Below are 207,471 nucleotides of genomic sequence, written 5' to 3' on the forward strand. Positions count from 1 at the left end.
AAGCTGAAAATTTTGTAGTGTACCAAAACAAAAAAAAAAAAGAAAGAAAAAAAGAAAAGAAAAGAAAGAAAGAAAAAAACAATAAACATGGTAACAATAAAGTCTCAATGTGTGGCTACGCCTCTCTGGCAAAAAAAAAAAAAAAAACAGACAGCAGTGGTATTATAGATGGTATATGTGACCCTAAACCAAAAATGCTGTGTTTTGTCTTTAAACTTTCCATCATTTTTACAACTCTCATCCCTGTGACCTTGCATCCGGTCAAATATATCCTAACACGGATCCTAGCGGTTACTCGCAGATTGCAGCTTGTGAATAAATAGTGTTAACTTCAGAGGATGTGTACAAACTATGCTTCAAAAAATTAGAAAAAAGGCAGCCATGATAAACACACATAGAGTACCAGTCAAAAGTTTAGACACACTTTTCCATTAAATCCAATGGCAAACTGTGCCCAAAATGTTGACTGATACTGTATGTGTAATTTTAATCAAGTATATTTTTTGCCCATGGGCTCATTTACACTCTATGTTGAATATGCTGGCTCGTACAGATGGATTTTTCCATCCATCCTCTGCATTCTGTTTCCAGGGAGCTTGTAGATGCATACCCGGATGTAGCAAATGGAGCAGTACCACCAGAAATCATGGGGGCAGAGTTGCACAGTAGCTCACATGTGAGCAGCAAAAGGAATAAAGTAAAAGAAGCAGCTGTAATGTATTTAATGGTGGCGCAGACAACCACTGTGCTCCCTTTATTAAATATCTCTTTTTGAGAATGTGCATTATCATAATTTTATCGAGCATCACCATGTTTGTTATTGTGTGTTGCCATTAAAACTGTCAGAACTCAGAAGTGAGCTCTGAACTCTTTACTTCCTTTAGGAGTGGATGTATAACCTAACCTCCATGGTATCGTAAAGCATGCTTTGGAGATTGACAACATTTAAGACATACATACTGATTTTCATGCAAAAAGGGAGCATAAATGAGACTAATTAAAAAAAAAGCCCTCTTCACAAAAAAATCCTTTAAAATGTAGTCAACTTCCCTTTAAAGGAATTTAAGACAAATTATTTTGGTACAAAATAATTTAATAGGTAATGTAATCTATTTTTTAATGCCTACTTAACACATTTTTTTGTCTTTTGTTCAACACTGGACACTGATTGCTTCAGGCCACAATTTAATGTTCCCACAAAATCCCTTTTTCTAGCAGCCACTCGGACTCACTGATTGAATTCACCTTCATTTGTTATCATAAGGACACCAGATATGCCGCAGTGCAAATGCCTGGCACATGCTACAGCACATCAGGCAGGTGGTGGAACCTCATCAAACCACCCAGCTCATCAGTCACACACTATTTAGCACTTTTTTCTTTCTTTCTCTCTTTATGTCATTCCATCTGCCTTTCCCTCTCTCTTTATTTTCCCCTTTTTGCAGACTTTCTTCTTTTGCCTGACTTCCCTCTGTGTGTCCATTTCTATGAAAGGGTGAGCGATGGGTACCAAGCACCTCTCTCGTGTTTGGTACCAGTCGCTCCAAGCTATTATGAACCACGAGAGTCTCACTGGGTCCTCCCAGCGTGTGAGTAAGTGTGTATTGGGAGTCAGTTATAATAAATCACAGAGCGAGGAAAGCATGGCAGGCTCCAGTTTTTCTCCCTGCTGCACAATCACACTCACACAAAAGCATGATTACATATACACAAAATACCACACGAATGGCCAAATACTTTGCAACATATTTTTCATATCTGGAGGTATGGATAGATATGCTGGTGCCAATCTTAACTTTTTCTCTTTTTTTATGTGAAAGAAATTCTCATTTTTAGAATCCAATATTTTTTTTTCTTTTTCATTTTACTGGCAGGCAAAAATGTCAGTCAGCCAAGTTTCCTAATTTGCATCTCAATTTAATGGAGCTGTGAGTGAACACGAGCAAAGAATGAGCAATGGAGTAAAACTTTAACAAGGGAGAATAAATTAGCAATATTATGCTTGCTTGTTATGCTGCAATGGCTTCTCCACTTTACCTCTCCAAGATGAGGAAAACCTGTTAGGCAAGCTGTTGGAGTGGTGCTAGGGGCTGCTGGCATGCTTTTGTAATAAGGAATCAGCTGAGAATGGGGATCATGAATACAAAAGCACCAATGGGATATGCATGGTGTGAATATGCATCAAACACATCTGTGCTTGAGCTCTCTTCAGCGCTACACAGTATTTAATGTACCATTCTGCAGCCGAGTTCTCCTCTGTGGCTTCCCTGTTTCTTTGACTTTAACTCCCAAGAGGTACAAACACTTTTAGTGGGTCACTTCATATGAAAAGCTTTCTGGCCTCTAAAATCCCTACCAAAGTATGATATTTTGTTGGCTCTGTCCTTAATCATTCTTAAAATGTTTGAAGTTGTTAACAAATGCAGAATGACAGCAAGTAAACAAGCAATATGAGTCAGTAAAGCAATAAGTGCTCATCAGACCTTACCCCGCCCTTTTCCGTTTAGCCAAAGCCCTCATCAGATTTTAGGGGTGGATGCTAACGAGAGTGGGGGTCTTAAAATGAGGGGAGAACAGAGCAGATGAGCAAGCTACACAGAGGGTTTGAGAGAGGACCGTATTGTGATAGGACGAACATGGACACAGCAGATATCATGATGGCTCATTTTTGATTCGTCTGTGCATTCCAAAAAAAAAAAAAAAAAAAAAAAAAAGAAAGCATTCTTTCGGGTTTTATCTTTATGATGAACAACCAGCTTTATGAAGCATTCTGGCTGGGGAGAGAAGTTGGTTTTTGACTCTGATCTACACAATTTTGCAGCAGGACCTGAACTTTTTTGCTGTCCTTATAGACCTCAGGAGGTGCAATGCAAGAACTAACAAACAACTGGAGGTTTGACTCAATAACGACACTGGCTTCAGAGTTTCCAGTTAAGGAGTAGCGCAAATCATCCAGGACCAAGAAAGCCTGAGGACAGGCTACCAGCAAGAGACCGACAACTTTTCCTGAATTTGCTGGCTGAAAAGCCTCACACTGATTGGCTGGCAGAGTTTAAGGGAGCTTTGTAAATGGCTGGTTCTTGGACTCTTTCCTGCACTTTGGGAGATTTGGTCAGAGGTACCGCAATCACGAGAAACAATCATGCTGACGTGCTGGATAACACTGACACATTTTAAGTGTTGATTTCGCTGTGATCAGGAAGCACTGGAGGATATACCTTTGTCTTCAGAACGGACTTCCATGATTACCCTCAAACAAAGACAAAGAGTTTTTGAAAAATAAAATAAAACAGCTGGTGAAGCCGATCCAATCAGAATGGAAAAGCCTTTGGTGAGCCACTCTTTTCTTTTTTTTTTTTTTTTTTTTGCCTTTGTGGACAAAGTAAGTACTTGAACACACGCACAAGCATACATGCACATACACATGAAACAAGACACAAGAGTCACCAAGGTATAACACAAGTTATATCCATACAAAAGACCACGAGTTTGTGGCATGAAACAGGACCAAAAGCCTTGAATCAGGTGAAACTGAGTACACCTAACTGATGCTTGGACATCCAAAAGGGTGAGAATGCCGAGACCATTTTGGATCATCAGCTTAGAGTGCGTTTACTCAATCTCTCCTGATGAACGACAGACTATGGCATCACTCGCTCATCTAAGAGCAAACTGACTGTTGTTTGCTAAACTTCCTCTTTAGAAAATACGCAATGCAAGTATTCTACTCAAGGTTATCTGAATGCAACCTGGTAGACATACTTGGGCTCCATGATCCTTAGCAATATATAGATTCTGGTGTATGGTTCAGTTTGTCTTCTGTCAGTTTTTGTAGTGTTTTTCAAGGATTTAGCTATTGTCAACACAGCATATATTAAAAAAAAAAAAAGTTAATTTGACCTATGGAAAATTAAAAGTGCTTCCATATTTTAGATTCATGGCTGCGTATCCCTCAACCCCACCCACCACCTAACATATGACAAACAGTTTAACTCCAGAGATCACATGATCTTTTGAATTAAATTCTATGTCATATGTTTTAAGCTTGTGATCTTCTGAGTTACATTGTATGGTATACATGCACTCATGTATTTAATGTTAAAAGATATTGCATTGTATCAAAGTGCTTTGCCAACATGTTAGCTGAAAGGGAAGATTTAATCATTTCTTGTACAGCTTTTGCACTTGCAAAAAAATGGGGGGAAAAAAGTCATGCATTGTTTCATGATAATTTGTAATGGGCAGCAATAGGCTGCTTTGGATTGCTATGTACTACTTGTGTATATATGTATGCTGTACCATTTGTCTGCTGTGAAATTTGTTGACTACTCAGCTTATATAAGGGCTTTTTATAGATATAAAAGCAGACTGAGCAATCTGACGTCACTCTATAACTCAAGATAAATTATTCGAAGATTTTTTTGTTGTTTGTTTTTTTTAGGGTTAAAGGGATGTGAACAGAATTTTCATGCATACAAAATGCTGTATAAATAAAGTTTTGAATGACTAAACTGAAATGTCTATAGGCACTCATACTGCATTGGCCCATGTGTCTTGTTTGAATAAATCTTTCAAGAAACATAGGTTTGATTTGTGATTCTCCCTGTATGGAGTTCTCTCCTAGATTCTTTCAGACCCAGGAAATGTGTACCCTATTTTCTGGACTATAAGTCGCTCTGGAGTATAAGTCGCATCAATCATAAAATGTGTAATGAAGAGGGGGGCATATATAAGTCACACTGGACTGTGAGTCGCAATTACTTTTAATTTTTTTTTTTTTTTTTTTTTTTAAACTGTGAGGGAGAACTAGTCTCCTTATTATACTTAATGAACAGCTGATTGAGGTGCTCAGAAAGTACAAAAATGTATACATCAAATTTTGCATTTAAAATGCAAAACCACCGCGTGCCTTGCCACCAACAAAGTTTCACATTAAATATGAAATATGTGCAATTGTTCATTGCATATTAAGACACAGACACACTCCACAGTGATCCTTCACTGATGTTGACAAAGCTTCTACTGGAGTTTGAGTTGATCGGACCAAAACAAATGTTTTTCTTTTTCTTGCGGCTTTGAGAAAAAGAATAAAATTCTTGTTTCTCATGGTAGTATCTAAAAAGATTTACTCTGTCACCCCTTTTGAAGCAAATCTCAAGCAAGGCGCAATAGACTCCAGTTTTTAAAATTAAATATTTGAAGAGCAATATAATATATATAAAAACAAACAAATTGGACAATATTTAGCATGGTGTTAAATGTCCATCTTTGAAGTTGCAGCAGTCACAACCAATGAAGAACCTGACCGGTTACCTCCCACCCCTAGGTATTCCATAAATGAATACTGTAGGTTGATCAGATATTAAACAAAGTTCAAGTCGATCAAACCCTGGGACAATTTATTCTGCATAAAACCTAAAGGCAGCTGTGTTGTTATGTTACCTGGCAACTTAATTAAGTTTTGGTAGGCTAGATTTGTGCAAGCTTGTGTTGACATTCTAACATAACGTTTACTCAGTCATCTCCAGATATTGTTTATTTAGGAAAACCATCCATCCATCCATCCATTTTCTGCCGCTTATCTGGAGTCGGGTCGCGGGGGCAGCTGCCTGAGCAGGGAAACTCAGACTTCCCTCTCCCCGGCCATATTCACGAGGTCACCCAGATGGATCCCGAGGCGTTCCCAGGCCAGCCGAGAGATGTAGTCCATCCAGCGTGTCCTAGGTCTTCCCCGGTGCCTCTTTCCGGTGGGACGTGCCTGGAACACCTTACCAGGGAGGCGACAAGGAGGCATCCTAACCAGATGCACGAGCTACCTCACCTGGTGTCATGATCTGTGGTGTGGGGCTCAGTTTTTCCAGCTGCCCTGAACGCCTCATCTCCACCAGCTCTTGATTAGGGCTGATGCACTACACCTGTACCAAGCCCTATATATACAGCTCTGTGACATCCCTCCAGTGCCAGATCGTCTTGGTTCTTCCCTGCACGTTTCCAGCCTGTATATTCCTGCCTTCCTACCCGCCTGACGTTGACCTGATTTTGGACCTGGATTTTGATTCTGCCTGCTCCCTGTCTGGTACTCTGCCCTGATTTATTATTTGGATATCTTGGCTTTCTGACCCCTGGATTGTCTTTAGGATTGGATTTTGGATTACGGACTGAACTATCTGCACCCCAAGACAGGACTAGCCATCCCGGCCTCTGTGTCCTCTTATTCAGGGCTTCTGCCAGAAACCTTTATCCCTCCTTTAACCTCTCCTCTGTTCAGCAGCTTTTCCTCCCGCAGTCGACCTCCCGGCGGCCCTTCTCTGTTCACTGGATGAAACATTCTGTGCCCTGTTGGATTCCACTGCTGGTACGTTAACTCATACTCCCTCTTTGAGTTCCCATCAGCTGCCTGCCTTCTAACTGCCGTCTTGTGTGTCCACAGACCCTGAGCGGAGAAAAGCCGGAGCGCACATTTTCAGTATTCAACTCTGTACAATAAATATCTTAAACCCATCCCTGGGAAACTGAGTATTTTTGAGTCCAACCATCCGAAGCATGACAGAACGATCTGGCCAAACGATGGACTCCTCAGATCCCAGGGATTGGAGAACTAGAGTGGAAAGCGCTATTTGTCAGCAGGAAGCGGGTTTGAATGAACTCATTACACAGGTTAAAACTTTGGCAAGTGGTATCTCCGCTCTGATGACGCCGGACGCCATGGAAACCCGCACTCCCGTTAGTTCCCCGACCGCAAACCCGGGCTACGAGCCTCGTATGGCGCCCCCTGAAAGGTACGCTGGAGACCCAGGTCAGTGCCGGGCCTTTCTGACACAATGTTCCATCCACTTTGAGTTACAACCCTCTTCTTTTCCCTCGGAGAGAGCCAAGGTGGCCTTCGTTTTGTCCCTGCTGTCAGGTCGGGCCAAATTATGGGGAACCGCTGAGTGGGAGAGAAAGTCATCTGTCACCAGTACTTTTCAGAGCTTCTCGGACGAATTACGCCGGGTGTTTGATCCTATACGTCCCGATCGAGAAGCATCACGAACACTCCTCTCCATCAGCCAGGCCAACAGAACGGTGACGGATTACGCAATCGATTTCCGGACTTTAGCAGCTGATAGTACCTGGAATTCTTCCGCTTTGTTTGACGCCTTCTACAGTGGTTTGTCTGATCAAATTAAGGATGAGCTAGCCGCAGCGGGTCAGGAACATGAACTCTCAGTATTTATCGACTCAGGTTCTGATTCTGAATTCATTGATAAAGAACTGGCTGAACAGCTGGGCCTCCTCTGCTCCCCGCTGTCAAAACCCGTGCAGGTCCGAGCTCTCGATAACCATCTGTTACATAATGTTACGTCAAGAACTGAGCCCGTCCCGGTGCATATTGACAATTGCCATCATGAGACCATCCAGTTCCTCGTCATCGACTCACCACAGGTCCCGGTCATTTTTGGCATTACCTGGTTGCAATTACATAACCCCCAGATTGACTGGCGGGAGGGCAGGATAATTAATTGGGGCACTAACTGTCTGACCACTTGTCTCCGTTCTCTTTCTCCACCAGCCAACCTGCCAGCTGCATCCTCAGAGGCCAGTTACCCCTGTTTATCGCAGGTACCAGACCAGTATCATGACCTCAAGGAGGTCTTCAATAAGAGCAGAGCAACCTCCCTACCACCACACCGTCCCTATGACTGTGCCATAGACCTCCTGCCGGGCACCACACCTCCCCGAGGCCGTTTGTTCTCCCTGTCTGCACCAGAGAAGAAGGCCATGGACCAGTATATCACAGAATCACTCGCCGCCAAACTCATCCGGCCATCCTCTTCTCCAGCTGGGGCTGGATTTTTCTTTGTTGATAAGAAAGACGGCTCACTTAGGCCGTGTGTGGATTACAGAGGTCTCAATGACATAACCATCAAGAACCGTTATCCGCTACCCCTCATGTCAACAGCCCTGGATCTCTTACAGCAGGCCACCATATTCACCAAGCTAGATCTCCGCAACGCATATCACCTGGTTCGCATCCGAGAGGGAGATGAATGGAAAACGGCCTTCAACACTCCTACTGGACACTACGAATATTTAGTGATGCCGTTCGGATTAACCAATGCCCCCGCCGTTTTCCAGGCGCTGGTTAATGATGTGTTACGTGATATGTTGAACAAATTTGTTTTTGTTTATCTAGATGACATCCTCATCTTTTCCCAGAACCCCGAAGAGCACCCCTTTCATGTCCGTGCTGTCCTGCAACGTCTCCTGCAGCACCACCTGTATGTTAAAGCTGAGAAATGTGAATTTCACTGCCCGTCCGTCTCATTCCTGGGGAGCATCATCTCGGCGGGCGGCGTGGAAATGGATCCAGCTAAGGTCTCTGCTGTGCGTGAGTGGCCCACACCTGTAAACCGTAAACAACTCCAGAGGTTTCTGGGGTTTGCTAACTTTTATCGCAAGTTTATTAAGAACTACAGTGCCATAACCACCCCTCTTCACCAGCTGACTTCAGTAAAGAAACCATACACCTGGACCGATGATGCTGACTCCGCCTTTCTCCAGCTGAAGCAGCAGTTCACCACAGCTCCTATACTGCGCACTCCTGATCCGGCCAGGCAGTTTATTGTGGAGGTTGACGCCTCCGATTCCGGGGTCGGAGCTGTTCTCTCCCAACGGAGTGTGGATGACTCAAAGGTTCACCCTTGTGCTTATTTTTCCAGGACTCTGACGCCGGCTGAACGGAACTATGACATCGGTAATCGGGAACTGCTGGCAGTCAAGTTGGCTCTGCAGGAGTGGCGTCACTGGCTGGAGGGCGCTGCAGAACCATTCCTCGTTTGGACAGACCATAAGAATCTCGAATACCTGCATACTGCTAAGAGACTGACGCCCCGTCAGGCCCGTTGGGCCTTGTTCTTTAACAGATTCAAATTCACTCTGTCTTACCGTCCTGGTCACAAGAATATTAAACCTGATGCTCTCTCCCGTCAGACCATCTCTCCTGAAGAGGAAGCTGAGGAGGTTGGGGACTTCATCCTTCCAGCCCGCATTCGTCTGGGTGTCAATCGTGTGCAGCTGGAGGAGGAGATCAGCCAGGTCCAAACTGGGACTGCTATACCCGCCGGGTGTCCCGCTGGACGCCTTTTTGTGCCTCCTCGTCTGCGTTCCAAGACCCTCATACTCTGTCATTCCTCTCGCCTGGCATGTCATCCGGGTACTACGCGTACTTATCACCTGCTCTCTCAGAGGTTTTGGTGGCCCTCCTGTCGACAGGATGTACGGGACTTCGTGGCTGGCTGTCCTGTTTGTGCCCGTTCTAAATCATCCCGAATGCGGCCTGCCGGTCTCCTGCACCCCCTAGCCATTCCTCATCGACCTTGGTCCCACATCGCCATGGACTTCGTCACTGGTCTTCCGCCCTCCAATGGTATGACAGTCATTCTAACCATCATAGACCGTTTTTCCAAGATGGCCCATTTCATTGCTCTCCCCAAATTACCCACAGCCAAGCAGACTGCTGACCTTCTTACCACCCATGTGTTCCGCCTTCATGGCATCCCCGTGGACGTGGTCTCGGACCGGGGCCCGCAGTTCGTCTCCAAATTCTGGACCGAGTTTTGCCGCCTGCTGGGGATTCAGGTCAGCCTGTCTTCGGGATTCCATCCGCAGTCGGATGGTCAGTCTGAACGCGCTAACCAGACGCTGGAAACCTGCCTTAGGTGTTTGTGCTCCGAGAACCCCTCTGCCTGGTCCCACAACCTGGCCTGGGTGGAATATGCGCACAACTCCTTACCCTCCTCTGCTACGGGTCTTTCCCCTTTTCATGTGGTCACCGGGTTCCAGCCTCCTTTGTTCTCCCCACAAGAGGAGGAGGTCAGAGTTCCTTCTGCGCACGCAGCGGTCCGCCGCTGTCACCGGGTCTGGAGGCGTGCGCGCGCTGCGCTCCTGCGGGCCTCCCAGCGTTACCAGACGGCAGCCAATCGTCATCGCAGGGCGGCTCCTCCTTACCAGGTGGGACAACGGGTGTGGCTGGCCACAAAGGATCTGCCGCTGCGTCTGGAGTGTAGAAAGCTGGCGCCTAGATTCGTGGGGCCGTTTCCCATCACCAAGGTCATCTACCCTGCTGCTGTGCGCCTGCGTCTCCCTGGGGCCATGCGTGTCCATCCTACCTTCCACGTCTCGCGGGTTAAGCCCGTCTTCTCCTGTCCTTTGGTGCCCTCCTCCAGACCCCCTCCACCCGCCCGGTTCGTGGGGGGTGGGCCAGTGTACACTGTGCGTCGGATCCTGCGCTCCCGTCGCTCGGGTCGCTCCCTTCAATATCTGGTGGACTGGGCTGGCTATGGTGTCGAGGAGCGCTCCTGGATTCCTGCGCGTTTTGTGGTGGATCCTGCGCTTCGGGCTCGCTTCCATCGGCGGTTTCCTGCTCTGCCTGGTGGGTCGTCATGAGTCGACCCTTGTGTGGGGGGTACTGTCATGATCTGTGGTGTGGGGCTCAGTTTTTCCAGCTGCCCTGAACGCCTCATCTCCACCAGCTCTTGATTAGGGCTGATGCACTACACCTGTACCAAGCCCTATATATACAGCTCTGTGACATCCCTCCAGTGCCAGATCGTCTTGGTTCTTCCCTGCACGTTTCCAGCCTGTATATTCCTGCCTTCCTACCCGCCTGACGTTGACCTGATTTTGGACCTGGATTTTGATTCTGCCTGCTCCCTGTCTGGTACTCTGCCCTGATTTATTATTTGGATATCTTGGCTTTCTGACCCCTGGATTGTCTTTAGGATTGGATTTTGGATTACGGACTGAACTATCTGCACCCCAAGACAGGACTAGCCATCCCGGCCTCTGTGTCCTCTTATTCAGGGCTTCTGCCAGAAACCTTTATCCCTCCTTTAACCTCTCCTCTGTTCAGCAGCTTTTCCTCCCGCAGTCGACCTCCCGGCGGCCCTTCTCTGTTCACTGGATGAAACATTCTGTGCCCTGTTGGATTCCACTGCTGGTACGTTAACTCATACTCCCTCTTTGAGTTCCCATCAGCTGCCTGCCTTCTAACTGCCGTCTTGTGTGTCCACAGACCCTGAGCGGAGAAAAGCCGGAGCGCACATTTTCAGTATTCAACTCTGTACAATAAATATCTTAAACCCATCCCTGGGAAACTGAGTATTTTTGAGTCCAACCATCCGAAGCATGACACCTGGCTCATCTCAATGTGGAGGAACAGCTGCTCTACTCTGAGCCCCTCCCAGATCACCGACCTTCTCACCGTATCTATAAGGGAGAGCTCATGACCATAGGTGAGGGTAGGAAAATAGATCGACTGGTAAATCGAGAGCTTTGCCTTTTGGCTCAGCTCCCTCTTCACCACGACAGACCGATGCAGAGTCTGCATCACTGCAGACGCCGCACCGATCCGCCTGTCGATCTCCCACTTCATCCTTCCCTCACTCGTGAACAAGACCCCGAGATATGTGAACTCCTCAACTTGGGGCAGGACCCTATTGCAGACCCGGAGAGAGCACTCCACCCTTTTCCGGCTAAGGACCATGGTCTCGGACTTGGAGGTGCTGATTCTCATCCCAGCCGCTTCACACTCGGCTGCAAATCGCTCCAGTGAGAGCTGAAGATCACGGCCTGATGAAGCCAACAAACCACATCATCCGCAAAGAGCAGAGACCCAATCCTGAGGCCACTGAACCAGATCCCCTCAACACCTCGGCTGCGCCTAGAAATTCTGTCCATAAAAGTTATGAACAGAATCAGTGAGAAAGGGCAGCCTTGGTGGAGTCCAACCCGCACTGGAAACAATTCTGATTTACTTCCAGCAATGCGGACCAAGCTCTGACACCTGTCTTACAGGGCCTGGACAGCTCATACAAGCGAGTCCGGCACTCCATACTCCCGGAGTACCCCAGGAGTCCTCGGGGGACACAGTTGAATGCCTTCTCCAAGTCCACAAAGCACAAGTAGATTGGTTGGGCAAACTCCCATGCCCCCTCAAAGACCCTGAAGAGGGTGTAGAGCTGGTCCACTGTTCCACGACCTGGACGAAAACCACACTGCTCCTCCTCAATCCGAGGTTCGACTATCCAGCGGACCCTCCTCTCAAGCACCCCTGAATAGACCTTACTGGGGAGGCTGAGGAGTGTGATCCCCCTGTAGTTTGAGCACACCCTCAGGTCCCCCTTTTTGAAGAGGGGGACCACCACCCCAGTCTGCCAGTCCAGGGGAACTGTCCCCAATGTCCACACGATGCTGCAGAGGCATGTCAGCCAAGACAGCCCTACAGCATCCAGAGCCTTAAGGAACTCTGGGCAGACCTCATCCACCCCCAGGGCCTTGCAACCGAGGAGCTTTTTAACCACCTCAGTGACCTCAGCCCCAGAGATAGGAGACCCAGCACCAGCTACCCCAGACTCCGCCTCCTCAAGACGTGTTGGTGGGATTGAGAAGGTCTTCGAAGTATTCCCTCCACCGCTTCTCAACGTCCCGAGTCGAGGTCAGCAGCCCCCCATCCCCACTGTATACAGTGTTGACAGACCACTGCTTTCCCCTCCTGAGCTGCTGGATGGTGGACCAGAATCTCCTCGAAGCCGTCCGGAAGTCATTCTCCATGGCCTCTCCAAACTCCCCCCATGCCCGAGTTTTTGCCTTAGCGACCGCCGAAGCTGCACTCCGCTTAGCCCACCAATACCCATCAGCTGCCTCTGGGGTCCCAGAGGCCAAAAAGGCCCGATTGGACTCCTTCTTCAGCTTGACGGCATCCCTTACTGCCGGTGTCCACCAACGAGTTCGGGGGTTACTGCCACGACAGACACCAACGACCTTATGGCCACAGCTGCAGCTGGCCACCTCAACAATAGAGGCATGGAACACAGCCCATTCGGACTCAATGTCCACAGCCTCACTTGGGACATGGTTAAAGCTCTGCAGGAGATGGGAGTTGAAACTTGGGTCTGCCAGGCCTGACCGGCATCCACTCCCACCACCTGAGCCAACTCACCACCAGGTGGTGATCAATTGAGAGCTCCGCCCCTCTCCTCCCCTGAGTGTCCAGAACCTGCGGCCACAAGTCCAACGACACGACTACAAAGTCGACAATTGAACTGCGGCCTAGAGTGTCCTGGTGCCTAGTACACATGTGGACACTCTTATGTCTAAAAAAGGTGTTCGTTATGGACAGTCCATGATGAGCACAGAAGTCAAACAACAAAACACCACTCGGATTTAGATTAGGGGGGCCATTCCTCCCAATCACGCCCCTCCGGGTCTTGCTGTCATTGCCCACGTGAGCATTGAAGACCCCCCAGCAGAACGAGGGAGTCCCCGGAAGGAGTGCTCTCCAACACCCCCTCCAAGGACTCCAACCCAACCGGGCCCCATGGGCACAGGCCCGGCCACCAGGCGGCCGCCTCCGTGCCCCACCTCCAGGCCTGGCTCCAGAGGGGGGCCGCGGTGACCCACGTCCAGGCAAAGGAAACCTTGGTCCTTGCTTTCTCATCATCATAGGGGTAATTTGAGCCGCACTTCGTCTGGTCCCTCCCCTAGACACCTGTTTGCCATGGGTGACCCTACCATGGGCATGAGCCGACATAGCCGCTAGGATCATCAGGACGCACAAACTCCTCCACCACGATAAGGTGGCGGTTCAGGGAGGAGTAGGGAAACCATAGGTTATAAATTAGCCTGAAGACTTCACCTTCAACTTTAATGACCTAATTTTCAAGCTCTTCCTTCTGCAGTAAAGTCCTCCCACTCTCTCTCTCTGGTTAGACTGGTAAGGACAAGGGCTGGTTCATCAGAAATTACCAAGGTTCCCAGACTCCAGAATGGTGTCTATCTTAAGGCCTATTAATACTCTATGCTTAAGACAGATACAAAGCATTTTGACCATCTTGTGCATCATTTATGTGCTTAATTTTGTCCATTTTTGGGGATGTGTTCCCTAATGGAGCAAATGGAGTAGTACCACCGGAATCCATGGGGGCATTGTTGAGCTGATGTGTGAAGAGCAAAGAAGAAGAAGCCTTGACGTATTTAAAGTGCAACTACACCCCCTATTTTTTGCGTATCTCCACCCACTGGCAAATTTTGAAAAATGGCTTAATATCTGGCCCGACCCGTCCTACTTTTTTGTTACCCTTCCATTGGGGAACCAATCTAAGCAACCCGACCTGAAAAGATGGAGCTTGAAACACTGCAATCCATTGATTCATTGAGAAAACAAAGTCACTTCACGTGCTACCTGGTAAACAAACAAAGCAGGAACGGCTCCTTGTTTAGAGCAACAGATTTTCTTTTTACTGATTAAATCTCCATTTAAAATGGCGTTACAAAGCACAGCCAAGAAGAAACAACACAAACTGTTGGATAATCGCTGTTCTCCCCTTTTGTTTCCGAGTTGTGTTTTGGTCATACTTTAAGGAAGGTGCTGCAATGGCATCATTCTATTACGTACCTGAGTAATCTATCACTATCCGGCTGATACTCCACCTCTTAGGGAAGGTTACGATTGGCTGTGGAAATGCAACGAGCTTACAGTTTACAAACCATATCCGCACCCTAACCACCCTGACCCGCACCCGTTGGTAGAAACGAGGCTAAACTGACACCAAACTCAGAGGTGCACTCTGAAATCTGGCATGCCCTCTGGTGGATGTATTGGCTAACAACCATGAAAGTTTGAGGGCAGTGACATTTGAAACTGACATACCTATTAACATCCAAAAAGGGTGCAAAAATGGGCCTTTGGAGCTTAACAGTTAACCAATGTGTACATCAGTGTCACCTTCTTCGGAGTGAAATCCGAAATTTTCTGCTATGACATATCAAAATGGCTGGTGTGAAGAAAACATCTGTTGGCATATAGCATAGAATGACGTGTTAATAAATGCAACACTGGAGCTGAATAGAGTAGATAGAAGCTAAATAGGCTAAACTTGTCATACTATAGATGAAAGAGATCTAGTTGAGTTCTAGCAAAAGAATTCTTACCTTTTGTGGAATGAGTCCCCCAGACCAGACCATCACAATTCCAAATGAGATCCAGCATGGAGTCGCAAATGAATCACAGCTCCTGGGTGAGTAGCAAACCAGTGAACATACTGTATTTACACACACCATAGTGAATATAGTCATTTTTAAGTCTCTTACCTTATGAAACCTAATTCTTCTTTATGTGATGCTTGGAATCTGTGCTTCTCAGTTACAGCCTACTACAACTGAGAAGGTATCCTCATACCTGCTTGTGTTTACATGCATCAATTATCTTAGGAAACAGTCAAACACACACTAAATTTTGACAAAGTTCTACTTTTTTAGTAATTATACAGTTTTGCTTTGTCTACATGTGAAACAAGTTCATTTTCACAGCAAAAAAACAGCTAATGTCATTTTCTGGACATTAAATCAGATGTCAGGAATGAGAATTGTCAACATTTTCTTTTGCACAATTTATTCTAACCATTGCAGAACACACATACATGAAAGTTTCCATTATTTGACAATAATCAGGCTCAGACTTGGTGGAAATCATCAGAGAGTAGCCTGGAAAACATAATGACAAGGTAATGTTAAAATTACCCCTGAGAGTTCAGTCTCTTACAGACTTATGATACAGTTTCCCCATAAATTTCCAATTTAATTAGCTGCAACAATCACACTCATGGCAGTTCTAACAAGAAAGCTCTTGGCTCCTGCAAGTCACAACCTAAAAGGCTTGAAAGAATCTCTTATGTGACCTAGTTTGAAGTTCCCTGAAGAACACAGTCTCAGGTTTACTGTTTAATGACACATCCAAACACAGAGTAGAAAACAAAACAACACAATCATGGCACAAAGATGGACGACAAGATTAAAACCGGGAGAAGACTTTTCCACATCTTCTAACATTACTCCTTCTCTTCTCTTTCCTCACCATATTTCTTTGTCATACACAGCCTGAAGTCTGGTTCTACCAAAGAAATGTGTTGCCATTTAATTTGTTCTGACATCATCTGGGATCTGACTGGATATGTTTCCTGTGGGTTATGAGCGAGATGGCAGTGCATGCTTTAGAGCCCTTAAGTGTGTGATGTCATTTGACAGCACATAAAAAAAAGAAAGGAAAAAAAAAGAAAAAGAAACATTTGCATCTCCTTGTTTCCTTCAGCCTGTTAAAAGACTAATCCCCTCCGCATGAGTGAATCTGGATCTGAATGCATTAAGAACAATACAACAGTCTTTTTAATTAGTTTTTGCCAGAGTTAGAGACAAGAGTTTGTCCATTTAGTGAAATCAGAATTAAGACTGGTTGACAGTTTAAACTGGCATGGTGTAACTAGTTGTTTCTAACTAGGTTTACTTTTTGGACTGGTAGAAATATGACACTACATAAAGAGGGTTGCAGAGACAATGACACAAAAAGGACAGTATTACAACACATGGTGAGTAATTCTCTAACAAGATTGGGCTGTTCTATGTGTACACACAAACGTTGCATTACCTTATGGCATTATGCTCATGGCCAAAAGAAATAGAGCAAATTAAGCATATTCAATGTGCAAAAAACCAGTGTCTTCTCAAGCATGCGCCACCCAGATGAGAGGTACAGCAGCGTGTACAATATGTCCAGATATAAAACGCAACACTTCAGTGCTGAAGGAACAGGACTTTCTCTTATTTTTTTCATGCCTGTGGATACAAAAATAACTGCATATAGGAATTCAGCCCCATGGCATTTCACGAAACTGTCAGGAAGGGATTATCAGCTCTAACAAGCAAAAAATTCTGTATTTGGAGGCTCGAGGGGTTTGGTGGTGGTGAGGAACAGACATGACTGACAACCAAGAGATCCAAGCTCATCTCTCATCTGACTCAAAACTTCTTACATTTACTTTAGTTTCAAACTTCAGGTTTGTATTTTGTTGCTGTTCAGGTATCTTTACACATTAGAAACTATGTGGTTAGGTCTAAAAAGTAGGGCCGTGAAAACAAAATGCCTCCTGCTTCAGCACAACATGGACCACATTAGGAAGATGGAAAGGGATGCTACACGACTCCACAGGTGAGGTTTTTTTTTTTTTTTTTCTTCTTTTTTACTTTTTTAATTTGACTTCTTACGCTCTTCTAAAGTTATTTTTTTTATCCCACATTAAACACAGCATAATTGTTCAAACACTTGTTTACATAAACGATTGTTATCAGAGGATTCCACTAGGGGGCACATTAAAGAACTCAGACTGGATAGAGTTACCCAATTTTTACAGTGTACACACACACACACACACACACACACACACACACACACACACACACACACACACACACACACAAAAAAAAAAAAAAAAAAAAAGGGGGAAGTCTGCATTTTCACAGTTCACAGTTCACAATAGAAAAAATGGCACCAGTAATACAAGCATGCTTTGACAACAGAGTATGCAGGTCAATTTGTACTTGCTCAACAAGTTTGCCTGCAAACATTTCTGTCATTTTTACTGCTGTTGATCCCGAACCTGTAACATTAATTTCTGCAGATGTGCACAAACCACACTTCAAAGAAACACAAAATAGGTAAGGCAGCCATGATAAACATGCAAACGCAAAATTAAAAGCAAGTATATTCTCAGCTAGATACCTTATTCATCCAAAAGGGATGCTTTGGATGGATACCTTCTACATTTAACTTTCACTTCACTTATTTTGAGTGAGAATTACAGTGAGATTTACATGAATATTTCCTACTAAAACACATTACTCCAAAGGTCCTGCTATATATCCTGAAAGAAAAACAAAGGTACAGTTTATCTAAATTAGCATAAATAAAAATTTCAAGACTTTGAGTTTTTTTTTTTTTTTTTTTTTTTTTTACATATATGACCCCTTTCAATTCAGTCATGGTGGAGGACGTATGGCCCCTCTTGTTTGCTGCAGTTCATTGAGTGTTTGCAGGGACTTGTTTATTCCCCAGTTCACTTTAGGTCCTGCCACAGGATTTCAGTCAGGCTGACATCTGGACAGGACTGGGTCATTGCAACACCTTGATTATTTTCCTTTTCAGCCACTGTGTTTAGACTTGCTGCTGTGCTTTGGGTCGTTGTCATTTCGTGGTCATTTCTCTGACAATTGTACGGCCTGACTATTGGCTGAACTTGCGGGGACATCCACCACTAAGAGATTGGCAGTTGTCTTAAATGGTTTCCACTTGTGAATAATCTCACTCAGAGTACAACGATGGACTCTAAATAGTGCTTGCCATAGGGGGGGTGTTCAACACCTGCTGAATACTTAGTCAACAATTTTCATTTATATTCTCTTCAAGATTTATTTATTTGCACTCCATTTTATCACAATAGAATATTATAAATAGAATATTTTGACTAATAATAAATGTGATGTTTTAAAAATATTAATGAATATGATTTTTATTTTATGCTATTATTATTTTGCTGTTGTACATTTTGTCCATCAGATGGCAGAAGTTTGCAGCCTAAACTCAGGATTTTAGAATTTCTCTGTACTGTAAACAGCTGTCCAAAGACAAAACATACTGAGCTTTTTAGTGTTTTCATGTGTGTGTGGGCTGGCAGGGCAATGGACATCATCTCTAACTGTCATAGATGTCGCAGTTCATTCGTATGGCTTAAGGGTTTGGACCAAATCCATCACAGAGAGCAAAAAGCCAAATGCCACAAACCATGTTGACTGTGGTTCTCTCTCCATCTCCATCCTTCTTGCCCATGGTAGCCCCCTGGGGCTCAGTACCAGTGGATAAATGTTTTTATTCAGGTCAGAGGATACTCTGAATATTGCTTTACCATTATGTATTCAGGGGATGCTGTTAATACTTATGCAGGGACTAAGAAATCTAGCGGCAAAAACTAGACCTTTCAATGACCCTTGTTTTACAGCAGGCATTTAGACCGGTCACAGTAAGAAAAGCACAATTCAGCTTCTCAGTGAGCCATGGCGCCATGCAGCCAGCATGCACAATGCAAGACCATGAAACTGGTGCAGCTAAATAGTTCAGCTGTTGCTGACTTCATTTTTCTCCTTTTCTTTTCTTATTGTTACATTAAAAAAAGGCACAAAGAGGTCAAAACTTTTGATTCTCTAATGTATCTTAAGATAGGGAGTACTTTTATAATAGACTGGGGGAACAAATACACTTTCAGTTTGCTAAGATTTTATTAAAAGTGCAATTATTGATTAGAGTCTCAGAGAAACCTGAAAAGATTCATAATTTATTTTTAATTTAGTTCAGCTGACTCAAAAGGTGCTTCACATAGCATTGTATGAATCTAACTGAATCTAACTGCAAACACAGTGAATGAATAAATTAAATTGGATGTAAAAACCTTAATTAATCCCTTAGGAAAATTACTTTTTCTTAGTTATTTAATTCTGTTTGTTTAATATTATAAGATTATAAGTCAAAGTCCTTGTTCCAGAGAGCATTGGCTGCTTGCAGGAACAACCTCCTCTAGGTTTCTGTTTTTAGTTAGTAAGTTAAAATTCTTTATTTCAAACCTAACAACAAAGAAACATCTCAAACAAATGATCCTTGAAGTATTACCTTACATTCATTTAGCAAATGCTTTTCTCGAAGGTGATTTACATCTGAGAGTAGGCAATAGCATTTAGGGTCTCACCCAAGGACCCAACTGAAAGCTGTTAATAGAAGTGGGATTCAAACTCCAGTCTCCCACATGGGAAAAGGATGCCCTGCCAACTGAGCTATCCAGAAAAAAAAACTTTCATATCGCACGATGATTATGTTGACATCCAAACTCTATGTACAGACTATGCATAAAATGATAATTTTATGTTTGAAAGGGAGTAGGAGTAAGCAAGTACTTATCTAATCCAACACCTAGTTAATATACCATTACTATTTATCTACACACATAACAACAAACTATATCCATACAGGAAGTATATACTGTATCATATCGTAATATCCATAATATTAGTATATAGAATTATATATATACCTTTCTAACATTCACTGTCAATGTTTCATATACTGCATTATGAGTGCGTTTATTTTTTTAAATGATTTTTAAACTGGTCTATAGTCATGCATTTGCAGCATGCGTCTTGCAATGTAATCGAAGGAGCCTCTGACTGAACACACTCTTGTTCTTTTTTTTTTTTTTTTTTTTTTTTTTTTTTTCAGTGTTTTGTTGATGATGCGAAGAATCATCCATTATTACCAGCAGCTTGTGCAGCATTCTTTTCTGGACCATCAGCTCCAGCTTCTCCAGAGTTATCCCCACCACAGAACCAGCCATCTTGGTTTGTTTGTTTTAAGTCTCTGGTCGTAATGCTACTGCCTCAACAGATGGGTGCAAAGTTTATTGCATGTTCCACAACAGATTGATAGAAGATATGCAACATCTTGGTGCAGACATTGAAATATCTTAGCTTTGTTGAGAAGTAGAGGCTGCTCTGTCCTTTCTTGTAGATGCCTCTGTGTTGCATTTCCAGTCAGCTGTTATCCAGCTGAACTCTGAGGTACTTTTATTCCTCCACCACCAGACAGTGCTTTGTTTACGTGTGTTCATCTCGTTTTGTTTGTATGTAAGATGAGGTGATGGTTTCTGCACTATTTATGTTAATTTGCTCACTGATTATGGAGCCATGGGGAAACGCCCAGCCGCTCAGTTAACTTCCAAGTAAATAGCTTTGGCTCACAAACTGAGCAGTTCTCTGTACTCTTGTTCATCACTGATACTGATTCACTTCTGTGAGATACTGTGTGTGTGTGTATATATATATATATATATATATATCCACAATATATATTAGTGGATGACTGAATCAAATAATAGACATGACATTAATATTGTAAACTTAAGCTCTACTAATGTCTGAAAAATGCTTTTAATTGCATTTCAGTTCCAAACAGTAAAAGAAGTAGAAAATATCCCTGACTAAAATGAACAGACATAAACTTAATGTGTCGTTTTCAGTACTTTAATTAACAGCTGTTCTTTAATTGAGAGTCTACATGTTACAGTACTTTTAACTTTTCAAGTGTTTTTCTCCCCACTCTTCATTAATTAGCCATTAATATCTGATGGTAAACCAGAGCAGGATCAGCCAGTGTCACAAACTCGCTAAATATACCACCAAAGTAGCCAAGCTGGCAACACTGACATAGCCGAGCTCTGACGTGTCTCAATTAAATCGGTGTGCCAGAAATCATGCACTGGCAAATGTTATGTGTTCTTTGGAACGCAAACTGTGATTCAATGCGTTCATTTTTTTGTAATTAATTCATCGTAATTAAAATTTCACCAAAGATTGTCCCATAATTTTACACCATACACTGTAAGGCCCATGCTTTTTAGTTGTTCTCACTAATGTTCCCCTTAGATTAAACCCTGTTTGGGATTTATTTTTTTATTTTTAATTATTTATTTATTTATTTGTATGTAGTCATGTAGTAAATTATTATTAACTTTATACAGCTGTCCATTAATGGGATTTACAAGATGTATAATTCAAAAAAGTCTTATTTAGCCCTGAAAACAGCACCACAGGAAGCAGTTTCAATGGCTGTTGAATGTGTGTCTGAGAAGGGCTGGGGGGATTGATCCAAATATCTATAGAATCAATACCAAGGTTGGTATCAGTATCTTTCGATACCTCTGCACTGTTTAATAAATCTAATTATTTGGGGGCTTTTACCTGCTTACATATTGTTTTTGGGTCCTCCTCTACATGCAGCCATCTCATCTATGTGTCCTACTGTAAATACATTTCAATTAATCCAAGATTGTGGGGACAAAAACTGAAACACACCATAAATTATTTCCGCTGTTGATTGATAAGTCCAGTAAATAGATGATCTCATCAGGATATACTAAGCAGGAGGCTAACTGAATACACATTTCATCCCATACAGTGTGTCCAGTGAACCTCAATCCATCAATCATTTCTCCCATAACAATATGGAAGCAGTTCTGGCATTTCACCAGCCCACCTCTACGTATCCCAGCAATGAATGGATTTTAACCAGCACCTGACAAAGCCTGATAAGGCGGGAGCTGCCACTCACTGCAGAGGATAATGCAGGGCCGAAAACCAAATGAATGAGGGGGAAAATACCCAAAAGACCAGAGCAGCAGGACACTGAGGCGAGGGGAGAAAGAAGAAGTAATCTGAATACTCCATTTCCAAAGGAACACTGTCAAAAGGAGCACAGTCTAAATGACTGAATCTGTGCAAGATAATACTCTGAGAAGAACAGAGGGACAACAGACATCTGAGAGAAAAGGGAGATGACATTTCCAGTTGCCGAGGGAGAGAAAAGGCGAAGAATGATGCATTGCTGTAGAACTAACAGAATGAAACATTAGCTGCAGGAAGAGGAAAAGAGGAAGAGCGGCAGGAGCAGAAGACAGATTTAATTCGTGTGCTGCAGGAGAGAGACAGGCAACCAGAGTGAGCTGCAAAAGCATGGAGGTTAATCCAGCTAATGCAGTGGTTGACTGGGGAGATCGCAGCTGGCGGCAGGGCCGTTAAGAGCTGAGAAAGTGCTGAGCTGGGTGGTTCAACAGGCAAAAGGTTGTGGATTTATTTTCCAACCAGTGGTCAGTCAACAGCAGTTATAAGAATAAGAAAGAAAACCCTGTTTTGATTTTAAACATTCATGCATTCAAACATAATAAAATAATTATTTTAAAAGTAAAAAAAAGAAAAGGAACGAAAAACAACTTATCTGTTTGAAAAAAACTAAGCCAAACCGCAGAAGCAGTATGTGCTTAATGAACCACCTTCAGCAGCAATAACTTCATTTTCTTCACAATATTGTTGGTCTCTTACGCAGTTATAGAGGAATTTTGGCCCATTCCTCTTTACAATGTTGATGCAGTTAACTGAGGTTTGCAGGTATTTGTTTATTCTCTTTAGAGTGCACCACAGCCTTTTCCTTTCCAACCATTCTGTTTTAGACTTGCTGCTGTGAGTAATTGGGCCTCATTTAACTAATTAATCCCAATTACGAACTTTTTACGAAGATTGTGCCATTTCATTAACTCTTGAATTTTTTTTTAGCTTAGAACAAATCTTACGAGTAGAGCTGGGCGTTAATGCAAATTTTGGTTTTGATCAGATACAAAGTAAATCCACTTTTTGCTTGAAATTTCACATTTAATGATTTTGCCTCTAATCATTGCTCATGATTATGATCATAATAAAACATAATACAAAGATTTTTGTTGAATAAAACATTTTTTAAACAAGTTTAAATTGAAGCTTTTTTGTTTGTAATCATTAGAAAATATTGTCAATAATGTAACAAAATAATAAAATGGCTGCTGCAATGGACTGGTGACCTGTCCAGGGTGTGCCCTGCCTCTCACCTGTTAAATGCTGGATAAGCTCCAGCTTACCAGCGACCTGTAATCGACTAAGCAGTACAGAGAATGAACGAATGAATAAAATAGCTGTTATTCCCTTTTATGACGCACAATTGTTTAAGAAGAAAAAATTCAACAGTGCAGATTGGCTAAGCAAAATAAAAACCTAGTATTGGTTGGTTCTCATTCACATTCTTTGGCTTTTTGCCCCCAAAGCCCTCTCCGAGATAAATTTTAATCTTGCATTTGTGACGTTTTCTGTTGTCCAGTTTATTAAAATGCAACATTGAAATTACAGTGTTTTTTTTGTCAGAGTTTTTAAATAAGTTTTGGTCATTTGCAAAGCATTTAGTTATTTAAAACAAACAGAAAAACATTGCATATTTTGGCATGTTGAACATTATCATTTCCATCAAAGGTTAAGACAGAGTTTAATTCTATTGCTGGTTTTACTAAAACCATCACTGCAATAAACTGAATGCGTCAGATCCATTTCCTAAACTGTAGAATATCAATCCATAAATGTCCAAAGCTGTCCATGTCACCTGCGACACCCAGACCCACCTGCTGAATGTGATATTTAATAATTAAAATTTATAAATGTGCTGTTTATTTTAATGATTACTTTGATTACTTTTCTTTGTTTCACCTCAGTCTGTGCCTCTAAGTCCCACAACCTTTTATGGCCATTTTCAGGCATTTACAGATGCAGAGTAGGACTGGCTGGTACATCATTCATCCACCAGTCTAAGAGGAAAGATACTAACAATTTTGTGGTCTATGCACACATTCCTGAATCTGACAGAGGGTTTTCGTAAGAAATTGCAACTGAAGAAAAAAAATTTAGGATTCATAAGAAGATATTGCCAAATGAGGCCCAATGTCCTGTTTCGCGATAAAGTTTCAGTCAAGCTTTAACTATCAGACAGATGTTCTCACAGAGGAGTTAATGGTCAGCCAGGTCCTGTGGCTGCAAAACAAGCCTAGATCTTCACCTTTCCACCACCACACTTTTGATATGCTGTCTTTGGTTTTCTCCAAACATGGTACTGTGCATTATGACCAAACAACCACTTTTTTCCCATCTGTCCAAACATCATTATTGGAAAGGTCTTGTAGTTTATTTAGATGTGATATTTTAGAGACAAGAGACTTTCTAATGCAACGCTTCTTACCTAGTCGCATTATTTCACAACCTTTCACCTTTAACATGCTTATTTTTATTGATGAATTTAAATTTTGTGGTTATATATAGCTGATTTTGTATGATTGGATATTATTTTTATTATTATTATTATTATTATGCTCCAAAATGTAAAACCTTACAATTAAAAGACTGTGCACTCTTTATGCAACAGTACGTTTTTACTTATTACTGTTAGACCCCTTCCTGGTCACTCTTATATAATTCCATGTTATTATCAAAATTACACACACACACACACACACACACACACACACACACACACACATATATATGTATATATATATATAATGCCCATCCATCCATCCACTATCTTGACCGCTTATTCCATATGGGTCGCGGGTGAGCTGGAGCCTATCCCAGCATTTTAACAGGTGAGAGGCAGGGTACACCCTGGACAGGTCACCAGTCTGTCGCAGGGCCAACACAGATAGACAAAAATATATATTGCAATGAATCAATTTGAATACCTCATTGCTTCAGTATTCCAGGTATGCACAGTTTGGGATTTAAATATGAGTGCATGTTGGCCTAATTTCTAAATTACTGTAACACTGAACACAAAAAGAAACCCAGCAGGACTGGAGCAACTGAATAGAAGTTAATAAAACGTATATGGAAGAGGGATCAAAGCAGTAAGAGGTGTGCTGGGTGGGGCATTTTAATCACAGGGGTATCGGTGTGAATTGCGTAACATTGACCGTCTATTCATGTGCGCATGGGTAAGAATGACATGTCGTGGAGTTGCGCCAATGCAGGCTTTTTACCATATTCACAGCTACATTCACTGCTCTTTTATTCATACAATATGCATTCATTAGCATATATTTCTTCCTCTTTCATGAAGCTTTCACCTCAAAGACGTCTCTCTGTCTCTCACTCTCTATTTCTTTCACTATAATCTGTGATCAAAAACTTCACACAGACACATGTTTTTGCAGCTCTGCAGGCCTGGCCAGCAACAGCTCCATCAATCTGGTCAACTCTCTGTCTGTAACCAGCTGTCAGCACACAGTCTGCAGGGTAACACCTGGCAAAATAGGTTTAAGTGCATGTGTGGTGGTGATGTATGTAATTGTGTAAGTCTACAGCACAAATGATAACATTTTGGATAACAGCTGGCAAATCACAAATCACAGTATATGAGCAAAGCTTTTACTGGCAACCAAATTATTTAGACGTCATTATATAGAGTGATAAATTTCCTTGAGACATGAGCAGAATGTAAATTATTTAAGGCTGAATTTTTAATTAGAAATAGCATAGAGAATATCATTTTCTAAAATGTGATGCTTTTTTAATGTAATGGAAATGAAGAAATTAAGGATATAAAAATGAGGGAAAACAAGGACGAAAGAAGGCAGGAGTTAGAAAATGCAAGACAGTCAGTGAGATGAATAGATGAAGTAGACAGGTGGAAAAGGGTGAAAAAGATCAGGTAAAAGATGGCAAGCGGGGAAATAAGACCATATAGCCCCACAGAGATCACAGTGCTATTAGATGGATGTCCTCAATCAATCTGCTGAGTCCACTGCTTCATAAACTCAATTAAACAGCAGGCCTCCTGAGGAGGAACACTTTCTTCCTCCTTTCATCCATCTAAATCTCCCTCGCCGTCCTTTCTCCTGAAATCTGACAGGAAATCTACTGATAATTTTCTGCCCTTTGCCTCTTCAGCAGCGGTGCGCACTCTGTTCCTGTCGTCAGAAGCAGATCTAACAAAAGGAAATTAAAAACATCGCCTCTCTTCATCGATCATCTGCTCAACACCTTTTGCCAACTGATTTGTCATGACTTCATGTCGCTTATTTTAAGTTGCTTAAATCAACGTATTTATTTCTAAAGCCTATTGAATTTCCTTTCAGCAACAGAACAGCAAGGGGGGAAAGGGAAGCAAACAGCGTATGATAGTTTAAAAAAATTTGATGACGTTCAATCGATACTTAACGGCAGTAGATGGAGAGGCAGGCGGCACACAGCACATAAAGCGGATGGACAGATAGGGTCGGGACATACTGCACAAATCTAATTAAACTTAAGGAAATTTGTGGGGATTGCACACAAATAATTACTCTGCCTTGATCCGATGTGATGGAGGCCTAATTACAGATACAAAGGCAAAGCAGATGTGTGTAGCTGGGATGTTAATGTAGTGTTGGTCTATTTGTGTGTTTGTGTGTGTTTCTGACTCACGTTCTCTTAAATGAACTCTTTGGACATAAAGTGATTCGTTTCCCATCAGTAACTCAGCCAGTAAACCAGTCATCAAGTACTGCAGCACTCTCTGTCCGGTCATCAGTCTCTTTGATCTGATGGAAGTAAATCACAATCAATCAGCGAGGGTCTGCCGCAGACTTTCCTCCCATATGTTACCTTTTATTTCTCTTAGGCTTTGCTGAGTATGCTTCTGCGGCACAGCCTTTCTCCACATTCATTCTGCATTGCTGACCACCTGGGAGCCCAGTTTTTACATCCTTGACATTGCCAAGTAGATCCCAAGTTGTACACTTTCAGCTGATCCAGGTGTTTTTATCTCAGATAGTTTTAAGGATCATAATCTGGTCCTCTGGGGATGAATTCTCCAGTGATCCTTTTTAGACTATGTGAAATATCTCAACATTCACCACATGAACTAATACATACATTACAGATTGCACACAGTGTATCATCATGACTTCAGAGACCATCCATACACCATCATGACATCAGTTTAAAACAAGTGACTTATGTCCAAATATCTGCAAATCTCAGCTGTTTTCCATAAACACAGTATAAGAAAATGCAACCAGAAGTCAGATTTATTAAAAATACAGCTTACCAAGAAAATGTAGAATCTTTTCTTAGCTGTTTTTGGTAGGATAAAACAATATACAGCATACTAGCAAACTCTTTTTTTTAATAAGTGATGAACATTTGTTGTTTTTAACAACAATAAACCTGGAAACAGCCGTGTTTTATGAGGTTGTTTTGAGCTTCACAGCTCAGTTCCCCATTAATTACATAATCATGTTTCTGAAAACGATTACATATTACATGCAACAGGTATTTCCCCAACCAAAGGAGCATGGTGTCTTTGCACTAACATGAACAATGTGATATCAGTACAACTTATAAGACGCCTACTCTGGAAAAATATTTAGCAACCTCTGCGATTGCTTTTTTTTTCTCTGCTCACACTCACAGAAGGTTAACAGTGTGTGATTTAGCTTAGAAAATTATACATTGCCACAGACAAGACAACCCAGTTTAATACTCATGATCACGATTTCTGTCAAGTGATGCAACACTTACGACTGCCTACAACAGCATATTATATATGAGCCTGGACAATACCAGGTATTACACATGGACAAAGGGCCTCATTCAGCAACAGTCCTACTAAATAACGTTTTACAATGATTATAGTATTCATGCAACTCTTTGTATCCTCAGGAGTACTCTTATAAACATTTGAGCGTTTGAACAAAATCAGTATCTTCTGTTGTTCAGTTCATCAAAATACAGTATATTAATCAAATTCCATTAATGTTATGTTAAGTATTTCCATATTTTAAAATAACTTTTGGTCATTTACTGATCATTTTGTTATTTTAAAATACATAGCTACATTTAGCAGATAATAATTTCCCTCCTAAAGTATTTTTATTTAATCTCATTTGAGAACAAGTTACAATCAAAAGGGGATTTAAATCTATTGCCGGTGGTCTAACACCATCAGTGTGATAGACTGCACACATGTGTGTATTAAACCATCCTCACCAGGTTCATTCTCTCAGCTGCAAGCAATATCTTTCTATAAATCTTCAAGTCACCAGAACTACTGACTATTTGGTCTCCCACGTCCCAGGAGGAACATATAGTTCCTTCATCTTACCGAGTGGCTCTGTGGGCCAACAAGTAGAAACTGGTAAAGCATGAATTATGGGTACATGTCTTTTAATAATAAACATTTTCTACAACAATGTTTTTTTATTGTAATGATTAGTTTTATTTGGAGATTGAGCATATGCCCTGGCACTGCTGTTTAGTAGCACCATACTGACCAGCCTTCAGATTCACCAGGTTTTCATTATTTAATGTGCACACTTGCTCCATCATCAGTACACCGCATCTTAAAAGGATGCTGGATGTGTTTAGTCACTGCGGTATGTAAAGAGAGATGAAAATTTATTCTATGGTGTACCACTTTCCTCTTTAGCCACTACACCACAAGGAAGCACTTGTGGGACTACAGATAAAGTTGCTTTTATATGGTTTGAATATCAGCACATGGCTATTTATAACCACATGTATCACTTTTAAAATGAAGATAAACAGGTTTCAGTGTACATCTTTATTTATTTATTCTTTTTCTTTTGGGATATTGTTTGTTATTTTCCTCGTCTCAGTCTCACGTCTGTCTAAGGGGAATATTCTGGTTATGTAAATGCTGTATTTAACTTCAAACCATGCTTTTTTTCCTCTAACTCTGAACCAAGTAACCTAAGTGGCTTTTGTGTAAATACATACCAAAAGAAATGTTAAAAACAAAGAAAAAGTAAAAAAAAAAAAAAAAAAAAAAAAAAAAACAGCAGTACACCAAGGTAAGCATATGACTTACTTTGTGAACAGTGACAGATGTTTCTCAGATGAAGGCAAAATATTTTACAGCCACCACCACCCCTCCTGCATCAAGAGGAAGGGCCTGATAAGGTTGATGCATGACTCAAAATGTAAACATTGCAGGTAATTAGTGTTTTAACAATTTACTCCTGATTTACATCAAATTCTGCAAAAGTTCAGATGGCTCAACTTAATACATTAACATGATGTTGTGAAAACTTTCAACTAAAACTTTTGAGATATACAATACCAGTCAAAGGTTTGGACAGAACTACTCAGTGATTTTGAACTGGCATTTGACTGCTGATTCAACCAGCTCACAGATTATTGAACATCAAAAGTGAGCAATCAAATTGTGATCATAACCCTGCCACTCTTCATTGCTACATTCTTTGTGTCACTTTGAGCTAATATACTTACATTACAGTCTCTCATCATAGCTAGAGTGGCAAATTTTACACTCAATTACCACCATTTATATCCATCATTTGAAACTAGCTAACAACTAACATGTCAACTCGCTCAAATATCAAATGTGGTCTAGACACAGATGGATATCAAACAGTCAAATATATCAAAACATTTTAACTATACTCACTTAATTCTGTGTTTCAGTTATGCAGTTATTAAAACATATCAGTTTCAGGATATAAAATATAGACTCTACAGTGTTTTTTTATCCATTCCGCATTGATAAAATAAAACCCTGCATATTAGATATTTACTCATGGAGCTCACTGTCCCGTGGGAAGCAAGTATGGAGGCTGCAAATGAGCGGAAGCATTCTAGATATGCAGATCTAGTGGCAGTGTAATGAGGCTGGCTGGAAAGCCATCATATGCCCTGTTGCGGTAGGGTGTAGGGGCTTCGTCCGCCATAGTTTGCCTACTCCACAAAATGGGGTGCACAGGAGTGGGGTGTTGTAGAGCCATCAAAGAGCTGATGGAGGAGGTGGAGAAGGGTAGCTTCTGGCTATGGTTAAGAGGTAGGGAAGGCAAGTTGGGGGCCAAACAACGCTTATGGCATTAGTAGAGGTAGCAGGGAGAAATCCATGCCATCGCTCCACTACCAGGAGATGCGCTGTGGTTAAAGGAGTGAAACATATGTGATTGGTTGTTTCCAGTTGATCACCCTGATTTTGTTAGTCACAGAAGGTGTGCACTATTACCTGACGGCACCGGTGGAGGTGCATCAGGCAGCAATGACCAGCAGGTAGACCAACAGCCTGTATTTTACAAACCTCAGAATATGGTGGGCACCTAAACATGAATAAATACAAATGGATATTCAGCTCACATTCACCAGATGGCCAGAAATGCTACTCAGCATAAATGCTAACATTGCTGAAGGTGATGATTTATTAATGTTGTTTATACAGCTGTGGGCATCAAGTGGCTGAAAAGCCCAGTTAATATGCTTCCACATCAACCTGTGTTTTGTGATGTATGACCATCAGTCCATAACAGAATCATGTAGTTAAGAAAAGAAATCATCCTGAGAAAAATGGTTAGTTCCTCTGTGATTTGATCCAATGTACTGTGCATTTCTGGTGGTTTAGCCTTATTGGAAAACAGTTAAGGGAACTGTAAACAAGGGTATTCAGAAAGGGTACTTCTGCAGCAGTACAGATGGAAATGCATCTGCAAGCAGGATCATTAGCAAGAAAGCTCACATCAATACTGATTTAGCTTTGTTTGCAAGTAAGGCTTATCATAATTGTTTGGTTTACTGGCATTAAAATGTAAGAGTAGCCTTCACTTCTCCACTGATCACCAACCACAAAAATAAGAATATAAACACATGTGAGAAGGAAACCAGTAGATTAGGTGTAAGTAAACAACCCTTTCCAGATGGTGAGTTCTCTAACAGAAATAAGGGAAAAATCCACCACCTTCCATACATTTTCATTCAGAACCATGTCTTATTTAATGCTATGTCAGATTACATTTGCATATAGATTTACAAAGTATAGCATGGCTCTGATTTCCCATTCAGATCCTGCCTTTTAATCAGTTATAGTTGTCAAGACATCTGGCACCTGTGACCCACCAAATTAGTTTATTACACTCAAGTTTTCTGTTACTGGCCTGCCTTTCCCTCTGTGCAGCAATGAACAATCCAATTCCATTTGAGTTCAAATCAGTTCAGTCCAAAAGTCTTTGTGATTGCTGAATCAGTAATAATCATAGCAATCAACACTGCTTTAGAGACTAAATTAACCCTGTTCGCTCATCCTGCTGGGAATTTGAGATTTTAGACTGTACTCACATTTACAAAAAGTACTGCTGTGTAAGTTAATGTTGTTTCGATATGATCAGATAAGGTCATTAAAGGTTGAAGAGCTAGGATTGATAATGAAGGGGAAGTGACAAACTACAGTCACAATTTTTTCAGCCTGTACATTTTCAAATGTACTCACAGCTTAGAAACTTCACAAACTGATAAAGAGGTGTGGATCTGTGCAGGAGATGGCTTCAAAGTCACTATAGAGCTCATTATCGAAAGAAAAGTCCAGCACAAGCTGCTGTGGACTTTGACTGAAACAAAATGTCGCATCATCCTCTCGACACACACAAGCTGTAAGAGCTGAGCCCGCCCTCTGAAATGTTTGTGTCACATCTGCGGCCGTCTGAGCTGCAGGTTCTGTGTCAGAGCCGGTTACCTTGGCAACGAGTCACAATGAAATAGTCCACTCAACCGCTTCTTGTGAAAAACTTACAATTTTACAGGTAAAAAAACAACGCATTAATATTTTTTTTTTCTTTCTTAATGGACCATGGTATAAGCGGGATAATGCCCTCCGAGGTGGCCATTATCATAAATTAATGGACTTCGCGGGCATTATCCCTTACTTGACCAACAGCCTTACATAATGATGCTCTACAGTGACCATCAATTCATGATGGCAGCTTCCTTCTCTTATTTTTATTTGTTTATCTTATTAAAATTATAAATCATTCTTTACTAGGCTGTAACTACAGTTTCTTTTTGGGAACTCATAATGTAATATTCTCTTTCTATTCTGTTCAACCTTAATCTCACATATTAACCTGCTCATTCTCAGTGTTTCTATGACTTCTTGTCTCTTGCTTCTCTGCCTATCAATGACAGACCCTGGTCTTTGTTCGTGTGTGGGTGGATAAGCTGAGAGGGTGAGTCTCAGAGTTGTTTAGAGGTCAGCATGAGAGGATCTTACTCCTGTGATGAGCCGAGTTAGGCTCCAATTAAAACAACAGTACTTGACAGCCACAAAAGTCGGAGATACTGCAGCTCAGTGCATTACACTATTCCAATTTCTCAACTCTCTCTTTGTTTTTTGTTTTTTGTTTTTCGTTTTCCCTTTCTGGCCTCTGTCTCTCTGAGAAGAAGCATGATAGAGTGGAGGTTGTTCAGGCTTCAGGAAGGTGGAATGAAAAGCAACAATAGAAGCGACAAACTGATGAATGACTGTGGAAGTGTGCAGAACAATTAGAATAAAAAACCTGCTGTGTGAAGAGCATAGCATAAATGCAGACAGTTGAATCCAGAATAAAGATCTGAGACCAAGTGCTGGCTGTGTTTATTTATGTATGCAACTATCCATCCCCTCAGGTCTGTTTCTTTGTGTCTCTATTCTGTTTGCGTCCCGATCTTGTCGTTCTCTTGACTTGTATCTTTTTCCTCTGTGTGCTTCTGTATCTTTCGCTCTGTGTTGTCACTTAGTTGCTCAGGGCTTTACAGCTCATAAGTAAAATCAACTGCACAGCAAATATTTTCTGCAGCTCTCTGGCTCTTTGCTCTGCATCTGAGAAAATATACAAACTGTCCATGGAAGCAGCTGCTAAATTTATCTGTTTTGAGTAAGTACACCACAGTTTTAGCTGCATTACTTGGCTGTCACAACTGTTTCCAAAGACCAGTGAATAATGATTACAGCTCTCTTTTTTCTGTAGGACAGGCTTCGTCAAGCATGAGAGTCTTCCACATGTCTTTTTACTTGTCTCTCAATATAATGGACTGTGGAGACCAACATCAGCAACTCTCATCTCAGCCCAAGCCAACTTCACCTGAGGCGGTGTTACATTTGCCAAACATATCAGTCACTGTGAAAGGCGTCTGTCTGTAAGATTAAAAGCATGGAGTGAAAAAGAAGCCATATGGCTTAGGAAGAAGTGAAACATTTTCAGTTTAATTCTACATGGGTTCTTGGATGAATGTATTTGACAGCTCTGCATTGCATTTCTGGGTTATTTAAAGTCAATAACTCAACAACACTTTCCTAAAATATTGTCACTTTCTGGTTTAGGAAACCACCTTAGTTTGAAATAAGACTGCATAATTATGTTTTTTTTTTTTGTTTGTTTGTTTTGGTTTGGTTTTTCTGTTTGTTTTTAAGCATCACAGTAAGAACGACATTCTGTGAATTCAATTATTACCATAATTAAATACTTTTTATGCTACACGTGCAGTTCCACTCACAACCACTAGAGGTCCTTTCAATAATTAGGCTTCAAAGCAACACTGAGGGCTCAGAGAAGAAACAGGATGCAGGAATTAGCCTTCATTTTGCACAAATCTGCCAAAGTTCAGCAATGAACCTTTAAGAAAAGGATAAAAACTTAGATTGTTTTTTGTTTGTTTGTTGTGTTTTGTTTTTTTTGTTTTTTTTGAGGGGGGGGGGGGGGGGTTGGTTTTGTTTTTGTTTTTTTTGTTTGTTTGTTTGGTTGGTTTTTTTAACAAGATTTCCAACAAAATATTTAATCAGACCAGTGACTTCATATTGTACACTTAACATAAAATATATTATACTGTTCTGGGTGTTCATCCCATCATTAGCTTTCACCTTTTTCATTATATTTATAACTTTTTTTGGTAGTTTGGATTTTCATGTCACAGCAAGAAGCTTCCTTGTTTGAAATTCAGCTGGTGCTTTTCTTTCTTTATTTGGGTACTGAAGCTTCAACTAACTGTCCAAAAACAGATTGTTAGGTTAATTGGTAATCCTTAACTGTCCCTAGAGAATGTTGTCTCATTTGACCTTGCGATGGACTGGTGATCTGTTCAGGGTGTAAGCCTCACCTCTCGCCCAATGGCAGCTGTCATAGGCTCCACCCATCTCATGATGTTTAATTTAACCAATCAGGCATGAAAAAATGGCTCTGTGCTTAACATGAGGACATCAAATCTGCATTTAGGAATTTTACAATTAGTGAAAAATCTTTTAGAATAAAAGAAAAAAAAAACTGTTGGCAGAATTGCTGAGAATCATCAATTATTCATGTCAGTTGGATGCCTATCTGGGACTTTGGTTTAAAAGATATTCTTAAGATAAATACTAGATTTGGTTCACTACAGAGGGAGGATTCTGGCTCAGAGAAAGCTAAACATGGGTCTAACTTGTGTAACTTTGTAATGTGACTGTATCTACAACGAAGGCAAGTTGACATTAAATGAATTTAGCTGTCTAGAAACTGCAGCTTTTCCAAGGAAAGAAGTTTTCTCAAAATTTGTTTAACATTAAAACTTTAACTTTGTAACAACCCATGTCTCTGTCTTCTGTGTTTTGTTTTTGTCTTTTCTCCCTATTATGTAGGCCCTCCTCTTTATCCGTTGAGCATTTCTAAACTTAATGGCAGTATCTCTTTGTCGCTAACTGTGCCACTTAGTTGTCCTAATCATTAGTCCTCTCTACCTTCCGTCCTTCATCTTCCAAAGGTAGGTTTTGTTCCACAGAGTCTTTAACCTTTTCAACTTGACAGCTAAAGTAACTTCTTGGATGTTTCTTCAAAGGTCAAAAACACACAGCTTCCCCAAGCAAATACTGCACCTTTAATTTTCATTGCACCTGTTGTAATTTCAGTGCACCAACTTATCAGCATGTCACCCTGCTTTTAGTCTGAGCCAAGTTTACAGCAGTCCTCTTTTTACTTCTCTCCTGACCTGATAAACCCTTCTCTGTCAGGGAGTTGTCACATGTTGTGCCCTCGTCACCTCGAAGGACAGATAATCTGGTGCCCACCTGTCTCCAACACGCTTGCACATGAAACAATGTGTGTTGATCTTTGTGATGACTTTTTTGTCACGAAGATACTATCTGTGTGTGTGTGTGTGTGTGTGTGTGTGTGTGTGTGTGTGTGTGTGTGTGTGTGTGTGTGTGTGTGTGTGTGTGTTTGAGTATAGCCATTAACCATATCATACCGTATGTATCATATTTAATACATAAAGTTTTTGCGAGCTCTTGCCTTTTTTTTTTAGTTTATTTATCAGGGACAATGCAAAGAAACATGGAGTACATATAGAACATCTGATGTTTTTTTATAGCGTATATATCATTAAGCTAATTTTGCTCAAAACCCTGTCGGACACGATCTGATACTTGTCTTCTGTCTACTGGTGGATACAATAATACAATAATCCACTACAATAATTTTGACTAACATAAAAAAATTATTTTTATTAACTTTTTTTTTTTTTTTTTACATTTTGTTAAATGGCCAAATAAAGACTTCAGATTAAATAAAATGGATTTTCGCCCAATTTTTTCACGAGTTTTGCCTTAAAGGGTTAAGTTACATGGCTCTTGCATTAATAAGTAGGTGGCGATAGTATAAATCAGAGATCTAACTGGCTTGTTTCTCATCAGCCATATTACTGGAACTGCTTATGAGAAACATTGTATGCAATGAGTCTGCCAGATTGTCAGCAAATTTAACTGTTTGGATTCACTTTTTGATATTTGCCAATCTCCAACTCAAGAATTAACCTACCTCGCCTCTCTCCAAGAGATTCAAACCCGAGTTCAGACTGTTTCCGGGATCTCCTGAAAATCTGGCTCATATCATCAACTTCGATTAAGCGTAAATACAGTTATCAGCCTCCGTTGTGGTTAACTTACAAGTCTGCTTTAAACTGGCTTTACAAGCCTTGTGCAGATGTGAGATGTAACATCAAACAGAATTACAGATATACCTTGTTAATCAAGCTAGTATCAATATTAGCTGATTGCTAGCTTGTGAACTTAGTAAAGCGCATGACCAGGGTAACACTTGCTCATAAGGACTAGTCAGTCAATGTCTGCGCAGAACTTCGCAGTCACATGTCCATCACTATGGTTGAATGCATGGGTGTCTAATTGTGTTAGCAAATTATTATTCTGACTGGCCTCAGTGTCAAGCCTCTAATTTCTTCTTACTGCTAACAATTAAAATGTAGACAAAGTTAAACACAAATTCAAATCTTTCTTTTGTTGGAAGTTTTTTTTTTTTTTTAATAACTGGTGCAAGAAATTTTATATTTAATATACTCAAAACACGTGAAAAGTATGTGAATTCAAAGATTTCAGGGCTGGGCTAAGCCACCAGTGTTCAAAGTTCCTAAAAACGTCCCTGGTTGTTTAGTCAGCTGAACCATGATTCAACACTATTAATTACAATGTACTATTAACTGGGCTTAAGCTTTTGCAAACGAGGTATTACTGGCACGGTATACATCAGAAATCTTCTGGCAGCTCGATGTAAATAATAAAACAAATGTAAGGAGCAAAAGAATTATCATAAAAGCTACCTCATCTCTTACAATTTTTTTTCACTTTGGTCTATCTTTATTCTCTAATCTTTATTCTCCAGGCTTGCACATCAGGAATATTTCTACTGATGGAGTCTTCCACTCAACAAATAAAGGATCTTCACAACTAACTCTCCTGTGTGATCTCATGCATTCAAGACGCAGTACGTGTCACATCTTTTCACAGGGTCTGAAATGTGTAGTGACAGACATGGTTACAAGTTTCATCAGTGCAAAAAGATCTTTCCAAACCCATCTCACAGCATCCATTAAACAGAAGAGGACATGGTAACAAAATCTGCCTACCAACACGTCACAAACTAAAACGTTATATCCACTCATTAAAGGCATGAAAAAGAAAAATAGTGTGGTTTTGTAAGGGGTTATCTTCAGGGCTCAGAATTCACTTTGTGGCTGCCAATCAGAATATACGTCAGCCAAACTGAAGGGGAAAATAATCCAGATTAAAAATGGAACTAAATGCATTTATTATACATGTTTTCTTTAATTTGTTTTCATTGATTTTAGTGACAACATTCTCTGAATGTTATCTTTTTCACCATGAACACAGTAACTTAGTTACCAGTTACTAGCCATCCTTATTCTTTACAGCATCCAGCTACCACCACATTTTTGTTTTTTTATTCTATATGTCACTTTGTTGAAATTTCTCTACTCATTCAGCTACACATTGTTCAGGCAGTAGTGTGTACACGACACCACACATGCAGAAGCAAACACACAATAGTGTTGATGAGATATGTAGTGATTTGCTCTCTTTATCATTGTGATGGCTGGGCCAGCTACTTTTAAAGATTCAGCTTTATATAAGCTATTGTTACTTTAAAAATGTAATCAAACCTTTAAAGTAGTACTATGTATCTTTCTGATCTTAAAAATATGTGTTTCCTGAAACCATTATTGCCCAACAGCGACATATGGCTACAGAACTGTTTTTTTTTCCAAGATGCTGCATCACTTTACAGAAACATTTCACTTTGCAGCACTGCATCACATGACAGCAAATGGATATAAACACACTGGCTGTTTTTTGCATAGTGGCTGATTCATCAAAGACATCACCAAAGACAAAAAAAGGACATTTTTGGAAGACGGGAGGAAAAGAAAGAGAGAAAGGAACAGCAAAAGATAAGACAAGAATCAACATTGGACTGGCTTTTATTTGCTGGACAGAGCTCTGAGTTCAGGTAGGACACAAGGTGGATGCTGAATTTGGCATCATTGGGGGATGCGTCAAAGAAAATCTGCTAAAGTTCAGTGTTGCAGCTTTAAATGAACAACTGAACACAGAACCACAGCAAATATATTAAAAAAGACCAAAGTCTTAACATTATAACACTTTAGACAAAGTAACAGATGTTTTCATTTTACAGTTACCCAGCTTTTCAGTCTCTGATATCGTTGCAATGCACCCAGATACTGCTTCTTTATGTTTCCACTCTTGTCTTCACTTGCATTCAAAGCTCTGTTGTTCTGTGTACATGTCTGTTCCACTACACTCACTGTTTTCAGAGGGTCTGCCCCCTTCCTTCTTTCACTCAATGGCATGGTCCTACTCTGTCCTTGCTTGTGATTGGCTGCATGGTGGGGCCATCATTATACTTTAACTTCTTCCCCTGCTTGCATCATTTCATTCACTCCAAAGATCCCCTGTACTAATTCATAACCCACCAAAGTGGTTAGCATATTTATATTAAGTCCCAAACTGTAGTTATCTCTACATCTCTTGATGAGAGGTGTAGAATGTTTGAAAAGAACCAGGCAAGCCATTCCCGCTTTTATGCTAAGCTAATTACCTGTAGTGCCACATTGAGCAGACAGATGATTTAAATTAATATCCTCATCTTTCTCCAATCAAGACAACAAAGAGGTCAATTTATGAAACATTCAGTTCATTAAAGTACTTCTGTCATGACCAAGAATTTAACATGGCTTGGAGCTCAACATAGTGTGGACACATGGGCACAGGAGAAGCTGTCACTTTCAAACAGCAACATGCAGAAACACTTGGAGGCACATTCACATGACCTCTCCAGCACACACACATCTTCCAGATGGGACAACCGAAGGGCAATTCACAAGAGTGCTAATGGTGAGCGATGCGGCAGAAGGTCTCGAGGACAGTTCACATGTGTCTGTATATTTATGCATCTGTGTATTTATGCAAGGATATGGCACTTATTCTGACATAGACAAGCAGCGCACAGATGCTAGTGACCCTTGTGATTCCAAAGTGTCGACCTGGCCAGGTGGTGGGCCATCCCTAGCAGGTCGCCTGTGGAGTGAGATGACAACTTGCATTTGAAAGTGAAGAAAGACAAGTAGAGGTGATCTTAAGGAAGTGGTAGATCAGCAGAATAAGAGTTGGGTGGGAAGGGGAAAAAAGCCACAGTGGCACACTTTTATCTTTCTTTTCTTTTAGCTTGACAATAATAAAGCTTTTTCATTTGAATCTTATCTAGCCCAGACAGTAATGTGTTGCATGAGATAAAAAACATAATAAAAAGAACTTTATCTCACTAGTAGATTAATTGTCTGACTTGGCTTTTGTTTGTGTCTCATTTGACCCCCGACTCAAAACAGAGAGTAAAATACTGTTGTTTAAAAACACATATTTTCCAAAGTTCTTTTAAAAACAACGTATAGTATCTGCAAACTCTATGGGCATTACAGCTAGAAAATAAAACTGATGGTGATGGGGGTTAAAGAACAAGGTCAAAAAAGTCATAGGAAAAGGTAATGAGAGAAAAATGAGAGGAGGCATTGGAAGCGAGATGGGTGCAGCCATGCAAGAAATTCTCAAGGTAATCAAAAATACTGAGAAAGATAGATTTAGGGTGAAAGGATAAAAAGGAAGGAAGCAACTCAAGTAGAGTAAAAGCAGGAGATTATATTAAGGTGTGCGATTAAAATAGGAAGAGACGCATGTTTGGCAAGTGTGAGAATGGAGAGGCAGCGTGACTCAAAAAGATACCAGGAATGAAGAAATGCTAGATGAGCTCAGCTTGGAAGGATGGAGATTGATATCTGAATGGTAATGATATAAATGGAGATGGGTTGTCGAGAGAAAAGAGGAAAAAGCAGACAGGCTGCTGCAACAAATTGACAGTCATTCAAACTGACACTTACAGCAGAGTTGAGTCCATGTCTGAGCAAGCATGACTGGACAAGAATAATCATCACACTTACTGATGTGACTTACAACATTTAGCCAGACTCCTCTGAGACTGAACCAAATTAAACGTGGAGACAACTGTTGTGATGTCACAAGGCAGAGTTTTTTAACTGATTATTTTAGTATCAGCCAATTTTATACCACAGCTAAGAGTGTACAGAAAATCTAATTAAATTTTACATGTATTGTTAGAGTTATGCCACAAGAATTTCTTGGTTCAGAAAATCTGAGTTTAAATGGTTTTTATTTGCGAATGAGATTTGGGATCATCTTTGCAGCAAAATACCAAGTTGAAGAATTGTGATGAACTCCTAAGCTACGGTTACCTGAAAATCAAGAATTTAATTCTGCTACTGTGCACTGCATTAATTATTCCTTTTTCGAAATGACAGGGTAACCTTCAATAACGGTACATGGATCCCTTAATTATGCATATTAGTACTAAATGAAATATTAAGCCTCTGGGATGGAAATCGCTTAGTACAATCTTCATGAGAGCTCACAAGCATGTAGCTTTTAAGCACTTACCTGTTAAAAACAGCCCCATTCGAGGTCTCTCACTTTTACTAACACCAAGAGACACAATCAACACACACATGTGGATTTGTAGAAAATCTCTGATGATCTCTTGACTTTTAAATCAGCTTCTCTGTTCATGTGCAACCCTGTGTTCCTTTTTTCAAGCTCCTTTTTTCCAGTTACATCACAGGATAAATTCTTAACTGTGAATGTAATTTTAAACAGTTATTTTTATTTTTACAGTTTGCAGTACTGTTATATTTAATACCACATTAGTAAAGTGTGTCCATGGATGGCAGAGTCAGTCTGTTGGCTTTTCCATCACTGGGTATTCAAAACGCAATAAAAAATAGATATATTAAAATATAGATATCCATGATTTTCACTAGGGAAAGCCATTACCTTTGGGGGATGTCTTATTCATCATACACCAGTTTGAGTTCACAGTTATGGCTCTAAGTGTAAGTGCATCAGCTTTAAAACTGTTTACTATGACATCTCCTTTACTCTATGTTCCTTTAGGTAAGATTTGATCCTTTAACTTTTCCTTGTTTTATTACTCTGGATCAAAACTGAATTTGAGTAAATGTAGCCGAGTTTTCAACAAATTTAGAAATCCATTATATAAATGTTTTTCATTTGAATGATTATTACACTGTAAATTACTACAAATTTTGCTCCATATTGACAGCATCACACAATTGTGGCAGATTTGTCAAATGAACATCCATGATGACAATGTCTTGGTCCACCACATCCAAAAAGTGCCCTACGATCTGGTGACAGTAGAAGAGTACCACTGATCCTCTTCTTCTTCTCTGGTCGGTTTCCTTCTCTGGTCGCATGTCAGCTATTCTGCTCTGTAAGTGTCCAGTGACGGATAACTAGTTTAATGAAAATGTACCGACCATCCAGGAGACAGATGAGGCTGTCCGTCCATCTGCATATCCGTCTTCTGCATCTAGCATAAAAGGGCCTTTACCTGGTATTGATATCACCTACTCTCAGCCGCTCAGAATAACAAGAAAACTGGAACACACCATAACTTTGTGTTTTTGCAAATAAGAGAAAGTGTGCGTCCTTCCTGATTGTCTCAAATGGGCTTCGCATCTGTGGGGGATACGAAGCCATTCAAGCTGTTATAAATAAATGTAAATTCACGGTGGAACTACATAAAAAATTTTCATCTTGGTGGTGATACATGAAGCTTATTGCATGACATGCTAAGCAGGGAGCTGGAAGCTCACATCAGTTGTGTGTATTTGTCTGCATATATAGCCTATAGATATATATATATACACACGATATTGCTTTATAAAGGGACAAACAATAAACAGAAAGACAAAATTTATCTTCACCACACTGAAACTGGACTGAATGCCACAGGACTTATTTAATTTTTTTCCATACCTTTAGCCCTACACTTTATTCAATATTTGACCAAAGAAAAAAAAAAAACTTTTATGTAAAAAATATAAAATATTTTGCTACTTAGGGAGAGTGAGTTGTCTTTGCTAGCTAGAGCTTTGGCATACCCTTTATCATATGGCAGAACAGCATCATAAGCTAAACATTGGCATGCTAACACTGACTTGATTAGCATATTAGCATTTAGCTGCTAGCTTTTAACAAATAAGCTCTGATAGACTGACTACACCCTACAAAGGAGTGTTTAGCAAGTTTAGCAAGCAACAGTTGTTTCTTAAAGAAGAGTTGGAATGCTAACTGCCAATTGGAAATGCAGGTGTTCCTGTCTAGCAATAAGTGCAATGCACATATTGTATAATTTGGTAAACCAGTACTGCTTATGTTTCTTGTGTTTCTTCTGCAAATATACAAGTCAGTTTTTAAAAACTCAGTAGTTGTGTAAACTAATGTACAGTTAAAATGGGGTCTATAGGATACAATAGGAAGCCAAGTCACCCCTATGTGTCATGAAAGCGTGTCACCACAACAGGAGTGTCAACATGACTCAGCGGATTTTGTCACAATTTGTTTTCTGCCATACTAACAACTTTGACCCTGTCTGACAGTACCCTTGAAGTAGGATAGAAGGTTAATGTTTGTCAAATGTCACCACATTCATAATTTTGCTCCTTGCTGTGCTGATTCAGCCACTCTGTCATATGGAACAAGGACAGTTTAGGCCCATATGCATTTATTATGATCAGCAATAGTGGATGAGAGGCCATGGATCAATCCTTCTCCACATCTGAACTCCAACATGACATATTCAGTGTTTGGAAAATATATGTTCATTGACATCATCATCATGCAGATGTTAGTTGGCAAACTGTCAACAGATCGGATGTCTGGTGCTGTGTTATTTTTGTAAGGCGGGTGCATGACTGAATAATGATTAAGTGTAATTATCGCTGTTTCTCACATTAACAGTTATTAGTTTTGCTTCATTTACTTGGAAATGTAAATTATCCAGAGTAATATCAAAAGGGTCACAATAAACTGCCGACACACTGTCTCACAGATCACACATCTTTTTATTTGACAGTACAAATTTATTCATAATAGCAGTCGTTTACTTCATCAGTCATTTTATCATAATTCCTGGTTATAGGATAAAGTTGGCTTCAATATTTGTGCATTACATGGTTAAAATTTAAGTATGTTTAGGTTTTGAAAGTATAATATTTGTTGGATTCTTAAAGAGATGCTAAAAATGGATTTCACGTTAGGGTGTAAAATTAATGTGATATGTACACTCACTAGCCAATTAATTAGGTACACCTTGCTAGATCCCCTTTTTCTCTTTATAACTGCCTTAATTCTTTGTGCAATAGATTAAACAAGCTGTTGGAAACATTTCTCTGAGATGTTGATCCATTTTGACATGATAGCATCACACAACTGTTGCATATTTGTCGACTGCAGACCCACGATGACAATCTTCCATTCCACATTATCCTAAAGATGCTCTATTAGATTGAGATCGATGACTGTGGAGGCCATTGGAGTACAGTGAACTCATTGTTATGTTTAAGAAACCAGTCTGACATGATTTGAGCTTTGTGACATGGTGTATTATCTTGCTGAAAGGAGCCATTGGACAATGGGTACACTGTGGTCATTAAATGATGGCCATGGTCAGCAACGATACTCAGGTAGGGAGTAGCATTGGAACACAGCTCACTGGAAAGCTATCTATATGCCTGAATATCATAATTTTAATGCAACACAGATGTATTTATCTCATCACCATTCTTCTGGAATTGTTCAGTGATTAGTTAGAAAGAAAGAAAAAAAAACTTTGTGTCACTTAAGTGGATCCTGATTGCATTTCCCCCCTCAACATCCACTACATCTACGACACAGAAGAAAGCTCGTCTGAGTGGACTGTTAGCATCTATGAAGCAGCCAAAAAAGGAGCTGGTTGAATTCTCTGAATGCTAAGGAAATGAGACTCAAAAGGTCCATAACCAACTCCTTTAGCTTAGGAAACATTGCACCATCTCTTATCAAAGAGAAGGAGATAATTCTGTCTCACTATTCCTTGTGGCCTAAACTTTCAAGATGCATAATTATTTTCATCAAGTCATATCTGCCGTTCATGTACTTAAAAGAGGACAGGAAGGTGTGAACACTTTGTAAAAACAGTTTCTTTCTCTTCATGGCATTTTATTCCCCTTGATTACAAGGTTTTACTTAATTATATACACAATTTAACCCCCATGAAGCATATATTGCAAAGTTCCTAATATTTTCTGAACAGCCATAGTGCCACTAGTTCTATAGACTGTAGCACAGTAACCTTTTTTAAGTCCTCACAGAGTTCTCCAACTCTCTTTCCTTTAATGTTTTTCAACAAAGTCAAATAAAAGTACTTAGGAAAGACTATATGAGGTGATTTTTTTTTAGCTATCGGATTGCTTCCAACTTTGTGAGGTGACATAGGAACTGTTTAGGGAATCATTCAACTTTACAATTTCCCGAGCTTTCTTCCTTTCTCCTCTTCATGTTCCTGTCCCTACTAAACCAGACACACCCCAGTCTTTTGACAGTCAGAGCGGAAGATGTAGTAGATGCATCCCCTGGGAGCATCTCCTCGTGTGTTTAAGCAGCACAGACTCCACTAATGGCTGCCTCCACCAAAACACAGTCTGTGCAGTCAGACGAGGACAAGTTAAACACTGAGTAGAAGAGATAGATGGGTGCCATTAGGATTTAATTCAATATGAATAAAGTCTACAGTTGTACTCTGAATCTCCATTGATCGACTTAAAAAGTGCCAATCGATTGTAATTAAAGTGTAATCGTTCAGATGAGCTTCATGGTAAAGCTATATGAAGAGACATCTGTTTATGAATAAAACCTCAGCAGGATCATTACAATATTTCATATGTTGAATCATATGCTCTCCTCACCTGTTAGTATGAGCAGCTGAAGAAGTGTTGTATGTAAAGAGAGGGTGAATCCTGACACCTGGTGGACAAATACCATCATTACAGCTCATCTGGTCAGCCGCTCTGTGTCGCTGGGTAGATACGTCAAGATTTTCTAAAGTAATATACAGTACAGCACAGCTGTAGAGGTTCTGTATGTTTAGCCACACCTATGTATCTATGCTTCTTTGTGTTGTATAACCTTTGTTTTGGCCAATTGTGGTCCAACTACATCTTAACTGTAATTGTCTCATAATGTGTAGCATTGGATCAGGTATCATATGTTGTAATCAGCCTCTTTCAGTGGGGCTTTGATTAACATACAGTTTAATCAAAGATGATTATGACATATAATTCTGCTTTCATATGGAATTTAGTCAAAGTTGTATGGAGTGGTAATGTCCTCTCACTGCATTTTTCTGCTTTGTTTTTATCAGGAGGAGAAAGTGTAAGAATTATCAAAATAAGACAAGCCAAACGTCAGGAAGCCACAAAATCAGCCATCATGCAGTCCTGTGAGTCCTAAATTATCTGCTTTTAGGGCAAAAAGAAAATTAGAGTCCTCCATAGGCTGGAGAATGAAAAAAACAGTGCACATGCTTTCATGTCATATGAGGAAAAAAGAAGACAATGTGTGATGGAAAACTGCATAAAAACTGCATCAAGGTGACCTAGACACTCCAAGCAATGCCGGCTTTAATGCAGCACTCTTCTGCTTGGACAGATGTTATGGACACGCAGGGAGTCAGACCTGCAGGTGACTGGTCAGGAACCTGCATAACTCAAAGACTGTTGATGTAGCTACCACACAGAGAAACGTCAGCCTTCATGCCTGTGTGTGACATGTGCCACTTGCCTTATGTATGAGATCAGTCCCTCCATCTGGATGAATTACCCTGCATGCACATCACTGGCCTCCAACTTTGCACCCATTTAGCTGTAAAGGCCACCCACTCAGAGGGCATCAGAGGACTTCTGCTGAAAATAATGGAGCAGCTTGGGTCTCAGAACTCTGAACCCTGAACATTAATCAGTCCTGTGTAAAAAAATAACTGAAACATGATAAGGGTGTAATAAAAGTAGCAGAGTTATGTCATGGAAAAGGACTGTGTCTGAACTTATGCAGAATTTGACATATAAGGACAGTACAGAAAATCTACTGCAGAAAAAGCTGTGAAATTAGAAATGGTTGGTTTGAATCAATTCAGTGATAAACAGGTGTGAGTATTTAAAGAGAAGGGATAAGTAGTCTGATGCTTAAACTCATAGAAGTGTATCATGACCCAAACATAATACACCTCTAAGGGGTTTCTAAAGACATCAAAAACAGTAATAATGTTCATTAGGTTGGAAAAAACTTTTCAGACTTCACTGAGTGCACAGATTGTGTATAAATGGAAGATAATGAAGACAACTGTTACCCTTTTCAGAGGCAGTTGGCCAGAAGGTGGCGTTGAGAAAAAGGTGTAATATTGTGAGAGATCTTATCTTCAGGGCAACTTTCAAGTAACTAAAGCCGTTCTCACATTGGCTAATGTTAGTATTCATGCATTGAACATCAGAAAAAACACTAAACAGAAATAGTGTGCTTGACAACACCAAAAGGAGAAGGACATCACTATGAGATAAACACTGTTAACCTGTCTATAAAACACGGTGATGGCAGTCTCATGGTTTTGGATGTGTTTTGCTCAGTCTGGATAAATGAATAAATTCTGAATCATATCCCTTGGTTTTAATGGAAAAATTCTAGTATATAAACCTAAGATCTTAACTGAATGTGGGTCATGCAGCAAGAAGACATCTCATAGCACATAAGTAGCTACAGAATGGTTTAAGGACAATATGGGATGACCAAATCAAAGTCCTGATCTTAATCTAAGATGCCAAAAGCAAGGACCTATACAACATTAGCAAGGATCACAATACTTAAATCTCCCTTACCAGAGTTAAAAATGGGATCTGTTTATAATCAGAAGCTTTACCAATAATCCAGACATATATTTTTGCTACAACAAACTTCAGCCTGATTACCTGTTTGGATAAAATAAATATGGCTTTAACTCGATTCATATTGTCTTGGTCTTTTAGTAATGTGGGAATGGACAGTAGTTCTAGACAATGTCTGGTAGTCACTGTGATAATGACAAATTTAGGAGGGAAATACTGACAAAAACAATGGGGAGAATTAAAGAAATGTTTTTGGAAAGTATATGGAAATATGTTTAGAAAAATTGTGTCTAAAACATTTATTTTTAATGCGATTTTTTCCTTTTTGGACAGGAGTTGATAGGATAGGGCTAGCTATGTTCATAGCAAAGCATAAAATTTCAGACATGCTTTTCTTGGTTGAAAATAAGAGCACAAACAACAGCGAGTCACAAGGCACAAAGCTTCACAAGATGCAGAGATTAACTTAAATACCCTTTTTCCAAATTTTATATCCTGTAAAGAAAATTCCAGTAAGTACATGCAAAAGACCCAGTTGAAAAGATCATTGTGCTTATGCTATTTTGACAAAAAAATAACATGCAGGTTTTTTTAAAAATAAATACCACTAACAGTAATCTAATTATGCCAGAAATTATGCAGCAAAGCTTTAATCTGAGCTCAGGTTATCTATTAAATAATAATAATAATAATAATAATAATAAAAACACTGAAAGAATCTATTCTGACTAGCAGGAGGATACTGTACACTTATTTTGCATGTTCTGTGAAGGAGTGACAAAAAAGAAGCTAACATAAGCACCGAGAACACGTTAGCCAGATGCATTCAGCGCTAGCAGCTATTTGGCTAGGCGTTAGCTGCTAGAACTTAGCTTAGCTGAGTAAGCTAGGACTAGAATTTTACTAAAGCAGTCTTAAGGCAGAAACTTTAAAGTGAACCTTTTCACCATTAATGAGTTTTTAGGAGATTCATAACAGCTGGGACTGAAATAAAAGACTAAGCATATTTATTTAATTGGTTCAGTTCAGTGCTTTTACTCTGCTTTTAAAACTTATATCTGATATACATGAATGTGACTGAAATGTGACATGGAAATAAATTATTAAAGGTTCACAAACTTTCAAACACCACTAAATTAGAGGTCCAAAACAAAACCACAGGTTCCCACATTTGCAGTGAATTGTTTTAATGAATAGGTAGGTTGCCAAAAACAAAACAGAAAACATTTACACAAACAATATTCATAAATATATGAATATATATATATATATATATATTAATTAAATTGGTAAAACAATATTCATAAATATATGAATATACATTAATTTAATTGGTAAATAATATTTATAAATATCTGTTGCAATTTACAATTTCACATCACAGCTGGCAGCAAAGCAGCAACATACATCAGAGCAACAAAGGGTGACTTGTGCGGTAATACATTTCAGTGGTCGGGTTAGCGTGTCAGTTAGTTGGATAGCAGAAGGCAAAAGTTACAGAACCCAGATTCTCCTGAGCTTTCCGGTCTTGCGGGGAATACAACTCAATACATCAAGATCCAAACTTGAACATAAATATTGGAAGAACTGGCAGAAGACGTGCAGATGTACTAGAGCGGAGGGCTGCAGAAAGAAGTTGGCTAGGAAAGTAAATAATGTATTCACTATTTATTATGGTTCATTTATTGCAGAAGATTAAGACGACATTTAATGCTGGTTAAGTCACTCTTTGATACTCCTGGTTTATCCTGTGCTTCATTCCTCCTTAACTATATTTCAGCAGGGAAACGCTTGTGAGGTTGAATGTGGTTTACTGTATGTCTGTTTTGGTTAGATGAACCCTAAACCCTGTGATCTGCTGTTTTTACATAAAGTGGACAGCTTTGTGTTTTTATGGATGGCAGAGAATAGTGTATAATGCACTGAGATTATAGGCCATGTAACTGAATCCAGATGTTGCCACATCTGGTCCCAGCTTTGCAGATTGGTGAGCATGTATGATCTTGCATGACAACTTTTTAAACCCTTATATTCACTTCCTGGCCCTTCATACACCATTAGCTCAATAATGCAAACTACTTGTTAAGTTACCGCATGTACTATATGTTAACCATGCTAATTCCTAGAGGTATTATTAGGATAGATCTGCCTAGGCAACACCTTACTGTAGCTAAGCTGAGGGAAATGAAGGCACAGAGGTGCATTGTATTTCCAACACACTCTGGTGGCTGTTAAAGGACTCAAGTGGGTTGTTGTTAAGAGTGCAAGACATTGCCCTACCTACGATAAATTTTACCTTAAAAGAAATTATAAATGTAATGTTTATAATGAGCCACATTGCATCTAAAAGTCTTAAAAACTCTTAAAAAGCTGTCTATACAAGAAGTTGTATTAGCATCTCTCTCTGGAAATTGTAACAGAGGCGAAGTGGCACCCATGACTGTATATTGACATATGTCATACAAAAGGACTGTGGTCCAGTTCATTTACCACAAAAAATTACATTTTAAATGCATTCAGGTTCAGTTTTCATTTTACTTAAATATTTGCTAACCTCTATTATTAACAAACAGGTTTACCCCTGTACTGAGAACCTATAGGGCAACTGATCCCAGTCCTGACAGAGGTATGTACACAAAAGAGGAAGTTTTCTTTGTTACCCCTGGTCTTGCACCTCATTTCCACAGAACATGCATTTGGTCCATAATCCATAATTTGATATATTGACAATGCCCCCTAGTGTTCAAAGTAAGAAGTGGAATTTCCTTTTTGATGGCTTGGCCTGCCTGGTTGTAATTTTAGTGAAAGACATTGTTTAAAGACACATGAACCACTATACACGCACTCTGTGTTATACAACTTCTCTCATTTTCATACCAATGTGAGTGAAGTGCAGCTGTGATTTTTTCTTTTCCAACTAAATGTGTTTAAAACATTTCACTGTTATCCTGTTTGCTATGATTTTTATCCAATTTCCGGGTCTCTTTCTGAATGTTAAAATAATCTAACATACTTGAGACAAATTCCAGAGGAAGAAAAAAATAGAAGATGGAGTATTGCACATCTAATGAAAATTAAGAAGATTCCCACAAGAATAATTGTGCTTCTGGTTGAGTTGTATCAGAATACATAAATATGTGGAAAAGAAGCATAACACTTTATTTCTATTTGTGTTAGTTGAAAGTCGTTCAAAAATTCATTCATACAATGAGAAACAATGTAATCTCTGATTGATGTGAAAACATCGTCTTTTTTTAAACCCCTCAAGAATTTGCCATGAGTATACTGAAATATTAACATTTAAGGTTTTGTTTACTCTATCGGCCCTTATTGACTTTGTACTTTGTACTACTTTTACATTTTACTGCCTATCTATTGATAATACTGTACATATTACTCACTGTCAGGATTTATCCTGCATCTGTTTATATAGATATTGTAACAAATTTTGAATTTTTCTTATTGTGATTGCTATCTTTATCTTATCCTTTCTTGTTTGGTATGGAGTGACTGTATGCACAAAATTTCCTCCAGGATTAATAAAGTATTCTGGTTCTGATTCTGATAGAGTAGACAGGAAAGTGGGAAGAAATGAGGTGGTGACTGCATCATGTGCCAGGAAGCTTGATAAACTGCAGCAATCAGGCTAGCAAAGTACTATCTTTACAGACAAACCAATACAGTTGGCATTTTGAACTGAATCAAGTTAAAAAATCACAGTTCTCTTCAGCAAACACTGGTATTTAAATAATGGGAATCTGTGTAATGTAGAGGGTGTATGCATAATAGTTTATACAACGTCTTCAGCAAAAAACAAAGAAAAGAAAACAGAGCAGTCCAGTCTCTTTTAATGTCCCTTCTCCTTCTATAGCTTTAGTGTTGTCATGGCAATCCCATATGCATTCTCCAGACAAATGGACAGAAAAACTGTTAACAGACTTTCCTATGGCTTAAGTAGAGTGGATTTCCTTATGCTGAACACTAGGGGACATAATCTGTAAATTACAGATGAAACACACATAAGAGGAAACAAAGCGTAATGAATCAATCACCGGCTGTGTGGCATATACACTGAAAAATGTAATTACAGCATAAAAACGTGACCATATTAGATTTCAGTTAATCACAAATAATAGAAACAAAAATCAGAGGTACAAAAGAACTATTGGTGGGAAATTAACAAGAGGCTACAAAACAAGATAAACAAAGCATCCCTTGGCAAAAAGTAGTTTACTCAAGTGTACTACGAGTATACTTATTTTATACTAAAACTGAGACAGTATACTGAAAGTTAACTTTTTATATACTTAAGAATAGTATAGTGAAGTATACTTAGCTTATACTGAAAAGTATAAAGAAAAGTCTGAGACTAAGCACATTAACACTACAACTTATAACGTATAGTATACTTTTTACTTCTTCCTGCTACAAAGTACCAATACTTTGTACAGAATGAGGTCAAGTCCTTTTTGAATCATGTAAAGCACTTTGTGCTGCCTTCAGCACTTTATAAATAAAGTTTGATTTGATTTGAAGTTATTGACCCGAGCTTACATTTATTTTAGCTGAATAAAAATGTTTTTCATGGCACACGGCTGCTTTGAGGTATTACTGCTGCTATATACTTACATGTTCAGGATCAAAGAGTGCTGGAAGTTTACAGTAAATAGTATATGTGCTCAACTGCATTATCTTTATGTTCCTACAAGTTTAGTTTTAGTAATTCTAAGTTCATAAAAGCATACTTAAAGTATACTTTAATAAAATAAAATGTGAACTAGAAATATTTACCTAGTACACCAGTAGTATATAGATGACTGCACTTGTATACTTGGAGGTGTACTTTTGTAAACTGTAAATGACCTCATAAAGTATACTTCAAGTATACTTTAATCAACTTAAAATGTTCCAATTTAGTTCAAAGAAGTGATAAGTTGGTATACTTTCTAGTACACTACAAGTACACAGTCCACAGTATACTTGTTATACTTATACTCAAGTATACTTAATGAAATAAACTTCAAGTAGGCTATACTACTTTTTGCTAAGAGTGGCACAAAGAAAAATGATTGAAAAAAGAAAGACTTTCCAATAATCAGCCTTCTTGTTTTCCACCAACCTGGAAAAATACACTGATATTCTGATATGCTAAATAAAAATATCTTTACTAAAGTGTGCACTCAGATAAAATCCACTGTAGTCACTATCACATGACTCAGCAGTGCAGATGGCAACATGATGATTTCCCTGATATGTAAAAGGGAAAAAGTAAATGACATCATTTGAGTACATGCTGCACTACCAAAATGTGAAAAAAACTTCCTTTTTTATATTAAAACCATTTTAAAATTAAAGGATCATTTTGTGCATTATACCAAAAGTTGCAGCCGTACTCAGCTTGATGCACTGATGTGCAGGAGGTATGGTGGCTTAATAACAGCAATAATATATGCTGCGTTTTACACTGTGGAGAACAAAAATCAGGGTACTCAAAGGACGTTAATCCATACAATACTTCCTTAAATATACTGTTTCCTTTATAAGTTAAATAACCAGATGCAGCATTTGATCTTAAGTGAATACCACACTCATATCTAATGAGATGGACATTGATTTCCTCTTTAAGTCAATAATCAATTATATAAATTTGATGTACTTGCAGAAAGAAGAGAAAGAAAAATGAACCTTTTCTTGAGATTTCTTACAGACTGACTACAATTGAAGTGACCTGGGAAACACTCTGCTGCCCGCTCAGGTTAGATGTTTCTTCCCCCGTTGATGACGTTACCTCCTGGAGGAGCGATGTGAATAGAGTCAAGAATGGGCCGCAGGATCTGGCCGAACGGTCTGGAGATGAAAAGAAAAGATCTGATTTGATAGTGTGAGATGAATCAAAGCACATTTATTGCCCCAACAAATGAATTAGCAGACAAGCTTCTTGACGATAAACTTGATTAATGCTGCACTTTTATATACACCTGTAAAACAAAAATCTGAAGGTCTGTTTTGGAATAGAAGTATTTATCTGTAAAAGTGAGTGTGTAGTAGTAATGATGCAGCAAATTTGAAGTGTAGCAAAATTAAAGGTCAGTGACAAAAAAAGATAAAACATTAAAAGCCGTGTTTCTATAATGATTTTAGTTCTTTCCTAAACTAACTTTTGTTTCTATACCCTTACAATGAGCCATTTTTATCTATTTATAGTGAGTCGATATACATGGCAGCTACCCTATTTGTGCCACCATTTTTGCTACGGTGTCTCTGAATGGACAAATAACTCTGTGTGTGACGTGAGAACACTGTGAGCTTTAAATCGCAGTACCAGCTCTGTTTGATAGAGGTTAATGCACCATTCATGAAAAGTAATGCCTTAAAAGGAACATAAAAGAAGACATTACACATTGCTGCACCTGAGACCACTGGGACCAGTTGCAGCTGAAAACATGTTTATGTCTGGAAGAATTTTGGCCACTGAAGGCCACTGTCCATTCACAACTGTAGTTGGCATTTAATGTCATTTTTACTGCCATCTTTACCACTAGATATCAGTAATTCTTAAATACTGTACCTTTTACAGATGTGTGAATTATCTATACCCCAATACAGTCAACAAGTTCAGGGAAGAGAGTGGATTTGCTCCCATTTAGCCTGCCTGACAGCATCCATGAAATCAGAAACTACATTTCAAATTTTGATATTATAAACCAAAGATGAGTTTCCTACTGTGTCCATCTTAAATGAGCCAAGAGAAGGCAAACATCTTTCTGGATGATTTTTTTTAATGCTTTGATTTTCTTTACACAGTAGAGTTTAAACTTGCATTAAAGACAGACTGAAAGACATCCTGTTGGACTATTTGCCCACATAAGCCCCTTTCACATAGGCTGCATCACCACAGAAAAGAAACTGTTGTTATGCTACTTTTGTTCACCTGTTCTTGTTCATACAATCTAAACAGAGGCAGCGGAGCACCGTGTCTGTGTTCTTTCAAATGGCATGGCAGTACTGAGAATCACAGACAGGACAACAGTATCGCTGATTAGTGTGGTAGGGGCACACAAACACACATGCAGATGTTCGTTCGGTCGGTGATCACCTAAACTATCAGGTCAGAGGTCCATCATCTCCACGACCCCCATTCTGCCTCTGAGCATTGAAAAAAGGCTACAGCCTTTCACAAAGTGGTGATTTCCTCTCCCTGGAATGCTCTTTCACTACCCAATCAGATAACCGAGCTGCCGCAAATGCATCTATTTAGATGTTTCACAGCAAAAAAACAGATGTTCAAAAAGCTGGGACTTTTCAAACAATTTAACAAAAGCTTTAATGTGGAATCTTTATAATAAAAAGCTGAAATTGTGTCTTTAGTAAGAATGGATGCAGATTCCTCTCAAAGACAGACTATTAATATCCTCAGTTCCTGAAGGTTTAAAAAGTTTCATTTAAAGGAAAAATGGTGGAACACAAAAGTAAACAAGCCTCTCCTTTTTTAAATATAGCAAGGCCTGTCATAAAAGAAGGTGCAAATAATTTCTTTTTATTGTGTCTTTAATTGCTAAATTTTAGCAACTCATATATAGCCCATGAGTTTACTTCCATAAATTGTAAATTTTAAATGACTGGCAAATCATCACATTCTGATTTTATTTACATTTCACATCCAAATATCTCTTTATCTGTTATATAAAATTTGAGCCTGGTCATTGTCAAACTCCAGGCAGTGCCGCCTCAGATACATGCAGGAAAGTCACACTGAATTTGCAGTAAAACTTGTGTCTATGTTGTGACTGGCCTTGTGACTAACAACAGTGAAAAAGATCAAAACAATCCAACAACAGAAGCAAAACTCCTCTGTGACTTTAAGAGTGTACATTCTAAATGTTCTAATAAACCCTTTACTATATGATAAACGTCTAATTATAACTAAGTGGTTATTTAAATCTAACTTAGGAAGCAAGAGAAGCCTGCCAAGTTTAGCTGTTGCTTTCTAAAATTTGTCACAAAGTCACCACACAGCGTTTCACACTCACGTGGAGAGCACTTCAGATGGAAGGTCGGTAATGTAGGAGGGAATAGACCTGCCCGTCAGAAACTGGGCCACTTCGTTGGTGAAAGTGTTGCAGTTGTGCTCAAACAGACGATACCTGTCACCTCTGAGAAAAAAATAGAATTCCGTGTTGCTTTACATTTGCTAATCAGGTTAGCGTTTGTCTGCTTTGATACATAGTTTATTACTCATACAAACAGCAGTAGCCTTTCTGTAAGGCTGAAAGTGGACAAAGGATGTGAAGGATAGTTTAAGGACCTGTATGTGCTTTCTCCAAGTGAGGAGAGGTAATCCATAAAGATCTCCTCGGTCACTTCAGTTTCACCAAGGTCCACTACTGTGTCTGGAGGTCCCAACATAGTCCCACCCTGTCAAACACACACATGAAAAAGATCTCTCCAGAACTGAAATGTTAAAATAAAAATTCTGCATATGTTGGAACTTCTCGAGTCATGAAAGGGAGTTACAAGTTTGACACATAAAATGAGGAATCTTCCATCTTAAAATGCGTGTAGAAATTTGAGATTCCGTTTGCAAACTTGTTTTGGACATTTTACACGGAAGAGGAGTCCACTCCTTTGTTACACTTCTCACCGGTGAACAGCTGGAGATCCCCTCCCCTCCGAAGAAGAACTCGTCGCCATATGTCACGATAGCTGTGTGCCTGTAGAGGAAAAGCACAGGGTAAATCCAGGTCACTGCTGTTTAACTGCTCAGGGACCTTACTGAACAATGCAGCATATCAAACAGCCTATTTAGGACAAATATTATACATTGTGGCATAAGGCTTATAAAAATTTCACATATAAACCAAAGTCAAGACTTATGAGACCAGCATTTGTAATTTATTTGTGGAGTGTTTTTTTTTATTATTATTAATAACAAAATGCTGTAGTTATTTTGTGCTATATCAGTATTATTACAATCTTTCCCTGTACAATTGAAATTTCACCTGTTAATTCTAACAAATTACCTCTACACAACAAAAACAATGATGCAGCAATAAGTAACAATATCAGTGCTGTGTGCTTTACTGGTATATTAGCAAGTGAGTTCTCTTCTGGGAGCAGAACATCATTATTAATGAATTTACGACCCATGAAGCCAAACTTACCATATACCATCCAGTTGTTTACCTACAACAGAGAGAAAACAAGATGTGAAAATAGGAAGCAGATCAACAGAAATGAAAGACTGATTACAGCTAACATTTGAATATTTGAACATCCATCAGTCTTGTCTTTATATGTGCCAAACAAATGAATAAATCATAACCAGATCTTTATAAACCAAAGAGTAGTCCACTGGCTGCTCCCAACAACCCCTTTAGATTACAGAACATATTATCAGTATTTTTCTCCTAGGCCAGTCTGCATCGCACGCTCTTTATTGACAACTTACCTAACATGATAGGACTGAGACTGCGAGCCATTCCTCTTGACAGGTCATAAATATACAACTGCACATTGTATCGCGTTGTATTTTTGTCCATAATTTGAATCCAAAATTAGTATTTTTCTCTGTGCGCTAAATAGACGCGGACCTTTAAACGGCACAGGTTACTGAGAGGATCTACGTATGAGGGTGATGTCATTACGTTTGAATACTGTACGACTTCCGTTTATTTTGCTTTCAAAATAAGACAAAACTTTATTTTAAAGTATTAACAAAGGCTACTTTATTATTCTATATATACTATTTTGAATGTAAATGGTGTCACATCCGGTTTTGTCCCCCGCAGTCACTGAATGACTTGACAAAATTTGATTTTAACAACTCATTACGGTTTAGGTGGGGTCAATGAATAGGTTACGAAGTTGTCACGAATTAATTTAGCTTTGATAAGTAATTTCCAAGCTAACACAGAGACAGTCTTTCATTTGTCTATATTATTTCCCGCTCTTTATATTTTATCTCAAATTGTTCAAGAATGGGACCAGCAAATCTGAGGAAAAGTGGGACACTGGCATGTAGCTGGCCTGGGTGCAAAACACGTTGTAAATACACCACTACTTTTGTTTTGCGAAACGTTGGACATAAAAAAGAATAAATACATAGGTATGAAAAATGAAAAGAAAGAAAAATACAGATAAAAAATTATTATTATTGTTATTATTATTACTACTACTACTACTACCAATGATAATAATAATAATTAAAGCCGCAAGCGGCATCCATCGGGTCCGAGCTGCCTGGACCCCGCCACCCGATGTCGCCATGACAACAGGTGTTGTAATGCGTTAAGGACCCGACGTGTGTGAATCCTGTCAAGTTTGGTGCAGTTCCCATTCATTCCTGTGGAGATATGAGCAAACCGTGTTTAATGGCGAGGAGGCTTTTTCCGTCGGTTGCCACGGTTACAGGCTTTTTCCTATTAGAAAGATTTGAATAGCATTTGTTTCCCAACTTGTCAGTAACGTTCCCACCAAGTTTGGAGTCTGTCGCACGAATCCCCTCAGACTAGTTCGTTGAAATGGCAGTGAAATCCAAGATGGCGGGCACCCCGTTGCCATGGCAACAGGTGTTCCATTGACTTTTTTGCTGGATTTGGGGTGTTACACATATGACTACTGTGAACTTTGGTGCAGATCCCATGTATTTCTATGGAGATATGAGCAACCGTGTTTCATGGCGAGACGGTCATTTTCCGTCGGTTGCCACGGTAACACGCTTTCTCCTATTAGAAAGATTTGAGGAGCGTTTGGTCCCCAACTTGTCAGGAAGCCTCCCACCAAGTTTGGAGTCAGTCGCACGAATTCCCTCAGACTAGTTCGTTCAAATGGCAGAGAAAACCAAGATGGCGGTCACCCAGTTGCCATGGCAACAGGTGTTCGATTGACTTCTTTGCTGGACTTGGGGTGTCACACGTATGAATACTGTCAAGTTTGGTGCAGATCGCACGCATTTCTATGGAGATATGAGCAAACCGTGTTTCATGGCAAGGTCATTTTCCATCGGTTGCCACGGTAACACGCTTTCTGCTATTAGAAAGATTTGAGGAGCGTTTGGTCCCCAACTTGTCAGGAAGCTTCCCACCAAGTTTGGAGTCAGTCGCACGAATCCCCTCAGACTAGTTCGCTCAAATGGCAGAGAAAACCAAGATGGCGGTCACCCAGTTGCCATGGCAACAGGTGTTCGATTGACTTCTTTGCTGGACTTGGGGTGTCACACGTATGAATACTGTCAAGTTTGGTGCAGATCGCACGTATTTCTATGGAGATATGAGCAAACCGTGTTTCATGGCGAGAAGGCGTTTTTCCGTCGGTTGCCACGGTAACATGCTTTCTGCTATTAGAAAGATTTGAGGAGCGTTTGGTCCCCAACTTGTCAGGAAGCTTCCCACCAAGTTTGGAGTCAGTCGCACGAATCCCCTCAGACTAGTTCGTTCAAATACGATGTGTTTAAAGTGCAAAAAATGGCTGAAAAATGGCCGCACACGCCAAGATGGCGGGCGCCCCGTTGCCATGGCGACAGGTGTTACTTTGAGTTTTTTGGTCAACTCGGGGTGGTGCACATGTGTGCCGAGTTTCGTCTTCCTACGTTGAAGTAGACTTCCGGGGCCCCATTCATGTGGTGATTTTTGGTGACTCTAGGTGGCGCTGTTGAGCCAATTTTGCATTGAAGTGTATGCGGACCTTATAATATCCGAGTTACGCCGGACGTGACGTCTGTGCCAAGTTTCACAACTTTTCATGGGTGTTTAGGGGGTCAAATGTGGCGTCGAAATGCTTAGAAGTATAATAAACATTTCAGGAACAATAGGGCCTTGCCATACTTTGTATGGCTCGGACCCTAATAATGTTCTCATATTATATGAACCTCAATGCCAAAGCTCTCGCGCGTGTGCTGACTTGTAATTCATGGTGGTCACTGGAGGGCGCCTTCATACATAAAAACACTCGCCAACCACATCCCTAGTCTGAGGGTGGCAGTAACTCGCTTGAGAGTGTGTTGGTGCAGCCTTGTGGAGAACAAAAAGAAGAGTAGTAGGCTGTCAGACACAACCCTCCGTCCCTTTTGGACCAAAATAGACTGTTGAGGGTTGAGCAGCTGACATCAGCTAGTCAGAAATGGCTGCCACTGGAGTTCTTCCCTTCATAAGAGGGGTGGACCTCAGTGGAAACGACTTCAAAGTAAGATTTTTAACCTGAAATCGTTGCATTTATGTCTGCATGTGTGGTGCTGTTTTCTTGTTTAGCTTAGCTAAAGATAGACTATGTAGGAGACTCGGAACCAGACGGCTAACAGCTAAACTCTCTGAAACACTAGCATAGCTTAACGTTACGGGCATTGGGCGTTAGCCACTTGTCAAATTGACAGTAGCAGTTCGGTGTCGGCCAACACCACTCTTGTCTGGTAATGTGCAGATTTTTGTTTAGAGGATATGAGTTTTTGGAGAAGCTTTCGTTCACTTTGTTAGCTGTTGGAATGTTCTGGAAGTGTAGCGTCTTCCAACATCTCGTCACTTAGCCAATTTAGCTTCACTTTTGGCTAACTTTAGCTGTCTGGGTCAGAAGCACAAGCTATGTGTCAGAACAGGATGTCGCTGTTATCAGGGTTTAAATCAGAAGGGCTGTGGTCAAAATTAACGTTAGCTGACGTTATAAAGCTTGTTGAGTGACTGCAGTCACCCAGTGTGACTCATGACTTCAGTTGCTTCTAACAACACTGGCACGGAGTTTAAAGACTGAAGAAAAAAACAGTATACCAGACAGAAAATACAGATAATCCAGTAGTATTACCATAAGGTTTTTAATCATTCATTGTCAAATGCCTTATTTCAGGCAGAAGGTAAACATGCTCTTAGTTGTATTTAGATGGTTTCAATAAATAAGTAGTTGTTAGCTTTTCAGAAATTAGAAATATACTCACAACCTACCAGCATTATTGGACTAATAGTTTTCTTAATGTTGTTCTAGTTTTGGAATAGATATTTGGCCACAAATTCCCAAATTACACATATAAACAGTTGTGTCTATATGGCACATCCATGTTTGTAAACAACCTACATAAAAACTATGATTAAAGCATTAACAGTAGCTGAAAATGATCAAATCACAACATATGGCGTTACAAGTTCATCTGGCATCTATATATTTGATTCCACAGATATTTGTGTACTTGATGACCAATACCAGGATTTTTTTTCTCTTGATAACCTTTCACATTCCCAATCTGGAATGTCAGCCGTGATGTAAGAAGAGTAGACCTGATATCATTAGAATAGACCAGAATGGTGCTGAGTTAGGTCATGCAGCTCATGTGTAAATTCTACACATAGTTTGACACTTGTATCAGTTAAATCTATAAGGATAATGTCAGCTTTTCATCTTGTAAAACATTTTTAGGTGCTTTTACTCTTTCCTTAGCACTGCTGCGCTCAACTAAACATTCTGATCAGTATTACCTATCATTCATCCGTTTGCCATCTCTATTCTTTGTCTGTCACTACAGGGTGGTTACTTCCCTGAGCATGTCAAATGTATGAGCAGCTTGCGATGGCTGAAACTCAACAGGACAGGACTATGCTACCTCCCAGAGGAGCTGGCCTCTCTACAGAAATTGGTAAGACATTAAAGCTGTTTTTGTGTGTGTGTGTGTGTGTGTGTGTGTGTGTGTGTGTGTGTGTATTTGTGTGTTTGTGTTTAAAAGTAGATCTACATGGGGAAAAGGTCATGTGAAACATCAATCTGTTGACAAAATCAGCTTGTCAACACCAGCCTTTCTCTTTGGAGTTAGCATGTTTTTCTATTGCCTATGTGGGTTTTATCCCATTTCTTTGGCTTTCTTCTGGCTTTCACCTGAAGCGTGAGTGTGTGGTTGCTTGTCTTTATTTGTTAAGTCTGTGGTCGGCTGGGGACCTGTTCGATATCAGCTGGCCCAGCCCCACTCAGATGCAGTGTTCTACAGGATATGGCAGATAGCTAATCGATGGAGAGTTAATCTGTTTAGCTTTTTATCTAAAGATAAAGTCCAGTTAAATGTTTACTGACAACGAGATTCTCATTGACGAGGGTTTACAGAGTCTGAAAGACAGTTCATGATCTCAGTGTCCGCTTGGCTGCAAGGCATGTATGACATAGATTTCATAATCCTCATTAGTCCACGAGCTGCCTTTATGGCTGATCACATGTGTCCCAAATATTTGTAAATGCTCACAATGACTGCACCAACTCTGTGCACTTGGATAAATCTCCATTCAGACAAAAAGGCATACAAGACAAAGAAGAGGAGGAGCAGGAGGACATAACAGTGCTTGTATTAAGGAGAGAGGAGTAATTGCTGTTATCCACATCACTGCAACGTACTATAGATTTCAGCACAGCGCAACCAAAACTTTGTATATATAGGATCACACATTCTTGCAGAATCCTAGTAGTTCCTGTACACAGACACCGAAACCATGTCGTCAGGCTAAGACAGTGTGCTTGACTACAGAGTTTAGAAAAAGACTCCTCTTTCTAAGAGAGCGGGGAAAATTGTATAAAATCACTTTAACTAAAGTATCTGTACATTTTTTAAACACAATCACTCATTTAAGCTCTTCTGCATGATCACATTTACACACTAATAAAAGTAATGCAATAATTTGTTTTACCTCTGCTCAGTCAGGCCTCTAAATTTATTTGGAAGCTCCTTGGGCAGGTCTGAAAACCTTCACTTCATGGTGCTTTGGTGTTATTGTTTTGGGTTGACCTATAGGTTGACCTATATTCCATGCAGGCAAAACTATATATTATGCTAAGACTTTTGCATTATTGAAAGCACATTGAGAGGTAATTGATGCATTTCACTTGTGAAATCGCACTGAACTAAAAGGACAGACAAGTTTGTCCTTAACCTCAGTCTCTCTGATTGAACTACCTAATGCAACCACTCACAGCAGAGATCAGCCAGCCACAGTGAAAACATAATCAATGTGAGCAGACTTGATCCAGTCAGGTGTGCTGTATGTAAACAAGATTAGCTTATCGTGGCTTCCAATTCGTCTGTATTTAACTGAGCTTTAATTTGATCATGTTTGCAGTCGGCAAGTTATTTAGTTACAGCTAAGCTTTAGTAGTGTTGATGTAGACTCCTCAAGAGAAAAAAAAAGTAAGACTTTTGCTTTTTTTCCCCCCCAGTTTGTTTGTGCATTGGAATATGCACCGGTAAACAAAATCTCTGTTTTTCTCCTTTAGGAACACCTTTCTGTGAGTCACAACAGCCTGACCACCTTACATGGAGAACTCTCCAGCTTACCAAATCTGCGGGTAACTGACACACATGTGCTGCTAGAAAATACGCAAGTAGTCATATACAACTAGCATGCTAATTTTTTATTAATATAGCTGAAGGCAAAATAATTCATGTTGCTTCTGGACCAACAACTATTCTTTTTTTGTCAATTTATGTTGTTGTTATGTGTGCAGGCGGTGGTAGCCAGGGCTAACAGCCTAAAAAACTCTGGAGTCCCAGATGATATCTTTCAGCTTGATGACCTCTCTGTGCTGGTATACAATGATTTTATCTATTTATTTATTTTTATTATTGCCAAAACACATCAGCATTACCTTTTATATCTATAACACTGAGTTACTTAAATCTAAAACTTATCGTTTAGCTAAAGTATCTGTGGCTTCCAGATAATTTAACATCTCCCTTTTCCTTTAGGATCTGAGTTACAATCAGCTGACAGAGATCCCCAGGGACCTGGAAAACAGCAGGAACATGCTGGTGCTGAATCTGAGCCACAACAGCATTGATTCCATTCCCAACCAACTGTTCATCAACCTGACAGACCTGCTGTATCTGGACCTGAGTGACAACAAGCTGGACAGCCTGCCGCCCCAGATGAGGCGGCTGATCCACCTGCAGACTCTCATTCTGAACAACAACCCACTGATGCATGCCCAGCTGCGGTAAAAAACACTATTTTGCTTCATTGATTACCTCCACATTCTTATTCCAAACACAAAAGTAATGAATTTAGTTTGAATCTTTGCCTGCTCTAACTGTTTTGTGTTATCTGAGCAGCCAGCTCCCAGCAATGGTGGCATTGCAGACCCTTCATCTGAGGAACACCCAGAGAACCCAGAGCAACATGCCTACCAGCCTGGAAGGACTGACACACTTATCAGGTAACGCAAGCAGACACACACACACCACTGTCAACTTTGAGTCATATGTTTCCTCTTTTCTGATCCTCCTCCTCTTCTCTCTGTTTTACAGATGTTGATCTGTCGTGTAACGACCTGACCCGGGTACCAGAGTGCCTCTATTCACTGGGCAGCTTGAAGAGACTCAACCTGAGTAGTAACCAGATTTCTGAGCTCTCCCTGTGCATTGACCAGTGGACCCAGCTGGAAACACTAAACCTGAGTCGCAACCTGCTCACCTCACTGCCTGTAAGACCAACGATCACACAGCCATCTTCAGGGGCCCTTCTTTCATAATTCCTTTACATTTTTTCTGATACTTTTGAGAAATTGTATAAGTGGAATTACTATAATATTAGAACCAAAAAGAAAAACAACATTATTCTTTTTCCCCAGTCTGCCATCTGTAAGCTCTCCAAATTGAAGAAGCTGTATGTAAATTCCAACAAGCTGGACTTTGATGGGGTTCCTCCAGGGGTTGGCAAACTGTCCAGCCTCACTGAGTTCATGGCTGCTAACAACAACCTGGAACTCATTCCAGAGGGTCTCTGCAGGTGAGCCTGTTGCAAACAGACATTCAGATCAGCGGGATAGAAAAACCACAACGAGATTCTCATTACATGACACATTTTGTTGTCAGCCAGAAGAAACCTAACAGGGCCTGTATGTGTGGTTTTGTGTTGTGGTCCAGGTGTGGCAAACTGAAGAAACTGGTGCTGAATAAAAACCGGCTGGTGACTCTGCCTGAGGCCATCCACTTCCTGACAGACTTGGAGGTATGACACTCCCATAAAGTTACTCCTACAATAGAAGATTCAAGGGCTTCATGAGCAGACTGTTTAAGGAAAAAGTTGAGCTGGAAAAATAAAGGAAAGCTTAAAGAAACAGAGTGGATTAATATGAGAAAGAAAATGAGGGAGTTAAAGGTTCCTTGGCATGTTTTTCTTTGTTTTCTGGCTTATCTGCAGTATTTATGATGTATTATTTCCTTCAACATCACATAATATTTTTGGACAGAAGGATCTCGATTAATCAAGTGGTCCTCAGCCTTGTTTATGTTATGTTAAGCTTAACAGGTTTTAAAGCAAGCATCATGGGTGCTCTGAGTGAAAAGGTAGCTAATGTGGCTAACTGTACCATGTGTTGTGTTCACTGGACAGCCAAAGCTATCCATTTGTTACTTCTGCAGCTGCTTAGAAACATGGTGTTGATGACACAGGAAGCCATAATTTGTATTTAACCAATTTTTCCAGCAGATTTTCCAACAGATTTTCTACGTTTGCACCTGTTAATACAGAACCAGTCAAAAGTCTGGACACATCTTCTCTTTCAGAATGAATGGACGTAGATGTGTCCAAACCTTTGACTGGTACTTGTCAGGAATTGAAAGACAACATAATCTATAATGAGAACATTTAGTGAATGGAGACTTCTTGCTGTAATCTTTGTTAGTGGTTTGTCAAGCTGTTCTACTTCATATTCTGGATCTGATTCTGGTTTGATTGTATACAGGTGGATTAGCGGTGTTGTCAAGCTTAACAATGTAGTGTGCTTGTCAAAGTTTTCCTTTATTTGCCCGCTGACCAGCTACTCAAGTAGTGCATGTTTTTAAGTTCCCATTATGCCCTCTCTCACCTCCTTGGCCTCCAAGGTTGTGACCAAAATTTAGACACTTTAGCTAAATTACAAACCATTTTGGCTTTGCAGCCATCATTACTCAATCTATATGTGTCCCTTATTAATAATTAAATGTCTATGAATGTTCAAGAGAAGCATGACTATTTGTATCAGACAGGAACTCATAATTTATTCTTTATGTAGATATTAGATGTGCGCGAGAACCCCAATCTGGTGATGCCTCCAAAGCCAGTGGACAGAGGAGCAGAGTGGTACAACATCGACTTCTCACTACAGAACCAGCTTCGTCTGGCTGGAGCCTCGGCAGCCACCGTAGCTGCTGCAGGGGGAGGTGTGTGAGTTTAATGAGTGAAGCGTGTAGATTAATATTTGTAACAAGTGTTGCCCTTTTCTGCTTTAAAAGCAGGTTATAGTAAAATGTTAAATCTGTATGTGTGCACCTGTGTCCAGGAACCAGCCCCAGAGATAATCTGGCGAGGAAGATGAGGCTGAGGAGAAGGAAGGACTGTTCTCAGGATGATCAGGCAAAGCAGGTCCTGAAAGGCATGAGTGATGTTGCACAGGAGAAGAAGAACTTGGAGGTAAGGAAAAACATAAAGGAACCAAGGAGAATGATAGTGAACAATATGCAGTCAGAATGTTCTGAGATGTTTACGGTAGGTTAAAAAAATAGATTTGAGTTGATTCATATTGAATTAATCCAGTATCGATTCATGAAAATCATATATATAAATTTTTTTCCTGTGACAACAGCGACCCTACTTTTGTGTGACTTACTGAAGCTCTGTGATCGTAGCATAACACAGTTGAAAGGTTGCCTGTGTCACTTCCGTCCAAAATCAGCTTCTCTTGCCAAGATGATGCCAAATTCGGATTTTTTCATTCACCACTGGGTTACATTCATCTGTGAACTATTTAGCAGCTTATGACCGCTCACATTAGCAGCTGACGTTAAGACCGTGGGCTCCGTCATGTCCAACAATTACTGAACGTTCTGAAAATAACAGTAAGGTGATGTCACCACGTATTTACGTATTCCAAAATAAATCCGATAATGGACTGGTAAATGTGAACAAAGATCTTTCGAAAATGGTATTTCAAACCTGCATGTAGACACATGTCAGATTATTACAATTATCAGATTACTCCCAGATATCTGATTCTGATGATCTTATGTTTCATATAAATAGTTATCTAAACATGTCTTTTTATATCGGAGAAAGATTTGTGTTGTTACATTAATATCTATAAATTATTTAATATCTAATCAAATTAGATTTAATCAAAAGCAAATGGAATCATGAAATTTGTGGTGATACCCAGCTCTGGTTTCTAGCTCTAGAAGCAAAAAGTGCATCTGACTTTGGTTTGGCTGCTGTGGGGTTAATTCTTCTGCTGGGATTCCTGCTCTGACCCATTACAGACGTGTATTTGTTATCAGCAGGTGACTTTTTAATGATTCGTAGCTCGGTGTGAAATGACTTGACAAAGAAAAGAAATACGTTCCTCTGAAAATAATCACGTACGTGTTCTGTGGATATTACATTAGAGTTCCATGTTGACATTTAGACCCAGGATAATAAAGTTGTAGTGCACAACCATGTTAACGGCAAATAAAATAAGCAGATTTGAGTGGAAGCTGTTTTCCCATATTTATTATGTTGAAATGAAAGCACTGCAACAAACACAAATCTCTTTCTCCAAGTTGATGTTGTTCTATTAGTCAATATTAATAAAGATTGCTCTGCTCTTATACATGTATAACATTCAAGGAGACATTTTTGTTTGGGGGAAAAAGGTTTATGTTATACTAAAGACGAAATCTGCCAATTTTGCAGGAAAATGGGGACTTGAAATATGGTGATTTAAAAATCCGACGATGGGACAAGAGTCTGGAGAAGCCCCACCTGGATTACTCAGAGTTCTTTTTGGAGGATGTTGGGCAGGTAGGGTATCTACATCTCAATATGGCAGCAGTTCCAAAGTTCATACCAGACAACAATAATTAAAATTTCCAAATGATTTGTATGTAATGTGTATGTTGTTGCTTCCCACAGGTCCCAGGTGTGGCAGTGTGGCAGATAGAGAATTTTGTCCCGACACAGGTCGACGAAACTTTCCATGGCAAGTTCTATGAGGCCGACTGCTACATTATCCTCAAGGTACCACCTAAAAGAATCCGCCATCGTTTCCTGAATAACCTAAACTTGACAGCTGGTGGAGCACCTGTATGCCTCATCAACCTCATGTTTGTCTCTATTACATTACAGACCTTCCTGGATGACAACGGAGCGCTAAACTGGCAGATCTACTACTGGATTGGTCAGGACGCCACGCTGGACAAGAAAGCAGGATCTGCTATTCATGCTGTCAATCTCAGAAATTTCTTAGGAGCAGAGTGTAGGACGATTCGAGAGGAGATGGGAGACGAGAGCGAGGAGTTCAGTGCTGTATGTAGAAACACAATACACCAACCCACACACTCACACACACACACACAATCTAACATGACTTGCAGCAGTCAGTTGATGGTTAACATATTCTGATTCTGTCTTGTGTGCAGGTATTCAACAATGAGATCTCCTACATTGAGGGAGGAACAGCCAGCGGATTTTACACTGTAGAAGACACACATTATCCCCCCAGGTAGGTTGAAATATTAAGTCAGACATCTTTCTAATTTAAAATGCTTCAGTGAGGCAGCTTGTGATGGAATTCCCTCTGTTTGGTCTGTAAACATTTGAAAAAAGTTTTAATTCTCTTCTGCTTGTTGCAGATTGTACAGAGTCTACGGCAAGAAGAACATCAGGCTGGAATCTGTGCCTGTGAAGGCCTCTTCACTCGACCCACGGTAACTCTTACATCCACAAAAATCCCCAAATATGTGCCTTCATACACCACCAGTATAAAGTGTTTGCTTTGTCATTTATTCCAATTCTCACTCTCAAAATTTGCGTTAATGTGTCTGTCTGTCTTTCTTTCTTTTTTTTATATTTTTTTACATATGTATTTATGCCTAAACAAGCTTTTCTTGTGTATTTCTCTTGGCAGCTATGTGTTCCTGTTGGATACAGGGCTGGAAATATCTATCTGGAGAGGAGCTAACGCTACTCTGAGTGGCACCACGAAAGCAAGGTAACGCTTAAGTCAAGTCAATTTTTCCTCATCAGAGACATAGTTACACATTTAAAACATCTTTTTATCCAAAAATGTAGTGATTAAAAGCCTTGTTGTGTTGGATTCGCTGTCTTCTTAAAGGTTATTTGCAGAGAAGATAAATAAGAATGAACGAAAAGGGAAGGCAGAGATTGTAACCTTGATGCAGAGCCAGGAGCCTCCAGAGTTCTGGGAGGTACTGGGAGGACAACCAGGGGAAATCAAGAAACACGTACCAGACGACTTCTCTCCCATCAGACCTAAACTATACAAAGTAAATATTTTAATAACCTTTATGCACCAGTGCTGACCTCATCCTGTAGAAATTGTGTGTTTAGGATTACAACTTTTAGGAAAAAATCTTCTTTCATATCCAGTTTGTACTGAATAATTCTACACTGGTAATCCTGATCTAATGTTTCTCACTCCTGCAGGTTGGCCTGGGTCTCGGCTACCTCGAGCTGCCTCAAATTAACTACAAGCTCTCTGTTGAGCATAAAGATCACAAGATCCAACTGGACACCCTGCCAGAGCTCAGACTGGTATGTAGAAAGCATTGTTGTTCCTACCTGAACTCATCTACATCACCCTCTTCCCTTCACATCACACTGCCTCTCTTTCATCCCATTCCTCAGTTACAGTCCCTGCTGGACACCAAGTGTGTGTACATCCTGGACTGCTGGTCGGACGTCTTCATCTGGATCGGTAGGAAGTCTCCCCGCCTCGTCCGAGCCGCTGCCTTAAAACTGGGTCAGGAGATCTGCTCCATGCTGCACCGTCCTAAACACGCCTGCGTCACCCGCAACCTGGAGGGCAGCGAGAGCCAGGTGACGTTATAGTGACACCATTGCAAACACTGCATCAGCAATCAATGAGATCGCATTAAAAAAAATGTTTCCAACCAAAAATGTTTTGTGCTACTCCTTTTAACGGCTGACTCTTCTTTTATTCTTTCTCCTCAGGTGTTTAAATCCAAGTTTAAGAACTGGGACGATGTATTGAAGGTGGACTACACCAGAGCTGCTGAAACTGTGCAACAAACCGATAACCTGCAGGGCAAGGTAAGCGATCCCTGTGTGTTCCTCTTAGATTGTTCCCATCTTACTCTAAATGCAGCCTGACCTGCTTCCAGCCACCTGGTTTTAGAAACTATAAGTATGTTAACAGAATGCATGTGTTGTGTTATTTCTCAGGTGAAGAAGGATGCAGAGCAGAAAGATCAAATGAAAGCTGACCTCACAGCCCTCTTCCTCCCCAGGCAGCCTCCCATGCCTCTCACTGAGGTAACACACTTACTTCTGTCCTATATTGTTACTCTGACTGTGTAAAGTAGATGAATACAGCCATGTCCTTCCTTTATGTCTAGGCTGAACAATTGATGGAAGAGTGGAATGAGGACCTGGAGGGAATGGAGGGATTCGTGTTGGAGGGAAAGAAGTTTGCTCGGCTTGCTGAGGAGGAGTTTGGACACTTCTTCACCCAGGATTGCTACGTTTTCCTCTGCAGGTACGCTTCTTGTTCTAACTGTGACATCTGGATTCGAGTATTACTGCCTTATTTTAATCTCACTGGGCTCTTTTAGATACTGGGTTCCAGTGGAGTATGAGGAGGAGGAGAAGGAAAAGAAGGGTGGTGAAGGTGGTGAAGGAGGAGGAGAGGAGGAGGAGGACAAACAGCCTGAGGAGGACTTCCAGTGTGTGGTGTATTTCTGGCAGGGCAGGCAGGCCTCCAACATGGGCTGGCTTACCTTCACCTTCTCCCTGCAGAAGAAATTTGAGAGTCTTTTTCCAGGGAAACTGAAGGTATGACGACACGAGTAGCTTCTTTCATCTCTTTAAACATCTTCAGTACTTTTTAATAGTGTATAGAAATCCAGCTGAAAAGGGTGTTGGAGTTCAGAGTTGTGCTGAACTGACAGTCTGTTGTGCTGTTTAGGTGGTGCGAATGACCCAGCAGCAGGAAAACCTCAAGTTCCTGTCTCATTTCAAGAGGAAGTTTATTATCCACAAAGGGAAAAGGAAACAGAAGACAGACTCTGCCCAGCCGTCCCTCTACCAAATACGCACCAATGGCAGCGCACTTTGCACCAGGTACACTCACACACTCAGCTCTGGTTTCTACTTTTCCAGAAGTCTTTATTTTCTTTATCTTTAAGTACAGTAATATGAAAAAGGGTAAGTATCATCCAGCTGCTGCTGATCAAACAAGTTAATTAACTGATCATTAGCAGGCATGAGCTCCTCTATAAAAGCGTGTTAAATGTGTGTTAACACAATTTCAAGGAGGAAAGACATCAGCAATGATCATAGGGAAGCTGCTGTCCCTGCCCTTTAATCTGGGAAGGGTTGTACCGTCATTTCCAAACTGTGTGAGTCCATTTTACAGCGGCGTTGAAAACATTCAAGACAGCTGTCAGTCTTCCCAGACTCCTCAGTGCTCTGAGAAGTTAACCTCAGAGCTACATCTCAGACTCTACAGGCTTCAGTTAACTTGTTAAATGTTAAAGTTCATGACAGAATAAATAAGAAAAGACTGAACAAATATGGCTTGTTTGGAAAGATTTCCAGCAGAAAACTGCTTCTCCCTGATAAGAATGTTCAACAAGCTCCGCTTAGATTTGCAAAGTTATATCTGAACATCAGTACAAACCCCTGGTATCAATAGTCAAATGTGCTGATGGAGTGTTGGCTTTTTGTGTTGTTGGACCTGCGTACATTTACCCATTTTTGAGCGAAGTGCTGGCTGTAGAGCAAGTTCCACGCTGGTAGTAGCGAAGAACTGGCTTGGTTGTCCACAGCCAGCAAGCTGCTATAAATGCGTCTGTTTGTCACGTTAAAGCTCGCTTCTGGTATGTTCAACTCTGCCGCTTGTGTATTTGTAATTTCTGATAATAACCTTGGTACAGTGATGCATTTATTCTCAGAAAAAAAAACGCAGGTTAGTGTTTCGCAGCAAGTTGATGTTTCGATGTATCTGTTCTAGTTTATAAACTCGGGGAGCTTAAGAAAATTTGCACTTTAGCTTAGACGAAGAGGATTTAAATTGATAAAGTCATAGAGAACATGTTCTCTTTTGTTGCTGATAAATCTTGTTTTAAAAGTATTCGAATGGGCTGTACTGAGTTTTTAACACACTATTATACATTTTAGGAAAACCTTGTTAAATGACACAATGTGATGCATTGTGTGTTGTTGCTTGTTCAAGGTTTCATCTTCCTCATTTTAAGATCTGGTGACAATGAGATCAGTTCTCTTCTGAGTGTAAAGCATGTGTACTTCATCTTTCCAAATTAGTTTTAAGTCTAATTTCTGTGAAGTTTCTGAACATTTTTCTCCGGCATCTCTCCTTCAGGACCATCCAGATTGGAACAGATTCCAGCAATCTGAATTCAGAGTTCTGCTTCATACTCAAGGTTTGAAGACTTAAAAATCTTTCTGTAAATCTGATTAATGTTGACACACTTTATAGGTTTGAACACAGCATACGTTACCTACAGGTACCATTTGAGAGCACAGACAATCAGGGCATCGTCTACACTTGGGTGGGCCGAGCTGCGGACCCCGACGAGGCCAAACTGGCCGAGGACATCATGAACACCATGTTTGATGAGACTTACAGCAAACAGGTGAGCCGCTACGTCCACTGCTTTAAGTTAATATTGGTTATTTCTATCAATGTGTGTCTGCTTTTCCTAATGTCAGTTGTGATAGAAGTTTTAGCTTTTGTGGATAGTTTGTAGGCATTTTTACATTTAGCTAAAACAGCTAAACCAACATTTCACCACGTTACCTTCATGTGTTCACTTGCAGGACAGCAGCACAGCAGTGTACTCAGTCTTAGATCAGTCAGTGAGGTCGTATCGACCTTTCATGTCATCACTGATGACATTAATCCCGCATTTTCACATTTATCCATCTGACCTGAAGTTAAGATGTGCCTCTCTCCTGTGTAGAAATCAGCTGCTTGTTCCTCTCTGCTGGAAAATAAAAATAAACCTGGGCCGGATCTCTTACTTATTGTAGTTGGATTCCCAGTCAGTTCTGGAGATTCAAGAGAAAATTTTCCAGTTTGTTTTTGGACTGATTGTTCGAGTCTGTGACTTTTGACCCTGTAGTTATTTTTCTGACTGGTTTTTGGGATACCAGACTTAAAAACAAAGACCCAATGTCAGCCGAAACACCCATCTGGCACCTGAATGATAAGTAAATACTACCTCATATCATCCTTTTTATTGTGTGTCCTAGGTAATTAATGAGGGGGAGGAGCCAGAGAATTTCTTCTGGGTTGGGATTGGTTCTCAGAAAGCGTATGATGAAGATGCGGAGTATATGAAACATGCTCGACTTTTCAGGTGAGTGTCCTCACTGTTTTACACATCTGTTAGTTAAACTGATATGGTCGTATCATCCTCTTCCTGTTTGGCCCTCAGGTGCTCAAATGAGAAGGGTTACTTCTCCGTGTCAGAGAAGTGCTCCGACTTCTGTCAGGACGACCTGGCCGATGACGACATCATGCTGCTAGACAACGGCAAAGAGGTAACGAAGTGTGCGATGAAATTTATTAATCGTAATTAGTACTGCGTGTTTGGGTGCTGATTGTTTTGTGCCTCTCAGGTGTACATGTGGGTCGGCACTCAGACCAGCCAGGTGGAGATTAAACTTAGTCTCAAAGCCTGCCAGGTGAGTGTCAGCAGACACAGCTGTATACTGCATGTCTTAGTGATTTTGGTAGTAACCTGTCCTCCGCTTCCCGTCCAGGTTTACATCCAGCACATGCGCTCTAAAGACGCCGAGCACCCGAGGAAACTGCGCCTGGTGAGGAAGGGAAACGAGCCTCACTGCTTCACACGCTGCTTCCACTCCTGGGGAGCTTTCAAAACTCCGCCCTCATAGGCCGAACACACTGCCTCACGCTCATCTAGTCAATTTGCTGCCATGTAGTTCTTTTTATCCAGTAAAATAAGATGTCTACGCCTGTCCCAGCGTTACCAGTCTGTCCCCCATCCTGCTCAGTAGCCTTTAGAACAGCAGGTTTTTATCAATTGGCCAAACCAACTAGGACAGATTTAAGTTTAGAAAAACATCCCTGACAGTTAAAGTTGTGGCTGGTAAATGTCTGAGACGGAGGGCGAAACTTCACTTTTTTTTCTACAAGTTTTTTTTAAAGCAAACCTGAATATAGTTGTCTAATAAATGATGAGGATTGTTTTAAGATAAAAACAAGTCAGAGGTGCACAGAGGATTTATAAAAACCCAGGGAAGGTATTTCCCCAAACATATCAACCTGTTCAGCTGCTTCCACGGTGGCTCGTGCTGCACCGTCGCTAATTTTGCCATTTGCCCAGCTTAACAGGGAAGCAGTTTGAAGCAGGAGATGGTTGATTTTAGTTTCTTTTCCCATTTAAGGGACTGAGCAGAAAATGGGACTGTAGTTTTCTGAAGAATGTCGGTTTATACGTTTATATTTTCATGGTATGAATGTTTTTTTGTCCCCTGCCCCCATACGCCTTCATTTAAATGGGGTGTTCTGTTTCACCCAGTCTGTGTGTCACTGTTCTCACATCCTGACTCTGCAGTGGGAGATGCTGTGGACAGTAGGTTTTTTTTATATATATATATATCAATGAGGAAGACTATTTGGCCAAAGAAAGAAACAGGATGTCAGTTTTCAATGAGACAGATGATTTTACAAGTGCAATCAGGAGAGCCTGGGATTGAAATAATACTTCTGTTACGGTCTGCATTCAAACATGTCAAGATGTTTATTTTCTGGAGGCAACAAGAAAAGGCTTCTTTCCCTAAATTTTCTGTAGTTGTATAAAAACTGGGTGCATGATGTTTAAAATTTTAAAGTTTTTCCAACTTGGAACAAAGCTCATTAATGGGAGATCATATCAGACTTCTGGTTCAGCTTCACCAGTGTCGCCTCAGAAAATAACTGCAGTGCTTCTTGCAACCATGTGACCAGCATATTGCACAGGCTTTGGTCCAAGCAAGATATCTATGTATTTACAAATTGGCTGCAATATGTAATTCTCAGTATATTTTGTGGGATGAATTGTAAGCCTGTTAAGAGTCCTGCACACGTTTGTGTGTTTGAATATGTGCACATGCGCCTGATGCCACCTGCAGATGCTTTATTTATGTATTTTATATAAAAATAAAATGCCACATAATGTTTTCATCTGGTCTTCCTTACCCACAAACCAGACCAAGGATGAAGCATTAGAGTAAATTTTTATTAACATTCACAATTCTTCAGTCAAAATGCTAAATGACACGATTAATAAATTCCTACATGTGAAACTGAATGACAAAGAAACAATTTCATCTCGGTCTGAGGGAATAAAAAGCTAAAATCGTGCCGATTGTAGCATGAAAGGATTAATTGTCATTGGAAAGCTAACGAATAAATCAATATGATTCCTACCTGTTGAGCTACATTAGTTAGTGAGGTCCTTTTTTTTGTTTTTGAATTTTGACGTGAAGATCAAGAAGCTTGGAGCCACTTTCCATCTCCGACTGACTCCAGTATTTTACTATAGTCGACTTACTGTAATAAACCTGCCTTCTGTGAACACTTTGATACCATTAAACGTTCAAAGGGTGTAAAAGAAAAATGCTGCTAAACAAATCCCAGAATGAACTGTTTAGAGTACGCAACACTTTCAGGCTGACTCTGCTTACCTTGCAACACTTCCCTGAGTCCTGTCAACAGATTTCTGCATGAGATGATGACGACACTTAAAAGGAGGATTCAAGCTCCAGTTTTTACTTTCATCATCCATTTCTCTTTATTTCTAAAAATAAAAATACTTAATCAAATAATGATTTTATTCCAACCTTAAGCAGAAACTTTAAAAACTGAAACTTTTCCTTTTAAGCTTGATGAATCAGCTGGTCCCAATGAGTCCTTACTGTCCAGAGAGGTCTGAAGATCCCTTCCTGTCACATGACATAAGGCCAATAAATTTTCAAATTTAAAAAAAAAAAAAAAAAAACAAGTCAGCACCACTTTCCCCTCTTCATTCTTAGCTGGTTCCCTTTTTAGTCACAGTGATTATTTTCCTCTTGTATCCCCCCAAGAATCTATTTGCCATTAAAATATTTTACTTTCTTATAGCGCCATACAAAACATATTTAACAGATTTAAGTCTCTGCCATACGAAACACCTTCATTGTCCCAGTGCTCGCTTATTTCTTCAACATCAACAGAGCAGACAGCCAGAGAGCTTCTCACATCCTTAAGATCAAGTTTTGTTGATTTCTACGTAACCTCCACCCACGCAGGATTCAGCTGCCCTTTTCAAAGGAGGAACAGAGATGCAACAACTTTCAACACTCTTTAGAAATCCTTCATGTGCTTCGCTTCCCTCAACACTCTCCTTCAGTCTTATGAAAACGATTAGTTTGCAGGACTGTTGTGATGCATACAATCCATCACATCCAGAGTCTGCATCCCCCCCCCCCCAAAAAAGTTCCAGTTCCAGCTGTGCAAAAAAAAAAAAAAAAACATAACATCGAGCCGGGGGTTGGGAGCAAAAACATGACCGTATAGTAGGTCTCCTGAAGGCTGAGCAGCGAGTAGATGGATGACAGAAATGTGACTTAAGTTCCCGAAATCAGAATCATCAACTCTAAGGCCGTCCAGACACCATGCTGTGCTGTTCAGTGTCTCCATGTGGGAGGCAGCGTCATGTTTCCAAAGTGGTTACAGAAGAAGAGTTTGTTCACCCAGCTGGGACAAACCCCAGAGGACTTTCCTTCCAGCTTGTGCCAGGCTAACAGGAGAGTTCAGGGTGCTGGCTAGGGGTGGGGGGGGAGAGGGATGGGGGGGCTCCACAGTGGGCTGATGGGAAATGTTTGTGGTCCAGCACTGAAATCCAGTCCATCAGAACCACTCGAACCCCTCTCTGGAAAACAAAGACATTTTTTTAGTCAAGTTATCACTTAGAAGCTGAAAAATGAAGCGGAGTCAGTAAGACGTGTGATTTGTAGTGTTTGAGCTGCATTTATAGGAAGAACCACAAGAGGGGAGCAGAGAGTTAAAAAAAATAAAAGGCTGAAGAAGAATTTCAGCAGCTCATCTGATTTATGAGCTTTGAGAAAGTGAAGCAAATAAATAGGCACGACTGAGGTGTGAAGCACACAAATTAGCCCTCAGCCGGCTGAAGAACAAGCTTTACAACACTGAATGTGTTCTTTTTGGCCCGGATGGAAATGGTTTGGGCTTCTCAAAGCCACAGTGGAGGGTTTGCAGCAGGAATGCAGCGTGCAGACAGAACGAGTCTTTGAAGTGTGCACACGCTGCTCCATTAGAAACAGGTGTCTGCATGGGTTTAACCCCTCTCACATACCCACTGGTGTTTTGAGCAAGCGTGTGCTCAAGCAAACATCCTCTACCGCTGCATGAAAAACAATTCTCACCTGTTCAGTTGATGAGGATGCCGGTGGAGAGTCCTTCCTCCTCTTTCATGTTCTTCAGATTATTTTCTGCCTCGTCCACAGTTCTGTCAGATAGATGCACAAGTTAATTCTGGTCTTTAGAGAAAATGAAAACGTGTGTGTCTGAGCCTACGTTAGGAAATCCCTGACGTCCTCCACGGTGAGCTCTCCGGTCGAGTCGAGGGTGAGGTCAGCGCAGCTGAGAGGCGAGTCCAGCGGGGTGTCCAGGACGGGAGAAGACAGAGTACTCGGAGGCTCCTGTGTTTGTCCTGTCAGGGAGAAATCCAGAGTTGTTTCCTATGATCATTAGGTAAAATCATATTTTTGATGGTGAGTAAATGTGATAAATCTAAACAAAAACAAGAGTTCAGCAGCACTTTGAGAACATCTCACATAGGAGGAAAGATGGCTGAGGTTTATGCTTTTATAAGCCTGGCTTAGCTCTGCAGACAACATGATTACCCTCAACTTTGGCCAAGACTGAAATATCTATTACACAGGTATAAATACATATACACACTGGATTTCTGCAGGTTCAGGCAGGCTAGATTTAAAACCTTAAGCCTTTTTGAATGTCACTCTGAAGCATTTACACCACCTTCACAGTAACCCAAAATACATGCAGTGAAATTTAGCAACAGTTTTATACAAAAGTTTATGAAAACAAAGAAGCAACCAGAAGAGGTGAGGAATAAAGATAAACCGTTTCTGTCTAAATTTACTGCAGCATCACAGACGGCTTGAAACTACAGACTCAACCCACCATCTTCTTCTGATTATCTCACAGTTTGAAGACCTTCTTACACAATCTTGAGTTTTTTCAGCCATTTTTCATCAAACCTTTGCTTTCTGGTTACTGCCGACAGCAGCAAACATGTAATCATCAAACAAAAACAAAATAAAAAACCCTTGTTAAAAATGATAAGCACCATAAATCAATATTTCTATGTGGTATTTTTAAGATAATTTGTATTAAATTCATGTATGTTAAGGAACTTATATTGAAATTAAATAATCTAAGCTATTACTTCTAGGATATTTGGAAACATTGTATAAACTTAGATTGATCTTAAAGACAGTGAGCACCATCAACTTTTTGCTGTAGCACCACCCTGTGGTTAATATTTATAGTTTGGGGAGAAACTTCTTGAATGTTGGAAGCACTTGAAGTGAACACTGACATCCTGAAAGGAACTGAAGTCACTTCATTGAGCAGAACCATCAGGTTCATGGTCTTCATACACACCTACTTGATTTTAATATAATCAGTAAAGGTTGGCATGGCAACACGGTAGTGCAGGAATTGCCAACACTGTCCTGTTGGTCCACTGCTGCGTCACACCTGACTCAGATGAACGGGGTCATAAAGAGGCTTGTGTAGAACTTAACAGATAAAGAATCTCTTTGAGTCTGGTGTGATACAGCAGGAAAACTTCTAAAACCAGGAGGACGGTGGCCCAAGAGGTCCTTGCACACGATGAGACCAGCAGTGTTTCTCAAGACCCACTACCATTGCATGTTCTCACAACTCCAACCCTCCTGATTGAGATTAACTGAACTCCCCAAGCTCTTTGTGAGCCTGTTAATCAGAAATCAGAAATCAGAAATACTTTATTAATCCCTTGCAGGGAAATTCATGTTAATGAGCTTTTATTTCATCCAGGTGTGTCAAAGTGCGGAAGCATCTGAAACCTGCAGGGCAGTGGGTCCTGAGGACCAGGCTTGAGTAAACATGGTAGCAGTTTCTAACATCAGACAAGCATGATACCATATTTTCCTCTAATGAAAGCGCCTCAAGTGGTGTTTGTTATTTTTACATTTCAAGATCCCATATGTTACCAGACACAAATTTCCAGATTTCTTTTTAGATTTTTTTTTATTATTAAAATTATTTTTTTAATTAACTTTTTAGTTAATTTCTTTTAATTTAAGCTGATTTAATTCCACTTAATTTAAAACTTAATTTATTTTATGACATTTTTGATACCCAAGACACATGAACATTATTAACATGTATGTTATATTCTGGCCAGTGACAGACGTCTCAGCCAAAGATAACAAATAATATATCATCTTAAAGCTTTTGTAAGTAAAAAACAAAAATCAGTAATTATAAGTTAAATATTTATAAGTTTAGGTCTGTTGAACCTTGTTTATTAAGGGCATCTACAAAGAACCCATACAGTGACTGCATTAAAAGATGGATGCAAAAAATCAGAAAATAAAGGGCCTTCATGCTGCATGAGCTAACAGACTGCAGGAGGATCCCTCTCGTTCTCATTATACTCTAATAAAACAAAGTTAGTGTTTGGTAATTTAAGTGCGGTCTGTCTTCAGACGTAGCCGCCAGGCTTGCGACCACGACAGTGACGATGCACATAAAGACAGTCCTGACGTACCTTACTGAGTTCTAACCTCACAATGTTTCAACATGGAAGCAAAGACACTGAAACACTGATGCCTTCATGAAAGTTGTTAATAACCAAGTGCCAGATGAAGTACTAACCAGTCGCCATGACAACCTGTGCTCCCTGCCAGGGAAGGAGAGACTGGCTGGAGAGACAACTGGGGCATACTGAATGGTTACTATAGAGATGAGAGGGGGACCCCAGCAAGGCATGGTCAGGGTTTTAAAAGGTTCAGAGTGATGAAGAGGGATGTTATAAGAGGACAAGAATTTAAAAAAGAAAAAAAAGGAAAGAACAAGGAGGAGGGAGAACAAGAAAGTGAGTGTTTACTCGGATGTACCTTCAGCTTGGCCCATCTGGTTCTTGTGGGTCCCGTTGGCCTGTGGCTGCGTCATGGTGCCATCACTGTGGAGACACGTGAGTACGCATCACTCACTCGGGCAGCACACAGAGTCATAATAAAACAATTACATCATTTCTTTGCTTACATGTCTGTAAATCTGTAAAAAAAAAAAAAAAAGAGCTGGTAGGAGCTGAGAATGTGAGAGAGCAGCAGGTTTAGTGGTTTTAACAGCTTTGACAGCTTTTATCATCTTTATTTTAATTATTCAACTAAATTAGACACTGAACTGTGTGTGTAAGCATGTGGACCAGGTCAATGCACTGTAGGAGCCCTATATAAATTGTGCTGGCGTTTGTTACCTAGCCTGCGTTGCCTCTAGTGGCCGGTCCAGCTGAACAGAGCAGAGCGGTTCAGTTAGAACTTTGGCGGACAGGGAGAACCTCTCGTACTCTGAAGGGGAGATCAGATAAAACCCTGCAGAGGACAACACAAGTCAGTCAAAATCTTCTAAAGAATGTGGAAAAATCTTGGTAAAAATCAACTTTAATAGCTCTTCAATTACCTCAATGAAGAAAAAGTAATGTTCAGGTGTGAAATGTGTGTATTGGATGCAAGAAGACTGTTGTAAAGCAAGCTCTCCTCACCTTGTCCGTTCTTAGTGAAGACGCAGGAAGCGATACCACTGATGTCCTCTTTACGGATGCAGTCGTAACGCACCTAAAAACATAAAACTGAATCCTGAGTCTATCGTGTGACAACACAAATTGAATAAAACACACAGGTCTGTAAATAGAAATATGATGCTTAAACTAACTCGCAGACTCGGTCCTACCTGTGGTCGGAGGCCGGGGATGTTAAAGAGGTGCATGTCTCCGAGATTGGTGAGACAGACAAGTGTGTGTTCACTGTAGTCTTCCTGAGCGGTGGAGTTGAAGAGTACCAGGGCGACCTTCCTCACCCGACAGCCTTCATGAGCCGTCAGCTTGAACTTGGTCTTAGCGCTGACTTTAGGCAGCGAGAACACCTGCAGACAGAGCAGAGGAGGAAGAGTGTTGGGATTTCAAACTGTAACGTTAGTAGTCTGTGAATGACGTCACTCAGTCAGTCAGTACTTTGAGCTGTTCCTCTGATGCAATAAGGACAGAGTGCGCGTTCGTCATATCTGGGGCGATGGCGAGGTCCTGGGAGGCTTCGTATGGATCCGGTAATGGCTTCCCCCGCCCATCCAGTACACATATGGACACCACCGGAGCCCTGTGCATCAGCTGGATCTCTTTACCCAACACTGCCTCCACACACGCGCTGCTCTCGCTCGCTCCGGCTCGCTCGCACACACGGCCCGAACTGACGCCGGGCACCTCCAGGGCGTAGGCGTAAACACTACCCGAGTTTGTGCCTGCCCAAAGCGTGGGACCGTGGTGTGTACCTGAAGGAGACAGCATGTTATTGTAAAGTTAATCAAAGACCTTTAAAGGTGATTGAATCCACAAAAAAAGTGAAATGCACCATCACGAAGAAAAGTGTCTGCGAAGCAGAGACAGCGGACCACTCCAGACAGCGAGTCGTCTGCTGACCGTGGTTCAATCCTTCGCTGGACAGGAGCTATTTCCTCCTGCTCGGCCAGAGCAGCGTTGGCCTCCTGGACCTACAATTAGCACAGATATTTAGAGACGCCAGAAATAAACTGTTGCTACAGCGCTCTGTGTGGCTTACACGCTACTTACCTTGCTGGTGGGTGTGGCGATGGCCCGCTTCTTCCCTGATACCCTGCTTTTCCGGATGCGTCTGAAGCTCTGACGTAGTGATTTTTTCAAGGACTTGACTCTGGACAAGGGACCCTCCATCGCCAAGGAGTCATTAGGGTGCAGGGTGCACCTACAGGAGCATGAAGAGCAACGAAGCTGAAACAGTTTGTCATTTTGTCAAATGTTATATAAAGAAAACAGAAGAAAAATCATTTTAACATTTACAGTTTCAGACAAAGTGAAAGTAGCAAATAAGGAGAGGGGACAGTGATTGTGTGTCCAAACCTAGCCAGCACAGCATTTCGCCTGTGGTAGTCAAAAAGGCCAAATCCATGACTCGTCCCGAAGGAGATCAGGTTCCACTCAGCGTGCAGTGCCACCGCCGTGACCGAAGCGGGGGGCAGGCACTGTACCACCACCAGAGGCTGAAAGCCAGGAGGAAAGGGGGCGGGTTTGAGGCGCGGTTCTAGCCTGTCGTGGCCCTTCCAGGTGAAGCCCTCCCGGTCCTGCAGCAAATCAACCACCGATACGTCCACCAAATGGTCCGAACGCTCGTCACTTAAACCCAGCACTATCACCTGAGCAGATAAAGAAGAAACTTTTACAAAGATTTCACCACTTGTTCATGACATACATCTTGAAATGTAGTTAAAAAAAAAATTAAGGGAGACTTTAACATTTAATCACTACAGCTAATCAAAATATGAAGAATTTATTGCACCCTTATATAAAAAAAAACCTCAGGTAAGAACATGAACATAACCAAAACAGGTGTTTCTTGGATCTACAAACAGCATTCAAAAGGTTATGATCCATAATCATGTTCATTCATCCCACCAGGGATGCCTGAAGAGGTCATTTGGTTAATCTACGACAAGGGAATTTTAACAAAGTACAGCACCTCTTTCTTTTCTAGCTGCCCTCGTTTGCTTTTCACTCATATTACCTGTCCTGCAGTTCCAGCCACCACCAGCTTGTTGCTGTATTTGCACAGACTGATCTTCTGGATGCCGAGCCTGGGGTCGTCGCTGTACGGGTCAAAACAGCCCACCTTAAAAAAGAAAAAAAAAAGAAAAAACATTGGTTGGAATAACTTGAATTCATTTGAGAAAAAAAAAGTCAAATGTGTTTGTTTGGAGGTGGTGGTTTAGGAATTTCTTTTTTTTTTTCCTCATTTATTGTAGCTTGTTATCAGTTTTAAACACTGGTTATCTGAGTGAATAGTGCAATGACATAACTACAGAACCAAACAGAAAACGTCTGAGACTCACAGTTAGGAAATATTAGTAATAAATGATCCATTTACACAACGTGTACGTCATCTGATAAACTTCCTGTCTTCACAAGTTCAGCCCTTTCTTAGAAACTTGTTAACTAAAATCATCTCTTCCTACATGTTGCTTACAACCTGACGCTTTCTTCATTTAACAATGACAACTTCTCTTCTTCCTTTAATCCAGAACAATTCCTCTTTTCCCTTCATATATGCTCAACATACACATTTATCTGCCCTCCCTCCTTCTCTCCCTCCCTCCCACACAGAAACGCCAGGAATCCGTCTTTGCACAACAAAAAAGTTGGATAAGTTGGTCACAAAAACACACAGACATGAACGCAGAGAAGAGTGGGCTGACGGGTCTGGTTTTCATTACAGCTCAGAAAAAAAGGGAAAAGCACTTCATCCCATATGAGAACCACATTCCTTAACATGCAACTCTGTTACTGCTGGATACACAAGGACACAGAAGAAGAGGGAAAAAAAAGTGAAAGAAAAACATGACAACAGGCCTTGAGGGACTTTGGACATGTAAATTCACTCAATATTCCCTCTTTTATGCATCATAGAGCTTCGTTTTCATCCATTTAGGATCACAGATACTATATGCTAATCCTGTTCATACGCCCAAGCACTGTAAAACGGTTCGTTTTATGATTCAGGAAGCACTTTCATGTCCCATCTCCAATCTCTATTTTCCATCTGCCGACACCAAACTACTCAGAATCTGCTGTCATGAAACTGTTTTCCAGTTGCAAACCAGTTCATTTAACTTTCCACCAAAAAACAATTAAACTCGAATGAGACGGCGGTTATTTCAGAGTCCACTTTAAATAACAAGAACAATGGGGTGGGTCTGTCTCAGATCCAAACACATGAAAACAATCCGATGAGAAAAGGAGGTTGCAGATGGAGTGTTTTAGGATGGTGTGTGTGCACGCAAGACAGACCAACTTCATTGCTTCAGCCAATAAAACACAACCTCACGTCTGAACTCAGGAGGAAAGACTTTAACTCGAATGACTTCCCTCAATTCTCACCTTCCTGAAGGGAGGCCATTCCTCCTCCTGCTGCATGTCGGGGTCGTTGCCGGCGTCGTGAGGGTCGTCGCTGGGGTCGCAGTCGGTGTGGAAGACGTTGGCTGTGCTGAGCTTGTACAGCGGGGTGAGAGCAACGCCGGACGCGTCCCAAAAACGCACAGTGCCGTCCTCATGTCTGCAAATGTGAAGTTTAAATGAAAAACACACAGCCACGGCTTTGAACTTGTTTTATGTTTACTCTCTGGTTTCCATTTGTAGCTTAAACAGCTCTGTGAGGTTTCAGCAGGAACATTTAAATGAAAACTGGACTTAGAGGACAGAACATGTGTCCAGCTGATCTTTTACAATTATTTTACAGCAGTTTGTTGCTATTTTAGAAGCAAACATTTTATAATCAAACAATAAGTGAATACGTGAGAGTCTTTAAAGCTGGGCTGTCTCAACTTTGCACTTTCTGTTTTGATTGTAAAAACTATCACTAGGAAACCTCCTAACCTTCACAATAAGTGTTTCTGAATCATTCTGATGGCGCACTGACATTTATTATGTACATTCCTGGAGCTGTCGTTGCCCAGCTGAGTCCTGCTGCTGAGAAACTAAACTTCACAACTTTCTTTTTCATCAGGGGACACTGTCATTTTATCGCAACGCGACACAAACCAATACCTAGATATGAACACACTGGCCGTTTTGGATGTTCAACATGTCTGATTCAGAAACAAGAACATCAGCTGAGGAAGAGAAGAAAAAGAGAAAGGGAGAGAGTAAGAAATAAGACAAGAGTCAACATCTGACTTTTCCTGACTGGAAAGAGCTCAGACTACAGACAGGATGCAAGATGGATGCAGAATTAGCCTTCATCAGGCACCTCAGGAACAAAAACTGACAAAGTAGTAGATTTTAAAGCGACACCACTAAGCTTTAGGAGATTTGAGGGTTGTGCACTTTCTCAGCCTCGGGGTGCTGCTTTGCAATGGCTGCTCCAGGAATACACATAATCAATATAAGTGTGCCATGAAAACGAGCCAGAAACACAGATTTTACAGTCAGTAAATCAGGGAGTGTCAATTCTGCCTGGTGTGATCAGTGAATTTCTAGCCTTTTTGCATTAATTACATGACAATGTTTTTGACAGTATATTGCATGTTTTTTTGTGTAGGTAAGAGCCGACAGTCCTCCAGTGAGCTGTTGGGACGTTTTAGGGGTTAAACTTACTAAAACAGCACGAGATGATAATAATAAAAATAATAATAAAAAAGCCTGAATCCAACTACGTTGTGGGCATCACCAGAGTTTTGTGTTTATCTTTGTGTGTACAAACCCGGTCAACAGCAGCTCTTGCTGTTTGGGTGGAGGTGCCAGGTTTTTCCCTCCACATATTGGCCAGCTCTACACAAATGGGGGGGGGGAGAAGAAGCCAAATTAGCACTCAAAATGAAGAACTGCATTGGAAATTATTCACATACTGAATTTCACTGTAGAGAAATACACTTCCTTCTTTTTTTCATGTCATCATGACTTCAGCTCAAAGTACAGAAAATGTATCTACCATCTTCAGCAGCTCTGTTTCACTGCCAGCTTCTCTGGTTTGGCCTCACACAAAGAGTCTTAATTTATGAACGCAACAGCTGTGTGTGTCTGCATGCGCTTGTGAGCCTAATCTGCGACTGATCAAACAACTGATCCAAGCTAAAACACTCTAAAGCCTTTAACTGCTTACACCTGCTCTTTAAGCTCACAGACTAGCAGCAGGTCACATTCATGCCCGTTTCCTCTCCTCATTGTTAGGCCTGTGAGGTCAGATCAGCTGGTACAATGAGTCTATTTATATACACGCAAGTAGACTTAGTGTTCAAACTGTCATTTCCCTTCAGCAGTTACCGGTTTAGATGTCTGTGAGCTTCGCAAAAGTACCAGCACCTACAGAGAACCATGATCAGCCATATTGTGTTTTAACATGTTTGTTTTAAGCTGCTTAACTTGGATTTTCGTACTGCACGTTTAAACCAGTTTGCACGATAATCCTGATGTTCATCGATGCTCATTCACCATTAAGACCAATGGTCTTACAGCTGTTCTCACCTTTTGTGTGTGCTGCCGGCCCTGTTGTGCTTTCCCGGCGTTGATCAGCCTCTCCCACAGTTTGGGAGGAACGCTGGAGATGTGGCAGGAGCAGGTGATCGCTGAGGAGTGAAGAGGAGCGAGGTAGGGGGTGGGCAGAGAGGGCCACCCCGGGGTCTGGAGATCAATCACAACCAGCTCCTCTTCGAGTAACACGACCAAAGCTGACGGGTCGTCAAACTCTGCAGAGGAGAAGCCAGACAGCAGATTCAGGACTGAGGGAATGAAATTCTTGATCCAAAAAAGGAAGGAAAAAAAAACATAAATACATGTTTCTAGTGCTGGCCAGAGGCTCACCTTTATCCTGCTCTATGCTGTGCACAGTGAAGAAGTCGATCACTCGAGATGTGAAATCGAGAGTGACGTGCTCTTTGTCCTGTTGGACGGTGAGACAGTGGCGGTCGCCATAGCTGGCTCTGGGCATCCCTCCACTGTATAACAGCACCGGTGAACTGGTCAGAGAAACAGCAGAAATACAGTAAATATCAACTCTCAATCGTGTTTATGTGTCATGGTGAACAACACGCAGACAGAAATCCTGTTAAATTATCAGAGTCCTGCTCACTGTTAACTACAATAGTTTTCTCAGGGGAGGAATTTTAAACTTTAAGATGTACAACGACAAAAATCCAACCAGCAAACTTGAATTGGGTTTAGTAGACATACACATGCTACAGAGATTATTCCATCTGTCCAATCATTAAAGTTTGTTGGTCTTGGTGGTCACACTCCTACAATTCAGTAGGTATGGTCAATACACATCCTGCATGCCCCAAAACACAATGCCTCTTGCACATTGGCTTGTGAACATATAAGATGCTTTACTTCCACATATAGTAACAAAAGACAACACCCACCCTGCCTGTGTTGTCCTCCAGAGGATCTTGTTAATAGCTTTGCAGGGAAATGGACCTGTAACAGGAAATCATACCAACTGTAATACCAACAAAAACATGCTATTGGTCTCATCTAACATATCTTAGTGTAAGACAGCATAAGAATGGATGACTCTAGATCATCTAAAAATCCCACCAACAGGAAACACAAATACAAATTTTTCTCATAAATCAGCTGAGAGTCACGTGATGCTGGAGTCTCAAACATGCACCAACAACGTGTGGAGTGTGTGTAGTTGTGCTCTTTGTGTGCATTTCTCACCATATGGGATGGTGGAGGACACTGGCTGGTGATTGTAAGTGTTGCCGCTGGTAACAGCCCACACAGAGTAGCCACCATCATTATGGGAACAGACGAATAGATTTCCAGAGCATTCCCACACCAGACTCTCCAGCTGCTGCATGGTGGCACACACACACACACACACAGCAATCAGTCCAGGTCACAGGAAAAAAAAAATCTAAATTCATCACACAATGTCAATCCACTGACTAGACTGAAGAAAGAAGAGAAAAAAAAACCACACACTTTTGTAGTAAAACCGCTGTGATTTAACTTTGTTCTCTCTATTGAGTACCTGCTTTCCAAGAAACAGCTGCTCTGCATGTCGGGTACTCAGATCCCACAGGACCACCAAGCCCCGGCTGTAGCCAATCAGAATCTTCCCTGGCTGCTGAGGATGTTCCTGAAGAGATTCCACTGGTCCTAAAGATTTCCCACATCTGTAGTCATCTGGCAGGCTGGAAGAGGAAAAATGAAAAACATATCACCACCACATCTGTAGCTTTTTCCATAAAGAAACTGCTTGACTGTAGTCCCGGAAAGACGTAAATCACTATAATTTCCAGTTAAAAATACAGTGGCATTATTGTCTAATGATACAGTTACCATAGAAACAAGGAGATTACATCAGACACACGACAAGCATTTGTGAGCAACTACTTATATAAATGTGACCAAACCTCCATAGATTGGTCAAATTTTGGTCAACTAGTGATGAAAAATTAATAAAAATTAAATATGGAACAAGAAATGAAGTCCTAAATCAGCACTTAATGATGGCGAACACTAACATATACTAAACAAAACCTATGGAAGCTTTTAATATCTGCAGATATTAAAATGCACAAAACTTCCTGTTCATCTGCATCAAAAGCACCCGAAGGCAAACCTCCAAAATGATTAAAACATGTATAAAATATGAAGACGGAGTGCAAACCATCTGTAGGAATGAAAACAGCACAGGCTGCTCTTCCAACAACAACAAGAGTGAAATCAATATAATGCTGGGGCTTGTGAGCTAGACATTCCTCTGAGGCAGCAGAGGAATGTGGAGCAGGATACACCCTCAAGATGTCAGAGGATTCCCTCAGCCATGGACAGGGAAAACTGAGGGACAAGACAGAAGAGGAGAGAAAATAAAGAGACAAACGGAGCAAGGTTTCTGGACTTTTTAGTGCAGATGAAGCAGAACCATCACACACACACACACACACCCACACACTCAAACAGTAAGCGTCAGCCTCACTGCTGTGGTGGAGTTCACTGAGGAAGATCCTCTCCGGAAGCACGGAGGCCAAAACATTCCCAACAAAGCATTCCATTGTCTCCGTCTCTGTGTTCCTAAGTATTTTTAGGGAATCAAGCATCCTGCTGCTGAGTCCTGGTGATGAGCCCGTGTGTGTGAGAGTGTGTGTGGATTAACGTGCTTATGTGTCTCTCTGCATGTGCACGTTGGATATTCAGCTGAAGCACTTCCCCAACCGGAACACCACGTTTTGGCAGCCGGTACAAAGCATCACTGTCTAAAACCTTCCCTCCTCCTTTGCACAAACAAAACACACACATACACACACACACACACACGCCTTATCAGAGCTTTCATTATGCCTCAGTTCTGCTCACTTTCCTAAACAAGCCTGGTTAATGAGAGATGGCTGCAGCACAAAATATAAAGAAACTAGTTTCCGGTATTAAACCCATGCCTGTTTGTCATCTTGCCATCATTCAACGTTGTTTAAATTTCTTTGATGATTAAAGGTTTTTGTTTTCGTGCCAGCAATTTCTGTCAGAAGTCTCTTCACAGTTTTGTTATAGTTTGCTGCTGGACTATAATCACTGCACACCACACTATGTTATCGATGAGTCAGTGTTCTTCATCAGGACGGCGTGGGTGTGCATTGATTAGATCTGACTGACCGTTACCAGGCAACAGAAGCAAACAAACAGTCTGTTGGATTTGCACCTTATTCATTCACACTTTAAGTTAGTATAGAAATTTAGATTTAGACGTTTGTGCTTGTGCAGGATCATCACTGGGAAGATAAGGATGACAGAGTTGTTTTTCTGTTCATTTATAAGGAATTTTTTAGCAAACAACTAAAAGAATAAATAAGTAAAAAGCTAGCATCAAGAATCAGCTGCGCTCTCCATTTCAGTTTTGCTCATTATCTTTTTCTCAACATCATCTCAAACAAACCTAAAAATGTTTTTTGTATCCATTGGACCCGTTTCTTTCTGTGTCCCATACAGCTGTCTCACCTCTGCATGACCTGATCCTGGAGCAGCGTCTGGTTCTCCTTCAGCGAGAGGCGGGGCAAATCCAGGAAGTACACACCCCCTCCTTCAGTTCCCATGCAGAGCAAGTCACATGACTTTAGCAAGAGGAGGACAGTCACCCGGGTGGCGCTGCAAAGAAAAAAAAATTTACTTAATTTGGTTGAACACAATGAGGAAAAGTTAATAAATAAAAAAAATATTTTAATTGTAGGATTCTTCATAGAGCATACAGTCAGAGAGCACTTAAATAGCAAAATTGTAGTTTTTCCAAATATCTGAAAGTGGTTAGACCATTACAGGTTACCTGCAGCTTTCGATGCCAGGTCTTCCAGGGAGACTATAGCTTTCCACTTCCTGGAGGGAGACCACACCCTCTTTCTTAGCTCCTCCCACCTCTTTTGGTGGGCCTGCTACCAATTCCCAGAGATGAATCGTGTTGTCATCCAACAGCGACAGAAGACGACCCTGAAAACAAATCAGACATCACACGTCACACATTTAATGGCTCACAGGTTGTGGTCCCCCCCCCCAAAGAAAAATGGCCTCACCTGACCGGGCAGGAAGTGGATCTGTGTGACGGCTGTGGTATCTTTGTGTAGTCCCGTGAACTCCACACCCGGGGCCCCATAGCTGGAAGGATCTCGTCAAGAAAATCCACAACTTGGTAAATATTTGGGAATTTATGCGATAGGAAAAGGAGGAGATCAGAGTTATCTACCTATTGATAACAACATACTGTACATACATGTAGTCGGAAGTATCAAAGACCAAACACCTAAACCTGAGTGATAACCAGAGATGGTAAGAATGATAGATGCAGCCATGTGTCGTCAAAGTGCAAAACCAACGTTGGTCACCATCCAGATGGTAGTTTATGGTACCGTGAAAAATTCACTTTCTGATTTGGGTGGTGGTGGTCCATTTGAAAAAAGTTCAATAAATATTAGCCATCACAAAGGCATGTTTGAGGGATTCAAGTGGTATTAAGATGTTAAAAGAACGAAGAATTGTGCATCATATGTGGACTTACTTCAACTTTTTATTTTCCATCCATCCATCTTCTAGTGCTTATCAGAGATCAGGTTGTAGGAGCAGCGAATCAGCAGGGAAGTCTAGACTTTCCACTCCCTGGCCAGCTACGAAGGGAGGGGGGCATCCGAGAGACGTGGTTCCTCCAGAATGCCCTGATGTAAGCAGGACCACATCATCTACCAAACTCCACTAAACCAGACCCCTTTGATTCCCTGGGTGCACCTAAAAATTCATAAAAGCCGGCAATGCAGGCCAAGCTCTGACAGCAGATGTACAGGGAGTGAACGGCCCTTATCAGGGAGTTCTGTACCCCATTATCCCGAGGAACTCCAAAAGAAACTCTCCAAAGGACACAATCGAACGCCTTCTTCAAGTTCACAAAGCTCTTGCAGATTACACATGCCTAACCATAATGTACATGGTTGGGCTCCCATGCTCCCTCTGGGACCTGGACCTTACCAGGGAGGCTGATCAGTGCAATCCCATTGTAACTGGAACACACCCTCCAGTCTCCCTTCTTGAGCATTAAAAATTAAATCAGTTCAACTATTCATGTTATTTTCTGTATCAGAGCTCAGTTATTTTATTACACAACTATTGATTTTTTTGTCTTAAAAACTTTTTTCATGTTTTCACGTTCTTTCTGTTATTCTTTTAATCATGTAAAGTATTGATTTACTCAGGCTTGTAGTATACAGAAATTGTGGCATAAAAAAAAAAGAAAAAAAAAAGGCATTTAAATCATTGACACCAAAATTTCATAATAGTGGTGGCCTTAGCTGTCATAGCCCGCATTTAAATAGAAATATTTGAGTAGTTTGTAGATTACATACAAAGCACGACTGAATATTAACATGACACCACTAAAGATGTGCATACACACTCCCTCCCTTCCTGAATCCCTCGTTTTTAAATAGAAACTAAATCAAATGAAGCTGGGTGGACAGAGTGTTAAAACTTGGAGCTGTAACTAGAAGACATGTGGTTAAGTTGTAAGAGGAGGAGAAATTAGAGCTCTATAACAAAGCTCATAGCAATTACCAACACCAGATGACGCAGATGCCCAAAACCACCACAGTGAGCGAGCGTGTAATCAACATCAGTCTTCACAGTCCCCCCTTTGTTAGCCAAAGAAATAAAGCCGAGTTGATAAAATAAAGACTACTCTCAGCAACAGTGACGACATTAATCGCAGCTGAGCTAAAGTGGGCTAACTTGTGAATTAACACACACCCACTAGCAACTACACATTTAGAGTACCAACACACTTAAACACACTGCTTACATAAGCCTGTAGGAATGTGGGTTAAAAATGCAGGAAAATAAGAGAAAATCTGGGGAGTTCTTGTGTTTGTTATAAAGAGCTGGCTTACAGCAATTCAAACTCCATCACTCCCAATATCCATAAAAATTGTTAGGCATAACACACATCTTTTTAACTACTATTCTCCAGTGTTTTAACCTTCACTTTCCACCACCTTGATACTGATCTTTAATCTGAGAAAGAGGGGCCCAAAAAGGTCTAGTGGAGAGCAACAAACTTTCAACATCTCCTTTATTAAGTCCTCTTTTTGTGCTTCCTTTTCCCCCTCCTCTCCACCCCGACTGTGAGGACTGCGTTCCTCTTCCTCCTATTCCTTCCAATTTAAATCCCTCCTTATTCACTCCCTCTCAGTGCCGATCCCCTGGAGACCAAGCCAAGTGTTATACTAGCATTCCTGAGTGTTGTCACTTCCTGTCTCTGCGTTTTATTCACTACAACAACATGCCTCAGACAGCTGGAAGTCGAGGTGTGAGGGGAACATTCATTTATGGGTCATGCACTGCAGGTCCAGAAAAGTGTTGCACTGAATCAAGCAAATTCTGACCAATGAACAACTATTTTTTAAGCAGTTTTTCAAAAAATATTTTCCAACTGCTTTGCTTAAAGATAAAGCCTGTATATGTTAGCTACTCACACCAAGAAGGAATTGAAGAGACATTAAAATAGCTACATTGGTCAAATGGCCACATTACAATAATGCAACTTGTATCTTGATATGTTGAGAAGAAGGAACTCTGCAGCAAACAACAGAGAGCCGAGAGCCAGTAGAGTGATTGACAAAAAACTAAAACAAGTTTCAAAGAGCTTTAAAGACAGATATGAGAAATCTGACAAGAGATCACAGAAAAAGCCCAGCAGTGTAATAAAGATCAGAGAGACCGAGCGCAGATGGACAGCTGTGGTTTGTGTGCATATCCCAGAGATGTCATGGTGGCTAAAGCTCAATCAGCACAAATGCATCACCCTCTCACGCCCCACAGGGCATTTTGAGGCTGGCTAAAAAAGCTGTCAGCACATATAGGAAAAAAAAAAAAAGACCACTAATGACTGTTTAAGACTGTTTCAGGGCTTTGGCTCTAAACCAGCCTGCTGAACCTCTCAAAGAAACCAGACCGAGACCATCTCCAATTTCAAACTGTCATCCCCACAGCCCCAGATAAAAAGGCCTGACAGTCAAATGAGCAAGTGTAAAGTAGAGATTTTTATTGCCATTAAGAAAAACTTAAAAGGCACTTGTCTCACATCTGATACACCTCCTGAAGTTGGTGTCAGAGGACAGCTGGTGGAGGATTTCCCACTGATGATGTCATCACCCTCTCACAAGAGACGGGTGGATTCCCTCTTTCATGAGCACCTCATTAAAAGTTTGTTTATGCCTTGATTAAGCCCCCTCCCCCAAAAAGGGTCTTCTCATTCATCAGTATTACAAGTCCAGAGTATTTAAGGGCAGATGCACCCACGCTGTCACATGTATGCACGTTCAGGTTCATCATGTTCTTCCAGTCTACAATGAATCATGACATCTGAACCCCACGACTAGCAGAGAGAATAAGGATGGGAATTCAAAGGAATTTTGGTAACGTTAACATTGTTTTCGCCCAATGAGGGGAAAAGAGAGGCAACAAAGACATTAAAAATGCCTTTGAGAGAAATGCGCCAATAGTACAACATAAATGCTAAACAGCATCCTTTCATCCAGATATTTAGCATGCGTGATGTTTACCATGCTGGCCATCTTAAATTTAAACCCCTTTCCCATTAGGCACAAATCTCAACGCACAGCTGAAGATGATGGGAACATCATCTGTATTCCAGGTATGAGGTCATACAATTTAATTAAAATGTTCAGACATTCCAATAAAATCCAGATGGACACATTAAAGTTAATAGCCCCATCTGAAGTTGTGTTTAACTTGTCTAAGACGATTAAAAAAAGAGAAAAAAATAAACAAATTCAACAGGCTGCTCATGCTGAACTGCCTACATGTGCTGTGTGTCACATGTGAAGATCTGCTGCACTGCTCACAAGAGGACCCTAAAAACACACGCAAAGGGGGCCTACAGTAACTCATTCACCAAATCACTGTCTCTTCCTCACACACACACACACACACACACACACACACACACGAGCAAATGGCCGGTGATGCAGAGAGAGAGCGTTAGCGAGGATAAAGCGATTTCACGGTCTGAATACAGACAAACAGAAGGCATTGTCCTCCATTCTGACACACACCCAACACACACATAAATGCAGCAGAAGATTGGGATGGACAGGAAGGAAGGACAGACCACCAGACCAAAGACTGAGTGTACAAGTTGACCACACAGAAAGATAGTTTATGCTTGGTGGGAGAAGCAAATAAAGCTGAAAAAACTCTGAAGAGTTAAACTTCTCTGCACTTAAAACACATACACAATGAGCAGATGATGTCTGGCAGAAACAGCCAACAAAACAAGCCAAACAACTCCACCCACCCACTAGAGAAACAATCCCACCTCATTTGCATCCCATTCCTTAGCTTTAGTACCTCTCCACCTCCAACACATGGTGTGCACTCTAGTCCCTCTTCACATACTGGTTATGCTGTTTAAGGGAAGGGGAAAGAAATCACATAAGACATCTCATTAACCCAGCAGCTCTTCCTCTGCAGCAATGTGAACATGAAGCAGATCAGCTCCACATCGCTTAGTCCTTACACACATCTAGCTGATGTTGTGGAATCAGCTGGGACGACAGTACCTTTGGTCACATCAGTGAGTTCCACGATACCGAAAGAAAAGCTGCATCTTCTTCATACAAAATGGAAGCAAAGCGCAAATGAAAGGAACTGGGACAGACCTAAAACTAATCAACACACTAAGATGACAGAGTAACACCGTGTTAAATCCCCATTATCTGTCCTGCCTGTAGCCAAGGTATACTTTCTAGTATGATAAGTAAAACTTATTCTGGGTAATCTACATGTTTTGCATTTCCACCACACCACTAAGCCCCAAAGAATTTATTTTGATGGCCAATTCTGTGTTTTTGGTACGGTGGTCAGACCCCCTTCGGTTGTTGTGGTCCTACAGCCTCTTATAATATATTTGTTTCTTTAACTTTTCCTAAATTTGTGTGTGTGTTCTACATTCAGCATTACCAGCTTGTAGGCTAGTCTCTCATACACTCTCATTTCAAGTTGCCAATTTAAAGTCGCACTGAACGTCGTCCTCGTGGTATGTAATAATAATCATTTAAAATATAATAAGCATTTTATTTGTTGGTACCTTTTAAGTCACTTAAGTTCACCCTACAGATAATAAAAGCATAAAACAACAACATCAGACAATACTGAAACAAAGCATCAGCCACTGTCCAATTTGTCCACATCTAATAGCTCCATTTTATTTAAAGCATCAAAACTGACTTCAAGTTGTAGTAAGTAAAATAAACACATTTGCAGCCGCATACCAGCTTACACACACACACACACACACACGCGATGAACCGAAGTGTGGAACTCCCAATCAGATTTATACAGCCACTCCCCCCTCAAGAATTTCAGGGAATCTGAAAAGTGGGGCGAGGGAAAGTTATTTTATCTGGGTAAATGAGGGACTCCATACTAACTTTTAGCATTGGTTGCGCTTATTTTTATTATTTTGGTGCACCAACAAAAAGGTGCACCCAAATTTTCCCCAAAACTCTCAGCAGCTCATCTTAACACAGTTTAAGGGTTGATTTCAGTCTCTATAGATATTGATGTTTATCCAAGTTACTGTGAACAAAAAAGATGTTTAGGTAAAAAAATCGTCTTTTTTTTAAGCACAAATGTTAAGCAGAAAAATAAATAAATTGCTAGCTTCCCTGAACTCAATGAAACTAAACATTTCAAACTTTGAAATAGCTCAAGAAGTTGTGTTACTTCTGGCAAATCTTCCTGACCTGGATTTACGTTTAATCTTTTTTATGATAACGATGTACTTGGCTTGAGTTTTGTGAAAGGCAGCTCCCCTTTGGCTGACTTAAATGCCAGAAACATCCAGGGTTTTTGTTATTCTGTTTTTTTCTTAAATTCATGGTAACCTCTTATATTAGTAGTTTTGTAAACTATAATTAAGATTTATTTTCTATCGATCTGCTCCAGGACAGCATCCAGTAAGTTTGATGGAGGCTGCCCTTGTTTCTGGCAAGATTTATAAGCCAGTACATTCTCACTCTAATACTTCACCAGGAAAGGATGTTTCTTTCTCAGTTTTCTAGAGCTGAGTAGCTTTGGATTTCTTTTTTTTATAACCTTTTAGCTACTTCTGGGGGAGACTTGATCCCCGTCTGTGCAGGTTTTCTGGTTCATTTTGCTCAGTCGTCGTGAAAAAATCTTAAATTAGTGAATTAGAGAAAATTGCAGGTCTGCTGAAATTCTAAGTTTTAAATCAGGTTTAAAAACTTTTCTATTTGCTGTCTATTATCAAAACAACTACTAAATCCCCCACACTGGAACTTTATTTATTGTATTTTATCTATTTTATTTTAGCTTTTTTCTTTGTTTTTATTTAAAATCTTTTCTTTCAAAGTTAATTTTTAATGCACTTGTTACTGCTTCCTGCATCCAGATGTAATGCTTTTAATGTTTAAAAACATTTAAAATGGACTTTTACATGAAATGTGCTATACAAATAAATTTGCCTTGCTTAGTGGAAATAATCAAATCACACGAGCAAATTCCATGACATTGCACATTTTACAATTGTTTTAAATTTTCCACTATTTCTTGTCTGTGTCACTCTTTGCCGTACCAGATATCTAATGTGAGCCGGTCTTAAGTTCAAACAAATGCACAACATTAGCATGCTAATATGAAATACATTGTAAACACTGTCCTGTGGAAGCTATTGGCAGGAAACAGTGTTCATGCAAAGGGCACTGACTTTCTCTATTGGGTAATTTCCACAGTTGAAAGTCAGACATCCCAAATAATTTCTGAATGGTAAAAGTAGAGTAGTATACAGTAAGTGAGGACCAACTTGACTACCATAAATGTGACTGTACAGCATCTTTATCACTTTCACATTAATTCAGCCACTGATCCGTGTTCTTTCAATCCCTCAACAAGACAACTTTGATTTGTCAGTTCAGATAAATGGGTTCTTCTTCATGCACCAGCTCTTCCATTCAACAGCCCGTCCGCTCGGTCCAGCTTGGTGAGACCGCACTCCTTTTATTCAGATTATCAGACCTCTCCAACTAGATGCCAAATGTGTTGTTTTGGGGTTGGACGCTGACATAAACCAAAACCAAGAGTGGCAAGTGTGAGGGATGAGGGTTGGAAAGAAGAGAGATGGAGGATTTTAACGGTCCTAAACACTTCAAGAATATCAATGAGGGGTGTGTTTCAGACAGGGGACCAAGGGACAAAAAAAAAAAAGAGACACTAAGAGAGAGAGAAAAGACTGAGAAAGCAAAACAAACTACACCAACATAAAAATGGCACAATGTGTGGAAAATGTAGTAGAAGATTTCCTTGTTTCTAAGATGCCAAAACTAGTTGTACGCAGAAAACACCGTCAGACATTTGAAGAGGAAAAAAATGATCCAACAACCAACATGTTTGATGATCTGATCAGGTAGTACACATGCCATTCCAGACCAGCAGGGCAAAGTTGGATGCTCCTCCAACAGCATGAATACTAGTCCAATACATAAACAACGATGTCCACTGGTTGTACTCAAGGTATATTGTGTACAAGTATTTTGCAATGGTAAACGTTACCTCAATGAGTTGGACTAAGAAAACATCCACACCAGGATTATCTGCTCAATTTGGTGGGGAAGGCCACAACATTTCAGACTGTCCTTTACTTAAGCAGACCAAACCGCCTGGACAATGTTGCACAGTTACAACTGCTCACTAGGACTGATATTCCCCAAAACAACCACTGACCAAAAATAAGAAAAGGGAATTGGCCAAGAACAAAAACGGCTTGTTCCAAGCAAACAATGGAGCAGCATTGAATTTATGCAGCCTTGTGGTTTCTGTTTTTACTTTGATCTTCAAACAAAGTTTCCACCTGAATGTTCCAGTATAAGCAACATTAGAGGAAGCAAGCAAGCTATCCAGCATGTTGCGCTATGATGCGATCTACACCACTTCCTCTCTTTGGTTCGCTGGATGATAGGTTTGCTTTGACACTGCAAGCAAACCACATCGGGATTCACTTGGAAGTGAAACCCCCTGTTTTTAAGCTCTGTAAATGTGCCCTTAGAGATAAACATCCAACAGGTAAGCCCTAGGTCTTAACAATTTCTTTAAAAATAATCAAACTTTGATTTTCTAACAAATATTGCTCTTTGGTTTATGATTTCAGTTTTAAAATTCCAGCTTCTGTTCAGTGTTTATGCAAAAATATATATATTTGTTTACATGAAATGTTTATTCTTTACTTAGTTTCACTTAGCAACTCCAAGATACAACCTGTGGCCAAAACACTGAAGCCCGAAGCTCACATTTCCCCTAGAAGAGATTTATACATTTTACCTATAGTAAATAAGTCTGATGTTATTTATCTTATTTACACAACAGAGCATAATTTCTCTCTACATGATTTTGGTGTTGCCTATGACGGAGCTCTACCTCAATGCGCACACTTTTGTGATTAGCCTACATGCAACATTTTAAAGGCTAAATAATTAGGATTTTTTCTGTAAAAATAATTCAAAATGTTCTCATTTGTTGCGAGGGATAAAAGGATTACGAGGATTACAAATTACGTGCATAACTGATGCAGAAGACGGACAAAACTGTCCATCTGGGCCTTAAGGCAAGTATTAGCCAACTAGATGCAATCTGTAATTTTGCCATTAGAGGGCACTAAATGCACAACCACATTAAAATAAACTGGGAGGAAAATGAAGGATGAAGCTGTTTGCTGCAGTACAACTGAAAGAGAAATCAATGACATCAACATGCACATAAGGCTTTAGCCATTCTCACCACAAAGTACAAAAAAATACTTTAAAGAATGATTAAACTATTTAAGAACCTTCCTATTAAGCTAAAACAGATGAACTTGAGTTTGAAGAATAAACAAATTTGAATTTTCTCTCCAATCAGCATCATGTCTACTGCGTGACACTGCGAAAGTCCATGACTAATGGTTTGAATGCAAACATTTCCATGAAACTTTCAGGATCAAACATAAGCAAACAGTAAAACTGGTTAAGTTACGCAACAGAAAAAACAAACAAAAAAGTTACAAGTTAGAAAAAATATATATATTTCTTTATCTGAGCGAGCTAAGACTTTTAAGTCAAGATCCAATGAGTCAAACCAAACTAGGGTGACATCAAAATATGTGTGTGACCCAACAGGATGTCAGACAGACAGCAGCTGGAGTACACTCAACAACACACAGATCAAAGCTCTGCTGCATGTGTGTAACTATTAGCTCTCTTTCTGACTGCTGGATGGCCCATACTGATGTTCATGATGTTTCTTTTCGGCTCAGAGAGAAACAGATTATCCAGATCAAAATCACAGCTCATGAGAAGTGCATGCACTACAAAAAGGTACTTTCATACTATAAAAAGTATTTTTTTTTTTACATCAACTGATTTACTTTTAACTCTGATGTGCTGAGCTGCAGAGTTTTGAAATCCTCCAGGCTGCAAGCACTTCTCATCCTAGGCAACTGTGCTGGTCGTCTTGGAAACCATTTCAAAAGCGCCCTTTATTAAGACTAGACTCAGTAACAAAGCTCTTACTCACCCAATCTACACAGATTTGCACACACACAAACACACACAGGGAGGTTAACCCAGGGCAGCGCAGCATGCATTCCAGGACAGAAGACAGACCCCATCAAGATTGCCCCCTCCACCCCCACACATGATCTAGTGTCGACACACACACACACACACCAAGAAGAGAAAATAAAAAAGCCAACACCACATTGTCCCCTTCCCTCTGCTGAGCCCCAGCTTGTGGTTGAAGCAGAAACTCAGAGTGCAATACGACTCTGCCTTCATAAACACCCAGAGGAGGAGAGAAGGAGAGCAAGTGAGAAACTTAAACAAGAGGCTGAAAGAACACACATGAAGAAGAGGAGAGGATGAAATGTTCTGCAAGCCAACACAGAGAACTGAGGTTCTCGCTCTTTGCAAAATTCAACAAGTCAATAAACTTTCTGGTCCCACAAACGAACCACCCATCTAGCACTAGAGGCTGGAAGTGTGTACTGCACTAGCAGGTATGTTCAGGTCAAACCAAAGTCAGGGGGGCTGTCAGGTTATCAGGGATTGTGGCCACAATCGTACACAAAAAGAAAAATAACTTAATATGTTGATGGTCAGAAAAGTGATTAGCAGTGTTTAATTTTCCTCATCAGGACTTCTTATTTCATCATTTTAATGTTTAAAATAAATAATGAGGTTTGGAATCTGTCAACAAAAACTAATAATGATTAAATTAAATTATTCTTATGAAATCCATCATTTTCCAGCTCAAATTTAAAATAAACCTAAAACAACCAGCTACAGTTTGACAGTCAGCAGCTAACCACCTTTAAAAGAAATCATTAAGAATACAGAAACATAGTATTGCTCCAGTGTACTGATCCCACGACAACCTGCCGCTACAATCTAACATAATAACACACCTGCCTAATTTTGTAATAGCTCAATACCAAAGTATCTTGTTTGAAGTCAAAACACAACAAAACATTTATCATCACAAACCATCAATCACCAGTTCAACATCAGTATTTATAATTGCCTTTTGAGATGAATAAATTATGTTGCATTCATTTAGAAGCCAAAGAGCAGCAAATTAACAACCAACAATCTGAAATATCAAAGAGTCTAAAGATTGCGTTTACCTCTAGACCTTTTTTTTGGAGCTCCTGAGCTATGGAAATGTGAAAATCTGCCTAAAAGATCCAAATGATTCATCGGTTTTACAGCTTAATCAGAAGCAACGGGACTTTTTATAAACCATTGGAATTTGGCGACGGTGACTGTGTAGCCTCAGGCAGTCATGCGTGGACACGCTTTCTTTTGCATGCAAACTTTACCAGTTTCACCACCAGAAATTCATCTTCCAGACAAAAACTGCGTGGATGATTAGAGAGGACACCAAACGTGTGGCGAGTTTAAAAAGGCAAGCCGAATACATCTAGCTTTACACTTTCCTTCAAATCCCGTCAGAGAAATGATGATAACTGCAAAAAAATGCAACGGCCAGCTCTAGATGCACCGCTGGCCTTGTCTGTTCCAAGCTGCTGCAGAAATACAGCTTCCCTTATTAAGCCTGACTAACACAACTGCAGTAAGCTGTGTTTCAGCCACGGATATCACACGATCATCCTCATGTGTTTGTTTACACAATCATGTAATGTGTCTTTGAACGTCACTGAGTTTCCTCCTTTTTTTTTCCCCCTTCTTATACATTCGTCTCAGCATTTTTTCCAGAACATTTCTATTAAAGTATGACTTGACACTTTGAAAGCAAGATTACAAATTCTTGTTGAATTCCTGCAGCTTGTTAAAACAGCAGGTAACAAATGAGTTTTGGTGTATACATCAATAATTTACAGGACATGTAAAGTAATTTCTCCTCCCCTTTTCTCTATAACACTCCCTTGTCTTCACTGCCTGCTTATCTCCATCTCTTCCTGCCTTCATTTCTCCCTCTATCGGCCTCTCGCTGGGGTGCACTGCCTGGTACGACCAGCCTCCTTCTCTTTCTCTTTTAAAGCCACGTCTCAAAGAGCTGATTCTCCGACCTTATGCATCTGCACATAGCACGAACAGGCAGCGCTCCCCTTCCACACACAGACTACATAACCATACCCTGTTGCTTTGAGCACATATTTGGATCAAAAGTGGCACGTTTGTGGCAATAAATCATGCTACCTGCTCTGTGCTGTGCTCAAATATAAAACATGCAAGACAAACATGAAACATGTGAGCCAAACAAATGCCTTTAACATGCTTAAAAATATAAATGCTTATTTTTAGAGAAGGTTCTCAGCTAAATCTGCCTTCAATAACAAGGAACTACTCAATTTTACAAGCGTGGCTGCGACAGTGACAGAGCTGGCTGCTGCAGAGATAACAGACATCAACAAGTCAGAGTTTCCTCCAAGTTGCTGAAATGTCTGACACAACTGACACCCAGAGCCAAATTATAGTTTTGTTGCAAAGCAGCTCCCGAGCCAAACCAACACTTATTCTTGTTACAGCTTCACTAAAGCGCTCCAGCTGAATCCAGCGCTGCCTCTGCCAGGGTTAAGAGGTAAGGAATCCCACCGACCGCACACCAAGAAATGCATTTATGGTATTCTGAGCCTCCGGAGAAAATGATCCACTTAACAGTGTTTGAAATATGTTGGAATTATGTTTGTTTTCCAGATTTAGTTGCAAAGGCAGGAAAAAAATGCAATCATTTTGCAGGTGGTAAACAAATCCCTGTTTTCATGATCTTTTTTTAACCCCATCACATGCAGATTGAGCAGAAATGAAGAGTGAAAGAAAAGTTTTTAGAAAGGATAATCAGAACTCTGATGTCACTGCTGTAAACATGCAGACTAATAGCCACAGCCATGAAATAAAAATTACTAACTGCTTCAAATGGTCTGTGAGGGAGTGTCTGATCAGTCTTCTTCACTTAAACCTCACTGGTGCAGACAGTGCAACTTCCCACTGAGACTGAGACGCGAACACAGCAACTCAGGGATCTGCCAAACTGATGTTATATAAACAGCTCTTCTGCAAACACAACTGATCAGGATTTCCTTGACGTTCATAAAACACAATGAGGCGCCGTCAAACCCCCGAGCGCATCAGTCATGCCACGGAAAAAAAGGATGGCAAATAAAGAACATAACTTATACCTCAATTAGAATAAAAACAGAGCATGGTTCTCATCCTTCAACCTGCCTGAGATACAAAAGGTTGTGAAATACTTAAAAATAAAAGGGTTCGACTGATAATACAGACTCCTGCCACAAACAGAACAGTAGCTGCACTGCAGACCTGATGTAGAGATAACAGAGGCACTTCAAAAGATGCAAACTGACAGCACAGGAAGGAAAACAGTTTGTGCCACGTCGGGTTTTTCTTAGATAGTTTCAACCCTGCAAGCTTTAACCAGTTGGATTTTGGTCAAGATGATTTGACCTAAAAAAAAAGTACTTTGGCTTAAATTTTTCATGCAACTACTTCTGGTCTGCTTGTCATGCTGTTTTAACTGCACAGAATTTGAGCAATTTATAACTGAGAAACTGTGATCGTCCACCTTCTGGAGACTCACGCCAAACCAAGAGCAACTTCTGCTTCAGCTTCAATACAGAAGCTCATCAGTGAAGAAGGATACATTTTAATGGCTCCCGACTTTGTTCCGATGGCCATCAGCTGCAGCTTGGGGTCATATGCCAGAGCACTGGGCTGATGGGGGAACCCATGCTCCACAGTCTGCAAAAAAAAAAAAAAAAAAAAAAGAGAGGGGAGATTAACAGATGACCAGAGGAATAAGACAGGTTAAATGCTCAGACTTATTTTTCAGACACCCAGCTTTAATTGTACAGCCAGCGAGGCGTCTTAGAGGGAGCACTCCCTTAATAAAGTCAAAGGAAGGTTTTTAAAAAGCGCTGAATGGCAGCACCACAGCTTTATTGCGATGCTTTGCAGGCCTTGTTAAACAGGATTAACATAAACTCACATCATTCTCTAATGCCCATGTCAGGAGAGAGAGAAACCATGTTGAGGACATGAAAACTGGTTTAAAAGACAGTGTTACATGTTCCTATACATTTTCTGGTTATAAGTTAACTAGTTAGTTAACTTTAAACTCAGCTATGAGGAAAAAAAACATCTACTTTATCCGTCTTTTTAAAGTGCCGGTCTGACTCGCATCAAAGTGCGCCTTCTGTGGAAAGACCACCCATGTGACTGTAGTGGCAGCTGCTGTTGAACAGTTTAAAAAAAAAAAAAGTGTGTTGTTCCAGCAAAACAAACAGTCCAAGGACTTTAGACATGATACACCAATTTGCCAACCTGAATATAAGCTGCTTAGGTGTCTCCCCACGCACACTATACAGCCATTTACTTTGTGGGCACCTCTACAGACATTTTGTTTGATCAACCAATATTCAGTTTACTGTCTTACGCCACACCAAAAAGCTTTTTATCTTCTTATTTGAGAAGCCAACAACAGCGACTATATGCGCAAAACTATTGCATTTATTATACGCTGCAAGAAAAAGCAAGTAGAAGTCACATCTCCAGTGGTGAGTCTGGATTAAAGGGACGGCTTTATCCTGATACAAACAGCAGAGATTTCTGGATCTTCTTTCTCACTGCTGTCCATTCATGCAGTTCACAGCAGGGGACTCTCTGCTGGAGGTGTGTTCTCACTGCTAGAAAATTCTCCAGAGTGATGCCGGCATGCAGAGGATGCAGGACAGAATGCAGCAAAAAAAGTGAAGTAGAAGAAATCCCTGTTCTGTTTACAGCACATCATCTCTGGCAGAAGAAGCTCCTTGATGATCGTTGTTTGGAATGATATCAAAACATGGATCTTAACGTACCTATAATATTAGCAAGACAAAGGTTCAACAGCAAATCTTTTGTCTTAGCAAGAACAAATCTGTTTTGTGTGATGAATGTAGATTCTTGTTTGAGACGATCTCTGAGGTTGAATAGGGTTAAAAAAACAAAAACATGCACATTACGTCGCCAACCTGCATCTTGCTATGCTTCTCCAAAGGTTCATTATAATGAAACCTAAACAGTTTGGACCAGGGCTGAGCGAGTAATCATAAGAATCGATACATCAAATTTTCCTTTTCCGATTATTTTTATGAAAACCTGGATTTTTTTTTCCATTTTTAACTCTTTTATATGCACCATAAACGTTATCCTTGGGCTTCCATAGTTAGAACGGTATTTGTCTGAAAGTACTAACAGATATACGATGAAGTGAGCCGTCACTTGCGCCCGGAATTTAGCCATGCATATAACTGCAGTGTAAAATGCAGCTTTCTTCCAGATGCAGAAGAAAACTTCAGCCCACAAACGACCAGCTTCAGGGGATTACTTTCCACAGTGGATCCCGTATGATAAGGACCCAGATGGAAAGAGATCAGAGATGCAGTTGTGCTGCAAATCTCTATGCAGGATATGAGCCATTTATTTAGTGGTTATGTTATTTACTTTTTTGCTTACGTTCATTTATATAAATGCATATAATAATTAATAAACATATTAATGTTTTTAATAAAGAAAATGAAAAAAAATTCAAATTGGAAAATCTGATTTAGTTTAAAAAAAAAAAAAATCTGAGATTTTGTTTTTAGGCCACATCTCCCAGCCCTAACTTGGACTAAAACAAACTTTCAGCATAGTCAGTCTGTCTTTTCCATTAACTACTTCTCTTGTATATAAAGAAAACACATGATCATTGTCTCATCTCACTTCCTTGAAATAAAACAATTTACCATTTGAAATAGCTGTAGAGCAATAAAGCTGTTCAACTGACCTACTATTTAAGAAAACTTTTGAGTTTGATGAAATTATGAAGAAGAATGTGCACTATATGCGCTTACTGATAAGCTAATGTAGTTGTGTCATCAATTGTGATTGATAAGTAAAGTCTTTCAACATCAAATGTTTGGACAGCCCTGCTATCTGGAATGCTTTCAGTGACAGCCTCACCTAAGCAGAGTTCAAGGCTACAACACTCCAAAAAATGGTTTTATCTTTGCAAAGTAGTCCAAAAAGATCACAATTAAAAACACACCCTCCACTAGCCTCTTTAAGGGCTGCTGCAACCTACTTCAAGACCTCCACAAGTTCAGTAACAGTTGCCAAGGTGACACCATACAGCTTAATTTGTTCAGGCCAGGAGGTCTTAAATATATCTTAGCACTACAAAGAGGAAAAAGCTACTACCTTCAAGTATTTACATTTAAAGTTTACTATAAATTAACTTGTCCATTCCCATGTGGATGTGAGTTAAGCAGTGTGAAACCTGATACTCCCAAAACGCGAAGCAAAACTATGTCTGTATACAAGCAGTGCTGTGGCAGCCCTAATGAAAAGAAGCTGTCACCATCTTGATCAATGGATCAAATATGGGTCACCCTCATTATTCAGAGGCTTCAAATAGCTGAAATAGCCTGCATTTTTAATTAAGCTGCTTAATCGGTAATAAATCTTGTAATCCCCATCAGCGACATAAGCATGTGTGAGCAGATAATCACATGAATATTGGTTTAACAAAGTTTTTTTTTCTGCTGTTCACGTTGATCACAGGCCTGTGAACATGCCGTGAGAGGCACTGAACACCCCCCAAACACATCAACAAAGCGTCCTGCACTTTAACCCATCAGTCAGCAGCCCTTCGCAGCTAATTTGACCGACTGTGTGGTTGACCAGGACTGAAACTGTAAAAACAGACAACCAGCCAGAGTGGCTGCTGCAGGGTGTCCGCTTCAAATCTGGTCCCGCTTCTAGAAAAAATACCAGTTTAGTTTTTTGGGGGGAGCAACAGAAAGGGAGGAAACCCCGTCCCCCTCCCGTCCTGACCAGTTACTTTACCTTGTTGAAGGCGAAAAGCTCCTGCTTTATCTTCTCTCTCTGCGGGTCGGTGCCTTGCCGACGAAACCTAAACTTCATCATCTTCAAGCCGTGTAGGGGGTAAGGCAGGGGCGGGTGGGACGGAGGGGAAAACGCGGAGATATCAAGCCGGAGTTGTCGGCTGCAAAGGAGGCGGCTCAGCGCAGGCGGACGATGCTAAGCTAGCTAACGAACTAGCCCATGCAGGCTGAAAGCGGGGCTACAGTTGTAGCTGCTACTACTGCGGCGATGGTTCTCCTCTATCTTCTCCCTCCTGGTGCTGTTTAGGTCGCGGTGGGTTTGACCACAGCCCCCCTCTTCTCCCCGGTTCATGCGAACCCCATAATTGTTAACCAATGAGGGTGAAGAAATCTGGGAGAAACTACTCAGAAACGCCCACACAGCGCAGCACTCCGGAGAGGGATGCTTATTTTGTATTATAGGACACACCGAATTTACGTGACTTCTATAAAGATCCTGTAACGGTGACAAACGGCACGTTTATTAATTAAAATGAAACAGCCAGAACATAAATAGCCAATAAGAGTTCGTTAAACGGAATAAATCAAGTTCAACTGATATAGTTGAAATATTCAATAATTTTATTACAGAATATGTGCTTATAGAAAATTACCTTCACCCTGCCATTTGTCGGTAATGCTCCTTTTGAATACCCTTCCTCAGAGGGTACTATTTCAAGCTATCTTAAAGAATCTGTGATTTTCTAATACTGTATTGGAAATATTTTAAGATAACGCACAATGGTTAATTCAGCTTTGTTTTAGGCGAAATCTAGGAAAAAAACACAACAAAAGAAAAAATATTTTGGGATTTTTTGCATTATTTGTTGCCTTTGGCATTGCTAACTGTAAATTTTTGTGTACATTTAACTGTCTGAAACAAAGAACCAGAGCTGTTTACAACAGATTAAAATTAAAATTTTAATGTACAGCTTATATCACATACATTATGTACATGAGTTATTTACAAGATATGCATTGTATAAATAAACACAAACTTAGTGCAAACTCTTCAGGCATGTGGCCTTAAACTTTATGTGCTAACACTTGGTTCCTTGGATGTATTTTTCCCTGTCGGTACTTTGATCTTGATTTTATGCAAAAGAGGACAATGAGAATTCAGTTTGATGGTGGCTTTCTCTTGTTTCCTTTTTATATGGAAATGCAGCTTTGAAAAAACAAGAACACATTCTTGTGTGATTTATGAGACTGATCTTATGTGTAGGTCCAAATCTAAAGAAAAATTATGTATCATTTTGACATGTTTGTTACTCAACATGCACATTTCTGTGTATGAAGCAGAAACCGCATCCTTAATCTTTCTGGACAAAAAGTCAAACTGATGAATGAGACAGTGAGTCAAGTCTGACTCAGTTACTCCTGAAAATGCATCACTGAGGCAATGACATGATGAGTATATTTTGATTCTTTTTAGATTCATGAATTAGATCAACATACATTCTTCATGTGAACATTGCAATTACATATCAAAATATTCTATTTTACAAACAGAGGTAGAAATAGTGCACTTATAAGGCATTAAAATGTTATTTCTGTGTGTATTTATCTGCATCACTGAGCTAAAGCAAGGTGATTTCACTTGGTGGCAAGGTGAGTCTCTTTTCTCTGAGCGACAACATGTTCTCCATGTGCATGGCAATGACTCGACACAGCTCCAAGCCCTGGTAAACACACAAATATTAAATAAGATGGAGACTCAGATAAGTTAAAGTCTTAGAGGAAAAACACACAAATGATTTGCATATACTATATATAGTTTTCTCTCTTTCTAAATGTCTGCAGTCTTTCTCTCACACACACACACACCTGCTCCAGTTGTAGCTGTGTGATGCGCTGGTTGAGCAGGTCTCCAATCATGATCTCCACATAGGGGTAACTGGAGCCTGAAGTTGGTCTTTGGGTGCGAGTTGACTGGACTTCCTTCAGAGGGAAACGCACCATGGCCTCCTGAGCACACACACACACACACACATCAACATGCTCACAAATATAAAAATCAAGGAACACAAATACAAACAACTCTAAGCACAATTTCTTCATGTGTGCTTTTCTATCAACATATAAAGCTGATGAATGAACACGCACCAACAGAAAACACCTCAACCAGCAGAGGGAGCCAAATGCATCTATAGTAACTGATTAAAGTAGCTGATTAATATATATTTGTAATCCTAAATAGATCAAGCTGGAATAAAATAAGCACAGCCATTCATACTGCTACACACACCAGGCTTCTTGCTGACATTCATGAAACTTCAAACATGGATAGCCTGGGGTTTGTGCATGTGTGAATGTAAGAGTTAGCCTGTGACGTACGTGAGTATCTTTGTTAAGAAAGTGGAGCCCGTTTAGATTAACAGCCAGGATGCAGGGGGCATAAATGGAGGAGGAGCTGGAACTCTGGATGTAGAAGAAGGAGGAGCCAAACATGGGGAAGGCACTGACCAGACCTGGACATAAAATGCATGAAAAGTCACTGCAAATGAGTAACCACAATCCACCTTTACAAAACGATGCTCTAAGAAGGTTTAATCTTCATTTTAAATTCCATTAGGACTAGTTTTTTGTCAGCTGTGTCAGTCTTTGTAATATCTGTAGATTTGAGGGAGAATAAGCAAGCAGCTAATCAATATGGATGAATAGTTACAGGGCATACTGTATGCTACACATCTATATTAAAATTGCTTTTAGAGATATAAAGACATTTAAAAAAGAGCTGTTGTCTTACCAAGGAACTGTGCACGGGCCTGGTGCGGGTTCAAAGGCTGGATCTGCTGCATGTGCTGCGTTGCCATATTCAGCCAGTGCTGTGAGCCCTGTTTGCTGTAAAACTGTGGGGGGACACACTCCTGCACCTCGTGCCTAAACACACAAAAAAAAGAGCCATAAGTACCTTTTAACAAGGTTTACACAAACCAAAAGCAGAAAAAGTTCAAAATTGGTTGACAGTTTAATTCAATTTGTTAATATATATACATTTTTGCATCTTAGGCCGGAAATAAAAAAAATAAATAAATAAAATCAAAATGGCGGCATAGAAAAGTTTTTACCATTAAACATTTAAAATATTTAGTGGTTTTGAGGTTGTTATTTTGTCCCATTATTCCTACAACAGTATGGGATAGTCACCACATTTTTCCTCTTTAAGTTCTCCACATATTCTCTCATGAAGGCAGGTCAGAACTGCAGATAAACCAGTCCAGGACCTCTACCTTTTTCTAACTCAGACACGTCTATGTAATATGGAAAAAACATGCTTTGTTTTGTTTAAAAAAAAAAAAATCAGCTGCCATCTGAAGGAGGTATAAGTTACTCTAATATCTTAGTGAACTTATCTATAACAATGTTACCATCATATAGTGGAAATGAGCTTTACTAAAAGCACTGATACAACCCCACATCATGAAAGGTGTGGGGTTGTATCAGTGCAAGGATTAAAGATAATTATGTTCTGAAATTCCTCCTGATTCCCTGGACTGCAGAGAAATAAATATGCAAATCACCTCCAATCTGTTTTTGAGGAACATTGTTTTCTAACAGTTCAGTTATTTTCCCACAAATTTCAGAAGAAGAATCAGTTTCTAATAAATGCTTTTGCGTTCCCAACATTTTTTTTTTATTTAGGGTAGTATACAACTTTAATGGATGAGTGACAAATGCCCAGGTGTATTTGTCTTTGTATGCAAACATGGTGTGAAGTTTGTTGTTGGCCCATAAAATATGCATGACAGAATCAAAAGGTTCAAAGAAACATTGGAGAATGTTTACATGGTGGGCAGGTAGACGGTGTCCTTGGCACGATGCTGTAGTGCTGCCAGTCTGGCAGTCTGCTGCAGATGCTGTTCACTGATCTGTCCCTGAGGAACCACACTCAGCAAAGCCTTCAGATAATCTGGCAACACCTGGAAAAGAAACATGGAGATTGGAGGAACATCTACCTTCATCTAAGTACACAGCAAGAATGTGAGCCAACATTCCTGCACTGTTAGAGCTGTACGAAGGCGGATGAAACTGTGAAAGTGGAAATAAGCTGTACCTGGTTATAGTGCATGGTGACATACAGCTCATTGTCAAGTTTAAGAGCCAAACTCCAAATGACTCTTCTGAACCAAAGACTGTAGTTGGCATCCACCGGCTCTGCCTCTGTAGCAATGTCCAGGATGTACTCGCGCTTGTTGAGGGGGCGCACATTCTGACCTACACAGGGAAGTGGTTCGGTCATCACATATTTATACGCCATGTATTGCTGTGTCTCATATAGCTACACACTGACATATCATGTTGAATGTGTTGTAATGTCAGAGCTCCACTTTAAGAAGCTTTTTGTTACCTCTGTGTGTGACCAAAAAGACGGCATATTCATCCAAGGCCTCCAACCTCTGCAGCCCCATCTCGAAGCAAAGCTCTTCAATCACATCCAGAGCGACCTGACATCAAGAAAGCTCTTTAACAGAAAGCTATGCTGACATCATCAGGCATGAATTCAGCTTGTTCAGCATATAGAGTAGAACCTACCGTCCCCTTCTGCTATTTATTGCTTAATTTAGATGCTTTTAAACTACACCGAGGCTACTACGTGTGTTGTACTTACAGAGCATGTCTTGATTTTCAAGTGCCTTTCGATCCCACCTGGGAGCAGGAACAGCTGTCTCTTGGAGCTCCGCCCAGCCTGAACAAAGACAACCAATCAGAGGGGAACAATCGACCCCGGGTCTGCAGCTGTTACCGGCAGCCGTTATTCATCTGATAAACAAAGTCTCATTTGAATGTGACAAATGCTACAAGAACGAGCATCACTGTGGCTGACATGAGATCATCATTAACACGCATTTCTAATTTGTTTGTATTGCAAGTGAATAAAACAATAAAACACATCGATCTCCAGACATGTTTAGATCTGAATCTGCAGCCATATCAAGTCAGCCTGAGGAATATTTTATGGATTAAAAGACTAATGTCTCAGAGAGAAGTAGAAAAGCTAGTCAGTGCATTATTTTTGGCTTGACTTAACAGTTTATATTCAGGTCTGTCTAAGATCAATCAGACAGCTGCAGCTGCTCGAGTCCTCAGAAAGACCAGGAAACTGGGTCATATCGCTCTCTCTGAGGTCTCCACACTGCTTCTAGTACTAAAACTAGAAATAAAAAGGGAGAAGCAGCTTCCAGCTTTTAGGCATCAAAAATATATAAATAAAACTGATGCAACTCTTGTTACTTTTAAATCAAAGTTTAAAACTTTCCTGTTCGTTGCTGCATTTGATTGATTGAATCACAGTAAAAGGGCCTGGATTGATACTTTCATTGCAGTTTTCTGCTTCATTCAATAACCAACATTTTGTTTTATATTATAAATAAACAAACCTTCCTTCACACTAAGTGTTAGAAAGAGAATTCTTTTTTTGCAATTTATATTATTTCTCCAGGGAATGAGTTTCCTTCTAGTAAAAACCCCTTGGATTTATATAAGGTTTCCCTTTTGTATACACCCCCCATTACAGTGTCAGAAAATATTACCATATTATTTCTAAGTACATGAGTTCTGTTGATTCCTAAAAATACTTTTTATACTTTATAGATCTAATTTAACCTGAAGATGTTTTGATGAGATCCTCTGAAATGTCTTCTTTAAATTGAAAAATGTTCATTAAACATTAGACTTTATTTGCTATGCTCTCTTCACTGCTAATAATTTGATGTCACATCTCATGTTTTTTAGTTTAATTATTGAGTTATTTGGCGATTCCTTTTTCTTGTTTGAAGCCTACTGACATAATGAAAGAAAAATCATTCATAACATGTGCATGTTTGCTATCAAAGTGTTAAATCTGGAAATTTATAATATAACAAATCTGTTATTGAAATATTAACAGTCTTTATATGCAACCAGATAATTTAACAATCTGATATGTACTTATTAGTTTTCCTGTTTGCTTCTGTGCGTGTTTTCACACTTTAACAAGTATCAAGACATATCTGATACTAATAAGAGGACTACATGTGTGAATTAGAAACTAACCAGCATAGCTTTAAGCTCCATGCTGTTAGGATACTGCACACGTCCGCCATATTGGAAAGTCCTTCTCAGATTCTGCTCGCACGCCTTGGCAATACCTGTCGGTTAGGACCAGCAGTTAGTAAACATGTGGCTATGTATGTCATCAGGCTGGTGATGAGCGATGATGACTGTGGTTGTCGGTTCATGCATGTTTGTTCATTGAAGGGAATATTTTGCACCTTGGTACGGCATCCCAGGAGTGTCACAGGCTTCCTGCAGAAACTTGAGCAGAAACGGCTTCATGACGTCGGAGCAGCGATGGAAAGCAGTGAGGATGTACATCAATCTCCACCCTCTCTGGCAACTGTCTCTGCTCAAAACACACAGCATATTACAGCCTCTCCATTAACCACACCATGACTGATTAACTTCCAGCTACCAGCCAACAGTGGAAGTCTTACGGTTTGGAGCTGGTGTTGGAGGTGACTTGCTTCGTCACTTGGCAGTAGGCTTCATCCTTCATCAGTCCATGGTCGGCACTTAACTAGATTTATGGATACACGCACATGTTAAAGTTTATTTAAAGGTTATTGGTGTACACATTAAGCATATGTATGTGTACCTTAAGTATAGTGGTGACCAGGTCTTGCTCAGTCTGGCCTTTCAGTGGAAAGTCTCCCATGAACTTCATTATAGCTAAACAAAAGAAATCAATTACTAAAGTACTCTTAGATGTAGTCAGAGTAGATGTTTGTGACTCTTCGGTTGTTTATTGAGGCATACTGACAGTTTTATAGCTAAAAATGAAATAAACATCATTCAGTTCAGCATGTAAACTACTTCTGTGGTCTCTACTTTCCTATCAGTACTTATTATTCTCCACTCTTACCTAAGAAGATGTCAGCAGCCACTCTGTTCATCCCACCATCTGAGAAGTCAATCAGAGACTCCTGGACTGGAGACTAGAGAAATAAAAACATCACAAGTAAGATATGTCAGGTAATTTTCTGACTAAATAAACTCAAAGGATGAAATCTCTACAGGTTTCTGCACCAGTACATAAAAGCATGTTTAGTATTGTGCAAAGATCCTGAGAACAATTCTCATTTCATTCTGTTTGTTAGAAAAACAGGACATATGTTCAAGGATTCATAGAAAAAATGTGGGTGCATACTTAGAGTGTGTATAAGTGAATTTGAACAGTTTGTACAGCTTTAAGAAGCTTAAAAGTCCATATTTATTATGATCATCTTTATTCTTCAACACAACTTAAACCTTCTTAGACAAGGATTCTTGTGATTTATCTAGGTGGTGGTTTTCCAGAACTATTCTTGGATGTCAGCTGCCTTTTGTTTAGTTCTGTCAAGATCCCACACTGCTTCAGTAATGTTGAGTTCTGGGCTCTGAGGAAAATTTATCACGCCATAAGACCTGCTGTCGCAGACTTTCAGTCTGGTTCTTGTGTCCTTTGGCATAACTCAGGCTTTTCCTTAAGAATGGCTTCTTTATAACCCCCTTTCATGGAGACATTTCTGATGAGCCTTAAAGGAAAAGTAGATGGGTCGACTGAGGGTCCAAATCACTTTCAGTTACTGTTTATCTGTTGTAGATCATTGCTGAAATTTTTCAAGGTTATTCTGCAAACCATGTGTCAAGTTTGTCAGTTAACAGCAGACAAATCAACAGAAGAAAATGGGAATAAATTATGCATCTGTCACAGGCTGCTGGTAAAAGTGCCTAAACATACAATTTAAAACTTTTTTTTTTTTTTTTTTGCTAAAATTGGCTGTCATAAGTAGACATAACACAGATTCATCCCCTAACTTGCCTTTTTTTTTTGCTTAAGACTGGGAATTAACACACATTCCACTGAGAATGGTCAGGACTGGAATAAAAATAAGTGAAAAAGCAACCAATAAACAAAGAGAAAAAAAAAACCTTTAGAAGCTATTGCTCAAAACCATTTTTAAAGAGTACAAGAAAGTCTGGCTGTTTGGAAATAAAACATAAAGGAATAAAGAGCAGCTCAAAACTTGTACAGTACTATAAAATCCTCAGCCTAAAGGAAAACAGTAAGCAGTGATTTAAGAATATAAAAACGAAGAGAAGAGCTCATGATTGTGTTTTGAGATAAAACCCAGTCGTATCACCTTTGAGAACTTGATCATATCTGCAGGATCCCTGCCCTCCTTGCCCTTTTTTGCTTTCTGGTCACTGTAGGGGAATACAGGCAGACAATGCAAGCAGATTCCAACATTTAGGGATTATTTTGAAAGCACTAGTGTTGAGTGAGCATCTGACTGACCTCCTGTTCTTCTGTGCTTCTCTGAAGTACTTCTTGGCAAACTCAGTCATGTGATACTGTCCACTTTGCAGAGGCACATCTACTTCGACACTGACATTATCCCCATACATCTCATTTACCACCTGATACAAACCCACAACATAAAGAACTAAACAACAGAGGCTCTTATGCAAGACTATCAATATGGCTTTTAACATAATTAAGAGGTATTATTTAAGCTGGACTTTCCCTTGAGCATATCATTTAAACACTTTTATAGACCAGAACCCAAAAATTAAGCATCCCTGTTGCACTGCAGTTTAGAAAACAAAATCTATAGACAAAATCCGAATTTGCACCTCTGTTGAGAGGTCGAGTTCATGAGCTGCTACAGCTGAGCCCATTGCCACGGCAACAGCAGCTGATGCAGCAACTCGTCCCTGTCGGTCACGAGGCTCCACGCGTTCAGGAGGCAGAACTAAAAAGTCTGGAGCAGCCACAGGATGGACGTAATCGCTGGGAAACACTCCTGACTTTCCATACACAGCCCCGAACCGCCACCCTATTTAAACACAGACACACATCAGCAGAAATGTTCCATCAGTTAGAGGTTTATGTGTAAACAACAGAGTGTATTAAGTATTATGCCAAACAAAAAAGTGTCATGTTTCATGTCATACCATAAAGAACATGACAGATTTGTATTTTTCAGCTTTTAATATAAAATCTAAAGCGTGCCACTCTGACAGTTTTTAATCCCTTAAAAAACTCATCTCTGTGCCTCAGAATAATCCATTTAAAATTTTTGCCACAAAAAATCACTTATGATCTTAAACAGGGTTTGTCTTTTTCAAAATTCAGTTAATAGGTATGAATGAATATGCTAATTACCCTCACCCACATCTCCTCCCCACCAAGCAGCTGAGCTTCGCTATTCCTTTGCTCTCTTTAGCACTTCTAAAGTTGGGGTAATTCAGCCTTAAGCAGAGTTTTTCTTTAAAAAATGGATAAATTATAAAAGATGATATGCAAGTGGAAGTATTAAAATGACTAGATGTGTTTACATGGAGCACTTTGATCCAACTGAATGTTCAGTCAGAATGAAAATTCATCATGAAAACACCTCTTATAGATGACTTTGAGTATAAGATCTTCTAGACATTTAGACCTAGATGGTACTAAAGAAGAGAAACTCAGCATTGATGGCTGATTTGGCTTATGATATACCATGTAACATAGGAAAAACACCTTATAGACTGTTAATGAGGTTAGAAACTACTTTCTCTAGCAAATATATATATATATATATAGCAAACACACACCCCCTCCACATACACACAGCAGAGAAGCAGTTCTGTCACACCCACCAAACTCAGGAGTCTCCCTCTTCAGCTCCTCCAGTAGCATGACCTTCTTCCTCACAATGCAGCCATAACGTTTGCCTGAATTAACACACACACAAACACATAGTCACTGGCATTTTAGTAAGCAGATAAGCAGAGACCCTGCAAATGGTTCACAGAAGCAGAAAGAACAGATTTTAAATTTCTGTATACTTGTGTGTGTTTGGGATGTGTGTGTCTCACCCGCCTCCAGCCCATCCATATGCTGTAGTCTGATGATGTCCCCTTTGTGAAAGCTGAGCTGAGTCCTGTTATCAGTGATATAGTTCCTCACCGCCACTACGTACTCGGAGTCCTATTAAAACAAGAGACACTGAGCACATTGTGGGTTTTCTGACTGAGTCAAAGTCATTGATAAATGACTGTGAAAATAATTTTGTCCAAAAGTGAATCCAAAATCTAAACTGAGGAAATAATGAAGACTACATTTCACGCTCAAAATTTGAAGCTTGAACCAGTGGTTCTCAAACTGGGGATCAGCCTTTGCTGAATGCATCAAAGAGAGAAAAGAAAGAGAGTGATATGGAAAACAGGTAACTGGGATGAAAGAGGGCAGATATCTTGCTCTTGGTAATAGTTTTGCTCAAACATATTACATATAATAAGTATTTGCTTTTCTAAATCACAAGTTGATCAATAAATTGAATTTAAAATCCCATATTGTGCATCCAGAGTCTTTCCTTATCTGACTGGTGGGTGTTTTTCATGTAACTCATGGTAACACAGAAACTTGTGTATGTAAAATCCTTCATTTGAGGCTCTGACCTTCTTAAGCTCTGTGAGGAAGTAGTCGATCATGTGTTTGACCTGCGGAGCCTTGGCAGAGAACAGGATCAACTTCTCATTCGTCAGGTTGAACTCCAGCATGTTCGTAGATGGAATAGACACAAACAGGATGTCCGAGTAGCTGCACAGGAAGTCATACACCAAACCAGGAAGTCAACTTTGAATCATTGGTCAAAGCAATCAGTGTACCATGCTAAATCCTTTCAAATCTAATGAAATTACTTTTTTAAATGCATTTTATTTGAAAAAAAAGTACATTTGTTATAAAAACTATCAACAGATTCTGTATTTTTAAAATTATTCTAAAAATAAATATATTTTTCAATGGGGTTAACCTGTAAGGTCTTAGCACTCTGAAGTAGTCTGAAGCTGTAGAGCTGCTCTTCACCAACTTCAGCAACTTGATCCCTTTATGAGACACTGACAACACCTGCACGCCTGTCCCCACACTGCCCTGAAAAACACACGCATACATCCCAACTTTAACACACATGGAACAGAAGACAAGCTGAGAGGAGGAGGAAGGCTGTCCTGGATGAGGAATGTGAAAAGTTGAGGTAAATGCAGCAGAATCCAAACTTATTCTAAAGTCTCACTCTACTAAGTCAAGTTTTAAACCTTTTAGATATTACATAAGATGTTTTATGTGTTATAAGTGACATTATAAGCTAAGTCAGTCTTTAGTACTGTGGCTGCCATTCCTGCTTTAAATCTGCAGAACACCCTTGAAAGAGAGGTGAGTTCAGACCGCTTGATGAGATGTGACGTTCATGAACGAATTGATTCTTTTGAACAGCTCTTTAAAATGAGAAATAGGAACCGAGATGCAGTTTTATTATAAACAAATTGTCCACTCTGCCAACACGTGACACGTGTGTGCCATGATGGGAGTCTGATGTCCAACATGCTCTATTCACGTGAATACATGTATGTACAGAAAGTATTGTTCAGAAACAAATACTGAAGAAAATACTGTTTACCAAATAAGATTTTTTTTCTTGTCTTTATTGAACAAGGAGAAGATGGTTTTCATCAAAAACAAAGTAGTAAAAAAGAGAAAAAACAACAACAAAAAATCAAAACTTTTTGCAAAGAAAAATAACTTAACAACAAAAAAAAAGAATAAAAATTTTTGTTTTTTGTATTTACAAGATAATTATTTTCTTTAGTTGTTGTTTATGTTAACTCATAAATTCAGAAAAAACTCATTTATTTATTGTTAAACTATCTAATCCTTTCTGAAAAAGAGAAAAATTTTATTTAAATGATCTCATACATTTAAAAACAATTATGGAAAATACATATTTTTATAAAAGTAACTTGTCAGTGCAGAAAAACAGATTTTTTCCACATTAAATGCAACATTATGTTACTACCAAACATAATATGTCATATATATTAACATATAGCTACTGGAAGATGAGTAGTGGTAAATAGATCCCATGTAGTGAATGATGAAGAAGAGGCAGAATCATATTCCTGAACTATTTTAAAGGACGTTGCGGGTCCCCCTCCCATTTTTTTTGGCAAAAACTCTTCAATGTAAAATTTCGAGCCACACAGATTAATTTTTTGAATATTTATATTTTCTTTGCTTTCAACAACGGAAAAACTTACAGAGGCAGGGAATAGACGGGAGAAGTAGATCTCCCATGAGTCTTTGGCCATGGCGACCACCTTCTTCTTCACATTCTCATCTGGTATTTCTGAAGCCGGTTCCACCTTGTTTTGTGCTGTTGAAGAAACAAAGACAAGTCATCAAGGTTTTTCTGGTCCTGAGAACAAACTGAGGCTTTTACATGAATGCAGATATGCTTATGCCATTTCTGCCACACAAAGTTTGGATGTGTGTGTTAGCTTCTTCCTACCAAACAGGGCTTTCATCTTTTGTCTTTCTTCCTGGGTGATGCGGATACAAGCCTCAGAAAAGATGTCATGAACAATCTGCAGAAGAATTAGGAAAAAGAAAACAAAAAAATTATCCATTTCTGATGCAACAAAGGGTTAACATTAAAGGTAAAACTAAAGGCATAAACTACCTTTAAAGTTTACTAGTGAGTTGTTTAAATGAAAAGAGTTGTGAAAGTACCAATGAGCAAACAATGATGAATCAACAACAGAGATTTCAGCTACCAAAAAACAAGATAAGAAAATATGATGAAGTAAATCTTAAGCTTGACAGGTAGCTGTCAAGTAATGGCAATGGTCAATGGTGGGTAATGAAGAGAGACCAGGGTGTTGTATGTCTCAAAATATCAACATCTGACAGTATGAAGCCACTTGGGGACGTCTCATCCTGAACACAAAGAAAAGCCTGTTAATTAATTTAGAAATGAACTACTTAATTGTCGTAAATGGCAGAGTTGTTTTACTAAAGCAGCACCCGTCTCATTGAAAGCTCAACTCACCTGAAGCAGTTCACTGAGTGTCCTGGTTTAAACGCCTCAAACTATAGAAGAGGAATTAATAATTCCTTCAGCCAGTGACATGGTTTCAACTATAGTTAATGAAGTAGCAGCCAATAAACTAAAGGCTATTTTTGTGGCGCTTTTCTTTGTAAGAATCGGGGTGCATGTCGTAGTGGGATGTGATGGGATGGAGGAAGGGGGTTTGACATTATTGTTGTTAATGAAAAGGGGCCATGCAGAAAAAGTTTGAGAACCACTGAGTTACCTTAAGATGGAGGTCAAGTGGAAAACTCTCTTGTGGTTTGGTGGATGAATGTTTAAAAATATTTAGGGAAAATCTTGAACTCCACCTTACTGTCTAAAGTGGAGATGAAGATGGATCACCTGATTTGTTATCATCACATAGTTCAAAAGCCAAGATCCATGAAAGTTACCTTCTCATAGAGTATATATATATATACTGAAGCAATATATGCTGCTATTTAGACAACAACTTTTTCAGATAAGGCCTTGCTTATTTTAGCAAGCTTATACAAATTTTACATAAATTGCAGTATAAAAGCTGTGCTCTGTTATAAAAAAAGTTTTGGTGTTTAAACTGTTTATTCTGCAATCTGAACCTGTTACCAGATAAAATCATTTGGCTTATTATGAAAGAAAATGACTGCAAAGTCATTAAAACTTGCTTTGAAGTCTATTTCACAAATGTGCTTCACTTTTAAAAATAAATCAACAAGCATTTCATTGCTTATCATCCACAATTATCAGCAAAGTATACACATATACCTATGATGTGAATTTATTTAAACATTAAATGATAAATCAAGAAATTAATATAAGACAAAATAAATAGAGAAACGAAACAATATAAATAACTACTGGTCTAACTGACCTGTCTGAAGATCAGGTCCAGCATCAGAGGATTGTTCAAGGTTTCTTTTGGATAGAAAACCTGCAACCAAATATAAAGACAAGAAAGGAAATATTAATCTCTGCTAGTTAATTTAAGCAATGTTTAGCCATCTCAACTCTCCGTGCAGTCTGTTATAAAGTTGTTGAAGTAAAATGAAAATTTTAAACCCACCTCCTTCCTCATGTAGAGTTTCCATGGGACGTTGGAGTAAGTGTAATATTCATCCCCAGTTGTGCTGTGTAGTTGAGTCTGAATGGGCTCCTCCTCTACTGGTAACTCTCTAGAGACTGAAAACACACACATACACTGATGAGGACTTTTATTTTAATGAGTGTGCCCTTCACATAAATGTTGACCTGCATGTGAAAAAAATGTTCATGGGATTCTCAGCCTATTCTACAGTTTATTAATTGGAATTTATATATTAAGTTCACCTGGAGGATGGGAGGGGGTCATGGTGGGGCTGGTTGGCCCTGCAGGTCGAGGCTTGGTTGCCTTTGTAACCTTCATTCCTCCATCTTCTTTTTGTTTGGTGGGCTGCAGCTTTTTCTGAGACTTACACATGAAATAAGTAAGACATAATTATGATTTGGTATAAAGTTAAAATTTTGGCTTCTAAACAGTATGACTGTGTGTGCTTGTGTTTGGCAGGTGCAGAGTTGGTGTGTACAGGTTGTGGTGGGTTTGTCATTTGATCTTTAAGGATCTCCATAGCTTCATCGTGAGGATCTGGTTTCTTCACAAACATCTTTCCGTCACTTTTCCTACACACACACACAAAGGCATTTCTAAATATTTGTGTCTACATTCATAAGATTTGGGAATGTTGCTTTGAATGTGTTACTTTTGTGAGAACGACCCAGTGGAAGATGTTGTTCCTGCAGGCTGGTGTTGTTTGATGATATCTTTAATGTCATGGCTGGGGTCGATGCGCTCCGTGTTACTCACACTGGATCGGACCACATCCTCAGGGGGTGGGCCTCGTGTTGGACCTGAAAAATAACTTTCTATTATATTAAGCAAACACAAACCAGGAATGTTGAGGTTCATTGCTGATATCTTCATCCCTTTGTCCTAGTACTAAAAAAGAACCCTTTAAAAGTAATAATTAACATTATTCCAATCCAGATTTTTAACTGTATGTACATAGCTTAATTTTGAAAGCATTCATATTGTTTCACAACTTTCACTCCTTTTCACTTCACTGCTTTAATACCAGAATTCATGAGACATACTTGTTTTCCGCTGAACAGCAGCAGGACTGGGCTTGTGCGGCTCCTCGTTCTCTTTGGTCTGCAGAGAAACAAGAAAAGTTATAGCTGCAAGATGATGTTTCAGTTACATCAAATAAATACATCATGGTGTAACAAATACATCACCAAAGCATGGTGTGTATACTCACAGGACTAGGTGTGTGTGAGCGCTGGGGCATGTGTGTGTGATGATGTGAGGGTGGTGACTGCGGAGCTGGAGCAACAGGAGGGAAGGAAGATAACATCTGCTGCTGGATTGCAATGGCCTGCATGGTCATCTGCTGGGCCTGCAACACAAAAACACATATGCATTATTCTATATGAAATGCATGTCACATGCAGCTTACCCTTATGTCATTGTTTATTTATCATAAACTAAATCTCAGTTTGAGCCTATCTTACCCAACATTTTCCCAAGGAACCTAATAAAGTTCCCTCACATTTCAATTTCACTATAAAAAATAAGTTGCGAGGCTTGGTATTACAAAATGGGATAAAAACTAAATAGCTGACATAAAGTATGCATTGGTACGCTGACATCTAACAGTTTCTTAGCCTTTTTTGTAACGGTGCTACCTCTTTACACCGTAAAGCTATTATATGTTATGCAGTAAAACTAGATTGTGGAATTACATAATTTAGTTAATAAAAAACAATATATTTGTCATCTAGTATCTTGTCAAAGATAGTAAGATCCAGGACATTATGGTGCCTGTAAATGTATTAGCAGACAGCTAGTTTTACTAAACAGAACTGGAAACAGCTAGCATGGGTTGCTCCAAACATAACCAATGCAATAAAGTATATTTTACTGGCCAACATAAACAAATAAGATGAAACAACGTTGGTTTGAACTGAGTCTCACTAAGTACAGTTTCGTACTCAGCTACGTGATTACTGAAGCTTCATGTTTAGCAGAGAAAAGCTAAAATAGTTTTTATCTTGTCATCTAATTCTCTTTGTAGGGCAAGAAAGTATGCTTTCACAAAATATCAATTACTTTTACCACCTAAATCAATTTAATCTTAAAATTTAAGGGCTAAATTACAATTTGGGCAAGAGTCTACTTGCTAGCAAACTACTGGTAATGTTGGTAGCTAGCAAAGCAAGTAAATCTTACAGTATTTTGCTTGTACATTTTATTTAACCCCCAATAAATCACTTGATGTAACTCAGTGTAACAAGATTGGTACTTTTATCTGAGCTGTGTGGAGAGAAAATAAGTGTGTCACACCAGAATGATAGCTTGCTGGTTGATGATGGCTTGTTGCTGCTGAGTCAGTACTGTCTGCTCTGATCCTGAGGAAGAACAAACAGGGTGCAATAAGAAGCTGCAGGAGAACAATAGTAAAAACACACTTCAACATTTCTCCATAAGAAATAGCAAACTCTTCTGCTTCAGACAAACCACACACAGGAAGCGTCCCAACTCATAAAAATGCAAAACATAAATTTAAAGTTCACCATGCCCATACACTTTAGGCCACACATGCTGGAAAATCTAATGTGCACTCTTTCATTGTACCTGGCACACCTGTCATCACAGGTAAGCCTGGAACCACAGACGTGGTTGGAAAGGAGGGCACCCCCTGCAGACCCGGGACACTGACATGAGATGCTACATCAGTGCCTCTGTCAGCAGCAGAGGAAGCTGTGGTCATGGCATCAGGGGTGCGAGAGGGTAATGGGGTGGGTGCTACACGAGTGGCAGGCGGGGTTGTAGAGGAAGTCTGGAGGGGGTAAGGCTGTTGGGGCTGGTTGTATTGGTGGTACTGTTGTTGTGATTGTTCTTGCTGTTCTTGTTGGTATTGTTCGTGATGATGGTGGTGGGAGGGGATTGGCATGGCAGGGATGGGGGGCATCATTCCTCCTGCTACCGGCAGCACTGGCACAGCTTGAGGAGTAGTAGGCAGGGAATATGGTTAGATTGAAGAATAGTGTTACCTGTGGTGCTCTACTGATGTTTTAAATTAATATAAATTGCATTATATCATATCATATATTCAGTCATAGTGAGATGTCAAAGATGCTTTTAGCATTTTCAGATATAACAGATAGATATTTGGATGATATGTTTATAAATTATTTATTTTTTAAAACTGGTTTTGGAAAAAGAAAATGCTTTCAGAGTGGCTATTAGTCATGCTAAATGTACGTATATAGCAGTCCATAATGTGTAGACTGAAATATCTATGCAAGTATTTAAAAAACTAATATTAAGAGAAGCTCTTCATTGCAAATGAGAACTGGTTCTCAGCTGACCTACTTGGTTAAATAAAGGTAAAGAAAATAAATAAAAAAGTTAGGTTTTGTCCACACATTGGTCACCAAATATTTACATTTTCCTTAATTTCCTTTATAGTTAAGAATTCTTTTAATCAACAAAAGACAGAAAAGTGAAGAAAGAAAACTGTAAAGAAAAAGTTAAAATATCCAGAAGTCTGGAAAGAGATCAGTTTGGGGCAGTGAGATCTAAGGTAAATATAGATGCTCTCTTTAGCAACAAAGCAGCATGCATAACCTCATAGACAAGAAGAAAAGAGCAACCACATAACTGATAAAAAATAATAATATACTCCGCAAAGTTAGTGTCTCATGTTAATAGAAAGTAAAGGAGACATCTGTGGTTACAGTAAATGGCCATTTATGCATTATTTATGAAGCCAGGCTGCTAATAGCCTCTAAACAAGGCTGGCAAACTGTACACCTTAACTTTAAAGCAAAGCAGCAGGATCATTTCCACTCCTTTAATTCTTTATTTTGGGTAACTCTACATTAGCTTTACACCAATCACTAATCAAAATGGGTTGTAATTATTTCAGATAGATTTTTCACCTAGAGATGTCCTCCTGAAAATGAAAGAATTTTGATGAAGTGTCCCCTGATTTGTCAAATTTCTAGAAGTTTGCCAGGGGAGAGGGAGAAGTTTCTATAGCTTGTAAACAAAGGGATACTTTTGACAAAAACACTATGTTTTCGTACATGTCCCCTCAAATCCAGCCAGAATTAGATTTAGAACATGACCAGAACAATGAACCACCACAAAGATTACAGCTGAATCTCTGGAAAGAGCAAACTATGGTTGCTTGTGTGAGCAACTCCATGTTTCTGAGTGGTTGCAGAAGCAACAAATAGATTCTTTCGATTGTGCATTATGGACATGTAACAAAATAAATTACTGTTAGCTCCTTTAGCTATCTTTCACTACCAAAATCAACACTTAGCATAAAATGTAAAATGATTCAAGTGATGAGAAGAAGTTAGCTGGGTGCTAAAAGTAGCTAGAGTCCACTTCACCAGCCAATGGCAGCTAGTGGTATTCAATAAGGCAAGTTCCCAGCTACTATCAGCCACTCACTCAGCTCTGTCCACGTGAATATTAGTTAGCACAGGTCTGTTCATTCTACAGGGCCTAATTTTGGCAGCTTGCAACCTTGCGGCAGCTCATTTTGCTAGGGGAACAGCTGCTAGCTGCAGCTATCACCAAGCTAACGTCATATTTCATCAATTTGTCACAGCTAACAAGGTATGTAGCCATATAGTTTCTACCCTGCAATTAAGCTTGAGGTGACATTTATGATAATGCATAGTTTTGACACTATGAGCCAGGAAACATGGTAAAACATGCCATGGGTTAAAACTACAGCTCTGTTCACTGTAATTGAGCTAGCAGTACGGAAATACTTTCGTCATAGTAACAATCATATCTCTAATGGTCTCTATAATCTTTTACTTTCTAGTCTAATACCAGGGCTTATATGCTAAATTATTTCTTTTTATTATTTACCCAACCGAGTGGGGTTAAAACACAATTACCCATCTTTTTCAGCTTTGTAGTATTTCCAGCATTCAGCAGATGTGAGAAAAAAGACTAAACTATTAATCAAACCAAGACTTCAGCCAACTATTTAGGGCCCACTTAGATCAAGATGAATAATTGATGCCAACAGAGAGATGGAGTCAGAGAGAGGGATGGACATGGGACAAAACGAGAGATGAAAATGAGTGAACATGTGAAAATGAAAAATAAAAATCTAAATAAAAGAAAAATATAATAATATTTACATATAACAGGTGTAAAGACAGGAAACACACACTCAGAACTTCAAAAATGTACCTCCTGGACGTATTCCTGGTGGATAAGGCCTGCTGTGGGGTGCGTGACTCTCCCTGTCTCCTTGTCCTCCTGTGACACCTATACCTCCTCCACCCTTCATCCTTGCTGTCAAACCTCCAGTCTTTTCCATGTCCTGGAAAGACGAAAGAACCAGGCAGCCAAGGTTCAGCAAAAGGAAAAAAATGCTTGTAGATGGGGAAACTGGAGTTTATAAGACATGAAAAGGGAATAAAAAGTGTGTACTGGAGGAACGGAGACTAAAAGAACATGGGAGATGATGGCTGGTTCAGACCCTCTCTGAGGGGAGCCAGTAGAGCTGCAGGAACTGAATACTCTCCAGGATGTACCGTACATGTTGTATTAGATGCTCCATCCTACATAAATACAGCTGTCACAAACTTGTAAACACCCAAAAGGATTGTGTCTGCCACCAAATCCATAACAAAAAAGTCCATTGTCCCAAGATCAATAAATCATATTGTTTTATTTAAATAATTATGCTTTTTCAGTTTGCAGCATTACTTGTTCTTTAAGATAGTTATACAAGTAAGGGGTCATAAACTGAAAACTCTGTTTTGTCTGGAGGAAATAAAATTAATTATGGCTGCAAAATATAACTTATATTTCATGATGTTAAAACCTAGTGTGTTGAGGAAAAACTTTACATCAGTCAGTTGCAATTTTGTGTCTTTCTCAATATCCCGGTCAAAGCTCTTAAGTAGGAAATTCTCCGCATTTACCTACTATAATAGGTCCTTCTGTCACTTCTTGTATTGCATATGAAGATAATGTAAAGCTATTAAAAGCACAGAATCATCTGAAGGGCAGTTTACATGTCCTGCTTGCTACTACAGTTAAATACGGTAGGTCATTCAGTAACCTAATCATCCCACTTGTTTGCTCCATTCATACACGAACAGAAGCGGTGGATCACATGTTCCACTCATCCATCACCACTCAGTGCCATTCACCCTCAGATGGCAGAGGAGACAGAATGAGCATGACATGACAGTTTTTATGCAATTCAGAACTAGAACTACAGCCTCATTTCCAAACAAGTTGGGAATTATTTGCGAAGATTCACAATAGATCTGGAAAAGAAAAATTTGAATGTTATGATGCACCAAATGTTTTCACTTGGTAAAAAAATTTTTTGGCAGGTCTGTTAAAGACTTTGACTATTTTACTTCAAAGCTGTGCTGCTGTAATAGATGCAGAGCAGTAGGCGGCCATATTTCAAGGCCTTTAAACTCCCTCCTGGGGAGTTTATACAACATTGGACACTAAGGTGCTGCTGTATCCCCTCCATGCTGTATACTCACATCCATATACAGAATGTACTACATGCAGAAAACTGAGGTATAGTGCAAAGACTTCAGGGCATTGAGAAAATGAAAGTATGAGTGTTTCCAAAGCAAAGTAAATTCACATTGTAAACAGTGTTGTTTGTAGGAAATCAGTGTGAGCACTCACTACTCCATTGTCTGACAGCACAGGGTCAAACAGGCTGTCCAGGTAGCGGTCCATTCCTCTCTGAGTTTGACCATCACTGAACCCATCTGACTCTGCTGGAAACAGACAGCACAGATGCTCTAAATATCTACTTCACACTTAATAATCAGACCATTAAGATAAATAAAGATTTCTCCAAAAAATACCCTTGTAAAATTATTCAGCTGCACAGTCATTATATTGAACACCTCTTTTAGCGTCAAGACCTCCAGCAAACTATTTCAGTAGTCTCTTAGAAAGTTTTGTTGTCTCTTTTACGGTTTTAATACCAGTTCCCTCTGTGCAAAATGTTCCAGCATTTTTTCTCTCTCTCTCTTTAAATTTCAGCAACTTCACTTCACTAAACTATTTAAATCTCATAAAACCGTTTTAGTGTTTTAACCCTGATGACTTTTTAAGAGTTTAAAAGAAATCTGAATTTCACACACACACACACTCACACACACACATATGTGTGTGTGTGTATGTGTGTATAAGTTCAAAAGTAAATACAAAAGTAAAATAAAGTCATTCTACAAGCATTAATTAAATCTCTAAGACATAATCTGTTTGTTAGGTTAAAATGTTTAGATGTTTTTCCATGAAATGCTGCTGATTTTAGGCTTTAAAATGGTTTTCATGTGACATTATTTGAGGTTCTATGAATATCATAAGTATTTTGACCTCCTCCCTACACCTGTTTGCTGCAGCTCTGTACTCTAACCATGTTTGCCATATCAGTCCAAAGGATGTCCTCCGTAAGCTATTAGTCTTTGGTATTTCAAACAGAACAGACAGAGGAAGCTCAGTGCCACATTAGTGTGTGCTTAAGCTAAGTGGTACCAGGATCTTATGTAAGAGGAGTGCATTTCGCCATGCCGACTTGACCTTACACACACAGTGTGGCTTTGCAATTAACCTGGTTCCCAGCTCAGAGTGTAACAAGGCCGTATTAACTTCAATTCCAATTCTTCCTCTGTATATGCATTCAGGACACCAATGCACAGCAAAGGCACATCAATCCAGCCTTGAACCTCAAAAATGTATCTGTCTCAAGTCAGACCTGGCACTCCACCAAACCAGTTGGTTGAGAGTATAAGAACACATGTATTATGTCTTAAAATTTCACAGAAAAAGAGTTGTTTATGCTCACTGAGGCTGTAAACTGTTTTCATCCACATTTAGATTTGACGGTTCATAAATGGGGGAAATTCAAAGCCTCCTTCTGCCCACTAGGTGTTTAACCAACGAAGATCAGTCCAAGAACACAATGTATAAAAGTCTGAGGTCACAATCCTAGGGTAACTTCTAAAGGTTAAAGGCCTCCTTTGTGTATTTGTGTGCTTTTCTGTACCATGGCTGAAGTAACCATCAGAATCAGGCAGGCTGTAGGTAGTTCTGCTGCTCTTTAGAGGAAAGGATGAAGGAAGCTCCTCATCTGACTCAAAGCCACCACCAAACAAAGTACTGAAAAAATAGTGAACAAGGTAATTTGTTAAATATTCTCTTTGGTTTAATGCTCTGTATTTAATGGCAGAGTGTGTATATTTATATTTTACACACTGACAGGCTGGTATTAGCTCTGACTTTAGACGGGTTGTCAGTGCTAACGATGAAGTAACTCTTCTGCTTCGGGAAGTCCAAAGGGAGCTCTAGGTCCGCAATCAAGTCCATCACATAGTCGTGTCCTGCTAACTCCACCCACTGGCCATGCTCCTTCATCAAAATTGAACACCCCCTGCACCCATCTGACACTCCTCTGCAAGACCACAATTGAGATATTCAAATATCATCATAAAGTCATTAATGACATGCATTGACAAAAAGATATACAACCACCTGACAGTTCAGTATACACTAAGTGAACATTCAGTGCACAATATTAGCACCTGTGACGAAGAATATGTCCGGCTAAATCTTCTCCACTGGTCCATGAATGAACCGGACAGAGGAATGACCCTCCTGCAGAGAAAGATTATTGAATGCAAAAGCAATATCCCCAATTATTTAATTCCATTGTAGTTTTGGAATTACACAAATTGTTTAGAGATTACAAGCAAACTGTATCTAAAGTGCACAATTCAGAGACCATAGAGCTTAGGTGCTATTACCTGATCCTGACTGGCAATGAATAATCAATGATAAGAGGCTGTAATTGATCCCACTCACTTTAAGGTGTGTGCCCATTCAAAAAGTAAGTGAATATCATGGTGTATGATATCCAATCAGCTTTTAGGAATTCTTTTATGTTTTAAAAAACAGACGTATAAAACAGAAGCTATAATACACATCTATCTTGTATAAATATAAATGTATACACACATACATGTGTAGGCATTAAAATTTTGAATGTTCTATTCTATTCAATTCTATTCTATTGTATTCTACAGTCATTTAGCAGACGCTTTTATCCAAAGCGACTTACATTTGAGAGTAAGAACAACACAAGCATAAATTCAAACAAGATGGGACATCATAATTAAGTGGTTGTCAGACCGCTGTGAATCCAGTTAAACGCAGGTGCTGTTGTGTAGTGCTAGAGGCAGTGCAATTTTTTTTTTTTTTTTTTTTTGAGATTTTTTGTAAGTCATTTTGTTTAAATACAAGATCAAAAATTCATCAAACAATATCAACTTGGGCATAAGTGTGATGAAATTGTGTTTTTACAGTCACTAACCTGAATTTAATTGCAACAGTGTTTTAAACTGCACAATGTAAATACACACAAAATGCATCTCACCATCAAAACAGTGCACGTGCAAGACCATGTTGGCCTTCTTCCTATTGGCTGTCCACTCCAGCAGTGACAGTGGGTAGGTTCGTGCAGTTTCAAGTGTGGAGCCTAGGCTTAGCTGCATCTTCTGACTGGCTTGGATGAGTCTGTGTTGCAGCAACGCCTGACAACCTGCAGGGGAGTGGTCTGACACAAACCTGGAAAGCAGTGGTCAAATCAGGTTCTGCTTTAAAGAGCTCATATGATACTCTTACATAGTCATGTTTGTTAATTTTGGAATCTACTAGAATAAATGCACATGTTTTAATGCTTAAAGAATGTTTCTCATGTGCAGCATGCATGTTTTAGACCTTTCAAGGCCCTCTCTTTTTAAAGGGCCCACTTTGATGTCATCAGTTGGCTAATTGCTCACAACTAAGAGTGTGAGGCACCAGCTAATTTACTGTATGAATGAAGTAATGAATAAATGTTTATTTTGAACATATTAGCAAGTTACATAGAATTATTACATATTACACAGAACATTGCAAACAAATGCATTTTAAAAGGAGTAAGAAGAAGCATGAGCTTATTTAATCCTACCCCTTATTCCATTTTACATCAAAAGTCTGCTGTTAGACCAGTTCACTTCCTGTTTAACATGTTCACAGATACAGCTAATGATAATATTTACATAATATACATAAAACAAAAACATTGACATACTGTATAGCAATAACTGTAAACCCCCAATAACTGTCTACACCCTTCTTCCCCATACCGTGTGAAAACAAACTGTTTGTTTCGCTACTTGAACTGGTTCATGTTTGGGCTGTCACTCAATCTATTCCACAACTTAACTCCACATAAAGAAACACAAAAAGTTTTTAATGTTGTGTAAGCACTAAGGTGTTTTAAATTAAAATTTTACCTTAAGCTATACCCACCATCTCAGTTATTCTCAGTGCTCGTTTTTGAAGTAAACTGTTTGGCCATCTTATTCATAACTATAATATATATTAGATTTTTTTATGCTGATGACACTCAGTTGTCCATGCATCTAAAGCCAAAAGATCCTAGCAACCTTATGAGTCTCATAGCTTGTCTTTCTAACATGGCCGCTATTCAATAACAAAACTAAGAAGTCATTCTATTTGGTCCCCTTAAATGTCATCAGTTTTATAGGTTCAAGATAATATCTCCCAAACAGCTAGAAATCTAGGAGTACTATGTGAAACTTAGTTTTTGATGCTCAGTCTTGTTTTTCCACCTTTAGAGAAATACTAAAAATCAGGACATTTCTTTCAACTCCTGACTGCATGCTTTTGTCTATTCTTGATTACTGTACTTTTTTGTGTTTTGATACCAGTCAAAGCTCCCTCTGTCACCCTCCAATTAATTCAAAAAGATGCATCAAGAATCATTACCAGTGTAAAGTGAGTGCAACACCCTTGTGCTTGCTTCCCTTCACTGACTTCTAATTAGATGTTATATTGATTTAACAAGTCTTATTGCTCACCTTGAAAGACTTAAATGACCTCAACCTGACAAACATCTTAGACTAATTGAGTTGGTTTGTGCCCTCCCAACCACCGAAATCCACAGATGTAAAAAGAGCAAATTTTTATAATTTGAAACACTTAATTTGTAATAAACTTTTAGTAGTTCTAAGAAATGGTCTATTTTTTCCTGCCACTTCACTGTGACATCAGTTGGCTGTTTTCTTTGCTACTATAGTACTTTCTCAACTAAAAGACATTAGTGTTGCACAACAGCTGTTCAATTATTGCTTGAATTACTGAGCATAACTGGTGAAAAATGGACAATTTTAGGTTGAGAAAAATTTTTTGCTGTTAAAAATTTGTTTGAGATCAAAGTGAACTGTTGCAGAAAGCCTCAATATAATGCATGTGCATTATAAGTTTCACAGGTTAAAGTTGTCTGCAACAGTGAAAATTCAGTTTCCATGTCTCCTTTTTCATAATCAAGCCAAAAAGAAAAACAACTAAATATCCCTTTGTGAGGGTGAATGTACATATTCTTTTTACTGACTACTCAAAACATGACCCTTTTTTTAAATCTGTATCAATCATGAATGATGTAAATAAACTAGTGCTGGGCACATTAATGCGTTAATCGCGCGTTAACGCAACGCTTAATTAACGCAACGCTTAATTAACGCAACGCTTAATTAACGCAACGCTTAATTAACGCCGTTAATTTTTTTAATCGCGCGTTAATTTTTCTTTTTTTTTTTTTTTTTTTTTGCTGGCCGCTGGCTTTTATGGCAGGCCAGACCTATTTAACGGCGCGGCTTTTTATTACGGCGAAAAAAAAACGCAGTGTTTACTGACAAAACGACGTTTTTTTCGCTGTTCTTTGGGTGAAACATGACAGATTAGTGGTGTAATTGTGGCATGTCTGGCCAGCCATATCCCTGCTGCAGCGGTATGTCTGACGTGATCGGGAGAGAGCGGGTTTATTAAAATAAAGAGATGTTTTCTGTCTGGAACAGGTAGAAGAAAAAAAGAACCGACATTTCTCTTTGTCAAAATACATGCAGATGGACAGAACATCGTAACTTTTGGACGGGAAACTTTTTCATTATTTTTTTTAATAAATGCGGTTTTAATTTATGCAAGACAGCAAAGGTAAGACATGCTTTCTAACTTTTACAAACGTGCAGCATAAATCGGGTCTTCTTCTGCCTCTGGTTCAGTGAATCTTGGTCATATCGAGATGAAACTTCCAGCTGTGGAATCTGTGAGATGTGAGCTTTCAGTAGAGGAGTCGTTTGTTCGTGTTCATGCCGTGGGGTGGACACGGGGAGACATAATTTGTGTTTGCATATTTTTCGGACTTTGTGTAGCTGCTCTTTAAATAATTTGTTGTCTTAACTGTGTTTGTTGGTGATAGAAATGGTTTTACTGAGCTGGTAGCTGAGATTCTGGACTTTCTGTGGATACCACACGGATGTTTGTTACTTTTGAAGAACCACATTTTTATTTCCATTTTTAAGGTTTTAAAATAAAGAAAAACATAAAACCTTCATAAAAAAAGAGGATAGACAGACTTTCTGCTAAGGAATGTAGATATTTGTGGAAAATGATGTAAAAGAAAGGAAAAGGAAAAAAAAGTCCATGGTTTCCAACCTAATGACAAGAAAGATAGATTTAAAAAAAATATTTTAGCCACGTATTTAGAGGCATAGTGGAAGGTCCAGAGACACACTTGCAGCTCCAGAGTTGCAGGTTGGAGACCCCTGATGTCGTGTTTGTAAACCAAAACTTACTGCAATTTCTTTTTATAGCTGTAGGCCTTTTTTTAAAGGAAAGAGACATTTTGCGCGTAACAATGCGATTAAAAATTTTAATCGTTGCCCAGCACTAAAATAAACATATTATAATATACATATTTAAATATATATAAATTATTTCTCACTTCAGCAGATGTTTATCCATTTTGGGTGATGGTGCAAAGCAGGAAACACATGCCATCAGCAGCAGCCAGCCTCTCTCTGAGTTCTCAGTGTTCGTGTTCCTCCACACCTGATTGACAACCTGAGCCAGGATCTCATCTCGTAACCCTGGAGATGACAAACCCTTTTGGATGATGTAATTCCCAAACATGTTTTCTTGTGCTCCATTCAAGTGAGGGTCCCCCATAAATCGTAACACCTGTAGAAGACAGAATAAAAAATATAAAAAAATATATATCATTCATTTGAACAACTAAGTCTGGTTAGATTGTGTAATATGGGTGTTTAATTGATTCAGAGCTTTGGTAGTTGTGTCTTTGCTGTCAATAAATTACAAAGGACAAGCAACAGCAGCAAAGATTATCAATCCATACTTAACTCTGATATTCTAAAGGACAAAATTCCATGATTTGTAACACATAGCAGCACTGACTGATTCATGGTTAAGAATGGTTCAAAGAGGACAAAATAAGATGAGAGGTCAGTCCACCATGTTAAATAGGTCCACAGCCTCCTTGTGCAGGTCCTCCTCCAACCGGGTCAAAGGTGACTCCAAAGGGGCCATCAACAACCCAAACTTTGGTTCCTGCAGCAACAAAATATTTATAGTATCAGTTCAGTTTTTATCTAGATTTAGAATTATGTGGTGCCCCAAACAGCAACAGGTTTTGGGCACTGTTATAATATCATTTCCACATTCATGCAGTAAACAATCGTATAATGATCAGTGTGTTGCTGGTGACAAACAAAGAAGTTGTCAACTTGGATAAAACTCAGATTTGAATAGTATGGCTTTGGTACCAACTTAAAGAAATTTTGTTTTATCACTATTAAGTTAAAGGAAATTAGAAAAACACCATGAATTAAGTTAGCTGAGACAAGGGGGAAAGGTGGGAGGGTGGACCTGGGTTTGCTGGAAAGCTGGGTGTCATCTGCATAGCAGTGAGAATGTATGTTGTTTTTCTGGAAGCATTACCAACGGGAAGAAGGTAGATAATGAAAAAGATAATGAAAAGAAGGAGCCTCATGACAGATTCTTGAGGCACATCAGTGGTAACTGTTGTGATGGCCCCACTACTGCTTTTTAGTTTGTGTTGCAGTTGCCATCTGGTGATTGGTGACACCAGCCACATCTAGGCCCAGTATGTCTCCCAGGTCTAGGCTTTGTCTGGGTGTGGCATGTTTTGCTTTGTTCTTTTGGTTTGGTTTATGTTTTCACACACATTTCCATACATCCATGCACCACATACATCACTGATTTAGACCTTCACATGTTTTACTTGGTTTCTCTTTAATAAATTATATTTTGGTAAAGAAACACCCTGTGCCTGCCTCTGTCTTTGTTGTAGCCATTGAGCCAGGCTGTAACACAGGGGAGAGCTGGGAGGTAAATAATTTAAGTTGGATGAACTAAGTCCAGCCAGAGAGGTATGATTTAAACCAGTCTAGAGGGGTCTGGGAGAAACCAATAGAAATTAATCTATTGAGTAGCACAGTGTGAGATATGGTATGAAAGGCCATACTCAGATCAAGCAGGATGAAGATGGTGAGAAGACCAGAATCGGCTTGCATGAGGAGATCATTAGTCATTTTTAAAAGGGCTGTTTCAGCTCAGGAAAGAAAGAAACCCAGACTGGAATTGTTCATACAAATAGTTTTTAATCAAGTAGGAATTAATTTTGGTTGCAACTTTGTTTTAAAATATTTAGAAAAAAATTGTGAAAAAAAATGGAAATTGGGCAAAGGTTATTAAAGTTATTTGGATCGGCACCAGTTTTTTTTCAATGCTGGGGTGATGGAGAAGGTGAATGAACAATTCCAGTGGAAAGTGAAGAGTGGATGATGGCTGAGATAAGGGGAAGCAGAGAGGGAAGGCAAGCTTTAACCAAAAAGAGTTTTTAATTTGCGACGAGGTCGGAAATGTCTGTGACAGCGGGGAGTTAAAGAGCAGAGAAACCTCTGTGAGGGCAGTGAAGTGTTAGAAAAAGTGCATATGGTAGAGTTTGAACCAAGATCCTGATGGATTTTGCTTATTTTGTGATTGACAAATGATATTAATGACCTACAAAAGGCAGCTGAGTACATGTGAGGAGGTAGAGTGTCTGGGAGTTTGTTAAGAGTGTTAATCTGTAAAAAAGTTACTTGAAGTTTCCTTCATTTGAACATATGATACTAGAATAGTAAATGGATTTGGTTTTAGCGATACAATCTTTGAATATATAAAATGTGGTTACTGAATATCTCTTTATGAACAGCAAAACCAGTTTTCTGATAGAAACATTCAAGTTGTTGACCATTTGCTTTCAAATGCCTTAGTTCAGGTGTAAACCAGGGTGCAGACATGTGGTTTTAAGGAGAGCTAGAAAGTTCAGGATCCAGCAGAGACTTCTCATTGTAGTGAGAAACCAGGTCATCAGGGGTGGATAGTATATTATGGAAAGCATTTTGTGCTGCTGTCTTTTGTAGGAAAGGTATCTTATAAATAAAATTTGATTTGATTTGGATGAGACGGACAAAATTCTTAATGCTAACCAAAGTGTTAAATGTTTAACAATTGCTAGCTTTAGCAGAAAATTTAAAGCCTCACTTTGGTAGATTTTTGCACTTTGGCACTGCATAAGGAAAGGATTATCTTGAAATCCTCTCCTTTCTTGTTCTTGTCATCGCTTCCTCCAATAATATCCTCTTGGGCTGTGTGATATGGTGTTGTAAAGCTACTGTAAAGTTACTTTAACTTTCTAATTTTCTCTTGCCTGGAAGAAAATTTAAGATTGCAACCACTAAATACAAATGTTTCAAACAGGAATTCCACAAAAAAGTGGCCAATATCACTGTTGCTTCATACACTTCCTTAATAAAGTCCAGAGTCTGGGAACAACCAAAATCTTTTCCCCACACCCCATGTTAAATTATCTTAATGGAGAAGTGCAGTCTTTAAATCCTTGTTTCAAATAACAACCATGTTACTGAGTCTGTGTTTTCTGCTAATCAGCCATGTTTTTTTTCCCTTAAAGGTTGAGTGATTATACAAATGCATAAAAGCATGTTGGGAATGTTGATGCACATCTCACCCTGAAGTGGATCTGTACATAACGATAAAAAGGGTAGTTGTTGATGTCCAGAGGCAGAGTGAGCTGACCCTCTTCCTGGATGTGAGGAGCCTGAAGCAGAGCCAGACAATCTGAATGCAGCTCCCGCTTGACTGAGGAGAGACAGCCAAGGGTGAAACACAAGTCAGCAAGGATACATACAGGAACATGGAGTCCTTTAGAAATGATGAAGTCAGCTTTTTTTTTTAAATTTATTTTATAAAAAACATAACAAGCTCATTCTGGCTCATTTTAAAAATCCCATTAAAGTCCTTATTTTTCACAATTTGATTTATTTATTAACTAATGCTCTGTACTGTCAGGCCAGATTAGTTTCAGAAGGGATGAGACACACTGAAAGAGCCAAACAGAGTGCTCTCTGACATTTAGTCTATGAATTATATCTAAGTACACCATGTGATAAATACTGATGTGTATGGACATCTACACACCTCCTGCTGCCTGCAGTAGAGCCCCCAGTTCTACAGGGATCACCAGGTGTGTGACATTAACCACCTCCCTCCTCGACAGCTCCTGAAAGAGTTACGGATTTTCGTTAAAAAAAAAGACAAATTTCACATTGCAAAGCTACACACTGGTGATGATCTAGTGAACATCTGTAAACCTCCACTGTAGAAACGAAGCCTCATGAGAAAATAAGTCATCTTACCATCTCTCTTCTCCTCCTCTCCTCTTCAGCTTTCCTCTTAAGTGCAAACCTTATCTGCAAACAGAAATCAGACATTTGGTGTTTTTCTTTTTTTTTTTTCTTTTTTTTTCCAAAAAAAAACACTCCATAAAAAAAGTTTTAAAAAAGTGAAATGCAACAAAAAACTGGGGAAAAGCTGTTTGTGTTGCCGTTGGGTGCTTTCTTAGATTTTCCATGAAAACAAAATAATGAAAAGAATGAAAGTTTGTTTTAAAGGAAAGCTTTGTGTAACCTTGATGTATTGCTTGCGGTTGATGTACATATGGACGAGAGAGCGGAAGCGGACCAGACTTGCCCTCATTTTCACATAACGCTTCCTGGAAGACAGAATGAGAATTTAAGTTTCATTACAATTTTTAATCTGATTGTCCGACAAGTACACTCACTGGTCACTTAATAAGATACACCTTGCTAGTACTAGAATCCCTCTTGCTTCAGAACTATCTTAATTCTTCATGGTATAGATTAAACAAGAAATGGAAACATTCCTCAGAGATTTTCTCTATATTGACATGATAGCATCACACAGTTGCTGCAGACTTGTCGGCTGAACATCCATGTTGAGAATCTCCAGCTTCACCACATCCCAAAAGTGCTCTAATGGATCTGGTGACTATGGAAGCCACTGCAGTACAGTGAACTAATTGTTGTGTTCAATAAACCAGTTTGAGATGATTTGAGCTTTGTGACATGGCGCATTATTCCTAAAGGAAGTAACCATCAAAACATGGTACACTGTGGTCATAAAGGGATAGACATGGTCAGCAACAACACTCAGATAAGCTGCAGTGTTTAAACCATGTTCATTTGGTACTAAGGGGCCTGTGTGTCCACGTATCCCCACACCATTACACCACTGCCCCCAGCCTGAACTGTTGAGACTAGGCTACGAAGTTATTTAAAGAAAATTCTAACTCTACCATCTAAATGTTGCACCTGAAATGGAAACTCATCAGACCAATTTTGGTGAGTATGTGTGAATTCTAGCCTCAATTTCCTGTTTTTAACTGACAGAAGTGGCACCAGGTGTGATCTTCTGCTGCTGTAGCCCATCTGCTTCAAGGTAGGTGTGTTCAGAGCTGGTATTCTGCATACCTTGGTTATAACCAGTGGTCTTTTGAGTTCATGTTGCCTTTCTATCATCTCCACCTAGTCTGTCCACAGTTCACTGCTGCTCAGTGGATATTTTCTCTTTTCAGATTATTCTCTGTAATTGCGAATGAAAAAATCCCAGTCGATCAATAGTTTCTGAATACTCAGACCAGCCCGTCTGGTCTCAACAACCATGCAACATTTTAAGTTGCTTAATTTTGTCTGAATTTCAACAAGTCATCTTGATCATGTCTACAAGTCTACATGCGTAAATGCACTGAGATGCTGACATGTGACTGGCTGTTTAGATATGTGTACAAACAAGGTGTACCTAATAAATTAGCCAGACATTACAGTACTTCTGAATTCAGAGGTTTGTATCAAAACTTTATTCTTAACTATTCATAGTGATTTTGTTGAGACTTAACTTCACTTTTATAATGACTTTTGTAATGTTTAGAAAGGCTTTAAGACCTTTATTTGAATGCTCACCTCACGAGGAAGCCGCGGCAATGCGCCTCAAATCTGACGATTTTGGAGCGAAACTCAACAAATCGTTTCCTGACGAAGAACATGCGGGTGTAACGCTGTAAGGTGAGAGCCGCAAGTTGACGGGAACGCTCTCTTTTACACTCCAACAGCTGGTAGATATCCTCCTTTAGAAACAACTACCATCCACACACACACGCAGGCATGTTACATTAAAATGCATGTGCCATTTTTTAAAAGTCACAGAAATAGCATCATGATTCTTACACAATACTGTGATGGCACTACATTCTGGTGTTGGATTTTACTAGGATGCATGAACTCACCTTTGTGACACCAACATAGTAGATACCCGGTCGCAGGGGACACAGTTTGCTGAGCAATATAATGCAGTTCTCTTCATTTGGTTCTGGAAGCTCTCTTATTCCCACGAGAGACTTATACCTGAGGATGCATGTGCATTTATAATGCATATATAAATATGCAGAGATTTTTTAGCTCAAATAGACTTGTCATTTTTCATCTTTTCAATAGCCATGCCACATTTTTATTTGATTCCCTTAAATGACTAAAATGTGAAGCATATAACAATGACAGAGAAATGTACTGTATTATATCATTAAAACTGTGTTTCTGTTGGTATCTAAATACTTATATAACTGTTCTCTTAGATTGAGCCATTTGCTGTGGGCCCATGTAAAGTGAAACTGCCATATTTGTGTCACCATTTTACTACAATGTCTCTGAATGTACAAACAACTCTGTGTGTGAAGTGAGAACCCTCTCAGATTTGAAACTGCAGTACAGGCTTTGTTTAGTAGGTGCTAGGGCACCGTTTGGGATAAGTAACACCTTTTAAAAGCACACAGAAGAAGACAGTACATGTGTACACAATTTTGAAGTAAGTATCTATAGCATAGTCATTACTGCACTTGAACCCTTTGAATCCACTCACAAACAGAAAAAAAACATATATATATATATATATATATATATATATATATATATATATAAGGAGGAGAAATAATTCCTATGAGCACCATTTGAGCTTTTAATTTATCAGCCACTCAGCCCGACAACTTTGTCAAAGTAAACACAATCATGAGAAGAAAGATGTATATTAAGATTCTGCCAACAAACATCAGCTATACTGATCAAGAGAGCATTAACAGAAAATATCCCAAATTACTAGAGTGGCCAGTCAGAGTAATAATCCCATTTAGAATCTGCAGAGAATAAAGACTGGAGTATTGACAACCTAAAAGGTTTATTTTAATTGCCTAAATACTTTTGGGGGGATCCAACAGTCTGTATATTACCTGAAGAGGAAATTGTAGAATGTCATTCTAACGGGATAGCCCTCTTTACGGATCCTGATCGTCTCCAGGACCCCAGAGTGTCGCAACTGGTTGCTGACCAGGTCATCCTCAAACACACCTGGTTGCTGAGCCCAGATGAATATGAACTCAAACATACATGCAACACATTCATATTCAGTAAGTAATCAGAAATACAGAATGGTTTGAGGACCTACCTTCATATTATTTGGCTTGATGCAGCGAACAAAAAAGGGGTTGCACCTGAAATAAAAGAATTATGGGCACAACTATCAGATGTCAGCTTTATTTATACCTGATTATTATTGACAGAAATTGCGCTTGTTGCTGTCAGTTTCTGTGTCCCACGAGTTACTGCCCATGAGTAAATACAGCACATTCACGTCACCTCTCCATCTTCTCCACCAGCTCCAGCAGGGACTGTTGGAACTTGCTGCTGACGGTGGAAGCTTGATACTTTCTGGTGACTGAACTTCTTTTCCTCATGTGACTCCCTCTCTGCTGACCTATGACCTCTGCATGAACCACGAAGAGGTTTGACACCATCTGGACACAGAAGTTCACATACATCTTCACACAAGATGATCTCACAGCTTACTGCAATGGCTCCTGCTGTGTGTGTTGATCCACTCACCTTATTTCTACTCTGGATGAACAGGTCCAGGACATCCTGTCGGACTTGATCATAGTTTTTATCAAGGAACTTGTAAACCTGCATCAGTGACATCTTATATTAGTGGAGACAATGCTCATAGCTAAAACTGTTCTCTGATATTATGAGATACCTGCTCATCAAACATGCTCATACAACTCGACTAATAACTAATAAATACCTGGTAGGTGACCCGACCAGCAAAGTGCTTGATGGTAAACTCTGGGATAGGCATCTTTGGCTTCTGATACATTGGATTGTTCCCATGGTGATAGTGACACTTTTGGAGAAAAGTGTGGTCTGTTGCCTAGCAACAAATTAGCACATTTCAATTGACAAACATTGTAATTTATTCCATGTATATGATAGATGTTGCAGTTTGCTGAAGCTCTATATGTAACAATCCTCACTTGTGGGAAACAGCTCTGGTCATCTAGAATCCTCAGTATCCCATGAGGCTTAGCGGCAATGAGGTCGATGCAGGGTTGGTTGTCGCTGAATGCGATGTCTTGCCATGGGATTTGTTCTCTGCTGTACTCCTCCTGTATGGGAATCAGATACATTACAATGTGTTTTTTCCATGAAATCCATTTATATAAACACTGATGGTAATTCTGCATGTGTATTAATCATGTTGTGGTACCACGAATGTCCGCATTTGTCATGAGGAATATGTATGTGAGTAATTTTGTGTGTTGAACTTGCCTGTTCAGCTCTGAATATGATTCTGTTGAAGAAGAATTGTAGGTACTCATTTGCATAATTGATGCAAAGCTGCTCAAAGCTGTTGAAAGCCAGATCCTGTTGCCACACACAAACACAGCGAGTAATTATTTATGTTTTTTCTTTATGTCTGGCAGTGAAGCTGATCACTGCTCAAGAAAGTAAGGGATAGATGAATGGATGTCCTGTTTGTGTGAGTATGCACTTCCCTTGCTGGTGATAAGGTGTGTCTTTTCCAGCAATAAGCTGATCTTTATTGTCACAGTAAAATGAATTATCTTTGGCATCTGAGGGGTGGCACACGCTCTGGGGCTTGAAGTTAATAATGAGCAGCTATGTTTCATGGAAATGTGAAGTGATTTCCAAATCGGTTGAGGAAAAATATTGTATCTTGATAAACTTTACCTTATTGTAGCACATGGTCGACTAATATGGGTAAAGAAGCTCGTAAAAAGGCAATCCACTAAAGATTCAGCCGCTTCTGAACCACTTGCCCACTAGTACCTCTGCATTACTGAGTCAGAAGTACAGGACAGTCTGACTGCAGGATCTTAACATTCTCACTTATGAACATATTACTATATATTTTGGGGGCTAAGTCTTTGTTTTGCTCCTGAAAAACAGTCCAGGAGGGAAACCACCTACAAACTCCAGACCGCTCTTTGTAAGACTTGGTGTTATGAAGGGTTCTGGTTAAAGGTGAAAAGATGTGTGTTCCCTGTTGTCTCAATATAATTTAAAACAGAGCTGTCATAAAGTTTTTACATTGTTCATTAGCTGGTCGACTTCTGCTGGTGGTTTCTCAGCCTTGTGTTGGATTTTGGGGAACCAGGTGATTGTTTTTAATTTGCTAACTTGTTAATTTTATGGATAGTTTTTAAATGTAAGCGATTTTGTTTAAATGGAAGAAAAACACAGCGGCAAGGTGGAAATAAAAATCTAAATTTTTGTTTCTTTTTCTTTTTTCTTTTTAGTTTTTACTTTCTTATATGTACAGGGTTGTTACAGGATGGCAAACACACAAGAAAACTTATTCACCTCAAATCCATAAATGTCCAGAATGGAGATGGAGAGGGTGTGTTGGCAAGGGTACACCTGAGCATTGATCCTTTCTGTTAACCAGTGGAACACTAACGAGTACAGGATCTTGGCAACAGCATCTCTGGGAAATAAAGATTTGCTTGTGAAAGATGAAAATTTTTTGTATGGGCAAACTGGAAGTAGAATAAGAAAGAGTTAGTTCATAAATCATCTAAACCTAGTCTAGATTAGGTTTTGTAGAGCCAAGAATGGACTAACCTGAAGTTACTAAGTAAAACATGTTTATGATCTTATGTTTATTATCTATCACAGATTGAGGTACAGGTCTTAGAAGAGTGGTGTCTATAGTGGGTCTTCGAGGGCTGTTGTCCTGCAGGTTTTGGATGTTTTCTGCTACATCATGCCTGAATCAGATTGATGGGTCAACATGCTTGAGTAGAACTTGACAACAAGCTGTTGAGGAGAGGCATTTAATGTGAATCAGGTGTGTCGGATCAGGGAGACATCTACAACCTGCAGGATTGTGGCCCTTAAGGACCAGAGCAGGACACCTCTGTCCTTAATACAGAGAGTTTTAAATTATTTGTCATTATTTAGAATGGATTATGATTTCTGAACTATTGGTTAAAGAGAGCAAACTGATTTATTTGTAAACTCCGTTCAGAAATGTACTGCATGCTACATGTTGATGTTCATGTTTCTTATCATTTCTCTTACCTGGCATCAACAGCACTTTCTACAGTCAGAGGGGTGTAGATTTTGTCCCTCATCGTCTCCTGTAGATAAGATGGTGAAAAATACTATATATGAGGCACATTTTAGGTACAGGGGGAAAAGGGAGGAATATTTCAGGATCAGAGCATATACTTAATAAAATGCTCACACCTGATTTCATATTACCTCTGAAATTCTCTTATTTCAAAGTTTAATGTTCATTCCAACCCAAACCACACATATAGTCCACCCATGCTAGCAGTAGCATGCTAGCATAGTCCACCCACTATGCTACCTTGTAATGAGTTACAAGGTACTCATGTACAAGGTAAATGAGTACCTTGTAAAATAAATATTATTTAAGTATCATTTGTTGTTTGCTCATGATATCATGTTTTGTCATTACTTGCATTTTCCAAATGATGGTTTCACATCTGGATGTATCAAATTAGTGTGAATTTCCAGATATGTGTGTTCCTCATCAAGATTAATTGCTTGGTGGTTTCATCTAAACTTTCATCTTTACAAATCATAATGCTGGAATCATATGGAAAGCATAAGAATTTCCCATCGGCCTTAGACATGCTGTTTCTGTAGAGCTAATAACTGTGAGCATGCTAACGTCTGAGACACTAGGTTTGATCAGATTAAGAAGGTTATGAGACCTGAGAGCTCCTCTTGCCAAAATGCACTTGACTATCACACACAGACATACACACACTTAATGTGCACACACCTCCAGCTAGTAGAAATGACCAGGTTCAACTGACTCCTCTCCAGTTACGTATTCACCTTTGTAATTAGTAATTAAATAATGCAAAAGGATCTGGTATTGTATATACGAGCATGTGCCTTGTACAAATGTAGCTTCAATGCAATTCAGGACATTTTTTTCCTCTCTCATCACAATCATTTGTTGTCAGAAGCACTACAAGACGGTCAGGACGAGTGGGATCACCATTTCAACTGGATTTACAAGCGGACAGGCCACATTTTCTGCTATGAAAATACGTATTCTTTTTTTTTCTTTAGGATTTAAACCTATTGTTATGATGTAAATCCAAAAGAAAAAGAAAATACTGTTGATGACGAACTGGAATACTTGTTTGTTTTACAGGGACGTCCTAAAAACAAATATATGAAATAAATAGTTTATTTTTGTGTTTCCATTTGGAAAATTCCTGTTTGGCTCCATAACACCTGGGAGGTTTCATCTTCTGAAATTCCACGGAAGTCCTTTGGAAGCTTCGTGTAAAGGAAGGCAATGCATCAATTTTACTTCTGTGAAAAAAAAAATCCAGCAAAAAACAAATTTCCTCCCTCCCTTCCTGGTTTCACTGTTACTTTTTTTTTTTTTAATTGTCATATAACTGAACTAATTTTTTTGTCAAGCTACACCAAAGGAGTTAATTTAAATATAAGATTTTATCTCTTTGTTTTACTTACTTGATGGAGGACAAAGCATGTAGAAAGTTGGACTTCTTACTATAAATCCCTACTTCAAATCCCTGGAAATAATTTTCCGTCTTTGGACCAAGAGAGATGGAATCCTATTTTGTATTATGTAAAAACTGGAGGCATAAAAACTCAGATCTCAACAAACATAAATGAAAGGTCTGAGCCTCGAAGTTACATAATAAGTTTGGCTATTTATAGAAAGGCACACGACTCACTGATACAAATCGTAACAACAAGGAGTCAGGAGATGCTTTCAGAGCTAGAAGCATCATTATACAAAACAACAAAGTTCAATAATAGCTAAATGTGCACCTTTTTATATCTTTGTACTGCATGTATATAAATATGTGCCTGTGTGCATGCACCCATGTTTGTTTAGGTATTGTACATATGTGTTTAGAGTATTGATAATATACATTATGTAGATAATATTGATGTGGCAGATATATTTCTGCAGTTACATAATGAGTAGTTGGTAGAATATGTTTTCAATGATGCATAAAAATGGTGTGTTACCAGACAGAAACACACAAGTTACAGAAACTGTGCTGGACATGATGGCAGATGTGATCTGAGATTTATCTTTCTTAACATTATGAATGAAAGAGTGAACAAGATAATAATACATGCAGATTAGAAGTTTGAAGTAAGGTGGTTAAGAGAAAATAACATCTAGATCCAGACTGTAAACTGTGTGTGAAGCTTCAGATGTGATATTTTTATGAGGAATATTATGGATCTTTCCATATTAAAAGAAAGACGATCCATAAGCTGATATTTAACAACCCACTGGCATTTAGAAATAGTCAGCTTGGTCAGAAAACCTATATAAAACCTCTCAGAGGAATACAGGAGGACCAGAACAGAATGTAAGTAGATCAGTGACACCAGTTTGTTTCTTTCTTGTCTGCCCTTCTTTCACTCTCTGTGTGGGAGCAACACATGTGTCTCCTTTGTGTGGGCGATACGATGATACAATGCCTTTAATGTAACCACACGTGTGTAAGCAAGGCAGAGAGGCTGGCATACTGCCATGTTACATGGCTGTCAGCACTGGATCAGTCAAAATGTAAGGAGAACGACAGAAAGCATAATAAATAACCTCCCAGTCCAAGAGTGGAAGAAACTAGGATGTCATTTTCAAGCAGGGGTTAATAAATGTTTACTTGTGTAGATTAAACAGCACACATATTGGTTTGATACTGACTGTGACTTTGTAGGTGATGGCTTTCTGTAGTCCATCTGGTGAGATCTGCAACAGCTCTGCCACAACTCGGATCTCCTGAGCACTTACCACTGACGCCACCTCCTGGCCATCAGTCTGCAGCACATCAGCAACAAAAAATTCAGAAAACACATTTTATTTGTTGTATGCAAGAAAATATGGCAGAAACGGAGTTCAAGTAAAGCTTATTTATGATTTGTAACTGACATTGGTTTGTGTAAAAAAGAAAGTATACAATATTTCATATTTGAGGTTTTGAGTATCAGGTTAAACGTCACGAAAGGAATAATCTTATTAATTAATTGTTGCTCCTCATTAGTCTAGAAAGGATTATAGGACCACTTTGCAACAATCTGGAGCCTACCATTCTACAGTTGCAACAGCCACCAACCCCCCAAGGAGTGGGCCAATTTCCCAGGAGGTTCACCCAAATCTAAGGGCGCAATGCTCAATGAAATTATAAAATGAACATCCAAGAGCTATGTCAGACTACAAGCTTGAGTTAGCATGTTAAATGTGATCGTTCATGAGAAACTCAACTAGGAAAAGACTGTGTCTTGCCTTCCAAACCACAACACCTGTGGAAGAATTTCCAGCCAAGACCAATATGAGATGTTTATCCATGTAGTGAAAACCAAACACAGCACATTTGCACAAACACCTGATACCAACTGTCAAGCATGGTAGGTGGAGGGTTGATGATTTGTTGAACATTAACCACACTCCCTCTAAGTGTGCCACTGTCAGTGCTCTAATCTGAAAAGTGCTGACTCTTTCTATCATATACATATAGTTGGGGACTGCTCCAGAGAGTAGCAGAGTGAAGGTTTCCAACCATGAATGGAGAGTTCCCACATAGACACTGGTTTCTTCATCCAGTGACCTTGAGTCAACCATGAACCAAAGTCAAGTGAGAGGCTGTCTGACAGCTAAAGCTTGACTGACACTGGACCATACAGAAGAACAATAATAAGAACAATAATACCAGACATAGCAAACTCTACAACAGAATAGCTGAAAAGAAAGAATAGAATCAAGGTGTGAAAGTGATCTAGTCAAAGTCCAGACCTCAACCTGCTGTAGCGAGACCTGTGCATAAACAAATACCCACAATCCTCAATTAACTGAAGCAAAGTTGTAAAGAATAGACCAAATTTTCTCCACAATAACCCGAGACTCTAATAACATGATACAAATACAATTACTTCAGTGTTTTTCTTCTAAAGGAGATTCTATTTGCTGCTAAATTATTAGGTAGACTGTACTTAGTTTTTCCTTGATCTATCTATAGATAACAAATATACATTATTTGTATATATCAATGCACCACTAATTTATGATATAACTTAAGATTTTATGTGTTTATGATTTAAAAAGAAGTTCCAGTATAAGGCCAAATAAAACTTCAGTGTTTATAGAGTTTTCAGAGAGGAGTAAAAATAATGACAATAAGGATCAAAACAGGTTGCTTTGCGTAGGAAGTACTACCTCATGTCTCTGAAAGTAGACATTGCCTAGGTGCAGTATAGAAGAGAGAACTCTGAAGATGGCCAACTGGTCCTCTGGAGTGAAATGAAGGATTTCCATGGCAGAACACAGACGTCGGAAGTCATCAGCATCGTTCTTTCCTGTTATCCCACAGTTCCCTCCCTGTGTGGAGACAGCAAATGCATGAACTGAAGACAACATTCAGGAGACCCTGACGTTTTTTCTTTTTTTTTTTAGCACATCAGGTTCTACCTGGTTGAGGTAATAGTAGGTTTCAGCTTCTTGCAGATAGAAAGTCTGCTTCTGCTGAGACGGAAGACCTGCAAGCATCTCGTAGAAGATGTGATAGTTCCTCTCATCTTTGGCCTAAAGCAGACAAAAAGCTACAGTGAGTAGATACACAAACAACTACAATATAATACATCATTTGATTTATGTCTCTGGATCTTTCACCTGGAAGACAATACGGGACTTTTCCAGTAGATACTGAGAGGTTATGGCACCACTGATCGCACCACTAAATAAACAAGAAGACAGATGAAAAGTAAAAAAAAAAAGTAGCATTAAGAAGTAAATAGAGTTGGGTCATTACTGCATACTCACTCTTCCAGAAAGACCTCTATGTATTTTCCAAAGCGACTGGAATTATCATTCCTCACAGTTTTGGCATTTCCAAAAGATTCCAGTAGAGGAGCTGCCTCAAGTATCTACCAGGCATCCAAATGCAGGGCAAATCATTAACTTTGTTTAGGTGGATGAGTGATAAAACATGTGCAGCTTTAACAATGACAACAATTTTACAACACATATTCAATGCAGGCTGTTTTTTATATCAATCACAACAATGATTAAAGAAAATTTGTCCATATTATGCTCATTTATAGGATCATCATTTACTTTTGGAGCTCTAAAAGTATATATATATATATATATATATATATATATATATATATATATATATATATAGCTATAAATATAGGTATATATAGCTATAAATATAGGTATATATAGATATACATATATATACCCTAGATGTCAAAATCCACATTATTTTTCCTGTATTGTACATTGCTGAAGCATCTCTGGTCACATTCAGTCTGAAATACTCCATAAATTCTCACACATCTTTAAAAGACCAATTCATGGTTTCTGTTTATGCCAAGTCTGTATCACAAAAATGTAATCATGCAACTGTACTATTATCTATGTATATGTATAGGTCATATGTATAGGATTGTATTAACTCACTATGTGCCTTGATCAACCTCTGATCTAAAAAGTGGCTGTTAAACTGTGGTATTAAACTCTCAACACAAAATGGTGATCTGCAAACACTTTTCTTTGCTGTTACTTAACTTAAACCAGTATGTTGATGCATAGCTGCCAACTTCCAGTCTGAACTGTATAACTGTAGAACGATTAACAAGCTGGTGGGCACAGCTGTCCCAAACTGTAGTACGACTACATGTCCATAAAATCCCAGCTGCACACAGATGCAAACACTACGAACTGGGCTCTGACTGGTCAAAACTGCTGACTGAGAGGCAGCTATTCTATCTTTGCATGAAGTGTTTAAATTTAGCCAATAGATTGGTATCATGCACACAGTCAATCAATACAGGAGCAGGTTCCTCTATGTTGACTTGGGCTTTTTAAAGTTGCTGTCAATCTACATGCACAAAATGCTAATTAACTAATTGAAGGAAAGGAAAACATCAATATGTGGACCCATCAGAATGACTTCAAAATGCAAAGCATCAATCAATCTTAGAATAATGTAGCAGCACACCATAGAAAAACACAGAAAGATGCAATTCTAGGAACCATAAGCAAAGATGAGTTTTACAATGTAAAGCTCAAGGCATGCATGGAATTCTACTACCTCAATCTGCACCCAAGGTAAGCCACCAGAGACAAAGAGACAGAAAACAATATACATGGAGGCATTACTCATCCATCGTATAAGAGTGTGTGTGTAGTTATCTTTATGTTGTTGCAGCAATTTGTGTCCATCAGAATCTGTGTGTATACCTGCTGTGCAAGATTCGATTTGTGATGTATTGTTGCAAGGTAGCGAAGGACAAGTTTGGTGGCTTCTGTTTTTCCGGAGCCGCTCTCCCCACTGAAACACAGCAACATCAGTAAAACATTCACCGCTCATGGGTTCCAACGATTAAAATAACTGTTCATTTCCCAAGTCATTTTCACTAAGCTCTGCTAAAATTGAAAGGAGGCAAGTTGGCTGGAAAGTGTCAATATTCATGGCCTACAAAAATGCTTTTGCGGCTTTAATATCTGCGGGACACTTTGATTAATATAAAGCAAAAAGAGGGACTTAAGCGACCTTGCCATAATTGTTCTGGGAAACACAATGAACAGAATGAACAGAAAAACTTAAAGTACTTAAGTGTGAACCTTTTCATCCCTTTCAGTACAAATACAGATGTCTTTTATTAATCCTTAAGAGAGTCCATTATTTAATCTCCCTGCTGGTGCTGTTTGAGTGTTTGATGTAATTGATTAAGTCATGTAAGACCAGGCTAATCTCTCATTAGAAAAGGCCTTAGCTCCTCTTTTGCGTTAAACTACCTGAAACAGTCTCTCACACATGCCCAGGGCTTTACCGCTGCCAACAGCTTAGCACTTAATACCATCATTGTGTAAGCTCTGCCAAGGACAGTAGAGTTGTGTGTGTCTGTGCGTATTTAGGGAATGACGGTGCCTTTACCACATTCTGGTGTAAGGTTTCAGCTCACAGGCTGCTTGGCCAAAAAAAAAACGGGCCATTAATGGTCACTGAGCACCAGACCTCAGTTAGCCCTTAACACGCACTCGCTGACACACTCACACAAGCCTCAAGTCCACACACACACGTGCACTCAAACACATGCACCTCTGAAACCCCATCTGCACCTGGCCCAGACCTGGCTGGGCTTTCCTTACAGGTGTCTCCTTCCGAGTATGGCTAGTGTTCCAGGTGTGTGAGAGTGTGTACATGCATAAGGTGTGTGTGTTTCATGATTGATTATGGTCATACTCAAAAGTCTGTGGGTTCACAATTTATGTGCGCATATTTTCACATCTGAGTGAAGCGCTTGCAAAGTGAAAGATGACAAGGTCTAAAGTTACCTGGCCTGGTAACCACAAGTATGCTTGTATCTACAAACCCTGATCCAAATTAAGACAGAGACATGACTGTCCATCAAGCCTCCTGGATATTCTGTAATTAAAGTTTAAACATCAAAGGACAAAAGAAGCATAGCTTCAACTGCAGCTGATCTGCATACTGCATCCATTAAATGATCAACCCAATTATTTTCATTCATAGAGAAAGTGACTAAGCCTTTTACCTGATTATAATGACCTGGTTGTGTTTGGCATCCATCATTTTGGAATAAGCAGCATTTGCTATGGCAAACAAATGCCTGCAAGGCAAAAAGTTATAGCAATCAGACCTCTTAACAACGAGACATAACTTTTTTTGGTTTTGCTTTTTTAAAAAATTAGCTTGATTCTAAAAGCATGTTTCAAACTGTTTTCAGTTAACTGGTCATGTAATTTGAGAGGGGAGATGACTTACGGAGGGTTCTCTCCCAGAGCACAACCCTTGTACAGCAGCACGACATCTGTTCCATAGATGTTGTACATCCTGTAAGGATTCACAGAGACCAGAATGCTACCAATGTATGTCTGAAAAAAAGACATTGAAGAGGGACAGAAGAGAGGAAAGAAACAGAAGCAAAAAATTAATAAAGAAAAGATGGATAGATTTTTAAAATCACTCACAAATTAATAAAAATTGTGTTTTTTTTCTGTGCATCCCTTTAAGTGAATCTTTTAAATACTTACGTAAATGATCTCTCTCTCAAACCTTTTCTTTATGTTCAGTAGAACAGCTCCCTCATGCATCTCCCTGGGGGGGATCAATGGACCTGAGTTATTTAAGAAACTACAATGCAAAAACTATTTTGACATGTTGGAGCTGCGGTGGATTCAAAACAACTATGTTCTTTATCCTAATAATTCTTCATTTACAACCCACCACCAGACAGTCCACATTAATCTTTTTTCAGAATTACCATTGTCTCCTGCACCTGTAGCTATGCTGCAGTGTTCTTTTTTTTTCTTTTTTCCATCTCTTTATTATTTTAGTTATTTTAGCGAATTAACTGGGTTGTGCATTTACTTTTCTTTTCTTTTGTTTTCTTTTTAACTTACTCCAGCTGGGTCATATCCTCCACACCATCTTCCTCTCTTTGCTCCCGGTGAGCTACAGTGGCCATGCTTCGGATTGAGTACATCTAAAACATGTGCATACACAGAAATGAAAACAATATGCAAGTACACTGTTGACACATGCAAAAATATATGTACACATTTGCTGAAAAAGAAATTATAATTCTGTTTCTCTCCTTTGAATTGTTTATTACCACAGCAGTCTTTTTTTCTACTGGTCATTGTCAAGATTCCTAAAATATGGCATCTTTTGCTTAATGGGCCCTGTGGTTAAAGCATCCTTCTCCTTTTTAATCCATCAACCTTACCCTAATAACTGAATGAATTACTAGTTTCTCACTATCACAGTGATACTGCACAACATGAACATTAACCTAACCAAATTTATTGCACATACTCAATGCACTTAATAACATGCAATTTAAGAACAATTACCTTGTCAAACCATTGCCCCTTTGGTTCACCCTCTCTGTCAAGATTCCACTCCCCTGGTTGCTCCCCCACATGTCCCTGTTCCATCAGGCTGTGGGGCTCAAGGAGCTCTCCATCTCTATACATGGACCATTTATTGAGATTCTGTACTGTTCCATGGGGAAGAACTCTCTCGGCCCCCCACACATCCATATCATGCTGCATTTCAGTGCCAGAGCCTTGCGCCCAGTGCTGTTCAGGACCAGAACCCTGAACCTGGGGGGATACTACAGCATATGAGGAGGACAAACGGAAAGAGGCCCCCTTGAGTTGAGAGCCCTGCAAAGCACCAGAGAGGTTAAGTGACCGTGATTGTGGAGTGCTTGGGGCACCAAGTCGCGTCATGATATTACCGTCAGGGAGACGATATTTTGCCCCACGAAGGTTTGGGTTTTTTGACAAAGCATTAGACAGGTCTAGTGACTGGGGTGCAGTAGTGGTCTGAGAGCGGGTCATGAGAGTTCCATCTGGCAAACGGTAGGAGGCAGATCGGAGGTTTTGGTTGCGGAGAGCATTGGAGAGATCAAGTGAGCGTTGCTCTGAGGTATTAGCAGATCCAGGCTGCCTAAATAATGATGAGGCTGAGAGATTGTAAGAAGCACCGCGGAGGTTGGTGTTTATCAAGGCACCAGAAAGGAGAGGACTGGAAGGAGCTTGAGGTTGGTTTCGTGAAAACAGAGATGAAGCTCCTGGGAGCTGAAACTTTGACTGACGGAGGTTAGCGTTCATCAGGGCACCAGATAGTCCAGGTGATGCTATTGCACTCTCAGCGCTCTTAGGCTCCTCTCCTGGACGTGTTAGAATTGAACCATCTGGTAATCGATAAGAAGCTTTTCGAACATTTGCATTGAGAAGTGCAGAGGAAAGCATAGTAGAGGAAGACTCAGGTGCTGGCTCATTTCTTGTAACCAGGGTTCCATCTGGTAGCTTGTATGTAGCTTTACGCACATTGGGGTTCAACAGTGCAGAAGACAGCATAGAGGAGGAGACAGGTGGTGGTTGTTCAGCAGGTTCATTTCTGGTAATCAGTGAGCCATCAGGAAGTCTATAGGTGGCCTGACGTAGACTTGAGTTCTGCAGGGCATTAGAAAGTGCAGAGGGTGACAGCCTCCCACTGCCCACACCGTTTCTTGTAGCTGATGGTTCCACAGGGCCCTGGGGCCGTGTCAAAGTACCACCTGGAAGCTTGAACATAGATCCCTGGATCTGAGAAGTCCTCAGTCCACCAGAGAATAAAGAGCTACCTCTGATACTTCCTTGTTGAGGTGTAGTGGGAGGAGGAGCAGGTGAGGCAGAAGATGTAGGGGAGAGGTGTCTCTGAAGAGGTGATGCAAAGGAGGCATTACGCAGCTGAGAGGTAAGCATGGCAGAAGACAAGTGTGGAGAGGAGAGAGCAGATGATGCAGAAGGGGCTGTTTCTTGTGGAGGAGACAGGACAGTTGTATAGAGGTTGGCATTACGTTGCAGAGGAAATGAATAGGAGGTGCTGCGTAGTTGGGAATTCTGACTCAAAGCATTGGATAGACCTAAAGTAGCATAAGGGTTTACCATTTGGGTCTCCTGTAAATGAGCTGATACATCCCTCTGCCCACCAGGTAAAGGTATGGTGTTGCCAGTATTTTGTAGGTAAGGATTCTGGAGTGTTCTTCCCAAATTAGGGGATGGTGGGGTGTGTTGTGGCAGGTTTGGGGAAAAGCCTCCATGCTGTGCTTGGGGTGTGGTGGGTCTTTGTAAAGGAGATGCATAGGGGATTGAAGAGGGCAGAGGAGAAGAAGGAAAGGGAGAGCCTACAATATGAGAACCTGGGAATGCGTTTGTGAGCATTGGGGATGGGCCTGGATCCATCAGTGTGTAGTCATACTGTGTGATACTCTGTGATGATGGAAGGACACCAGGGGGAAGACTAGAGTGAGGTACTTGTGGTGCAAAAGATGTCTGCCTCAGATTGTGAGGACTCATTGCCCTGTGAGGCAAGGGAGAGGGAGGGTGAGATATGTAGTGCATAGGAGATGCAGAACGTGAGGGCAGAGGAGATGCACGCCGTAATGACTGTGGAGATGGAGGTCCACTCTGGAGCCTACGCACAGATGGCTGAGGAGAAAGGGGGCCACTCTGTTTCAAAGATGGCTGGGGAGGGATAGAAGGTGCTCTGAATGACTGCCTTGACTGAAGAGAGGGTTGGTTTCTGGGCATGCGAACAAGAGGCTGGCCCCGACCTACTGGTCTGTGGAAGCCTCCTTGGCCAGTTCCTTTTCGCTTGGCTTCTCTTAACCCTGCCGGCCGCGACCCAGCTCTGGCTAACATTGGAGTTCCAGCTACAGACCCTATTTGTCCCGAAGGAGAGACCGAACCACTATGTATGGATGATCTAAAAGGGGCTACTTGCTGAGTTACAGGGGGCCCATGTCTACTACGCCTCTGTAAGTAGGGGTTAGCTGGGGAAGGTTTCACAGCTCCCATGGGTACATGGTTTCGTCCTCCTGGACCACCTCTCAGCCTGCGAGTAGAAGAACGGGTGGGAAGGGGGCGAGCCGTGACATGTGATGGTGAAGGAGAGGTTGGTCGATGGGGAGAAGTGGGGCGAAAGGAATGAGGCGGGGACTGAGATCTTTCAGGTAGAGGTGGGCTTCGTATGTGAGGAGAAGGTAGTGTGGGAGAGGGTGAATGTCTCATCACAGATGTTTGTCTTCTCCCTTTAAACAAGGGTTGTCTTGTTGGTGGCAGAGGGACTGCATCTGCAGGGGGCTGCTGTCTGAAAGACAATCTTGGGGATGGTGGAGGACTTTGTCTCCTCCTAAATGATTCCCGGGGTGAAGCTAATGGACTAGAAAGTGGGGACTGGGGTCTGACAGATGGTGGAGCCCTGCGTAACCCAATTCCTTCCCTTCCTCGTGCCAGGGATGGCTGAGTTCTTATTGACATCCCTCTCCTTTGTTGTAGTGGAGAAGAAGGGGGGCTGAACTGCCTCCGCCTATCAACTGGAGAAATGGGCATTTGACCTGCCATTGATGTCTTGTGTGTGAGCCTTCGACTAGGTAAGCGAGGAGAGAAGTAGGGGTCTAACTGGGCATCTGATTGGAAGTCCATGGGATGAGGTGAGAAGACAGACGAATGAGTTGTCATAACCCTAGCTGATCCTGGCCTCAGTGACAACTGCGGAGATGGAAACGGACTTGTTCTTCGCACTGGCCTGGGTGATGACACTGGTGAATGAAGCGGGGAATACATCATCGACTGCACTGGTGGGGCCACTGCTGGCATTTGGTGCATCTGAAATATCTGTTGGTCTTGTGGGAAGGGTGCTTGATACACTTGGGAGAAAAACTGAGGTGGTACGGTAGAAGGGGACAAGTGACCAGGAGGAATAGTGAGAGGAGGGTAAGCTGGCTGAGGGGAAGGAAAGTACTCCGGATGAATGCTTCCAGCTGTTGTGATGGGGACTTGTCCTGGAAGATTGATGCCATTTTGTTCATTCATGACAGTTGGGTAAGGAGGCTGTGTGGGAAAGTATGTGGGAATGGGTTGCTCATATTGTACATTTGATATAATTTCTTGATTGTTGAGTGCAAGCATGGGGGAGGATGGTGGAACCATTGGGGAAGTGGGGCGAGAATTAAGAGGAGGTGGCGGCAAGGTTTCCACTTCTAATCTGTCTTTCCCAAACAGCATAACCTGGGGCCTAGGGACCCTGAACTGCTCTGATGAAAAGGGTTCAGGTTGAGGAAAAGAAAACTGCTCCTGTCCATATAGCTGTCCTGTTTCAGCTGGATCCAGTCCAGCATTCATGGGAAAATGTTGTTGATAAGGGTTATAAACAGGGGCAGGCTGTGTATATTGCAGCATTGGGCCATTATATAGGTTTGAGACAACAGGGTAAGTACCACTCATCATGCCGTACGCATCTGACACAGTACAATTAGAAACTAAATTGTGGTCAAAATAATCCTCATACAGTTCAGATGGGTCAGAGAAACCATATGTGGCATCGCCATAATAATCAAATGACTCTGGTTCTATTGCATACAGCATTCCATCTTCACCATAGTAATACTGAACCCCTTCTTCACCATAGTAATCCTCATAACCATCGTCATAATAGCTATAAGGGTAACCATATTCATCTACATCATCATCATCATAGTAGAGCTCATCATCATAATAGAAGTTGCCCTCATCATCATAGTAACCATATTCATCCTCCCACTCTTCATCATCATAGTCCATGTCCTCTTCGTGAGGGTTATATGGGTCATAAGTCATTGGTTGTCTAAAGCCTCTAGGTTCCCACCTCTCCTGGTAATCATCTTCATATCCATATCCATCATCATACTCATAGGCCTCATTGTAATAATGTGTGTGCCTCCCTCTAGTGTCCCTGTTAGCAAATGATAGGTTCTTACGCCCTTTTCTTCCTGCCTGTGCCCCAAGGCGCCCTTGGCTTTTAGAGGACAGAAACCTCCCAGTCAACCAGTTAGTAGCTGCAGCTATCCTACCAACCATCAATCCTTTAGTCTTAAACTGTTTATCTGTTTTCTTTTTTCCAAACATTCCTTTGAACTTCCCCCCCAGTCCTTTTGCCTCTGTTGCCATTTTGCCCTGACCCCCTAACTTGGATAGATTTATTGTCTTTTTAGATGATTCATTTTCTTTTGCAGCATCTTCTTTTTTATTAAACAAACTGAAACCAGACAAACCTGGCTTTTTGTCAGCAGACTTGCCCCCAAAACCAGAAAAAAGTTTGCTGGTACCTAAAAGAGGTTTACCATCAGCAGAGGGTTTCTTTTTTTTGGACAGCCGTAGGAACAGACGAGAGGTGCTTTTGAGGTTTCGCTTTGGCTTTGCTTTTTCTTGTTGCTGTTTAGAAGGAAAGGCAAAAGGAGAGGCCTTTCCTGTGAGTCCTGAAAGGGCTTTTGAGGCTCCTTTGAGGTGAGATTTTGCATCTGTTGTTTTCTGTGCTTTTTCTACTCCTAAATTCTTCTTCTGTCCTTCTGCAGCAAACCCCATCATTGCCTTGGAAGCTCCTTTAATGTGGACATCACTCATTTTTTTTAAATTAACTGCACCCATGCCTTTCTTATTTGACTTTCCTTGCTCTTCTTCCTCCTCATCGTCATCATCAGGAGATGAGCGTTTAGGAGGCTTTAAGCCCTTCATAGCCATGGCTTTGGATGCACCTTTCAGTGCTGCCTTTCCTTTTCCTTTGTCCTGCTGTCCTGCTTTCTTGGTTACTACTTCTTCCTCACTGTCACCACTTTCTTCTTCAGTCTTCATCTCGGATGATTCTTCTTCCTCTGACCCCTCCTCTGACTCGCTGACAGGTTTCTTTCCTTTTCCCTTCTTCCCATCATCCTTCCCTTTTCCCTTTGTTGGTGGCTCCTCTGCCTTCTTTCCTCCTTTCTTATCATCTTTTCCTCCCTTCTTATCATCCTTTCCTCCCTTCTTTGGCTCCTCTGACTTGCCTTTCTTGGCAGCTGATTTTGAGTCACCTTTCTTGGGTGGCATGATGTATGCTGACTTATATCATTCTAATCAGTAAAAACAGATTCCCAGAAATAAGCTATAGCTGGGTTGTATTTATGGCCAAATTGCTGCAACCTTGAGAATGAGAATTCTAACAGCGGCAACATCCTTCATCCCTTGTTGCTCTCATGTCTTCTTTCATTTTTCACCCATCTGATCCGTCCCTGACACCCCACGAACATGCACTGAAATGCACTCTGTCCAAAGTCAGTTGTTCGATAATGGACACTGAGACAAACACAAACCACAGTCCTTCAAAACATGACTGAGTAATGGAGTCGGAATCTCAGCCATCATTGCTTGCTCACATTACAAGACATCTTTAGTCCTCAGAAAGAGCTGTTGTCTGTGTGTATAAGGAGAAAGAAGCCTTTCCAGTGGTGGTAAAATTTAAAACAGTAGACACTTGTCGAATTTTAAATGTGAACTATGAAAAAGACTTTTTTTTTTGCTTACAGTGTCTGTCAGTTTTACCCACGTGTTGCTTCTGGTGCCGTTTCACTGACACTTTTAGAAAAAGTAGACTCCAACGTTAGTTCCCGATCTTGTTGCTTTTCATAGGTTTGTAAGTAACTCCCTGGGTCACAAGACAAAGAAAGGACCCTGCTCTCCCAATGACAGAGTTGTTGTAGTCCTTTGTGTGTCCCCCATTGTTAGTTCGTCCTGTGAGTCCGGCAGTGAATCCTCATGTTGGCCACTGCACCAACTTTGGCAGCACGTTCCCCCCAACAAGGAGAGTCAATGTGCGTCAGTGTGAGTCTCAGTGTCCTCTTTGTATGAACGCAAGTGTGCACATGTGTTAAATTTGTGTTTGTATCCTCCCACATCCACGTCAGCTTGCCTTTGTGACCTCCTGCAACCTTCTGCGTCTCTCTCTGGTTACTGAAGCATTCATGATGATATTCACCTCAGTTTGACACCTAATCATACTCTCAATGCATCTGCGCCCATCACTATACATATACTGTATGTCTACATGTGTATGTGGAAATCAGAGAAAGTATTCCCTATTATAGCTTCACAGAGCACCTTAATATATCAGCTGTACTACCTTGGGGTAACACTATCTGCTGGTTCACTTGTGTATAAATAATGCATGCAGGCTGAGCTGTTGCTAAACTGTGTCTGAGAGGCAAAGCCACACCGAGCCAAAACACGCACATCAGTAGCAGCATGGGCTACAGCTGATAGAGATGCATGTTATTATGTCCATACATCCAACAGTTAAAGCATACTTCTACAGTACACACAAAGGCCACAAGTCTTGTGCAGAAAGGCAGAATTTTAGAATTCAAATTATAGCCTTATATAGGTTTTAAAAAGCATGGATTATATTTGTTGTGAGTCATTAATTTATATAAAGCGTACAATTAAGTGACCATCTAAATGTGAAGTTCCCTTTATGGCCTCTAATACAGAAGGGCAGCTCCAATTGGCTGTTCTCATTGATAATGCCAAAATCCTCAAAATTCTAATCCTTTAATCTGTTTAATGGCCTTATTTGGGCATCAGTGATCTCCAAACTATTGTTAATAGCTGCGATTTAACAACTGATGATGATGATGATGATGAAAAACACTTTATTCAGACATCTTAAACATAGTAAATAGTAATAATGACTAAGCAAAAAAATAAGTAAAAAAAAAAATACATAAACAAAACAACTGCAGATATAGAGCATTCAACATAGAGCTACAAGTATGAAGTGTGGTGATGATGTATAAATAGCTACTGAGAATTCATTGAGGTTGGCCTGAAGTCAGTTCATTGATGATAGGTTGATGTTAATTCATTGATGATGGGCTGATATTCCAGGAGGTCATATCAGTGGCAGATATGAATGTTTAATGAATACCCTGTGTTGTTCCTACGCAGCATGGATAAAACATTCATCGCAGGCTCCTCTAAATATATCACAAAGGGTCAACCCCACCCTGGCCTGCTCTCCAACCAATAAACAGTATTAAAATACTGACTTATGTAATGAGTTATCAGCCAGAGATCATATAGCAAATAGCGGACATCGGCAAAGGACTATAAAATTATTTAATCTAGTGTTGCAGTTCTTTATTTCCATTATAATTGTTTTTTCCCTGTTAAGTTACAGAAAGGAAAAAAACAAAAGAGAAATCTTGATGACCTCTGTGAGTTACAGTTTTCTTTCTGCTAAGTGAAGCTGAGAGGACTAATAGACTTGACCTTAGATAAGAACTGAGCTGAAATCTGTATCATATTTCCCTAGGTGCAGTGACCATAACAAAACTCTAAACATTCTACAGGTTGCACTTACAACAGTAGCAGATGGTATCATCTAACTGCAGATGCAGATAAGCGGATATGCACAGAGCAAGTACAGAGGAAAGTTCAGAAGTTCCTTTCCTCTAATCACATAGTCTTGCACACACTCAATGAACATTGCTGCTTACCAAGCATGTAAGGAACATTAAAAAGATCAGTTTGACATGTGCTGTCGGGTGTAGTCTGTTCACTAAAATTAGTGGTAATGAATACAGGACAGATAACTGTACAGCAAGAAGACAATTCCGAAGTAGAAATATGCAAAAAAGTTGGTAATAAAAGGAAAACTTGAAGATGAAGAAAGTTAGAGGGATGATGGGGAGATATAAAAGGACATTGGAGAAGCAAGTGAGTGGGAGATGCAGTCAAGAGTCTTTTCCTCTGTCAATCGTCCTGTCAATCACTTGCAAGCTGCTTTCAGCAGGTGCATTTGGCTACACAAGGCTAATAAAGGAAATCACCGGAGCAAAGCATAGCCAACAAGCTCATTTAGTGACTGTGGAAACACATCTAGACAACATACACATACGTGGGTGTCTCATAATGAAAACTGCATGTGATTATTGAACCCAAGTGATGAATTATTAGGGGATGTGAGAAAGGAAAAACATTGACAGCTACAATATCAACATTAATAAACTAGTATAGAGGATGTCACAAAGATAGAAGGTGAAAAAAATCTCATTAACAAGGGCTCTGTTTCAACTGGTGTCCCAGTAAGCGTTGTCACACATTCAACACTTGTTATGGATTACACCAGTTGTTTTAGTGACATGAAATGACCAGAGCTATATGCAGGATACTGTTTACCCAGGGCCCACTGCAGGGTGGAACGATTTTTTTTTTCCATTTTTTAAATTTCTAAATTAATGTCATAATAGACGTCAGTATGGCTGAATGAAGAAGATGAGAGACTGAATTCTGCATCGACAATAATAATGAAGTTTTTTTTTGAAGGTCCTATCTCCCCTCACAAATTGTGCAAAATGGTTTAATCCACACCTGCATTGTACCAGTTATGTTCATATAAACTGCAACCAGACAGCCAGAGGAGAAAAATGATGTATTTTCCTAAGAAAGTAAAGTCTGGATACCCGAAAAGATAAGGAAGACAAAACAGTGTGAGAAAATGAGGTGAGGAGCAGCAGCAGCTTCTTATTTCCTTTAGAAGACAGCAGGTTGAGCTGATATCAGAAGCATATTGTCTTAGAGGGAAGTCATCATGTTTGGATTCTATAACTGTAACTGATAACTGTAATGAAACTAACAAATTATGTACCATCATTTTGAAATTAATCACATGAAACAGGAGTTTTTTTTTAACATTTAGGCCATAATGAATGACAAATAAGAGAGAGTCTGATTTTTATTGCAGCTACTGTTAGTGCATTTGAGTAATATATAATACCTAAAATATCTGACCTTTGTCTAATAATTCTTACATAATTACTTCATTCGATGCATTAACTAGAAAAGAAGGGAATGTCACAAATTAGCAAGCTGTCCAGCCTGTATGTTATGAAATGAAAAATACTCGCAGTCACTGACCAGTGTGGCCACGGTCAGAGTGGTGGTGTAACTGTGGCTGCAACTAGTCAGTTAGTGGCTGCAACCTGAATCGGCCAACATAGTGGCTGCTAACATTTTAAACATGTTAGCATGTTTTATTAACCATTCTGAAAGACGCAGCACAGTGCATCTATGATTCTCAAAACTTTGCGGTAGCAGCCGGCATGCAACTGTTCTGACAGTGACCACCATTCTCGGAGTGGTTGCAGCCACTTCGAAGAGTGGTGGCTGCCATTATTAGAAGTTATTGCAACCAGGCCCACTTTAGGATATCGGCGTCACTCTGTCCAGTTCATTAAAATGCAAGAATAAAATTATAGTAATGTTTTTGTCAGATTTTCTTCAATAACCTTTGATAGTTTACATTACATTTGAATTTTGATATTCTAAAAGAATTAGCAAGATATTACAGACTGTGTTCCTAACATTATTATTTCCCTCAGGGGAATTTTTTTTTCATTCATTCAGAATGTTGTTTCAGAACAAGTTTCAACAAAGAAGGGATTTAATTCTACTGCTGATCTTCCTAAAACCATCCATGCAAAAGCCCCTTCAGATTTGTCCTCCCAACCCCAAGAACTCCATAAATATTCAGGACATTTATGGCCAAAAACAAGAAAGAAATCCAATTTATTGATTGGTCAGGAGCAAAAGCAGCTCATTACTAATTGATATGCATCTAAACTAAATCTGATTCATATCTGATCTTTTTCCAAGTCTCAGTCTGAACCATCATGCTGCATTTCATTTGACTTTAAGGTGAAATTAGACAGCCGTTACAATTCTACACCCCAGGAGGTGGAATGTGGCAAGATCGAATGTAAATAGGACTAAGCAATATTATATCAAACATTTGGTGGCTTTGACTGGACAACATTGTCAAATAGCTTCAAAACTGATGCATAGTCATGCTTACATGTACCATCCATAACAAAACCGTGCTGCATCTTTTTTGTGCTACAGACTGTTCATAAAGGAGTCTATGGTGGTGGCATACCTTTGTAATATGAACAACAACGTAAAAAAGGTTAGGTCTCAGCAAAAATAAAAAAAAGATTGACCATTAAGACCTGCAGTGTGAACTTAGTCTAAGATAAATGATACGAACATGTTAAGGAATCTGGCAGAGGGGTTTCATTAAAAAAGTGTAGTAAAAGTCAAAGTCAAAGCTATAATAATGTGAGCATTACTTTGTGAAACATTTTGTTTGTGAGAAATGCACGTAAAACGCAAGGAGGGAAATGAAAGAAGGAAAGGTGCAGCAGAGAGAGAGCATCTTTAAGACAGAATGTGAGACAGGAGGATGAGAAGACTGTGCTCAGGTTTCCTGTAAACCTTTAATCCCATTCAGGTCTTAACCTAAGCTGTCAGATTATCCTGTGACTTGATAATGGAGAAATGCCAACAGCTGCCTACACCTTGAAAACTTGTCTTCAAAGATCAAACACCAATTATTGATTGATTTTACTGCTTTGAAAGATCTGGAAATAAAATGTGTAGTTTTATCTTATTGTGAGTTCAATATCTTTAAAATATTTTTTAGCATTCAGGTAAAAGCAAACTGGTAGAAAACCAGACATCACAGGGTCTTATAATGTTAATGCTGTGGATTCATCTTATTTTGTAGTGAAAAAGTGTAGTAAATTCCAGCTGATTAATTAACTTGTAACAGGAATGGGATGATACACATTGTCTGGTAAAATTCCGCCCCCTTGTGGTGGCAATATTTAAAGACCAAAATGACAAAATCCACCTTTAACACTAAAAAATGATTAACTTGTAAAATACTGGGGGAAAACCTCCCTAAATTAGGGATGTAAGAATATCTGGCATACAATTATTGTGGTCAGAAACATCTACAATACAAATGTCAGTACAAATATACAAATTACACAAATATGGGTGATAATTAAAGACCTGCACAGACATAGAAAATATGTTTCTTTGCTAATGCAAATTACAACCATGACTCTAACCTGCAAAATAAACTCAACCTGTGACCAATTTCTGAACAATTGTGTTGCTTATGAGAAGTGGAATTGGGGGCTGTAGCTCATGAGGAAGAGCAGTTGTCTTCCTCAGTTCCAGGCTTTCCCTGACTACAAAGCGACTTACATCTGAAAGAAGTGTCCTTGGGCAAGACACTTAACCCCATGTTGCCTCCGGATGTGCCTATCGGGGTGTGTGTATGAATGGCTGAATGTGACAGGTAGTGTAATGTACTTTGAGTGGCACTTATTTAGTATCTAAGTCTTCCTATAATGGACAGTCCTTTTTAACATGTCATGATTCTTAAAATGTTCGCATTTAGTAATGAAAGAACTAAAGATGGCATCTATGGCTCTTTGAGGGGTGTCGGATTTTGAGGAGCCGTTCCTATCAAAGAGCTGTTCAAAAGACTGGCTCAGTCCTGCTTTTGTATTTATTTTTATGGCTCAAACCAGGTCAGAAGGTTGTGTGTTCAAATCACGTCAAGGATATTTATGTTAGATTACACACAGCAAAAACAGTGAGTACATAGAATGTGAGTACAGGGACTTTCTATTCACCTCAGGTTAAGTTCCCAGTGACTTCTTCATTTGTTGTCTTGGAAAGCCCACCATCCTTGTACCATTTAGTCTATACTTCAGAACAAGGCTTAGTTGTCTACCACCTGGAGGTTTTTGGTTTGGGCCACATACTGAACCCAATGGTGCCCCTGATATGGAGGAGAGGTTACATTATAAGCATGGCAAAACAAAACAACTGGTTGTGGATATGCAATGGTCAAGACCACCAGTGACCCCCGTTTTTATTGGTATCGGTAGCGCATCTGATAGATCAGAAGGTTGTGTGTTTAAGTTACATCTAGGTCATTTATATTACACACAGGAAAAGCAGCTCAAGAGTATGTAGACATTGAGTACAGAGGCTTTCTAGTCTCCTCAGGTTAAGTTCCCAGTAAATGGTACAATTTTGTACCATTTAGTCTATACTTCAGAACAATGACTAGTTGTCTAACACCTGGTTTCAGCCAAATACTGGACACAATGAAATGTGGAAATCTTTTTTTTTTTTTTTGGTGTAATGAGATGATCTGAGATCAGTCATCTTAGTTGGTGTAGATAAGTGAAAAGCATGAGAGCGAAACAGATGGTATATCACCACATCAGCAGGACCTTGTGGCGCAATGGTAGCGCGTCTGACTCCAGATCAGAAGGCTGCGTGTTCAAATCACGTCAAGGTCATTTGTATTACATTACACACCTCATGGCTTCACTGGGAAAGCCCTGTTTGTGTACTGCAGGTATTCCTTGAAGCTGGGTTAAGGGGAAGCCTAGCTTACCTTGGTAAGTCTGGTCCATTTAAGCCAGAGTTCTGTTCCATTTGAATGCCTTCTGAGTAATCATGGTAACTTATGCACCAGAAGCAGCCTGCTCCGGTGCAGGCTAACGTTCAAGCTTAGCTTAGCTGTGTCTCAAAGATCTAACATAGACTCCCAAGAGAAAGTTCCACCTGGTAGAATGTTGCTCGCCCACCGTTCATTCTTGTATAAAAGTAAAAAAAAAATTGCCCATTTCTGTTCCTCAGTATATCACCAATATGAACGTTACAGAAATATTTGTTATACATCATCACTCTCCACATTCTGTGTAATGTCTTTAATGTATGTACGAAAGAATTATTCCTGCTTATTGTACAATAAAGTGCAAAGAAAAGTCAGCAGATAAGACATGCAGTAGTCTCTCTGAAGTGAGCCAGACTTATCAAGATAAGCCCAGCTTTCTCCATTTTTGTGGAATACCACGCAGGTGGTAGTGTAGGTACTGTAGGTAAGTATAAAGTAAACAGTGGGCTTTTCCAGAAGCCATGAAGGATTTGCTGAAAGGAACTCCCCTGTTTTATTGAGCTGTGTGTAATGTAATACAAATGACCTTGACGTGATTTGAACACGCAACCTTCTGATCTGGAGTCAGACGCGCTACCATTGCGCCACAAGGTCCTGTACATCTGTTGATATACTATCTGCTTCGCTCTCGTGCATTTCACTTAAGATGACAAATCTCAGATCATCTCATTACACCAAAATAAAGATTTCCACAGTTTAAATATCATTTTCTAATTTTGCTGTCATGAAATTTAACATTTAACATTCTAACCAAGGCCTATAAAGTCTAAGATGCAGCTGTGCAGACCTGTGCATTTCAGACAGTTTGCTAAAGGACTTAAAGACAACAAAACTCAAAATCCAATCAGACCACATCACGTTCCACCGTCTAAAAATAGAACATGAAAAGGATGTCCATCTAGAGATGTGACGTTCATGATTGAGTCAATTCTTTTGAACGGCTCTTTTAAGAACCAAGTCGAAGTTGTGAGCCATTCATTTAGGAGCCGTTCCTTTTTATCTACAGATTCTCCACGGGTGACACGTGTGTGCCATCATGGGTGTCTGATGTCCAACATGCTCTATTTACATGTTTGTATTTATGGGCAGAAAGTCTTGTTCGGAAACAAATACTTCAAGTTCTATCAAAAATGTTTACTAAAATTTGCGTTGATGTCGCTCAGGTTTATTTTATTTTATTCAATTTTTTTATTGTATTTCTGTATTTTTCCTGTATTTGTTAATTTTGTATAATGGATTTTATATAGGAACACATTTATTAATATTCATTATTCTTACATCTTGTAGGTTTTTTTTTTTTTTTTTTTTTTTTTTTTTTTTTGCATTACTTAAATGTTCTTGTGTGGAAAATTTTGGAGTAAAGTTGTTCTGAATAAAAATAATAATTTTAGTAGATTTAATTGTAGATAGTTTTTGTTGTGCCACAACTGTTCTGCCAATCCAAAAAAGTCATCTCAGTTTCAAAGCATGGGGATTTGGAGTCACCGTATGGAATGGTTACAATGAAATCACAAGCTTAATGAAATTATAACCAACATTTACGAGAATTTAGAATGTTAAATGGTAAATTTCATGACAGCAAATTAGAAAATGATATATAAACTGTGGAAATCTTTATTTTGGTATAATGAGATGATCTGAGATCTGTCATCTTAGGTGAAATGCATGAGAGCGAAACAGCTGGTATATGAGCAGGTGAGCAGGACCTTGTGGCGCAATGGTAGCGCGTCTGACTCCAGATCAGAAGGCTGCGTGTTCAAATCACGTCAAGGTCATTTTCAGTACATTACACACAGCTTTGTACAACAGAGGCTTTCTCTCAGCAAGTCACTCATGGCTTCTGGGAAAGCTCATTGTTCCTTCTGTACTTTAGAACCACCTGCGTGGTATTCCACAAAGATGGATTAGGAGAAAGCTGGGCTTGTCTTGAATAGTCTGGATCATTTAAGAGAGAGTACTGCATGTTTCACCTGACTTTTCCCTGCACTTTATTGTACAATAAGCAGGAATAATTCTTTGACACATACATTAAAGACATTACACAGAATGTGGAGAGTCAGGGTGTATAACAACGGGGCGGCGTGACTCAGCAAGGTAGAGCGGTTGGCAAGACACCAAACCCCCATTTGCTCCTGATGGGTCGTAGTTGAGCGCCTTGCATGGCAGCTTCTGTCATCAGTGGGTGAATGTGATGCATGATGTAAAGCGCTTTGGGTATCATCCCAGGTACAGTAAAGTGCTATATAAATACGGACCATTTACCAACAAATATTTCTGTAACGTTCATGTTGGTGATATGCTGAGGAACAGAAACGGGCAAGTGTCATGCAACCCAGTTTGTATTGGATCACGCAGTCAGAGGAGGCGCAGCTCGCCACTGCCTTTCCCGGGATTTCTGCTCTGTATTTGATTGGGAAATCCTCAAATTCTGCAGTTTTTGTGTAGAGTCATACTGAAAATGCATTTTTAACACAGATCAGTGGAAAATATTAATATTTATTTTATGTACTTTTTTCTCTTTTTTTTCTCTTTTTTTATCATGGCGCCTATCCTTACCGCACGTCACTGCTGTCAATTGTTGATTTCACTGTCCTTATTCCTGATAACTACCGACCAGTATCCAACTTATCATTTTTAAGTAAAATGACAGAAAGAAGTTTTTTTTTATTTAATTGCATGAGTTTTTGAATAAACACAAGATTTTAGAAAAATATCAGTCTGGTTTTAGGACAAACCACAGTAACGAGATGGCCCTTTTCAAAATTGTTAATGACCTCAGACTTAATTTAGACTTACAAAAACTTTCTGTCCTGCTGCCTTCGATACAATTGATCACCAGATTTCATTAGACAGACTCAAAAGTCTGATGGGCCTTTCAGGTACTGTTCTTAAATTGTTTTACTCCTATCTCACAGATCACCAATTCTTTGTAAGTATGGATACATGCTCCTCAAGGATCCATAAAGTCAAATGTGGGGTTCCCCAAGGATCGATTTTAGGCCCAATGCTTTTTAATTTGTAGATGTTACCTCTTGGTGATGTCATCAGGAGACACAACATTGATTTCCACAGCTATGCTGATGACACACAGCTTTACAATGCCGTGTCTCCTGATGATCTGAAGCCAGTCAATGTCCTTTTAAACTGAATTTTAGATATTAAGTCATGGATGGCAGAGAACTTCTTACAGCTTAAACAAGACTAAACTGAAGTTTTAATTATCGGTCCTGAGGGCAAGAGAGAGATCATTTTATCAAAACTACATTCTTTTAATCCCTCTCGGTGCGTAAGAAATCTGGGTGTTCTTTTCGACTTTGAGCTGGATTTTATTACACACATCAGAAATATAACAAAGTTCCTACAATTGTAAATCTGACTCCAGAGGAGTCAGTGCCTCACCAGCCATGATCCCCACTGCACATCACTGATCTCCATCAGCATTCTCCGCTGCTGAGAAAAAGACAGCTCTCAACTTGCTCTCTTTTTCTGCCAGCACCTCTTTTCCACCATCCACTCGTGAAGGCTTCCTACATTCCTGAGTACCTCCTACATAGCCAGGCTATGTAAGCCTCGCTTGAATTAGCCTCAACTAGATGCAGCTGAAATGTGTCAGTGGAACGGCTTGAGCCTTAATTCAGAGATGGTTTTCAAGCGAGGCTTTCCAGATACAGCCTGGCTTTCTTTAGCTACATTCAACAACCATTTAACAAATGTAGACCAGAGGATTCTGTTCCCTAAAGAAAAGCACAGGCAAGTTAGCAAGTACAGTATGTAATCAAATGTACTTTAAGACACTTTTGCTTTTGCTTTTCAATTGTGTGGTCCCCAGACCGTGGAACGAGATGAAATGATAACTGGGTTGACCTTACGGCCTAGAGCTGAGATTTGTAGATAAGTTAAATTTACGAGAACAAAACAGGTGGCATACAAACATGTGAACAAGACTTTGTGGCGCAATGGTAGCGCGTCTGACTCCAGATCAGAAGGCTGCGTGTTCAAATCACGTCAAGGTCATTTATGTTACATTACACACAGCTCATTAGTACAGGGGCTTTCTTTCAGCGAGTCCTTCTTGTCTGGGAAAGTCCACCATCTTTGTACCACTTACGCTATACTTCACAACGATGAGTACTTGTCTACCACCTGATTTCAGCCAAATACTGGATCCAACCATGTGGAGGATAGATTATATAATAAACATGGCAAAACAAAGGAACTGGTTAAGGATATGTGAAGGTCAAGACCACCAGTGACCCTCGTTTCAATTGGTGGTGTGAATGGAGACAATGTGGAGGACTATATATGTCTTGGAGTGGTCTTTGACAATAAACGGGACTTTGCTGAAACACATTGATGTCTGATTGGATTTTGAGTTTTGTTGTCTTGAGGTCCTTTAGCAAATTGTCTGAGATGCACAAGACTGAAATTTAATCTTTTCAACAAGACTTTGTGGTGCAAGCTTGTCTGACTCCAGATCAGAATGTTGTGTGTTTAAATCACCTCAGTTCATCATGTGTTGCACATTAGTTAGGAATATGATTTAAACCATTATGGTAATGTGTTCCCAGATTTTCATCATCTGACCTTTGTTTAAAAAATCCTAGAGCTGCATCCTAAACTTTACAGGCCTCGGTTAAAATGTTAAATTTTAAATTTCACAACAGCAAAGTAAGAAAATGATATTTAACCTGTGGAAATCTTTATGTTGGTGTAATGAGATGATCTGAGATTTGTCATCTTAATTGTTGTAGATAAGTGAAATGCACGAGAGTGAAGCAGGTGGTAAAAAAACATGTGAGCAGGACCTTGTGGCGCAACGGTAGCGCGTCTGACTCCAGATCAGAAGGCTGCGTGTTCAAATCACGTCAAGGTCATTTATGGTATATTGCACACAGCTCAATAGAAAAGGGGTTTTCTTTCAGCAATGCCCTCATGGCTTGTCTGTACACTTTGTGGAAATAGGCCATGAGGTCAACCCAGTCATTGGTTCATCTCACTCCACAGTCTGGGGACCATGCATTTCTTCCTCGAAAAAAAAAAGACTGTTTCGCCTTTAGCTTAACTCTGAAAGTTCGGAGCTGAAAACAATAAAGCTAAACAATACAAAAAAACAATGAGAGTTTTAACAATACAGTAACTCATACTGGTTGAAACGCCAGTGAAAACAAAAACACCGTCAGGGGCTGGGTTTCTTATCATCCATGTAATTTTTGAATGTCCATCCAATCTCTCTTTGCTGTTGAAGACCTATTTTGGATTTATTATGTTGCTGTCTCAGTTGTGGTAATATGAAAGACAGTGAAGAGAGGGAAAATGACTGCTGTCCTGACACTGATGGTGAGGACTAAAAGTCCAGCATTTGACATCAGATGGTGTGGTGTATTGTTGCAGAATAATCAGATGTTTAAATAATATCAAAACAAAGAGATCAAATCCCATTAAAAAGAAAAGTTTTTTTTATTTGCATTGGTGCTTCAACCAGTATTGTAAAAATTCATTGTTGTCATCCATGTAAAAATCACATGGATGATAAGAAAACCAGCCGCAGACGGTGTTTTTATTTTCATTGGTGTTTCAACCAGTATGAGTTAATTTTTTTTTTTATCTGTCATTGTATTTTTTTTGTTTGTTTTTTTTTATCTATTGTTTAGCTTTTCTTCATTGTTTTTTCTTTTTACTTTTTTTTTTAGCTTCTTAGCTGTTTTCTGTTGAGCACTGTTGTTCAGTAAAGTACTTTAGAAACAAAGTTGGCTTGGCAAACTGTTAAACTGACTTTTATTAAATAAGTGTTTATTGTGTTATTAAACTTGAAAACAATTACATCAGCATAAGGTTTTTTACTATTTACATATTCATTACACTCCTTTTTCCAGACTACTAAAGGAAATCGACAACCATTTAACAAATGTAGACCAGAGGATTCTGTTCTCTAAAGAAAAGCACAGGCAAGTTAGCAAGTACAGCATGTAATCAGTTGTAGTTTAAGACACTTTTGCTTTTCAGTCTATTTGCCTCGTCGTTCTTCATGAACATATCTATATATATAATCCACTTTCAGCTCCTGTCTGTCCAATTTTGATGATTTTTGGGACATTTTCTTCTCTATTGGTACTGCTCAGTGAATCCAAGGAGGCAGCCATCTTTCTTTTCTGGTTACCAGAAGCTGACCTCTGATTGGTGTAGAGCGATCACGTGACGGCCGTGCCACCACTTTCAAAGTAAAATGTTGTTACGCTAAACAGTAGCTAGTGCCGATTTTAGGTGGTGATCACAACACTTATGCGGGATAATCAGCAACGAACTTTCGGAGTTAAGCTAATGGCTAACTGGTCTTATTTTTTTCAAGGATGAATTGTGTGGTCCCCAGACTGAAGAGCGATGAAATGATAACTGGGTTGACCTTACGGCCTAGAGCTGAGATTTGTCAACTTAATTGTTGTAGACAAAAACATACATATTCATACTCTCCCTGATACTGATGTGGCATTTCTTCACCAAATCTGGTAACAGAACAAAGATTATTCATAAAAACAAGATGACATCAGCTTTGGTACCACACTGTGTGTTCAACACTTTTTGGGATCCATACCTTCTCTGGATGCAACTCAACTAGTGCTTTCTGTGGCAAGGGCAAAAGAAAGACCTTATCTGTTGCATGTGTAGAAGAAGAGTACCTGAAGGCCTTCAACAATCTAGGAAATAGCTTTAATTTGGACCAGTCAACTTTTGCAATACTTTGCAAATATGTATGCCACCTGTATGACCAGCCATCTGCTCAAAATGTAAATGATGCAAGATACAAAGCATTCTGTATGGCATCATCAGCCCTGCCAGAACTGTCTATTCCATCTACAAGTGATGCCGTCCACCAACATTGCAAAAGGGCAAACTACCAAGCAGCATTAATGAAGTCATCCTTACAAGCCAAAAGATGTGCTCCATCTCCTGTTGGCTATGGTTGGCACAAAGAGGATGGACATTTAAAAATTACATGGATGACAAGAAAACCAGCCCCTGACAGTGTTTTTATTTGAATTGGTGTTTCAACCAGTATGAGTTGATTTTTTTAATCTCTCGTTGTTTTTGCTTTGTTGTTTTGTTGGTTTTTTTGGTATTGTTTAGCCTTTTTTTCTTTTTACTTTTTTTTAGCTTCTTAGCTGTTTTCTGTTGAGCACTGTTGTTCAGTAAGGTACTTTAGAAACAAAGTTGGCTTGGCAAACTGTTAAAATTACTTTCATTAAATAAGTGTTTATTGTGTTAATAAACTTGAAAACAATTAAATCAGCATAAGGTTTTTTATTTTTTACATATTCATTACAATCCTTTTTCCAGAATACTAAAGGAAATCAACAACCATTTAACAAATGTAGACCAGAAGATTCTGTTCTCTAAAGAAAAGCACAGGCAAGTTAGCAAGTACAGTAAGTAATCAAATGTAGTTTAAGACACTTTTGCTTTCCAGTCTATTTGCCTCGTCATTCTTCATGAACATGTCTATGTATATAATCCGCTTTCAGCTCCTGTCTGTCCAATTTCAATGATTTTTGGCACATTTTCTTCTCTATCGGTACTGCTCAGCGAATCCAAGGAGGCAGCCATCTTTCTTTTCTGGTTACCAGAAGCTGACCTCTGATTGGTGTAGAGCGATCACGTGAAGGCCGTGCCACCACTTTCAAAGTAAAATGTTGTTATGACAAACAGTAGCTAGTGCCGATTTTAGGCGGTGATCCCGGCACTTATGCGGGATAATCAGCAACGAATTTTCGGAGTCAAGCTAATGGCTAACCGGTCTTATTTTTTTCAAGGATGAATTGTGTGGTCCCCAGACTGTAGAGCGATGAAATGATAACTGGGTTGACCTTACGGCCTAGAGCTGAGATTTGTAGATAAGTTAAATTTACGAGAACAAAACAGGTGGTATACAAACATGTGAACAAGACTTTGTGGCGCAATGGTAGCGCGTCTGACTCCAGATCAGAAGGCTGCGTGTTCAAATCACGTCAAGGTCATTTATGTTACATTACACACAACTCATTAGTACAGGGGCTTTCTTTCAGCAAGTTCCTCTTGTCTGGAAAAGCCCACCATCTTTGTACCATTTACTCTGTACTTTACAACAATGACTACTTATCTACCACCTGGTTTCAGCCAAATACTGGATCCAATGATGTGGAGGAGAGATTATATAATAAACATGGCAAAACAAAGGAACTGATTGTGGATATGCGAAGGTCAAGACCACCAGTGACCCCCGTTTCAATTGGTGGTGTGAATGGAGACAATGTGGAGGACTATATATGTCTTGGAGTGGTCTTTGACAATAAACTGGACTTTGCTAAACAACATTCATGTCTGATTGGATTTTGAGTTTTGTTGTCTTGAGGTCCTTTAGCAAATTGTCTGAGATGCACAAGACAAGGTGCATTTTATTTGAACCTACCGTTTTTAGATTTACTGGGGTTTTTATCACCCCAGTTGGGTTGTCACCCTCTTCTTTTTTGTATAGAAATGATTGCTTTTTTCACCTTACCAACACCACGCCGCAACATAAGGTAATCAAGAAAAAAAGACAGGCAACGGCCTAGTTAAAATTAAATGCAACATTGCCGTTGATCGTGATATCTCATAAAGATACTGGCATGTACATAGTGGTGTTTGAAGGATGGAGATTTAATGTTTGTGGACCCTGACCACTGCTGGTTGGGAGATTGCAGGACGACAAATTGTTGCTCCATTCTCGTCTCTCTTGGACTGACGGAGCCCAATAAGCCTACAAGCTGTTTTCACAACAACGCGCCATCACAGGCATGATCTGGCGCATCTGCAGCCCGGCGTCTGAGTTTCTGTTGCCACAGTTACCAACTAAACGCTTAGTCAGCGCAATAATTTACGGCCGGAATTTCTTTTGTAGGTGTCCATTATCACGTTTTAATGGACACCCTCCAGCCAATCAGAATCGAGTATTCACCCAGCCCATGGTATAGTTTTAATGAATACCATGTTCTTTTTCATTTAATTTCATGTTCAGTACATGTATAGTTGTGTTTCTTTAGTTACATGGGCACTGACAGATTTATTGATTATTCAAGAGAGTCAAAGTAGTGATATGATAAGTGTTTTTTGTTTTTTGTTTTTACTTACCAGAATGAGTGGCGGGAGTGCAACATTCTACCAGGTGGAACTTTCTTTTGGGAGTCTGTATCTGACCTTTGAGACACAGCTAGTTCTGGTGCATAAGTTACCATGGTTACTCAGGGGGCATTCAAATAAGCCACGTTGATGGAACTGAACTCTGGCTTAAATGAGCCAGATTTATCAAGATAAGCCCGGCTTTCCCTTAATCCAGCTTCGTGGAATACCTCTCTGATTGTGCATATGTGAAGTTCAGTGATTATTTTATACTTCATGCTTTTTAAAATGGTCAAATAAGACCAGATCAATCTGACCTAACAAGTGAGACATTTAAAACTATATGATATAATTCTTTTTTGTCCCTGTTGGGAAATATGTCTTGGGCTCACTGCTGTTCCCATTAATGCCTTCACCATACAACACAATTTCCCTCAATCAACATAACATCATAAAGTAATCAAAACCACAAAAAACATGAATCTATTGCACATTCTCTTCCGCCTCAGGTAGTGTTGTTTAAAAGTGTGATTGAAATGGCAATAAAATAGTTTTTATAACGGATCAGTTTACAGCAGGGGACTCTGTATCATCTGCGGGTTGGTAAAAGTTTATATTCTGTGTGGAAAACGTGATGGGCTGATTACTTTCCCCCTTAACCTGCCTGAGAACACACTTCTCATAGATGGTCTGAAGGGACTGGTACTGACTCTCCCCTTCACCTTCATAGCAGTGAGCACCAGCCTGCTGAGCTTAGTTTTTTTAGTATAGTCAGTTTGCCGCACCATGCTGACGCCTTGTATCTCACTAAACTCTCCAATACTGCCTGATAAAAAAGAAACTAACCTTCTGGCTCACGCCGTACACTCTCAGTCTACCTAAAAATAAAATCTCTACTGTGGACGAGTACACAAGCTCTCCACATGGGTCTTCCAACCGAAGGTGTTGTGTATGTGAATTCTTGAATACTTGTATGAACTGACCTGACTAATGTTTGGTGTATAACCACAGGACTATGATCTCCCAATAATCTGGACTAAATTTTCTATTCATAAGAAATAGACTGATGGACTTTCATCTGTGCCGTATACTGAGAATGACCATATCATCGGTGAACAAAAAATGTGATGATTATTGTATACCTCCTGCTTTATAAATGCTCAAACAAACCAGGTCAATTTGACCTGGGAGAGCAAAACCTTCATACGAAATGCAAAGACAGTAAAAGAGGTACAAATTAAAAGCTTACCTTTTTTCTTTAATAGAGAGAGTGGTAGATTATAATATCCACAAATATCAAAATATCTGGTGAGAGCTCTTGACGTTAAAAAAGCTAAATCGACCGACTTCCTTCTTTCTGTGTGTCTCAAGTGACTCCTTGTCCTCATTCGGACCTCCTTTGTAATGTTCTATATGGGTCCCAAACACACACAGATACAATTCACATCACTTTCCTTAAATGACACAGCATCTACACACATAATGGGTGTCCAATGGCAAAGATACCCTCCTTTCAGTAATTACTTGTACACCCACAGAACAAATGTACAATAGTTCCCTAAAGGAAAACAGAGGTGGGACTCTTTACACATCCATCCATGCATTTGTTGTGCAGCTATTAGGTTTCTTAGTAAACATGCCGCGTGCTTGTTTAACTCTGTGTGGCATTACCCTGCTCCCTCTCTCAGTCAGTGAACAATTACGTATGTCTATTGTGCATTAATGGCAGGATTTCATATGCACACGCCCATCTACACAAAGATACACACACATTACACTATCATCATTCTACACGTGTGTTTGGACGTCAGAGCCTAAAGAGTGATTTGTTGTAAAAAGCCCACAATGACAATGGCTTGTCAGGCATTTGTGTGGTTGTGTGTGCATGCTGGGGAGCCTTATCACAGCTGCTCACACTCAAACACACACATCACAGGAGTTTTGTTACCTGTTGCCCTAATTACCACTGTAGCAGCTTACGAGCCACTTACATTTTTATATGTTAAATGTTTTAAGTATGTAGCAAATTTATTCTTTCCCATAAATTACATCAGAATATTTTCCGCCACACTGATGCTGAATTATCTAAATATATTTGTAGTTTTCCCATTTTAACTCAACTAGGAGATTAAATTTACCAGTCAAATGTTTCTTCCCTTCTTTTCTTTCCTCTTTTTGTCATTATGGTTTAAAAAAACATAGTTTAAATATAACAATAATAATCATAACAATAATATATTGTTATTTGATTCATTTTGTCATAATTTTTAAATGATTTAATCATTAAAAAATGGAAAATGTCAAAATTTTATTGTTTTATTGACTGTAAGAGACATTGTTTTTAAATAGAGCTAATGTAGTTTTTAAAGCAGATAATAGTAAATCTGCCTCTGTGTAACACTTATTTGTAACACTGCCTATAACTTCAGAAATAACGGCGCCATGGCATTTACATTTGAGGTCATATAGATTCCCATTTCACCAAAAAAAAAAAAAAAACCCGAGTTGGGGTATTTTATAGATCAGAATAATCCTCTTTCTAACACATAAACTAAATTTTATGTGGATTCTTAATGTTGTCTTAGTTTAACAAACTTCTTTAATAACATTACCAATAAGTCTGTTCCTATTTCACAAGCTTACTTTTCTCATTCTGCACCATATTTTTATAACAACCACCTGCTCTTGTGTTTGTATGCATCTCAAACCAAGCTCATATTTGCAGCCGATCAATAGGTTTTACAAACTATGTAAAATGATGAAAAGATTCATTGTGGTATTTGAGTCTTTGCAGGGATGGTTTACCCTCTACTGATGTAAATAAGTTCTGTTTACATGGTAAATGAACAGAATGCAGAGGACGAGTGGCAGAGGAGTGGTTTTTCTTTATGGCCGTGCTTCTTTATGTTATAATATGTCCCAGAGACAAACAATGCAACGTACAAAAAACAGTAAGAAATGTTTAAAAGATAGATTAAACACAAAGGCAAATGTAGTGCAGCCTGGGTGTGCACTGTCCTCCTTTATTTCATGGGAAAGACAATGCTATTGCTACTCTATGGAATATAAGCTACATACATGCCCATGTGGAGTCTCTTATTCATTACTGTAAAAAGTCAATTTGCTGATTTGTTGGGCATAACCATCCGGTTAAAGCTCCAGTTTTAGTTATTATTCCAATAAGATGAGATCATGTGTGAGTTTCCTAGTTTTCCACAGAGTGAATCAGAAATCCTGTAACAGTTGAATATTTTATCATGCCACAGTATCAAGGTGGATAAATGTTATTTTAAATATGTGGACTTAACATGTTGTCAATGACTTGATGAGGTCCAATGAACCCATAACCTTTATTCTTTAATGAAACTATGATGTTCACATTGACAGCTCTTAGTCCATTATAAGAGTCAGGAAATAGTAAGCACAACATTTAGATTTCACATTTTTTAATTATTTTAGGGTATGTCCAATATTTCCAATTTTCATTATTTCTCAGTGTTATACAGTAGATAATTAATGTAAAATTAGTTTTTTTGTTTAGTTTTAGTTAACAGCAGCTTCATGTCATAAGTGAAAAGAGACAACAGAGGGCAGAAGAGACAAACCTGTCAGAGTCCTCTCAATAGCTGAAATTAATTTCTTCTCTTTAGCCATACAATGCATCTTCTATTAATCTTTTTTTTTTTTTAAAACAAGTTTATTAAGATTTGGAGCATATATAGTATGATAAACCATCTGTTGCTGAGCAGCATCTTACTTTAAGAGTCACTCAGGTGACAGATAGGAATCAGACAGATTGTATCATTAACCAGGGTTTTCTTACTGCTGATAACTCACATAAAAAAATTTAAATTCTAAATAATAAACAGTTTTTTTTGTTTTTCTACACAAATGTCCAAATCTTTCCCCCAATTTATTTTAACATCCAAAATATCACTTAAATTTTGAATTACTAATTGAACAAAAGGACACATTTAATGTAAATAAATCACTGTTCAGCTTCTGATTTTGCTGAGATATCATTTATTCTCTAACCAGCACCTCTGTGTCATAATGATAATAAAGAAAAATTGAATTGTGAATCAAGCTCCCTCCAAGTAATGATTTAGCCACACTTGTACGGCCTGGAATATACAAAATATAATAATGTAAAGAGAACTTGTTTTATCTGCAAAACTCATTCAGATATGAAACAGAAGGCAATGCTTCAAATGATGCTGCAGTAAAGAAACAGAAATGCTTCACACACCTTCATCATCACAGCACAACAAAGCAACATAACCACCACAGAGTAAAGACGAACACCCGATTTAACATCTTCAGGTCAGTATCTAAGAAATATGACACATCATTTTAGCCTATTAGCTGCATCGCCATGATGTTAATTGCAATAGTTAAAATATTCAGTTTAGGGGTGGTGTTTAGCTGAACTAGTTGAGTGGCCACCCCATATGAAGAGGCTACATCTCCTCAAATGGCCCAGGTTTGAATCCCAGCCTGGGACCCCCTGCTTTCTCTGACCCTCTTTCCTGTTAAGCTATTGTTAGTTAAAGGCCGCTAGACCCCAATATCAAATCTGGTCTAGTTTATTACTCTAGTTTCTAAATGCATCAATTCAGTTTCTTATTCAGCACACACAAGAACATGTATGTTAGATCAACATGAAGCCCATTCACAATTATTACTGAAACTGTGATTATATGAGCTGGAAGGTTTCAGTCACCTGGTGCCTAGATTGGTTCATGATGTCGGTCAACTAATTATTTGGTTTGAGACCCAATCTGTTTAAATAGCTTTAAAGTGGCCAAGATCTCTTACTTTTCAGAACTATTGTATTAAAGTTAACAACAAAAGTACTCCTTATATAAAGTAAAAACTTTGAGCTTCTCTATTGTGCCCCCCACCCCACACACACAGAGACAGAGACACAGACACACACACACACACACAGTCTAACAGCTCATACTTGGCCATATGGAGCCAAGTAGCATCAAGTGTCACATCGGCTCCGTACAACACACCCTGTCAACAGTACCTTTTTTCTTCTTCTGCTCCACAATGCTATCCCTTCATCTTTTGTGATCCTTTCAGGTTATTCCAAAGCAGAATCTCTCCATCCACGACACACTCGGATGAGGCATCTTTAAGGCATCTTTTAGTTAAACTAACAACTCAGTCCCTCTACCTCGTATGTAACCTCCCACTCAGTGCCCCTCTCCTACACCGAAGAGATGCTTGTTAATTTTTAATGGTACTATTGTGCTCTTGTGTGCATGAGTCAATGGGGTGAATTGACTGGGAGCTCATACTTTGAGAAGTGGTGCACTTGCCTTGAAGCACTGGAGATGCTCATAAACAGCTGGGCAGCAGGGATGAAGGTGGTGGGAGGGGGTAAGAGGACCCTGAGCTTAGCGACTGTGCCTCAAGTGTACACCATGAAAACCTAAATGACTCGTCTGTAGCTTGCTATAAAAAGAGGGAGCGTTGGTATGTTGATCAATATAATCCAACTGAGAAGATTATCAGAATAAAAAAAAACAAAACAAAACAGACTGGTTAAATGTTTGATTAAATGTTTAATAAGTCCCCACATCTTTCTGAATTAATGCATTTTGCATCTTTATCTTAAAGGTAAAATAAACCTCTTTCTGTCCAAAATCAGCTTCCGTTTCTGCAGCTCACCGTTTGTTAGATTTCTTATAGAAAATAAGGATGTTAGCTATTTTTCTTTGCTGTACAGTTTGTTGGGTTTTTGAAATCTTCTCCTGAGGTCTCTTCTATCCAGTCAGAAGTTTCTTTTACTTCTTTACAATTTGGATGACGTCCTCGTGCTCCATGATGTGTGTTAGGCCCACTCTCTGAGGACTGTACTTGGTACTGGTTCCCTGTAAATGCACCAAAGTTCAGATCTAATGAGTACAAAAGCTAGTTAAAAAAAAAAAAAAAAAAAAAGTTGCAGGTGAATGATTCCATTAAAAAAGTATAAAATTAATTGCAAAATGTTCAAATCTAAGCAAAGCTAATTCAAAATCTTACATATAAACAAATTATATGTGTTCACTGTTGCTTTAAACATGTTACAAGACAAAAGTGCTTTTCACAGGTGTGGAGTTGGACTGTTAAGCTGTTTGTTGGTTTTCTGCACAACATTTTTAGATTGGGCTGAAAACAAATCTCCCAAATCTATGATTTTGCCCACATCCCATTACTAAAGTGTTATAAATATTCCTACTACTTTGCTTTAACTTTGCAAAGCCAACTGCTCCAAACATGTTTGCATCCATTTCTGTGATGAATACAAAACTTAAAACTGTCTTTTTAAATAGCAAAAGAACAAGAGCAAAGAAAACTGGATTCATTTAGTGAAGAGTGAAGCTAAAATGCAGCATCACTGCAGACCTGGCAACACACCAGCTCAGATGGATTGAAGCCCCAAGTTCCTTGCAATATGGTTGTTTCAGGACTCTTATTTGCACACACTTGCTAGAGTTACACATTGTGGATTCATATTTTTGAAGAGCCAACGGTGAGGTGTGGAGGCTCGAGAGTGGCACAGCTACTCGATGTATCAAAGTTTATCAAATGAGTGGACGCTCTGTGGATTGTACAGAGCCACAGTGATAAAGCTGAGGATTCTCACCAACATAGCCTCATTTTTCTTTGGTAATTTGACAAACTTATACCAGAGACAGCTGAGATCAAAAGGATAAACACATCCCCTTCTGTGACTGCCAGACCGAGTCTCTTGCTCCCCCACTGTGGCCATATCTCTGCTGAGTCCTTGGTAGAACGTAACAGCTGCACAGCTTCACAGTTTAACATTGCTGATAACTTCATCTACAACTTAAAGGTGACTGAAACATTTAATAATCGCCGCCCTTTTAAAACTAAGCAGCTTGTTCTGGTTCAAATTACCTTTGCTTGACCTGCTTGTGTGGTTTGATTCAACTGATCTAAGATCTGTTAATCAAACACGTCCCTAGCATCATGAAACTGCTTCTTCTCTTTATTTTTTAATTATTTTAAAACCTAGTTTTACAAATTTGGTGATAATCTTAATTGTGTTGACCCTGTTGCTGTGAATTCATGCAGTTAAAAGCGGCTCTCTGCACAAGAGAACCAGGTCATCCTGTGGCAAGAACTAGCCAAACGAACGAGAGCGATAAGGGAAGATCATGACAACCAGAGTTAAACAACACAAAGTAGACATATTAATATCCAAATCAAATCTAAAGATTTAATTAAAATAAATAAAGAGGATTCGCCACAATGTGAAAAACACTCATAAACCTTAATCCAAAGAAAAATCAGACTACCAAAATTTGCTGAGTAATTGCAAAGTAAAACTCAACTTTCAGCTAACAATTAATTAAATTAAGCTGAAGGTTTACACTTCAAGCCAGTTTCTTAACTTTTAATACCAACTTTAAAAAAAGGACAATGTTATTGGTGTCCAAATATTCACTTCAAACTGAATTTTGCAGGTGTACCCTTTTATTAGAGAGACCCCCATTAAACATAGTAAGCTTATTTGCCCCTTAAAGTATGACCTTACTTACCCACACCAAGGCATATTTGAACTGGCTGGCTAAGGTTCTGTGGATTCTGTGGCACTGTGGGTTTAAAAGGAAAAAATCTTGAACTACAACCGCACAAATTTGCTCACTAGTTTCTGTATACGTCAGGAAATGTTATCATCATCATAATATCTAGGGTGCATGTGTGCATCAGCGTGTTCTACTTACCACATGTTCTACACTTGCTCCTCTCCTCATGATGATGGCGTCGTTAAAGTCTGGGCGCTCTAACAAAGAAAAAAGAAATAAAAAGCAAAATTTATTCAGAGATCTTCAGTCCGTTAATGTCAATATGAATCCCTGATGAATGAAATGGACCAAACACTAGACGGAGTTTGACTCGTTACCTCCTCTTTTCTTAGTATAAATGCAAATCAGTGCAAGGTATTCCCACAACCTCTCCAGGAGATAATCCAGGTTCAGCTTCATTCCACAGCTGGAAGGTACATGTGGACAGAAACAGGAGCAAGCTGTTTAACTCCCACAAGCACAAATAAAAAAAGGAATAACTGCTTCCAAGCAAGACAGACATCTGACCTGACGACAACGCTGTGAGGTCTCCGTGCCAGGCGGTCCACCTCCTCGATGGAGATTTGATCCACCTTATTGTACACCTGACAACACAAACAGCATGATGTAAAACTCATACATAGATATGCAGGCAACTTCACTTAATGTGTGTGCAGCTTTGACCCAAGTCAGGTAAAAAGTAACGTACATATAGACAAGGCATGTAGACTCTGTTTCCAACAATGACATCAATAAATTCGTCTGGTGTGCTGTCCTCCCTGAAGAGCACTTCTGCATTAAAGATTTCTGAGGAAGAGGTTAAAGAAATCATGTCCATAGAAATGAAAACCAGACAGAAATGTGGTGCAGCAGTAAAGGCATGAATTCATTGGACTGTTGTGAAGGATACTGTATTCATGAAGAATGAGCTGAACGAGCTTCTCTGAGCACTGAGTGAGAGGAACTGTGGAGTTGTAGGAAAGGCCGCCACCTTTCTTGGGCTACAAATACAAACCAAGAACAGCATGTTTTAACAGCTAATGTTACAATTCAACCATCTATTTCTGGATGTAACAATCCATCTTCAAATGTATTTGCACCAAGAGAGCAAAAAAAGTTGGGGAAACAATAGATTAATACAGTTTTTGTGCCCCCTCAACACATTTCACTACTTTTGCACCATCTTAATGAACATGTTACATCTTGAAAGCTTATAGATCCCCTTATGAGCCTCCATGATGCATAAAAACAACACAACGGAAACTGTACCTTGAAATAAATATTTGGTTTTATCCTGTTGAGTCTGATGCCCACTGACTCCAACTCTTTTTCTAGAAGTTCTCTTGAAACAAAAAGAGAAGTTAAAGGTAAGAGATGGTGATAAAAACAGCTGAATGTTCCTAAAATCCCCCCCCTAACTTGTTCGCTCTTACAAACCTCTGAACATCTCCTTTGGTGGCGTCCAACATCATGATGACGACGTCTGCTGTCCTGGCGACCGCAATGACTTGACGACCTCTTCCCTTTCCTGTAAAATAAATGTTGCTGATTGATTGTGTGCTTCCATTCAGACTGAAATATTCATTTATTTTGTGTTTTTTTAAGAGTTGCAGAACTCTAAAGTCAGCTCAGTTTAGACCAAGTAAAGAAAATGCAAAAATGTGGAAGCGGAGCGTACCTTGGGCAGCGCCCTCTATGATTCCAGGCAGATCGAGCAACTGGATGTTGGCTCCTTTGTACTAAAGAGCAACAAATAACTGTGTAAAAGATTTTAAAAGCAACCAGAAATACAGACAAATGTTCAGACGTTGCTTTGTGTACCTCTATAACACCAGGTATGCAGGTGAGGGTAGTGAACTCGTAGGATGCAGCTTCACTGGCTGTTGATGTCATCAAGCTAAGAAAGGTGGACTGCAGGGAACAACGAAGAGTTGAGTTAAAGCAGAAACATCTCACACCTGCACTGCATTTCTCTCTGTGCCAGATTAACGGGATTCTCATGATTATATTAGCTGGATGTATGACAATTAAACCTGATCTACAAATGAGGTAAATACAACCTCAGATAAACAAAAACATGACTTATTACACAAGGTTATAATCTCTTTTACTTAAGTTAAAATGCATGTGTCCTCTTTCAGTCATTCTGCTGTAGATTGTCAGCTGTGTTTGGGAAATTTTTCTGTTTCATGATTTCTGCCAAGCTTTAGTTGTCAGATGTTCTCACATTTGACTCTGGGATACTTTATACAGAGGAGATTGTTGTCCACTCATTGACTGGTGTCCAGGTCCTGTGGTGGCAAATTTAGCCAAAAATCATCAGCCCTCCATCACTGTGCTTGACATGTTGCTATGGGGTGTTTGTGCTAGTATGCTATGTTTGGTTTTCACCAAATATCTCGTGTTTTTTTTCCCCCAGACAAATTAAGTGTTGTGACTTGTTCTTCATAAGCACTAAGCAGTGCTTGTCCTGTGTCCTTTTTAGACAAAATATTTTCTTCTGGCATTCCTTCTGAACCTTAATTTTTCCATTTTTTTTTCTAGTTGTACGGTGAAGAACTTTAAACATTCACTTGCTACCTGAGACCCGTACAGTCTGAGATGAATCTCTTAAGACTTTTCCCAATTCAAATTGTAGGTACTTCAAAATGTCAGCTTGGGAAGAACCTGGTGAGATGTCCACTCCTGAGAGGACTGGAAACTTGAATACTTTCTACTTGTGAATAATCTTTGCCACTGCAATTTGGGAATAATCTTTCCCAAACAGATGAAAACAAGCTGTTGCTTTTCTAAAATCAGTGCTGGTGTCTTTCCTCCTGGGCAGTGTGTTAACACACACCTGAAAGTTGAAACCTGGCAAACTGACCAAACTTCTGCTTTTATAGAGATTATCACACTAAAGATCAAGTCTGATTAAATTCATCTCAGCTCGATGTTATTTGCCTGTATAGAACCAAAGCAAGCAGTGAGGGTGTGTTTAGCTTTTCACACAGTTTCTACACTTAGCTTAGTTTTTGTTAAATGAATAATAAAATAATGTAAAAATATGTTGTTTGTTTATGGGTTCTATTAACCTCATTTTAAAAATTATTAAGTACAAGATGATTATGTGTAAAACTTTTGGGTACTTTCATTTTCACAGGACTGTAGGTGTTTTGGATTTGTTTTTTTTGTTTTTTTAACTTTAAAATGTCACTAATGTTTTCAAAAGGATGTTAGTATAAGAAGTCGTGCGGCTCATTCTGTTTCAAGAATTAACACACAGAGCTGAATCCAATGGACAAAAAATAAACTAGTTAATTTTTATTTTTTTAGTTCAAAAAGAGCTTTTGTTGTCATTTCTGACTGCTTAGGAACATCTCAGTTAATCAGTGGTCATAAGAAATTTGAAAATCATAAATTATCAACTAATCATTATGAAAACTCAGGCCTGTAACAAGTTCTTAAAGTTCTGTATCCAGACCAGGAAGCAACTCATTACCAACAATCACCACTTACCTTACCAACGGACGGGAAACCAATAAGCGCAACACGAGCATCTCCTGATTTCATAACATCAAAGCCTTCGCCTTTGACCCCGCCTGACTTAGAGGGCTCCAGAAGCTGAGCTCTGTATTTGGCTAGCTTGGCTTTCAGCAAACCCAGATGGTACTCAGTGGCTGTAGGATTGGATGGAAAAAGGTTTGTTTTATTTGGTTGTCATGGTGATGTGAGCATGGGTAGGTGGGGGGTTGAACTGTCAAGAAGGGGTTGTCAGTCAGTCACAGATGTTTTGTCACAGAGATGAGGGCTGGGTAACAGTAATTTTTGTTAATCACTGGGCTTGACTGCACAAAGACTGCATGTGTCTTGTTAAGTTCAGCGAGTTTACTGCTGCTTCCTGCCCATTGCGTTATGCCTGTGAACCATGAAGGACGTTTAATAAAGGGAGAAACGCATCAGATCTATGTGTGTTAGTTAAGACATTGACAAGGCATTTTAGTACAACAACAAATGTTTATGTCAAATTTAATGCGATTTAAATACTTTCAGATTACTTTTGTATTACTTTAAAAAAGTAAATTCAAACACTTTATGCTCAAGAATGGACACAAGCCCAGTGAATTAAATTTTCAGTTACAGCAATCTGTTTAAATGCCTCATTACTTTGTTCGGTGATTAGTACTTCCCTTCCTTCTCTTGAATAACTTAACACTAACAGTTTAATCAGATTTACTTACTCTTCTCTAAAAATGATCTTAAACTGCATAAGAAATCTATTTAAACTTGTGAAATCGAGCACTGTGGCATCCTAAAAAGTTGTCGGATCCCATCAGTTTTGTATTTCGCACCACACGAACAAGTTAAGCAGCTACTTCTAAAGTTCGCTTAGTGTGTGACTTCCATGACTACACCTTCTTACCTTTGTTTTTCTGTGTCCGAGAAATTTCTTTCTCTATTTCTGCAATTTTCTCTAAAATGCCCATGGCGGCGGTTCAGGTGGGCTGCAGCTGCTCTGTCAAGGAGAGAAAATACAGCAGAAACGTGTCACTCCATAGTTGTTAGCTTTGTTAGCCACCCGGCTGAACTGCAAACCACAGACACTTAACAGTTAAGAAACTGCACAAAACGGATTATATAATATAAAAATGGCAGCAAATGAGCTTTCAAATACGATACATAAAATGTCAATTAATGAAAGTATTAAATAATTATTGTAATTTATACTGACAACAGGATTCACTCCGTGGCGTGCACATACAACCGGAAAACGTTCCGTTCATGTAAATAGTCCGGTAGAAACAAGGAGTCGCGTGCTTACAAAACTTTTACCCCACGTACTAATGTAGCTAACGACAGCTGGTAAGTGTGCTGCCTAAAAGGACACTAATTTTGTTAAAGGCTAAATGTTAGAATCCAGTATTTTTGTCCATTCACCTGTAGCCCAATTTAAAAGCACAGACATTCCTGATATGAGTCGATACAACAGGTCAGTCAGAGGCATTAGCTAACAAACAGAGCAAACATGGCTGCGCCCACTCGACACACAGGACCGTCAACCTCTAACTCGACTGGGTTTGAAGGCTTTCCTTTCCCATTTGCCAGCAAGTCACCCGAGGACAGCTCTACTAAAGAGCAAACGCAGACTGTGGACGTGAAAAAGAAGCCATGTAGAGCCTGCACAGACTTTAAATCGTGGATGAAGTTACAGAAACAGGTGACAGCTTCTGCACAGGTAAGAAGTCAAAGCAGGGTTTGAGGGGTTGGGGTCAGAGTGGCTTACTCTTGCTTGGTCAAAGAAATGTTTACGAGTTGTTCTCCATGGAGATTTTAAATAGCTTTTATTATTTCATAATGGTTTTAACCTAGTACTGTCACTTACACCCCCGTTTACACCAGAGCTTTAAAGGTACAGTTTATAAGAAATAGTTGAAATCTAGTGATAAAGTTGGGCATAGAAATTATTTCAAAGACCTGCACAATTGCTGGTCGTAAATGGACAGTGGCTGCCAATGCCCAAAATTCTTCTAGACATAAACATGTTTTAACTTGAGAGTGGATCCAGTGTAACTACTTCAAATCGTGCAAATGTTCTTCTTCCTTATTTGATTCAGCAGACTAGACCGAACTATGACGTATTGCTGCCATCTACCGGTTAGGGCTGCCTTAGTCAAACTATCTGTGCACATGTTCTGTCTTTTTCTATTCCCTTTAAAGGTGCTACTTATCCCAAGCGGTGCTCTAGCACCTATCCAGCCAGTACTGCAGATTTAGGCCCTTTTTACGCAGCAATGTTTCAATGCAAAACCACAGTTTTTTTTTCTTTTTTGTCTTTGCATATTAAAAAATTGCATTTACACAACAGCAGAGTGAAAACTATCTCCATGGAGACTGAGGAAGTAAATAGGATTGGCAATGATGTAGTGTGCATGCCAGGTCTGTAGTGGGTGGTGAAACTTTGCAATAACACACCCAACATGTGCACTACATCCTCATCAGACCTGAAGACATAACTGCTTGTATAGAGGTGTACTAGTTATCTAGTGAATGTAATCTATGTGTTTTGCCCCACAGCATAAAAAAGCTGGTTTTGTTTCAAGAGACCAAAATAACTTTAAAGTATTCAGCAGGACTAACAGAACACGGAAGTCTTCCGTTTTATTGTCTGCTGTTAGCGGGTGTAAGCGGGGCCTGAGTGCGCGAAGGAAAGATGGCAACAGACGTCATCATCACCAAAAGATTCCAGTTCCAAACAGGATTTATTTTAAGAAAATTTCACTCTGGAGATTGTTTTCCAGTCTTTGTTGTTTTATCCATCTGAAACTGTGTAAAATTGTGTCACTTGTAGAGGGTAGAGGTTTTTCACTTAACAGTTGTTTGTTCAAACACACTGTAGTAAAAATGTTGGCACAAATATAGCAGCTACCATGTATGTGGACCCATGGCAAGTAGGAAATGGCTCATTCTAAGAGAATAAAAATATAACAGTTGTTTTGCCCTGTCTATGGGTGGTTGAGACACAAAAATTAGAGTTGACTCACCTTCAATTCTAAAGCAGCCATGGATACATCATAGTGGTTTGAACAATTGCAGAGCTTTATTAAAACACAGCACAAGGAGCTGATAAGGAATTATGGTTACTTCAGGGTGCACCAAGGCCAAAAAAACAAACTATCTGGAAAGGAAGAGATAACATATGTCAAAAGAAAAGAAAATACAAGCAACTTTCCTCCCTAAACTAACAACACGTGAGAAAACTGTAATGAAAAGAAAATAACAGCCCACCTTTACAAACTCCTAGCAACCCAACATGTAGACTACTGAAATTGCTGTATCTGTACAAGGTGTGGCTGGCAGAAAGGAGTGGGAGATGAGTAAGTCATTTGCCTTCAGACCAGACTTTAGGGAATCCAGTCTTCTCTGGCCAATACCTGAAGAGCTGCTGGGGGGTGCACCAATCTTGGCTTGACACCAGACTCAAATTTTTATGATTATCACCCACCCCATGGTGGTTGTAACACAGTTATAGAAACACAGTTTTAATGATATATTCATTTTCTGTTGATTACTTTAAATGTCCTTTTGGATCCTGCAGGAGACCCATGCTAAGGAAACAGAGCAACAAGACCCACAGTGTCCACTGGACAGGGAAGAGTTGGGCCGAAGCACCTGGTCCTTTCTGCACACCATGGCAGCATATTACCCAGATCGGCCAACATCCACCCAGCAGCAAGAGATGGGACAGTTCATCAACCTTTTGTCCAAGTTCTTCCCCTGTGAGGAATGTGCAGAAGATCTCAGGGGCAGGTCAGAACACAGTGCACCTATTTATCCCTGTTCACTGCTTATGTACGGTATTGTGTGGTAACTCATTTCACATCAACAATAGATAAGAAAAAATTTACCTCAGTCTTGTCCAGGGAACCATCTTGCAGAGCTTTAAAGATAAAGTGTTTGTGTAAAAGATCCATTCTCTGTCCATTTCTGCTTCAGAAACACAAACTTATTTCTGCATCACTTCCTGAAACTTCACAGGCAGTGCATATGTTATTCGTACGTAAAAAAATAACGCAGTTAAAAGGAATTTGAGTTAACGCGTCAACCTAGTTACATGTGTGTATCTGTATGTATATGTACACTTATATATATATGTGTGTGTGTGTGTGTGTTTACATATGCAAACTCCTCAGATACTTTTATTGTACATGTCCCATACTGTACCTTTTAATACTGTTTCTACTTTGTAGCTTGCTGTTAGCATACTTTTATTTGTATACCTTCTTATATTTTAATTAATGTTGCTGCAATATGACTTGTCACCAAAAAAATTTCATTATCAGTTTAAAATAAAGTTTCTTAATCTTAGTCGTTAATAGATTTTATTTACAGGCTGTGAACATATCACATATTTGGTCTTATAGTAACTATACCCAGTGTGAAAGGTCTTGTGACAAACTTAAATTAATTTGCAGAGACTTGACACGCTGCATGTTATTTTCAGTAAGATATTATTACTCTTTTGTCATCTTGCTTTTGGATTACATTTTAATAAAAGGTGATCTTCTCTCCACAGATTAAAAACCAATCAGCCTGACGCGAGCAGCCGCCACGCTCTTTCTCAGTGGCTTTGTCATCTTCATAATGATATAAATGTCCGGCTGGGAAAGCCTGAGTTTGACTGCTCTCATGTGGATGAGAGATGGAAAGATGGATGGAAAGATGGTTCCTGTGACTAAGCGTTTCTTTGCTAAAGGACTAAAGGACAAGGCTGCATCAATAGAGGGAAATATCCACCTCGTAATGCAAAATGCAACGACAAAACTTACTTGAAATCTAAAATATCTTTCTTGCTCTGGTGGTGTAACTAATGAAGTCATTTAATAAAGACTGAAAGAACAAACGAGTATTCTGTGTTTATTTTTTCTGCTTTATTCGTATAGTGCCAATGCACAACAATGTCATCTCATGGCTTTTTACAGGCAAAACCACTTCAAGCCAATTATTTGTGATCCAATCAGTGTTCACTCAAGTGGATTAATAAAAAATAATAGCCTAGCTAAGGAAACCAACGGACTGCATCAAATCTTGTCTTTTGAATTGACATGGAAATAACTGCCTATTCATTTTCAAAACTGGCATTTCTACCTGTAAAATCCTACATTATTGCTTCCTACTGAATTTTTCTTTGTAATGCCACTGCTAGCTTGTCAGGGTTGTGTGTGTCAGTGTATTGGTGTTCATATATGGATTTATTAACTAATAAACCCTGAACTCTTTACTGCTGCCTCTTATCTGGATTTTTTGAATCTTTGAAAAGACATTACTGACCTCTAGTGATGTGTGATATTAATGCACTGTACTGAAAAGCACATTTGGTTCAGCTTTTAGATTAAATCAGTTTACAAGCCTACAACCTGAAAACACAAACGTGATGGGGTTTGAAATTTGGAAGGTATATACTATGAAAGTATCTACACCCGACAGAAAAGCACTCAAAAACCCTGCATAGCTTTCAAAATGCATTGCTTCTTGATAAAAAGTTGGGACAACATTTAAAAAAGAAAAAACAAAAACAAAGCAGGCCAAACATATTTCAGTTGTTAATGTACTTCTCTGTGTTTAATCACAGCATTGCTAAAGGCACTAATACAGCCCCATGCCACCACACAACCTGGGTTTTGGATTTATTCCTTATACAGTAAAGCTGGATGGTCCTTGTGGTTATTCAGACAAAAGGCAGAATCGCCCCACAATGACAATAATCATATGCATATCTTTGTGTCTAGGGGACATCAAAGTACCTCAGAGAATATTCCTAGTGTAAAAAAGTGTTTGTTACTATGCCTTAGTAAACTGCAATAAAACAGAAAAAATGGAAATTACTTACCTGACTCAAATGAAATGTTCTGCACAAGCCTGTTGATGACCCATTCATTTGAGTTGAGTGTGCTACAGCAGGGAAACACCTGAACCTGCAGGACAGTAGGTCATGAGGACCAGAGCCCTAACCCTATCTCATGTCTTTAGGCAACAGCTGAAAATAAACACCACTGTTCTGTGTTATTATTTTTTTGTAGATGATTATGTCTTTAAATTTTTCAGCCCTTTTAAGTGCCAATTCTTTTTTGCACAGTACAAATTTAATATGACTCCAGGACAAACACTTCCCACAATAATTCCTTGCCAATGTAGTTATAGCAGCTGTTGATGAATGTGGATCTTGAAGCAGTACCATCGGAAGGATCAGAGATCAGGGTTGTCCAGCCCGGCTTTTACCTTTGCTTATTCCACATGGAAATTCCTCCACACTCTCTGAATTGCTTAAAGATATTCTTAGAGGGAGAAATGGGGAAATCTCTTCTGATCTTTCTTTCAAAAACATAATTTTCAAACAGTTCAGTGATTTCCTCATGCATTCGTTAACAAAATGTTGCACTGTGCATCTTCTCAAATAACCACCCATCAAAGGATTTTGCTTTTGTTACAAGTCATACGTGACTGAAATATCTTCAGTTCATATGTCTGCCATTTAAATAAATGTTTATTATTTGGCTCAGTCAATATTCCTTCAGTCCCCGCACTGTGATACTTCAGCTGTTACTTTTTCCCTTATATGTGTCTTTGGGTCAGATGGGTAAGATTTGTCACTTAAAATATAGAAAAAGGAGATTTCTTTAATGGAAAAAGGGGGAAGGTGCTTTCCAAACAACAGCCATGTAGTTTTTTTAAAGCGTGGAGTTTAGACATTGAAACCTAGCAGTGAATGAAAAAGAAAGAAGGCAGGGACTGAAACCAAAACTGAAGTTTGAAACAAAATAATATAAAAAGTAATTGGTTGACCTTTTCTGGTGAGAATCAGAACAGCACAATTTACAGCCTCTTTAAAATGTTTTCACCCTTTCTTGTTTAAACTAATAAACACTAATTTCTTGACAGTTTCACAAATTCCATGAGACCGTGTTGGTTGACTCGATTATATCCAGACTCAGCACAGTTTATAAAGGTCATGCACAACTCCTTTTTTAACAACACAGTTTCATTTCAGTGTTGTGGCTAAATTGTATAGCTATATTGTGATGTGGCTCCCGCAAGAGACAAATTTCTAATCCTGTTTTAAAGTCATACAGTAGGTATATCACAGTCCTATGTGAACCTCATGGAGATGACATCAACGCCTTGACTGAGTGTGTGACAGATTATATTAACTTCTGTGTGGACAGCACCGTTCCAACAAGAACAGTGAGGTGCTTCCCCAATAACAAACCCTGGATCACCAGTGACCTGAAAAAGCTGCTGAACATCAAAAAGAAAGCTTTTAGGGATGGAGACAGGGAGTTATTGAAGTCCACACAAAAACAACTTAAAACACAAACGAAGAAGTGCAAGGAGGACTACAGGAAGAAGTTGGAAAGTAAGCTTCAGAAAAACAATGTGAGGGATGTGTGGTCAGGAATGAAGAAGATCACTGGCTTCGGGATAAAGGAGGATCAGACCGATGGAGGTCTGGACAGAGCGAATGAACTGAACATGTTCTTCAATAGGTTTAGCTCATCTCCTGCTTCAACCCCAACTAGCCACACACCCTCCATGAGCCCACAGCTTTCCTGTCACACCTCCACTCTGTCACCCTGCAGCTCAGTCAAGGACCTGGACACAACCTCATCTCCCTCCACATCAGGACTTCCTGAAACCTCCTCTGCCTCCACCTCCACTCTGTCTGTCTCCTGTAACCAAGTCATGCAACAACTGGTGAAACTGAACCAGAACAAGGCTGCAGGTCCAGATGGTGTCAGTCCCAGAGTTCTCAAGACCTGCTCAAAACAGCTATGTCCGATTCTCCAGCACCTGTTCAACACCAGCCTGAGCCAGAGAAGAATCCCGGTGCTGTGGAAAACATCCTGCCTTGTTCCAGTGCCTAAAAAACCACAACCAGCTGAACCAAAAGACTACAGACCAGTCGCCCTGACATCTCACGTCATGAAAGTCCTGGAGAGACTCTTACTGGCTCACCTCAGCAAGCAGGTGAACACCTTTCAGGACCCATTACAGTTTGCATACCGTAATGGGCTTGGGGTTGAAGATGCCATCATATACCTGCTTCAGAGAGCCCACTCTCATCTGGACCAGTCAGGCAGCACTTTGAGGGTCATGTTCTTTGATTTCTCAAGTGCTTTTAATACAATTCAGCCTGCTCTGCTGTGTGAGAAGCTGCAGAAATTCCAGGTGGATCCCTCCACAACCACCTGGATTTACGACTACCTCACAAACAGACCACAGTTTGTGAGACTGAAAGGTTGTGTGTCTGAGATGGTGGTCAGCTGCACTGGAACACCACAAGGGACTGTACTTTCACCATTTCTATTCACGCTGTACACCTCAGACTTCCAGTACAACTCTGAGTTCTGTCATCTGCAGAAATACTCTGATGACTCAGCAGTTGTTGGGTGTATCAGTGATGGACAAGAAGCAGAGTACAGAGAACTGGTCGGTCAGTTTGTGAAATGGTGCGGTGACAATCATCTCATCTTGAATACCAAGAAAACAAAGGAGATGATTGTTGACTTCAGGAGGAACAAGAACACACATAGAAGTGTTTCCATCATGGGAGAGGAGGTGGAGGTGGTGGAGGAATACAAGTACCTTGGAGTTCAGCTGGACAACAGACTTGAGTGGAAAAGCAACACTGAGTACATTTACAAGAAAGGTCAGAGCAGACTCTACTTCTTAAGGAAGCTGAGATCTTTTAACGTCTGCACCAAAATGTTGCAAATGTTCTACAGGTCTGTTGTTGAAAGTGCAATCAGCTTTGCAGCAATCTGCTGGGGCAGCGGCATCAGAACCAGAGACTTGAAAAGAATTAACAAACTGATCAAGAAAGCCGGTTCTGTGCTTGGAGTAACTCTGGAGCCGCTGGAGTTGATCATCAAAAAAAGAATTCTGTACAAGCTGACGAAGATAATGGAAGATCCTTCACACCCTCTACACAACGCCGTGACGAAACAACAGAGTGTGTTCAGTGGGAGGCTTGTTCAAGTCCGATGCAAGACAGAGAGATACAGAAGATCCTTCCTTCCAGCAGCTATCAGGCTGAAGAACAAAGCCCTTAATTAATTAATGTGATTGTTAAAAAAAAAAAAAAAAAAAAAAAAAAAAATTACTACTACTACAATATTGAATTTCCCTTTGGGATTAATAAAGTATTTTTCATTCATTCATTCATTCATCATGCTTAGCCTCAAAGAGCTCTCTGTATTAGGGATTGTGAATTCCCTTCAGAGCCTAATGATAAATCTTTTCAAAATTCAAGATCCTTACTGTCACCATGCAAGCATAACGATATTTTGAGGAGTCTCTCGACTTAAGCACACGTAAATAAGAAAATAGAAATAGCCTATAACAGGCATACATAAATACGTAAAAAAAAGAAAAGATATCAAATTTATGTAAGATTTTTCATAAGAAACGAATTATAGAAGAAGTGGAGAATTTTAACAAATCTGCTTTTTAAAATATGTGAAAATGGACCTGGTGGTTGTGAAATTAAGACGATTTTATTTTATTTATTTTTTGCCCAAAACAAGGTTTTCTTCAAGGTCCAGAAGAGCGTATCTGTAGGCTAATAAAGAAAAAAAATCGTCCAATTTATTTAATCATTGAGACTTCCCAACTTAACTTATAACTGCTAACTTGTACGCACTCCGTGTCAAAACGACATTTCTCACCAATCTGTAGGTCCTACACGTCCGCCCGCGCGCGCCTCTGGGAGCGCGCAGGACCCGTCCCTATACAGCAGCGAGCAGCAGCGCATCCATCCTGCCGTGGAGTCGCAGGGACAGTGGAGCCTCTAGGAGCTCTCTCTCTCACACACACATACACACACACAGCGACGGAAGATGGACGGAGTGGGATCGTTCGGAGCGGGCCGGACCGGGTCCACTATCGACCCGATCACATTCGCCAAACAACCGCAGACCATCCTAAGAGTGCTGTCCTGGGTGAGAGATGCATTTTACGGTATTACTGTTATTGTGTGTAGCTACATGTATGTGTGTGGATGCGGGGTCCTCTCTGTTGTCTTTGCTGCGCGAGACGCGTGACGTGTTATCGCTGTAAATATAAAGTGTGGAAATCAGTGGGCTGGTGAACGGGGTGTGTGAGCGGATAAATGGACATGAATGTGATTTTGTCGAACATCAGAAAAACACCGTGCGGGGTGTTACCATACCCAGGCCTGGTTATCTGACACCATGAAACAGCTTTCACTTTAGATGTCTTTTTCCTGGAGAGAAGACAACCCATTATCATCCATTACTGTTATTTACATTAGCTATTGCTAGTGTAAATAATAAACACAGCACAAAGATCCGCTGCTGACCAGATTGGGCTGAGAATGAGAAAGATAGATACTATAGGCTAATCAGTCAGCAGCCTCACGCTACCAACATCCCACAACAAATATAATTCCCATCTCGGCTGTTATTTATCTGGATTTTTTTTAGCCTCGTGTAATTCTTTTCTTAATTATTTCAGTCTAATTATCAGTTGGTGATTTTAGTGATTTATCCTACACGGTTGTCGTTCTTCATCCCACCTGTGATTGGTCAGCCACCATCATTACGCACGCAGTTCCACGGACACGCGTCGTGCCCTGACGTTTGATGTAACGCATCACCTTTGGGTTAAACTGAGACGAATGAGCTTCTTAAACAGCACAGGGATTTATCAAACAGGACCAAAGAAGCGCATGCTCTACAGTAAGTTTCATTGCAGTGTATCTCTGGTTGACTGAGATCTTAAAGCAGCACATGCTGCCTTCAAGAACACATCGTTTCCAGGGATTTCCATGTGTTTTTTTTTTTTTAAAAAAAAGAGCAAAATTAGATTCTGCAGATATTGGAGGTACAGGTGGACTGGCCTGCCTGCAGTTCTAACCTGTCCCCTAATAAGAGAAATGAGTGAAAAAGTTTAGATGCACACCTTAAAGCATGTTTGCAGGGAGAATTCCTTATTAGTGTTGTGAGAAAGAATACAAGAAAGTGGTACAAGCTTTTACTTTTTTCCTTGGTATGGGGTGTGTTTGCAGAACACAATCCCCCCCAAAGTAGTGTATGTTAACAAATTAAACTAACAAGACAATACATGAAATATCTGGCATAAAAAGAATGATCTGCTATGAAACAGTAACACGGTAATTACTATAACTTTTGTTTGTTTATCTATGTTGTGGTCATTTCCTACTCCATCCCAATTTTCCATGATGGAACATTAAAATTTGGGATGTACCACACACCTAAGCCTTTCAGAACAAGCATGTCCCTCCAATACAGCAAGGGAGCATTTTGGTTTCCTCTCACATTCATGTTCAAATGTAACTAAAACCTCCCTCACTGTTAAGTAAGTCCACAGTGACTGCTGTAAATCTACTACTTAAGGAACAAATAAAACTAACTCTAAAATTGAGTTTTTTTTGTAATTATGTAAAGTAGTTAGTGTGTAGTTCCTCTTTTCATGGTGATTCACGGCTGTGATATATAAGCCGCTTTATAACACTGATTTACTGAAAGCACTTGAGTGTGTATCTGCTCAGATTATATCCACTCATGTGATTAGTTAAAAATGTGGACCTGAAATTATCCCATTGTGTGTCCCTCCTTCATCATATGACCCAGACCCCCAAGTATGAGGTGCATTATTGTGTGTGTTTGTGTGTCACATGGCCTTATTCTGCCATTGAGTGTTAGTCAGCTGATCGGTGTCAGTGAGCAAGTCCAGAACAAAGGGAGGAGGAAAGGCTGAAAATGTAGAAGGATAAGACCTAAAAATAATGGTCTTAGTAAAAATGAATACAAAAATTGAACTGACAGAACAATTTTTGTTGTATTTTCTACAACGCTCCTTTTTTTGCTGCCTCAGGACTGTGTGATTCTTTAAAGGAAAGTGAAGCAGCCCAGCAGTCAGTCAGAGAGAAAGACCGGAAATTAGGTTAATGCTTTAGGTCTGAGCGCACTCAAAGAAGGGTTCTCCAGTTGTGTTGCCACAACTGTGATTCCAGTGAGCCCGGAACAATGTTTCCATTTATTAAAGGGTTCATACAGGGTGTGCAGAATTATTAGGCAAGTTGTATTTTTGAGGATTAATTTTATTATAGAACAACAACTATGTTCGCAATGAACACAAAAGACTCATAAATATCAAAGCTGAATATATTTGGAAGTTGGAGTGGGGCTTTTTTAGTTTTAGTATCTTAGGAGGATATCTGTGTGTGCAGGTGACTATTACTGTGCATAATTATTAGGCAACTTAACAAAAAGCAAATATATACCCATTTCACTTATTTATTTTCACCAGGGAAACCAATATAACAACTCAAAATTTACAAATATACATTTCTGGCATTCAAAAACAAAACAAAAACAAATCAGTGACCAATATAACCACCTTTCTTTGCGAGGACACTCAAAAGCCTGCCATCCATAGATTTTGTCAGTGTCTTGATCTGTTCGCGATCAACATTGCTTGCAGCAGCAACCACAGCCTCCCAGACCCTGTTCAGAGAGGTGTACTGTTTTCCCTCCCTGTAGATCTCACATTTGATGAGGGACCACAGGTTCTCTATGGGGTTAAGATCAGGTGAACAAGGAGGCCATGTCATTATTTTTTCTTCTTTTAGACCTTTTCTGGCCAACCACGCAGTGGAGTACTTGGATGCGTGTGATGGAGCATTGTCCTGCATGAAAATCATGTTTTTCTTGAACGATGCTGACTTCTTCCTGTACCACTGCTTGAAGAAGGTGTCTTCCAGAAACTGGCAGTAGGACTGGGAGTTGAGCTTGACTCCATCCTCAACCCGAAAAGGTCCCACAAGCTCATCTTTGATGATACCAGCCCATACCAGTATCCCACCTCCACCTTGCTGGGGTCTGAGTGGAGCGGAGCTCTCTGCCCTGTACTGATCCAGCCACGGGCCCATCCATCTGGCCCATCAAGACTCACTCTCATTTCATCAGTCCATAAAACCTTAGAAAAATCAGTCTTATGATATTTCTTTGACGTTTTATCTTGTGTGTCTTGTTCAGTGGTGGTCGTTTTTCAGCCTTCCTTACCTTGGCCATGTCCCTGAGTATTGCACACCTTGTGCTTCTTGGCACCCCAGTGGTGTTGCAGCTCTGAAATATGGCAAAACTGGTGGCCAATGGCATCTTGGCAGCTTCACGCTTGATTTTCCTCAGTTCATGGGCAGTTATTTTGCGCCTTGTTTTTTCAACACGCTTCTTGCGACCCTGTTGACTATTTTGAATGAAACGCTTGATTGTTCGATGATCACGCCTCAAAAGCTTGGCAATTTTAAGAGTGCTGCATCCCTCTGCAAGACATCTCACTATTTTTGACTTTTCAGAGTCCGTCAAATCTCTCTTCTGACCCATTTTGCCAAAGGAATGGAAGTTGCCTAATAATTATGCACACCTGATATATGGTGTTGATGTCATTAGACCACACCCCTTCTCATTACAGAGATGCACATCACCTGATATGCTTAATTGGTAGTAGGCTTTCAAGCCTGTACCGGTTGGAGTAGAACAACATGCATAAAGAGGATGATGTGATCAAAATACTCATTTGCCTAATAATTCTGCGCACACTGTAGATGTTTAGGGTTATAAAGGGATCATGATTAGGGCTAAGATACAACATTTTATCACCTTCTTCGATACTATTTTGTTTAAAGTTAAATGAAAAATAAAGACATATCAACGAATGTCCATCAACCTAACTACTATCTTTTACATTGGTATGGTGTTAGCCCCGTGTATTACAATAGGTGGATCCCTAATTTCTATGTTGATGCTCTTCTTTATGCTGTGTCTTACTCTCTTCTTCTCAATCTATCTCTCTCCTGCTTTTCCCACCTGCAGATATTTTCCCTGGTGGTCTTTGCCTCTATCGTAAACGAAGGTTATGTTAACTTAGGCAGTGAGCGTCTCCACTGTGTCTTCAACAAGAATGCAGATGCATGTAACTACGGTGTGTTTGTGGGCCTGGTGGGATTGCTGGCATGTTCCTTCTTCTTCCTGCTTGACTACAAGTTCGCCTCCATCAGCTCTGTTAAAGACAGGAAGAAGGCTGTGATGCTTGAGATTGGGTTTTCAGGTAAGGATGCAGACACAAGCAAAAGCAAACACTTAGCTGATACACAATAAAAGACTAACGGTGATCTGTGTGACTTTTCTTTTAATCCAAAGGGCTCTTTACATAAAGGCTGCAGTTCCCCAAAATAACAAAGGCTTACCTTGACTGGTCTCGTTTCTTTTATACCACAACAAATTAGGAGAAATGAAACTAATAACAAGTATTAGAGAAATGAAAGGCTTCAGACCAGGAGAATCTGAGAAATGATTATCCACAAGTATCTCAAGAGTTACCTTGGAAATAACATTTCACTGTTTCATTGGTTTCTGGCAGGTTTCTGGGCTTTTCTGTACTTCGTAAGTTTCTGCTTCCTGGCTAATCAGTGGTCTCGAACACAAACTGACGACCTGCCACTCAACCAGGGGGCAGATGCAGCTCGAGCAGCAATTGCCTTTTCTTTCTGCTCTATAATCACCTGGGTAAGAATGCAAACTGAAACACAGTAACACATACATTACAGATGTGCCATATACATATTAATATATAAAAAAGTAAAGTTAATTCTGAAAAGCAACCCAGAGTTTCTGTGGTTTAGGTCCTACTAAATCCCTCTAATTAGTTTGGTAGTTCTACAGGGGAGTAGTAGTATACAGACTTTAAAATAAAAACTTATAAAATATCTGCTTTTCCTGTCAAAGCAATGCACAAATTAGGAAATGTTTCAATTTCTGGTCAAATATGATCTTAAATATCAGATGATCACTCATTTCCTGAAAGTAGACAAAGAGAACACAAACAATAAAGGTTAATGATATAATTATTGTCCATTTATTTATTTAAAGTAACCTTAAATATCTGGCATGAATGGGATGTGATTTCTTTGTGTCCAAATTCTTTAATGGTAGGTCTGATGAGCATCAGTACAGTTTTTTTCTGAAACCTTTAGTGATCTTCTTTGTTAGTTAAATTAATCACTTGAACCACTTTTTATTATTTTTATTAAAGTGTTCATTTCATACATGTAAACCAAATATGGTGCAAATTAATTTGTCTCTTCTCTTATAGCTTACATAAAAAAACTATTTGAAAATATAAAAAAACAAAACAAAAAGGCATAATCATACATATATGAAAAGAAGTCAGATGAAGTTGTGCTAATTATATTACCAGCAACAAACATTTGAAGATCAAATTTCCATATGTATTTGCTCTTTGAATTCAAGAGATCACCCTGTAACACCTGATTATTATCTCCGTAATTGAATCTCACCATTTAAATTAGCTGCCAGTCCAAAAGGTTAATAAACAGCAGCAACTAACAGATGTCCTGATAATTAAAAAGTAATAATTATTGTATGTGCCACAGCTAATAAAATTATTATCCATAAGGTTTGAGAGTTGTCCAAACAGTTTGGGCTTGTTATTTTCTTTTGTTAATGGGAAACATTTTCACACCACACTTTCTGGCAAAGAAAGACCAGAAGATGTCAGTGCTTCCGCTTCTGCTTCCAAGCGCTGCTATAGCTCGTTGATTAGCATGAACTATTAGCATTAGCAATGCAAATCAACTGTAAAACAAGTGCGAAAATATTTGTTTATGAATGTGAAACAGTCTAAAAAAAGATAGCTAAGCTAACCTGTTTTGACTGGGAGCAGCAGATGTGTGAATTGTAGAGTCAATCGTCTTTTTTTGTGCTAAGCTAACAAGCTATTGACTACATACAACATATAAAGACAAAGTGGTTTAAAACGGTTGTTGTTAGTACGATGCTGTCCACACAGAAGTTGATTTAATCTGTCACACACTCAACCGTGGCATTCATGTCATCTCCATGTGGTTCACAGAGGACATTCCAGTCTGTGGCCTCAAAGCTCCCTCTCAGATCTTCAGCTTTATCAGGTTTTAATCGTCTGTGTGATGATTGGTTGCTGCTGAATGATGAGCTTGTAAGTGGAGGTGAGAAGAACCAGATTATGTTCTGATCTTCCTAAAGGAGGCAGGACAGATGTGCCATGTAACATTTGCATAAAATAAGTCCAACATTTTATTTTCTCTGTTGAAGCAGCTGACAAATTGTTGGAATGTTGGTACTGTAGCAGAGAGGGAGACATTGTTGAAGTCTCCAGAGATTGCAATGAATGTGTTAGCAAGCTGTGTTTGTAGCCTAGCAACGACAGAGCTGTTGACGTCCCAGGTCTGCAGGGGTACGAGGTATGATATAAACCGCCACCATATTAAACTCTAAATAATATAGACAAAAACTCATGGTTAACAGTTCCATATCCTTTGTGTAGATCTCCTCCTTCTACCTTGACATGTCCAGGATGGCACCAACAATGGTTAAAAAGCACTGCAATTTCACCTCCCTTTAGCTTTGCCTTGACTGTCTTGTCTTAAAGTCTTAAAGCAGTGTAAAGACACAGCAGAATCCAGAATGTGTTCATGTACTCATGTTTTGGTGAAGCACATAATACTGCATTCCCTGCATTCTTTTTGAGACTTCGTTAACACATCAAGCTCGTCCATTTTGTTAGCTAGTGGTCTCATGTTATCCATCAGAACAGTTGGAAGAAATGTTTGAATTTCCACCATCTTTCTCTGCCTTTCTCCTGACCTGCATTCTCTTCACTTTCTTATAAAGAAAATTACATTTCAAAAACTAGGAAAGTCAAGAAAGCCCTTTGTTTGTCTTCTGTTTATCCTACATGGTTTTTTTTATACATTTATTAATGTGGAAAAAATTGCCTTAATGACTTAGACACCCCCACTTTAGCTACTGTAGCTTAGGGAATAATTAATTTATGGTACTCTGTCGACTCTGCTTCCTCTGTAGGCTGGCCTAACAGTGCGTGCAGTCCAGAAATATCTGCTCGGTACAGACATGACCCTTTTCACCACTGAGCACATGGACGGCGGAGCACCCACCCAGCCATACCCCTCCAATTCACCAGGAGGAGGCACTACTGAGACCACAGAGACCTACCAGAGTCCACCATTCACCGAGAACAACGCAGCACCCACGTACCAGGTTCCCATTTACTAGAAAAGATAGACCTGGTGGTTGAAGAAGGAGGTGGGAGAGAGATATACAGATGGGAGGAAATTGCTTTCTGTGATTTTGGTTTCAAATGCAGTTGTTCATGTGTTGATCCAGGCCGAATTAAAAAAGTGGCCTCTGCTTATTTGTTTCCTCCTTTTGTTCCCTTCCTTTCTGAACATTCCAGCTTTATCTGAACTTTTCTAGATCTGTGCTTTTTAAATTCTGTTATCCTTGCTTCAGAGCAGATAAAACAGTAGAAAACTAGAGAAGGAAAAATAAAAGAGGAGGCTACTTTGAAGTATTTACTTTTTGGGGGAATAAAAATAGAACTAGAGAGATGAAGTGCTCAATAAGTGATTCCACCAGAGCAAAAAACTTAAAAGCAGTGCAGGTGGCACTTGCATATAGAACCTTCATCTAAATCGTTGCATTATTCTAGGTTTCAAAAAGCACTGCGAGAATGTTATTTTAATTTTATTTATTTCTTTTCCAAAATACAATTTCTCCCATCTCCCCATGTTCTACAGTTCCTCCCATGTTCCCTGCTGCAATTACAGGTGTTCATCTGCATTGAATCTGCATGTTTCCAAACATAGGTATCAACTAAGTGCCATACTGTACTGTGTGTTTCAGACAGTGACTTAATTTAGTAGATTTTCACGTGCTAAAAAGAAAGGAAAAAAAAAAAAAAAACAAGGACAATGTTTTGTGAACTAGTGCAATATTTCACACTTTTATGTAGGTAGGTATATACTGTACTGTATGTAGGCAACTTTGCGTCAAATTAGGTAAACTTTAGGCACTGTCTCAATTTACACGAGTCTTTGAATTGTACAAATAAATCTCAGGCAAATTTCCGAGGTTAAGTCATTAATCGAACAGCTGTGGGTCGAAGCTGTTGCTCGCAGAAGCTGGAAATTTGATCACAGCTTAATTAGTGTGGATCAGTTAGCTTTTCAAGGTCTTTAGTCTACCCATTGCTTTATCATCTAAAGGAAAACAATATCATGATGCAAAATATTTCTGGTTTACACCATCACCATGGAGCTTACAGGTCAGTTTGATCACACAGTGTTCGTCCATATTCAGTTTGTTGCATTTCAGTACCAGACATGGAAACGTGGGCCTAATGGGCTCCTATGCTGGTAAGGATGACATTATAAAGAGATTTGACATGAAATTTCACTGTCGGCTGTAAGAAGGTTGAAATGCATTTTCCATGCGTTTGCCCATCAATCCACTGTCTCATGATCCATCCACATTACAAGAGAATGTATATGCAGTGTGTTATATGAGACAGTGTCCTATGGGGAGCATTGTATGTTCAAAGTGGGGATACTTTGGTTAAATTTGGTCCGTTTGTGGTTACGTTTTTAAAAAGCTGCCAAACTGCCCTGTGTTCTTACTGCTGTCTTGTTACCACATTACAACTTTATTGTTAATGTAGATTGGGTTTTCAAGAGTGAGAAAAATTTTGCTTTTCTTAAGGTCAGGGTTGCTGGAGGATTCTGTTAAGTCTCAGGCAAAAGAAAAACTTAATGTTGAAAATCACAAGCTGTCTAATTTATTGATCCTGCAGTCCTGCCTTTGGATTTGGGTTGGGGGTGGGTCCTAATTAGTTGCCATGGTAGTGGGGATTAGTGGTTGGATGGATGTGGGCCACCAAAGGCCCTAATTGTAGATAGCAACCATGCCAACCACGTCAGTGTGTAGCGGTATTTCATGTGTTGTGGTTCAAATACACCCGCCATTAGTGAATCTGTCATTTCAGTGCGTGTGATTGTGTGAGTGTGTCCACATGCGGTAAGTGTACATGTGGATTAACTTGTATGAGGGACTTATACGTGTGTGCGCTTGTGTGCAGTGCTGTGAATGTGTAGTTAGTTGATTTTTTTTTATTTTCTTGAACATGTTTGTCAGTTTTAGTGCAGAGGAGGTGATTACAAGTCTGTCACAGCATTTAATAATTTCCCTAGAAATGAAAAAATAATCTTTAAGCTAAATGTATTATCAATGTCACTGTCAAGGTATCTGAAATGTAAAGTATGAAGTTAAGAGTTTTGTTTGTTTTTGATTAACAGAGCCAAATATAAAAGTGTATGTCAAAGTGATAGGACTGACTTGTAGGATGCTTTGCCTGTTCTTCAAATGGATCCAGTGGAACATTCATGTCTGAGGACTAGATACACTGCTGCTGCAGCAGTGCAGCTGAGGGTTTTTAGAAGCAATCATGATGTTAATGCATGAATATGTTGTATAGAATTTGTTATATATAGACTACTATGAAATGTTTAAAATGTTTTGCAAAGATTTATCATCAGTCAGTACAGCTGGTAATGCTTTAATCAAAAAAAGTTTTCCATACACCCAAACATCTTTGCTCTTTTCTGAGTGTTATCTCATTCCTGTGATCCGAGCGATCACTCAAATACATACAATTGTGCAAATAAGTAAAACTGTTCTAAGATTTTCGTATTTCTATGCCAAGGAGCTTAAACTTGCAGTTAAAAACTAATCCAATCACAGTTTTGAGCAGCTGGAGCTACAGCACAGTAATGGAAAATGTTAATTAATGATCACTGTTGTGTGTTTCAGACCTAAAGAGTAAAATTAGTAATGAAGCGATGATACACAGGTTAATCAGAGAAGTGTAGATGTATAAAAGCTGTTAGTCTGAAAATTATTGTAAAACGAAGCCCTTCATATAGTTTGTTCTTTATTCCAGCATTAGAGAGAAGTCAAGATATTTCAGACTTGTTTACCTGGGAGCCTTCTTTTTTTCTCCATCGTGCATATTCATCAGTTTGTTGGTGAGTCGTTGGTTTAAAACTGGGGGATCATTCAGGGATATTATTTGTTTTGAAGAACGGTGCGACACTGTTGGATGCTGGCTTTCCACTGGGAAGCGGTGGGACTGATACATTAAGGTATAAGGGGTTTTGGGGGGGGGGGGGTTCCACTAAGCCTGTTTTTACTGGAGTTAAAGTTGAAATTAAAGAAATTAAAGTTAAAGTTACATGTTAGGTGCTTCTCCAAGTCAAGACAGAATCCTGATTGGCTACAATTTCTTTTTATGATACCATAACATACAGTCTTGCAATAAGACTGTTCTGATCTCAAGGATCCCTCATGGACATACTCCTTTATTCCATAAAAAATTCAAAGATGCTATCCTCTGCTTGTCAAAGGGCCATTTGCACATATTGAAAATAGATCGGGGTTGGTGCAATATGCATTAGAATTTTTTGTCCTTTTTTTAAATGCATTTCTTGTTACTGTGAATTATAAGCATCATAATGTGTTCCATTAAAGTTTAAATTGACATTAAAATGTCTTTTAGCCAGATTATATCTGTGTGTACCAAGTGTAATTAACAGTGGGAGTATTGTTGTGACCTATTCCCACTCATTGGGACTGTTCTTTTATGTGTTTTACAAATGCAAAGAAGACATGGACCCTCTAGCCTAAAAAAGTATTAACTGGAAGGCCCCATCCAACCAAGGAAGCATATTTAGCTTTGAGAAGCACCTATCATGTGTTTTGCAAGCGTTTAAGCCCACTGGCTACTATTTCACAAAGCATGTCATGCTTATGGCTAGATTTCTTCTGGCCCTTCCTATGCTGGAGTTAAATTCATTTTACATAACTGTCAATGGTAATTAACGAGAAGGAAGTATTAGACAAGCTTTGTTTATTTTACTTTTAAAATAAATCAGTTTATAGCATGCTTTTGAAAATGGTCAGGAATAATGTGATAGTAAGTATGAGAAAGCACCAGTGTTTGAAGTCCTTACCATGATTTCTTTGGAAGACACCATTTGATTTTGTTGCTGGGATATTGCTGGTAATTAGTAGGTACTATAGAGATTTAATTAGGTAGTTTTGGGTGCTATCATTTCAGGTTGTATTATTGTTCTCAGTGCTTCAGTCTTTTCTTCAGTCAGTGTGGTAGATGAAAATAATAATAAAAGCATTCTGTGTTTCGTGCTCTTGCCCACGTGCACTATCATGGTATTGGTTGACTGTAAAACTCAGTATGTTCATGAAGTAAATGGAAATTATATGTTGATGCTGTCCAGGGTCTAGTTTGTTCTGTACTACTGAAAATATGAAAATATTATCAATGATAATTATTAATTACCTAGAATGCACTCACTTTGTTGGAAATACTTTGTGGACCGTTTGTAAAGGGCCAGAGTCAAAGTTTTTTATGCTATCGTTCTGTTGTTTTGTGAGACTGAGATAATAAAAAGGCTGTTATATGTAATTATACTGGCGCCATCAATGGTGTGGTTTCCAGTACAGTACATTGCATGGATGTTACAGTACACCCAACCCCTTACCCCACCCCTACACTCTGGTAATATTGATGGGGAAAAAAAGGAATTCCCCCCATTAACTGATGAACAAGCAAACATTGATTTTGTGGCGTGCTATCCCTTTAACATGTTTTTATTAATCAGTTGTTTCTTCCTGTTTGGAAGCTATTTGGCCTCTTCAGTGTAAACTTGCTGTGTACAGAGATGTGTGTCACTGTCTATTATCTGAATGTCTCTGGACTGCAGTCTGACCGTCACTCCAATAAAAAAAAAAAAAAAAAAAGGAAAAAGAAATGTCTTTTTGATTTTTTGTTTCTGTAAATTTCTTTGTTAATAAGGTGGTTGTATCCATTGCTTCTTTAATAACAGTCAAAAAATGAAATGAAAAGAATTGCAATCATCAAAATCTGCTACTATGGTCAGCAGACCTTAGCATATGCTAGCAGGAGCACTAGCATCTATCAGAGCCATATCAAAATAAGTACCTAATGATTATGCGTTACACTTGAACTCAGAAGTTTAAAGTTGCTTTTTGAGTTCCCAGTTAGAGCTCCACCAGAAGTTAAATTTCCCAAGGAGAAAGTTGGAGAAACACCATTGGTCTTGACCTTAAAATCCAACATGGCTGCCCCCTAGCATAAAAAAATGGAGAAAGATGAAGTACTACTTCTGTCAGTTTAAGTCTCATTAAATCAGTAATACACATAACACTGCCCAGCCTCTATTGGTGGACACATTACTGCGTTGTTTTATTACGTACAATGAAGAGTAATGTGTTACTATCAACTTGAAATGCTTGCCTGTTGTTAGCACAGTGATAGTGCATTTTATCTGAACTTCCAACTTTGCAGTAGCAACATGCCTGTCCCATGCATAGAAGTGGTTTTAAAGGCAATTATACTGATAATCTCTTCTGCCAGCTTGTGTTTCGTAAAATTAATCCCACACAGAGTGCTTTCCAAGGGTTATCAGTAAACATGATACTACTTTTATGCACAAGTTTGAACAAAATGTGTTGTCAGTTTGTACTACTAATAGCTAGCCTGTTTGGTTTGCTATTAGTAGTACAAACTTATTCAGATTAATTAGAGTGCTCATCAAGTTGTTTGCAAGCCTACTAATGAACTACTCATTTGAGTCAGGTGCGTTAAAGTATGGAGCCCTCTAAAACGGGGTTGTCCAAAGGTGGTCCTTGAAAGCCGCTGTCTTGCAGGTTTTGGATGTTTTCTGCTGCAGAACACCAGAGTCGGATTGATGGGTCAACATGCTTGGGCCGAACTTCACAACAAGCTGTCGAGGAGAGCCATTTAATTTGAATCAGGTGTGTTGGGTCAGGAAGACATCTAAAATCTGCAGGATTACAGCCCTCAAGGACTGGAGCCGGACACTCCAGAGCTGCTCTAAAACATGCAGGGCAGTGGTCCATGAGGACCACAATTATGGAACACTGGGTTAGCTCAATAGTGTGCAAATACAACTGGTTTCCATTTCCAGCTTGAACATGGTCAACTTGTATGATGTCCCAGTATTAAAATTTATATGTGCAGGGGAGAACTTGCAACTGCTCATGAAGGAAATCGCCTCAGAACTGAAAAAATTTTAAAAAAGTGGTTTGATATAAATAAACTCTCATTAAAATTTGGACAAAAAGGTTATGTTGTTTGGGAATCATAAGGGAAACAATGAAGTAAAAGTGATGATAGAGGGTGTAAAGGTGGAGAGAGCTAAAGAAATGAAGTTTCTGGGTGTGATGATCGACTACAAGATCTGCTGAAAACAGCACATTCAATATGTTCAAGCTAAATTATACAAAACACTGCTGTTGGGCGCAAACCTCCTAGCTCTAAAACTGTCATTTTTCAAAAACTGGACATAATGTCATCAAACTTTGTATTGTGTTTTAATCATATA

General features: G+C 39.7%; 7 protein-coding genes and 6 non-coding genes across 14 annotated transcripts; 8 read left to right on the top strand and 5 right to left on the bottom strand.

The window, feature by feature from the left end:
• Nucleotides 1-50,049: 50,049 nt before the first annotated feature.
• desi1a (desumoylating isopeptidase 1a) lies at nt 50,050-56,351 on the bottom strand. Its single transcript, XM_041969831.1, has 6 exons — nt 56,183-56,351; nt 55,896-55,917; nt 55,376-55,445; nt 55,040-55,149; nt 54,765-54,887; nt 50,050-52,581 (listed from the first exon to the last, which is right to left on the bottom strand). The coding sequence occupies exons 1-6, from the start codon at nt 56,271-56,273 to the stop codon at nt 52,491-52,493; spliced, it is 507 nt and encodes a 168-aa protein (XP_041825765.1). The 5' UTR covers nt 56,274-56,351; the 3' UTR covers nt 50,050-52,490.
• A 2,295-nt stretch (nt 56,352-58,646) lies between these two features.
• flii (FLII actin remodeling protein) lies at nt 58,647-75,178 on the top strand. Its single transcript, XM_041973822.1, has 31 exons — nt 58,647-58,914; nt 60,236-60,346; nt 61,963-62,034; nt 62,194-62,274; nt 62,435-62,682; nt 62,798-62,901; nt 62,993-63,168; nt 63,316-63,473; nt 63,611-63,695; nt 64,741-64,888; nt 65,008-65,138; nt 66,396-66,503; nt 66,615-66,719; nt 66,828-67,007; nt 67,121-67,203; nt 67,334-67,408; nt 67,609-67,692; nt 67,816-67,987; nt 68,148-68,255; nt 68,349-68,540; nt 68,676-68,774; nt 68,907-68,996; nt 69,080-69,219; nt 69,296-69,515; nt 69,649-69,803; nt 71,065-71,125; nt 71,210-71,338; nt 71,958-72,064; nt 72,143-72,248; nt 72,327-72,392; nt 72,471-75,178. Exons 1-31 carry the CDS (start codon nt 58,852-58,854, stop codon nt 72,603-72,605), a joined length of 3,792 nt encoding a protein of 1,263 aa, XP_041829756.1. The 5' UTR covers nt 58,647-58,851; the 3' UTR covers nt 72,606-75,178.
• Nucleotides 74,190-105,849, bottom strand: llgl1 (LLGL scribble cell polarity complex component 1). Its single transcript, XM_041973834.1, has 24 exons — nt 105,481-105,849; nt 102,257-102,354; nt 89,095-89,176; nt 88,851-89,011; nt 88,529-88,675; nt 86,565-86,727; nt 86,249-86,384; nt 85,948-86,002; nt 85,388-85,542; nt 85,052-85,272; nt 84,291-84,358; nt 82,970-83,144; nt 81,600-81,704; nt 80,939-81,231; nt 80,633-80,783; nt 80,415-80,553; nt 80,021-80,334; nt 79,741-79,932; nt 79,553-79,625; nt 79,268-79,382; nt 78,906-78,970; nt 76,291-76,426; nt 76,140-76,222; nt 74,190-75,625 (listed from the first exon to the last, which is right to left on the bottom strand). The coding sequence occupies exons 1-23, from the start codon at nt 105,559-105,561 to the stop codon at nt 76,144-76,146; spliced, it is 3,204 nt and encodes a 1,067-aa protein (XP_041829768.1). The 5' UTR covers nt 105,562-105,849; the 3' UTR covers nt 74,190-75,625; nt 76,140-76,143.
• Nucleotides 105,850-106,455: 606 nt separating this feature from the next.
• Nucleotides 106,456-156,605, bottom strand: myo15aa (myosin XVAa). Its single transcript, XM_042012419.1, has 67 exons — nt 155,867-156,605; nt 154,985-155,332; nt 151,068-152,521; nt 150,615-150,697; nt 150,246-150,309; nt 149,977-150,086; nt 149,747-149,821; nt 148,428-148,518; nt 148,279-148,284; nt 147,000-147,103; nt 146,850-146,913; nt 146,649-146,762; nt 146,397-146,558; nt 144,891-145,004; nt 142,229-142,287; nt 141,509-141,632; nt 140,453-140,548; nt 140,158-140,289; nt 139,929-140,054; nt 139,730-139,807; nt 139,484-139,641; nt 139,293-139,338; nt 139,078-139,202; nt 138,085-138,202; nt 137,762-137,937; nt 136,410-136,494; nt 136,139-136,192; nt 135,921-136,002; nt 135,451-135,581; nt 132,870-132,965; nt 132,343-132,578; nt 128,929-129,119; nt 128,078-128,150; nt 127,756-127,947; nt 127,543-127,655; nt 126,171-126,265; nt 124,698-124,830; nt 121,815-121,879; nt 120,730-120,867; nt 120,563-120,620; nt 120,172-120,319; nt 119,998-120,091; nt 119,762-119,882; nt 119,499-119,614; nt 119,307-119,366; nt 117,875-117,950; nt 117,624-117,739; nt 116,342-116,460; nt 115,986-116,127; nt 115,404-115,515; nt 115,185-115,259; nt 114,177-114,379; nt 113,839-113,960; nt 113,684-113,747; nt 112,423-112,495; nt 112,156-112,229; nt 111,995-112,077; nt 111,773-111,903; nt 111,555-111,649; nt 110,131-110,208; nt 109,870-109,966; nt 109,576-109,736; nt 109,308-109,441; nt 108,268-108,401; nt 107,856-107,989; nt 107,346-107,486; nt 106,456-107,200 (listed from the first exon to the last, which is right to left on the bottom strand). The coding sequence occupies exons 1-67, from the start codon at nt 156,603-156,605 to the stop codon at nt 107,099-107,101; spliced, it is 9,513 nt and encodes a 3,170-aa protein (XP_041868353.1). The 3' UTR covers nt 106,456-107,098.
• A 7,040-nt stretch (nt 156,606-163,645) lies between these two features.
• On the top strand, nt 163,646-163,717 carry trnaw-cca. The gene has a single exon. It is a non-coding gene; the product is annotated as a tRNA-Trp (tRNA).
• Nucleotides 163,718-164,400: 683 nt separating this feature from the next.
• trnaw-cca lies at nt 164,401-164,472 on the bottom strand. The gene has a single exon. It is a non-coding gene; the product is annotated as a tRNA-Trp (tRNA).
• Nucleotides 164,473-165,581: 1,109 nt separating this feature from the next.
• Nucleotides 165,582-165,653, top strand: trnaw-cca. Its single transcript has one exon. It is a non-coding gene; the product is annotated as a tRNA-Trp (tRNA).
• Nucleotides 165,654-167,820: 2,167 nt separating this feature from the next.
• trnaw-cca lies at nt 167,821-167,892 on the top strand. The gene has a single exon. It is a non-coding gene; the product is annotated as a tRNA-Trp (tRNA).
• Nucleotides 167,893-168,680: 788 nt separating this feature from the next.
• On the top strand, nt 168,681-168,752 carry trnaw-cca. Its single transcript has one exon. It is a non-coding gene; the product is annotated as a tRNA-Trp (tRNA).
• A 3,063-nt stretch (nt 168,753-171,815) lies between these two features.
• On the top strand, nt 171,816-171,887 carry trnaw-cca. Its single transcript has one exon. It is a non-coding gene; the product is annotated as a tRNA-Trp (tRNA).
• Nucleotides 171,888-178,563: 6,676 nt separating this feature from the next.
• drg2 (developmentally regulated GTP binding protein 2) lies at nt 178,564-185,395 on the bottom strand. 2 transcript variants are annotated; one of them, XM_041972353.1, is made up of 14 exons: nt 185,305-185,395; nt 184,996-185,088; nt 184,092-184,252; nt 182,415-182,504; nt 182,272-182,332; nt 182,031-182,121; nt 181,863-181,935; nt 181,504-181,594; nt 181,303-181,400; nt 181,122-181,198; nt 180,932-181,020; nt 180,753-180,811; nt 180,567-180,620; nt 178,564-178,892 (listed from the first exon to the last, which is right to left on the bottom strand). In XM_041972353.1, the coding sequence occupies exons 2-14, from the start codon at nt 185,057-185,059 to the stop codon at nt 178,806-178,808; spliced, it is 1,095 nt and encodes a 364-aa protein (XP_041828287.1). In that variant the 5' UTR covers nt 185,060-185,088; nt 185,305-185,395; the 3' UTR covers nt 178,564-178,805. The 2 variants fall into 2 exon arrangements, with proteins under 2 accessions (XP_041828287.1, XP_041828296.1); XM_041972362.1 differs by having other exon boundaries at nt 184,996-185,083; nt 185,305-185,381.
• Nucleotides 185,348-189,291, top strand: gfer (growth factor, augmenter of liver regeneration (ERV1 homolog, S. cerevisiae)). Its single transcript, XM_041972376.1, has 4 exons — nt 185,348-185,435; nt 185,563-185,808; nt 187,669-187,880; nt 188,647-189,291. The coding sequence occupies exons 2-4, from the start codon at nt 185,599-185,601 to the stop codon at nt 188,807-188,809; spliced, it is 585 nt and encodes a 194-aa protein (XP_041828310.1). The 5' UTR covers nt 185,348-185,435; nt 185,563-185,598; the 3' UTR covers nt 188,810-189,291.
• A 4,557-nt stretch (nt 189,292-193,848) lies between these two features.
• syngr3a (synaptogyrin 3a) lies at nt 193,849-201,379 on the top strand. The gene is made up of 4 exons (XM_041975922.1): nt 193,849-194,068; nt 197,987-198,221; nt 198,534-198,679; nt 201,035-201,379. The coding sequence occupies exons 1-4, from the start codon at nt 193,967-193,969 to the stop codon at nt 201,242-201,244; spliced, it is 693 nt and encodes a 230-aa protein (XP_041831856.1). The 5' UTR covers nt 193,849-193,966; the 3' UTR covers nt 201,245-201,379.
• The last annotated feature ends 6,092 nt before the right edge of the window (nt 201,380-207,471 follow it).

The sequence above is a fragment of the Melanotaenia boesemani genome, chromosome 2 (genome assembly GCF_017639745.1).
Source record: "Melanotaenia boesemani isolate fMelBoe1 chromosome 2, fMelBoe1.pri, whole genome shotgun sequence".
NCBI lineage: Eukaryota > Metazoa > Chordata > Actinopteri > Atheriniformes > Melanotaeniidae > Melanotaenia > Melanotaenia boesemani.

Coding starts and splice junctions, on each gene's coding strand:
- desi1a (XM_041969831.1), bottom strand. CDS start 56,273: ATGGACAAAAATACAACGCGATACAATGTGCAGTTGTATATTTATGAC. Junction 55,446..55,895: donor AAACAACTGGATGGTATATG/GTAAGTTTGGCT, acceptor TTTCCTCTACAG/GCACACAGCTATCGTGACAT. Junction 55,150..55,375: donor GGATCTCCAGCTGTTCACCG/GTGAGAAGTGTA, acceptor TGTGTTTGACAG/GGTGGGACTATGTTGGGACC.
- gfer (XM_041972376.1), top strand. CDS start 185,599: ATGGCTGCGCCCACTCGACACACAGGACCGTCAACCTCTAACTCGACT. Junction 185,809..187,668: donor AGGTGACAGCTTCTGCACAG/GTAAGAAGTCAA, acceptor TGGATCCTGCAG/GAGACCCATGCTAAGGAAAC. Junction 187,881..188,646: donor GCAGAAGATCTCAGGGGCAG/GTCAGAACACAG, acceptor TTCTCTCCACAG/ATTAAAAACCAATCAGCCTG.
- drg2 (XM_041972353.1), bottom strand. CDS start 185,059: ATGGGCATTTTAGAGAAAATTGCAGAAATAGAGAAAGAAATTTCTCGG. Junction 182,122..182,271: donor CATAGAGGGCGCTGCCCAAG/GTACGCTCCGCT, acceptor TTTATTTTACAG/GAAAGGGAAGAGGTCGTCAA. Junction 181,021..181,121: donor CCTCACAGCGTTGTCGTCAG/GTCAGATGTCTG, acceptor TGTACCTTCCAG/CTGTGGAATGAAGCTGAACC.
- syngr3a (XM_041975922.1), top strand. CDS start 193,967: ATGGACGGAGTGGGATCGTTCGGAGCGGGCCGGACCGGGTCCACTATC. Junction 198,222..198,533: donor GCTTGAGATTGGGTTTTCAG/GTAAGGATGCAG, acceptor GGTTTCTGGCAG/GTTTCTGGGCTTTTCTGTAC. Junction 198,680..201,034: donor TCTGCTCTATAATCACCTGG/GTAAGAATGCAA, acceptor CTTCCTCTGTAG/GCTGGCCTAACAGTGCGTGC.
- flii (XM_041973822.1), top strand. CDS start 58,852: ATGGCTGCCACTGGAGTTCTTCCCTTCATAAGAGGGGTGGACCTCAGT. Junction 66,720..66,827: donor ACTGCTACATTATCCTCAAG/GTACCACCTAAA, acceptor ATTACATTACAG/ACCTTCCTGGATGACAACGG. Junction 71,339..71,957: donor ATGAGACTTACAGCAAACAG/GTGAGCCGCTAC, acceptor TGTGTGTCCTAG/GTAATTAATGAGGGGGAGGA.
- myo15aa (XM_042012419.1), bottom strand. CDS start 156,605: ATGCCACCCAAGAAAGGTGACTCAAAATCAGCTGCCAAGAAAGGCAAG. Junction 140,549..141,508: donor TGGACATTTATGGATTTGAG/GTGAATAAGTTT, acceptor GTGTGGCAACAG/GATCTGGCTTTCAACAGCTT. Junction 136,003..136,138: donor AGAGGAGGAGAAGAGAGATG/GTAAGATGACTT, acceptor TAACTCTTTCAG/GAGCTGTCGAGGAGGGAGGT.
- llgl1 (XM_041973834.1), bottom strand. CDS start 105,561: ATGATGAAGTTTAGGTTTCGTCGGCAAGGCACCGACCCGCAGAGAGAG. Junction 89,177..102,256: donor AAGTCGGGAGCCATTAAAAT/GTATCCTTCTTC, acceptor AGATCCTTCCAG/CTATGGGGCCCCGGGTGTGG. Junction 79,383..79,552: donor CTTCACTAAGAACGGACAAG/GTGAGGAGAGCT, acceptor TGTCCTCTGCAG/GGTTTTATCTGATCTCCCCT.